We start from the raw sequence: 213944 nt of genomic DNA, 5'->3' as shown, positions 1-213944 counted from the left end.
TTCTCGTTTTCTTAAAACGACTGACCTGCCACGGAATGAGTTTGCAGACATCATACGAAGATACGATAATCTGCTCGTTTTCTTAAAAAGAATTGATGCCGAGTACTTTGATGCACTTAGAAATTCTTATTAAATGGGAACATCATTTTGACAAACATTAAACTGGATTTAAGCTCTGATTTGCATACTTTAAGCTGGAAGATATGTTGAAAGCTGCGTCATACGACCCACGTCATTTGAAAATGGGTCTTAAGCCAAATGTTCACTATAGAGACCACATAACCTTTTGCTGTTTTATAGCAAACAGTATAGCAAACAGTATACGGTGGTTGCATATGGCAAAAGACCGAGTTTTGCATGAGGCAGAGCATTCATGCTTTGAGCATGTTTTAGAAGGAAACACACAATTTCCGCAAAGTTATCATGAAGAAATGTGACTTTTGTTATAGATATTGTTTGTTTGTATGGACAAATAGATATGGTAATAATATAAGAAATATTGTTGTTTTATTGTGTCTATATATACTACAACACATTATCCCCGCTAAAAGTACGATTAAAATATAAGAAATATTGTTGTTTTATTGTGGTTTTATTAACTACAACACATTATCCCTGCTAAGAATAAGATAATAACATAAAAAATATTGTTCTTTTATTATGTTTATATTATACTTCAACACAGTATCCCCGCTAAAAATAGGATAATAATATAATATATATTGTTCTTTTATTGTGTTTATATTATACTACAACACATTATCCCCAACAACAAAAAATATATATAATATATATTGTCCTTTTATTGTGTTTATATTATATTACAACACATTATCCCCGCTAAGAATATAATAATAATATAATATATATATTGTTCTTTTATTGTGTCTGTATATACTACAATGCATTATCCCCGCTAAAAATATGATAATAATATAAGAAATATTGTTCTTTTATTGTGTTTTTATACACTACAACCCACTATCCCCGCTAAAAATAAGATAATAATATGAGAAATATTGTTCGTTTATGGTGTTTATGTTATACTTCAACACATTATCCACGCTAAAAGATAATAATAATATAATATATATATTGTTCTTTTATTGTGTTTATATTATACAACAACACATTATCCCCACTAAAAATATAATAATAATATAATGTATATTGTTCTTTTTATTGTGTCTATATATACTACAACACATTATCCCCGCTAAAATATGATAATTATATAAGAAATATTGTTCTTTTATTGTGTTTTTATATACTACAATCCACTATCCCCGCTAAAAATAAGATAATAATATGAGAAATAGTGTTCGTTTATGGTGTTTATGTTATACTTCAACACATTATCCCCGCTAAAAGATAATAATAATATAATATATATTGTTCTTTTATTGTGTTTATATTATACAACAACACATTATCCCCGCTAAAAATATAATAATAATATAATATATATTGTTCTTTTATTGTGTCTATATATACTACAACACATTATCCCCGCTAAAATATGATAATTATATAAGAAATATTGTTCTTTTATTGTGTTTTTATATAATACAACCCATTATCCCCGCTAAAAATAAGATAATAATATAAGAAATATTGTTTTTGTATTGTGTTTATATTATACTTCAACACATTATCCCCGCTAAAAGATCATAATAATATAATATATATTGTTGTTTTTTGTGTTTATATTATACTACAACACATTATCCCCGCTAAAAATATGATTATAAGAAATATTGTTCTTTTATTGTGTTTATATATACTGCAACACATTATCTCCTGCTTTTTAGCGCAAAGGTCAAGGTTACACTTGGTCAAACATGGGCATTGTGCAGCTTGTTAAACAAGGCAGTCCAAGAAACAGCTTTATGGTTTGGCAAGAATTTTGTGTACCTTTAAGTTGTAACCTTGATTTAAAAACAGCACGATTGACACATTACTTCTAGACAACTTATGAGCGACATTAACTTTTCATGATTATTCTTAAGTGGTTTTGGGAGATTTTTAATTATGCACAAACTGTGTAGGCCAATTATTTACCTTCAATTATGACCTTGACCTTGAGCTGGTGTGACTAACTCATGCATTTTGCTCATAGTATCAATGACCTTAAGTTAAGGTAATTGAGACATTGTGCAGAATTGAGTGTCAAGTTAACACTGTAGCCAAGTTTCATGAATATGCTTCCAATTGTATGTGAGACCAGAATCAGACACGAAAGAGGCCATTGACCTTGAAGTATGACCTTAACCTCGCTTGACTGACTTATCCCTCGTGCGCAACATGTCATGACCTTAACATTTGATGTGAGTTTCTTGAAATCCATGACAAGATGTTCCAGAAAAATTGCAAACTAAAAAAGTGTTACTGACAAAACAGGGTGTACGGTCTTGTCTCCCCCTGGTCTTTTCTCCCCCATGGACATTTCTCCCCCTAGTCTTCTCTCCTCCTAATACCTTAGTCTTTTCTCCTCCCAGTATATTTCATACTAGAGGATTAATCTGCTACTTTTCACACCTCTATTGATATACACGATTAGTTACTGATTGAATTATCACTTTCATTGGAACTGGTTTTTCAACAATTGAAGCTTCCTACCTATTACGTTTTAATTTGATACCTGAGATTAATATCAAGATATGCCTTGAACACAATTTCAGCCTGAATATTAAACAGAGGATAAAAACCTCAGGAGCTACGCTGCGACTCCAAGGAAGCTGTCATAAGTAGATAGGTTCACTAGATTTCACATTAGAACTGACACAGCACCCGACAGCCATGATGTTTTTTCAAAACAAACTACATGTACAATCATTCTAAATTATTTAATGGGTAAGCATGTTATAAAGCTGAACGAAAATAGAGGTTTAAACTTTTAAACTTGAAGTATGACTTTGACATTTAACCAGCGTGACTGACTTATACCTTCTGCGCATCATCTCAATGACCTAGACATGTAAGCCAAGTTTTACGATTTTTTTCTCTTTTACCTTGAAGAACAACCTTGATCTTCAGCCAGCATGACTGTCACATGCCTTCTGACGATTGTTTAAATGCACTTTTTATTTTACATATTTATTTTACATGCATTACACAAAATGGAGCTAGTTTAGTTGATTATCACATTATTTCAACTGATTTATTTCAATTTGTTACGAAGTTTAATATTTTATCCTTTGATGAATCTGACCATTTCCCTTTATGCACTACTATGATTTTTCATAGAAAAAATAGCAACAGGAATGTTGATTTACCTTCTTCCCGTAGCATTCAAAGTAACATCACTGATGATAATATTAAACTTGATAAATTTAAATGGAATGATACGCTTAGGGATAGATTTATTGAGACTTTTGTTAATATGTATAACTTATGCAAAGACAACATTTTTCATCAAATTACTGTAGATATGAACCAGGCTCTTCAAACAATAGTATCACTTTATAAAACTGCTGCAGAAAACATGAAAGTCCATAATAGAACCAAACAACGTAACGTTTATGAACGGCAAGATACACCATGGTGGGATAATGAATGTGATAATTTGAAATATTGTAAATATAAAGCTTTGAGAAAATTCCGGGTCACAAGCTCAAGGGGGGATTTGCAAATTTACATAAACGAAAAAAGAAATTTTAAAGAAATGTGTAAAAACAAGAAGGATATTTTCCAACACAATATGAGAAATAGGCTATGCCAAGCACGTAGTAATCCAAATTTATTTTGGCAAACAATTAAAAGTGCAAATTATAAAAAAGCTTCACATTGTAGTTATCAGCAACAAATCAAACAAAGTGATTGGTTAAATTATTTTAATCACTTATTATATCGAGAAAATATGCTCTTGATTGGAACTTCTGAAGAAGCTGCATTACCTGAATATGATTTAGTTCTAAATAGTCCTATCACACAAGAAGAAATAATGAGAAGTATTAATAAATTAAAAATGGGAAGGGCGCAGGGGTTTGATGGTATAGGGGCAGAGTTTTATAAAAACACGGCTAATGTTATATGTCCAGTATTTTGCTCTCTTTTCAATCATATTCTTAATACAGGTGTTTTTCCTGACATGTGGAGCGAAAGCATTATTGTTCCCTTACACAAATGCGGTTCTAAACTGGAACCGACAAATTATAGAGGTATTTCTTTAATAAATGTAATGTATAAAATATTTGGAAATATTGTTAATTCACGATTGTGTACTTGGGCCGAAGAATTTGGCAAACTAGATGAGTCGCAATCAGGTTTTCGGAAAGGTTATTCTACAATTGATAACATATTCGTATTACAAAGCATGGTACAAAAATATATAACTAAGCCAGGAGGAAGGTTTTATGTATTATACGTTGATTTTCAAAGGGCTTATGATGGTATATTGCACCATAAACTATTTGACATAATGCAGAAAATAGGTTTAAAAGGAAAACTTTATAATGTCCTTGTCTCTATGTACTCTAATTTACGGAGTCGCGTGCGAGTCAAAAATAACAATGTTACCACTGATTTTAGGTGTAACATTGGCACAAGACAAGGGGACGTAACTAGCACGATCATTTTTAATTTATTCATAAATGAGTTATCCCTTTACCTGCGTGACCAGGGTCATCAAGGAATTTTTATTACGGATGACATACCAAATATACAATGTATATTATTTGCCGATGATGTTGCGAGTTGCTCTGAAACGGCTATTGAACTACAGCGTCAATTAAATAGTATTTCTGATTTTTGTCGAATGCGTGGCATGACTGTTAATGAAAAGAAAACCGAAATAATTGTTTTTAGAAATGGTGGCCCATTGCGGTCATATGAAAATTGGTGCTATAATGGAAAGCATGTAAATGTCACGTCAGTGTACAAGTACATGGGTCTACTGTTTACTCCTAAATTAAGTTGGTCCAAGGCTAAAGCTAAGTTGGCAATGCAAGCAAAAAAATCTATTAATGCCATAAAAAGTTACCAAGGCTATTTTGGAAAATTTGACATTCAAGAGTATTTTAAACTTTTTGATTCAATGGTTAAGCCGATCCTTTTATACGGGGCTGAAATTTGGGGTCATACCCTTTCTGAAAATATAGAACAAGTCCAGGCTCAATTTTGCAAAGATTTTATTGGTTTGAATAGGTCAACAAACAATTGCATGGCCCTAGGGGAGGTTGGTAGATTAGAATTATGTGTAGAATATCATTTCAAGTGTGTTAAATACTGGTGTAAACTTATTCATATGCCATTGCATAGATATCCAAAAAATTGTTATAATATGTTAAAACGCCAGGATGAAATCGGAAGGACAAATTGGGCTACTTCTGTAAAAAATCTGTTATTTAATTATGGATTTGGTTATGTCTGGGTGTATCAAGATGTTGGCAATGTTGATGTATTTTTACAACTGTTTAAAGATCGCCTTATTTGTTGTAACACGCAAAAATGGTCAGGGAGTTTATTCGACTCGTCTAGATGTGAAACATATAGAATGTATAAATCATTGCTTGAACCAGAAAAATATCTTTCGCTTAAAATACCATTCTTTTATAGAAAAGCATTTGCAAAGTTCAGATGTTCCAACCACAAGTTTCTTATTGAAACTGGACGACATCTTGGTATAGAGCATGGTCTTCGATATTGTATACATTGTCTAAATGCAGAAAACACACGTGTCATTGAAAACGAATTTCATGTATTTTTTTATTGTTCTAAATTTCACGAAGAACGTAACATTCACCTTTTTTCTTGGTATACAGGAAACAGAGAAGAAATAGATTTTATTAATCTGATGAAAACAAATAATGATCTGACATTGAAGAAAATTGTATTATTTATATATATGTTAATGCGAAAAGTTTAAACATAAAACTATTCACAACTCATGCATGTTAAATATGACATGTCTGTATATTGTATTTTGGGCCGGTGGCCTTTATTTACAAAATAAATTGTCTTGTCTTGTCTTTTATTTTGCAGCAAGTTTCCTGAAAAACTGGCACAGGATATAGGATATGAAGCTGACATAGAAGTATTGCGGACAGACTTACGGATTGACGGATGGATTAAGGGCATTCTTATAATCTCTCACCCAGTTTCATTCTCTGGTGCGTTTGTGTTAAATTCATGAGAATGTCAAAACACGAAATTAACAAAAATAATGTCCCACGAATAGTAATGAATATACAGAATGTCATTTCAGACAACTGGGACTGACTATAGTTAAACCCCGCTGTAATGATTATTATTTTAAATTAAGCCCAGCTGGCAAATACCTCTATTTGTAAGCTTACACACAGTGCATATACACAACATGACACACATGTACACTAATAAATAAGTGATTACAAATACATTACATTGCAATAAGTTTACTAAGCTGTCTTGAAAAGAAGCTTAATAAGGCTGTCATAATTATTAAGAGTATGCATGTACATGAGTAGGTGCGTGGGTTCGTTATTCTTTCCAACTTTGCCTGGAATTGAATTTAATCATTCTTCATGCAATTTTTAGCTCACCTGAGCACAACGTGCTCATGTTGAGCTTTTCTGATTGCCTTTGTCCGTCCTCCGTCGTGCGGCGTCAACATTTACCTTTTTAACACTCTAGATGCCACATTTATTGTCCAATCTTCATGAAGTTTGGTCAGAAGATTGGTCTCAATGATGTCTTGGATGAGTCCGAAAATGATTATGTTTGCTTTTAAAACATGGCTGCCAAGGGGCGGGGCAATTTTTCCTTATATGGCTATATTTGGCTATAGTAAAACCTTGTTCACACTCTAGAGGCCACATTAATTGTCAGATCTTCATGAAACTTGGTCAGAAGATTCCTCCAAATAATATCTTGGTCAAGTTCGAAAATGATGCCAGTTGGTTGAAAAACATAGCCGCCAGGAGGCGGGACATTTTTCCTAATATGGCTATAGTAAAACCTTGTTAACACTCTAGAGGCCATATCTATTGTTCGATTATCATGAAGCTTGGTAAGAAGATTGGTCTCAATGATATCTTAGAAGATTTCGAAAATGGTTCCAGGTGGTTGAAAAACATGGGCATCAGGGGGCTGGGCATTTTTTTCTTATATGGCTATAGTAAAACCTTGTTAACACTCTAGTTAATTGGACATTTAATTGCTAGGTGAGTCTGAAAATAGTTCATGTTTGTTTGAAAACAAGGCTCTCAGGGGTGGTGGTTTTTTTGTATGTCTAAAATTGTGTGGTAAAATTTAGCTTTAGGTGATTATCATTACATACTAGTAATACTCAATTTTTTTTGTCATTTTTCACAAGAATCTGATAAGCCATAATGTTAAAGAAAGATAACCTGTACATACTTTCTAATAGTTAACTCCCTTGTTTAACCTTCTGACTCAGGTTCCCTAATCTATTTTAAGTTCAACTCTGGAATTTGTTAGACCCCTTGGTTTCAAAACACTTAAAGGATAAATACTTCAAAATGCATATTTTTCTAGTAAAATGACATTTTTGGCTAAGTTGTAATTTCTTGTGTAAATATATATTTATTGTTTTGTCACATTTGTTGTCAGGTTGTAGCAAATAAATCTATAATGGGAACTATTACTGATAAGCCATCTTTGAGCAAACCCCTACATAGTTCCCCAGAGCTAAGATATTGATCATTGATTATTGGTGTGTTTTTGATAGCTGAATGCATGTGTAGCTTGCATATTTTAGTAGAAGTATGTTGGTTATGTTTAATTTAAATAATAGTGTTTATTTGAGTGTTTTTATTATGTTTTAAGTCTATGAATAGAGATTATATTTTTAATCAATCAAAAAGTCTGTAAATGGACGGTTCTGAGGGAAAATATACTGTTCTGACAGTGCTCTCAGAACTGTTTAAAATAAGCTGTTTTGGCTGATACAGTCACTTCTTGATGCTTTCTTAAAAAGGTAACAACTCTTGAAAAGGTGGGAATTTTGAAATAATTAACTCTTACAAATTATTGTAACACCAGCATCAAGACATTTTGGCATTATTTTCCAAATTATTCTCGTTATTTAACTAATTTTTATTTGGCATTTTCCAAATTATAAAGAATCTTTTGATTGAAATAACTTTTGTAAATTCTTCTAATTTTTACATTTGGGTCACTGGAGTTTTCCACTCTCCATAAAGTGTGTGCTTTAGATAAAGTTAGACTTATTTTTTATAAACTTAATTTTTGAAGCAACTTCTAGACTAACAGTAACTTATATTTATATCAGTTGTTTATGACAGATTGTAAACTTCTTTTTACATTCATTAAGATATAATTGTATGCTGAATTAGTTCATTTTAACGTTGCATAGATTCTTAAGACTTGGCTTGTACCTGTTCTTAATTCTCTGTTATTGTTCTTCATTTTCCAAATTCTTAGAATAAAAGTTAGTTATTTTCATTAAAGCTGCTTTGGTTTTCACTTATAGATTAATTGTTTGAGTGTATTTAGGCGTATCTGACTGGATGCCTTTAGTTAATTGAATTACAACCAGTCAGTGGTGTCATTCGGACCGGAAATAAGAGTTCTTTATTTAGACTCGATAAATATTTCCGTATAACTTAAGTGCTCACAAAGTTACATAACTCGTAACCGCCCCGTGACCGGTTCACTTGCGTAAGCGTAACAGTTGTTTATAGTGAAACATTGTGAATAGTTTAAGTCACATTTTTAGTTCAATCTGAATGACACTTGCTGATCTTCACACATGGGGACAATCTTTATGAGCATAATATTTTTTGCTCATGGTGAACTTTTGTGATCCCCTTTGTCTGTCTTCCGTTGTGCGTCATTAATATTTGCAATGTTAACACTGAAGAGGCCACATTAATTGTTGGATTCTCATGAAACGTTGTCAGAAGATTTGTCCCAATAATATCTTGGACAAGTTCAAAAATGGTTCCAGTCTGTTGAAAAAACATTGCCGCCAGGGGGGCATTTGTTGTTCATTCTTCATGAAACTTGGTTAGAACATTTGTTCTATTGATATCTTGGGCTGCAAAGAACAGGTCATTTCTTTTTATCTCAGGTGAGCGACTTTGGGCCTTTCAGGCCCTCATGTTTAATTACTGACCAAAACTGTTTCGGAGTTTTTAACGTGTAATATCTGCATCTCTACTTTAAGGTCAAGGTCATGATTGAGAGGTGAAAGGTCAAGTATGGGCATACAACAGCTTGTCCGGACTGTCTCTTCATCATCTATCATGCAAGTTGTAATTAAGTTACCATAAATATTCACCGTCTGGAGATGTCATGTATGACTCATGTAACTTGGTGAAAGCTCGAGGTCATACTTATGCGATTAAAAGTCAATGTTCAAACTGTAACTTCATCACCTATTATGCAATTTGCAAATACTTTAAGGTCAAGGCCATGATTGAGAGGTGAAAGGTCAAGTATGGGCATACAACAGCTTGTCCGGACTGTCTCTTCATCATCTATCATGCAAGTTGTAATTAAGTTACCATAAATATTCACCGTCTGGAGATGTCATGTATGACACATGTGACTTGGTGAAAGCTCGAGGTCATACTTATGCGATTAAAAGTCAATGTTCAAACTGTAACTTGATCACCTATTATGCAATTTGCAAATACGTAATCAAAAATGGTCACCGCATGGCCGTAGCTTGTCCCCTGAAACAACTGTCTCCATAGCTGAATGGTGAAGGTCAAACTTCAACTTTGGGCATTGTCCGGTCTGTAACTATATAACTGATAAGTTTAAGATAATTTCCTTATATTTTTACTTAAAACTTTAGTTTTTATGCTTTTTGCGGAAGGTCAATATTACACTTGGTTAAACATGAATATTGTGCAGCTTGTTAAAAAGGCCGTCCATGAAACAGCTGTTTCCCTCGCAAAGATGTTCTTTACATTGGAGTGTTACCCTTGATTATAAACCATCATGATTGACACATGACTTTTGGTATCTTCTGAATGACATTAACTGTACGTCCTTAAATGGGTACGGTTGATGTTTATCTGTGCAAAAACGGTGTAGGCTAAACTATTGACCTTCAGATTTGACCTTGACATTGAGCCTGTGTGACTCATACCTTTTGCACAGCGTCTCAATGAACATAACACTGTAGACATGTTTTATGAAAATTTTTCAGACAGTTTAGGATACCTGGTTCTGACACGTAAATAGAGAGGCTATTGAACTTGAAGTATGACTTTGAACTTACCTGACTTGACTGGATAATCTTTAATGCACTTGGTTTCATGGCCTTAATTTTGTATGTGAGTTTCTTGAAATACATGACAAGATGTAAGAGAAAAATTGTTGACAGAAAAAGTCTTACAGACACAAAAGTATTACGAATAGATTAAAAAAATTAACATAATTGCCTTTCCGGCTTCAAAATCTGGAGTGACTGCTAGATGAGTCTTTGGCACTATGATGTCACATTGTATTGAATACCCTATCCCCCTCTGGGATGTAATTGATTCTTTATGACTCTGTATCATCTACACATTTAGTACAAAACAATCATAAGTAAAGTGAGAGACAAGTAATGGTAAACAATCATACAAACGGTAAACAAATAACAATGCATTTTTAAGGTGTTTTAATGTGAAAGCTACCCACTATTGACATTATTATTATTAATAAATAAGTTTTATATATATTTCAGCGTCGCCACTAAAATAGCAATGAGTAAATAAACTTATTGCTACTTATTTAATGCATGACAGTCTAAACACAGCATCCATGTATTGCACCTATTTTTTAATGAAATAACATTGTCCTTTAAACGGATTATTAAAATGCATGTTTTATACAGAATTGATAAACCAATTGCGTTCTGAGAACAAAGGTAAACATTATTGTTTGACACTTGATACTTATCAATTAAGAAACATGTTACATAATACAAAAAAAATCATTTATATACAAATATGTGTTTCCACATTTCCAAATAATCCTTTATACAAAACACTGTTACACAATCAGATATTTCTTTTTTCATCACGTAATATTTCACATATATGTACTAAATTGTTGCATTGTAGCAAAACACTTATTGACTTACCGCTATTGTAATTTATATCACTTAATATTACACATATCAGATGTGAAAATGATGAGCTATTTTACTTTGTACACAAGGATCTTGTTACTGGTCCTCATTCCGACAATAATTAAGGCTGTGTTGCTGTTGTAGGAGATTGACCATGGGTCCTGAAGCCCATCCCTTTCTGTAGCCAGAGTGGCCAGCTTCTTATTGCCCTTACTGTCAATCTGCAGGATAGTTTTGAAAGCCTCTCCACATACCAGCACCGTGCCTTCAGGTGTCACATGTACACCATATGGCCATTCTTATTCTGGGTCCATGAAGGTTGCAAGGAGTGATCCATCCGTTGCCAGGGTGATGAGCTTGTTCTGGAAGGGGTTGGTGATATACAACCTGTCACCTGTTGGGCTCACTGCACATCCATAGACTGCAAAACAGAATACATGATTACAATCTTATTGCATCATTATAAAAAAGCACAAAAGCATACTGTATACATGTTTGCGTAAAAGATTATGATTGTAGTTGTTTTGTAACTTAACCTAAGGGACACTAATTAAATAAAAAACAATAACACAACTTTTCTGTCTTGTTCTTTTTTATCAATTACAAAATCATGCTTTTAAAATTACGATCTTCATAAAGTTTGCAATAATTTAAAGACAAGTCATCGTATATTATGTATTGAAACAATTTTAATTAAATAGCACATTACATTAGTATATTTATTTGATAAAAACAAGATATAAAGAGCTAGTCAGAAATTGTGCTTTTCACAGCAATGCACCTTCTTGTCCTAAACCTGTCATGAAGTGACAGTCAATATACATTACAGTCATTATACATTTATAACACTTTGTAAAAGTAAATTGTAATACTGAACTGTTTTGAGTTTCTTGCTGTTTTAATATTAACGTCTACACATGTTTTTTGACTCGTTATAATGCATTTCTTGTATATAAAAATAAATCTAACATAAATCTTACCTGTGTGATGATCTGCTTTATTCTCGTTCACTTTGCTGACAAGTTTACCCTTCAGTGTGTACTTGTACAGTGCAGTACCAGAGGCTACAAACAGATCTCCCTGATGGTAGGAAACACCTGTACAGTCATGTTGTAACTGAAGCTTTCTGTCTGTTACTAGTTTGCTAATGTTGACTTCAATAAACTGGACATCTGAACCAACAGTAACACATACCTCAGTGGGTGTGATCTGACACATGCCCTCTGACATACATGATACTCTACAGTGACTCACCACTTTGTACTGCTGGTTTAGCAGCTTGATATTATTATTATTGTTGTCTGCAACCAGGACCTGACCGTTAGGGAAAACATACATGTCTCTGATACGGCATTGTAATTTGTCATCTTTCATGTGTACATCATACTCAGACCTCCCGTCAATCCTTATTATTTGGTCTGGATTTTCCCGAACTATCAATGTCTTCCCAAGACTTGACAATTTGGAAAGGTACTGCACAATGTCAGTGTTAGGCTGGAAATTTATTAAAGATTTTACTTGAACAAAGTTCTTCTTCTCATATCTTTCAAACTGTAGTATTTTGTCGTGGCATTTAATTTTGGCTATAAGTGATAGTTCCTGCTTGCCTTTATCACGTATGTCCTGTATGGCATCTCCAAGTTGCTTTAATTCATCTCGAAGAGTGGCACATTTGTCAACATCACTTTTTAGAGAGGCTTGCAGTTTGGTCAGCGTATCTTTCATTTCGTTCAGTGTCTTCTTTTCAAGCATGTTTAGCGCTGCAATTATTTTGTTTCGAGTTTACTGTATCTTGTGTATCTGCTCATTGAACGAACATTGCAAAGACTGAATGATAGCCTCCTTGTTGTCTTGAAGCTCTTTCAGTTCTGCGAGAGTAGCTTGGAAAGTAACTGAAACTTGTTGTACGTCTGTGGAGGTATTTTTTACTAAGTCTGATAAAAGCATTACCTTTTTGCATTGCCTGTAAGAAAACATTTTGATTTTTGTAATTCCATTTTTTTTCTCGTAAACATGATATATTTTGCATAAAACAGATTATATTTTATACAAACAATTAATAAATCAAACGTACATATTTTTCACAGATTTAACAATGCAAATATGATAAATAACATGCTGAAACAGTTCATTAATTACATAGATATATTTAAATATTATTTATTAATCCTTTTTTTTTACCACACAGAAAATTATAAGGCTCAAACCATACATAATAGTTTAACATGTCTTGAAACACCATAGCTGTTTTGATCTCTTTGTTTGAGAATTATTAAAAAAAAATATTAACGCTTTAATTGTATAGTTTCAGTGAAATTAATGCAGGACCATTTTTATTTCATGGTTTCCCTCTAGCTAGACTAGAACTTATATTTACATATTCATAACATAAAACAATCTTAAGTTTGGATGCAAATTTTGTCTAACTTTTGACTCCTTCCAACAATCTGCCTTGCAATATTTTGACGCAAATGTTACCAAGAAGGTTAGTCCAACATATATTGATTATCGTACAAATGGTATGCATAGTATTTCAATTAAGTTTGTGCAAAACAACTTTTGCAGAGCATTATCAAAAATACAGAAACAAAATAAATTTTGACTAAATATAAATTGAATTAAAAAAAATTAATTAACCTCTCAAAATGCCAAGCATTGTAATTTGACTCCTGGTTTTCAACATGTAATTAAATGCCTGATAAGACTAAAATATTAACAAGCTTAAAAGGGAGTTTATAACTTTTTTATTAGTGGCTTCTAGAAATAAATATGAACAAAATACCTGTGATTAAGGAAAGCGCAACTATTGCAGCACAGCTGGCGATGGTCTTGGCAAAGCATTGCCAAGTTTTCTTCTTTGTGAACATCACATTAAAGAAGAAAATCTTCCACCTTCTTGGTAACTGGCCATTTCTTCATATCTCCCTTTCCATGAGGGGAATGGCTTGGAAACAACTGGTCATGCAAGTGAATACATTTACGACAGTAGAACTTCACGCAGGATTCGCAATAGTAATCTGCCGATTCTTCCAGTTTGTTGTCTTCACAGGCGGAACACAAGAAGTCTTGGACCATGTCAGATCCGTTTTCAATGATTGACTGTGAAAAGGCCGCCATTTTGTTGAGCTCTGAAGCTTTTTATCTATATATGTTCAATTTGCCTAATATAATAATGTATCTACTACGCTAATAAATTATTACACAATACAAAACACAATATTCTAGCGATTGCCCAATTATATCAACACGTAATGTCCACCTTAACAAAGTCAAATAAACAATTAAAGTCACTATCACGCTCACCAATACATACGGCTACTGTATTATGCTATATAAAAGCATTCGACAACAAGTAGTACCATACGATGATTAATTACAATAGGAAGACCCTAAAAACAAGTAACATTGATGTAAAAACGTTATATTACAAGCATTCGGCAAGTTTTAAGCATCTAAATATCTAAATATCGTTCCACGATGTAATCTACTTTCGCTTTCGAGTCAGGATCGGATTCATTCGGGTTGCGTTCATTTGCATAATTTATACAAGCCATTTTCGCATTCGCTAAGTTCCAGTTACCCAGAATTCATTTTGATTTCACAGAATGATTATTCATGAGAGCTACGTCATGCTTCCGACGCTTACCGTATCCAATCTCGTGTTCGCCCGTAAATGTTCGGATATTTCACGGGAGATATAAATGGAATTATTTGTGGCCACAAAAAAATAAAAACGAGCATTTTGTATCTCGTTAAATCAATTCTATCAGACAACATCTAACGTTGAAATTTTGCATTTTGCTAAAAGGAACATTGATTTGTTTATGGGTTAGCTTTTTTTAACGAAATATTCGATATTTTTGAGCGAGATTGTTACTTTAACTTGAAATTTGTTTTGCAAGGTTATATCTGCCGTTAACATAAGTAACTACGTAACCAGTCATGTGACATGTAGCTTAATAGTAAACCATATTGGCCCACAGCCGAAATTTAACAACTGGTTAATGTGTGTATACAACAACAAAATATTTAAACGCAATGGATGTGTTAATGTAATAAAGTAACTAGGGTAACTTGAAATCATGGGTATATATATCAAAGCGCTGAAGGTACTGAAGTTGTTCGCTATTGCATAATCTTAGACGCAACTCAGATGTCAAAATTATGTTATAGCTTTTTATATCGCAAGTTTGAAATGAACACAACCCATTCAAATTTGTATAGAGTGTGTCTTAAAGCACAGGTCGAGATGTGGGTGCACTAGTTATCCTCATATTTATGTTATAGAGATAACTAAGACAAAATAACAACAACATGTATCTCTTTTTTCGCAATTGGTTCCTGCACTGGCAACCATCTTTAGAATTTTGGTTGCCTTGCTAAAGAATAACAAGCCTAGAATCATGTACATGTTGTGTTATGTGTATCTAATACTTCATTTATTTTCTTTAATTTGTTGAGCAACAATTTTGCCGGCATTACAGACTTTGAATGCATCATGTCTTGTTGTGAGCCGGAACTGAATTATTTCCTAGTCCAAATTGATCCATAGTCGCCAATTTGTAGTCTATGTTTAATTGGATTGAGTTGTTTCAAGCTTTGAAAAGCTAGTTGTCCTGCTTTTTAGCTCAACTGTAACAAACTTTTGAAATTGATTTTCCTGGGCTTAAATCTACTGGCCCCAGGCTAATAGGCAACCACTAAACCTGTAAGTTATTCATGATCTAAGATTTGACAGTGTATTGAACTCATTCAATTTGCAAGTCTGAAGACACTAAAGTGTCCTTTTCACGTCTTGGTAAATTGACAAAATTAAACGATTTAATAATTTGGAGAGTTCTGTTGTTGTCGTTATATTCGTTCATACTACGAGGATTGCTTATATAAAGTAAAGAATACATCTCTAATTGTATGAACACGGATGGCCGAGTGGTCTAAACGATAGACTTTTATTCCAGGGGTCAGTGGTTTCTGTTTCTTGAATTTTATTCTTGTTTTTTTAAATGGAGCTTTAAAGATCCAATGTTTACATTTATCAATATTAAGCATTTAATGACAAACTGTGAAAAGGTCCCTGTAAGATGTTTACTAAAAATGCCACAAGGTAATAATTTAGAACTCATTGGTTATTTATTTGATTTGAAAGTGATTTTGTGTATTTGTCTTGTCGGCGAGGTTACTTTGAAGATATTATCACTTTTATCTTCTTTTTTTTCAAATCATAATATAAAAGATAAATTAAGCTTTATTTTGAGAAAACAGAGCTTAATGCATATACATTAATTGTCATCCCAGTACCAGAGACTCTCTTTAAACGAAAAACACCATACCATCAGAAAGTGTCGTCCTTGATAAGCTTGTGCGCACTGCACAGGCTAATCAGTGTGCACAGGACACCACTTATTTGACATGCATTAAGCCCCGTTTTCCCTGAGCGAAGCCAATATGTACGGATTTCAATGACAAACTAGCTAATGTCGTCACACAAGCTGTTAACGACGACGATGATGATGATGCTCCTGCTGCTGCAGCTGCTGCTGATGATGCTTCTACTGCTGCTGCTGCTGCTGCTGCTGCTGCTGCTGCTGCTGCTGCTGATGATGATGATGATGATGATGATGATGATGATGATGATGATGATGATGATGATGATGATGATGATGATTATATTCAATATCACGACCGCAATTGAACATATTTGGAGAAGTGGACCGCTAAACATTAGAACTGACGTGTATACATGTACAATGAACAAGCATAATAGGCTTCAATTTAAACGAGTGTTCTGATTAAAAATAAGTAGCTTTTCTTCACATGGACTGGGTAAGATAAAGACCGCACGAACACATCGGCAATCGAAAAAGCGCGAATTCTGTACTCCGCAAATTCTTGTGCTGAGCATTACGTTTAAAAAAATAAGAAAATAAGAACACAGTCATTACGTTATGTTTACAAAATTTCGTACGTGTCATGAATTATCAAAAGGTTGAAGTCGTAACACCATTATACGTTTGCCTTACATATACGTATCGAAGGCAATGATACGTGAAGTTTTTAGTGGTAAACCTAAATCATGATTTTGGGTAAAATATGCCTTGAAAAATATGGCATTTATACCTGCGCTAACTGCCACACTTGAAATGATCGCATAACCTGAGAGCTTTAAAATGACGACGAAAATGATCACCTGGACACTATTATAGACTTAAATAATCAATTCACATAATCGCGCCTGTAACTTAAGAAGCCTCTCCAAGCAAATATTCAGCAGTCAATACAACCATGGCCTACTTAAATACAATGGCTGTTTATACAAGTTAACTATATATAATGTGATTCACAAAGCTACTGAAAAACACACCATGACGCATAGACGCTTAAGGGGCCTTTTCACAGATTTTGGCATGTATTAAGTTTGTCATTAAATGCTTTATATTGATAAATTTAAACATTGGAACTAAAAATCTCCAGTAAACAAACAAGAATTCAATTAAAAAAAGAAAAAAGTAACCCTCAACTGGCTCGAACCACTGACCCCTGGAGTCCTGGAGTAAAAAGTCTTCCGCTTAGACCACTCGGCCGTCCGCGCTCATGTTATGATGGGATGCATATTTTACTTTTTATAAGCAATCTTCGTAGCTTCACAAAATATACCGACAACAACAGAACTTTCCAAATTATTAAATCGTTTCGCGTTGCAACGATTTATAATTTTCAGGTTTTTAAATCGTCAAAAGATGCATATAATGGATATTTTAGAGCATGGTAAATGTTCCGTATTACTATTTCCTCACAAATATCGTAACTAAAACGAAAATTAGCGATTCTGAAACAACTTTTTTTTAAATTTTGTCAATTTACCAAAACGTGAAAATGCCCCTTTACACGTAACAGGATACAAGATCTTAACTACAATGTAAAGGCTGTTGTTCATGAATGTTCCTTATTCTTGATCATACAAATAGTTTTCCGAAAAGGCTTGATGTATAATACAATGCATATTGCAAAACATTTACAATGGCAGGAAAAATAATATGATCGGGAGAAATACTTATTAAATATCCTTGTATAATGTCACATGAGACCACCATGGCAAGCACGTGTTTGTCCTTAACTGTTAATACTCTCTTGGTTAGTCTTTGGAAATTCTACACATTCGATAATTATCTTCCTGCTGTCATGGACAATTAAGAAACTATATTCAGCCTGCTGGTATGCAAAATATATTAATATAGAGCATGCTTGGCTGGGTTATTGATTTTATCAGACCGCGATTCCCGGGCGTTGTATCAGATTGCAAAGATACAATACGTATTCAACTGTTTGTTTGAAGACTAAGTGCGCACTATCATGTTTTCAGCGCTAACATGCTCGTAGGCCATGCTTAAGTACGGTATACTTTTCCACAATGAAATTGAGGCCTTGACATAAATGTTTGCATTTTTAAGTGGGCTTTAACATGCGATTTAGTTGCAGTTTCATAACATGTAACCGCCGCGTGCTGTTTTTAATGGATCTTTTAAGATCCAATGTTTACATTTATCAATATTGAGCATTTAATAAAAACTGTTAAAATGAAAAAAACACCATAAAATCGGAAAGTGTCGTCCTTGATTAGCCTGTGCGCACTGCACAGGCTAATAAGTGAGCACAGGACACCACTTGTTTGACATGCATTAAGCCCCATTTTCCCTGAACGCAACCAATATGTACAGATCTCAATGACAGACTTGTCAATGTCGTCGCACAAGCTGTTAAACACTTCGATTACATACACACACTAACTGTCTGCAGTGTACCAGTGGTGAAGTATGAACAGGCTAATCAGTGTGCACAGGCAGATGCGGTGGTTATCGTTCTTAGCGTAGAGCAGACCAACTTGCAAAACTTGATCTTAATCTTAGTTCTTCGCAAGCGACAGACTAGTCAATGTCGTCGCACAAGCTGTTAAACACTTCGATTACAAACACACACTAACTGTCTGCAGTGTACCAGTGGTGAAGTATGAACAGGCTAATCAGTGTGCACACGCAGATGCGTTGGTTATCGTTCTTAGCGTAGAGAAGACCAACTTGCAAAACTTGATATTAACCTTAGTTCGTCGCAAGCGAACAACTAAAAATCAGCCTCAAGAGAATGTTAGGTTAGTGTTGAAACAAAAAGGCACGAGCCTTGGCGAGTGCTTTTCGTTTTCGTGCCGAACATGATAAACCTGCATGATTTTTCGTGCCGAGCATGGTAAAAGTGACCGAAATGAAAAATCTCTATGTTGACACACTTCAAGTTCACTTGTGTCCGACCAAACACAATTTTGGAAATGGGTCAACTTCTGAGGGCTGGTATCGAAATACTGCTGGATCAATGGTACTGATAATAATTTGTCCTGATAAATTATTTTATTAGCTTCCGAAAACAACCGGTGTGTAGTTGATTCGTTAAAAATTGCTCGAGTTACATGGTTTACAGTAAAGCTGGTGTAGTTTTACGGCAAATGAAGTTGCAGTCCTTGTTTTTAGTATAGCATATATATATTAATACTATATAATACTAATACTATGGGCTTCCCTCCTGTGGTTTTAAGCAGAAAGTGTTCACTAGATTTCACATTAGAACTGACACAGCACCTGATAGCAATGATGTTTTTTAAACAAACTACATGTACAATCATTCTAAATTATTCAATGGGTAAACAAGTTATAAAGCTAAACGAAAATAGAGGTTCAAACTTTTAAACTTGAAGTATGACTTTGACATTTTATCAGCGTGGCAGACTTACCTTCTGCGCATCACCTCAATGACCTAGACATGTAAGCTAAGTTTTATGATTTTTCTTTCTTTTTGACCTTGAAGTTAAACATTGATCTTGAGCCAGCATGACTGTCACATGCCTTCTGAAGATTACTTGAATGCACTTTTTATTTTGCAGCAAGTTTCCTGAAAATCTGGCACAGAATATAGAATATGGAGCTGACACCGAAGTATTGCGGACAGACTTACGGATTGACGGATGGATTAAAGGGGCCGTCCAACAGATAAAGCGTCGTATCGACGCGATACGATATTTTGGGAAACTACGAGGATTACTTATATAGCTATAAAATACATTCGCTCAAAACATGAGCGTGGATGGTCAAGTGGTCTAGGCGGGAGGCTATTTACTCCAGTACTCCAGGGGTCAGTGGTTCGAGCCCTGTTGATGTTTACTTTTTTTCCTTTTTTAAAATTGTATTCTTGTTTTTTTACAGGAGATTATTAGTTTAAATGTTTTTATTTATCAATATAAAGCATTTAAAGCATATAATGACAAGCTTCAATACATGCCAAAATCTGTTGGACGGCCCCTTAAAGGGCATTCTTATAATCTCTCACCCGGCTTATTCTCTGTTGAGTTTGTGTTAGATTCATGGGAATGTCAAGACTCGAAATCAACGAAAATAAATGTCCAACGAATAGTACATATTTTACAGCATGTCATTCAGACACCTGGGACTGATTATTTTAAATTAAACCCCGCTGTCAAATACCGCTATTTGTAAGCTTACAGTCGGTACATATACAGAACAGGACACACATGTACACTGATCAATAATTGATTACGAGTACATTAAGTTGCAATAAGTTTACTTAGCCTTCTTGCAAAAAAAGCTTAATAAGGCTTTCATAATTATGAAGAGTATACATGTACATGAGTAGGTGCGTGGTTGCGTTATTCTTTCAAACTTTGCCTGGAATAGAATTTAATCATTCATCATGCACATTTTTTATTACTGACCAAAACTGTTTCGGAGATAGTGTGTAACGTGCACTATATGCCTCTCTACTTTAAGGTCAAGGTCATGGTCATGATTGAGAGGCGAAAGGTCAAGTATGGGCATACAACAGCTTGTCCGGACTGTCTCTTCATCATATTTCATGCAATTTAAGCAATTTGTAATTAAGTTACCATAAATGTTCACAGTCTGGAGATGTATGACACATGGAACTTTTTGAAAGCTGGAGGTCACACGTATGCGATTAAAAGTCAATGTTGAAACTGTAACTTCATCACTTATCATACAATTTTCAAATAATATTAATCAAAAATGGTCATCACTTGGCCGTAGCTTGTCACCTGAAAAAACTGTTTCCATAGCTAAAGGGTTAGGTCAAACTTCAACTTTGGGCATTGTCCGGTCTGCAACTTAGGAATAATTAATACTTTAATAATTGATAAATTTAAAATAATTTCCCGACAAAACGTTTTCTTAAAAAACTGATAGTTCGACTATGTACATTTATATTGACTCATGCCCCCTGCATTTTGCGGAAGTTCAAGTTTACACTTGGTTAAACATGGGTATTGTGCAGCTTGTTAAACAATTCAGTCCAAGAAACAGCTGTTTCCTTCGCCAAGATTTCCTTTAACTTGAATTGTTATCTTTGATTTTAAAAGATGATTGACACATGACTTTTGGAATCTTCTGAATGACATAAACTGTTCATAAAACTCCTTCAATGGGTACGGTAGATGTTAAGTTTTGCAAAACCAGTGTATAATTAACTATTGACCTTCATATGTGACCTTGACATTGAACCAGTGTGACTCACCCATACCTTCTGCACAGCATCTCAATGAACATAACACTGTAGCCATGTTTTATGAACATTCTTCAGTTTAGGATACCTGGATCTAGCACGTAAATAGAGAGATTATTGAACTTTAAGTATGACTTTTAAATTACTTTAATGAATGACTTATCTCTCATGCACTTGGTTTCATGACCTTAATTTTTTATGTGAGTTTTATGAAATACATTACAAGATGTAAGAGAAAACCGTTGACAGAAAAAGTGTCACAGACACAAAAGTGTTACGAACAGATTAAACAAATGAATATAATTGCCTTTCCGGCTTCTCAATCTGGAGTAACTGCTCGCTGAGTCATCTTTGGCACTATGATGTCACATTGTATTGAATACCCTATGCCCCTCTGGGATGGTATTGATTCTTTATGACTTTGTATCGTCTACACATTTAGTACAAAATAAAGATAAGCAAAGTAAGAGACAAGTGATGGTTAACAATCATACAAACGGTAAAGACAAAACTATGCATTTTAAAGGTATATTAATGTGGAAACTATCCTTTATTGACATTATTATTATGAATCAATAAGTTGTAGATATATTTAATTATATGTCGCCACTAAAATAGCAATAAATTAATAAACCAATTTTAACACATTTAATACATGACAGTCTAAAACTAGAATGATTGCCATGTACCTGTTTTTTTTATTTAAAAAGATTGTCTTTTAAAATTATTTTCGAAATTGATTTTGTCGTACAAATAAGAAACACCTATTGTGTTATGAGAGCAAAAGTAACCATTAAGGACATATCACTTTCTGAAACAGTCAGATTATTCCTTATATTAACATTCTATATTAGGTTTGGAACAATATGCACAATTAAAATAGCATATACTTCAGTGATACATGAACAAGTTCTAATGAAGTCTTTCAAAAAGAGTAAAAAATCACGTTTTTCATCCTATAAACCACTTTTTTTAGCGTTCAAAGTCCTTTTTTTCTTATTTTCTTCATAAATCCACTGATACCAGCTGGAACATACACCACTGTAGAACATAGTGTTAGAGTATTATAAAATATAACACACAAGAAACACTGAAAAAAGCATCCTTTTTTGTAAGAAAAAAATGTTAACAACTTCAGTCTAAAAATAGTAGGAAAAAGTATGGTTGACCAGCAAGGACAAATATAAATTAGAGTGAGACTTTTTAAAATGTGTAAAACATAACTTTAACAAACACATTTATATATCATTATGCATAGTACATTAATATATGCTATAAAATTGAAGGGATTTTATTAAAATGTTTTCAATATTTCTGTACCTTTCATATTTTTTATTATAAATTATAATTTTTGGCCCACCATACTTGTTCAAGTGTACTATTTTTTGACTCTAGTTGTTTAAATTTTTTTACAAAAAATGATGCTTTTTTCAGTGTTTCTAGTTTTTCATTAGAACTGGTTCATGTATCACTGAATAATATGTTATTTTAGTTGTGCATATTGTTCCACCAAACTATATGTAGAATGCTTATATAAGGAATTATTATTTTACATTACCCCACCCACTTCTGACCATTTCAGAAAGTGATATGTCCTTAAGGTTCATGGGGGGGGGATAAAATTCATTAAAACTTCGCTTTGGTTTATCTTCATTCAATGTGGTACAATATGGTCAAACTATATATCATTTTAAAGCTTAAGACGGATAGAATAACATAAACACATTTTTGACATTCAATATTTGTGTGCTTAATCATATTTTGGTTTAAAACCAATACATTTTACACTAATTTACAAAATCTCAATTTAAAGTTAGGGAGGATATGCACTACCTTAAGTTGAATAAATACAAAGCTATATACATATACAAGGTCAAGTTAGCAACATTTCACAGAAAATTATTGTCATAAAACAACAAATGAGTTTTTATTCAACTGCCTTTTTTGGATAAATTTCCTAAACAAAGTTCTAAAAATAACTAAAACGTAACTACTTTTTAAAAATCCAGGTATGGTGGATAATAAGAGTCACAATTCTATTTCAAAGGCTTAACAATTTTGTTATTTACCTCTCAACCAAATTGTAAATTTCAAACCATCTCAAATTGCAATAGATTGCAGACGACATATAAAATTGTAAAGGAATATAAAGAAATTGGCAAAAAGATTGATTTTATATTTCGATTCCTTCTACCCATTTTGAAAGCGTGGCCATCGCTGTGCTCCGTAGAAAAACGTGCAAAACAAATCGGTCGAAACCACGTGCAGTGGTGAGAAAACCGGGTATGTGTATACACATACCTGAGAAAACACATACTAATTTTGACAGTTGGGTGGCAACTAGTAAAACAACTATTAACATTAATCACCAAGAGATCGCACTAAATAACAGAAATGACCACGTAGAGATATCATCACTTACCCTATTTCAAATATATTCCAGCTGCAAATTGTCCCCCACACGTCTTTTTTAGTTTATTTGTATTGTTTTTTTCTGGAGCCGAAGTGCATCTCACAGAATATCCATCCAACTTCCGTTGTTTTCACTTTCGTTATTAAAAACTCCGTTTAAAATAATTATTTCTACGTTTAGATTGTTAAAGCGATGTATTATTATATATTATCAATAGAATAGTTTACCGTGATGAATTGAACGGAGTTACGTATCGATCTTTCTGTCAGTCTGTAAGCGTACTATTTTATGCGGCGCAATAATATAAGTACAGTGATTCGACAACGATTGTAAACATTGGTAAAATGCTTCTTACATAATTATTCTTTTGAGTGTTTATGAGGTCTGATCGTGCAGTTTGCAAACATCAACGGAAAGATTACAATCCAAGGCATTTGTCATCGTCAACCGTTTGGAATGTCAATTAGGCGATGAGTAAGTTTTTAGCATGTTTCTTTCTGTTTTATTAATTTAAAAATGGCTGCCCCCCCCCCCCCCATGGTGATAAAATGACATGTGTTCGAGTTTTGATATTTCTAGATATGTAAACTTTGTTTACTATTTAAGCGTAACTTGCCCTCGTTAATGTCGATATTAATCACTAGTTATATAATTTTCCACCGAAATACGTGGAATAAACATGATTCAGATTTTTGAAAATAATGTATATTTTATTGTTAAAGTCGCTTTGTATTTTGATTGATTTTGTGGATGTTATGATACGTTGATGTACAAAATTGGTAGCAGTTTGAAGGAAAAACATCCTTTAAAGCATATATGTATACATTTTCAATGTGGCACTCTTCCTTTAGTCAAATTTGAGTTCAATGCTAGGGGTCACACATTTTTCAAAATGAAGCCTCTACATGAACCTTAATGTTTTACACTGGAGACTTATCAATTAAGAAACAGGGTACATTTGAACCACAAAATGATTATATTTTTTTAAGAAAAATATTTGTATCCACATTTCTAAAACATGTGTGCATTGTTATGCAACACTGGTAACACCTTTTGTTATTTACATCACTTATTTCTACTCATATACTATATTTAAAAAAAAACATTGTTGCAGGGTGACAAAACACTAAAACTAACAGTTATTGTAATTTTGTATCACTAATAATTACACATATCAGATACAAGAATGATAACCTATTTCACTTTGTATACAAGGATCTTGTTTTTCATCTGCCCCACAATCATGGAGTCAGTGTTACTGTTGTAGCAGACTGACCATGGGCAATCAATCCCATCTGTCTCTGTAGCCAGAGTGGCCAGCTTCCTACTGCCCTTACTGTCCACCTGCAGGATTGTATTGGACTTAGAACCACATACCAGCACCAGGCCTGCAGGTGTTACATGTACACCAGATGGTGATATCAGATGAGGATCCATGAAGGTGGAAAGGACTGACCCATCCATGGCCAGGGTCAGAAGCTTGTCCTTGGAGCGGTTAGTGAGGTACAACTTGTCACATGTCAGGCTCACTGCACAACTCCATACTGCAAAAAAACAGAATACATAATAACACTATCTTGACAAAGGTATGAGTGAAAATCACAAAAACATACTGTATACATGTATGCGTACAACATTATGACTGTAGTTGAGTTTTTGTTACTTTTTGTAAAGAACGATACTCTTCAACCAATTATGAAACTTTCCGGTCTAGTTCTTTGTCACCTTTAAGCATATTACACGTGTATGTTTATTTAAGAATATATATATATATATATATATATATATATATATATATATATATATATATATATATATATATATATATATATATATTATTCCGCAAAATGCAGTAACGTTACTGTATGACATTGATGTCACTTCATATATTTATTTGTCTACATTGACACTACTGATGAAGTTAATGGGCGAAACATGTTTACAACGAACTATAAAGAGCAGGTTAAACACAATGCTTTTCACATCAATGCACTTTCTTGTGATTGATATGTCATGTAGTGACAGTAAAATATGCTTTACAGTCAATATACATTAATGTTTTATGAGTTATACTGAGTATTTTTTATTTTCTTGCTGTTGTTACAATAATTTTTACAAATGCTTTACAACTCTTTAAAACATAAGAAATTGCGTATTCATTAAGATTAAACCGTCATGATTCTTACCTGTCTCTTGATCTGATTCATCCTTGTGCAGTTTGATGACTAGTTTACCACCTAGTGAATACTGGTACAGTGCAGTACCAGAGGTGACTAACAAGTCTCCGTAAAGGTTGGCAATTCCTCTACATTTATGTTGTAATGGAAGCTTCCAGTCTTCTACCAGCTGACTGTTGTTGACTTTAATAAACTGGATCTCTTTACCACAAGTAACAGCAACCTCAGTGGGTGTGATCTGACAAATGCCCCATGGCCCATTAGATACACAACGGTGACGCACTATCTGGTACTGCTGGTTCAGCAGATTGATTGTGTTATTTTGCGAGTCTACAACCAGGACCTGTCCACTAGGGAGGACACATATATCTTCGATAGCGCATGTCAACTTTCTATGTGGACTACCTTGCTTGCGTACATAATACTCAGACTTACCCTCTATCATTATTACTTGGTCTTGATTTCGCAGCACTGTCAAAAAATGATTACTGGGTTCAATCCTCCCAAGACCTGACGACTTGGACAGGCACTGCATAATTTCACTATTAGGATGGAAAGTTATCGAAGATTTAACTTGAGCACAGTTCCTTCTATACTTTTTAAACTGCTGTATTTTGTCTTGGCATTTAAGTGTAGCTATAAGAGATAGTTCTTGCATGCTTGTATAACTTATGTCCTGTAGGGCATCCCCAAGTTGCTTTAATTCATGTCGAAGAGTGGCACATTGGTCAACATCACTTTTTAGATAGGCTTGGATTGTGGCCAGCGTATCTTTCATTTCATTAAGTGTCTTCTTTTCAAGCATGTTTAGGACTGCAATTATTTTTTCCCGAGTAACCTGTATCGTGTGTAACTGTTCATCGAATGAAATTTGCACACGCCGAATGCCAGCCTCCTGGTTGTCTTGAAGCTCCTTCAGTTCTGCCAGAGTAGTTTTCATAGTAACTAATAATTGCTTGAGGTCTGTGGAAGTAATTTTTACCAACTCAGATAAAAACATCAACGTTTTGCATTGCCTGTAAGAAAACATTTTTTTGATAAAAACAAATAATTATAATTATATAATTAGATATAAAGTATTCAAAATAATTCAGGCTTTTAACGTATAATTTCACAAAAATTAACATAGGACCATCTTACTGGTATAGTTTACCTTTAACTGGACTAAAACATATATTTAAATGTTCGTCATCTAAAACCAAGTTTTTAGTTCTTAATCAGCTCTTTCTAATAAAGCAGAATCTTGTGTTTTAGGCAGAAATGTTCTCACTCTAAACTCTTGCAAATTATCAGCCTTGCATGCGTTGGATGCAATCTTTACCACGAAGCTTACTCCAGCATATATTTTTATAATACAATCTGTGTGCATAAAATGTCACTTAAGTTTATGCAATATAACATTTGCAAAGCAATAAAACAAATGCAGTAACAAAATATATATTGAATACATATTTTGATCCCTGAAAACTTTCATTGACCCCTGAACATGTCAAGCACATTCATTTTACTCCTGGTTTTCAAAATGTATTGAAATCCTTGATCAGATTAAAATGTTTACCTGCTTATAAGGAAGTTAATAACTAAATTATTTTTTAATTGATTGCGCAACAAATTGTGGCTTCTTAAAATATAACATTTGTAATATTCATAGTATGACCTTGATTTTGTCATTTCAAACTAGTTTAAAGCCATCAACTTTTTGTCTTAAATGTTTTTGCAACAAACATTATCAAAATACCTGTGATTTAGGAAAGCACAACGATTGCAGCACAGTTGCCTGTGGTCCTTGCAAAACATGGCCAAGTTTTCTTCTTTGTGAACATCACATTTAAGAAAAAAATCTTCAACCTTCTTGGAAACTGGCCATTGCTGCATATCTGTCCTGCCATGAGAGGCATGGTTGGTAAACAACTGGCCGTGCAAGTGAATACATTTTTGACAGTAAAACTTAACACATGATTCACAATAGTAATCAGCTGATACTTCCAGTTTCTTGTCGTCGCAGGCCGAGCACAAGAAGTCTTGGACCATGTCAGATCCTCTTTCAATGGTGGACTGTGAAAAGGTCGCCATTTGTTGAGCACTGAAGCTTTTGATCTATATATCTTCAATTTTCATCATTTAATAATGCATCTACGCTAATAAATTATTAAACAATACAAAACACAATAATCTAGCGACTGTCCAATTATATCAACACCTTAACAGAGTCAAATAAAAAATCAACTTTAAGTTTGTTTTGCAAAGTTATATCACCCGTAAACAAAAGTAACTATGTTACCAGTCTTTGACAGGCCAACAGCCGAACTTTAACAAATGTTTTAGGTGTGTAATCTAAGAGAAAGTAGTTCAACTTAATGAATGTGCTAATTCAATAAAACAACTAGTGTAACTTGATAACATGGGTATATACAAAAGAATCATTAATCTGTGAAATACTTCAATTCGTTAAAAAGCCGATATTGGAGTGAAAGCTTGTATTTAAATGTCGATTGAAAAATCAACAAGACATATCTTTTACAAAAATAATAAATTGGTGATAAACAAACAAACAATAAAATATGATTATTTACTTTATATGTATAACACCCATACTAATGGATGCATGCACCTGCCATACAAATAATATATATGATAATGAAAACTTCATTAAGGGCCAGGTTCTATAACAATACAAGCTTCCTAACTATGAAGTTTAATCGTTATGGCATTGAGATGATGCGCAGAAGGAATGAGTTAGTCATGCAAGCTCAAGGTCAAACTCTTTATCTGCATCCACTATATATATATATATATATATATATATATATATATATATATATATATATATATATATATATATATATATATATATATATATATATAAAGACTTTTTTATATATATACATACGTGGCCTTTGCCAAACCATTGCGGGACAATGCAAATTTGGGATTGGGATTTTTTTCGTGCAAAAAAATTCACTGCACTTTGCCAAACCATTGCGGGACAATGCAAATTTGGGATTGGGATTTTTTTCGTGCAAAAAAATTCACTGCATTGTATGTATTTCTTTTGACCTTGCAGTCAATGAAAACCTATAAAAGGGTAAGCACTTATTTCCAATGAGGTCCTTTAGGTTTTGCTGAAGAGACAGCAAACAGAAGAGACAGTATTGTGGTACAAGGAATCCGGTGTGCGATACTCTAGCTCTTTGCAAAAAGATCCCTTGGTTGTTTTTTTACGTGCTCATTGTATAGCACCGATACACGTGAGAATAACCTGGGTTTCATACCAGTAAATCTATAGTTGGGTGGGAAACACTTGAAGCTTTTCTGAAATTGCCAGTGCCCCAGCCAGAAATTGAACCGGGGACCTCTGGAATGGTAGACCAGTAAGTTACCACTCGACCACCGCACCACCCATTATTAAAAATAAGTCTTTATAACTATTACAATTATAAGAACTAAATTATATAAATAATGGATATATACTTTGTTAGATGTTATTAAAATAAAATTGAGATAAATAATCATAAGACACTTCTTTAAAAAAAAATAAATATATTTCTTTTTTTGGGGGGGGGGGATTTTTTCTACCATTTTATTTTGTAAATTTGTCAGTTTAAAAGACTTGCAAATATCAGGAAAGTACCAGGTATATAAATTATTGTTTTAGTGTCCATGGCAACACTTCTTTGGGTATGCTTTCCGTGGCAACACCTCTGTGGGTGTGTATTCAGTGGCAACACTTCTGTGGGTATGTTTTTTGTGGCAACACCTCCTGAGGGTGTGTTTTCCGTGGCAACACTTCTGTGGGTATGTTTTCCGTCGCAACACCTCTGTGGGTATGTTTTTCATGGCAACACCTCTGTGGGTATGTTTTTCTGTGGCAACACCTCTGTGGGTATGTCTTCCGTGGCAACACTTCTGTGGGTATGTTTTCAGTGGAAACACTTCTGTTGGCATGTTTTCAGTGACAACACTTCACTGGGTATTTTTGCAGGTTAATGGCTCAATGATGATCTAACTGAAGTCCAGACGTCTGAGCTGAAAGCTTACATCAAGCTCATCGGTAGTACACTGGTCAACACTGAGCTTTATTTGTCATGGCCATTTCCCCAGGTCTATGAAAAGGTAAGTTACAGTAAAATCAGTTATATCCGTAGGCCTGAAATTTTGTGGTTTAAAAAATACTTTCATGGGCATACAAAATTGTGGAACTCTGATTTTGGAAAAAAATGGGAGTTTACGTTGGTCATATCGATGATTATTTTAATTTTTGAAGAAATCACAAATTAATGTCCCACGAATGTCGAATATAAATGATTATACAGTATCTGTCAATCACTAATTTAGCTTTTCAAAGAATATAATATGTCAATTAATGTGAATTGTAAATGTACTAATATTTGCTAAATTCTTATGACCTAAATTTATGGTGTTCTAAATGTACCGGTAAATTACCTATTGTGTGCTAAATCTACATGAGATTTCACAGAGTTCGTTAATAAATGGGACCATTCAAAAGTAACAATGACTAAGACTGGCTTTCAGGTAACGAAGGCCCGCTATGGCGCGATGCATGTCTGGCCCCTGAACAGCACATTCTACCATAACAAATTTTTATCAGTGAGCATAAACAACTGGCTGCATCGGAGTGGAAAAATAAGACTTTCGGTGAGGTACACATCACGAAGAAGCTACTTGCTTTCAATTTTCTTCATCATGAGCATTCGATCCATAAAAGTATTGTTTGGTACACCCCCCCCCCCCTAAGCGCCGCACATTTGTGTGGAGGTTCCTGTTAAAGGTGTGTGAGGAAGTTGAGACATGCTGCCAGGCGTTGAACGACAGACTGGGTACAAAGAACTTCTTCTTTGGACCAAGATATTTAATTTGGACAGCCATTTTTACTTTGTTATCAACATAGATTACTAGCAAGTAGAAAACTTCATATTTATTCATTATTTTGTTTTGTAACAAAGTACAAACACAGCTTGACACTAGTTCAGACATTTGACTTAAATCAAATACAACAGTTGTTGCCCATTTACTTAGAAAGATGTTTCAAACTGTGCCAACACTGAACATTGAAAATATAGGATTTTAAACAGCAACAAGGGACAAAATTGTCACAAAACCAGGTTTTCATTGTGAAAAAAAAAATCTGATAAAGGGAGAAAACTCAAACTGAACTTTTGAAATGAACAAACAAAATAAACCCCCTTTGTAAGTTTGTTTTAAAAAAAAATCTATTTTTAGTCGTGGCGACCTTGACATTGGAGATATTGACGTGATTCTTTCGTGCGACACACCGTCCCATGATGGTGAACAAATGTGCCAAATGATTTTAAAATCTCACAATGAATGACATAGTTATGGCCAGGACAAGCTCATTTATGGCCATTTTTGACCTTTGAACTCAAAGTGTGACCTTGACCTTGGAGATATCGACGTAATTATTTCGCGTGACACACCGTCCAATGATGGTGAACAAATGTGCCAAATGATTTTAAAATCTGACAATGAACGACATAGTTATGGCCCGGACAAGCTTGTTCCGCCCGCCAGCCAGCCCGCCAGCCAGCCAGCCAGCCAGCCAGCCCGCCCGCATTCGCCAATCTAATAACCAGTTTTTTCCTTCGGAAAACCTGGTTAAAAATGGATTGTGTTTTTTCCGGTCAGTTTTAAAATCATTTAAAACAAACAGAGCTTGACGCCCTGGTATTTGGACACATTTCCACTTTACTTACGACAGACCTTCCTCTGATTGAGTTTGCAGACATCAAAAGAAGATAGGATAACCTTCTCATTTTCTTAAAAAGAATTGATGCCGAGTACTTCAATGTACTTACAATTCTTATTAGTTGCAGACATTATTTTAACAAAAATTTAACTGCATATTAACACTGATCTGCACAGTTTTAGCTGGGAGATATGTTGAAAGCTGGGTGCCAGTCATAAGACCCGCATCATGCTAAAATGGGTCTACTGCCAGCCGGAGCAGTCTGGTCAGAGTCAGAGGCTACCCTGTCCACTAATGAGACCTTGCGTGACTTAGTAACAAACTGTGAAGCATAAGGCATAAGACCCATTGTCACATGATGCGGGTCATACATGCTTTGGGCATGTTTTAGATGAACACAAAACATTTCAGCATAGTTATCTTGAAGTTGTGTGACATATTTGTTATTGATATTGCTGGTTTCTTTGTTCAAAGTAAATACACAGATAATAAAAGAAAATATTGTTGTTTTGATGTGTTCATACAACAGCTCAATATCTCAATTAAAAGAGAATTCCAGTCACCTAAAAAACTGTGACTACAGAACATTAGACTGTAGTTTCTTCACACCGGTTTCATGATGTTCTTTGTGTTTTGAAATCACTCGCAATCTTTATTCATTGTAATTACGATCTGTTTTCAGTAGTCCAAGATCATATAAGCTAAATCACAACAAGACAGTAATCTAACAATTGTATTTCTATTCTGTAATAACGTTAGTATCAGCATTTATAAAAATAACTACCTATGGACCAGACCAGATGACATGTACAATAGTGGAGTTTGTAAAAACAAGATTGGATAATTAATTAGAAATACATTTCTTATAAGATTATCATAATTAAAAGCTCTGATTCTATCCTACAACAAAGACAGATACTAGAGTTTCATTAAGTTTATTTCCTAGACAAGGCCAACCTTTTGTTATAGCTTAAGTTCATTTCCCAGATTTGAAAGTTAAAGTTAATTTCCAAAACTTGTTGTACACAAAAGTTCATTTCCCAGAATCTTATGTACGCTAAAAATCATTTCCCAGACTTGTAAGCTTATAATCATTTCACAGACATGTAAGCTTAAGTTCATTTCACAGACATGTAAGCTTAAGTTCATTTCCCAGACTTTTAAGCTTCAGTTTGATTCTCCAATAACGCTCAACGTCTTTCTTAAAGCTCAAGTTCTATTCCCAGCCAAGGTCAAGGTCAGGTCTCCCTCTTTGGCAGCGCCAGACCAACGAGATTGGCTGTAGACTCGGTACTGCGTTCACCACCGCCCTTGAACATGGCGTGAAGTTCCTGTAAATAATATTGCAAATATATGTATTACTAACAAATCATTCTAACATATGGTGAATAGGCTTAGTTCAAAAGCCTGAATGGCCCAGGGCTATCTAGTTAGGTTTTTTTCCTCTCACTGGTATTCATTTATTTTCTTGATATTTTAATCATTTCAGACCACTTAAAGTCTAATTTAGGAGCATATTATTGCTTAAAAAAACGAGAATGTGATCATTTAGCAATTGACATATTTGCCTCTATTAATTTCATATTAATTATGGGTAAAAAACCATCTACAAAGTCCCTTTAAAGAGCAAGTGACACACTAAGATATCTAAGATATTAGAATCAAACTATTACTGACAAGTGAATACGGTGTTAATGAAGTAAGCATATTTAATTTTCCTCTTAATAGCTGCCAATATGATATTGTTTAGCGCACAAGTTTAAACTTTATCAAATGCATTTCACAACTGAAGTACTAAATACTTTCTGTTTTGCTTGTCTTTATGTTTCACAAATTAAAACACTATGGCAGAAAAATATTTGAGCTGTGCTCTGTGAAAATGGGTTTTAATGCATCTGCGTAAAGTGTCATCCAAGATTAGCCTGTGCAGTCTGCACAGGCTAATCAGGGAAGACACTTTCCGCTTTTATGATATATTTTGTTAAAAGAAAGTCTCTTCTCTAAGCAAACATCCACTTAAGGCGGAAAGTGTCTTCCCTGATTAGCCAGTGGGGACTGCACAGGCTAATCTGGGACGACACTTTACTCACATGCACTACACCCCTTTTTCACTTAGCACTGTCCATTTGTATTTGATTTTTGAATGGAACTTATATACATATTCACTGTAATGAACTATATTAAATTCATGAATAAAGGTCAGTGTCACTAAAATCATGTCTTTAAATGCTACACACATACGTTATGTTTCTGCACACTCTGTAAGAGACAGACGTAGGTGCGAGCGTAATGAGCCATCTCTATATGACTGCGACAAAGCTGCTCTGAAGTTTTCATATTCTCCCGAAATTTTCCCTTTAAATATCTGTATGCAGGAGAAGTTTTGTGCTGTCCCTGAAAAAAACAACCTTTAAAGTTACTCCAATATAACCAGTATAAGTTAGCCAATAATTTTCATATATTTATTACCATTACATCATTTCAATTTCTCTATATACATTATTATTATTATCAATATTGTTTGTCTTTATTTACAACATCTGAACAATTCAGTTTTGGTGTTAATACTGCTCGATTGGTCATTGTCGGCTCGGGTACTACTTGTCTTACATGTACCCCAGGTACTCTTAAGTATACTAACATGTACCCCGGGAACGGAAAATATACTTAATCGTACCGGTCGATATTGGACTGTACCCCAGTTATATTCCCGCCAATAATCCGATGTTGTTAAATGCGCTGCTGATTATCTTAAAAAAACTTCTCTTTAAAAAAAACTGCATCAACATGCTTTTTGAGCATGAGTTTCAGTAATAGAGGCCATTTTGCAGAAAATTTACATAAATGTGAATATAATTAATTTTAAGAAAATAGCAGACAATCACCGATTTAATATATATTTCCCAGGTACGTTTAAGTATATTTAACGTACCCAGTGTACATGTAAGTATACTTAAGAGTACCCGGGGTACATGTAAGTAGTGCTCGATTGGTCATTGTCGGCTCGGGTACTTCTTACATGTACCCCGGGTACTCTTAAGTATACTTACATGTACCCCGGGTACCATAAATATACTAAAACGTACCCGGAAAATTTTACGCTAAATCGGTCGTTGTCGGCAATTTTTTTTAATTAAATTATATTCACATTTATGTCAATTTTCTGTAAAATGGCCTCTATATTATCGAAACTCATACTCAAAAAGCATGTTGATGCAGTTTTTATTTAAAGAGAAGTTTGTTTAAGATAATCGGTAGCGCGTTTTACGACATCGGATTTTTTGCGGGAATACAACTCGGGTACAGTCTAATATCGACCAGGTACGATTAAGTATATTTTCCGTACCCGGGGTACATGTAAGTATACTTAAGAGTACCCGAGGTACATGTAAGTAGTATCCAAGCCGACAATGACCAATCGAGCGTAATTAGTACCTGAGCCGACAATAACCAATCGAGCGTTAATACTTGGTAACTGCACAATGTGCTATGAAGACCAATATATTATTATGATCTCTAAGACATATAAAATAAGCTAAATCATAGTTTAAGCTAAATCATTGTTTAGGCTTATTGAAACACTTCGGGATAGAAACGGTTTTTTATGTCTTATTGAAACACAACCAGACCGTCCTGACTCAAACCGCTCGACGTTGAAATTAGTGCAGAAACACAGAAACGCACATTTGGATCGTAATCGGATCAAAAACAACGAATTACCCAACCAGTTTGACTAAAGATTCAAAATATCACCTCGGGGTGTACCAAACGCAACTCCCGTAACAAAGTCCGATACAAGGACAATATTTCTCTGGGCGCAGCCATATTGCCTAGGTTATGACCGAGTTGTCCCAAAAATCGAAATCACAGAAGTGTTTGGAAACAACAACAACAAAAAACATGGCGGAGAGCATAGCAGTAACTGACAATTTACCACAAACATTCAATGAAATCTGGCAACTTTACCAGACTCTAGAGAAAAATGAGGAACCGACTGGTTCAGACAAAATTCAAGTAAAGTTATATTCTGTCATATACGCCTGACATGGCAGAATTGGCATTTTTAAAGATCTTTTTCTAAAATATCTTAAAAGTTTATTATCGATATGATTGGTTTTTGTTGAGTCATGGGATCTTTTAGTTGCACTAATACAACTCCCAGCTATTTACCCTCCGGGTCGCTGGGAGTTGCAACTGATTACACGTTTATTCATGTAAAGATGCCGCTCAGAATCTAGGCAAGGCTTTAATTAGTTGCAATAATTCAACTACCAGCTTTATAACCCAATGGGTTGCTGATATTTTCAATGCGCTCTCTCTTGGCCATGGGTGCACAATGTTATCAACAATGCAAGGGTTAAGGAACACTGAAACTGCAAGAACTTATAAAAGTTTACCTATCTAAACCACAAACTCATCCAAATGGTACCATTAAAGCAAGAAATAATTGATTTTATTGACTTAGGTTCTGTTTTGTACGCTGTATCCGCCATTTGGAAAATTGACCCACTATTGGTTAGGTCGCAGTACACCAATATTTTCCACGTCGGGTTATGTGCTCCAGCCTATAAAGTCGATAACGATGTGGTATTCGATACAGAATACACTGTTTCAAATTTAAACATAAACATGTCAGCGAGAAAAGTGTGTTGATACATCATGGTGTTTTTATAGGGTGCATGCAAAGGATGACATCCGTAGGTTGCCATTCAGGTAAATTTAACATGGTTATGAAGTTTATTCATTATTTTCCTCAATTTGTCTCGAACGACGTCTGTTTAGTGAAGCGCACGGACTCGCTGCGCTGAACTGCACCCATGTTTATGAAGGGGTGCATATGGACTGCCAGAGCCGCCATAGCAAAAATTATCAAAGGCTCTGGGAGTCCGTTTATATGGACTAGGCTTTAATCAGAAATATTAGACGCATAAACTATTTTCTGGCACATATAAACACAAATAGATCGTAAATATATCCACAATGCGCAAATTAAAACAACTTACATGATATGGTATGCTCGCATAATATTGATATTAATCCAAAGTTTCAAACTTGTCAGCAGTTCATTTAAATGTGTATGTTTTTACAATGGAAAAAGCCCAGTATTCCGAATTCGAAAATACGCTATAGACTCTGGCCGAAATCCTCAGCGAGTTAGATTTCTTGTCTAATCAACAAATTGTAATATACCAAACATCTCCAGAACATCAGTAAGAGAGATCCAATCGTCAATTCAAAACTTCTGCTTTCGGTTTGATAACGTTTTTTTTTTGAGTATTTTTCCACAAATCACACACAAATTGATGTCAGTTATAACAGATATTGTGTTTGTTATGCTGTATTAGGTTGATTGAATGCCATTTTCATAGATATACGTGAGACATTATTTTTTATTATTAAAAAATCGGTTAACAAGAAGAACTCTGAGCTGTACATGTGTACTTATAAAAGCTCAGAGCATTCAAGAAGAACTGGGGATCTTTTTTAATATTGATTATTGAGATCACGTGAAATAACGATGCAGTTGTTACAGAAAAACGTTTTTGCCAGGTCACCATCGAGTTGCTGATCAAACATATTGTAATTCATCAGAACTCAATACGTTCTAATAAAATATTTCCTCTTTTATGTATTGTTCATATAGTGTTCCTATAATTGTTTATTTATGAGTATTTTCCATGCTACAAAATGTACATCGTCTGTTGAATTATTTCACAAGAAATTGACCTCTCCTACAATGTCAGTTTTAAGGCTATTTTATTTTATAGTATGCAAATCTTGAAATTGGAATAACCAATCAGAATCAACGGCTCAACTAGGACCAACTTTCACTTTAGTGTGTTTGTTTTTATTTTTTAATGTTTTTACCCAATCCTCCCCTAATGAGCTTAAATTTTTCATTTCACACTTTTTTGGCACTTTTTTGCATAAATAGCGTATTAAAAAGCTTTTTGTAATTAACTGCGCCGTGCCCCTATTCCTTCCTTGGAAAAACTCTAGACAAAGCATGTGTTGCCTGAAAAGCGGCATCCTTGCCAGTCGGATATATTTGCTTTTATTAATTTTGTGCTACTTAAATGTTATTAATGTAAAAAAAATTACTAAAATTTTCAGTATATTGTAACAGTTTTCATGTAATAAAATTATAAATGCATATTTATTCACAAAACAATTTTCATATTGAAATACAAAGTAGGAATGCCTTCATCTATTCATTTTCACTCTTTTCAGCCATATCTGTGGATATGTGTAAGGACAGTCTTTAGTTGTACCAATAGTCATGTACCTGGGGTTTTTCCAGCCATTGTGGTAAAAGGAGTCTGGTCAAATTGGGATTTTTTTATTGATAAAAGTGACAAATTTGGGAAATTTGTATCGACAAAAAGGAACAAATTGGGATTTTTTATCAACAAATATTGACACAACAGGTCTTTGCCTGGCCATTTTGGATAAAAATCATATAAATTTTGGTTATATATTGTGTAGATTGTTAAAAAATAATAATTGAGATATGGAGTCTAATTATCATAAGTCATAAGACTCAACTTTCTTAAAAAAAAAAAAAAAAAAAATATTTTGGAAATTGTGATTTTTAAAAATAATTTTGGTTTGGGATCGGGTCCGTTTGCTTTGGGATCGGGTCCGCTTTACGACCTATTTTACATAGCAGAAAAAAACCTGTGTACAGTCTTTAGTTGTACCCATATCTTTGCAGGGTTGCGTGTACAGGGCATGTGAACTGTGTAAGAAGGCAATCTCAATGGTGAACCAGCTCCACGTGTTCAGTGATAATGAGGACATTGAGGAGGTGGCCACAACAAATATCAGGTTTGTCCAACAATACACTTCTGTTAACCCTTTACCACTTAGATACCGGTACGTATTTTGATGCATGTGTAAGTCCTTTAGAAGTGTAATTTAATTAAAGACCTTTCCTACTATATTCAAGTTTTAAAGGCTTCATTTCAAACCCTTAGATACTGATGAGCAGCAAACAGCATAAAACCTGAACAGCATGCGAGTTACTCACAGGCTGTTCTGGTTTTATGTTGGTTGCAAAAGCCATTTTCACTAAGCTTCTTATGTTGGAATGGGTTTAGTGCAGATTTATTTATCCTTCTTAAAGGGATCTTTTCACGTTTTGGTAAATTGACAAAATTGAAAAAAGTTGTTTCAGATTCACAAATTTTCGTTTTGGTTATGATATTTGTGAGGAAACAGTAATACTGAACATTTACCATGGTCTAATATAGCCATTATATGCATCTTTTGACGATTTAAAAACCTGAAAATTATAAAGCGTTGCAACGCGAAACGATTGAATAATTTGGAGATTTCTGTTGTTGTCGTTTAATTTTGTGAAACTACGAGGATTGCTTATATAAGGTATAAAATACGTCACTTATTTATGCTTGGCAGGATGGCCGAGCGGTCTAATTGGTTTTTACTCCAGGACTCCGGGGGTCACTGGTTCGAGCCCGGCTGCCGGCTAATTTTTTTCCTTTTTATGTTTTTGCCCTGTCTGTTGGTTGGTTGGTCTGTTGGTTGGTTGGTTGGTCTGTTGGTTTGCGTAAATTTTAACATTTTGCAATAACTTTTGCTATATTGAAGATAGCAACTTCATATTTGGCATGCATGTGTATCTCATGAAGCTGCACATTTTGAGTGGTGAAAGGTCAAGGTCAAAGTCATCCTTTAAGGTCAGAGGTCAAATATATGTGGCCAAAATCGCTCATTTTATGAATTCTTTTGCAATATTGAAGATAGCAATTTCATATTTGGCATGCATGTGTATCTCATGGAGCTGCACATTTTGAGTGGTGAAAGGTCAAGGTCATCCTTCAAGGTCAGAGGTCAAATATATGTTGCCCAAATCGCTTATTTTATGAATACTTTTGCAATATTGAAGATAGCAACTTGATATTTGGCATGCATGTGTGTCTCATGGAGCTGCACATTTTGAGTGGTGAAAGGTCAAGGTCATCCTTCAAGGTCAGAGGTCAAATATATGTGGCCCAAATCGCTTATTTTATTAATACTTTTGCAATATTGAAGATAGCAACTTGATATTTGGCATGCATGTGTATCTCATGGAGCTGCACATTTTGAGTGGTGAAAGGTCAAGGTCATCCTTCGAGTTCAAATATATGGGTCAAAATTGCTCATGTAATGTCACTTCTGCAATATTGAAGCTAGCAATTTTATATTTGAAATACGTGTGTATCTCAAGGAGCTGCACATTTTGAGTGGTGAAGGGTCAAGGTCAAGGCCATCCTTCAAGGTCAAACTGCATATAGGGGGACATTGTGTTTCACAAACACATCTTGTTTTAATTTTATTCTTGATTTTTTACTGGAGCTTTTTAGATCCAATGTTTACATTTATCAATATAAAGCATTTAATGACAAACTTCAAAACATGCCAAAATCTGTGAAAAGGCCCATTTTAGTGTTAAATCTCTAGATCAATAAAACGCTGAGCATTATAAATTTGAAATAACAGTTATCCATTCAGATCAATATTTTTTGTCAGGTAATTGTAGAGATTTCATAATAGACAAATGCTGTCGATCTGAAGTTTGCATTTCCAACTTTCTTTTTCAGGAAACTTTTCCCTCCATTTTGGCATTAAAATATCTGTGCATGTTATACATGATTTTGCCAAATACATGAATATGTTCCACAGAAGTTGGAACTAAGATGTGCCCTCCCCTTGGAAATGTGCTTTTAATTCACGAAGTTTCACTTTAAATAATCTTGACCAAGGATTGCTAACCTGTCTGGAACCCTGTTGCCCAACATAAGTAAAAATAATGTTTTTTTCCTTGAACATGTTGAAAAATGGCCTGATGGTCAAGATGTAATACATGTGCATGTGGTATCATAGTTGATTCTGAAATATAATCCAACAATCCCAGATTTGTGCAAGGTCTCAAAAGAGTAGGAATGGGAAACAAATCTTGTGATCATATTCAAATGATTGTTTTTTGTGATTTGACTAATACAATGAAAAACGTGAATTTGTTGGATCTAAAATTCTTCCATTTTTCGAATCAGTTTAAATCAGATTACTGGTAAAATCAAACTGACTGATAGTGTATGTGGGCATAATATCTCAGCCAATTTTAAAAAGCAGCCAGATCGCCGAGGTTCTAATAAATAGTCCCTTAAATTGTAAAAAAATTTGGCAAAATTAATTTTTTCTGCCCTGTAACTCCACTAGTTTTCATTGTATCTTTATGAAACTAAGTAAAGTTATTTGTGGGTATAAAATCTCAGCAAAATTTGATAACCAGCCATGAGCAATTCTGAGTTATGGCCCTTGTGAAATCAACAATATGCCAAATTAAGATTGTCCGCTCTCTTACTCAGTTAGTTTTAATCTTATAATCATCAAACTTGATATATGTAACCAAGACCTTCAATCGGGCATTTTTTCTTATAAATTGGCTCCCTTGTAAAAAGTATCCTCAATGCCATTATAAGTGGTATGAATCATATATATGAATTTATGAATTTAAAAAGAGAAACCGGTAATTTTAATGAACAATTGTACCGTGTTCTGTATATTTGAAATCCTTTTATTTAAACTTGATTGCGTAGAAAAGCCTGATGCTTATTGAAAGCTATCAAGTCCCTTTTCTGGGTAGAACCAGTACTTGTAAAATGAAAAGAACACTTGGGACCAACAATTGCGCTCTTGAGCTCTCGGTCGATAGATGGCCACCATACATTCTTCTACATCACGACCTCTACTGTTCTGTTTTCAGATACATGCTACTTCCCGGGATGTTGGGATACTTTCTCATGAAGAACACAGTTAGGAGCAGACTGGCAGTGGTCAAGGAAAGTCAGGTATGGCAGACTTTACCAATATTGATGGAACAAAATTAACCCTTTGCATGCTGGGAAATTTGTCGTCTGCTAAAATGTTGTCTGCTGAATTTCTAAAATAAGCATTTTCTTAAAAAAAAAATTCAAAGAATACTATCAGAATAGCAAACAGTTTGGATCCTGATGAAACGCCATGTTTTCTGTGGCATCTCATCTGGATCCAAACTGTTTGCAAAGGCCTTCAAAATTCGGTTCCAGCACTGAAAGAGTTAAAGAAGCCTTGTTGTGTGGAAAATAAGCGTAATGCATGTGCGTGAAGTGTCACAGGCTAATCAGGGACGACACTTTCTACTTTTATGGAATTTTTGTTATAACAAATATCTAGTTTAGGTAGAAAGTGTTGTCCCAGATTAGGTTGTGCAGAACAATTCTTAAATTTCATAACCAGTGAACTAGTCACTCTGCTATTATTGAGTTTTTTTAGTGTATTGTTTTTTTATCAAATCTGGGGCCAAAATTCGGCCAACGTCAAAATTGAGCATTTTTCCTAAATGGCTGTTGCTGATTTCCAATTTTAGGTTAAAAAAAACACAACATTTTTTCATTTATATATCACAACATTTTCTTCCCCTCCCTTATCATCTCAATGAATTTGAATTTAAATATATTACTGAAAACACTTTTATTTTCAATCTTGTATTATTCTTAGCAAAAACAAAACAATTTAACTATTTAAGAAAACAAGCTTAACGTTTTTTTCCCTATCCAAAAGGCCCATTCCAACAAAGGGGAAAATAGCTCTGGGTGTATTATGAGTTCAAAAACAAACGCAGACATAATAATAAAGTATGAAACGTTAGGAAAAGTAACAAGAATGATGTGAGACCTTCAATATTTGTAATACAAACTTTTCATATTGAAACATATCTTGTTACAATTTTACTATTTTGTGATAGTCAGTTAAAAATACATGTAGTAAATATTAAATGTATAGACAGATGTTGTATCAAAAAGAAGATGACTTGTTCGGGTTATAATAATAATAATGCTCAATTCTTATGTTGATTTTTCACTGCATTTTTCTGTTATCTTAAAGATAGAAAATAATGATTTTGTGCTGATTAGAAGTCATAAGGGTTTGAGTTAGGTTTTTATCTACCGCCATAGGCGGAGGGATATTGTTTTGGCGTTGTCCGTCCTTCCGTGTGTCTTTCCGTCCTTCCGTCCATCCATCCGGCACTTTTGTGTCTGGAGCCATATCTTGGAAGTGCTTTGGCGGATTTCATTGAAACTTGGTATATGTATATATATGGATAAGAAGATGATGCACGCCAAATGGCATTGTACACCATCAGATAATAACGGAGTTATGGCCCTTTGTTTCTTGAAAAAATGCTTTTTTTATGTGTCCGGAGCCATATCTTGGAAGTGCTTTGACGGATTTTATTGAAACTTGGTATGAGTATATATATGGATAATAGGATGATGCACGCCAAATGGCATTGTACACAATCGGATAATAACGGAATAATGGCCCTTTGAATCTTGAAAAAATGCTTTTTTTGTGTGTCCGAAGCCATATATTGGAAGTGCTTTGTCGGATTTCATTGAAACTTGGTATGAGTATACATATGGATAAGAGGATGATGCACATTGGCCTTGTCCATCAGTCCAGAATACTTTTGTGTCCAGAAGTATAATGGCGGGGGATATCAATTCAACAAATTTGCTTGTTAATTCTTAAGATATCACGTTTTTCTTAATATTGCTTCACTTGATTAAAAAAATCCAAAAATATGGATAAACATGCCATAATTTATCAAAATTATGAGTATTTGGGTAGTATTTGTGTGTATTTGGGTGTATTTGGGTAAATCGTGCCACCCATTTTTTAAGTACTAGATACCTGATGCAAAACAATTTGAACCTTGTTTCGGGAAAACTGGGCTAAATGCATTTTCATATAATGTCATCGTATATTAGCATGTGCAGTCTAGGTTGACACTTTCCACCTAAACTGGATTTTTGCTAAAAATATATTTCCTTTAAACAAAAAATACCATAAAAGTGGAAAATTTCTGCCCTGATAAGCCTGGGGTGACACTTGGCGCACATGCATTAAGCCCCATTTTGCCATGATGTGGCTCATTTCTTCTTTCATCAGGCGTTACAAGCATAAATAATTTGTTTTTGTTTGGCAGGAGTTTTATGCAGATTTTATGAAGATGTGTCACAACTACGGCGTGACAAAGTATGAAATCCACATTCCCTCATCTGCTGAAACGGAGAAGAAAACAACAGAGAACAAGACTTCAAAACCCACTGGGTATAGTCTGTTGTCTATTGTGAACTGTTAAGGCCAATCTTGAAAAATTGTTTGTTTGCCATTGCCTATCTAGTGTTGCTGGTAAGGAGAATGTAGGCAGGTATGTGTGTTTAAAAAATGATTGCATGTTTGAGTTTGCATATTTTTAAAGTATTTTCTGTGACAATCACTGCAACAAACATGTTGTATAGCTGGCTTTATATGATGACATTTACTATGGATTTTTTGTACAAGTCAAAGCTCTTGTGAACTGACAGTATTAGATTTAACTTGTTTACATTGTCTGTTTACTGCTCCATTCATTTTTTTGATGAATAATGTCCCTTCTAGGACTTATCATCCCTCTTCAAGATTAAAGATATGATATTTCTGCTCCTTATCACCCCTCTTCAAGATTGACGATATCTTATTTCTGCTCCTAATCCTCCTCTTCAAAATTGAAGATATCATATTTCTGCTCCTTATCACCTCTCTTCAAGATTGAAGATATCATATTCCTGCTCCTTATCACCCCTCTTCAAGATTGAAGATATCATATTTCTGCTCCTTATCACCCCTCTTCAAGATTGAAGATACCATATTTCTGCTCCATATCACGCCTTTTCAAGATAGAAGATATCACATTTTTGCTCCTTATCATCCCTCTTCAAGATTGAAGATATCATATTTTTACTCCTTATCATCCCTCTTCAAGATTGAATAAAAAATATTTCTGCTTCTTACCATCCCCCTTCAAGATTGAAGGTATCATATTTATGCTCCTTTTTATCATTAACTTGCCGCCAAACATTATCTGGGGAGCCTGGGAGGATGGACAATTCATTGATATTCTTTTCAGCTCTCCATGGGCATGTTGTGATTGCATTTTGTCTGTTGTTCATCGTCTGTCGTCAATATTTGCCTTGTTAACTCTACAGGTCACATTTATCATCAGATATTCATGAAGCTTAGTCAGATTTGTTCTGATGATATCTCGTCTGCGTTTGAAAATGGTCTGCATTTAAATGTGAGGTCAAAAACTAGGCCACTAGGTCAAATAAAGAAAAAGCTTTTTAACATTCTAGAAGTCAAATTTTTTGTTATGCCTCCCAAGTAGAAGTGGAACATAAACTTGATTTATGTTTTTTATTGTGTATGAAATACACGCTTTGTTACAACTGAATATTTCTGTTTCTCTAAAGACCACCAGATGTCAGAGGTATGGCCAACGTACGGGCAGGTAAGATACAACGCTACAAAGAACAAAAAGAGTTGGAGAGGAAACTGAATGAACTTCAAGTCACTGCATTACAAGAACACACAGACGATGAAGTTAAAGTAGGTTATTTGTATGCGCCTCATTCTGGGAAAATTGGGCTTAATGCATGAGTGTAAAGTGTTGTCCCAGATTAGCCTATGCAGTCCACACAGGCGAATTTGGAATAACTTTTTTCACTTTAATTTGATAAGAATTCCATACAAGTTGAAGTATTGTCCATGAATAGCATATGAAGACTGTGCAGGCTATTCTAGGAGGAAACTTTATGCACATGCATTAAGCCCTATTTTCCCAGAGCAAGGGACACATGGAGAAAAAAAGCAGGTTTGTTGGGACATAATTTGGTAATATAACAAGTTGGCACCATAGACTGAAGGCAAATCACATATTTAATCAAGATGAAATGTATTGCTTGCTAACAAGGGTCGTTAGTCTGAATAAAATGTTGTCATTTTGTGTTGCTTTCTGTTTCTACATTTCTTTTGCTTTTAAGTTAAAATTTTAGGTTTGTCATCACTACTCAGTGAAGATATGCAAGACGCTTTTATGCACAATGAGTTATTTGACTTTGAACATAGCTTACAAAGCAGTAACTGCATATTGATCACGTTTGAAACAAGGCTCTGGTTTGATTGATAATTAAATACCATTGATGTATGAACTGTCTGTAAAACTACGCCCAATATGCATAAAATGCCTAAGACGTTTATGCATTAACATGCATTTGAATATGATAAAGTGCAGATATAAGAGAAAATTTAATACATGTTGATGCCTTTTCTCAGGGAATACTTATTTTTGTGATCATTTGTGTTTTTCTTTTCAGCGAGAATACTACATGACCTTGCTGAAACATTGGGTGAATTTCTGCATTGAAGAGCTGGATAGTATAAAAGGTAAGCGGCGCTTTGGGAAAACGGGGCTTAATGCCTGGGATGCAAGTGATGTCCCAGATTTGCCTGCGCAGTCCTCACTGGCTAATCAGGGACAACACTTTCCAAGTAAACTGGATTAAAATACATCAAAAGACTTAGGCTTATTGAGTAAATAAGCTTCAATCTGGGAAAACTGGGCTTAATTCATGATCGTAAAAAAATTAATGTTTTGTCCCAGATCACCTTTTTTTTAAATTGTGTTTTATAAGTTATTCAATGCACAGAACTCCCAGTCAGTCACGAACAGTTGAAATATTTTGTGGCTTTGATTTGCGTTGTAGATGAGATAACGATATTAGAAATGATGGAACACAGAAAGGGTGAACCTTCCAAACACAATCCAAAGAACGAACATCATGAACACAAGGTCAGTGGCAGTATTGTATTAACATTGAAAGATTTTCACACAACTATTTATTATAAACATAGTGTGCGACCTGATAATCATAACTGAATTTAGTTAATAATGAATTCAGATGTCAGCACCTGTTGCCATTCATTATCACAAATATCCCAGTGTGACCCAAATTCGACGATGTAACGGTTACATGAAGCAATATTTAGCAAATAATTAAAGAAATAATGAAATGTTTAATAACACAAAATAATAATTTTAAACTCTGATGTATTACTTTGAAATGATTCCAAGCCAATAATCATCCATTAAATCGATACAAATAGAACATCGTCGAATTTAGGTGTCGTCGAATTTGGGTTACGGTAGGATAATGTTTTTAGTCGCTTTGAAAAGCTCATTAGAGCTGTCATTTTATACAGTGTGTGTTCAGGTGGTGGTTCAAGTTTTGAGATTACTTAAAACGTACTTACACAATGTGTACGAAACTTGATATTCCGGTAGAAGGCCATATGGGCAATGTGCTTGTAATTACAGTTGTGTTTTTTGCCAACCTTTGCTATGGTTACAGAAATAAGTAAAATCTGAAATCTTGATCCTGCGACAACTCAAAAAGCACTTGAGCTAGATTTATGAAATGTGGTTAATGGATAAAGGTCGTATGAGGAATGTGGATGCTATTAAAAACATTGTCAGACCAAAATGATTTTTTGTCCCCTAGTGGTTGAACTGAAGGGGACTTATGGTTTGCGCTCTGTCTGTCAGTCAGTCAGTCTGGTACACTTTTCCTTAAAAGTTCTTCATATTTTTTTATGAAACTTAAAATATGAATAGATTACAATATGGAGATTATGCAAGTCATTTCATTATGTTCCTATGTCAAGAATTCTGGTTGCTATGGAAACAAATAGACTAGAAACACTGCTGAAAATAGTGGATCTGGCAATAACTTAAAAAGTTTTTCATATTTTTTCATGAAATTTCAAACATGGATAGATGGCAATATGGAGATTATGTACGTCATTTAATTTTGTTCCTACGTCAAGAATTCTGGTTACTATGGCAACAAATAGACCAGAAATATTGCTGAAAATGTTGGAGTTTCACCGGTAAGGGACTTACATTGCATGGCAATAGTCTTGTTTATTATATTATACATAAATAAAGGAAAAACTTAAATCCAAATTCTTTATTACTACGATAACATCAGCTATAAAACTTATGGAGGTCCTCTTCTTACTCGAACAACATTAACCCTGGTAGGGGACTGCTCTTTTGTCTTTGATAAATTCTTGTTGAACACATATTTGCTTGAAAACTTCTTATACAATGACTCAATGTTTAGTGAATTGAATTTTTTAAGTCAGTTTAAACATTCATATTTGTTGGCATACAATTTCGTGGTTAAAATAAAGACTATTTGAGTACAGAAAAAAGGCTATTTAGGGGACATAAAAAAAGCCATTTAGGGGACAGAAAAAAGGCTATTTAGGGGATAGAAAAAAGGCTATTTAGGGGACAAAAAATAGCTATTTAGGGGAAAGAAAAAGGCTATATAGGGGACAGAAAACAGGCTATTTAGGGGACAGAAAAAGGCTACTTATGGGACAGAAAAAGGCTAGTTAGGGGACAGAAACATTTGTGGAGACCTTAAATTTAATTTTAAAGACCTTTCTTACCAGATTCATGTTTAAAAGGCTTCATTTCTAAACCTTAGATACTGATGAGCAGCAAACAGCATAAAACCTGAACAGACTGCAAGTTACTCGCAGGCTGTTCTGATTTTATGCTGTTTGCACATAGTCATTTTCACTTTGCTTCTTATGGGGGAAAGGGTAAATTAAACAACATTGTTAATCATAACTCTTTATTTCAGCCACTTCGGCCTTTCATTATCACCAAGGATGCTATACAGAAACAGGTGTACGGGCTGGGATATCCCAGCATTCCTACAATGACCATTGAAGAGTTTTTCGACAAGAAAGTTGAAGAGGGCACTCTGTCGAAACACGTGTAAGCAATAGCGTAATAAAGCAGGGAGGTGTGTACACGAATTAGGTTTGCTTGAACCTGGTCTGGGCTTGATGTATGTATGTAAAGTTTTATCCCATATTAGTCTGCGCAATCAGCACAGGCTACAGATAATCTGGGACAACACTGTTCGCTTTTATGGTGTTTGTTCCCTTTCAATGATGTCTCTTCTTAGAAATAATCAAGTTAAGGCTGAGAGTGTCTTCCACTCATAGCCTGTGAAGACTGCTAATCAGGGAGGACACTTTAGGAACATCTAGTTTATTTATTTACATAAAATCTTGCTTGAACTTTCTAAACCAGCATTTTTACCAGTTTCATATCGCCCCCTTTGTGTAAAAAGGTACCATGTGAAATTAGAAGGCAAATGGTACCTTTTTGCACCAATGCGGCGATATGAAATTTAAGTTTTCTGTATGTTTTTATATAGTTTTGTACATTTTATAACATATGCTATATTTAATTGATTGTGTGGGATCTGCATGAACATCTGTTGCAACATAAATGTTAATAACACAGACACATTTCTTGAGAGTTATTGATTTATTGTCCTTTGATTATCAGAAAAGGGCCTCTTCAGCTGTTTGCTATCAGTAAGTCCCAGTACTGAGTAGTTGTGAGCTGATCTTCATGAAACTTGAGGAAGATGTTAAAGTATCATATCAAAGATTGATGAATTAAATAATTCTCTAGGAATTAAAAGAGTTATGACCATTGATTAAATGACATGGTGGCCCTTTTTAACTCTTCTTTCTGTGTAGGTCAAAGTGTTTAAGTCCTTTAATATCAGAGGGGGGCATGCCTACCATATTTTTCCTAACAGCTTAAATTATTTCTCTAGAGGTTGCGTGGGATAACTGTTTTAAAACAGCTGTTGTTTCTTCAGAAGAGGTATTAATGTTTAATAAACAGCTATTGTTTCTTCAAAGGGGGCATAACTTTTTTACTGAGAGCTTTTGTTTCTCTAGAATGGGCATGACTATCTGACAAAAACTTTTGTATCGCATGAAGGGGGACATTTCCTTTTTAAAGAACAGCTATTGTTTCTCACGATTAGGCATGACTGTTTTATGTGTAACTAGACCATCTTCTGTACAGCTAATATTCTATGTTCTTGTGTGTCTGCTAATCTGGGATTGCACTTTACGCACATCCCACATGCATTTAGCCCCGTTTTCCCATGCTAATCCGGTATGGCACTTTACGCACATCCCACATGCATTTAGCCCCGTTTTCCCATGCTAATCCGGTATGGCACTTTACGCACATCCCACATGCATTTAGCCCCGTTTTCCCATGCTAATCCGGTATGGCACTTTACGCACATCCCACATGCATTTAGCCCCGTTTTCCCATGCTAATCCGGTATGACACTTTACGCACATCCCACGTGCATTTAGCCCCGTTTTCCCAGAGCCCGCCTGATCTGCTGTTGTTTGTCTAAATATGGAGGTCATGAGGAACTGGGCTATTTTATTTTTTGGCTGTTTTTCTATGCAAACTGTAAAATCAATTGTATTCATCAACATGTAGATGTGTGGATTTCTTATTTCAGAAATAATAGAGGAATTTGCATGGGTCATTATTTATTTTTTTATGGTTACTTTGTTGATGGGTCAACCCAGGAAATCAACAAACATTAATGTCCGACAATTAATCATTACTTTTTACAGTAGGTGTAAAAACAACAACACAGGCACATTTATGGGCATAATCCTACCAAAATATAGTACTGCAGGGTAAAACTTTTTATCACATTCTATACCCTGTTTCCCATGTAATACAACGATTACATATTTATTTTTTTACCCATGTGTAATACAACATTTTTAAGCGTTTTCATTGGTTTAGTTTATGTTTATTGACCGATCACATTTTGTTATTTTGCTGAAATGACGTTGCAACGCCAAATGACGTCACGAAATATAAACAACATTCGGGATTTATCATTATGTTTGCGTAAATATTTATTTAATTTGCTCATTTAAAAGCATGTGATAAAAAAGATCTGACACTCGTTGTCATATCATACCGTATTTTATTAAACTCATCCAGGAAATTTGTTAGTAAGCTCGCCAAAGGCTCGCTTAGTAACAAAATGCCTGAACTTGTTTAATAAAATATGGTATAATATGACAATTCATACCAGATCCTATATGTATACCATAATTAAGTTTTCGAACACTTAGTTTTAGGACATCCCTTTGTTTGGCCAAAATAATTATTTTTTGTGACTCTTAATTTTCGGACATGCGCATTTTCGTCTATCATTAATGACTTAAAAATTTCGGACAATATATTTTACAGCACTATTTTACCAGATTTCGCCTTTGTATTTGCTTATCTTGTGACACTTTGATCATGCAGTTTTACAAACCGATTAAGGTCATTTAACCTGGGAGACGCATGACTGAGGGCAGTGGAACATAACATTTGCTTACGGTAATTGGGTAAATAACCATGTATACCTGTAGGAAACAATTGCTTTACCCAACAATATTTTTTATGATATCTATTCCGACATGAAAAAAAAATTCAAGTGTCAGAAAACTTGAATAATTACGGTACTCAATGTTAATTGTGTAAAGGGGAAGGTCACAGAATGCAAGAATAATGAAGCACCATTTTTTTTAAGCACAGCTCATATACAGTTGTCTCTAGTGGGTAGGGGGTGACTGTTTTACAGACCCTTTTTTCAATGCATATGCTGTTGTTCTCTAGTGAGAAAGGGGGGAGGGGAATGACTGTTATTTTTTCTCTGAAATGTTTTTTATGCATATATTGTTGTTTGTATAGAGCGGGAAGTCACAGCATGCAGGACTGGGCGGCAGACCCGGAGGCTGATCAGAAGGCGCGGGAGAAAGAGGAGGCAGAGAAGGAGGAGAGGCAGGAGAGGGATGACGAGGGGGAACTGCAGAAGGCCCGGGACTGGGACGAGTATAGAGACGGTGAGAATACCTAGTTTTTATGCCCCTGAAGGAGGGCATATAGTGATCAGATCGTCTGTTTGTCTGTCTGTCTTTCAGTCACACTTTGCGTTTATGTTTCACATTAAGGTTTCGAAAAATGCTCATAATTTCTATGTCGCTTTAGATAGCAACTTGATATTTGGCATGCATGTGTATCTCTTGGACCTGCACATTTTGAGTGGTGAAAGGTCAAGGTCATCCTTCAAGGACAAAGGTCAAATATATGGCTTTAAAGCGGCGCAGAAGGGTGCATGGTGTTTCTGACAAACACATCTCTTGTTCTTCTTTTCAATCACTCAGATGGATTTGGCGGCTCTAGAGCTTCCCATGCCTGGTTGTCTTCTGGGCTCGATCTGGTGCCTGTGTAGCGGGCAGGAGTGCTCTGTTTGTATTCTGCCAGTCTGGCTCAGACTGGGGCAATTGTCCGACTGGCCGTCATGAACTTGAATTAAGTGCTTGGTTGTTTTTCTTGGCCAGTCAAATTAACCCTATCCCTGGAAGGGCTCCCACTGTCTCAATTTTTCAGTAGCAAAAGTTACTGTAGAACAAAGAAATTCTTCACATTTTATCTGTTTTTACAGGATTTATGAAGACAAAGTTATGGCCAAATGGAAATTTCTTTAGCCAAAGTTTCTAATTTGTAGCCATTTGCTTCTTTGTCAAATGGCAGAGCAGGCCCTGCCTTCTGTAGCCTGGCTCCTCGAAGCAGAACAGTGGGACCTCCAGTAACTTGGGTTGGATCCCTTCGAGGCGTGGGTTCCGCGGGACAGGGTGACCTTAAGTAGCTAGGGTTGGACCCCTTCCAGGAATGGGGTCCAGAACTTTACCAGTTCTGGTTGATCATGAAATATTATGTCTTGAAAAGCATCATTGAGGGCAGTTGTTAGTGCATACATATTATAGTATGAAAGTGTAAGTAACAAATACAAATGGAGATTTATAAAAGAAATGCAACACCAAAATGAACTATAATATTCAACACCCAAAGTAATAAAAAAAAATCATAAATTTATGTTTTCCTAACTAGAGATCCAGATTGTCACAAAACTTCACAGCTACCTTTGAAGCAGGGATTTGATTGTTTTTAACCCTTTGCATGCTGGGAAATTTGTCGTCTGCTAAAATGTCGTCTGCTGAATTTCTAAAATTAGCATTTTCTTCGATTTTTTTCAAAGAATACTATCAGAATAGTAAACAGTTTGGATCCTGATGAGACGCCACGTTCTGTGGCGTCTCATCAGGATCCAAACTGTTTGCAAAGGCCTTCAAACTTCGGTTCTCGCACTGAAAGAGTTAAACTCTCCATTGGTTTTACCATACATTTCTGCGCGCTTATTGAGACGGCTCATTCTATACATAGATGGTGACGTCACTACCTTATTGTCCCCTCTATACTAAGACGCATCACATTCCCCTGGTTTGGGGATTTATGCTTCCGCCAAAGCAGTTCTGCGTATGAATGAAAATATAAATAATGAAAGAAAAAACGTTCTTTAATTGTGTGTTTAAAACGGAATGTTGTTAGAAGAAATGTTATTTAATTATGTTTTAAATGTGATTTTGAATCTCTATTTACTATTAAGACTAATAGCGATTATTAGAAGCACGATTACCTGACCTACTTTCGCCTTCACTTTTCATTTGTAAAGGAAGTGCTACCCACAATTCCTTTCGCGTTAGTACACAGGTCAGTCAGACCGCTCTGTACACAATGAGAGACGGATTGGACTTTAATACATGCAAAGCAATATAATGGTTCTTAGGGAGGAAAGGAAGAAACCTTTCACTTTTGAGTTCACTGAATGTGATTAATTTTGTATTGCAGATAATTGTTGTGGGTGTCATTACAGTAAAAGTTTAGTAATTAATTTCTGTATTGTAGATTGCACATGTGGGTGTTTTTAAGGTAAAAGTTATGCAATTAGTTTTTTTTATTGCAGATCACAGGCGTGGGTGGGGTAACAGGAAAAACAGACACTAGCACAATTAGTAACCAGAAGAGATTTTACCAGGGATACGGGGAGATGGGATTGCTGTCAACTTGTTAGCATGAGTGACAAAACAGACACAATAAGGTCAAGAGGAAAGCATTTTAAATCATGCCAGCAAAAGTACTCTAGGTATTTGAACTAGTGTGAACCATAATTGTGCCCCATAGTGGTAATTTTGAACCCTATTGTTAAATGTGCACCATAGCGGCAATTGTTAACAATAGCGGTAATTGTGAACCATAAAGGTTATTGTGAAACATAGCGGTAAAGTACAGAAATATAAGATGATTTAAAAATTTGAATTGTGGCTGCATAAAATCATAATCAATAATCAAATAATAACTTTGAAATGTTAGACAGATGTAATAATACCGAAATAAAACAACATATTCGAAATGTAAATCTGTGCCAATAAATTATTTGTACAATAATCACATTGAAAGTTTGTATGTGAAGTATAAGTGCAAACCTGATTTTGAATCTCTGCATTCTTAAGTGAGAACTAAGGCAAAAGGTGTGTTGTGAAGATGTATTACTGTAACCAATGAATTGAATGAAATTGATTTTTCATTCTTTTACAAAGTTATAAATAAAAAATTCTGGAAGCCACAGTAAAAGAAGTGTTGATGTTAATAGATTTTGGTGAACAATTATCTTGGAATACAGGTAACTACCTGAAAGAACTTGTAATTTAGCTGAATTTTCTTTTCTGGTTTTTAGAAAATCCATGCATATCAAACTAATGTTAAGCTGTGTCTGTCGTTCATCATTCATTGTGGTTCATTGACACCTTTGCCTTTTTATGCCCCCGGTAGGGTGGCATATACCAGTTGAACTGACGTTTAGTCCGTCTGTTGGTCTGTGCGTCCGTCGGAAAACATTGGTCATAACTTATGCAATATTGAAGATAGCAACTTGATATTTGGCATTCATGTGTATCTCATGAAGCTGCACATTTTGAGTGGTGAAAGGTCAAGGTCATTCTTCAAGGTCAAAAGTAAAAAAAATACAATCCAAGGGAAGTATTAAGATTGATATATTGAAATTTTATTTCAAAGCGGCGCAATAGGGGGCATTGTGTTTCTGACAAACACATCTCTTGTTCAGACCACTTCAGAGGCAACATTTTTCAATGTTCATGAAACTTAGAAGATTGTCCCATTGATTTCTCGACCCAGTTAAAAACTGGGTCTCATGAGGTATGGCTCAGAACATTTGTTTTAAAAGCTTTTGCATTGATTTAAGAAAAAATATACCGGTATTAATTGTATCAGACCAACAAGCCTTAGATATACTTTCAAGATAAATTTAATTACTGTCTCTAACGAAATTCAGTGCTGTTGCATGGATTGTGTTTAATGGTATTCCTAAATTACTATTAATTATGTAATGTTATATACTATAAACCTAGCGAAAGCTGCCCAGAACGGTTCCTTCACATATCATGTGAACGACCTTGGCCCTTTGGCTCTCTTGATCATAGCAAGAACAATAACATATGCACGAAATGCTTCACCAATTGATCAGAAAAAAAAATAAGCATACCAACAAGGGGGCTGAAAGCTTAAAGTGTGAAGGGTTCTGTGAATACAACCATTGGATTAACTATCTTAACTTGGCTGTCCTGTTAGCGCAGTGGTTGGTTCACGCACTTCTCATCCCAGCGACCCGGTTTCAATGCCTAGGCCAGGTAGCATTTTAGATTGTTTGGTGGTTACCATGTGGACAGGTGCCATTTCTTCCAGGTAATTTGGTCCCCCCCCCCCCCACCACACACACACACACACACACGCAATCCTAAACCTCACCCAAAATGACAATCTTTCAAGAACTTCTTAATAGCTGGAAATTGCAGCTATTACATGTATTCAAAAATCGGCCCAACATTTGTGAGTCTAGTAACAAACGCTGGTCCTTGTATAATGCAGCCTCAGAAGCGGAACGAACTCAGAAACTCCGAAGTTCGAACAACTATCTGTTCCATTCAGTTCCATTATTCATGTTGTATCATGTGTATATGACATGATTTTTAAATTGACTTCATTACCTATGTTCTAGGCATTTATAGGTGTTACTATAATACGATTGTTGATTTGTGTCACTAGTTTTATATGTGGAATAAAAAAAGAAGTATGATGTATCACACGTTGTAGCATCATTTGAATAATTCAGTATTTTGAAAATACTTCACATATTATTATTACTACTTCTATCATTATTATTCCTGGCCAAATATCAATTACTCAAGTTTACTAAAAAGCACCCACATGATATTCATGAGACGCCAAGTACTGGTTCTACCAAGAGAAATGTATATGAAATACGTCAATTTTTCAAAGAACGGGTCGACCTAGGATCGGATCATTTCGTTAGCTGGCTATGCATCCGCTGAGATCAATGTGCACATGCGAAATAAAAAAAATATCTCGGAGATTGCACACCGTGCCGACTTTGCTTCACGTCGGTTTACATTCATGTTAAACACCTCGTGTTTTAGTTTAAACCTATATATTTTAGCTCGATTGCATCGAAAGCCTAAGGCTTATATGAACGATCTCGAGTCCGTTTCCTGGTTTTTCGAAACAATGCATTTGTCTTTAAGCCGAACAAAACTTACATCAAATGTAAAATATCGTATATGCAATACTTCAACTTGTTTATTAAAAAACACACCAGGCAGGCTATAACATCTTATCACAAGTTAAATTAAAATCACAGGCAGTCTAAAATATCCACTCGTAAAACGTTAGCGTTTTTCTCGTATGGATGGATCACGTCCAGACGAGATTTCGCTGGATGCGCTCTCGTTCCCGCCTTTCTTCATCGTCCCTTCTGCCGCCTTGTTCTTGCGGTGCCACGGACCTGGTATTCTTCGACATTGCTTTCTTAAACAAGCATGCCATGGTCGCAAGTGCCGTCACCCCTGAAATGCATTAACACTGTTTTATTTGAATTTTGAATGAGACACCTAACTTTGCGTGAACATCATTTTTGTGATTTTCTACAACAACCTTGATTTTCATGGTCTGACTGTATTTAAGTTGAATTCTGTCAGTTTAGTACGATAAACACTTTTCCTCGACTTTTTCATGATTGTTATAGTACTTTTAATTCGTTTTCATGTGAACATGGACACGGTCTCATTTTTTAAGTATTTTCAAGCTACACCAATTTAACATCCAGTTTTGTAAAAAAAATTATTTAAATTATGCAATTGTATATGCAAGTGTTTATTTTACTTGTATATTTGGTCAAAATTAATTAACAATATCATGAAAACTGCTCATAATGTATTGTTTAAAAAAAAACTGCAATTTGTTCCAATATTGATATCTTATGCCATTTTCACATATGGTCTTTTTCTATTCCCCCCCCCCCCCCCCCCCCCCGATAATTGAATGGAGATACTCAAGAAGAAATGTTTGGTTTACAAAACGCTTAACTGTTATAATTGAATTTGTGAGCACACAAGTAATTACCAATGTCTCTCCGTGCACTGTCTTTCAGACAGATTCCGAACCTTTTTCCGCTATTTTTGAAGAAAAAAACCCATATACATTCATCGCAGAGGTTACAAACAAAGCTGACCGATTTATATATAATATTTGAGCCATGGAAATCGGGGTTTAATTAATGTATGTAAAGTGTCGTCCCTGATTCTATTTCGTCATATCACTTCCAGTCTTAAATGAGATTGTGCGGCGCATGCGCAGATCAGTGTGCCGACGTCGTTTTGCAAGAGTATCAGGCGTGAATAAACTAAGAAGAATTATCATCGATTTCGCGGATTTACGTGTTGTTTTAGAAAAAAATTTACTCTTAAATACTCCTGTCGGGAGTTTTTCTTCTTTAGGAAAATTACATCGAGACCAATCCATCGGATTCGGTCAGTAACCGCAGTTTTTCGACATTGCTTTAGTTCGCCACGTGAGAAATATTAAAGCAAGATGGCGGACGAAGGCCGTGAAATAAACTCCTTTTAAGGAGAAAGTTAAATTTTCTGAGAAGTAAAAAGGGCCATTGAAACCAGTGCCGGGGACGCTTGACACTTCTTAAGGTGAGGAGTCGGCTAACGTTGAAATGTTGGCGATTTTGACAAACATGCAAAGCTCATTAATAAAACAAAGTGAAAAAATGACCGACTTGGGAGCGCGGCTTGAAAAAGTGGAATTGCAATCGCAAAACTACGACTCTTATGAGGATGGCAACGGTTATTACGGCAAAGAAGGTGAGTGTTTCGAGCCGGATTATGCAGAGGAAGTCCAGCCTGTCGGGCATGGTTCTGAAACTCAGAAAGACACTCGAAAGCGAACGGCTGACGAATCAAACCACAGCAGGTTTGAGTCGATGGCAAAAAGTTTCGGTTGACGGAGACAGTTGATGAGGATATCGCTCAGACATTAGCTGACAATATCAATGATCTCTCCCATAATGAGATTGACGAGGTTCGGTACGAGGAACTGATAAAAGATGAGAAAATTGCAAGGCCAGAATTGTGAAGGACTTTCAGTAGTTAAGCCTAATAGGCTTATTTGGGATGCCATCTCACACAACGCCAGGTTGACAGACAAAAAACTAAAAAGCATCGAAACATCAGTGATTAAGACAGCTACCATTTAAGCTAAAACAGTGAATGGAATGGCGTCTCTAGAACAGGGGTCTTAAAAGATGAACCCCCTTGTTGACCAATGCAACAATACCTTAGCCCTCTTGGGACACACCAACCAACAGAGAAAACTAACAACGAGAGACCTCCTCAGGCCAGAACTGCGTAGCGACTATGCTCATCTGTGCAACCACTCTTTGCCATTCTCTTTGATCCGAGCTGTTCGGTGACGATGTAGAAAAACGAGCAAAATAGATCAAAGATTGTAACAAAATCTGTTATCGTGTTCAGAGAGGGGGTTTTGGAGGTGGTTTCATGAGAACATGTTTCCGTACGCGGTCACGGGCAAGTCCTCGTGGTAACATGAGGGGACGTGGTTCCTATGCATCACATGGACCTAATCAGACGTTCTTGAGCCCGCCAAAAAAACGTGATGACGAATTTTGAAGTCGGAAAGCTAAATATTTTGTAGATAAATGGCGCAAGCTCACTAGCAATTCCTTTATATATGTTTGGAAACTTTCTTGTGGTCATGCGCAATTTTAAAATACAAACAATGAATATTGCAGTCAAATACAATTTAACACTCGTGATTCATAGATCATTGACACTAAAATTCAGATACTGGTGGATCTTGAGGGTAATTGTAAAGGCTGAGTATGAGCCAGGACAATTCGTTTCACGAATTTTTATCAGACTAAAGAAGAACGGTGAGCATAGAATGATTTTAAATTTGAAAAACAAAATGAGTTTATCCCTTATCACCGTTTCAAAAGGGATGCTTTCGAGAAAGCCTTGAATTTAATCACAAAAGACACATACATGGGATCTATTGATTTTTGCCATGCATGCTACTTTTTTGGTATTGCTCCAGAACAGCAGAAATACTTTAGATTTGTTTGGAAAGGTCATTTTTTTTCAATTCACAGACTGTCCCAACGGGGCTAGCATGCTTGCCAAGATTATTTACAAAGTTACTCAAGCCGGTATTCGCAGTCAATAGTGGATTTATTGATGATAGTATTTTTGTGGGGATACATACCAGCTCTGCTGTGCAAACATTTCTAATACAGAATACCTCGTGTCGAGAGTTGGGTTTGTCATAAATCTAAAATAATCTGTTACAATTCCAACCAAAAGGCTTCTTTTCTTGGGCAATATCATAGACTCTAAGCAAATGAATGTGATTTTGCCCCAAAATAAAATTGATCAAATAGTTTCGGAATGTACGCAGTTGTATGATGCAAAGCAAGCAAAAAATAGGAAGCTAGCACATGTAATAGGCTTGTTGGTGTCGGCATTTTTTATCCTCCAGATAGGAGGCTGTGTGTATACACTGTTATGAAAGAGTATCTGAGCCGAACTAAGAAAATCAGACCATCCACAAACAAGAAACTAGGGCTTAAATGCTGCCCCCCCCCCCACACACACACGCACATATTCGGTAAGGGTTTTAGAACGGCAAGTTGTACACTAAGTCGTTAGGTTTATAGAATCACGACTTGCTTATGGATTATAATGACCAAATTTCTTTAAAGACTGATCTGCGCATACACCGCACAATCTCATTTAAGCCCTCCATTGAGTCTATGACTCATAGAATAACATTCAGACATCGACTTAATCAAGGTTAGTCTCGTTTAATTATTAAATTAGCCTCTCCTGCGAATAAAGGACAACACTTCGGCCTAAATTGGATTTTTGTTATAAAAAGACTTCCATTAAACAAAAAAATACAATACAAGCGGAAAGTGTTGTCCCTCATACATGTAAGCTGTTGTGTACTAAGTTGCCTTATTTGAAGTTTTGCAACACATTGTTTGATTCGCTATATTTGGCTTTTAAAGAATGATTTCCAAATTAGTAATAAGCACCGTGTATGAGGCATAGAATCTGTTTAATTATCAGCAATGCTTCATGTTTTCTACACAAGACCCGTAATTGATCCTTACTTAATGGTCAAAAAGAAATATAAAGAAGTGAAACTCCAGCTGCTGGAGCAGTATTGAATAAATAACAATACCGCTACCAGCCTCTAATCTAAAATAAAAACCGTTACTGAGTCGCGTTTTGGAAAAAAAATGCTTTATGCATGTAAGGCGAATTAGGGTTATCCGCTTGTATGGTATTTTTTGTTTAAAGGAAGTCTCTTATCAAGGAAAATTTAGTTTCGTCCATGATTAGCGTGTGCCAACTGAATAGGCTTATCTGGGATTACAATTTACGCTTATTAGTTAAATCCAGTTTTCCCAGAACGAGGCTCTACAGATTTAAGCTACTGCCAAAAAGACACGTCAGCTTCACAGCAAGTTGCAAGTCTGGAAAATATGTTTTCCCTCAGCTCAACACGCACCTATTGCTGCTCCGACACCCATTCCCGCGCCGATTGACACTGCCGTGAGACCGTTGTTGGAATCCAAAGATTTTGATTCGTTGTTGGTGGCTGCTGCGGTCTGCGTAGTACCCGAGGTAGGAGTTCCTGACGGGGCTTGAGGAGCACCAGATTGTGTCGAGCCTGACGCTAACTGCGTTCCTGTCGCCGACTGTGTTCCTGACGCAGATTGCGTTCCTGACGTACCCACTGGGCCAGCCAACGTGTTTATAGCAGTTGATGCTCCTGACGAATATTGTGTACCTCCCGCATTTGGCGTTCCTGCAGGGGCTTGTGCTGCGCCAGTCTGTGACGCGCTGGAGACTGATTGTGTGCCACTCGATGATTTAGTGGTGCCTGTGGCGGATAGTGTACCTCCTGCTGTGGAAGCTGTTGATGCCCCGGGGCCTCCGCTTGCTGTCGTTTTTGTGGATGCTGTTGATTGCGATGACAACGTTGACAGGGCAGCTGTCGAGACATTAGAAGATGTCGAGGATGATAAAGGAGTTGTAGTTGTAGACATTGGTGTGGTTGTTGATTGGGTCGTTGTTGTCTGCAATAAAAAGTACCACAAATGTAATTATATATTATATGTACACATGTTTGATCCTTTTAAAAATGCGTCGTTTGTCGGAGTACGTAAAGCAAAAAATATATATTATATGTACACATTTTCGATCCATTTAACATGAGGTTCTATTCAGAAAATGGAAACCATTGAAACAGTTTAAATATATCGCCGAATAACAAAACTGACCCAGCGTGTTTAAGCAGTATGAGTTCATATGGGTACAAATATGTGAGTCTCGTGAGAAAATTTGGCTAAATGCATGTTCGTAAAGTGTCGTCCCAGATTAGCAAGTGCAGTCCACTCAGGCTAATCAGGGACGGAAGTTTCCGCAAAAAATGGATTTTCGTTGTGCATAGACTTTCTGTACAGGTTAAAATTCTTAAAAGCGGGAAGTGTACAGTCGAGTCGTCAACGTGCAACGAATTTGTCATACATTGTTTTTTTGATTCTGTTTGTACTTACACGTTCTGTTACTGTAAATCTGCGGATGTCAAACTGTCCTGACTGGAGCGATGTTGAACCCGGCACAAAAGGCTTGGCATTGATTGTCACCGTGCTGCAAACATTCTTTTTCGATTGCTTTAGTTTGAAGGGAGGTTTTGTGGTTTCGAAGGGAGGTTTTGTGGTTTCGAGGACCAGAATAATTGAAAATCTTATTTTGTTACATGCGCAAATTTCTGATTTTTATTTTCGAATTCAGCTCTAGGTTTACGTGGGACATCTCTGGTAATTACAGGTACTTGTGTATTTAAACAGATATACACCATCAAAATCTCACTTTGTGTAAAATATAACACACAATATCAAGTTATAATTACACACAATTTATGGTACAATTATAGCTGCAAGTTTATTTGTGTTAAATTTTAGACGTATGAAGATCATGTTAAGATACATTTACTTACGTTGTTACACCGCCTTTCGGTCCGCCAAGTATGGTGAAAGTTCCGGTCTCGTTCATTCCAGCCTTTATATTATACGAGTGAATGTTCGGATCCAGAGCGAAATGCTGGTCATCCTCAATTCTCACGTCGATATCCTGATCAACGGCACCAGCGTTCTGTACCGTGAATGGAATATCTAACGTCTCGTTGGCCCACAATGTCACACCTGACGATTATATGGAATGTCGAGCGAAATGATGCTCATAATAATTAAGATCCGTATTAAAATGTGTTGATTTTGATATTTATCTATTTAAAGTGTCCAGATGATTCTACTGTTTAGCTTATGCAGCAAAGCTTGTGTTTGAGACCATAAGCCTTTGAAAGGTTGGGTGTCCATGTATTGCGATTTGTTGAAATAAATTACTCACTAGAGTAATCGAGTGTGTATATCCGTGTTATGCATAAACAAAGGTCAACGGAATAAATAAACACAAATTGTATTAGTTTACATATGTTCTATGCCAGTTGTAATATGCAGTACTAGTTAGTATATTAATATATGTGTTGTCTCCAAAATCATAAGGCTTGTAATAATTATTGTTTACGCAAAACATGAAACATTATTCGTATTGAATGCCTTGTTGAAATATTTTACCTGTGAGCGGTGGTATGAACAACCGTAAGGTCACAGGTGTAATGAGGTTTGGGTCTAGTCTTCGAAATTGATGGTTTGATAAGTCTTTTCCTTGTATTGCAACCATAAACGGCTGAAATTATATAAATGTATCAACTTTTTTTGTGTATACATATTAAATGTCATGCAATTTAAGAAAAGCGCGGTTTCATAAAAGCAAACAAGAATATACGCGTATACATTTAAACGGAAAACATGTTGATCCGCTATTATAAAGAATTAAATTATTTTATTTTACGTTTTAAACATTTTTATCCTTTAATTTATAGTTCTATGAGCAAGATTGAGGTGTTAACACGCAAGTTCCTATGTACGTTTGATGAGTATTAAGTTTATACTTGTTTTTGTTCGCGTAAGGGATACCATATAATTCTTTACTCATCTAGCAACTTGATTTTCTATGGCTTTGATAATTACCTCATGGGGAATGGTAATATTAGTGAAGTAAATGGATCCTCTTCCTCCGCCAACTTTTTGCAAATATCCACGGCCATTATTAGTTCCATTCTCTCTAATTTCTAGCATAACTGATAACACCTTGAACACTTTTGCGTATTCAGGTACCTCAACAATTATTTTGTACGTTGTCCCTGAAAAAAGTTTCTCGATCTAGATCGTACTTTAAATTTCCTGTACATATGCTCATTATAATTACTATGTTCCAATATGTCAACACAGTATCATATTACTTATAATTAATTGGACATGGACAAATGCGTTTTTCCATTTGGTTTTAAGTCATTAATAAATATCTTTTTAGCTAATCATACATAACTTATCTAAAAGACAAACTATTTAAAAACCTTTACATTCATGGCCATTAGTTCTTTTAAAATATTGCATTATCATGCGCGAAAAAATCATCTCACCGGAGATGGGTCTTCCCTTGATTTCATATTCCCCGACACCTCCCGGTCCAGGCTCTACAAACTTGTGTGTGAAATCCACCGGACTAATAGCCTGAATGGTGACATCCCATGTGTAGCTATCCATTTTCACAATGTGCCAAATACCGTAATCGGATGCCTATGTACAAACGAATCGTATGAAGTAAATGATTGCCCAACCATACACAATTTCGGCTTGTTTACATTATTTAATTCAGGTAATGAATACTGGTATGATCTTTTACCTGTGTGATGTTGATTTCTAGAAGAGTTACTACCGATCCATTGGGCGCAGAGCCTATAGTTGTGGGCCTAACAGGGGATGGTTTATCTGAAAAACAATTTTTTTTTATATTTTCGTTTATCTCAAAACTAGTTGGCAAAAAAATTCCGATTTTTCTACACTTAAACATGATCACATTACGACAACGCATACAATAGTGTTTTTGAGAATATGTTCGCATGATGTATACAATCTGTACAATCTTTGAAGAAAGCACATGTTTTTCCTGCATTACTTGATGGCATCTGTGCTATGACAAAAGGCTTTGCCTTCTCCGCTTGTACACGAACGATCATCTGCGACATGGTATCATCAACAAATATCGTGAAATTAGACGAGGCAGAGGCGTTGTATGAAAGTCGCATTATATTCACTCGATTAGATTGCAAGCTGTGGTTGAAGTTTACGGATTGCCGTCGGTTTCGTCCGCCTGCGTGGAGTAAAAGAGTTTATTATGCATAACAACAGTGGCATCAATGTGTTACGATGGGTCTATCTAGGAGAAATGGGCATGACACAATATCGTTCGATGATGAAAGTTCGCTGTCGCTTTCTGGCATATATCTTACAGTTGAGCAAGCGAATATATTTTTGCACGATTTATTGCAATAACATTTTCATAAGATTAATGTACTGTGTTTCTGATGTATCCGCAATATATGTTCGAAGAAATTAAGCCCGGTTAAAATGTCATTAACGTTACTTAAGATGTAAGCTTTTGACCGCATTCAGATGTATATAGCGAAACTGTAGCATAGGTTGCTACAATTTGTGGGATGTATTTATGTATGATTAATAAGCATTTAAAAGAGAACAGTGCACACAAGCAGTCAATCAGTTTAGATGATGTAAACCTATGGTGTTTTTTTCCGCTTTCCGCCGATAATATCGTAAAATTATTTATTATCAACTGCCGCAGATTACTTACGTGAAATAAGCTCCTGCGTTAGCCCCGGGGTCGAAAAACAGCAGATCCCTACCCCTAAAACAAGGAGGGTAAATTTGAGTCGAGAATCCATCCTTCAAAGGGGATTGCACTAATATTCCGTTAAGGGTTGATCTCTCAGTAGAATTGTAACAACAAACAACTGCTTTACAATATACTAAATTGGTTTTATAGTTTATTTAATACTAAGTTATTCTTAAAGAAGAAATTGTCGATATCCACACTATTACATTGTGCCTTTTGTCTTAAATTAAAAATCCGTGTATCTGTTGTTCGGTTACTATTTGAAATGAAAGCCTTGTGGAGATTGCGTTTCGGGTAAAAGTCACGTGATCGTCGTTCATAGGCCAACTTGTGTTCGCGTACATCATGCCAATCTTTAAGCGACTGAAGGTACCGAGTGGTTGTGTGCGACAGCGGTACCACCAGAGGCTTTTACAAGAGTTATAAATTGTCTTAACATGGTTTGGATTATACGATTTCATATTCGGGTAATGGCGTTAAATGATACACGCATTATACAAGCGATAAGCGGCTTGAGTAGGACACTTAAGGCGTTTGACAACTTTCGCATTAAAATGGATGGTTGTACGAACAAGGGACACCTAAACAGTAGACAACACGACCGCGTGTTTGCAACCCAAAAATTGATTACATTCGCTTACAATTGAAGATGTCATATTAAATATCAGTTATGAAGCATTAGTTTGTGCACACATCACCCGAGTTCGAAAAAAATAAACCCAACAAATGTGCCAAATATTGTCAAAGCGAAGGATAGAGGAGTCGGCGTCTCAGAATTTTTCAACTACAGAGGCAACATTTTTCCAATGTTCATGTAACTAAGTTAGAATATTTTCACATTTATTTCTCGTCCCAGTAAATACTGGATCACATGGGGTAGAAAACCAAGTTATTTCATCAAGTTCAAGAAAAAGCTTGTGAACACTAGCAGTCTTTTTTGTCCACTCGTTGTGATCTGGCTCAGAACATTAGTTGTAAAATCTGCTGCACTGATTTAAGTAAAAAATATATTGATTGCATCAGACCTACAATCTTAAAGTAACGATCACGCTAAAATAATATCGAATATTTCGTAAAATGAAGTTAACCAATACAAAAATCAATGTTCCTTTTAGGAAAATTTCTGATAACAGTGATTTAACGAGATACAAAATGCTCGATTTTATTTTTTTGTGTCACAAATAATTCCACGTCTATTTCCCCTGAAATATCCGAACATTTACGAGCGAACGCGAGATTGGATTCGGTCAGCGTCGGATAGCTTCGAAAGCAGATTTCTGTTATAGCTTGTATAAATTATGCAAATGAACGCAACCCGAATGAATCCGATCCTGACTCGACATCATCCACAAAACGAAAGTAGATGACATCGTGGAATGCTTCTTAGATGCGTAAAAGTTGCAGAATGTTTGTATTTTAACGTTTTTACACCAATGTCATTTGTTTTTAGGATCTTCCTATTGTAAATAACCATCGTATGGTAATGTTTGTTGTTGAAATCTTTTATATAGCACATTACAGTACGTATGTAGTATTGGTGAGCGTGATAGTGACTTTAAGTAATACTTTCAAAACAAATGTAATGACCGCCTCAACAGAACTTAGGTGTTGTTGCATGGATTGTAATAACCGGTATTTGTAATCCTAAATTACTATATTATATTATATAATGTTATATTAACCTAATTAAAGCTCACATAAACGTTCCTTCACATCACTGGTGAACAACCTTGGCTTGGGTCTCTTGTTCATAGCAAGAACAATTACAGAAGCACGAAATAATTAACCAACTGATCAGCAAATTATGAGCATACGAAAAGGGCACTGAAAGCTTCAGGTGAGAAAGGTTCTGTGAATACGACCGTTGGATTTACTATGTTAACTTGGCTGTTCTGTTAGTGTAATGGTTGGTTAACACACTTCTCATCTGGCGACCCGGGTTCAATGCCTAGGCCAGGAAGCATTTGAGATTGTTTTGTGGTTACCATAGTGGACTGGTGCGATTTCTTCCAGATAATTTGGTGCCTCCCACTCACAATCCTAGACCCTACCGGAATTAAAAATGTCAAGAACTACTGAATAGCTAGAAATTGCAGCAGTAATTAAAAAAAATCGTCCAAAACATTTGGGGGTCAAGTGACACACTATGGTCCTCGTATAATGCATCCTCAGACGCAGAACGACCTCAGAAACTTCGAAGTACGAATAACTATCTGTTCCATTCAGTTCCTTGATTCATGTTTTATTATGTGTATATGACATGACCATTTCATTTACTTCATTACCTGTGTTGTAGGTATTGGTGTTACTTAAGTGCGATTGTTGATTTGTGTCTCTAGTTTTATATGTAGAATCAATAATCAAAGTACTGGCAGTTCTGGTGTGACGATACTTTTGAAGAGGATTGATATAAAAGCATCTATTTAAGTTTATCTACATCACCACAATTGTGTATGTAGGTACGAACATTTGGGGTATGAAAAAAATAGGTACGAAATTTTTGGGTACAAAAATTATGCCCAAAAAAAATTGGGTACGAACAAAGATTTGGTTACGAAATAAAGTTGGGTAGGAAAAAAAATTGGGTACGAAAAAAAATGGATACGAGAAAAATATGGGTACGAAAACAAATTGGGTACGAAAAATGTAGGGTACGAAAACAAAAAGGGGTACGGGGAGGTAGTACCCGTGGGGAACTTGATCCATTCAGCGAAACTGGGAGGCGGGTTACATTCTCGATCAAATATAACAAAAATATCTTTAAAAAGATATTCGACGTGTAGTTTCTGTACCACTTATCTTAAAAACGTTCTGTTACAGTAAAACGTTTGTGGGTTATAACATTACGTTTCAGCATATAAATTCAAAACTTGACATGCTCTTTAATTACACCATGCTCTTTAATTACACATGTATATCATACGTAACTTTCGTTGTTTCCTTTGCTAAGTTAATGATGCTATGTGTACGGACCTGAGTCCACATGCCATTGTGCATGAACATATAATTTTTCTCTATTGATTATTGTTTTTTCTCTAATTCAATAAGCTAAGGCATGTTTGTTCGTTAAGTACGGCAATACTGTCATGATGATTCCCGAAAGTAGGTATGAGCACATAGTCGTAAGAGCACTTGAATACGTGAGTTCGCCCATGAGGTCAACTAAATCTCCGCGATATGACCTAATAAATGTTTAAAACAGTAAAAAATATCCAACAAACGAATGAATTATCAAACATAGTATGTGCACTGATGTGGCTCTGTAATTTCTGTTTGAAAAGTTTATTAAATATGCAAAATGAGATTTCGCGTATAAGAGCGAGTTTCACAGATGTCAATCGGCTAGTATGCTGTTTATATACCATAGTCGCTACAGCGTTTACAAATGGCAGGTTCGAAATAATTCGTTTTCTTTACACTCATGATCGCGTTGAAAGTTAATTATACGCGTTTTAATTCGCAATTTATTTACTGAATCACGACAGATGTCAAATACAATACAGAAAATGCATAGTTGTTTCATTGATATATAAACATATAATAGATTGAATATAACTGATTTAAAATTAACGTTTTCAAACTATTATTAAATCTGTTCCCAGAATATGCTGTCCTATTTATAGCTGAGCTTCCTATACCTTTATCAATGATAATCAGCGAGGTATGCCGATTAGAAAAATCGAGCTATCTCAATCGGACTGGCTCGGTCGTTTACATAGGTCGCCATTGTGAAGAAGTGTTCATGGTATGATACCTTAGACGAGCTGCTTCGCAGCATCGTCAAAAAGTATGATGCATCACATGTTGTAGCATCATTTGACTTTGCTACACGTCGGTTTACATTCATGATTAACAAACACCTTGTTTTCGTTACAATTCCTGTGTCTTGAACCCAAACAAAACTCAAATCAAATGTATAATATCGCCTATGCAAAACTTCATCTTTTATTAAAAGATAAGCAGGCTATAACATCTTATCACAAGTTAAATTAAAATCACAGACAGTTTAAATTAAAATCACTCGTAAAACGTAAGCGTTTTTCTTGTTTCGCGGATTGATCACGTCCAGGCGAGATTACGCTGGATACGCTCTCGTTCCCGCCTTTCTTCATCGTCCCTTCTGCCGCCTTGTTCTTGGGGGGCAACGGACTTGGTATTCTTCGACATCGCCTTCTTAAACAAGCATGCCATGGCCACAAGTGCCGTCACCCCTGAAATGCATTTATATTGTTTTATTTGAATTTGGAAAGAGACACCAAACATGGCGTGAAATTCGTTTTGGTGATTTTTTTTAAACATAACTGTTATTTATTTTTTAATCGTGTTCATGTATACATGGACACGGTTTCATTTTTGACAATTTTCAAGCACATCCAATTTAACATCCAGTTTTGTAGAAAAATCTATTTAAATTATGCAATTGTATATGCAAGTGTTTATTTTACTTGTATATTTGGTCGAAATTAATTAACAAAATCGGGAAAACTGCTCATAATGTTGGAAAAAAACAACAGCAATTTATTCCAAGATTAATGTCTTATTCCAACTTTACATATGGTATATTTCTAATATTCCCCCGCTGATTGAATGGGGATACTTAAGAAGAAATGTTTGGTTTCCAAAACGCTTATCTGTTATTATGTAATTTATGTGCACACAAGTAATTACCAATGTCTCTCCGTGCACTGTTTTCAGACAGATTCCGAACCTTTTTCCCGCTAATTTTGAAGAACCCACCCCAACATTCATTCATCACAGAGGTTACAAACAAAGCTGACCGATATATATATATAATATTTGAGCCATGGAAAACGGGCTTTAATGAATGTGTGTAAAGTGTCGTCCCTGATTCTATTTTATCATATCCCTTCCAGTCTTAAATGAGATTGTGCGGCGCATGCGCAGATCAGTGTGCTCACGTCGTTTTGCAGGAGTATAAGGCGTGAATAAACTAAGAAGGATTATCATCGATTTCGAGGATTTACGTGTTATTTGACAAAAATTTTACTCTAAAATATTCCTGTCGGGAGTTTTTCTCCTTTATTATATCGAGACCAATCTATCGGATTCGGTCAGTAAACGCAGTTTTTCGACAGTGGTTTAGTTCGCCACGTGAAAAATATTAAAGCAAGATGGCGGACGGCAAGATTACCGTGAAACAAACTCCGGGTAAGGAGAAAGTTAATGTTTCTGAGAAGAAAAATGGGCCATTGAAACCAGTTCCGGAGACGCTCGACACTTCTCAAGGTCAGGTGTCGGCTTATCAGGAGTCGGCTAACGTTGAAATGTTGGCGATTTAAAAAAACATGCAAGACGGAATAATAAAACAAAGTAAAAAAATGACCGACTAGGGAGCGCGGCTCGAAAAAGTCGAATCGCAATCGCAAAACTACGACTCTTATGAGGATGGCTACGGTTATTAGGGCGAAGAAGGTGAGTGTTTCGAGCCGGATTATTCAGAGGAAGTCCAGCCTGTCGGGCTTGGTTCTGGAACTCAGACAAACACTCGAAAGCGACCGGATGACGAATCAAACCACAGCAGGTTTGAGTCGATGGCAAAAAAGTTTCGGTCGACGGAGACAGTTGATGAGGATATCGATCAGACATTAGCTGACACTATCAATGATCTCTTCCATAATGGGATCGACAAGGGTCGGTACGAGGAACTGATAACAATTAAGAAACTTGCAAGGACATGAAATTGTGAAGGACTTTCAGTAGTTAAGACTTATAGGCTTATTTTGGATGCCATCTCACACAACGCCAGGTTGACAGACAAAAAACTACATAGGATCAAAACATCAGTGATTAAGGCAGCTATTTTAATTTTAGCTAACACAGTGAATGAAATGGCGTCTCTAGAACAGGGGTCCTCAAAGATGAACCCCCTTGTTGACCAATGCAACAATGCCTTAGCCCTCTTGGGGCACACCAACCGACAGATAAATCTTACAAGGAGAGACCTCCTCAGGCCAGAACTGCGTAGCGACTATGTTCATCTGTGCAACCACTCTTTGCCATTCATGTCCGAGCCGTTCGGTGAGGATGTTTGAAAACAAGCAAAAGAGATCGAAGATTGTAACACAATCTTTAATCATGTCCAGAGAGGGGGTTATGGAGGTGGTTTTAGGAGACCAGGTTTCCATACGCGGTCACGGGCAAGTGCACGGGGTTACATGAGGGGACGTGATTCCTATGTATCACATGGATCTTATCAGACGTTCTCAAGCCCGCCCAAAACTTGATGAGACGGGGGCAGTCTCGCCCTCCACGTCAGTAACAGATACAATTTAACACTCGTGATTCATAGAACATTGACACTGAAATTCAAAAACTGATGGATCTTGGGGTAATTGTAAAGGCTGAGTATGAGCCAGGACAAGTCGTTTCACCAATTTTTATCAGACCAAAACATAACGGCGAGCATAGAATGATTTTAAATTTGAAAAAAAGAAATGAGTTTATCCCTTATCACCATTTCAAAATAGAAACTTTCGAGAAAGCCTTGAATTTAATCACAAAAGACACATACATGGGATCTATTGACTTTCGCCATGCATACTTCTCTATTGGTATTGCTCCAGAACAGCAGAAATACTTTAGATTTGTTTGGAAATGTCAACGTTTCCAATTCACAGCCTGCCCCAACGGGCTAGCATTCTTGCCGAGATTATTTACAAAGCTACTCAAGCCGGTATATGCTAAACTTCGCAGTCAAGGATATGTCAATAGTGGATTTATTGATGATAGTATTCTTTGTGGGGATACATACCAGCTGTGATGTGAAAACATTTCTAATACAGAAGACCTCATGTCGAGAGTTGGGTTTGTCACAAATCTTAAAAAATCTGTTAGAATTCCAACCAAGAGACTGGTGTTCTTGGGCAATATAATAGACTCTAAGCAAATGAAAGTGTTTTTGCCCCAAAATAAAATTGATCAAATAGTTTCGGAATGTACGCAGTTGTATTAAGCAAAGCAAGCAAAAGTTAGGAAGCTAGCACATGTAATAGGCTTGTTAGTGTCGGCATGTTTAGCAGTGCAATTTGGCTAGCTACGCTATAGAGAGCTAGAGGAGGGCAAAACTGTTGCGCTGAAGTTTGTCTGGGGCAATTTTGACGCAAAGATGGGGATAAATTGGAAGATGAAAAGAGAACTCAATTGGTGGATACAGAATGTCCATGAACAATATAGGGTCATAAGTCACGGTAACCCAGACCTTTTTATACAGACTGATGCTTCTCTGTCAAGTTGGGGTTTTGTCATTGGTAGTAGAACAGTAGGCGGTAGGTGGACTAAAGACGAAAGTTCTGAGCATATTAATGTCCAAGAACTCAAACCAGTATTGTTCACCGTTAAATCATTGAAAGAGAAAATCATAGAGAAACATGTTAAGGTTTTAACAGATTCCTCGACAGCAGTGTGCTACCAAACAAATATTTTTGGCATACGCTATGACAAATGTGATATGGTAACAAAGCAGATCTGGTTTTGGTGCATATAGAACAATGTCTGGTTATCTTCCTCTCACATTGCTGGGAAATAAAATATTTGGCCCTTTAGGAAATTAAATGATACAATTGAATGGTCCTTGTGTACTTATGTGTTTGAAAAAAATCTCACAAACAATTGCAAACCCGGACTTTGATTTGTTTGCAACGAGGCTAAATGCTTAGTTGCCAGTGTTCTGTTCTTGGAAGCCTAAACCAAATTCTTATTTGGTAGATGCATATACAACTGATTGGAGTGTATTTAATGCTCTAATGTGTTTCCCCCTTTCAGCATGCTGGGACGATGCATTAAGAAGATTTCCTTAGACAGCGCGAGGTGTTTGATAATAGGACCTTTGTGGCCAACACAAACATGACTTTCAAAACTAATGGGAATGATCATACAGGAGCCATTTATTCTGCCGAGAACAAAGAAAGTTCTACATCTATCTCATTCAGATCAAATACATCCGCTGGCAAAAGACCTAATTATCATTGCATTTCTAGTGTGCGGGAATGGTTCAGATGTCAATGTTTTTCTAGAAGGTCAACCAAAATACTCATGTCTTCGTGGCGATCCAGAACCCCAAAACAATATCAGACGTATATATCAAGATGGTTCCTTTATAGTGACAGGTGCAAAATTGATTCAGTTTCGGTTTCTGTCAAGGAAGTAGTGGATTTCTTGACTGAAGAATTTGAGCGCGGAGTAGGATATAGTGCCCTAAATACAGCCAGAGGAGCCTTGTCATCGTTTTTAAGACTTGAAAACTTTCCAGCAGGTTCTCACCCAGTCGTTATTAAGTTTATGAAAGGAGTATTTCATTTGCGGCCCTGTAAATCTATGTTCACCAAGACTTGGGATATTCGTAAAGTATCAACAAATCTGAAATCACTTTCTCCAGTGAAACACCTGTCAATAAAGGAATTGATTCTGAAATTCGTCATGTTGATTGCATTGACGAATGCCGCTCGGTCCCAGACGGTTCATTTGTTGAGTGTACATAAGTTACTCAAAAACAAATCACAGTTCGTTGTACAGTTTGATTCATTGTTGAAGCAAAGCCGACCGGGCTTTGATTATTCAGTTCTAACTTTGAAGTGTAACTCTCCAGATAGAAGGCTGTGTGTATATACTGTTATGAAAGAGTATCTAAGTCGAACTAAGAAAGTCAGACCATCCACAAACAATTAACTATTAATCTAGTATTAATATTAGGCCACATGGGCCTGTTTCTAGAGACACAGTATCACGTTTGATACGGGCAGTAATGATAAAGTCGGTGATAGATGTTACAGTTTATAGTGCTCACAGTGTCAGGAGTGCATCAACATCAAAAGCTCGAGACAACAATGTGCCAAATACTGTTATAATGAAGCGTGCTGGTTGGACAGTAGATTCTACATTCAAGAAGTACTATTCGTTAAACATTGAAGAAGATTTAATGTTTCAAAACGCAGTTTTACAGTAACACCGTTAGGGTAAGTACTAAATTGCATGGTTAATTTTGTCATTATCAGCTTTGAAATCTCATTTAAGACTGGAAGTGATATGACGAAATAGAATTTAAAAATTAAACTAAAACTTTAAACTAAAAAATACAAAAATACAATACAAGCGGAAAGTGTCGTCCCGCATAAGCCTTTGCATAATATTTAGGTTGCGTTCTTTGAAGTTTTGTAATACATTGTTTGATTCGCTATATTCGGCTATTAAAGAATGGTTGGCACATTTAATGAATAAGCACCGTGTATGCGGCATAGAATCTGGTTAATAATCAGCAATGCTTATTGTTTTCCCCACAAGATCCGTAATTGATCCTTACTTAATGGTCAGTAAGAAAACATATTGCAATCTAAACTTTAGACCGTTACTGAGTCGCGTTCTGGAGAAAAAAAATGCTTCATGCATGTAAATAAAGTGTCATAAGAGATAAGACTGTGCTGTCCACACATGCTTATTAGGGTTTTCCGCTTGTATGGTATGTTTCGTTAAAAGAAAGTCTCTTCTAAAGGAACATTGAGTTTCGTCCATGATTAGCGTGTGCCGACTGAACAGGCTTATCTGGGATGACAATTTACGCACATTAGTTAAATCCAGTTTTCCCAGAACGAGGCTCTACAGATTTAAGTCACTGCCAAATAGTTATCTCAACTTCAAATCAAGTTGCAAGTCTGAAAAATATGTTTTCCCCTAGCTCAACACGCACCTATTACTGCTCCGACGCCCATACCAGCGCCGATGGACACAGCCGTGAGACCGTTGTTGGAATTCGAAGATTTTGATTCGTTGTTGGTGGCAGCTGCGGTTTGCGTTGCGCCCGAGGTAGACGTTCCTGAAGGGGGTTGTGTAGCACCAGATTGTGGAGAGCCTGACGCCAACTGCGTTCCTGACGGGGCTTGTATTGCACCAGATTGTGGCGAGCCTGACGCCAAATGCGTTCCTGACGGGGCTTGTGCAGCACCAGATTGTGGCGAACCTTACGCCAACTGCGTTCCTGACGGGGCTTGTGTAGCACTAGATTGTTGCGAGCCTGACGCCAACTGCGTTCCCGACGTGGCTTGTGTAGCACCAGATTGTGGCAAGCCTGACGCCAACTGCGTTCCTGACGGGGCTTGTGTAGCACCAGATTGTGGCGAGCCTGACGCCAACTGCGTTCCTGACGTGGCTTGTGTAGCACCAGATTGTGGCGACCCTGAAGCCAACTGAGTTCTTGATCGGGCTTGTGTAGCACCAGATTGTGGCGAACCTGACGCCAACTGCGTTCCTGACGTGGCTAGTGTAGCACCAGATTGTGGCGGGCCTGACGCCGACTGCGTTCCTGACGCCGACTGCGTTCCTGACGCCGACTGCGTTCCTGACGTACCAACTGAGCCTGCCAACGCGTTTATACCTGTTGATGCTCCGGACGAAGATTGTGTTCCGCCCGCGTTTGGCGTTCCCGCTAGGGTTTGTGTTACACCAGTCTGTGGCGCGCCGGAAGGTGATTGTGTACCACTTGAGGAATTAGAGGTGCCTGTGGCGAAAAGTGTACCTCCCGCTGTGGAAGCTGTTGATGCCCCGGGGCTTCTGCTTGCTGTCGCTTTTGTTGATCCTGTTGATTGCGATGACAACGTTGACAGGGTAGATGTAGGCACACTTGAAGATACCGAGGATGACGAAAGAGTTGTAGTTGTAGACATTGGTGTGGTTGTTGATTGGGTCGTAGTTGTTGTCTGCAATAAAATGTAACACAAATGTAATTTGATATAATCTGTACATATTTCTAGGAATGCGTCGTATGTCAGTAAACGTAAACCTTACTATATATTATATGTGAATTATTTCGATCCATTAAAATTGAGTCTCGATACAGAAAATGGAAACCATTGAACAAGGTTTCATGTATCGCATAACAAAACTGACCCGGCGTATTTAAGCTGTATGAGTTCTAATGTGAACTTGAACAACCATGAACGTCAATGATTGTGCTTCCGTTATGTTACCCTCCTACGGTTTAGTGTCAATTAAATTGTTATTTTGCTAATTAGTCTTAAAGATTTTTTAGGGTACAGTCAATGTGCAACGAATATGTCATAAATTGTTTTTCGATTCTGTTTGTACTTACACGTTCTGTTACTGTAAATCTGCGGATATCAAACTGACCAGACTGGAGCGATGTTGAACCCATCACAAAAGGCTTGGCATTGATTGTCACCGTGCTGCAAACAGTTGTAAAACTATGATTATGATTGGTGCATATATGGAATAAGCAAGTGTAAAACTAAAAATGATCATATGCATCTCTTGACGATTTAAAAACCTGAAAATTATAACACGAAACGATAGAATAATTTGGAGAGTTCTGTTGTTATCGTTATACTTTGTGACACTACGATGATTGCTTCAATAAAGCATACAATACTCCAATCACTACAGATGCCGATAACTAAGCATAATAACATAAATAATTTATAATAAATAATACATAATAATGTCTGATAAATTGATTTAATTTCATAACTATTTTTTAAACTAAATCAATGACTTTATTTAAGCCACACACCTTGAAATGCACTATATGGCATAGTTAATTGAAGTATAAATAAGAAACATATTTAATCTATGCCAATTTGAATATATCTGGTGGTTACAAGGTAAAAATCCATCTCTTTTGCGCTTTAAAACTTAAAAATAATCGCGTTTGTCGAAATGGACGTCTATAAATCCTACTTTCGGTTTTAAATGCGGTACCGTTTGAAAAATAATAAATAACTTGCTAACTAGGCTATAAATTTAATTGTATCTATCTCAATTAGAATATATCTGGTGGTTACAAGGTAGATATCCGTCTTTTTTGCGCTTAACTTAAAAATAATCGCGTTAGTCGAAATGTATGTATAAGTATAGAAATCCTACTTTCGGTTTTAAAATTAAAAAAAATAATTAATTACTTGCTAACTAGGCTATAGATTTAATGACAATTTTGCAAACTTTTAAATTGCATCTATATGTATTGATTAACATGTACTTCATTTCAAGGTGTGTGACTTTAACGATAGAAGTGTTGTTTATTCATGCATTTCGTTCATTAAGTAAATCCGATTGTCACGTGTCATTGACGTCACGTCCGAACATGATAACAGTGGATTCATAAACCGAAAGTACGGTATATCTATCGTTCTAATTCAAAGAAAAATACACCAACATCTTGTTAAAATTATATTGAATTTGTTATAAAAGTTGCAATGCAATGTATATTTTTCCTGAATAAACTATCACTTATCCTTTAATCGCCTTGTTATAACAACACTCGCCAGCTTATCGTTGTTTTTAACACCTTATCAGCAATAAAGATCTATTGACTTTGTCACCCGCTCATGGTTTGTCGTTATGAATGCATCCGATAATTGCTACTAATACACTTTCTTATTGTAACGTGCACCTGTTTTGTTTGTGTTCTTAATTTTCGCGACTCGAAACGAATGACGCGTGACCGTTGTTTTCTTTTCAAACATGCCTTTCGGAGTGAAATATACTGGCCGTTATTGACGATTTACCGTTATTCTCAAGTGTATTATAGAGTTTTCGTCGGAGGTGGGGGATTCAGACTGACCGTTGTCTGCAAAAATTGACCGTTATTCTCAAGTGACCGTTAGGTCAGTTTTGACTTTATAAGAGTACGGATAGCCGAGTGGTTTATGCGCCAGACTTTTACTCGAAGGGTCAGATGTTCGAGCCCAGTTGAGGAATTCTTTTTTTCTTTCCTTAATTTTATTTTTGTGTTTTACTGAAGCAATTGAGTCCCATTGCTTACATTTCACATTTAAAAGCATTTATGCCAAACTTCAATACATGCCAAAATCTGTGAAAATGTCCCTTTAAGCGTGACAATTACTCAAAAGTAAACACAATATCTTTCTAAATCAAAATCTTCACGCCGAACTTAACTGCCACCTAGATCTTTTTTCAAGATTATTCGTCCAACAATCTGAGCTACATGTATGCGATTTTAAAGTAGGTGTCCGCGTATTGCGCTGGTTAAGGTAAACGTTTAAACTCCCAATACCACTATTCCTACTACAAATGCCGGTATTTAATTGAAACGTCACATGCGTGAGGTCACTGACCAAGTTTAGTGCGTCTGACTTGCAATTCTGGAGATTTGTGTACTTTTTGTACTTTGAACGTTGGTTTAAGTAAACATGCAACATTTTCATATCAGTGTTTAAAATTCACTCTGTATATGAACGGGCTTTAACTACAAAAAAAACAAAAACAAACACGTCTTAATGCCGAGCTAAGCCTTTATTTGTCAGTCCGCATTCCGCTGAAACAAGACTGTCATGTATGTGCCCCGACCCGGGATCTAACCAGGGACCTCTGGATTTTAACGCAAGCGCCTTATCCACTGAGCTACGGAGGCACAGACTAGCGGACGCCCGTGTTTATGCAATTCTTAAAAACATATATTGTCAATGTTGGAAATATTTTGTGTTTGAAAATTGAAAACGTAATTCAAATACCGGTATTTAATTGAAACGTTACATGCGTGAGGTCACTGACCATGTTCAGTGTGTCTGACTTGCATTTCTGGAGAGTTGTGTACTTTTTGTACCTTGATCGTTGGTTAAAGTAAACATGCAACATTTCCATATCCGTGTTTAAAATTCACTTTGTATATGAACGGGCTTTAACTAGCGGACGCCCGTGTTTAATCAATCCTTCAAAACATCTATTGGAAATATTGGAAATATTTTGTGTTTAAAAATTGAAAACGTAATTACACAATATTATTCGGAAATTGATTGAGTTGGAACATGTGTGCATCCAGCGATCAACACATACGGTAGGATTTACTAAAATACTGAAATTAAAATGGGACTTCCAACCTAATGACTGGGACGTCCAACATTAAAGCTTGGAAGTCAGGACAACTTTTAAAAGCACGTGGAAGCGCTGTGCTTCTACTGCATGTATTCATTTGAAATTGTACGCATGTATTGAATGTCACTTACCATATCTCGGACCGGCAATTCATTGGATTTTTTTAACTTTTGATTAACGTTTGCGTGCATTTTCTCCATGACTCAATATTTACTATAGATATTCAAATAAAATATTTGTTCATTGTGTTAAACCAAGAAATATAGCTGTGACAAGCTTTTTAGCAGAATTATTCTTATGAAAGCTAGACGTAGGTTTGCGTGCAAGTTGAAATTCAGTTTGAAGATTGTATATAACAGTAGATATCTCTTATAGTGATATTTAATTGTAAACTTCACCGATGTCATCGGGCTCATCATGCAAGGTCGCTGACCAAGTTTCACAGCTTTGTGCTGCAAAAAAGCAGAAGTAAGACCCTTGCTTACCTAGAAAAGCCTTATTATCGTTTGCGTGTACCAACTCCATATCTCTATGTCTACTACAAGTATTGAAATGAAAATATACATATGTGTTTAGGGTCTTTATAAACAGTCACTAACCGATACCTATTACTTTGAACAGCCCTTTAGAGCAGGATTATGCCCCCATTTGTTTTTTCAAAAGTCAGTTTGGGTGCAATTTGAAATTCATTTTATAGTGTGCTCTCAACAAGTTCATATCTCTATACAAATATTCAATTGAAACGTCAAACATGCCTTCGGGATTATCACGAGGGGTCTCCGGCAAAGGCCCCGAACAGTAAGCTGCAATTAAGCAGAATTATGCCCCTATTTGTACTTTTTGTACGAAGGACATTCAAGTAAGCTTTCAAAAACTTAGACCTAGAATTTGGTTGAATTTGATGCCATTTGGGTAAGGCCAATGTCGCTGTTGCTATGAATATAAAAAAACACGTTTGCGCGCAAACCAGTCAGGATGCAGACCTTGTTCGAAGATTTTTGGTGTAGGAACGGTACGAGCTTAGCACGCTAGGTATTGCAGCAATATTTGGACCCAGTGGGGTCAACGTCACTGTTACCACTGTTTCCATACCTATAGTTTTGATGAAGGTATTTTGTTGTTTGTTGGAAGCTTACATGCAGCCGTATGGTAGGATTGCATTTCGGGCCAGTTTGGTTATGGTCATTGTTTCTTAAAATAGAAAATAAAACGGTTTCCATCCAATAACTTGAGTCTGGAGGGTAATATTTTGCTGCATTTTGTGTATTGGTAGCTTGTATGCAGATCTCGCTTCAGACTTAATAACATTTAGCTTTATTAGTTTGTAAATACCTGAAAATCTAGTTTCCGATCATGGTCACATTTCTTGCTTAAATAACATATTTCAAGCTATGTTTTTCCTATACTATATAATTACTTCAAATATTCAACTTTGTGTTATACAGATTCTGCACTTCAAATACGTCTTTGTCGTCATTACATCAAATGGCCGACAGAACAAGTACATTATTCTGCAACAGCGGACGAACGTCTAGAGCGTCTTGGGACAGCTCTTGTTATTTGTGTAACCTGTAAGTTTGAAAACAGCATGCACATGTTCAGATGTTTTTTCACAGATTTGATGGCACACCGATAGCTTCGGATTTGTTGTGTCTTATGTTAGACGTAAAATAATAATATCGATATACTTACGTCGTTACACCTCCTTTCGGTCCGCCCTTTATGGTGAATGTTCCGGTCTCGTTCATTCCAGCCTTTATATTATACGAGTGAATCTTAGGATCCAACGCGAAATGCTGGTCATCCTCAATTCTCACGTCGATATCCTGGTCAACGGCACCAGCATTCTGTACCGTGAATGGAATATCTAACGTCTCGTTGGCCCACAATGTCACTCCTGACGATAATATGGAATGTCGAGCGAAATGATGCTCACAATAATTATGGGGCGTATTAAAATGTGATGATTTTAATATTTATCTATTTAAAGTGTCCATATGGTTCTGCTGTTTAGCTTATACAGCAAAGCTTGTGTTTGAAACCATTTGCCATTGAAAGGGTTGGTGTCCATGTATTGCGATTTGTTTAATTAAATTACTCACTAGATTTATCGCGTGTGTATATCCGTGCTATGCATAAACAAGGGTCAACTGAATAAATAAACACAAATTGTATTATTTTTTACATATGTTCTATGCCAGTTGTAAAATGCAGTACTGTTTAGTATATTAATATGTTTGTTGTCTCCAAACTCATTAGGCTTGTAATAATTATTGTTTACGCAATACAAGTACATTTATTCGTATTAAAAGCCTTGTTAACATGTTTTTACCTGTGAGCGGTGGTATGAACAACCGTAAGGTCACAGGTGTAATGAGGTTTGGGTCTAGTCTTCGAAATTGATGGTTTGATAAGTCTTTTCCTTGTATTGCAACCATAAACGGCTGAAATAATATAAATGTATCAACTTTGTTTTGCGTATACATATTAAATGTCATGCAATTTAAGAAAAGAGCGGCTCAATGAAAGCAAACAAGAATATACGCGTATACATTTAAACGGAAAACATGTTGATACGCTATTATAATTAATTAAATTATTGCATTTTACTTTTAAAACATTTAATCCTTAATTTATATTTTTATGAGCAAGATGTGTTAACACGCAAGTTCCTATGTATGTTTGATGAGTATTAAGTTCATATTTCTTTTTGACCTTGTAAGAGATACCATACAATTCTTAACACATATAGTAACTTGATGTTCTTTGGATATAATAAATACCTCATTGGGAATGGCAATATTGGCGTAGAAAACGGAATTTCCTCTTCCTCCGCCAACATTTTGCAAAATTCCACCACCTTTAATAGCTCCGTTCTCTCTAATTACTAGCATAACTGATAACACCTTGGCGACTTTTGCGTATTCAGGTACCTCAACAATTATTTTGTTCGTTGCCGCTAAAAAAAAATTCTCGATCTTGATCGTACTAAAATTTCCTATACATATGTTTATTATAATTACAATGTTCCTATATGACAACACAGTATCACAAAACTTATAATTAATTGGACATGGACAAATGCTTTCTTCCATTTAGTTTTAAGTCATTAATAAACATCTTTTTAGCTTAGCATACATAACTTATTGAAAAGACAAACTGTTTAAAAACCTTTAAATTCATTGGCATAAGTTCTTTTTAAATATTGCATTATCATGCGCAAATATAACATCTTACCGGAGATGGGTCTTCCCTTTATTTCATATTCCCCGACACCTCCCGGTCCAGGCTCTACAAACTTGTGTGTGAAATCCACCGGACTTATAGCCTGAATGGTGACGTCCCAGATGTTGTTGTCCATTTTCACAATGCGCCAAATGCCGTAATCGGATGCCTATGTACAAACAAATCTTATGAAGTAAATGATTTCCCAACCATACACAATTTTGGCTTGATTCCATTATTACATTCAGGTAATCAATACTGGTATGATCTTGTACCTGTGTGATGTTGATTTCAAGAAGAGTAACAACCGATCCTGCGGACGCAGAGCCTATAGTTGTGGGCCTTACAGGGGATGGCATATCTGAAGAACAATTTTATTATTATATTTCCGTTTATATCAAAACTAGTTGGCAAAAAATATTCCGATTTTTTGTCTACACTTAAACATGATCACATTACGACAACGCCTACAATAGTGTTTTCGAGAATATGTTCGCATGATGTATAACATATGTACAAGACAGTTAGTGTTATATCTTTATTACATAATGTCACGAAGAAAGCACATGTATTTCCTGCATTACTTGATGGCATCTGTGCTATTACAAAAGGCGTAGCCTTCTCCGCTTGCACACGAACGATCATCTGCGTCATGGTATCATCAACAAACATCATGAAAGACGACGAGGCTGTGGCGTTGTATGAAAGTCGCATTATATTCACTCGATTAGTTTGTAAGCTTTGCTGAAATAATAATAAAAATGCAAATTTTAGACAACAAGTTATGTTAATATGCGTTGTTTTATTAGATCTACAACAAAACTTTAAGTTTCAATAAGTATTCTCATTATTTTGAGTTCCATACATGAAGACGATATTATCCATCAACAGCAACATCCCAATCCTAACACTGTCATTCTGCAACGTTTGTCAGCGTCTCAGAAGAACTTCTTCGGGCACGGTAGCTATAAACCTCATTGATATAACCATGAATGTTAAAAAACCGTTTTCATTTTTCATTATGTCATAATATTGACACCGGTTATAAAGCAAATAGTATTCAGGAACTGAACCTTGTGCATAAAGAAATTCAAGTGGCGTTAAAAAAGAATAAAAACGGTTCCGTTCTAGAAGCGATTCCAATAGTTTCTCATTAAATTTTCTCTCGAGGTCTAATTTAGGTCGGGCAGAACTTGCAATAACAGTACCGAATTCAAATTAAGGAAACAATCAATGCGCAGAATTTATAAGAACACGAGTGCCAATTTTGTAGGGCTATAAGAGACGACTGTTCTTACAGTGATGTTGTTGACCGCGCTACCGATGTTGGTCTTGTTCGTGGTAATCACGGAGCCTCCCGAAACGTTGGCCAGCGGTTGGTTGAAGTTGACGGATGATTGCCGCCGGTTTCGTCCGCCTGCGTGGAGTAAAAGAGTTTATTATGCATAACAACAGTGGCACCAATGCGTAACAATGGGTCTATCTTGGAGAAATGGGCATAACACAATATCGTTCGATGCTGAAAGCTCACTGTCGCTTTCTGGCATATATATCTTACAGCTGAGCAAGCGAGTATATTTTTGCATGGTTTATTGCAATCACATTTTCATAAGATTCATGTACTGGATTTCTGATGAATCCGCAATATATGTGCGAAGAAATTAAGCCAGGATAAAATATCATAAACGTTACTTAAGATGTAAGTTTTTCAACGCATTCATATGTATGTAGAAAAACTGTTGCATAGGTATACATGCTTCAATTTGTGGGATTATTTTATGTAGGATTATTAAACATTTAAAAGATCAATGTGCACAGAAGCAGTCCGTCAGTTTGGATGATTTAAACCTAGGATTTTTTACCGTTTACGCCGATAATATGGTAACATTATTTATAATCAAGATGCACTTTTGAACATACTAACTTTTTGTTAATTTCATAACTTGAGTCTACTTAAAGATTTTTTAATTTCCTGAATAAAGGCTTGTTATTATTTTTAATATTCTGATTAGAAGATTTTTTAATTTCCTGAAAAGGAATATGGTATGAGGTATGACTGCCGGCTATGTTCTTGCCTGATGTAACCGGAAGTCGTATGACGTCAACCTTGATGGTGCTTTCCCGGAGGAAGGCCAGTGCCATGTCAGTGTCTACCGTCATTTCCGCTTCCTGTTCGTCTACGACCAGCAGCAGGTGTGAGTTCCGTTCGCTGATGTATGCAACTGTGGGATAAAATAAAACTGGGTCATTAACCGATTGGGCTGTTTTTGACTTGCCGAAATAAAACTTCATTTTAAACATTTACAAGCATGATGCTGCTCGGTATTAAAGCGCAGTGTTAAGGGCATTTAAATCTTCTCGTCTGTGCAATTGTAAGTTTGTGTTAGCCTAACCATACCGTGTAAAGTTCGACTAGTACGCAAGTCACCATTTTCAAGAAAAGGACCACAACAAGATTCTGATCTCATTTAAAATGAAATAACTGAATATACTTCAATTTAACGGTGTATATAAAATTAAACCACCATTTAAAAGGTCCTGAGCGATGCTGACATTCTTGGAGTGATGTACGGATTGGTGTAGAAGGTGGTGCAGGGTCTCTGAATCTCGCACAATGCTTATTGGATTCCCTGAAAAACAAGGCACATGTATTTATGATTTTTGCTCTAGGAAAACAGGGCTGAATGTACGTGGTCAAGTCGTGTCGTAGATTAGCCTTGAAGTCTGCAAAGGCAAATCGGGGACGACACTTTTTACTTTTATGGAATTTTAATATGTACGGAAATATCTTCTAAACGCAAATCCAGATTAGTTGGAAAGTATCGTCCCTGATTAGCATGTGAGTACTGCATTTATCAGCATTTAGTTTAGATATTTCACAGCAGCTTTCATTGAATGGTCTTTTTGACGCTCGTAACATGAAATGAGTCACACTAATCGATTGTGTTCTCAACGTAAAACATCTAGAATCCGAATCACATTACCTTGACCAAAGGTGCATGCTGAAACCTACCCGCGAATTTAACGATCACGTGACCGTACGTTTCTATGTGGTCTAGCAGCAGATCAGTCAACGAGTCGGGTATCTCGCGCACGTGCAGTACGTATATAGAGCCGGACATTCGGTAGTCGTCTAAGCGGTCACCCACGCCTGAAATTCACAAACTTGGAAGTTGGATATTATCAAAATATCCTGCTCATATTGCATGTTTATGGAGCCAGAAATTCGCATCTTATCGAAGTGCTCCCCCGTGGTTGAAATAGACCTTATGGTAATGTCGTTGAAATACCAGCAGTGGAAACTAAGTAATAATGGGAATATCGATGAAGTTCATGCAGCGGGGCCTAAGTTGTAATGAAAATATCGCTGAAATACCCGAACCAAGACCTACGTAATAATTTGAAAATCGATGAACCACAGCGGGACCTACGTAATAATGGGAATAACGATAAACTACACGCATCAAAAACTAATAAATGGAATATCGATTAAATACGCGCATCGGAAATGAATAACTGGAATTTTTATCAAATGCATGCATCGGAAAATACGTCTTGAAATATCGATTAAATACACGCGTCGGAAACGAATAATGGGATATCAGTGGATTACACGCACCGGAAAATAATTGTGGGAATAACACTTTTTTGCTCAATTTGGTTGTGGTTGGAATGTATTACGAACATTTGGAAATTAATAATTATTAGAGTGTCGTGATAAATATTAATATAAAGGATACGGATTCGGTATGAATCCCCAAGTGGCTTTCTTGTGATTTAAATACGCAAGGTAGTTACGTTAAATGCAAAAGAGAGTATAGACTATTTCGCTGACCCATCGATTAATTAGGATGGAAAAATGCTTTACAGCGAAGTTATGTGGTTTATAGCTTAGTTTGAAAAATCAAGAATATTACATTTGTATACAGACATAAACAGCAAGACGCACGAGTCAACTTTAAAGGAAAATTTTGTTGTTTAAGCCAAGTCGGAAAATCGCATTCTCATATGGATGATCGTCAGAGAGATAGCTTCCAGATGTTGCATGGAGATCGAGGGTTTCATCGAGTTTGTTTTCATTTACGCAACCTATGAACGCCTTCTATTTATGCAAATATATTTTAATTGTGTTCAAAATTAGCTTAAATGTTTGTAATGTTGCACTTACGCTAATGTATGACATGTTAGACTTTGTAGAGACAGAAATGCATGTTTTACTTGTATGTCCTCTTTATAATCAAATACGAAATGTTATTTACCAGAAAACTCAGTTTTTAGACTCTGGTTTTCAAGATATGAGTGATAATGCCAAATTTGTATTCATGTTTACTCACCCAGACATTGTTAGGGTCCTCTCAAAAACCTGCTGTGATATATTGAAACTGAGAAATAACACGCTGTATAGTAATCATTTTAGTGAGTAAATATTTTAATAATGCTAAGATTTTTACTGTATGTGTATAAATTTTAGATGTATAGAAAACATGCCCACTGTTTGATTTCTAAAGTTTAAATAGATGGTATAAATTGATTTGACATACTTGTTTAAATAACAAGTTTTAGTGTTGCTATTATATTTTTATTAGCCATACTATAAATTATTGTTGCTTTTTTATCAAACCAATATATATTAAGATTTCAAGATAATCTGCTAGATTGTTGAACACTGGCTTTGTTTCTTAGCATAATTTTACTTTCAGCTATTATGATAGTGTGTTTTGTATGTTTTAATATGTTTTATAGTCTCTTATAATTCTTATAGAATGGCTGTATACATGTATTTGTAAATATGTGTATATGGATGAGACTGGAATAAATAAAATATATATTAAATGCATATGTGCGCAAATCGAATCTCAGCAATGCAGTTGATTTCTTTAAAATAAGAAAAAAAAGGAACTTACGTGTGCTATATATGTACTTGATGGATTTATTGATGATAAACTACTGCATTAACTGCCAAAGATCCGAAGAGAATGCCATGGTGTCGAAAAGGCAAAACATCTACCTGATAGCAGGCTTACTAGGCGAACTCATTGGCCATTCATTGAGTCATTCGTACAAATTGATGACACATCAGTTATATAATTTACATTAGAAACATTCGTTGCGGAACTTCTTATACTTAGTTTTAATGGTTTGCATTATCATATATTTAACAGAACACTCCGAATCTTCTGCATTTAGCACGTGTAAATGCATTTTTGTTGGCAGGAATCACATTTTATTACAGTTCATGCACCATGATTGACCTAGGACCAATTAACTCAGATCTAACAGGTGTATTCTCGACTTTCGGTCTAGTTTATTTAGACAGTGATCGCTCGAGGTGTTATTTTATTTATTTTCTTCAAAGAAGAAGCACAATTCATTATTCCTGGCCCCATATCTATAATGTTATAGCTGGATTAGTTTATTCCTCTAATATGTTGTCTAACAGAAATCAAAGTTGACAATTACGTGATGCACATTTCTCGGTGAGTCCCGTTATGTTTACTAATAAAGCAATTTAATTAGTGTTTGCACACTTCAGAAAAGACATATTTAGTTCGAAATTAATACGTTCGTTTTTGTAAAATACTTTTGACATATTTAAGAAGCCAACATCGTACGTTCGATAATGATAATATCATTTATATTATAGTAAAAACGTTAACTTGTATATACTAAGAAATATTTCGCATAATGAACATTAATTAATGAATACAATTTTCTTTAATACGACCCTTTAATATTACACCGATTCGAATATGGTAGTGTCAGTTTTGTGATTTATAAGAAGTTCATTACGAAAGTTTACTACCGAGACTTAAATCAATCGTGATATACCGACTATCTCCGAAGTCCTCCGTAAGATAGATTGACTTTCTCCGAAATCCTTCGTAGATTGATTCATGCAATGAATCGTCTGCTGATCAAGAGTAAGTCTTATAAGAAGTTTTACCCATGTCAATCCCTGTCTACAGAAAAAAGTCCATGTTTCGACGACGCCATCAATTGTCATAAAGAAAATACTTTTTTTTGCTCAAAACACGTGTCGTTTATAACAAATATGTTTACCTATATGCAGGTTCGAAATAGCTGGTGCGATTATATTCTATAGTTTTTTGAAAGCTTGAGTTATCAGAGATCTACCTTAGAAACGTTTAAAAACGAATTTGTATACCGGACATTGTCCTATCCAGAGCTCCAGATAAGACGCGTATCTGCGTATTTACGCATTGAAAAAATAATTTAAAAACGCTTTATAAATCGTTCAAGTACGTAACATTGCACAATACAAATCTTTGTACGTATTTTCGATCTATAAAAGCGCGTAATCGGTTTAACCAATTATCCAGTTCAGTGTTTAGTGTAAGTTAACCTTTGAATACAAAAAAAAAGCAATCAAAAGAACCTTGTAATCAAAATGGCGGCCCATCGTGTTCTTATTTGGGAAAAGGTACGTTTCAATCGAACATAGGCTCCTGCAGGAAGTAACTGTATATCACAATATGTCAATAGAGATAAATCTTATGATGCTTATACAATTGTCAAAATAATGTTAAGCGATCTCATTGTTGAAGAAGTTTATATAACTTACATAGATCGCAGGCAGCGTGACCTTATTTTCAATTGTACAAGCACTGCCATAACTTAGTTTAATTGCAAAATGACGTTCGTGTACTATATGAATACTATATGCAAGAAAGATCCAAGACAGAGATACAACACATGTAAGTTGAATATTTTAAAGAAAGTCAGTTCATATCATCATTTAAAATTTATTATGTTTGCATTTATAAACACCGGTAACAAATAATAATATTTCTATATTGAACACGCCATGTGCTGTGTCAGTTTTCTTTGGAAATTAAAAATACCCCTAAATATTCTTAATACCCTTTATGGCCGAAACAAAGGAGTTAAACACACTTTAACAATAATATCAGGGGGTAAAATACCATTTAGACTAAATCCTTATCTGGAGCTCTGGTCCTATCTACCACCTACGTGATTGTCCAGGAAAAAGTTTCACTATGGGATATCCAAATCATTTATCGTGAATTGAGACGATATTAAAGGCATCATAATCAAATATTCCAATACAAATTGATAATCAAAAAGCTGACAGCGCTGAAGACTGAGTACAATACAATAAAATAACATCGATGAATAAAATCGAGTGCTAATTTTTTTAAACTAAAATGACACATTCCTTTGAAATTGAGTTAAGTTTCTGCAATAGTGTTTCGCTACCTACAATAGTTTGTTAGTTCTTCCAAGCATACTAGTATGTAATATATAAAATTATAAGCGTAATTAGTGTCGTGTAATTCAATATAATAATCGGCCATCTCCCTCAATGTAGAACAGCTTGGTTGAAGTATATTAAAGCCCAAGCTTAAAAGCTCTGAATAAAGGCAGAAACTGATGCTGATTTATCTATCAAAAATCGCATTTTAATCGTTCGATTATGACAATTATGCGAGTATTAATTTCATAGTATCTACACACGCGATAGTACATAGTAACAGTACACTAGCGTGAACAAATAATATAATTTTGATCCTATTAAAAACTTTTGTATATGGGCAGATGCATCATCCTGCCGCTACAAACCCCCATATGCCTTAATGTATTTACAAAAATATATATTGTTCACAGAAATAAAATTCGTTTTCTTTCATATGCATTTCTCCTATTTGAACATGCGCAGAATTTTTGTTAGGTATACAAGTGCTAACATATATCATTTTTAACGTGTTTGAACATATGTGCGGAATATTGGTGAATCGCGTTTCATGATGTGTCCGGAAAAATGGTTGTTCTTTAAATTTGTACGATACGCCTTCTTTTTATTGATAGCTTACATGTACACATATTAAAGGGGACGTGAGAGGCATTCAAATGCACCTTCTAGTAACGCGTTTTATCAACCTAATATTAGTAAGTAACTTATTTCTATTTAGCTACTGAAGACATTAAAACCATAATGCTCACGATATATTTATTTGATTAATAATACATGAATATACATATTGAAAAAAAATACGTTTATGAGCATAGCTCTATAATTTGACATAGTCCTTTTTTAGTCTCTTAATATTATTTATATTTAAAAACTTAAAACTATGTTTACTGGTTACCATTTAAAAGTAGATACAAGTTTTATACATTTCTTTCCTTAAATCATACTGTTTTGGTAAAATGACTGCCGAAGATTACTCACGTGAAATAAGCTCCTGCGTTTGCCCCGGGGTCGAACAACAGTAGATACCTACCCCCAAAACAAGGAGGGTAAATTTGAGTCGAGAATCCATCCTTTAAAGAGGATTGCACCAATATTCCGTTAAGGTTTGATCTCTCAGAAGAATGGTAACAACGAACAACAGCTTTACATTATACTTAATTTGTCTGATAATTTATTTAAACTTAAGTTATTCTTAAAGAAGAAATCGTCGATAGCCACACTGTTTAATTGTGCATTTTGTCGTAAATTAAAAATCCGTGTTGCTGTTGTTCGGTTACTATTTGAAATGGAAGCCTTGAGGACATTGCGTTTCGGGAAAAAGTCACGCGATCGTCGTTCATTGGCCGACTTGTGTTCGCGTACATCATGCCTATCTTAAAGCGACTGAAAGTGCGAAGTGTTTGTGTGCAACCACCAGAGGCTTTTACAAGCGTTATAAATTGTCTAAACATGGTTTGGATTAGACGATTTCATATTCGGGAAATGGCGTTCCATGATACACGCAATATACAAGATATACGCGGCTTGAGTAGCACACTTAAGGCGTTCGACAACTTTCGCATTAAGATAGATGGTTGTACGAACAAGGGACACCTAAACAGTAAACAACACGACCGCGTGTTTGCAACCCAAACATTTATTACATTCGATTACAATTGAAGATGTCATATTAAATATCAGTTATGAAGCATTAGTTTGTGCGAACATCACCCGAGTTCGAAATAAAATCACCCCCAACAAATTTGCCAAATTTTGTCAAAGCAAAAGATAGAGGAGTCGGTGTCTCGGAATTTTCACACTCCTGAGGCCACATTTCTCAAATTTTCATGAAACTTAGTTAGAACATTGTCCCATTTATTTCTCGGCCCTGTAAAAACTGGGTCACATGGGGTAGACAACCAAGTCACTTCATCAAGTTCAAGAAAAAGCTTGTAAACACTAGCAGTCTTTTTGTCCAATCGTTGTGAACTGGCTCAGAACATTTGTTGTAAAAGCTGTTGCACTGATTTAACAAAAAAAAATATTTATTGCATCAGACCTACACTCCTCAGTAATACTTTCAAGACAAATGTAATGACCACCTCAACAAAACATGAGTGTTGTTGCATGGATTGTGATAACCGGTATTTGTAATATTAAATTTCTATCACATATCGTAACTATAAATAGTAACAAAAATGACGTCGCGAGCGGACCGTTATTCGTATCTAGCGGGCCAATATAAATTATATCAGCCCGCTGAGCCGGGCCGATTTTTCATATCAGAAAGGAACGGGATCGCGCGGCTTATAAATGCTGAACAAAATGGCGTCCACATTCAGTCTTAGCCAACGGTGATCAATAAAATTAAGCCACAACTCAACGAAAGAATCGCACATAATTATAATGACACATAGCACACAATTTAGATAATACAAATAAAACGATTTGTTGTCTTAAAAACCAGAGAGTCTATGTAGTTTCGTCATTGAAATTACGTCACATGAGGTAGGCCTACGTCATAAATTGCGTAATCAGTTGAATGAAATTAAAGTACGGAAAGCTGGTTCTGTATAAATTTTAGTGAAGGACCGAAATAGTGTGATATGTGATATGAACGATAACACACGGCAGAGCTGGGCCGGACGTCTAAAATCTGCCCTAGCCGCATAATTGCCCTCGGGCCATTATGTCGGCAGCGGGCCGATTATAGACGTACGGCCCAGATCCGCAGTGTGTTATTGTCTAAATAGTGCATAATGTGATATTAACCTAATTAAAGCTGCACAGAAACGTTCCTTCATATCACTGGTGAACAACCTTGGCCCTTTTGGGTCTCTTGTTCATAGCAAGAACAATAACAGAAGCACGAAATGCTTCACCGATTTTTTCCAGGTAATTCGGTGTCCCCCCCCCCCCCCCCACCCCCCAGAACACACACACACACACTCCTAGACCCCACCAAAATTGACAATCTTTCAAGAACTAATGAATAGCTCGAATTTGCAGCTATTATTCAAAAATCGTCCAAACATTTGGGAGTGTAGTTACAGTATCTGGTCCTCGTATAATGCAGCCTCAGACGCAGAAGGACCTCATAAACATCGAAGTACGAATAACTATCTGCTCCATTCAGTTCCTTGATTCATGTTGTATTATGTGTATATGACATAATTATTTAATTTACTTCACTACCCGTGTTGTAAGAATTGACATAACTAAAATGAGATTGTTGATTTGTGTCTCTAGTTATACTCCCCGAAAATTTTCGATGGAGCATTTAGATGCCAGTTTGTCCTTCCTTACTTCCTACCTTCCGTCACACTTTTGTTACAGTTTCTCATAGCGCCTTCAATATTTTACCGATCTCTTACATAGTTGGCATGTACCGGTAGGTACCTTGCATGGACCTCTACCTTTTGATAAGGTTTGAGGTCAATGTGGTCATGGTCAAGGTCACCGAGGCTAATAACAGATTTTCTCAATGTCAAACTTTGGTTACAGTTTCTCATAGCGCCTTCAATATTTGACCGATCTCTTACATATTTGGCATGTAGGTACCTTGCATGAACCTCTACCTTTTGATGAGGTTTGAGGTCAAAGGGGGCTAAGGTCAAGGTCACCGAGGCTAATAAAAGATTTTCTCAAGGTCAAACTTTGGTTACAGTTTCTCATAGCGCCTTCAATATTTGACCGATCTCTTACATATTTGGCATGTAGGTACCTTGCATGAACCTCTACCTTTTGATGAGGTTTGAGGTCAATGGGGGCTAGGGTCAAGGTCACCGAGGCTAATAAAAGATTTTCTCAAGGTCAAACTTTGGTTACAGTTTCTCATATCGCCTTCAATATTTGACCGATTTCTTATATATTTGGGTTGAAGGTACCTTGCATGGTCCTCTACCTTTTGATGAGGTTTGAGGTCAATGATAGGAAATTTATTCTGGAGAATTTCAACAAGGTAGTCCTAAATGGTCAGAAGTTTTCTACATTTCGAAACCTGATTCCAAGTCCAACGAGTAAGACAGGCAGTGTTTTAGACATGGTATTTTACAACAGACAGGATCAAGTCATGACTCATTTTCAGCCAGTGTACTTTAGTGACCCTAGTGTTATTTGGGTTGGAGTTCCATTTTAAGAGAGAGTGATTGTATACTATTATTGTCATTAATTATTATTTATACCTGTTTACTTTATTATGAACATAAGGGGAGCATCCACCGTTTTCAACGATACTTCTTGTTTTATATGTAGAATCAATAAAAATTATGATGTATGACATGTTTTAGCATCATTTGAATAAATCGGTATTTTTGAAAAAACATAACATATTATTATTATTACTACAAAAAGTTATCCTTATAATTCCTGGTTCCATGAAAAATTACTCAAATTTCCTGGAAAACACCCACGTGATATTCATGAGACACCAAGTACTGGTTCTACCAAGGGCATGTACGAGTTATCTACTCTATGTGCTTATGAAATGTTTATGAAATACGTATTTTTTTACAGAACGCTTCGACGTAGGATCGGATCATTTCGTTTCACGGCAGTTAATCACGGGATCCACCTCATTTTGAGATTCATTGACAAATGAGCAATGCAACTTCCGAGGTGGCGTTCAAGCCCGGATGTTTTGAAATTTCATGGATAATTTTACAGGGTGAAAAGAAGTGGCGCCCTTTCCCCTGATAGGTCACAGGGGCAGATCAGCGCATAAGGCAGTCGTGAAAACTCAGCGATGACCTGTGAATAAACTCTGACGTACACACATAAGAGGTGGCGATCGTGATTAACGGCCGTGAGTTTACTGACAATGCATCACCTGAGATCAATGTACACATGCAAGATTATATCAGAGATTGCACACCGTGACGACTTTGCTACACGTCGGTTTACATTCATGATTACCAAACACCTCTTGTTTTCGTGACAAACCGTTTGTCTTGAACCCAAACAAAACTCAAATCAAACGTATAATATCGCCTATGCAAAACTTCATCTTTTATTAAAAAATAAGCAGGCTATAACATCTTATCACAAGTTAAATTAAAATCACAGACAGTTTAAATTAAAATCACTCGTAAAACGTTAGCGTTTTTCTCGTGTCATGGATGGATCACGTCCAGGCGAGATTACGCTGGATACGCTCTCGTTCCCGCCTTTCTTCATCGTCCCTTCTGCCGCCTTGTTCTTGCGGTGCCACGGACTTGGTATTCTTCGACATCGCCTTCTTAAACAAGCACGCCATGGCCGCAAGTGCCGTCACCCCTGGAATGCATTTACACTGTACTCTTTGATTTTGGAATGATACACCAAACTTGGCGTAAACATCATTTTGGTGATTTCCTAAAACGTAACTTTTAATTTCATGTCCTGAATGTATTTTAGCAATTTTCTGTCATTAAGTTATGTACAATAACACTTTTCCTCGACTTTTTCATAATGTTATTTTATTTTTAAATCGTATACATGGACACGGTCTCATTTTTTGAGGATTTTTAAGCAATACCAATTTAATACCCAGTTTTGTAGAAAAACATATTTAAATAATGCAATTGTATATGCAAGTGTTTATTTTAGTTGTATAATTTGTCAAAATTAATTAACACAATCGGGAAAACTGCTCATAATGCATTGTTGGAAAAAACCAACAGCAGTTTATTCCAAGATTGATGTCTTATTCCAACTTCACATATAGTCTATTACTATTTTTTCCCGATAATTGAATGGAGATACTTACGAAGAAATGTTTGGTTTATAAAACGCTAAACTGTTATCATTGAATTTGTGTGCACACAAGTAATTACCATTGTCTCTCCGTGCACTGTCTTTTAGGCAAATTGCGAACTTAGCTATTTTTGAAGAAAAAAACACCCACATACATTGATCATAGAGGTTACAAACAAAGCTGACCATGTTTTCCCATAGCACAGCACATACCTATTATTGCTCCGACGCCCATACCAGCGCCGATTGACACAGCCGTGAGACCGTTGTTGGAATCCGATGATTTTGATTCGTTGTTGGTGGCTGCGGCGGTCTGCGTTGCGCCCGAGGTAGGCGTTCCTGACGGGGCTTGTGTAGCACCAGATTGTGGCGAGCCTGACGCCAACTGCGTTCCTGACGTTGCTTGTGTAGCGCCTGATTGTTGCGTTGCTGGCGCCAACTGCGTTCCGGAAGTAGCAACTGGGCCTGCCAACGTGTTTATACCAGTTGATGCTCCGGACGAAGATTGCGTACTGCCCGCGTTGGGCGTTCCAGCTGGGGCTTGTGTTGCGCCAGTCTGTGATGCGCTGGAGGGTGATTGTGTACCACTTGATGATTTAGAGGTGCCAGTGGCGGATAGTGTACCTCCCGCTGTGGAAGCTGTTGATGCCCCGGGGCTTCTGCTCGCTGTCGCTATTGTGGATACTGTTGATTGCAAGGACAACGTTGACAGGGTAGATGTAGACACACTTGAAGATGACGAGGATGACGAAGGGGTTGTAGTTGTAGACATCGGTGTGGTTGTTGATTGGGTCGTAGTTGTTGTCTGCAATAAAATGCAACACAAATGCAATTATATATTATATATATTATATAAATATTTTAATCTTTTCAGAAAACGTAAACCAAATTATATATTATAATATGTACATAATTTCGATCCATTAAAATTGCGCCTTGATTCAGAAAATTTAAACCATTGACAAATGTTGAATACATCGCAGAATAACAAAACAGACACGGCTTGTTTTAAGCTGTATGAGTCCATATCGGTACAAGTAGTTGCGCCTCGTTGTGAAAAAATTGGGCTAAATACATGTGCGTATAGTGTCGTCCCAGACTAGCACAGTCAGTCCACGCAGGCTTATCAGGGACAAAATTTTCGCAAAAACTGGATTTTCGATTTGAATCGACATCCTTCACACGTTAACATACATAAAAGCAGGAAGTGTCGTTCCTGATAAGCCTTTGGGAACAGCACAGGCTTATCTGTAACGACACTACGCACATGTATTTAGCCCAGTTTTTAAAGACAGAGGGTCATTTGATACCGTAAAGCAGGCTTGAAGGTCCGGTGGCACCCATCCTTGGGTGATGTTGATGTCACATTCGTCGGTGTTTCCCGCTAAATCTTCCACCCGAATAGTGGCGTTCTGCAGACAGCAGTCAGATCTGCCGATTAAACAAATTTGGACCTGTGTAGTGCATGGTTTTTTCGTCCAAATGCGTTATGGCATTGTAAATGCGTGAACAACAAAAGAATGATCAACCATAATTATGCTGTTCTGTGTTACACGGCTACCATCGTCATACTTCGACCGCAAAAACAGCCAATGTATTTATGTTAGGTAAGAATCCAATATATAAATTTCCTGTACTGTATTGATATATTTAATGAATGTGATGTCTGAGATCGTTATTTGTAATTTTCAGTGTTTGATTTGGAAACTGTTCGTAAAGTTGCAAACCTTGCCTTTAATAGGCATGCTGACGTATAATTACATTACTAACGAAACAAAATCCTTAGATTAGTTTTACTATTGGTTTAATGTTTCGATTCTTATGGGGTCATTTCACGCATGTGAGGACTTCTGTGATGTCAGTAGTTTAGGTGAGTGATTTCAAATTTAAGTTTTTACCCAAGTTTTGCCTTGATAACTCCCATGCTGATGTTGTGTCCCTGCTGGAAACTGTCCACGGTGAACTTGAACGTAGACGAAGCCGGGTCCAAGTAGACCTTCTTCAGACCGAACCCTTCGTCACCAACATTCATCTCCGCGGACCACGTGAAGTTGACGCATGCGCATGGATCGGGGCCTATGTTGCATGGTCCCGTGGTGAGAGTGATATTACACGTGGGGTTGATGTGGTCCTCCTGTGCGTGAATAAATGTACACGTGAGTTTTATTTATTACATTTAACGAATGTCACAGGTGTTTAAACTACAAATATGATTCCAATAAACTAGTTTCAAAATGAAATAAAGAATGTTTCTCGAATGCATTTAGGCATTTATTACTTTACTGGAAATGTTTTAAGGTTTACACACTCAAACAAAATTCTCTGAACATAAGTAAAATACTGTAAAATTATATTTCATGGTTTTACCGATCCACAAATCTAACACAAACACTTAGGAAATTGACCGACGCAAATTCCTTCTTTTTACCCCAGAAAAATCAACGATCCACGAATGTAAGTGTCCCCAAACATCACGAAATTAAATGCCGACGAATATGTTTGATTTTACAGCATTATATATTACACGTAAAACTTGAACAACCATTTCCAATCATTGTTTCTTCTTAAAGTTTTCACCCTAAAAGGACTTTTCCGTAACCCTCCAAGGGTCTTAAGTCGAATAGTTAAATTTCTTTTGCTATACAAGTCTCCCTTTTTACATTTTCAGCGTACCGTCGCGACGTCATATGCAACCCGAAAACAAACTGCCAAATATGGGCCATATTTGGCAGTTTGTTTTCGATTCTGTTTGTACTTACATGCTCTGTGACTGTAAATCTGCGGATGTCGAACTGCCCTGACTGGAACGTCATTGAACCCATCACAAAAGGCTTGGCATTGATAGTCACGGTGCTGCAAATATTAACAAGCTGGATTCATTTAGTTTGAAGGGAGGTGTTGTGGTGTAGGTAGCAGACCTTGCTCCAAACTTAATCAAATAAAACTAAATTAGTTATTAAATAGTTGAAAATCTAGTTTTGTCACATGCTCAAATTTCTGGTTTTAATTACATATTATCAGATTGAAGTTTACATATACTGTAAAACGTGTACATATTATCCGCTTGGAATGCGTCTTTACGGTCATTATATCAAGAGATTGACAGAAAACGTACATTCTATTATAAAAATGGAGGAATAGTCGAGTGCGCTATCTTAGGATATCTCTGGTCATTTGAGTTACCGGTACTTTTGTATTTAAACAAATATACACCTTGCAAATTTTCACTTTGTGCCAAAACAATTGCACACAATTAATAAGAAGTTTTCATTACACACAGTAAATGGTACACTTATAGCTTCACATTTATTTGTGTATTTTTGACGTACAATTATCATGTCGAGATACTTACGTTGTTACACCGCCTTTCGGCCCGCCCTTTATGGTAAAAGTTCCAGACTCGTTCATTCCAGCCTTTATATTATACGAATGAATGTTAGGATCTAGAGCGAAGTGTTGGTCGTCTTCAATTCTCACGTCGATGCCCTGTTCATCGGCACCAGCGTTCTGCACCGTGAATGGGATGTCTAACGTCTCGTTTGCCCACAGTATTACCCCTGATCATAATTTATTTAGAAATTGTTCTCGCAAAATGTCTTGTTCATGATAATAAATTAATAATAATTAGTCCAGACAGTTAAGGTTTTGAAAATAAGATAGCTTTCAAAAAACACTTAAATACGACATTGATTGATAAGTGTGTATGTATTGAAATAACTGATATGAAGTGAATCACCAAATTAAAAAATTGTTTACAACCACGATATCCTTAAGTAAGGATCAGTAGTTAAATTAAGAACGTTTGTAGTTTGCTTTGTCTATATTTTTGGTAGTTTGTTAGTTACATGGATAAAACGGTCAGTGTTTTTATTTGGTAATTTTCCCCAAATTCATTTTGCTGATCATTCATATTGTACTCTCAAATATTTTATAAATGACAAAAAAAGTATTTACGAAGTTATTACCTGTGAGCGGAGGTATGAACAACCGTAAGGTCACAGGAGTGATGAGATTTGGGTCCAGTCTTTTAAATGTATGTTTTGTTGGGGATGAATTATCTGATCCTTGAATTGCAACCATAAACGGCTGTAAGAATAAACATTTGTCTACTAAGTTATATGGATATATATTCAATGTCATGTAATCTGACAAAAGCAAAGTGTAGTAAAAGAAAAAAAAGAATGCACAATACACATGCGAACGGACAACATTTTGAACCGTTTTTATATTGACTATTCTAGTTATTTAATTTTACCTTTTAAATAATTAAAATTCAAATTGTATGGTCACTTTTAAATGTCCCCGGATCGATAGATCGGGGGTGTTTTTTTGGCCTGTCTGTCTGTCTGTCTGTCATTCATTGTGTGTGTCCCAAAACTTTAACCTTGGTTAAAGTTTTGCGATAACTTTTCCAATATTGAAGATAGCAACTTGATATTTGGAATGCATATGTATCTCATGGAGCTGCATATTTTGAGTGGTGAAAGGTCAAGGTCAAGGTCATCCTTCAAGGTCAAAGGCCTTAAAAACTAATTCAAAGGAAGTAATAAGCTTTAAAAGGGAGATAATTTTTAAACCTGCCAAATGATATATTGAAATTTTATTTCAAAGCGGCGCAATAGGGGGCATTGTGCTTCTGACAAACACACCTCTTGTCATTATAACACGCACGTTCTAAAATTATTCAAAATGTATTTAGTTTATATTTCTTTTTCAACGTATGCAAAATAACATAAAATTCTTTATACATAGTGTTCTTAGGCATGCTAAGTACCTCAACTGGAATTGTTATATTTGCGGTGAAAATGGATTGTCCTCTTCTTCCACCAACATTTTGTAACACTCCGAAACCTTTAGGACTTTGGCTGTCTCTGATCATTAGTAAAACCGACTGCACCTTAGAAAGCTTTGCGTATTCTGGTACCTCAACAACCATTTTGTAAAGTACACCTGAAAAAAGATTGTCTTAGATCGTACCTCTAGTGCCCTATACATGTTGTTTATTATAGTTACAATCTTCTAACATGACAACACAATAGCGCATTACTTGTACTGTTATTGTATTGAAAAACATGCTTCGTCCATTTGCTTTCAATTTATGAATATGTATCTGTTAAAAATAACATGCGGTAAGTACAATTTTAATGTTATTGGCATATAGTTGTGTATTTGTAAATATTGCATTCTCATTCGCAAAGGGAACGTCTTACCGGAGATGGGTCTTCCCTTTATTTCATATTCACCGAAACCGCCAGGTCCAGGCTCTACAAATTTGTGTGTGAAATCCACTGGGCTAATGGCCTGTATTGTGACGTCCCATAAATTGCTGTCCATTTTCATAATTTTCCAAATTCCGTAATCTGCCTGTGAACAAACAAAGTACAGTGTGTTAATGATTTTCGCATCCATACCAATTGTCTAAGTATAAAGGGGCCATAATTCTGTCACACACCGGAAAAACTTTGCTTAACGTAACCAAATTAAGTACCCTTTTTCTGTAAGATTTTCTTATTTGAGAAACACTTAAAAGGCTAATGTTTAAAAATAGTGTGATTATTTTTGCTTAAAAGATGTTCTATTTTTTCATAATGACATTTATGTGCATAGTTGAAATACCTTTGGCATTTTTACTTTTTTCCATATGAATTCTCGTTTTCCCATGGGATTTTCCTTTTACCCATGGGATTTTTCTCCATGCTTTCTGCATGGGAAAAAATCCAATTGGATTTTGTATTAACGATTTGATTAAGCTTTGTTATCGATTTAATCATTGTAAACGATTTGTGCTGATTTTCTACATTAACAATTATACAGTCCTTAAATATTTACATGCCCGAAGAAAACTCTCTTAATTTTTTTTTCCAAAATTCTCATGTTTTTTCCCATTATGAAAAAATCCCATTATGAGAAAATCCTATGGGGAAATAAAAAAAATCCTATAGAAAAAATAGAAAATACGTTGAACAAAAAAAATTATTAAAGAAATGGAAATATATAAACCACCAATAACTAATTGGTCACAAAGAAGCATTTTATTGCATACTTTATCTAAATATGCATATCTGAAAGAAACAAGACCTATGTTTGTGAAACACCATGTCCCCCACTGCTCTTTGAAGTCGCACAGTTATCGTTTAGTTGTCATTATTTAATTCAACTACACAATAATGGTATCATCTTGTACCTGTGTGATGTTGATTTCTAGTAGAGCTACAACCGATCCAGCAGACACAGAGCCGATACTTGTAGGCCTTGCAGAAGATGGCGTACCTTAAACACATTTTTAGCGTTGTATCAAATCTTGTGTGTGATAAAACAATATTCCGACTTTTACTACACATGCTGATTGTCAGATTACGACAGCTTTTACAAGAGCAAGACCTATGTTGGATAATATGAAGAAAGCACTTGTATTTTCTGTTCTACCTGATGGTGTCATTGCGATTACAACAGGCTGTGCCCTCTCCGCTTGCACGCGTACGATCAACTGCGTTATGGTATCATCAACAAACACCATAAAAGATGTCCCTGGTGCACCGCTGTAGGAGAGGCGCATTAAATTCACTCGATTACTTTGTAAGCTTTGCTGAAATAATAAAAACAAACAAATTGTAGACAAACGTTTCGTTGGCATGTGTTGATAAAATCATGTGTTATATAATAATAAAAGATGTCCCTGGTGCACCGCTGTAGGAAAGGCGCATTAAATTCACTCGATTAGTTTGTAAGCTTTGCTGAAATAATAAAAACAAACAAATTGTAGACAAACGTTTCGTTGGCATGTGTTGATAAAATCATGTGTTATATAATAATAACTTATATTTAAACTAGTGCATTTTAATAATTCAATGATTATTTGGCCCAATAGTTTTAAGTTGCAAACATGAAGAAGATATAAACCTACAACACTGCCATTATAATACTCTCATCCATGTAACGATGGTCTAAGATTCAGGATAACGAGTTGTGACAACGCAGCTATTAACCTCATTGATATAATCATATGGGGATATAAAACCATTTTCATTTTCTTGATGTCAAAATTTTGACGCCAGTTATATAGCTAGCCAATATTGATCTGGTAGTGACCTTAATGGCTAAATAAATAAAATAACGTACCATTTTAAATACAAAATACATGTTCGTAGTAGAAACGATTTCAATCGATGTAATCGAATCTCGCTAACTACCGGTATATCATAATGGTTTTATGTTATTCGTGCAAAAAGTGAAAAATACGAATGAAAAAAGGAAACAACCCATTCGTAACATTAATGATAATAGATTTCACGAGTGCAAATTCAATATTGTAGGGCTATATCAAACAGCTGCACTTACAGTGATGATGTTTACTGCGCTTCCGATGTTGTTCTTGTCTGTGGTAATCACGGAGCCCCCCGAAACGTTTGCGAGCAGTTGATAGAAGTTGACGGACGATTGCCGGCGTTGTCGTCCGCCTACGTGGAGTGAACGGTATTATTATGCATAGCAACAGTGGCATCATGGATCACGGGGATCTTTAAGAAAAACACTCGACAAACTATAACTGTATACAAGGGATACAACTGTCAAATTTCCTGCCCAACACTATGGTATGAACAAAAGCAAACAATTCGCTTCCAAATGCACTAATTACACCAAATAAACGGTATACAAACAGCCAATTGATTTATCTTTCAGAAAATAAACACTTGGCAATTTACCTACGATATTTCATTACATGAAAACAAAACATTTCATTCAAAAAGTTCTAAAATCCTTTCATGAACACAGGTGTGCACATCTGAAAACTGATAATTTTTGTTGTAATTTTCATATCCCTTTTGAAATTAACAACTTTTGAAGGTACATAAACATTGACTAGTTTCTTTTCATACTTTAATAGAACATTATTACAATAAAATGTGAGGTTTTTTTGCTAGAAATTCGTATACAACTGCTTTAATGTCTCAATAACAATAGTTTACTTTCATTTTGGATAATTCACAACATGTTTTACAGACATGCGATTTGATTGGTTAATTCTCAACTGCAGTAAACATCCAGCCAATCACGTTACATTACTTAACAAATTGTATACTAGTATACACGCTTGAAGCTGGTAGAAAGTGTAAACAATGTAATATTTACGGTGTTTCAACACATATGCAGTTACATGCCATCATAAAAATTGTCTACTTTGATTTATGAATAGTCTTTGGATTATAAAACAAGGTAAACTTTGCTCAACTTCTCAGTATTATTTAATTTTGGAACAACATGTGTCAAAGTGGTTGTGCACGTCTGTGTCAAAGTTAGAAATTTTTAAAATTTTTCATGAAACTACCGTTTCAAACAAAACTATTATCAAATTTACTGCTATAAATATAGTTATATTCTGAATGATAAATGTCTTGGCTGTTCTTATACAGTTTATTTTCGTGCAATTATTGCTTTTAGATGCGAATATTTTGCTTTTGTTCAGCCCATGTTGTTGTGCAGGTAATTTGACAGTTGTATCCCTTGTATATATTTGTAGTATGTAGAGTATAATTCTTAAAGGTTCCGTTGTCATGGATCATCGTTAATTACAATGGGTAATTCTCACCATGCACTAGTATTTAGATTTTATTACTTTTAACAACGCTTTCTGATGTGTATAGACGCTTAATGCAGCTTTCCCGCAAATCTCGTTCTGCTGAGCAAGTTTAGATGAATATCCATTTTTATTGAAATCAAATGTTGATAGGTTTTACGACTTGAATTCCCATGACTCGTGCATATATGTAAAGAAATTTAGCCTGGATAAATAACATAAACGTGAGTTAAGATGAAAGTTTTTTGTCGCATCCCGTTTTATGTAGAGAAATGTTTGCGTAGAATTGCATGCTACAATTCATTATATCACTTCAGCGTGTACGATAAACATATGTAAATGTTCACTATCCTCTAGTGCAGTCTACCAGTGTGAATAATTTAAACCAATCATTAACTTTTTGACCGCTTTAAAAAAATATCGTTCAATTGTTTCTAATGTACATGCCCTTTAAAGTGCAATTACAAAAGGTTATTGTTATGTCATTCCTGATTGCTTCTTAAACTGTATTTCATAAAGGCTTCAAAATGTCAAAACTAAAGACCTTTTTATATGCAATAAAGTATGTGGAATGCATGCGTGTCGGGCATGGGCTTTCTTGCCTGATGTAACCGGAAGTCGTATGACGTCAACCCTGATGGTGCTTCCTCGGAGGAAGGCCAGTGCCATGTCAGTGTCTACTGTCATTTCCGCTTCATGTTCGTCTACGACCAGCAGCAGGTGCGAGTTCCGTTCGCTGATGTATGCCACTGTGGGTAAAGGTAAAAGTTGGTCATTAACCAATGGGGCTTTGTTAGACTTGCCGAAATAAGACTTCATTTTGGAGATATTTTAAGCATGCTGTTTGGTAAGCGAAGTGGTTGGAGCACCGACTTCTTCTCGTCTGGGTAACACTAGTTCGTATACGTGCAACTGTTATTTTGTATAAGCGTTACTCGTGTACTGTCTAACAAAATATCGATCTTATTTTAAATTAAATAACTGAATACATTATATGTGCTTGTACACATTATTTTGTTTGTGGCACATCAACATACATGAATATGTGTTAAATGTATCATTTCTGTGTTGTTGTTTTTTTCAACAAGATAATTATAGTCCCTTTATAACCACACAACACACCGTTATCTAATTGATATGCATGAGCAGGGCATCGTAGGTGAGTATATCTATTATAAAATTTTATCCGTCACAGAACAATTCTTTTATAGTTGATGTAACTTTCAAAACGTTTCATGAAGCCCAATCAGTCAGTCATTTTACACATGTTCTAGTGAAACCTACTTTGCCTTGAAAGTATAAAGTAACGGTCAATCAGCGGATTCGAACCATTGACATTTTTTCCGCAGGTGTTGCACAACTTTGAAGAAAAAGTAACTACGCCAGGAACGACCCCCCCCCCCCCACACACACAGCATTAGACCACACCGACATTGAATAACTTTCACCAAAAACTAAATACCGGTAGACTGAAATCGCAATCCAATTTCGTCCCAATGTTCGTAAGTCTTGTATGGTAATTAGGCAGGAGTGCGCAGTATGGACCGCCTTCGCTGTCGTATAATATCAAAACTTGTGATATTACGTCAATCTGACTGTGCATGAATGCATGTAACCATCATATATATGCATAATCACAATATATAAATGCATTATTTCAATATATAGAGATAAAGCATTAATATATAAAGATATAATTTTCTTATATATAGATAAAATGTAAAAATATACAGATACGAATGTATTATTCACAGATAATCTTCCATTGTATAAAGGCATTACTTCTTTATATGAAGGCAAAATATCTTTATATGAACATAAATCATTATGTAATAATGATTACGAATATTTTCTCATTATATATAGGCATAACTTGTTTATATAAAGGCCAACTATCTTTATATAAACATAAATCGTAATTATATAAACACATATCGTCTTAATATGCAGATAAAATTTGAAAAATACGCTAAAATCTTAAAATAATTTATGTAAATATGTAATCTCAACACGTAAAGATAAATTTATAGTACATTAAAATTTTAATGTTTTGTATGATCCTAAAGAGTTGTTTTTTAAGATAATTACGTTATTACATAAATCCATACTAAGTTAAGATGCTGATGTACATCGAAATAAATTATATTAATACAAAATTTCGTAAGCAATATATATAATCTTAATGAATTAAAGATAACATTAAATATACGAAGCTTTTATTACACACGGGAGAAAATTTGTTTTGCATCATTCACAACAATGGATATGGATTTGATACTTGAGCGACTTTGAGAGGAAGAAGGAGTGATACGGCGCTTCAGACAGGAGAAGATAACAACGGACATCATATCACTTACGTCACTGTACGACTTTAATTGCTTGGGTGTATTTAATGATAAAACAACTATCATGAAATTGCGTGTTTAATGTATTTGTTACCAGAGCAATCCGTGGTAACATAATACTTATATATGTTCATATAAAGATCTTTTGCCTTTATATACAGTAGTAATGTCTATATATAATGAAAGATTATATATCTATACATCAGAAAGTTATATCTTTGTATATTAATGATTTATCTGCATACATTCAAAATATGTATTTATATATTATGAGTATGCATATATATAATGGTTACAGGCATTCATATAAAGATATTTTGCCTTGATATAAAGAAGTAATGCCTTTATTTAATGGAAGATTTTATATCTATATATAAGACAATTATATCTTTATATTTTAATGCTTTATCTGTATATATTCAAAAAATATATTTATATATTGTTATTATATATATAATGGTTACAGGCATTCATATAAAGATTTTTGCCTTCATATAAAGAAGTAATGCCTTTATATAATGGAAGATTATATGTATATAATACATTCGTATCTGTATATTTTTTACATTTTATCTATATATAAAAAAATATATCTTTATATATTACTGCTTTATCTCTATATATTCAAATTATGTATATATATATATATTGTGATTATGCATATATACAAAATGGTTACAGGCATTCATGCACAGTCAGATTGACGTAATATCACAAGTTTTAGTATTATAAGACAAAGAAGGCGTTCCATAGCGCAGTCTCAGGCGCCTATGAACATCATAATCTTCGAAATACACACAAATATCATACGACCAAATTCTGGCCATGACGTGTCGCATATAACAGTAAATCTGCGTATTCGAACCTACCGTTCAGAAGGTCCTGAGAGATGCTGACATTCTTGGAATGATGAACCGACTCGCGCAGAAGGTGGTGCAAGGCGTCGGCATCTCGTACAATGCTTATTGGGTTCCCTGAAATACATAGCAGGTTTATTTACGAGCCTCGCTCTGGGAAAAGTGGGCAAAATGTACGTGCGTCAAGTCTTGTCATAGATTAGCTTTGCAGTCTGCAAAGGCTATTCAGAGACGACACTTTTCACATTTACGGATTTTTTCTTTTTAAGGAAATCTCTTCTAAACGAAAATCCAGATGAAAGTTTCGTCCCTGATTAGCCTGTGCGGACTGAATTCATCAGCATTTAGCTTATATATTTAACAGCAGTCTTCACTGAATGGTCTTTTTGACACTCGTTACATGAAGTGAGCACATAAGTTGGTTGTGTTTTCAACGTAAAACATGTTGAATCCCAATCACATTACTTTTACTGAAGCACAATGTTGCATGCTGAAACCTACCCGCGAATTTTACGATCACGTGACCGTACGTTTCTATGTGGTCTAGCAGCAGATCAGTCAACGAGTCGGGTATCTCTCGCACGTGCAGTACGTATATGGAGCCGGAAATCCGGTAGTCGTCTAAGCGGTCACCCACGCCTGAAATGCACAAAGTAGACACTTGGATATTACCAAAAATACCCTGCTTAATTTGCATGGTAATGGAGCCAGAAATTCGCATCTTAACGAAGTGCACCCCTGTGGTTTAAATACAGCTGTTAGTTTTTATGGTAATGTCGTTGAAATACCGGCAGAGGAACCAAAGTAATAATAGGAATATCGATGAAATACGCGCATCGGAAACAACTAATTGGAATTTCTATGAAATACGCGCATCGGAAACTAATACTGGGAATATCAATGAAATACACGCATCGGAAACGAATTAGGATATTGGTGAAATACACGCATCGGAAAATAATAGTGGGAAATAACAATTTTGCTCAATTTGGTTATGTTTGGAAAGTACATATGTATAAAGAACATTAGGAAACTAACAATTATTTTAGTGTCTTTATAGCTATTAATACAGTTGACACGGATTCGGTTACTCTCTATGAATCATCATAGAGATGATAACATGTGATTTAAATACGCACAGTAGTAACATGAATGCAAAAGAGAATAGGCTATTTCGCTGACACATCGATTCAGCGGGAAGGAAACATTAATATTAATATTTAAAAAAAACAAGAGCTGTCAGAAGACAGCGCGCTCGACTATTCGAGTGCTTGACAGTATAACGTAAGCCATGATGGGGAAATTGTTCATATTCAATAAGTTATAAGACGATCTTTCAAAAATAAAAAAGGAAAAAAAAAATATAGGGGGTAGGGGGGTTGAGAGGGGGTATAATGTGGGATGTGGTCATTTATTAGGCGATCTTTCAAAATAAAAAAAGGAAAAAATAAATATTTTTTCTTTTTTTTTGGGGGGGGGGGGGGGATTCTGGATTGGGGCGTGGGGTATTGTTTGGGTGGAATCCATTGTGGTATTCAGGTAAGTGTTGTTTTGTCAAAGTATAAATAAAATCTGATCATAAATAAAGATGTTATGGCAATTTTAGCAAAATTTAATAAGTATAAAAGGGCCCATAATTCTGTCAAAATGCATGATACAGTTGTCTGCTCTTGTTTATAGGTTGGGATCATGTTGGTTAACAAGTATGCAAAATATGAAAGCAATATGTCAAGGGACATAGGAAATATTTGGGGTAGAACGCAAACTTTAACATAGATTTATCAATAATATGCATATTCTAAGTATACAAGGGGCAATAATTATGTCAAAATGCTTGATAGAGTTGTCTGCTCTTGTTTATAGGTTGGGGTCATGATGGTTAACAAGTATGCAAAATATGAAAGCAATATGTCAAGGAACATTGAAAATATTTGGGGTAGTACGCAAACTTTAACATTTGCACGCAAACGGGAACGGCAACGTCCACGCCGGGGTGAGTAGGATAGCTCCACTGTATATATTTCATATATAATAGTCGAGCTTAAAATGCTTTACAGCGAAGTTATGTGGTTCATATATTAGTTTAAAGAATCAAGAACATCACATTAGTTTAAAGACACGAACAGCAAGACGCACGAGTGAACTTTGAAGGAAAAGTTGGTTGTTTAAGATAAGCCTAGTTGGTAAATCGAATTAATTCTCAGATTAATATAATTGTCAGAGAGATAGTTTCAAGATGTTGCATGGAGATCGAGGGTGTCATTGAGTTTGTTTTCATTTACGTAACCAATTAAAGTTTTTATTGTGTTCAAAATGGGCTAAAATGTTTGTAAAGTTGCACTTCAGCTAAAGTATGAAATTAAAAATGCATATGTCCGCAATTAAAATCTCAACAATCCACTTGCTGTATTTAAAGAAGAAAAACAAACACGAAACTTACGTATCCTTTATTTGTAAACTGATGTGGATGGATTTATTCATGATAAACTGCTGCATTAACTGTCAAAGATCTGAAGAGAAGGTCAGGGTGTCGAAAAGGCAAAACATCAACCTGATAGCAGGCTTACAAGGCGAACTCATTCGCCATTCATTGAGTCATTCGTGCAAATTGATGACACTTCAGTTATATAATTTACATTAGAAACATTCGTTGCGGAATTACTTAAACTTACTTTAAATGGTATTTCGTGTCATATATTAAGCAGAACACTCCGAATCTTCTAGTTTTAGCACGTTTAAATGCATTTTTGTTGACAGAAGTAACAATTTGTTGCAGTTTATGCATCAATATTGAACTAGGACCAATTAACACAGAGCCAACAGGTGTATTCTCGACTTTCGGTCTAGTTTATTTAGACAGTGATCTCTCGAGGTGTTAATTTATTTATTTTCTTCAAAGAAGCACTTTTCATTATTCCTGGCCCCGTATCTATAATTTAATAGCTGGATTGCTTTATTCCCCTAATATGTTGGTTAACAGAAATCAAAGGTGATAATTATGTGATGCACATTTCCCGATGTGCCCGTTTTGTTTGCAAATGAAAGCAAATCAAAAAGTGTTTGCACACTTCAGAATAGACATGTTTGATCCGAAATAAATTCTTCCTTTTTTGAAATACTTTTGACATATTTAAGAAGCGAGAATCATTCGTTTAAAATTGACTCATTTATATTATAGTAAACAACGTTAACTCGGATATAGTACAGAGACCTTTCGCATAATGAACATTAATTTGCGAATACAAATTACCTAAAATACAAAATATCAACGACACTGATAATTGTATGGTAGCGTCAGTTTTATGATTCATAAGATGTTCATTAAAGGGATCTTTTCACGCTTTGGTAAATTGACAAAATTGAAAAAAGTTGTTTCAGATTCGTAAGTTTTCGTTTTAGTTATGATATTTGTGAGGAAACAGTAATACTGAACATTAACCATGCTCTAATATAGCCATTATATGCATCTTTTGACGATTTTAAAACCTAAAAATTATAAAGCGTTGCAACGCGAAACGATGGAATAATTTGGAGAGTTCTGTTTTTGTCGTTAAATTTTGTGAAACTACGAAGATTGCTTATATAATGTATAAAATACGTCAAGAATGTGTACTCGGCGGAATAGCTCAGTAGGCTAAAGCGTTTTTACTTCAGGACTCTGGCAGGACTCCAGGGGTCACTGGTTCGAAACCTGCTCCGGGCAATGTTCTTTTCCTTTTTTAATTTTTTTCTTGATTTTTTACTGGAGCTTTTATGATCCAATGTTTACATTTATCAATATAAAGCATTTAATGAATAAGTTTAAAAAATGCCAAAATCTGTGAAAAGGCCCCTTTAAGAAAGATTACTGCAGTGATTTAATCAATCGTGATACATCGACTATCTCCGGAGTCCTCCGTAAGATAGATTGACTTTCTCCGTAACCTTCCGTAGATTGATATTGCGCGATACATCGTCTGCTGATCCAGAGTAAGTCTTAAGTTTTACCCCTAAAAACAGTAAACAGTCCCTGTCTACCGCAATTAACGCATGTTTCGACAACGCCATCATTAATTCTGAAAGAAAAGACATTTATTTCGCTGAAAACTCGTTTCGTTTTATATTAGAAATATGTTTACCTATACGCATGTTGGAAAGAGCTTGGTGCGAATATATTTTATAGTTTCCTGAACGCTTGAGGAATCAGATATCTACATTTGAAACGTTTAAACAAGACTTTTCATACTTCAAATTGTCCTATCTACCACCTACGTAGTTGTCCAGGAAAACGTTTGGCATTATGGGATATCCAAATCATGTATCGTGAATTAAGACGATATTTAAGGCATCATAATCAAATATTCCAAGAAAAATTGATAATCAAAACGCTGACAGCGTTGGAAGACGTAGTACGATACAATAAAATAATATCGATGATTACAATCGAGTGCTCAAATTTTCAACCAAAATGGCATTCTTTTTAAAATTAGTTAAGATTGTGCAATGGTATTTCGCTAATGATATTTGTTTTTTTTAGATCTTCCAGGCATATGAAATTTTAAAAAAAGCGTTATAAATGAGGAATTGAATATATTAATTGGCATTTTTTTTTCAAAGTATAACATATTGTCTGAATTAAAATAAGCCCCAGTTCGAAAGCTCTGAAAAAAGGCAGAAACTGATTCTGATGAACCATTTAAAATCGCATCAAAATCGTTCGAATAATGAAAATTATGCGAGTATAAATAGCATAGTTTTTACGCACGCAAACGAAAATCGAAACAGTAAAAAGCGTGAATATTTGTTTTAATAATGATCCTATTTAAAAACGTTTGTTCAAGGGCGGGTGCATCATCCTGACGCTACATACTTGTACCCGCCAGTATTCATTCGCAGAAATTTGCTAAACGAACATACATATTATGCATATGCCTTAATGTATTTGTTTCAAAAGATTAATTGTTGACTGAAAAAACAGTCGTTTTCTTTCGTGTGAATTTATCCAATTTGTGCATGCGCAGAAATGTTTCGGTATGCATGTGTTTAAAGCTTTCATTTTTAACGTGTTTAAGCATGTTTTAACGTATTTCCGGAATATTGGTGAATCGCTTTTCATCTTGTGCCCGGAGAAGATGGTTCGAATGTTCTTCAAATTTGTACGATACGCATTCTTTATATTGATAGCTTACTTGTAAACATATTAAATGGGACGTGAGATACAATTAAAGTAATTGCAATAAAGTAGCAATTATACGTAATTATCAAAAAAAAAGTATTCCAAGATTCGGTCGTCACTCAAAACACGTTTTGGAAGAGTTCTCGAAACCACTTCAGGTCGTCAAACAATCCATTCTGAACACGGGAGGACAAATAATTCGTGTAATTAACAAATATGTACGACATGATATTGTTTTTTTATTTTTAATAAAATCTCTCGATTTATTACCCCGTTAAGTACATAAATATAAAAATGTTTCAAACAAATAGTTGCTTATTGTCGTTTTTGTTAATCACTAGAAATAATTCGTGTAATTAACAAATATGTACGACATGATATAGTTTTTTTATTTTTAATAAAAACTCGATTTATTACCCCGTTAAGTACATAAATATAAAAATGTTTCAAACAAATAGTTGCTTATTGTCGTTTTTGTTAATCACTAGCTTCTACCTATTTATGAAGGCCAATGCATATGATAGCAACTTTGGTCAACTGTCTGACTGTTATAAATTTAGATTTTTATTCTCCACCAATGCAATTGTTCGAGATGTTGCCACAACCTGCTTCTTAATTTACAAAGTAGAAATGGAAAGCTGTATAGATAGTTTTAATATCGATGTACATATAAATTTCACTTTTTTGTTGTATATAACTTTTCTGTGCATGGTATATCTTAGATTGTCTTATATCATTTTATCTTAGTATAACTTTGCTGGCTTTATAGTTAACTTAACTATTTTATGTGCTTTAACAGGATGTTTTAGTGTAAGAAAGGGGCACCGCATTGTAAAGGCATTGCACATGCTAGTTTTAATTAATAAGTTATATTGTATGTATTTGAATGCTTACATTATAGTATCTTTTAGTTCACATATGAATGGCATGGTTAACCTTGTTTGTAAATAACAAATGTTGCATGTATGTGAAACCATGAGGAGACTCTAATAAAGATATTTATTAGTAACCTACTAAATACCTTGACTTAAAAAAGTCGAAGAGTCCGTGAGATTAATTCCTGACACCATCAGATCCCGGAAGAACGCGATGTGTAACCGGGTAGACCGCCGCGTGTTTTCCAGAACGCGGAAGTGTGATGATAGACAAGAATGAAAAAGTGAATGTTCCATGAAGAATGCAACGGGAACCAAAAATACCTGTGTAACATCGTAAGGTCGGTATATATCAATCACTTAGAAGTGCTAAGTTGATATTTTTTAGCATTTATATCAACAACCGACCCGATCCGCCAACAATTTGCTACACATTTGACTCATTTGGTATACGACGGTCCAGAATGTTGTGTGAATGAATGCGTAGATATCGACTTGTTTCTATCCTTGTTCGAAAACAAATTTCGAGTATTTTTATCATAATTTGTTATACTCTACTTCATCAATTAATATTTTAAATCATATATCAATTTTTATTAAATGCAACTGCGTTACGAATATGTACCGTAATTAATCGATAGTATTTTTGTTTTCTTATTTATTTTGTGAACTCGTTAACTAAGGGAACATTTAAAATTTACATGCAGTTCTGTTTCCTACTTATGTTATTTAATACCCGCAAGTGCGACCTACACAGGGTCCAAATAAAACTGGTCAGAATAACGCTATGGTCGTTTAAAATGCGTTCTGCAGACCATTGTTTATTAATAATTGACTTAAAGGGATCTTTTCACGCTTTGGTAAATTGACAAAATTGAAAAAAGTTGTTTCAGATTCGCAAATTTTCGTTTTAGTTATGATATTTGTGAGGAAACAGTAATACTGAACATTTACCATGGTCTTATATAGCCATTATATGCATCTTTTGACGATTTTAAAACCTAAAAATTATAAAGCGTTGCAACGCGAAACAATGGAATAATTTGGAGAGTTCTGTTTTTGTCGTTAAATTTTGTGAAACTACGAAGATTGCTTATATAACGTATAAAATACGTCAAGTATGTATACTCGGCGGAATAGCTCAGTAGGCTAGAGCGTTTTTACTTCAGGATTCTGGCAGGACTCCAGGGGTCACAAGTTCGAAACCTGGTCCGGGCAATGTTTTTTTCCTTTATTTAATTTTATTCTTGATTTTTTACTGGAGCTTTTACGATCCAATGTTTACATTTATCGATATAAAGCATTTAATTAATAAGTTGAAAAATGCCAAAATCTGTGAAAAGGCCCCTTTAAAGGCGTTTCAATTTCGGAGCTAATTCCTTGTCTGAGGTTGCATTGTGTGTAGATCCGAAGTGTGTCCAGCACTCCGACCAAATTAACATTCTAAACCGCACCTGTTCGAAATCCGCACCTGTCCGAAAACCGCACCTGTCCGAAAACCGCATATTTCTGGTATGGTCCCCACCGACCAAACTCACATGATGCCGGGAACAGGGAGTTCACCCAGGTCTATTTAATCATTATATATAATTAAACCACCCCCTCCCCTCCCGAATCCCGGGTATCATATCCAAATGTACTGGCAGCCATCGTGCACTAGGTGAAACGACCCTTCTTAAATTACTACAGCAATCTAATAAGTCATCTTTGATTACAACACCAAAACACATGATGATCTTATGGCGGTTTTCTGTTATGTCTAGTTTTATTTCGTCATTACATATTGGTGCGATGCCTGTGCCGGGTACCTGATGTACACAAATGTATATGTGTGCGTAGCGTAATAATAAACTTGAACTTTTCCGTATATAGATGGGTATACCCTTGAAATAGAGGTACTCTGCCTTTTTTATATTAACCCTTTTCATTGAAAATAACAGATAACGTTATGTTATGTGACTAATCTTATTTGATGAACACATGCATATAAGTCTTTAGTAAAGCTTCTATACCCAAATGTGTTACGTTTCTCAACCTTCTTAACGAATTTTGCGACAGTACGGTTATAATTCGTATAGGAAGAACTTTTCAACGATATTTGCATTTTAAAGTTGTTCAAATTCGAATTCTTCATAATTGGTCAACAATAATTTTATCTTAAACACTCTTTCATTTTGCTTTTTACCACAGAAGCGTTTTATCTGAAAACGCTTGTTTGTTGTAAACAACGCGCTTCAACGTTCCGTTATACGCGTTAAGGTATTTCAATTAACTAATAGTTTACGCTATACTTGAAATAGTTAATATTTGGGTTTATTAAAACTGTTCCTCAAACCAGGGAAAAACATTTGTCACGATGAACGAGCACGACGTTACAAATCGATATTTCCTGAATACATGCAAAACAAGAACATAAGGATAAAGAATCTTAAGAAACGCACCATAAATAACATAAATTAATTAACGAAATTTTTTGTTTACAAACATTCAATTTATAAATAATATTCCCATAATTAGTCGTTAAATTAATTTAATAAAAAACATTTATGCCGGGTTAGTCCGCAGCAATTATAGCTTATGGTATTTAATCAAATACTTGAATTTAAAAGAAAAATACACATACATAAATGGCATTTAAATGGTTCTTTTAGTTACTGAATTCAAATGCACCTTGTAGAATCGCGTTTTATCAACCTAACATAAGTATGTAACTTATTTATATGTAGCTATTCAAGACATTAAAACCATTATGCTCACGATATATTTATTCGATTAATAATTCACGAATATACATATTGAAAAAAAAGTTGACATAGTACGTTTAAGTCCATTTATATTTTATATATTTAAAAACTAAAAATTATTGTTAACTGGATAATATTTAAAAGTAGATAAAACCTTGTATACATTTCTTTCCTTAAATCATACTATTTGGGTAAAATGACCCCGAAGATTACTCACGTGAAATAATCTCCTGCGTTTGCCCCGGGGTCGAACAACAGTAGATCCATACCCCCAATACAAGGAGGGTAAATTTGAGTCCAGAATCCATCCTTCAAAGAGGATTGCACCAATATTCTGTTAAAGTTTGTTGTCTCAGTATAATGGTTACTACAGACAACTGCTTTAAAGTATAAAAAAAATGGTCTAATAATTGATTTAATAATAAGTTATTCTTAAAGAAGAAGTCGTCGATAGCCACACTTTTTAATTGTGCCTTTTTGTCTTAAATTAAAATTCCCGTGTTGCTGTGTTTCGGTTACTATTTGAAATGGAAGTCTTGGGGAAGTTTCGGGTAAAAGTCACGTGGTCGTCGTTCATTGGCCGACTTGTGTTCGCGTACATCATGCCTATCTTTAAGCGACTGAAAAAGCCGAGTGTTTGTGTACGACAGCGGTACCACCAGAGGCTTTTAAAAGAGTTATAAATTGTCTAAACATGGATCGGATTAGACGATTTCATATTTCATGTTCGGGTAATGGCGTTCAATGATACACGCAATATACAAGAGATAAGCGGCTTGAGAAGCACACTTGAGGCGTTCGACAACTTTCGCATTAAGATAGATGGCTGTACGAACAAGGGACACCTAGACAGCCAAAAACACGACCGCGTGACTGCAAGCCAAACATTCATTACATTCGATTACAATTGAAGATGTCATATTAAATATCAGTTATAAAGCATTAGTGTGTGGACACATTACCCGAGTTTGAAAAAAAATCACCCTAACAAATTTGCCAAATTTTGTCAAAGAAAAGGTCAGAGGAGTCGGCGTGTCGTCGTTATAAACGAATATCGATTGATTAAAAGCCTGGAGTAAGTTTGTATGAACTACACTCCTGTTCGAAGTGTTATTTAAGAAAAAGACAAGATTTGACAAAATGTCGCCAGCATTACATCGAATTAAAGGAATAATACCCATATTGTTTCTCGTGGCATATCGTTTTCGTTCCTTGAAGTAAGGTGCATTCCATTCGATCTGATATGATCTCCTGACTACCACACAAATTGGCCGGTACTAGTGGTATGAGTTCATTCAGTTTTTCGCCAAAACTAAATATTTTACCTAATTTATTTTTATGTGTCATTGTTGTGCGAATATTCCGAATTTTTGTTAAACATCAACTTACAACTTTGAACTACTCCTGTTTGACGCTCTGAAACCCACCCGCAATTTCGGGATACATCGACTATCTCCGGAATCCAAATGTAAGATCGATCCATGAACTAATTCGTCTGTTGATCCACAGCGCCCATCCGCATTTTTTACACTTGCACCAAATATATGTCCAAAAATAACTGTTTTGAATGGGGCATCACCTGGAGGCCAGAATGAGCTATCGACGATCTGTGCAAATGTTTAGATAGGCACTTCTGGCTTTCAAAATAGGTCTGAATTAAGTTTAAAGAGCAGACACAGGGGTCTTTGCGTACAAACCCCAGTGTTTCCATAACAAACCAAATATCATACAAGGATGTGCCCATTAGCGTAAGAACCTGTTTGTACAATCAACCTATCAATCATGACTTCACGAATTTACGGAAGTACTTGTCTATCACTATCAGCATATCAATAATTGTTTTATTCCTAAACAATAAACTATATATAACCAATAGTTCATTTAATCATTTAATCCATTCTTACCCACATAAATATATTCCATAGCAAACAGATAGAATCATAAATGTTCCCATTAATCATGTAACACCGGACTGCGTCCTTACTGTCGCCGGAGGGACGCAGTAAGCACGCAAGAGAACGCAGCGAGGACGGCGAAAATTGCTCAGGACGCGAGCCCACGGCGACCACTTCGAACATGTTCAAGGTGGTCGCCGAAGTCCGGCGTTTTACGGCGTTCTGTTAGGGACGTAAGAGAGACACAATAGTCGTAGTAGAGACGTGGTAGGGTCGCTGTAAGGTCGCCATGGACATCGTGTGGTCGCCGAACGCCAAACTTGATGATCTGATACGAGATGAAGCAATTGTGAAAATAAATCATTATGGCTCGTATATTATGTCATTATGGTAAACACGATGAATTACTTAAAATGCCAAGATTGTAACAGTTAAACCATGATTTCCAGATTAAGTGGGTAAACGTTTATTCATTAATCACGTTTAACATAATGGCCCCGTCACACCGGATTGGCGTCCTTACGTCGACCTAAGACTGTGTTTCTGGAAATTTCTGATTGTCGTAGTAAGGACGCCAATGACTTTTTCGGTAAAAATGATGTTTTTGCCTTGCCGTCACACCAGCGTCTTTTGCGTCCTCACGGCGTCCTTAATACGTCCCTCGCGACCTTACCGCGTTCTAATCAGCCGCCTTCTAAGAAAAATGGCTTAATACGTGTACGTTAAGTATCGTCCCTGATAAGTCTGTGTCGTCCACACAGCCAAATTACTTACTCAGTTAAAAGTAGTTTTTATTAACGGTATTAATGAAACAGTGAACCCATTTATATATGCTAGCGTCTATAAAAAAGGCCTTGGCAAACAGCGTAGACCCAGATGAGACGCCGCATGATGCGGCGTCTCATCAGGGTCTGCGCTGTTTGCTTAAAGGAATTTCTGTCAGAAATATTCTAAATATATAAATAAATATACTAGACATCCCTAATTTTGGAAATAAATTGATCCAGTTAGAAGGATGGGAGAGTCCACTAGGCATAAATGGGTTAAAAATGGACGTTATTTAACTGACGTTAGCTTCGCCTTTCACAAAAGCGCCTCCCGCGACGCCCTACTAAGAATACCATTCTCACACCCGACTTGAGACTCATATGTGTAGCAATGTGGTAAATTGTTAGCTTTATTGTGATTGATATTAACTAGCTATACATGTTTTCTATATTGTTATTGATATCAATTAATTCTTAATGTGTTCTATATTGTCATTGATATTAATTAACTCTAAATGTAGCGTTTCTTAGCCAGAATTCTCTAAAACATAAACTGAAATGAATGCATACCTCTTACCAATTACCATGTGTAAATAATCAGGGTGATTTTTTCTTGGATGTAAGTACATGTATATAAATTAAAAATTTCTTGAAATTCTGCGGTATTGGGAAATGTTTACTTTCAATTAAATCTTTAAAGAATATACCATTAACCCATTTATGCCTTGCGTCTAGAAATAAGCCTTGGCGAACAGCGTAGACCCAGATGAGACTCCGCATGAAGCGGCGTCTCATCAGGGTATGCGCTGTTTGCTTAAAGGAATTTCTGTAAGAAATATTCTATATATAGAAATAAGTATACTAAACATCCCTAATTTTGGAAATAAAATGATCCGAATTTATAGGATGGGAGAGTCCACTAGGCATAAGTGGGTTAAGCATCGAAACCGTCGTGCAGTTTCAGAAATATCGAAGAGCAATTGTCATTTCCCGATAATTAAAATTTCTTAATTTCACAACTCCCGGGACGAATTCGGCTTAAATATTACAATTAAACCGCAAGCTTGTTTTAAATTTTATGGAAATAAGAAAATACTGTTACTGCGCTCAGTGGAAATCTATGGTATCATTAAACAAATGTATCGCGGCATCTTCGATGAGTATGTAGGCGGATTTCGCCCATCATGTTCTGTAATGTTAATAAACTGTTTACTTAATTGGCAGTTGGCGTTTTGTATGTTTTCGTCGGTGGTAAACTTCAAGTTGCATGCAGGCTTTTATTTGCATTTTGTCTGTGCGAAGCAGTACCTTGTCATCTAACAAATTTGAATTCGTATCGCACTCGGCGAACATTCATGGTTACCGGTGGTTTAAATTACATGTTGTTGTTGCAATGCGTTATTTTCTTGATGACTCATAACTCAGTAATAAATAAGGACATGAAGAAAATAATTTTAAATATCATAATCGAAAAAGTCTAACACTGACCTTCATGATTATTATTTTATTACAAAACAATTTTATCGAACGTCGTTTAAAAGCGATCAGAATTTTTAAAAAGTGGTAACGTCTACATAAAACACGATAACGTATCTTATTGAACTATATAGTTGTCATTTGTATTTGATGGGGTGCAATTGTTTGACGTTATGTTCGTGTTATGATTTTTTAACAAAGGCCTTGTTTAAATGGAAAGATTCACTCGGTGAAAAGCAAATAATGCATATTTGACAAATTGAAATATCATTCAAATATGTTGTCGATCTGTTATTGGATACTCCTTATGACCAACTGAAAGTAAACGAAATGATATGCGTTCATATGGATGACAAACTCGACATTCTCGACGGTAGATAATCTTCCATGAAAGTCAATTAATAGGCGCCCGCGTTCCGCAAACCCTCGAAGCCCGAATACGAGGACACTCGACCAGCCAAATCTCCGACTGATGAAAGTGTATACGGGTTTAGGGAACGTGCACCTGCTTTACATACCAAATCCGTTAATATGTCGTCTGGCAAGAATCATGTTTTTCCATTAGCGTGAGGTATGGGCTCTTGAAAACTTACGCGTGGTAGTGTCAGGAACGGGACAATCGCTCTTGCGGGAGACATCGCTTTTTTGCCCGTATACATTTCAGTCTAAGCTCTTTCAAACTGCGGTTTGATATTAGAACAAATTGAGTATAAAGATATTGCGCTTTAAGTGCAGTTGCATGTTCTCCATTTAAACAGTATTTGGCTTCATTTTGTGGTATTTGCCCACATTAAGCGGTATTTGGCTTGTGAATCAGTACCGGAAAGCGAAATTGGGCTTCATTTGGCGGTTCGGGCTTCATTAAGCTTTATTTGGCTACATAAAACTGTATTAGGCTTTATTAAGCGTTAATGAGCATCATTAATTAAGCGGTATTTGGTTTCATGTATCGATATTTGTTTGCATTAAGCGTTATTTGGCTTCATTAAGCGATATTGATCTTCATTAGGCTGCATGTTGCTTCATTAAACGGTATTTGCCTGCAATAAGTGGTATTTTGCTTCATTAAGCAATATGTGGCTTCAGTAAGCGATATTTGGCTTCATTAAGCGGTAATTGGCTTCATTAATCGGTATTTTGCTTCAATTTCTGTCAAAAATATTATCCTTTTAATAGCAGTATTAAATATATGTACAGTAGTAAACAATAGTTATTGCGTACATGCATAGAACGTTATTCCTTAGCCCATTTATGCCTAGCGTCTAGAAAAATGGGCCTTGGCAAACAGCGTAGACCCTAATGAGACGCCGCATCATGCGGCGTCCAATCAGGGTCTTCGCTGTTTGCTGAAAGGAATTTCTGTAATAAATGTTATATAGATTAAATATACTAGACATCCCTAATTTTGGAAACAATTTAGTAGGATTTTAGTCCACTATGCATAAATGGGTTAATGCCATTAGTAGACTGTAAATTGCTCAAATATGTTCACGTTTCATTTACAAGCGTTTTGTTATTTCTTTAACACTTATGTTCTGAACAAAATGGCTCGACCCGAATGGAAAAAGCTAGTAATGAATTAAAAAGCACTTTATGATAGATCGGTCAAATTTTTAAACGCTTATTATAAGTAAGTTTGTTTTGTTCGTTCCATGACACTGGTTACTTTGACCAAATTTTACCTAATTTATATCGCTTTCTCGAGGATTCAGTTAAAAGGGTTTAATTGCTGTTTTGTGTTTTCCTCACATGTACATGTATTTGGCTTTCATCTAGAATGTAAAATAATATTTCCGAATGTTATTGGTACAGAGAAATGAGAACCATTACAGATTAGTTTTTCTAATGAGGATTTCCAATAATATGAGCCAAATCTATGTAATTTAACTAAATGCTTACCGTAAAAAAATATGGAATGTCACGGACAAACCAGAACCTTATTGGAGGAGAAAAAAGAAGAAATAACATTTAAATGTAACTTTAATTTACTTCCGTAAATATTAGTGGTTGATGATGTATATTTGTCATGAGGAACTTTTTTTAATGTAAGCTAAATTTAGTTTCTAAATTAGGTATCTTACATAATTGAAAATACATTAATTTATTTGTGTTCCATATTATTAATTAAGATTTATTCTAAAAGATATATTTATTGAAAAATCTAGACTAATAGCTTTCGTTACACTGGCTAATAATAAACAAAAATGTTAACCGTGATTTAATCTAGCTTAATATACATTAGCTTGAATTTTAAGGCATATAAACTGCTTTTTGAAATATATGGACATTCTTTTTCCGCGTTTAACATGGAATTGAGGAGAAAAAAGTACCATTTTCAGACAATGAAATTAAATAAACAAATAATACTTTTTAATTGTCTAGTTGGTCTAAAACTATTATGTTATTTCTGAAATTGTTTGTACAAAATAAAAGTTATTAATTTTAACACGTTATATACTGTATAATAAGTGAGAGAAAACACAAAAATAAGTCGCGGTATGTGAAAACGGGGTTTAATGCATGTGCGTAAACTGGCGTCCAGATTAGCATAGTCGGCCTATTAGCACAGGCTAATCAGGGACGACACTTTCCGCATAACCTAAATTTCGATTAGAAGACATTTCTTTGAACTTAAAAGTACAATTTAATCAAAAAGTGTCGTCCCAGATTAGCCGGTGGCTGCACATGCTAATATAGGACGACATTTTAACCCATTCATGCCTAGCGTCCTGAAAAAAGGACATTGCAAACAGCGTAGACCCAGATGAGACGCCGCATGATGCGGCGTCTCATCTGGGTCTGCGCTGTTTGCTTAAAGGAATTTCAGTAAGTAATATTCTAAATATAGAAACAAATGTACTAGACATCCCTAATTTTGGAAATAAATTGATCCAATTTAGAAAGATGGGAGAGTCCACTGGGCATAAATGGGTTAAGCACCTGAACAAAGTTCCTATTTTCCAGATCGAGACTCGATGTTATGATGTTTGTTTAAAGGGATCTTTTCACGCTTTGGTAAATTGACAAAATTGAAAAAAGTTGTTTCAGATTCGTAAGTTTTCGTTTTAGTTATGATATTTGTGAGGAAACAGTAATACTGAACATTAACCATGCTCTAATATAGCCATTATATGCATCTTTTGACGATTTTAAAACCTAAAAATTATAAAGCGTTGCAACGCGAAACGATTGAATAATTTGGAGAGTTCTGTTTTTGTCGTTAAATTTTGTGAAACTACGAAGATTGCTTATATAAGGTATAAAATACGTCAAGAATGTATACTCGGCGGAATAGCTCAGTAGGCTAAAGCGTTTTTACTTCAGGACTCCGGCAGGACTCCAGGGGTCACTGGTTCGCAACCTGCTCCGGGCAATGTTCTTTTCCTTTTTTTATTTTTTTTCTTGATTTTTTACTGGAGCTTTTACGATCCAATGTTTACATTTATCAATATAAAGCATTTAATGAATAAGTTAAAAAAATGCCAACATCTGTGAAAAGGCCCCTTTAAGAAACAAATGCGATACATGTTTTTGCAGTAATACATTTACACAAAATGTCTTCGACATACATATTGCAAGATCCGATCACAGGAAAACCGGTCTTAACTCATAGGCGCAAGTCCGCACAGGCTTGTCAGGGAGGATATTCTTCGCTTATAACGAATTTGCATTAAGAACAGAATTCAATTATCAACACTCGACATAAAATTGGACAGTGCCGTCCATGATAAACATAAGCAGACTGCACATATGGGACGAAGGGTACCGACTTACGCGCATGCCCAAAGCACGGGCTTCATAGGGCGCTGCTCCTTAACGTGCTAGTAAAATGAACATTATATTAAGATTTATTTGCAAAGGGTTTCAAAACCATCGTGTCAGCAATGAATTTGCTAATCGTTCAAGGCACAACTGTCGAAGTGCTAATATTAGGAAAATAAATGACAGGTAAGTGATGATCCGAAGAAGAGATTGCATGATCTGTACGTAACAACTGTATATTAGCTATTAATAAGGTTTACCGAGTTGATTTGTATGCGCATATGTAATCGGAGGCGAGATTGCGAGGTTAATATCGTGATCTCGTGTTTTAGACTTTTGCTCAGTCGAGATTACAAAAATACGATGCGGGATAGCGACATTCATATCGCCATATCGCATTCTTGAAATCTCGCGTTATGATTTCGCGACGTCGCGTCGCAAAATCTTGCCTTCGTATTGTAATAGTCACTTTGCAAGGTTGCGAGATTACTATGAGAATATGCGACAATACGCTGCGAAATCACGATGAAATGTTCGGAAAATACCGAAAAGGTCGGACAAGCAAGAACACGCTGGAAATATCGCGATCTCGTATCGATCGCGATATTTCCAGCGTGTTCTCGCTTCTCCGACCTTTGTCACAGCAGTGCCAAGAACATAAAATCCCGATACGAATACACAATAATACGAAGCGAGATTGCGATACTATTATCTTTCATCTTCTCACGTTTTCGCATCGTCATTTCGCTCACTTGTGTCGTATTCGCGCGTTCTCGCCCTTGCAATCAGGAGGTTGACACTACGAAACAACGTGTGGCCTTACGGAACGCCGTAACTTGTCGTTCTGTCTTCACCAACCCATTCTTAGTTTTAACCCATTTATGCCTTCTTAATTGGATCAATTTATTTCCAAAATAAGGGATGTTTAGTATATTTATTTATACATTTAGAACATTTCTTACAGAAATTCCTTCAAGCAAACAGCGCAGACCCTGATGAGACGCCGCATTATGCGGCGTCTTATCTGAGTCTACGCTGTTTGCCAAGGCCTTTTTTTCTAGACGCTAGGCATAAATGGGTTAAGAATAAAGAATAAAACATGATGATTTTATAATACATTTTTTTATTACTCATCGTTGATGTCGAGATACATTTGTTTATCAATTTCGATAAAGCCGATTTCAATTGTGCCCAGTGAATGTTTTATCTCATTTTCACACAACTTCAAAAAAAAGAAGAAAGAAAACAAAATTTAATGGTACTATTGTAATTGTTATGCCAATTCGTCCCTGGTTAAATAACGACATTCGAATAGGTGGATAATGGCCATTTATGGTTTTCGATATTTATGAAATTGCATCGACATCACTTAAAACACAGTTTCTCGATAAATGTTATTAGTCCGTCATTTCTGGGCCGGCTAGGTGAGTTGAAAGAGCTTTGGACCGAAAATCCGCGGTTCGGCCCACAGTTGCTTAGCGTGTGGCTATGAAATCTCCGTGAAGATTTCAGTCTTGGATCGGGGCAGATCGATGATGAGCAGGTCACGCGAGTTGTGCATCGTGTTGTTTTTTTTTTAATTCGACAAAGCATTTGTAAAAATATGGCATTATATTTACATTTCCAGAAAGGAAATTCATTTCTGCATTTAATAAGACCGACTTCATGGAAATCGCTGCGCAATTGATCTAGTAATTGCTGTTCAAAGCGATGCACCCTATTTTCGGGTCATTTTGAGTTGAAAACCTTGTTATATATATTAAATGATTTTTTTCCATAGAAGTTGAATTTTCATTATAATTTGATTAGTTTTCATTCAAAATGATGTTTTTACTTTAATATCATAGCCACACGCTAACCACCTGTGGTTCGGCCCAGGGACCTATACAAACAAATAGGTCCCTGTTCGGCCACATAACTTATGCCGTTCTACGGCCATTATCGTCGCCTCAGATTCGAGTAGAGCACTGATTAGCAAATTAATGATAGGTGTAGTTAACTGGCCGCCGTGTTCACTCAGGATCAGCAGACGATTGATTGCTTAAATCTTACGGAGGACTCCGGTGATTGTCGATGTATCACGATTGCGCCGTGTTATGATGGACATTCTGTTGAATCCAACCAAACACGATGTGTCACACAGGTGTTCTTTCAAGGGCTGTCAGATCAGTTTCAGGTGTGTTCAATTATATTCGTCGTGCCAAATGTTAAAGGATATAAATTGGACGTCAAATAGGTCGGTATTAAAAAAACAACAATGAACACATTATTTTTTAGGGTATCAAAATTTCGAAACAATTTTAATTCGATTACCACGTGCTTTGAGGTGAATTAATTTTGGCGTCTTTCTCTCGTTCTGTCGGTTTGTCCACATGCAATGTTATGAATTTGCGGAGCGGACTACTTCCACATGTTTCAAGAGATTAGAACGTTATTTTATATAAAATACCATACAAGCGGAAAGTGTCGTCCCTGATTAGCCTGTTCGAACTACACAGGCTAATCTGGGATGACACTACGCACATGCATTAAGCCCCGTTTTCTCAGAACGCGACTCATATTATCCTTATTGACCTAGACATTCTAGAGTTGTGTGCCCCTGGATCGTAATAGACAAAGAGGTATCGGCATAATACCGGTATTCGCCATTGTGGTTAAAGTCTGGTTTAATACCTCAAGATGGAAACTCACCAAAACATGTCCGAAGAGAGAGTTCTGGCTCTTTTAACGTTATTCTTATAACGTCATTCTAATGACCAATTAAAACGCTTATAGTATGTACATGTATTAATCTCTATACATTTCTTTATTCAATAGTACACACATATTAACTGGCCATAGTTTCTTTTTAACATAAGATCGATCGAAACCTGATTTCACGCACGATTCTACGTGAATAGTTGTGAATATCAGAATTACTAAATAAATAAATAACAATAAACAAGCGAGCATATTCAATTGCTATAACAAACACAATTTTCGTTTTAAGCTGAGTATCCCAACGTATCCCAAAAGTCACACGTATCTTTAAGATAATTCGTTGTTATCGAGTTTTGCGGGGTCTTCAGCAGCATTTCGCGATAGCTGTCGTCGTATTTCGGCCACGCGAGGGGCACCTTATGCAGACCCGTGTTCGGATCCCCCGTGTACGCGAAGTTCGTCCAGTAGGCTATCATGGAGGCGGAGAGCGTCTCCTCGTCCGGAGTGAAGTTGAATCCCGAGCGGTCCGCCGAGTGGAAGACGAACGCTATCTCCTCCCCGTGACACACGTGCCCCTCGCAGTAGGTGAAGTTTCCCCAGCCCGGGAACGAGAACGCGTGGTCGAACACGTACACGTGCACGGGCGTCATGTGCTGCACGAGGACGCGGCTCATGTTGCGGGTGGCGCACGTGAAGATGAAATCCGTGCCCAGACTGTGGAAAATAGGAAAGGGAGGACCGATTTTTTCTTCAATTTGATGATGAGAATGATAATAATGGTGAGGATGGGAATAATGATGATGGTGGTGATGATGATGATGATGATGATGATGATGATGATGATGATGATGATGATGATGATGATGATGATGATGATGATGACGACGACGACGAAAATGACGATGATGATGATTATTATGATGATGATGATCATGATAATGATTGTGATAATGCTGCTGCTGCTGCTGCTGCTGCTGCTGCTGCTGATGATGATGATGAAGATGATGATGAGGTTGTGAATGATAAATATGATGTTACGTAAGTTGATAAATTGGGGTTTACTCTACACTTAGGTGTTGGTATGTGTACATACTATTGAAATGATGAAAGTACATTAAAAAAAAATCTAAACCTGGTCAGTTCATCCCTGTTGTCCGGAACCGTCCCGGGGTACTGTGCCAGCATGTCGGACACGTGACGCGGGTACGTAGCGAACAGTACGGCCACGTATTCCTCGAACGACACGGGCTTTCCCCAAGCCTCGTACACGAATATTCTCGCCTCTTCCGACACGGTCCCAATCATCACCGGCATGATTTGTAGCTTGTTCTTATAGATGGCCGCAATCGGCTCCATGGGAACTATGTCGCCGTCAACGAACGGTCCTAACGGCTCGAAGAATTCGAGGATTTTCAACGACGTCGGCTTTGCGCGCGATTTGAGCTGCGCGTCGGCGATTTCGTCGGCGGTCTTCGAGCGCAGGCACGTCATATAGTCGTCCTGTGTGTCGGTGCAGTTGAGATAGGCGACGATGGTGCCGGCGAGGTACAGAGCCTCCGTGGGTGATTTGAAGGGGATGTCAAACGGCGCGCTCTCTATAATGACACTCCGGAAGAGAGATCGCGCGTCCGAGGACATCATATGAATGGGGATCGACTGACCGCCGGCGCTCTGTCCGAATAACGTGACCTGAACAAATAATTATCTAAGACGTAAAACAGTGTTTGTTCCACTATTAAACCGATCAACTGTATGTTTCTGTCTGATCTGTAACTTGTTGAGTGTATGGGGGTGTTTGAGTGGGGGTTGGGGAGCAATTCAGGTTAAATATGCGGCTGCATTATTGCTAAAAACTTTCGAGTTTTCGGTCATGTTTTCAATACTCGTTAATTTTTCGCTGAATTAACTTTTACACGTACTGCTGAATTAGGATTTGGATAGTGTTCTGTCTCACATCGAACATCTTCGTCAAAGTGGGAAATAACTCGTGTAGCAAGAAATAGTTAACGACAATAAATGTGTGCCGACCAACACACCCACCATATTAATTTTGTGGAAACCTTCGCCAGCCACTATCCCGCAAAACTAAAAGTTTTACCACGCCATTATTTTTTTATGAATTTTTCCCACCCCTTTCTCTTGAGGCATGCAAAACGCATTGGTACATACAATATAGCAGTTATTCCCCTTAATACGTTGGCTTACAGGAGTGGTTCCCCTTACCCGTGTCGGATCGCCTCCAAAGTACTTGATGTTCTGCTGTACCCATGTCAGTGCGAGCCGCTGATCGCGAATTCCGTAGTTACCCTCGGCATCTTCCGGCGCGGTACCGGTGTACAGGAAGCCCAGAACACCTGCAATGCGCATGCGCGTTTTATCAGAATATGGGAAGGAGATTTTGAATTGCATTTCCGATACATACAAAACAGTAACCAAACAAAGCTAATGCATTATTAGTGGGACTTAGAATATCATACAGAATATATTAACATATATATTTATTTTAAGATTTGGGACAAAGGCGAACAGTAAAGGCTTAAGCATAAACTTGCATTCTTAACACCGGATAATGATCAAAATAGATTTATGGGTATAACATTACGTAGCATTCTAAGCATATACAGTAGACTCTCTGTAAACCGGACGGTCTCGGGACCGGCCTAATCGTCCGGTTTTCAGAGAGTTCCGGTTTACCAAGAGTTTTCATATTGCCGAAATATACACGGTATTCATTGTGTACATAATCAGATAAAAATAAAACAAATCGTATACATTTACATGTACCATGTGAAAACTGTACGCAGGTACTGATGATGTTAATTGCATTCTTTAAAAATGTGTTTTTAATCGATTAAAGGCAAATACTGATGGATGGATATTTAACAGTCATATTTCTAACAGTTTATCTGACAAACAAACAAACAACCATTTCAGCGTTAAAAACATGGCTATAAGATCTTTTAAAATACCCGAGAAGATCTCAAGAAAGTGATCGTCGCAACGGCATGCATTAATTTCTTAATTTAGTTGTTTATCATAGGCGATAATAAATAATTAATAAAACGATCGAGTCAATCACTTTTTGGTGTTACCGCACGTCTATTATAGACATTCACAGTTTGTTTACATTACTTAATCGGAATCCCATAGCGCGGTAATGACTTGACACCTTTATGGTTTGTTTAATCCGATTATCGATAATTGCGCGAGCAAAATGTGACACCGCACTCGGTTTGCCGACTAGGTATTGTTATTTTCACGCCTCGGGCATCTTGAGAATTTAGACCGTCCGGTATACTCAATGTATTTTACGTTGAAAATGACAAAATTTACGGAGATACCCGTCCGGTTTCCGGTTTTCAGAGAGTTCGGTTTATTCAACATTTTTTAACAAAGAAATAGAAGGAGAAAATACGGGACTGGCCCGACCGTCCGGAATCGGGAGAGTTCCGGTATTCCGAGAGTCCGGTATTGGCAGAGTCTACTGTACTCCATATAGAAAGGTGGGCTTTAGCATAAAGTAGCATTCTAAACAATATATTATTGACATAGAATTATGAATTCTTAACATCGAAAATTCACAACTGCATCAATTCAATTGCATTGTAACAAGGAGAACACAGGCTGACAATAACAACAATGTATTAGCTAAAAGGAGTCGCGGTCTGGCAAAACTGGGCATAATGCATGTGCGTGAAGTGTTGTCCCAGATTAGCATGTGTAGACCGCCAAGGCTTCTCAGAGACCACACTTTCCGCATAGAATGGAATTTAGTTAAAAATAGACTTCTTTTAAAAGTAAAAAAAGATCAATACAAATGGAAAGTGTCGTCCTTGATTAGCTTGTTGGACTACACAGGCTGATTTGAAACGACACTTTACCCATGCGCATTAAGCCCAGTTTTCGCAGAACGAGGTTCATACAATATTATCAAGGAGCAGTATACCACTACTAGGTTGGCTCTGGGCGACAACAAATTCAAAATACTGTTTATGTATGGCAATATTGTTCCAGTTAATAAAACCATATTTATTAACTAAGAGCCAAATTCGCGTAAGACGTCGCAATTCTTAGACTCCAGAAACAACGTGAAAGCGGGTAATGGACAACGTGTTTCCTACCTAGCCTATAATCAAAGGTCACCAAGACCACGGAGCCTTTCCGGGCGAAGTCCGCTCCCTGGTAGATAGGGCTGCTGGCGCTCAGGTGAACGAAGTTGCCGCCGTGGATGTAGACCATCACCGGAAGTGACGTGGCGTTCTGCGGGCTCCAGATGTTCATAAACAGGCAACTCTCCGAGAACTACAAAGATTTGTTAACACGATTCTGTGCATTCGTGAGAGTGAGACAGAGTTTGGAGGGTCTCTGTGTTCTGTGTTATTCTATATGAAGTTATTTTTAAAGCCACTTAAATACTCAAAATCAAACAATATTTCGTAAAGCAAAGTTAACCTATAAGAAATCAGTGTTCAATATAGCAATAAGCAAAATTCAAATGCTATAGGCGGTATGATAACACAAAATTTACAAAATACAAAATGCTCGTTTTTATTTGAAGTGTCACATTATATTCCATGTGAATTTCCCGCAACGATATCCACACATTTACGAGCAAACGCGAGATTGGCTTCGGACAGCGTCGGAAGCACGGCTTAGTTCTCGTGATCCAATCTAGCGTTCGGTCGTGATTTTTCGGATATTGTTACTTACGAAACGTTCTTTGGTTTTCATTATTTATATGGCTATTAAACTGAGTTCCTGAGTGTCTGGTATAACGATCATATTGATTTTTTTGGAGATGATGGGAATAATTTATGGAATCAATAATAGTGATGGCGATTTCAATTTTTATAGTGGTGATAATAAAGCTGATGAAAATTATGCTAATTACGATGTCGATCATGATGATGATGATGACAAAACCCGGTTAGTTGTGACGATGATGTTTTAATTTCTGCTGTTGCTACTACTGTTGCTGATACAATATAGAAAATGATTTTGTAAAACAATTGCTTAGAACAATTTATATTAACAATGACCGCTTTTACAATGTCGCAGAAACTAACAAAGTGTTAACCTGTGTTTGAAAAACAATCAATTGCAGTTTAGCTTAATGCAACATTATGTGATAACGTTCAAGGTCCGCAATCTGTTTGGTGCAAAACAGAGAAACTAGAACACTATTTCCAAGGACAATTGTCTGGTAAGGGTTTCCCGTGAAGTATATAATCCAATATTTTCAAGGGGTGTGTACGTGTTAGGGGCACACCATGAAAGCTGAAAGCCTTCGTGTCTTCGTGTGTGTCCTCAAGACTCGCATACTTTAGTTAATAAAACTTTTTTTTCAATGCCTGTTTTCATGTAAGTGGCAGATCTTTTGGCAAAAAAACAACCATTTCCCAGGCATCTTCACCTATCCCCCTCCCCCCTGGGAAATACAACACTTGTTTCAAGGTCTGTGACAAGTGAAGTTTAGCACTATTTTCAAGGTATGCGATGTAAGGGGCAGACGATAGCAAGTGAACTACCATAATTATATCAAAGCTTACGCACCTGTTTGGGACACACCATGGCAGGATTGGTGCTAAGGCAGCCGTGTTGCGGACATCCGGGTTGGAGCGACGTAGCGTTCAGGATACTGGGGCGCCATGGGAGCGGCGGCTGAGGGCGCTGCCACCTGAACATCCAAAGACGTGTGATAAGATGCGTATGGGAAATTCCTTATAACAATTGATACATATGGGAAAGTAAACGTAAGAGTAAAAAACACAAATACAAGATATAAAAGCCACACCCGATGAATTACAAGGAGGGCATTTGCATCTGGTAAATTTCCAGTCCGATTAATTAAATGTGTGAATTTATACAAGGTTAGACTTTCGGTTGTGTGAAAAAGCAAGCAAACACCTTGAACATATTGTTTTGCTTGCTATGTGTGGAGAATTACAAGTTATACATGTTACATGTTTTTTTATGGGAAATTACATTTAAGACCGATTAGATAACGCAAGAACGCTGTTGCATATTGGAACATATATGGCTTTTACTAATGGACAATTACAAGCAAGTCTTCTTGCATGTCTGCAATTTAAAGTTACACGTGTAACATGCGCTATATCCACGTTGGGATTTCTTACAAGAATCGCGTGTTATTTAAATTTGAGGCTCGCTGTCGAAAAAAAATGGGCTAAAAGCATGTGCGTAAAGTGTCGTCCCAGATGAGCCTGTGCAGTCCACACAGGCTAATCAGGGACGACACTTTCCGCTTAAACTGGATTTTCGGTAAGAACAGACTTCCTGTAAACGAAAAATATAATTGAAGCAAAAAATGTCGTCCCTGATTAGCCTGTGAGAACTGCACATTTTAATCAGAAACGGCACATGCAATAAGCACTGTTTTCCCACAGCGAGTCTTATATGGAAAGTCACAAGTTAATCTTGCCACATTATAACAAGATAAAATTAAGGTTCTTTTCATATGTGGAATCACAATTTTGGTTTCTTACCTTATTAAACTATATGAAATTTGAAGTTAGTATGGTACATATGGAATAATAAAAATAAGGCTGGTTATTTGATACATATGCATCATTTGTGAGAGTCTGAGCTTGCAATAAACCGTTGGATCATTATAGATTTAATTCCTCCAACTCCAAATAGTTGTATAGTGACTATTAAATAAAGATAATTTGTTTAAATGAAATTGGTCACTTATTTTCTAGTTAAAAAATTGTCTTTATAAATGTTTTACTAACAAAACTTAATTCATAATTACAGCAAGACACAAAGTTTAATTATAAAAAAAACTGCAACACGCAAAATCTTACAATTAATAACGTACGTTAAACACTGTAATGCAAATTATACACTTATTTTCCGAATTGGCAATGAAAAGCGTCACAAACGCTATTTATTTTTTTGCCGATTTCGACTGATGTTTTTTAAACAAACATACATTTTATATATGTCTCTTACTAACGCTTGTGTGTGCTTTTTTGCTTGTTTAAACATGTTGCATAGAGTATGTTATGAAACTATGACATTTTTTGTATGTGAAATTTGTCATTTAATTGCGAACACGTCCCTGCAATTCATACGAACTCTGAACCTTTGTAAATTTGACAGCTAAAATCGAACATATCATATTTTCGATTACAAACTTTATTAACCTGAGTTTTCCAATTGGTGGCTTGGCGTACGGTATTCCCAGAAACGCGTTGACGCCATTTGTTAACGTCCCGCGCAATTTTCCGTATGAGGTTTCCACGATAACGTCATCTGACGTCACAACTGACACGAGCAAAGTCAAAATTAGCAATAAACGTGCCAGAGAAAAATAGCCATCCATTTTATAGTACACAATAACTTTATTTGATTATAAATAAACAGTGAATTTAAACGTGAATATAATCCGAAACGTTTGTTTATCTTCATTTGATATGATAAAGAGACTGGCCGACTTTCAATAATTTCATAATAATATCATATGACTCACGATTGGGGACAAAAATGAGTTCACACTAAAATAACCTTGAAAAGGTTAAAAGAAAACAGTATTAACAAATGAAAAAAAACTATTTCCGATTATGAATTAATGTAAATTTGAATAGAAATATGTTTGTAACAAGGTTATCATAATACACGTTTGTTAACGCACCACCACCTGAGCCGCCACCACCTTTATCGCCAACGCCACCACCACCACCACCACCAACAACAACAACAACAAACTAAATATATCATTAATATCCGTTTCATCCGAATCATCGTCTTAATCATTATTATCAGGGTGGAGGATCACGTGACTTTCTGGGGTTCACAATTAACGTTCAGGGATGTGAACACACCGGTGAGTGGTGCTTTTTCAAATAACTTTTTAAAACATTTTTTCTTAAGAATTTCAATTAGTGCATATAAGAAAGTTATTAATGCTGCTAATTTCAACGTGAAATACATCATAATTATTTTATTTAATAAGCCTTTGTTCTCGGCCAAAAATTCGATGTGTACAACATTCATGTACACTTTTATGTTGCACGCAACGTTAAATTTTGTCGCCGATTTCAGACGTATTCAATGATTTATTCTTAAATCTTAAGATATCGACACAAACTGCACGAAACCTGTGAACTATAGATTTTTGCAAATGTATTTCAATTACTTAAGATATTTGCAAAAACAAAGTGTTCACATTTTGTCAAGCCCGTGTGTAAACACCAAGTGAACACCGTTGATGCTGCACCCTAGTTGTTATTAGTTTTTTTTTTTGTTTCACACTTTTCCTCAATCGTGATACATCGACTACCTCCGGAAACCTCTGTAAGATAGCTAGATAGCTATAAATCGTCTGCTGATCCAGAGTGACTGTTCCTGAGTTAGCGGATTAACCCATTTATGCCTAGCGTCTAGAAAAAAATATGTGGCGTCTCATCTGGGTCTGCGCTGTTTGCTTAAACGAATTTCTGTATTCTAAATATACAAATAAATAAACTAGACATCACTTATTTTGGAAATAAAATAAAATTGATACAATTTAGAAGGATGGGAGAGCCCACTAGGCATAATCGGGTTAACAAGCTAACATACTTATACCAGTAATTGACAACTGCCGCACTTTATTCAGAGGTAGGAATATGTTATGCGTAGAAAGGATTTCGTGACCAATCACTACGCAAGTTATGTAGCCGGGCCGGGTATCGAACCAGCGGATTTGTAATATACACTTAAATGTACCTGGGCATACTCCGAGGGTAGTTTTAGTATATTTGTCTTACCCTGGGTACCTTATAATATACTTACGTGTTCCCGGGGTATTTTTAAGTGATAAATAAGCCGACAATGACCAGTCAAGCGCGAGTTTTATGTTTTAAACATAACATGTATTGTTTACACATGCATGTTTTGAATGAAATTGTGTATACATTTGGTTCATTTTATAAACATTCCGTTTATTAAAGGCCACATGGTTAACAAGAAGCTGTCATTGAGAGTGTTTACCAGTCAGTGATGAATTGTTGTCGAAAGGGTGCAGTACGTAAGAAATAACCCATTTATGCCTAGCGTCTAGAAAAAAGGCCTTGGCAAACAGCGTAGACCTAGACGAGACGCCGCATTATGCTCTATATTCTAAATATAGGAATAAATATACTAGACATCCCTAATTTTGAAAATAAATTGATCCAATTTAGAAGGATGGGAGAGTCCACTAGGCATAAATGGGTTAAACAAAGAGCAATAACTCCGGTTAAAAAATAGATCTCGAAATCTTACAATATTCACTGAAGCACTCTGAAATATTTAGTCTGAAAAAGCTTGATTAAAATCGCTAGCACAATTTAAGAGATGCGCACAGAAGAATTAAATGTAACTGTTTAACAAATGGCAATTGTTTCGTAAAATTGACGCAATTATAAAACCCTTAATCATATGCGCTGTCGCACTTAAAGAATTATTTTGCAAAAAAAAATGACGAAAATAGCAAGCAAATTGTTGGCGTTTCGCACAGAAGATTTAATATGTGATTTGAAACAAATATTGCAAAAACTCACCAAGACAATAACGATATCGATAAACCTTGACGATATGCATAGTAGCAATTTGCGCTCATTACTTTGTAACAGTCTCATGAAATCGCACGCAAATTGTAGGAGTTGCGTACAAAAGCTTGTATATGTCATATTAAACATCGAGTGAAAACTATCTACATTCGCGAAACCTTAAACATACGCATTGTAGTGCTTGTAAATAATCATTCTGTAAAATTACGACGATCATTGAATGTCGTGAACAAGGTAAACAGAAATTGTGCAGGATAAAAATATGTATTGTTTCATAATGTTAATATTTCATGAAATAAAGTAAATCATCATTAGTTTTATTATCTGCAACATTGTTACGTACGCATACATCTTGACCACTATTATATCACTTTATGTGTTAGATTTTTATAGAAACATGGATCTAGCAGTAACTGAATGTTTCCATGATCTATAAGATGATCATTAATTTTTGAATATTTTTTTCATAAATTTGTCTTCATTAAAACTGACATTAACATATTATCAAATTCGTTTGCATATGTCTTTGGTAGACAAACGTATTAAGTAATCCTAGTGATTTTAGGCTTTGTCGTGAACAAATATTTCTTTGTAACAACTGAACTTATCTAGTGGAATTTTCAGTCCTTTTTTGGGGGTATAAAACTGCGTGTAGATAATACGCGGTAAAAAACGGCATGTTTATCCTTCGGTTTACACACCCGCATGTGGACATGTAATATAAAGGAAATTTGAGAAAAATCGTCTCTTTATAGTTCCTGCACCGTTAATAATCAAAGCGCTGAAGGCACTTAAGTTGTTCGCCCTTTGAACGTTTTTATTATTATTTACAGCCACAGGACAGTAAGTTCGACTTATTAACATAGGCCAATCGACCGTCCACAAAAACTGCAAACACCCATGTAGTTTACCTTTAATTGTCTACAATGGTGAGATTTAAAAAAAAACATCAAAGAGGAAAATGCCATTGATTAACAATCTCTCATAATTTTATACAGTATTCACACAAACTCCATTTATGATTACAAAGATAAAAAAGTCAACGTATATCTAAGTTGGCGCTAAAGAAAAGTCAGTGACTATAACAAAGAATGAATTACAACATTATTATTATTATAATAACTGTATTGGTATCAACGACCATTGTATTAAATTCTCAATCAAACTGCATTAAAAAATATTTAATATTTTTGCCTGAATTAAATGCTTCATTTAATGTATTTCCATTTCATTGTTTATTCATTTTCATGTACTGACATTAACGTGAAGCTCCTTTACTCTCCCACCCATCACACACATTTTTATGAACGTACCATCTACTGCAATGTTTAAGTTGTAAATCAACATAATATATGTCTATAGTTTAAATGGGTCAATACTTTCTCATCGTGTGCATTTATTCCGATTTACATTTTTCATCATAAAATACTACATACTGAATTGCACGTCTATATTTAATTATAGCACCTGGTCAGTTGCAATACGCACGCTTTTCTTCGCGGAACTTGACAGACGATGATAACAATGTCGCACTCTTATAAAAACACGGGATTTTTTAGATGTGTACGAAGGGACTTGAATCAGCAAATAACAACACATGGCTATAGAAAATCGAAATATACATACACTGACATTAAATTGCTACCACGTAGATTCTTAAAAGGTTGTACGTAGATTCTTTAAAGGTTGTTGTTTTCAAAACTTACTCGCCATAAGGATTCAATTGCTCACCATTTGCTTTTAACTGTTCATAAGTAACTTCAGTTAAAAGGTGTGAGGATGATGCCCGACATTATCTTTAATGTACTGTGTTAATTACCTTTTTATATTACGTAAATGGTAAACTGTAATTATTTGTTAAACAATCTACTGTTAACGGTGACTTTAATGACCGTCAATCTAAAATAATAGTCGCCATATAACCCCGCCCTCATAAGCATTCTCGGAACCGATTGGGCGGCGACAATTACAGTTTGGCGACTAGAAAGTAACATGAAAACATCACTACAACGTACACCACCGACATCAGCACCACAATAATCACAACCGTCACCAAACAAACTCCACCACGACCACCACAACCATCACCACCATCATCACGACTACCATCCCCACCACCATTACCACCACCATCATCATCACCACCACCATCACAAGGACCATCCCCACCAATACCACAACCAACATAACCCATATCACCACCATCACCTCCAACACCATCACCACCACCATCTCCTCAACACCACCACCACGACTTCTATCACCTTCCCCACCACCATCACCATCACCCAAACATCACCAAGATCATCATCACCATCTACACAGCCACCATCACGATCACTATCACCACCATCGCTCCCATCAAAACTACCACATTTGTCACCACCACCATAACCACCATTTACGTCACCAATACCACCACCACCACCAAAACCGCCACCATCACCACCACCATCACTACAACAACCACCATAACAATCACCATCATCACAACAAAACAACCACCACCACCACTACCATCAAAACGACTTCAATCATCACCACCATCACCTAGACCATCACCACCACCATCACCGCCACCATCACTACCACGATGACCATCATCAACATCACTATAACTAACACCACCATCATCAGCATCACAATCATCACAACCGTCACCAAATCATCAACATCACAATCAAAACCACCGTAACGAATATATCGCCATCACGACCACTACCATTAACACCAATATCACCATCACCACCATCATCGCCACTACAATTACCAGCATCATCACCATCACCATCATATTCACCACCACCATAACAAGGACAATCTCCACCAATACCATCACCACCATCACCAATACCACCATCACCATCATCACAACCATCAACAAACTCACTATCACCACCACCATCACCACCACTATCACCATCACCATCATCACCACCACCATCAACACCATAATCACCACCATCACCACCTTTATCTTCATCAACAACCAACATCTTCACTTACAATCAGCAACAACATGACCAATTTTCTCCATCATCACCAACATTACCATTTCTACCACCACCACCACCACCACCATCACAAGCACCACCACCAACACCAACATTACCTTCATCACTACCACTATTACTTCTCACCACTTCCATCACCATCACCACCACCATCGCCCCCTTCAACACCATCACCACCATTACCATCATTATCATGACCACAATCCCTTTAACAATCTCCATCATCACCACCACCATCACCATCTTCCCCATAATCACCACCATCACCACCACCATGACATTCACCACCGCCATCACCTTCACCACTAACAGCACCACCTCCATCACAATCACTTCCAACACCACCACCGTCATCACAAACACCATCATAACCATCACCATTATGACACCACAACTATCGCCTTAACCATCACCACCATCATCACCAACATAACCACCACCATCATCAACACCACCACCATTACCACCACCGTAACCACTATCACAACTAACGTCACAACGTTCACCACCACCGTCACAACTATTACCTTAACCATCACCACCATCACCACCACAAATACCATCAACCATTTATGTTGTAAAACACTTTGTTGAATAAATATGTTTAAACCAACAGCATTGCCACCGCCATAACATTCACCACCATCATCACCATCGCCAACACCATCATCACAACCATCACCACCACCCCAATAACCACAATCACCAGCACTATCACCATTTCCACAACCACCATCACCATCATCATTATCTTGCAAATCATCATTATTTTCCTTGTTAATCTAATAAAATGTATTTTCTTATAAATAGTAATTATACATGGACAAATTAGGCATGTGTGTTTGTATTTTACGGGTTTTTTTACACATAAATATAAAAAATATTATTCAGTCGCTCCAATTTATTTAATATGCAACGATGTTCAGCCTCCACGGAACGTCTAAATTGAATAATCTTCATGGAATCCGTAAACGTTGCGCCATACTTCTTCAGCAGTGGAACCGGATCGTGTTAGTGTCCCATCTGACACGGACTGGAAACTTACCTAAAAATAAATTTAACGCTATTTAATTGAAAATTAACAATTAGCTCTTTTTTCTCCTTCCCAGATCTTATCCCGCCGAATACACACATTGAAAAGCAGATCAATGTATTTACACCGAATATAAATGCAAACAAAATTAGCATAAATCAAGTCGAATGGACAGTGTTATCTGGTATGCAGTAATGCTTACCAAAGGAAGTCAACAACAATCGCACATCACAATTATCTCTTTAAGCATACCTGTCTAACGTCATCTTTGACCTTTAAAAACATTATATCGCATATCTTTGTATTCACAGCAATGGCAGAGATGACGGTCCATACTTTAGTTTGGTATAGGTGACCTTCAGCGGTTGACCAGGGTGTATCGGAGCCCATGTAGAGTTCGTGCCCTTATCACAATGCACGGACAGCTGTTGAACAAAAATATGTTAGAGATACCACCACGACGTTTATTGGATACGGACAAAGAATACGTCGCAAATATTTTTGACCAAATATATTGATTAAATTGTGTTCCAAATTACCATTTGCTATATTTTTTCCAAATTAGTTGCAGATAAAAAACATAAAGACGTATTAGCAAATATAGGTAAATTATAATACACAATTTGTAACAAAAGGTCAGAGTTTACGTTAAACTACAGCACTGAAAAAAGAGGTAAGATGATGTAAGACCTTGCTTAATGCCTTTGGTAAACAGTATTGCTGTTGGAAAACAGAACGAAAACGCTATCGATTATACTTGATTTTCAGAGCTAAGGCGTTTTAACAATGTTTACGCTGACTCGGACTCGCTTTCGCACCATCGACCCACGTCAGTGTGTTTACGCTTGCGGGCAAAAAAGTGTGTCCCTCGCTGTAAACTGAGGAGCCTTGCCCGAGTTTGAGCTTCAACGATGTTAAAACGTCATAGCTCTATAAATCAAGTCGAATGGACAGTGTTGTCTGTCTGCATACCAACAGCAGTAATGCTTACCAAAGGGAGTCAACAACAATCGCACATCGCAATTATCACTTTAAGCATACCTGTCTAACGTCATCTTTGACATTTAACTAGAGCACCGCATAACGGGTGCCACGCTCGGCTGCGAAAGCTTGTCAGATTTTTTTTTAGAGGTCACAGTGACCTTGACCTTTGACCTAGTGACCCAAAATGGGTGTGGCGTGTAGAACACATCAAGGTGCATCTACATATGAAGTTTGAAAGTTGTAGGTGGAAGCACTTTGATTTTAGAGGCAATGTTAAGGTTTTTGTTAAAGTTTTATATTAGAGGTCACAGTGACCTTGATCTTTGACCTAGTGACCCAAAAATGGGTGTGGCATGTAGAACTCATCAAGGTGCAACTACATATAAAGTTTCAAAGTTGTAGGTGGAAGCACTTTGATTTCAGATGTTAAAGTTTGATATTAGAGGTCACAGTGACCTTGACCTTTGATCTCGAAACCCAAAAATGGGTGCGACGTATAGAACTTATCAAGGTGCATCTACATATGAAGTTTCAAAGTTGTAGGTGGAAGCACTTTGATTTTAGAGCCAATGTTAAGGTTTAGGCACGACGCCTACGGCGGACGGCGGACGTCGGACGGCGGACGAGCTGGCTATGACAATAGCTCGGGTTTTCTCCGAAAACAGCCTCGCTTAAAATGATATCACTTATCTTTTTATTCACAAAAATGGCAGAGATGACGGTCCATACTTCAGTCTGGTATAGGTGACCTTCAGCGGTTGGTCATGGTGTCTCTGAGCTCATGTAGGGTTCCTGCCCTTAGACCAATGCACGGACAGCTGTTGAACAAACATTATGTTACAGATACCACCACGACATATATTGGATACAGACAAAGAATACATCGCCAATATTTTGTATCCAAATATATTGATTAAATTGTAAAGTGTTCCAAATGACCATGTGCTATTTTTTCCAAATTAGTTGCAGATAAATAACATACACACGTATTAGCATATATAGGTAAATTAGAATACGCCCATATGCAACAAAATGTCAGAGTTTACGTTATACTGCAGCACTGAAAAAAGAGATATGATGATGTCATACCTTACTTTCTGCCTTTGGTAAACAGTACTGCTGTTGGAAAACAGAACGAACCCTTATCGATTAAACTTGATTTTCAGAGCTAAAGCGTTTTAACACTGTTTACGCTGACTCGGACTCGCTTTCGCACAATCGACCCACGTCAGTGTGTTTACGCTTGCGGGCAAAAAAGTGTGTCCCTCGCTATAAACTGAGGAGCCTTGCCCAAGTTTGAGCTCCAACAATGTTTAAACGACCTAGCTCTATAAATCAAGTCGAATGGACAGTGTTGTCTGTCTGCATTCCAACAGCAGTTACCAAAGGAAGTCAACAACAATCGCACATCACAATTATCTATTTAAGCAAAACTGTCCTACGTTATCTTTGACCTTTTAAAATGATACCACTTATCTTTTTATTAACAGCAACGGCAGAGATGTCGATCCACAATTCAGACGGGTATATGTGACCTTCAGCGGTTGGCCATGGTGTATCAGCTGTTGAACAAAAATATGTTAGAGATACCACCCACGACGTATATTGAATACAGACAAAGATTTTGTCCCCGATATTTTTTGTCCAAATCTATTGATTTAAGTTTTAAAAAGTTGCAACTGACAATGTGCTATATTTATTCCAAATTAGTTGCAGCGTGGAAACCTTCCATTTACGATAATTGACAGTGTTGAAAGTTCAAACCGATCCGTTAAAGTACACATACACATTTAGGCGCACGTGTTAATTGTTTAATACCTATATTTTCATGGAGAATATAAAACACATATAAATTTGTTTTTAGGTTATGCTCCTTTCCATTAATATCATCATGTTTTTTTAATATTTCGAGCGGTAAATCAGTCACCTATTTTGTTTCAACAAGTTTTACATCTCCATTATGAATTTTTTTCAATTAACTAAAACACGGTCAAAAAACGTATCTTTCTCACAAGCACTGTCTCAATTGCAAAGCACACACCGATACAGAATGCGTAACACAATTTCACATTTACCTTATCAGGTGAACTAAACATCCATCCGATTCAATATCCCGACAACCAATGGTCTAAACAATCAAGTTTCACACCTTACCATATCACCTGATCACATCTCAGAAAGGTGCAATACGTCATTAGAACGACTCAACAGATGAAGTTGTGGTACATGTTTAACCCTTTACCACTTAGGAACGTATTTTGACGTATGTGTAGTTCCATAGAAAGTTAAATTAAATTTAAGACCTTTTTACTAATTTCAAAATTAAAAGCTTCATCTCCAACCCTTAGATACTGATGAGCAGCAAACCGCATAAAACCTGAACAGACTGCGAGTTACTCGCATGATGTTCTGGTTTTATGCTGTTTGCACATGGGCATTTTTAATTTGCTTCTGAGTGGGAAAGGGAAAATCGAGTGAAGGTTTTATGCGGTAAAAACATCGTCCGATTTCGAATAAGATCGTGTTGGCATCTAGTGCCAGGAAAAGCACTGAGCAATGTTCAGTTATCATCAAGGTATCGGGCAAAGCCTGTGCAGACAAAGGACGGCCACCTGTACAGAAATCAGAATTTTAAAAACACTACCGAAATAGTATAATGTCATGTCGAGGGAAAATCGTTTAATTATCTAAGCACAAATGTTTGCGTACTCGGTCAGCACGTACCATTATTTGCCAGTTTGCTATATTTGCTTTTGTGAATTCAATTCTATATCTAAATGAATTGTGCTAAAATGTTCCATTTACAACTCGCAATTAGATTAAAAAAGACCCGCGTCATGCGAAAATGGGTCTTATGCCATATGCGCCCATCATAGCTTTAGCCCACACAGTCTGCGCAGCTCTCAGTCTGGTCAGGAGATACATAATGAGACCATAAAACACTAAGCGATTTTATAGCGGACAACATCGCCTCTGACCATACTACGCAAATGCACAGGCTGGGCTTCAGCTACGCTGGCCGAAACGCCGTAAGACCCATTTTCGCATGACGTGGCTATGAATGTGTGATTTGAATGTTTCGATGGAAAACTGCGTGTTAAATATTAACATACGATATATTTCGATGGCGTAGAAATTAACTCATAATAAGCCATATGAGGACACATATGATGTGAACTCCCGAAGTATAATTTGTATCTACTAACACTAATGTGTGGTTTGACTATATTAACACACATTTCATGCGGTGAATATGCGAATTACAAGTGAAAACACACGCACACACACAATAGATAAACTTTTGTTTTCAATTTATTTATTTAGAAACGAAAATTTCAAACTTTATTTCAAAATCAGCATTTACGCCGAATACATTTTTAAAAGATATTTCTTGTTATATTTAGTTGTTTTTTAATATTCGGTTTTAGCGATTATAAAGCATTTTTGTGGTTGTCTATAGTATACCTGTAGTAATTGGTTAACTCTTGTTCAACGTTTTAGAAATTGAGACCTGTGAATATAAACAAGCTTAACCTACACCCGTTAATACAAAAGATCGCCACTATCTGTTGAGAACAAAAGAACGTTTCCCAGAAATATCATATTTAACCCCGCTGTAGAAGCATGAACGAGGTTACGAAACAGATAATTCTTGTTATATTTAATTGTTTTTTATATATTCGGTTTTAGCGATTATGAAGCATTTTTGTTGTTGTCTATCGTATTCCTGAATTCTTGTCTGAATTCTGAACTCTTGTTCAACGTTTTATAGAGAATATAAACAAGCGTAACCTTACACTATTGCGTTGTTTTCTCTAATCTATTAATAGCCTCAGATTATGAATGAACTGTACTACGTCATTAAGGTTTATGTAGAGGCTTCATTTTGAAAAAATGTGGGACCCCTAGCATTGAACTCAAATTTGACTAAAGGAAGAGTGCCACATTGAAAATGTATGCACATGTGCTTTAAAGGATGTTTTTCCTTCAAACTGCTACCAATTTTGTACATCAACGTATAATAACATCCACAAAATCAATCATGATACAAAGCGATTTTAACACTAAAATATACATTATTTTCAAAAATCTGAATCATGTTTATTCCACGTATTTCGGAGGAAAATTATATAACTAGTGAATAATATCGACATTGACGAGAGCAAGTTACGCTTAAATAGTAAAAAAAGTTTACATATCTAGAAATATCAAAACTCGAACACATGTCATTTCATCACCATGGGGGCAGCCATTTTTAAATTAATAAAATAGAAAGAAACATGCTAAAAACTCACTCATCGCCTAATTGACATTCCAAACGGTTGACGATGACAAATGCATTGGATTGTAATCTTTCCGTTGATGTTTGCAAACTGCACGATCAGACCTCATAAACACTCAAAAGAATAAATATGTAATAAGCATTTCACCAATGTTTACAATCGTTGTCGAATCACACGACATATATTATTGCGCTTAAAATAGTACGCGTACAGACTGATAGAAAGATCGATACGTAACTCTGTTCAATTCATCACGGAATACTATTCTATCGATAATATATAATAATACATCGCTTTAACAATCTAAAAGTAGAAATTCTTTTAAACGGAGTTTTTAATAACGAAAGTGAAAACAACGGAAGTTGGATGGATATTCTGTGAGATGCACTTCGGCTCCAGAAAAACAATACAAATAAACTAAAAAAGACGTGTGGGGGACAATTTTCAGCTGGAAAATATTTGTAATAAGGTAAGTGATTATATCTCTACGTGGTCATTTCTATTATTTAGTGCGATCTCTTACTGATTAATGTTAATAGTTGTTTTAAAAGTTGCCACCCAACTGTCAAACTAAGTATGTGTTTACTCAGGTATGTGTATACACATACCCGGTTTTCTCACCACTGCACGTGGTTTCGACCGATTTGTTTTGCACGTTTTTCTACGGATCACAGCGATGGCCACGCTTTCAAAATGGGTATCGAATGGGAAGGAATCGAAATATAAAATCAATCGTTTTGCCAATTTCTTTATATTCCTGTATAATTTTATATGTCGTCTGCAATCTATTTCAATTTGAGATGGTAAAAATTTGCAATTTGGTTGAGAGGTAAATAACAAAATTGTTAAGCCTTTGAAATAAAATTGTGACTCTTATTATCCACCATACCTGGATTTTTAAAAAGTAGTTACGTTTAAGTTATTTTTAGAACTTTGTTTAGGATATTTATCCAAAAAGGCAGTTGAATAAAAACTCATTTGTTGTTTTATGACAATAATTTACTGTGAAATGTTGCTAACTTGACCTTGTATATGTATATAGCTTTGTATTTATTCAACTTAAGGTAGTGCATATCCTTCCTAACTTTAGATTGAGATTTTGTAAATTAGTGTAAAAATGTATTGGTTTTAAACCAAAATATGAATAAAGCACACAAATATTGACTGTCAAAAAATGTGTTTATGTTATTTTATCAGTCTTTAGCTTTAAAATGATATATAGTTTGACCATATTGTACCACATTCAATGAAGAAAAACCAAAGCGAAGTTTTAATGAATTTTATCCCCCCCCCCCTGAACCTTAAGACGCAGCGATTTTCCCGAATCTATTAATAACCTCAGATTATGAATGACCGTACTACGCCACTAAGACGCAGCAGATAGTGGACTATTTTAATTATTCATAAATAATTTCTTCCGCGGCACATATAATACAAACATTATTTATTGTTTCTTTTCTATAAGCTCCGTTCAAAAATAATCCATTTAACACGATATTCACATAATGTTTCCATCTGTGAATGAATGTAGTTGGAGAATTCAAACCTCTTGCATAAATTAGATCTATACAACTCTTTCTCGCGCGGATACTGCAGGTGTGGCGTGTAGTAGGCTTTTCGTAGATAAATCGAAATGGCTTGAAATTTTCAGTAACAACATTAGCTGTTCGCTACACGAACAACTAATAAAGCAAAATATGGGTCGAACGTGGGTATCCGACGATGGTACAAACCCGATAGCAATAGCGATAAGGAGGCAGTCAATTTCCTGAATTTAAGGTGTATGGCCTAAAACAAAACAGGAGCTGAAATGTAAGTATAAATGGTCAACATTCTAGTAATTTCACATGTTTTTAGTAATTCGAAACTAAGTGAGCTGACTGAATTTAAGTCAACAACAACAACATGCTGAGTGAGAAGTAAACACAGGTACTTCCTGCTTGAGACAGCCTGCATTTGACATATTTCAACAGTGGGTTTAAATAAGTTAACAATGCAAAAAAAGTAAACGGTAATGACCCATTTTGTTTGGGTTAGTTTGAAAGCATTTGCTTTGATAGTGCAAAGCATGTTGTCGACTGTGTGCGTATTCTTACCCGGAAAGTTGAATGTGATTGCCGGGTTTATCTAAAAATGGGGTTTTTATGGGCAATTTCCGAGACCCCCGAAAAGGTCTATTTTACCCCAGATATAAATTTAAAGAGCTTTTTCTGCATTGTTTTGTGCTTTATTTTCAAGCTGTTAATGGGCCGCAATGAATATGGTCTGAATATATTTTCAGGTTGTGACTGAAGGCCTTGTTTTGAGGGTGTTTTGCAGACCAGTGCTTGTCGTCCTGGGGATTTTCCAGAAAAACTGTAGACTGCCCCCGAAGACCGGATTGTCCCAATATAAACAAATGCACAATCGTGATACAGCAACTAAATCTGAATGCTTCGGACAGTGGGCTACACCACACGATCGCCCTTAAGGCGGAATTGTCCGAGGATTTCCGATTGACAGCGACTATCTTCGGAATCCTCTGTAATAAATCGTCTGCTATCCGGAGTGAATGATAACGAGGGAACTCAAACGAAGGTAAATGTAACTATAAGGCTGCTGTTTTGTCAAAGTCAATTCATTCAGTAAAATGGCAACCTTTCCACAATCCAACCTTTACAAGGGATCTGACATGTTCCAAGACTTCTTGTGCTCGACCTGTGAAGACAACAAATTGGATAAAACGGCTGATTTCTACTGCGAATCATGCATGAAGTTTTATTGCCGAAATTGTATAAACATGCACCACCTGTTGTTCACAAAACACTCCCCCTTTGGAAGGGGAGATATGAAGAAATGGCCAGTGGCCAAGAAGGTGGAAGATTTTGTTCTGAAATGTGATGTCCATAAAGAAGAGAACCTGAAAATGTTATGTGATGACCACAATGACCTATGCTGCACGAAATGTGCATTCCTTAAACACAGGTAAATCTTGCCTTTACTGTAATTTTGTTCATGTACCATAATTGTAAATAGAAGACTGCATCTAAAAGCTTCTTTTGTAAGAGGGTCATTAATTTTACATCTCAGGGCTCGACATTAAAGGTAGTCCGACTGTCCGGGACAACCAAATCGTTAGTCCGGACAAGTAAATAAAGAAATTTGCTAGTCCAACCGGACAAGTGGTCATTATAATTGTATAACTTAGAAAAAATGCCTTTAAAGCCATTATTTCTGTGGAGATATCACTCAACTTTTCCGAGTATATTTTGTATACGTTTAATCGTCGAAGCCCGAGATATTCCGATAGTTCCATGTGATACATGTACTACACTGTACTGTTCACAAGGGAAGCAACCCTTAACATTTTTTTCTTTGCCAAGATAACAAGAATATTCTCCCTTGTAAAGAATATGCATTGTAAGACACCGGTACACACCGATCTTACAGACAATTAACGTAGTGACGTCCTCCTTATGTATAGAATGATTTTTTTTTAAATGTCAGTTAAGTTCTGTACATATACATCACTTTTAACATTTCTGTTTGATGTTAGCAACACACAAGTTTTTGTCAGGTACATGGTATTATGGCTTTGTATAACGTTTAAAAATCAATAATCTTGAGTTTTCCTGTTATTCTAGTCAGTTTTTAGCTCATCTATTTTTTGAAAAAAAATTATGAGCTATTGTCATCACCTTGGCGTCGGCGTTGGCGTTGGCGTTGGCGTCGGCGTCCGGTTAAGTTTTGCGTTTAGGTCCACTTTTCTCAGAAAGTATCAATGCTATTGCATTCAAACTTGGTACACTTACTTACTATCATGAGGGGACTGGGCAGGCAAAGTTAGATAACTCTGGCGTGCATTTTGACAGAATTATGTGCCCTTTTTATACTTAAAAAATTGAAAATTTTGGTTAAGTTTTGCGTTTAGTTCCACTTTTCTCAGTAAGTATCAATGCTATTGCATTCAAACTTGGTACACTTACTTACTATCATGAGGGGACTGGGCAGGCAAAGTTAGATAACTCTGGCATGCATTTTGACAGAATTATGTGCCCTTTTTATACTTAGAAAATTGACAATTTTGGTTAAGTTTTGTGTTTAGGTCCATTTTATTCCTTAAGCATCAAAGCTATTGCTTTCATACTTGCAACACTTACTAACTATCATAAGGGGACTGTGCAGGCAAAGTAATGTAACTCTGACTGGCATTTTGACAGAATTATGTGCCCTTTTTATACTTAGAAAATTGAAAATTTGATTAAGTTTTGTGTTTAGGTCCACTTTATTCCTACAATATCAAAGCTATTGCTTTCATACTTGCAAGATTAATGAACTATCATAAGGGGACCGTGCAGGCAAAGTTATGTAACTCTGACTGGCATTTGGACGGAATTATGGGCCCTTTATACTTAGAAAATTGAAAATTTGGTTAAGATTTATGTTTTGGTCCACTTTACCCCTAAAGTATCATAGATATTGCTTTCATACTTGGAACACTCACAAACTATCATAAGGGTACAGTAAAAGGACAAGTTGCATAACTCTGGTTGTCATTGTTACGGAATTATGGCCCTTTTTTGACTTAGTAACTTTTAATATATGGTTAAATTTTGTGTTTCGCTCCACTTTACTTCTTAAGTATCAAGGCTATTGCTTTCAAACTTCAAATACTTACATGCTATCATGAGGTTACTGTACCTGGCAACTTGAATTTTACTTTGACCTTTGAATGACCTTGACTCTCAAGGTCAAATTATTAAATTTTGCTAAAATTGCCATAACTTCTTTATTTATGATTAGATTTGATTGATACTTTGATGAAACTACTCTTACCTGACATACCACAATAGACTCCACCCAAACCATCCCCCATGCCCTCCCCCCCCCTCCCCCTCCCCTATTTTTTTTTTTTTTTAAGATCATCTCACAAATGACCACCACACCCTCACACTATACCCCCACCCCCCCCCACCCCACCCCCCCAATTTTTTTTTTTTTTTTTTTTTTTTTTTTTTAAGATCATCTCACAAATTACCACCACACCCTCACACTATACCCCCCCCCCTCCCATTTTTTTTTAAACTGTTATGTTTGAAATACCGTCCAACCATCGCACCCAAACCCCCCCCCGCTTTTTCGCTTTTTTGGAAGATAATGTAATAAATGTCCACAACCCCACACTATACACCCCTCTTCACTCCACTCCTCCCTCCTTTGTGATTGAAAATGAGAGTCCCTTCACCTTTAAAAAGAAAATAGATGAGCGGTCTGCACCCACAAGGTGGTGCTCTTGTTTTGTATTGAAATTGCCTACAATTATGTTTACATGTTATTTGAACGATTCAAGTCTTTATGATTTGAGCATTTTGTATTATTTCATTATTTTGCAAAGTACTGAGCAGAATAAAGATATAATGGTCAGGACAAGTTGCTTTTTGGTCAGGACAAGTTAAATTATGGTCTACTTGTCCGACTGGACAAGTGGCTTCAAAAGTTAATGTCGAGCCCTGCATCTAATAAAATATCTGATGAAATGAATGATTAGTTTTCAGATTTAGATAAATGAGTATTTGTGTATATGTGAGAACATAGGCGCTCGATGTCAATGACAATGTTTTATTTATTTATTTATTTTTTAGTTACCCGTTGTTTATTATAATGCATACATATACTAAATTAATAAAAATCTTCCGACAAAACGTCTTCTTAAAAAAAGTTATATCTATGTACATAGTCGAACTATCTTTTTTTTTAAATTAATTAATTAAAAAAAAAAATTGTCATTGACATCGAGCGCCTATGTATGAGAATGGCTGTTTTTCACAATTTTGGGAATTCGTGACTCAATTTTTAACAATTTTAAGAAGTTTGTGACTCAAATTTTCACAATTTAAAGCAGTTCACAACTCAAATTTACACAATTTTGGAAAGTTTCGACTTCCTGACTAATTTTTTCACAATTTTGAACATTTCGCGATTCATTTCTTCACAAAATGGGGGAGGGAGGGCCAAGGCTGCTTCACAAAAACAGGAAAAAATAGCACTGTATGTACACTGTTAACTTAAGCTGGACTATTTGATTCTGATTGTTCTAAAGTATTTTCAGACTCCTGACAAAAGCTATCAAAAAAGGTATTTGAGTATTTTATACACTTTTAAAGAGTTTTCTGTTATTCTCTTTCAGACACTGTCGAAAGGTAAATTTTATATCTGAACTAGTAAAAAGTCGCAATACAGACCTTCAAAAACTGTCACTTTCTATCCTTACTATCCTGGAAGAAATGAAGGAACTTCAAGGCAATCAAGAGGCTAGCATTCGGTATGTGCAAAGTTCATATGATGAACAGTTACTCACAATACAAGAAACGCGGCAAAAAATAATTGCAGCCTTCAACAAGATTGAACAGAAGACACTGAAGGAAATGAAAGATACTCTAACGAAACTGCAAGCCGCTTCCAAAAGTGATGGTGACAAATGCATCAGACTGTGGGATGAATTGCAACAACTTCGAGACGCTATACAGGACATTGGAGATAAAAGCAATCAGGAACTATCCTTTATAGCTGCAAAGAAATGTGAGGACATAATACAGCAGTCTGAAACCTTCCTTGAGAAAAACTCTCTTCAGTTTAAAGTATCCATTACATTCCAACCTAACAGTGGAATTGTACACTACTTGTCCAATCTGTCAGGTCTTGGGAGGATTGAACACAGTGCCCAGAATCCAAACAAGGTGTTAACATTGCAGGGAAAGTCTGTACAAAATGTGAGAATATCAAGGGATTCCACCTCATGCCATATCACAGCCATCTGTGTCCTCCCGGATGGACAGGTCCTTGTTGCAGACATGGATAATAAGAAAATCAAGCTGGTTGATGAGCAGTACCAGGTGGTGAGTCACTGGAGTGTGACTGCCTATCCAAAAGACATTTGTCAGATCACACCCAGTGAGGTGGCTGTGACTGTGGATGATACTAACACAAATGAGGTCCAGTTTATCACAGTCAACAAAAGGCAGCTGGTGACAGGAAGAAAGCTTCAGTTACAACATACTTGTAATGGTATTGCCTGCCACCAGGAAGACCTGTATATTACTTCTGATACGGCACTTTACAAGTACAAACTGAGTGGGAAACTTGTCAGGAAGATGTATAAAGATACATCAGGCAATTATACAGGTAAAAATCTTAGGAATATGTATAATCAATTGCTTTAGATTGTACCATTAGTATATTATTTCAGCCAAAGTTAAGAATACAAGTTCATGTTTAGTTGATTTAGACATTGATTTGCTGTATAGCATGTCTATAAATAGACACTGAGTATTTTTCAATAACTGTAACTTGTAGTTGGTCTATATGTAGTTTTAGGTGCATTCTAAATGTTGAAATTTAAATGTAAATAGCATTGCCATCATGTGTATATGTATTGATAATCTATTAATTTATTACTGCATGTAGTTTCATGTACACCAGCTGACACTCTGCGTATTGCAGTGTAATTATTTCCTTCTATGATAATGTGGCAGACTTCAATGCTTCAAACACATACACATACATGTACAAACATGCCAAACATTGAGAGAACACAAAACACTGGAATTAAACTTCCTGCAATACATAAATATTTATTTTTATTGGATTTTATACAGATCTTAATAATTTGTTGTAGATGCTATTTAAAAACATATTAATACAGTTTTAATGAGAAAAGTTATTAACCACAATACATTTAATTCAATTAATTTAATTGATGTTACTATGTTTTGCAGTGAGCAGATGTGCTGTGAATCCCACCGGGGAAAAGTTGTACATCATTAACTTCTCCCATGGCAAGCTCCTCACCCTGGCCAGCAATGGTTCAGTCTTGGCCACATTCAGTGACCCTGCACTAGAAGGTCCACGTTGCGTACATGTGACACCTGCAGGCCAGGTGCTGGTCTGTGGAGGGGGGTCCAGCACTATCCTACAAGTTGACATAAGGGGCAGAAGGAAGCTGGCTAGTCTTGCTTCACGGAAGGATGGAGTGGTGTCCCCATGGTCAGTCTGCTACAACAGACACACTGCCTCCATGATTGTGGGACTTTATGAGAACAGCAACATACTGGTGTTCAAAGTACAATAGTTTAACTTTGTACGTATCATGATGTTTGATTCAGATTATTTACATGTATGTAAATTGCAATGAGATTGTGTTGTTGTGCATAAGAATATTGTGTTATGATACTACATCAATGTAAGTGTTAATGCAGATGCAATGATTTTGTTAAGCAAATTTTGTAATAAGTGAACATAAGAAATACCAAAGATATTTTTATATTGTAACGTGGTAATGCAGATGCATTGAATTTGCAAACAAATTTTGTAATTAGTGAACATAAAAAATACAAAAAAATTTTATATTGCAATTTGTTAATGCAGATGCATTGAATTTGTAAACAAATTTTCTATTGAGTGAACATAAGAAATACCAAAGATTTTTTATGCTCCCCTTCGAAGAAGAGGGGGTATATTGCTTTGCACATGTCGGTCTGTCGGTCGGTCCGTCCACCAGGTGGTTTCCGGATGATAACTCAAGAATGCTTAGGCCTAGGATCATGAAACTTCATAGGTACATTGATCATGACTTGCAGATGACCCCTATTGATTTTAAGGTCACTAGGTCAAAGGTCAAGGTCACTGACCTGAAATAGTAAAATGGTTTCCGGATGATAATTCAAGAACGCTTATGCCTAGGATCATGAAACTTGATAGGTAGATTGATCATGACTTGCAGATGACCCCTATTGATTTTCAGGTCACTAGGTCAAAGGTCAAGGTCACAGTGACCCGAAATAGTAAAATGGTTTCCGGATGATAACTCAAAAACGCTTATGCCTAGGATCATGAAACTTGATAGGTAGATTGACCATGACTTGCAGATGACCCCTATTGATTTTCAGGTCACTAGGTCAAAGGTCAAGGTCACTGTGACACGAAATAGTAAAATGGTTACCGGATGATAACTCCAGAACGCTTATGCCTAGGATCACGAAACTTGAAAGGTAGATTGATCATGACTCGCTGATGACCCCTATTGATTTTCAGGTCAAAGGTCAAGGTGACCCGAAATAGTAAAATGGTTTCCGGATGATAACTCAAGAACGCTTATGCCTAGGATCATGAAACTTGATAGGTACATTGATCATGACTGGCAGATGACCCCTATTGATTTTCAGGTCACTAGGTCAAAGGTCAAGGTCACAGTGACCCGAAATAGTAAAATGGTTTCCGGATGATAACTAAAGAACGCTTATGCCTAGGATCATGAAACTTGATAGGTACATTGATCATGACTCGCAGATGACCCCTATTGATTTTGAGGTCACTCGGTCAAAGGTCAGGGTCACGGTGACACGAAATAGTAAAATGGTTTCCGGATGATAACTCAAGAACGCTTATGCCTAGGATCATGAAACTTGATAGGTACATTGATCATGACTGGCAGATGACCCCTATTGATTTTGAGGTCACTAGGTCAAAGGTCAAGGTCACAGTGACCCAAAATAGTAAAATGGTTTCCCGATGATAACTCAAGAAAGCTTATGGCTAGGATCATGAAACTTCATAGGTACATTGATCATGACTCGCAGATGACCCCTATTGATTTTCAGGTCACTAGGTCAAAGGTCAAGGTCACAGTGACAAAAAACATATTTACAAATTGGCTGTCACTGCAACTGAGAGCCCATATAGGGGGCATGCATGTTTTACAAACAGCCCTTGTTTTATATTGTTACATGTATAACATTTGTGTTTGTATTTCGCTTTTACTAAACAAGTTGACAATCATGAACTGCTTGTGAAAATACAAAAACAATTTGAGTTCAGAATACCCTGTAGAATGTCTGTTATTAACATAATTTTACATCACACTGGGTGTATATATAGATTGTGGTTTCTTTAAACATACATAAGAAGTTAATTGAAGATAACTTGAAATTTGTATAGTTTTGTTTCCTGCACTGAAGAAACATTTTTGTATTAATCGTTATCTAAAGCTGTGTACAGTGAACCACAAAATCATACCCGTTCAAAGAACGCTCGCATGTTGTATGTACACATGATTACAATACTATTTTAAATATAATGCATTCATATAAAAGTCATGCGGGTTTAATAAAATAAAATGATTTTTTTCATCAGTATTTGTTATATTTATATACTGGTTTTGATAAATAAAACAACAAGCAATTTCGATGAAATGATATTCACAGATAATTTCGAAATTGTGTGACAGTCGGGACTGGCAAACACTAACAGAATGACAGACACTGCCTATTCTATATCATTCTGCCTGTGACAAGGGATTAAAAGTTTGGAGAAACAAATCACTAAAACTGGCCCAGCACCCATTCATAGATGAGGATGTGGCGCAGCAATGAATTGCAAGAGCAAAACATAATAAACATAAGTCAGCTCTTGTTTAGCTCACCTGATTACTCAGGTGAGCTTATGTGATCAGTCTTCGTCCGTCCGTTGTCCACATTTGGTTTGTAAACACTCTAGAGGCCACATTTCTTGTCCGTTCTTCATGAAACTTGAAGATTTGTCCCAATGATACCTCGATCAAGTTCGAAACTGGATCATGCTGGGTCAAAAACTAGGTCACTAGGTCAAAAAAAAGAAAAAACTTGTAAACACTGTAGAAGTCACATTTCATGCCCAGTCTTCATGTTACTTTGTCAAAATGTCAAAAGTGGTTCCGGTCCATTAAAAAAACATGGCCGCCCGTGGGCGTGGCAGTTTTCCTTATTTGGCTATAGAGAAACCTTGTAAACACTCTAGAAGTCATAATTTTTGCCCAAACATCATGAAACTTGGTCAAAACATTGGTTTTATTGATATCTCAGACGAGTTTGAAAATAGTCCAGATCGGTGAAAAAACATGGCCACCAGGGGGCGGCCAGTTTTCTCAATATGTATATAGTGAAAACATGTAAACACTCTAGAAGTCACAATGTTTGCCCAATCATCATGAAACTTGGTCAAAACATTGGTTTTATTGATATCTCAGAAGAGTTCGAAAATGGTCCAGATCGGTGAAAAAACATGGCCACCAGTGGTGGTGGGGGGTTTCGCTATTTGTATATAGTGAAAACATACGTACACTCTAGAAGTCACACTTTTGGTCCAATCTTCATGAAATTTGGTCAGAACCTTTTTTTCCTAGATACGTGAGTTAAGTTCTAAAATGGGTCTGGTCCGTTAAAAAACATGGCTTCCAGGGGGACGGGGCAGTTTTCCTTATATTTATATAGTAAACAAGGCTTGTGAACAGTCAAGAAGTCACATTTTTTGCCAAATCATCATGAAACTTGGTCAAAACATTGGTTTTATTGATATCTCGGACAAGATGAAAAATGGTCCAGATCGGTGAAAAAACATGGCCACCAGTGGGCTGGGCAGTTTTCTCTATATGTATAGAGTGAAAACATGTGAACAGTCTTTAAGTCACATTTTTCGCCCAACTTTCATGAAATTTGGTCAGAACATTTGTTTCTTAGATATGAGTGTTGAGTTCGAAAATGGTTCCGGTCCGTTGAAAATCAGGGCCGCCAGGGGGGGGGGCGCATTTTTCTTATATTTATATAGTAAAAAAAGCTTGTGAACACTAGAAGTCACATTTTTTGCCCAATCATTATGAAACTTGCTGAAAACATTGGTTTTATTTATATCTCAGAAGAGTTCGAAAATGATCCCGATCGGTAAAAAAACATGGCCGCCAGGGGGGGGGGGCAGTTTTCCTTATATGACTATAGAGAAACCTTGCGAACACTCTAGAAGTCACATTTTTTTCTTAATCATCGTGAAATTTTGTCAATACATTGGTTTTATTGATATCTCCGACAAGTTGGAAAATGGCTCAGATCTGTGAAAAAACACACTTTTTAGCTCGCCTGATTGCTCAGGTTTTAGGATTGGTCTTTGTCCCCCATCGGTCCACATTTGGTTTTTAAACACTCTAGCATCCACATTTCTCAAGCATTCTTTATCAAAGTTGCTGAGAAGCTATATGGCCACAAGCCAGTCGAATTTGATAAAGCAAAATCGCATAATAAATGCCATAATTATTGCCCTTAGATTGTCAACATTTTCATTATATTGTACGAAATCCTTGTAAACACTCTTAAGGTCACAATTTTGTTTCAGATTTTATGAATCTTGGTCATCATATTTATTTTTATGCCCCCCTTCGAAGAAAAGGGAGTATATTGTTTTGCACATGATGATCCGTCGGTCGGTCAGTCCGTCCACAAAATAGTTTCCGGATGATAACTCAAGAACACTTAGGCCTAGGATTATGAAACTTAATAGGTACATTGATCATGACTGGCAGATGACCCCTATTGATTTTGAGGTCACTATGTCAAAGGTCAAGGTCACAGTGACCTGAAGCAGTAAAATGGTTTCTTACATATTCACACAATGGCTGCCACTACAACAGACAGCCCATTTGGGGGGGAATGCGTGTTTTACAAGCAGCCCTTGTTGTAAGCAAAGCTTGATGTTTGGTCATGATTGGTCAAAATATAGGTCACCAGGTCAAATCTTACAAAAACCTTGTAAACACCCCATACGTCAGAGTTTTGGTTCAATAATGATGAAACTTGTCCAGGATGTTTATCTGGACAATATCTAGGTCATGTTTGACGTTTGGTAAAGATTGAATGAATCAACTCCTCTCATGTGAGTGAACTAGGGCCATCTTGGCCCTCTTGTTTTATATCTGATTGATAGTCATTTGTTTTACTAACAAAAAAACAACATCATCGCTGTATATCTTTTAAAAAGATTTTTCTAGGTTTTGTTTGTACATGACATGTAGCTTGTTTAATACTGAAAATTGTTGATTACTAGTATATTATTGGTACTTCTACTTTTTTTCCAGTATAAATACAGTATACATGCTATCTGACTTATCTATAGGTTTTGTTTAGTTGGATGTAGTTAAAATGTACTAATACAACCTTTTTGTTAATTAAGGGGTGTGATTTTAAAAATAATACAAACATTCATTCTTAAATCTAGGACAATTATCGCCATTTTACAAAACTGTGGACAAGTATCTTTATGAACACCGCTAATTGGTAATCTTAACAAGAGTTCCGCGGTCGGATACATATGCCCCCCCCCCCCCCCTCGCAAATATGCCCCCTTGACCTTTGACCTAGTGACCCAAATTTCTGTAGGGGTCATCTACTGTCCAAGGCCTATGCACATAAAGTAATGTCATGCCCTAGATTGTTTATGAAAACATGTGTTTATGTTCATGTACATTGTTCATTTTTACCGTTTATGTTTTGCATCTAAATGACTATGTCACTGTTATTTAATGCTTTTATTGGATGCTGTGTGGAAGTTAGAGCTGATAACAGCCGATGCCTACATTTTGCGCTTCTTTATTATTTGTAATATCCTTTTTAAAAGTCTCATTGTTTAAGCGTCTGTTAATGTGGCAGCCATTTTTGCATAAACAGGAAGTTGATTTCCTGATGCTGACATAAGTGCCTTCTGGGTAGTTTACACTGACTACAGTATTTTGACAGTTTCGTCATACAATATCTTTTGTTAAATACTCATATTCCTTCTTAAAAATTGTTTAAAAAGGTAATAGTCATCTTTATAAATGATTTATTGATTTAATTGATATTTATTTGACTACTGCTTCATTGTAATATCGTCAGAAATATCATTTTAATATGAGTGACATTTACCGTGTCAAGAACGCTCAAATTTTATTGAGCGCTCTTGCGCGCTTTACTGCTCGTTGTTTGTGCGCTTTTTGTGCACAATTCATATGTGCGCTTTTACGTTATTATTGCACAACGTTATGTGTGCGCTTTTGGAGAGTATAAAAGGCACTGAAAATTCTCATTCGAGGACTCTGAACTTTGTTTTCCTAGGTGTGGGACCTATTTTATTTTTCATATATAAGCATTTAAAATACAGTTTTCAATAAGACTTAGCTATTAAAATTAAGACTGAATTTTATAAATACTTAAAAATTGCATTTGTCATCTTTTTAGAACATTATAAAATAGAAAGTGCAAATACTTAACATGACACATGTACGTGTATATTGCTGTATTATAATGTAAATGTCTGAAAATTAATCTGTCTGTTAAGAAATATATATATTGGAAGTTGTTATTTATTTATTCGTTATGAATGAATAAAATTTAGAAAGGTTATAAATCTTGAGTTTGTATATTTTTTTGACAATTTTAAAACAACTGAATAGGCAAAATGTTATTCTTAGTTTACTGTTTATCAGAGTCCATTTTAGTTCCATGTTAAACTTGAATAAAAGCTTCAAGTTTGGAAAAGTTAAAGAAACTGAAGTAAAATCACAGCTACCGCTCGGCTCGTGACATAATTTATGGTGGCAGCGGTGGGATCTTTGATTTCTACATAGATTCAGCGATTGAATCCAGTCTTCGAAAGCAAAATGTCAGACTCCGAATCAGAACAAGAGAATGAAGTATTCTTCAGAACAGCAGCTAACCAGCATTCTGAAGAACCATATCAAGAAAATAAAACAGCACTATCATCATCTAAGTCCAGTACCCCTAGATTAAACAAAAGTGTTTCCAACGTAGAAATGTCAAATGGCAATACAACCGACTGGATGAAAGATGCAGTCACAAATATGGTGTCAATGCAAAATCAGATGTCAAATGCTTTACAGAATGTTACAACACTTCTAGCAAATTTATGTGATAAAAACAACAAACAAGTACAAATTTCCCCCCAGGAACAGGAAGCAAACAATAACCATTTCCGTAATGACAGAGATCAGGGTGAACAAATGTGGGACATTGGCTACCAGCACCCAAGGGAGAACAGGTCTTATGACAGGCAAACAAGAAGTGTAAACCCTCATAAATGCAGTTCAAGCATGAAAATCCCTTCTTTTACTGGCAAAGATGAGTGGAAAGTATGGATTAACAGGTTTGAAATTATTGCTGAAAGACTTCATTGGAATGAAGAAGAAAAACTTGACAATTTATTACCAAAATTGCAAGGCAGTGCTGGTGAATTTGTGTTCATTCAACTGAATCATGAAGTTTTAACCAACTATAGAGAACTTGTTAGTGAAATTAACAACAGATTTAGGGTCATAGAAACTCCAAGAACTTTTGCTGTAAAATTTAGCAAACGAGATCAGAAAGTAGGTGAAACAGCTGAGGAGTATGCTGCAGAACTTAAACGTCTGTATGACAAAGCCCATACAAGGAGAGACTACAGAACACGGCAAGAAGATTTAGTGAGAAGATTCCTGGACGGTCTACGAGATGAAGAAGTGCGGTCAGAAATTGAGTTTATTAAGGAACCCGAGGACATTGATGAAGCAGTGTACCATGTTGTAAATTACATACAAACCAGAACTAGGCATCAATTTCACGATGACAGAAAGAGAAAATTTGTGCGTAGAACTTCGGGATCAGAAAATGAAATAGATTATGAAGTGATTGAAACAGATAATGACGACACTAGCCAACATGCCAATAGAGTCCCAAACAAGAGCCAGCAAAAGCAATTTAATTCAGAAAATACCAAAACATGTGGCATGAAGACTGATATTTCAAGAGAGGCTGCAAAAAGCAAAGAAACTGATGTATTGCAACAAGTTCTGGAAAAACTAAACCAGTTAACCCAAGCCCAACAACAACAACAAACAACTGAACATGGTTTTAAGCAAAAGCTCAAGACAATTAAATGTTATTCTTGTAACCAAGAAAATCATTTTGCTAGGGATTGTCCATTGAAAAATGCCAGGTATCAGAATGAGCAAGTTGCACGAAAAGACTTCTATCAAAATCAGCCTTTAAACTTGAAAGGACCAAGCCGATTGGCCGAGGGGAGGTCCTGGCAAGCATAAATGGCCATGATGACTCAGCAAGTGTAGCCGAAGAAATTGTGCGGCGCAAAAGAGCATTTAGTAGTGGTGTCTATATCAAAGGTAATATTGAAAATGTGCCAGTTATTTTAACAACTGATAATGGAGCAACAAGAACAATCATTTCAGACAGAGTTTACAATAAATTGGACCCTAAAATTAGACCTCAGCTTAACAAATCAGCTTGTTTGACAGGTGCAAGTGGAATTCCTTTAAAAGAATGTGGAAAAGCATTTTTTAACATTGAATTAGGGCCAGTCTCAATGTACAAAGAATTGATTGTTGCTGAAATTGAGGATGATGTTTTGTTAGGAATAGACATTCTGCAAAATGATGATGGAGGTCCCGCAGATATACTTTTGTCAAAAGGAGTAATAGTTTTGAAAGGCAAAAATATACCATGTATTCAAATTGGAATGAAAAACAATGTTCGAAAAGTAACAGCAGCTGACCATTTCATCATTCCACCTCTCAGCGAAGCGGTCATTGATGTGTTTATTGAGCGTAAAGAATCAGATGATGTGTCTAAAAAAACAGATTTTATTGTAGAACCTACACAACACTTTTGTGAAACATATCCATTGAAGATGGCCTCAGTATTAGTTGATATAAATAGAAACCCGACAGGCAAAATACGTCTTTTAAATCCATTCCCATATAGTGTAGATATTAATCAAGACTCAGTATTAGGCCAAGCCGAACAAATCGACAGTATAATAAGTACACTTAAAGGTCAAGAACACACACCGGAAGAGGGCAATAATTTCTCTGTACGCCAAGTTACTATCAGTAACAAATCAGATCAAATCATCATTAAGGTAAAAGAAGAGATATCCTTGGAAAATAAAGAAATTCCAGAACACTTAAAAAAATTGTACCAAACGCCTGTTAAAAACTGCAGTGAACAAGAAAATCAAGTTATAGCAAATCTGCTAGCTAGGTTTCAAAACAGTTTTTCTAAAAATGACCTTGACATTGGTTTGACAAATGTAATAGAGCCCCCTATCAATACAGGTGATACACAAACAGTGAAACAAGCTCAAAGAAGAGTGTCAATGGTTTATGCCGAAGCAGGAAAAAGGGGAATAGAAGAATTACTGGACAAGGGAGTAATAAGAAAGATCAGGACCAGTCCAAGAAACCCACAGTGTAATGGCCGGACAGACCGTTTTAACAAGAATCGAGGATGCCTCGCAGGGGCTTATAGAGCCACACCTAGTGAGTCGACCACATTGACCCCAAACCTTCTTACCATTGGCAGAGAAGTCCGTTTACCATCAGAGTTGGTGTTTGGTAGCACAACAACATGCGACAACAACACTATTACAACGTACGGAGATTATGTCGACTGGCTGCGGTCAAGATTTCAAAAGGCACATCAGGTAGCAATTGATCACCTTGGGACTGCTGCCAAGCGCAACAAAGCAATTTATGATGCAAGAGTGTCAATAAACATTTACAACACTGGTGATGTTGTTTGGTATCTCAATGAAGCGAGAAAGCCTGGAATAGCACCGAAGTTAGAACGAACATACGATGGTCCTTTTCTGGTGAGCAAGAAAATTTCAGAAGTGAATTTCAAGTTACGACTAGACAAGCAAGGAAATGAAAAAATTGTTCATCATAATAAACTCAAGCCATACGAAGGAGATCAAGTGCCAAAATGGATTCTGAAAGAACAACGGAAGTTAAAATTTTAAACCATGATGTTTCATATTGTGTTTTAATATATTTTGTGTGCAGTTATAACATTTGTTTTAGTCATGTACATGAGTGTAAACCAAGATTGTTTGAACTTCATTGCATTAGATGATGCAGAGAAAAAGATTATATTGTTTATTTATTTGTGTCTTAAAAATGTGGATTTTAAAACTGTAAAAGTATTTGCACCTCAAAAATCACAATGGATACATAGTTATGGAAAAAAATCAGCTCTTGTGATTGTTGTTATAAGTAATGTCAACAAAAGAAAACAGTATTTGTGATGGAATAGTGCTAATGTGATTCTGTTATAGAAGAGATGTATAGTTAACTTGTGGCATGATTTAGTTGTGAAGTTAAAATGTCAGAGAGTTGTTTAAAGTCTTAAGAACGGGTATTCACGGTATTGAATAGGGAAAGATTGACCTTAAGTATGGTCGGGAATGAATCACCATGTGTGACAGGCAATGAGCCGGGAACCGATTGATAAAATGCAATGATTAAGAATATGAACGGGTTTTGAGTCTGACAAAATAATCGTTATCAAGTTAACAGTGTAACAGAAAGCACAGCAGTGAATTTGAGCGTTGTTGATATTTTGCATTTGAATTTTCGTCAGTGAAATGATTAAGTGTAATTGAGTGTTAAAGCATCAGAATTTGAACGAAATCAATTATTTATTTATTTTTTTTAATTTTAATTTCGCCGAAAAGAAAAATACAATGTTAAAGCATACATAATCCAAAGACACAAGTGGAGAACAGTTATTTGTAAGTGATGTGATGTGACTAAAAATATGTTTCAGAAGAAAAGTGACAACATGCTTGTTATTCATTTTCAGTCAACAAACCAATCATCTTGCCATCATGTCTCAATTCTCATCCAGTAGTCAACGTCGTCGCGCCTATCAGTGCCTGAAATGCTGCCATCGGATGGACAAAGTGTACATTGAGGCGAAATACCGCGTGTACAGCCATTTCCTGAAGGAGCACATGAGTCTGGATCAAGCTCCATACTACTGTCGTCTGTGCCTCTTCAGATGTTTCAAACGCGCAGAACTGGAAAAGCATGTTCACAGTTTCCGTCGTCATGCACTTGTGCTCCAGGAGAAAAACATCCCTGACAGTCCAGAGTTCCTTGTCAGTAATCAATCTCCATATCTCATTACTGACCGGGATGTTGCTGTCCTTTCTGCTGAAGAAAGCAAACGCCATTGGCTCTCTATCTCCAAAAAGCCTGACATTCTGTCTCAAGCCATACAGTCTGTGCTTCCAGACCTGAGTCCTGTCAGCAACTGGCCACTGTCTCCTTTCCTACAGCAATCTTCTCCAACACAACCGTCCAGACTTACTCCTCTTCAGACATTTCAACCTCAACCCATCACCTACGTCAACCTCTCGGAATGCATAGGCCCCCTGCAACAGCTGATCAATGTCATCGGAACATCAACAAACACCCCAACGCTAGCACCAAATCAACTAACCCTGACCAGCCTCCCACCATCTCACACCGCACAAACAGAAGCACCTCAAGCCATAATAGACCAAGAAGATCTTTTGACCACTCTGCCAACCATCGAAGAATGTCGTGCTCTTGCCCCTGAAACAACATCTGACTCCAGCTCTTCATCTGGCTCTTCATCATCTTCATCATCAGTCTCATCCAACTCGTCTGTTAAAAGACACAATGAACTAATGGCTGTGTTGGCAGACATCAATAACAACTTGAAAAATATACACACAGAAATCAACAAGCAGTATCGCTTCAATTGTGACTTCACAAAGAGCATGGCAGACCTCACTGACATCCTGAGGAGTCAAAACCAACCAACACAACCAGCAGCTGAGTGTCCCCCACCCACATATCATCATCCGGATTACAGCCACAGCAACACCCATCACCGTCTTGACCATTCTGCAACTGAAACATCTACCGTCCGATACAACCAGCACCGTGACCGTTCTCCTTTGCGCCCCAGAAATCACGACTCGAGGGACAGACATGACAAGGAAAACCACCGCGACAGAAGATTCGTGCATCGTCGTATGTATTAGTTGTCTGAAACATTGAAACATTGTCATTTCACTTACAATAAACCTTGAATAACATCTTTTAAAGCTTTGCATATTCAGGATTGTATCATTTAGTGCTTTAAATTATCTAGTCATTTTGTTTAGAAGGTTTAATAATTATTTAAGTATAAATGTTTGCAAGTGAATACATGTTGACTAATTAACTTTGGTATTCAAGTTGAAATATGGTATTCAAGATTTTCTTGAGAGTAATTTTTTTGTTGTATGTAAAAATATTGCTGAACAGTCAGTTAAATTATTTACATTGTGTTTACTTGTACAAATTGGAAGTCTTGTCATCACATTATTTATATTGACTTTCTCTAATCTCAAATAATTTATTATTGTACATAGGATTGAAATTTGTTGTGATTGTTTTTACAGCATTTTGTTGTATGGTAGTTCTTGTGCTTTAAGCAGTGAAACATAACACTGTACAAAGTGTTGTACCTTAAAAAATGCTCAAAATCACACTGTACAAAGTGTTTATTTTTTTTTATATATTACAGATTTACTGATATTGTAACTGTTAGAGAGTTAAAGTACAAATTTTTAATTACTTAATTATTTAAAGGAGGACCTTTAAAATTGAAGGAGGGGTAATGTCATGCCCTAGATTGTTTATGAAAACATGTGTTTATGTTCATGTACATTGTTCATTTTTACCGTTTATGTTTTGCATCTAAATGACTATGTCACTGTTATTTAATGCTTTTATTGGATGCTGTGTGGAAGTTAGAGCTGATAACAGCCGATGCCTACCTTTTGCGCTTCTTTATTATTTGTAATATCCTTTTTAAAAGTCTCATTGTTTAAGCGTCTGTTAATGTGGCAGCCATTTTTGCATAAACAGGAAGTTGATTTCCTGATGCTGACATAAGTGCCTTCTGGGTAGTTTACACTGACTACAGTATTTTGACAGTTTCGTCATACAATATCTTTTGTTAAATACTCATATTCCTTCTTAAAAATTGTTTAAAAAGGTAATAGTCATCTTTATAAATGATTTATTGATTTAATTGATATTTATTTGACTACTGCTTCATTGTAATATCGTCAGAAATATCATTTTAATATGAGTGACATTTACCGTGTCAAGAACGCTCAAATTTTATTGTGCGCTCTTGCGCGCTTTACTGCTCGTTGTTTGTGCGCTTTTTGTGCACAATTCATATGTGCGCTTTTACGTTATTATTGCACAACGTTATGTGTGCGCTTTTGGAGAGTATAAAAGGCACTGAAAATTCTCATTCGAGGACTCTGAACTTTGTTTTCCTAGGTGTGAGACCTATTTTATTTTTCTTATATAAGCATTTAAAATACAGTTTTCAATAAGACTTAGCTATTAAAATTAAGACTGAATTTTATAAATACTTAAAAATTGCATTTGTCATCTTTTTAGAACATTATAAAATAGAAAGTGCAAATACTTAACATGACACATGTACGTGTATATTGCTGTATTATAATGTAAATGTCTGAAAATTAATCTGTCTGTTAAGAAATATATATATTGGAAGTTGTTATTTATTTATTCGTTATGAATGAATAAAATTTAGAAAGGTTATAAATCTTGAGTTTGTATATTTTTTTGACAATTTTAAAACAACTGAATAGGCAAAATGTTATTCTTAGTTTACTGTTTATCAGAGTCCATTTTAGTTCCATGTTAAACTTGAATAAAAGCTTCAAGTTTGGAAAAGTTAAAGAAACTGAAGTAAAATCACAGCTACCGCTCGGCTCGTGACAGTATCAAGCCAATTGATCAATTCGTTGATGAGTTATTGATCGGAAACAATTAGACATTTATTGCGACAGTGACCTTTGACCTAGTGACCCCAATTCAATAGGGGTCATCTACTGTCCATGGCAAATGCACATGTAACGTATCAAGCCAATCAGTCAATCCGTAGACGAGTTATTGATCAGAAACAATTTTCACACTTATTGAGACAGTGACCTTGACCTTTGACCTAGTGACCCCAATTTCAATAGGGGTCATCTACTGTCCAAGGCCAATGCACATGTGAAGTATCAAGCAAATCAGTCAATTCTTTGAAGAGTTATTGATCGGAAACGATTTTCACACTTGTGAAAAAGACCTTTGACCTAGTAACCCTAATTTCAATAGGGGTCATCTACTGTCCAAGGCCAATCCACATGTGAAGTTTCAAGCCAATCGGTCAATTTATTGACAAGTTATTGATCGGAAACAAATTTGTCTACCAACAGACTGACGGAACTCCAGCAAAACAATATACCCCCTCTTCTTCGAAGATGCTTCAAATAGAATAAATTTTACATATTGTTTCTTATATAAAATTTAGTACAACTTCAAACCCTTCTTCGAACATACTTTCAAGTACAAAGGTACCTTGTATTATAATTAACTTTATCTTAAATTGGCGCTTTAAAAAAAAATAAAATTTGAGCCAAGCTCTGGGAAAACGGCTCTGAATGCATGTACAGTCTACACAGGTTAACCGGGGACAACACTTTCCACTTTTGTGGTACTTTTCTTTTAAAGGAAGTCTCTTCTTAGCGAAAATCCAGTTTAGGCGAAAATTGTTGTCCCTAATAAGCTTTTTACAGACTGCACAAGCTAATCTTGGATGACACATGCATTAAATCACATGCATTATAGGTCGCAGTGGTGTCAGTGGTGGATATGGTGTCAGCCTAGCGATTTGGAGGTCAGGGGTTAAATCCCCAGTGTGGGAGCGTTCTTTAGATTTATCCCATAGACACCAAGTACTGGTTCTAGTCCCAGGAAACAGACTCGAGAGTGTTTCAAACAAGCCTTAGGCTTTCTATGCCATCAAGCTTAAATGAATGGGTTTTAAGGTAAATCCCATTTTCCTAGAGGCTTATTTCTAACAAACTATACAATTTTCAGTGAAATAAATGCCATCTACTTTCGCCATAACAAATTCCCCATTTAAATAGATGCATTAAGTTATTTGGAGGAGCTATGGGCTTTTATTGAAAATAGCTGGGATGACATTGGTTCTGTCTAATTTTCATTCGTAATAATAATGTCATGCTTATTCATTCACAACATTTGCAGAAAAAATCGGTTGCTGGTAGCCAATTAACCAATAGAAAAACAATTCTTCGACAATTGTTAGTGCTACTAACATCAGAATTTTCATCAAAAGCACTACATGTCACAAGCATATATCAATTACATTAGAGCCACTCTCTGGGATAATGTGGCTTATGCATGTTTGTAAAGCCATCATTGATCAGCCTGTGCCATCAGCTTTTATGGTATTTTTCGTTCAAGGAAGTCTCTTCTTAAAGAAACAGTCAAAGCAATTTAGGTGGAAAGTGTTGTCCCTAATGAGCCCTGTTGACTACATGGGCTAATTGTGGACGACACTTTACTTAAATCCATTAAACACTGTTTTACCCCCAAACGAGCCTTATGTATTTTGCGCCGCTCTTTTAATGAACTTCTATAAACAAATGAATCTTTTGATTGCCATTCAACAGGTTCTGTATGAACATACATGTTGTTTTTTGTAAAGTACATAAATCCAAGGATATATGTTAAATGGCCAAATACAAACTCCGAGTTCATTTTCAATTTGTAGAATTAACCCCAAGGCCCTTTTAATTTTCTTTAATAAATGTTTATTAGAAATTAGAACAAGAGCACCGCCTTGCGGGTGCAGACCGCTCATCTATTTTCTTTTTAAAGGTGAAGGGACTCTCATTTTCAATCACAAAGGAGGGAGGGGTGGAGTGAAGAGCGGTGCATTGTGTGGGGGTGTGGACATTTATTACATTTTCTTCCAAAAAAGCCAAAAAAGGAAAAAAAAAATCGGGGGGGGGGGGGGGGGGTGGGGGGGGGGGGGTGATTCTTGGGTGTGATGGTTGGACGGTATTTCAAACATAAAATAATAAAAATAAATATTTGTGTTTTTTAACCGTTTCATAAAAAAATTGGGGGGGGGGGGTGAGGTGGGGGGGTATAGTGTGAGGGTTGTGGTGGTAATTTGTGAGATGAATATTTGTGTTTTTTAACCGTTTCATAAAAAAAAATTGGGGGGGGGGGGTGAGGTGGGGGGGTATAGTGTGAGGGTGTGGTGGTAATTTGTGAGATGATCTTAAAAAAAAAAAAAAAAAAATAGGGTGGGGGGATTCGGGTGGGGGGAGGGGGGGGTGGGGGGGGGATTCTTGGGTGCGATGGTTTGGACGGTATTTCAAACATAAAATAATCAAAATAAATAGTTTTGTTTTTTAACCGTTTAAAAAAAAAAATTGGGGAGGGGGTGGGGTGGGGGAGGGGTATAGTGTGAGGGTGTGGTGGTCATTTGTGAGATGATCTTAAAAAAAAAAAAAAAAAAAAAAAAAAAAAAGGGGGGGGGGGGGGGGTGGGGGGGGGGCACGGGCGATGGTTTGGGTGGAGTCTATTGTGGTATGTCAGGTAAGAGTAGTTTTGTCAAAGTATCAATCAAATCTAATCATATATAAAGAAGTAATGGCAATTTTAGAGAAATTTAATAATTTGACCTTGAGAGTCAAGGTCATTCAAAGGTCAAGGTAAAATTCAACTTGCCAGGTACAGTAACCTCATGATAGCATGAAAGTATTTGAAGTTTGAAAGCAATAGCCTTGATACTTAAGAAGTAAAGTGGATCGAAACACAAAATTTAACCATATATTCAAAGTTACTAAGTCAAAAAAGGCCCATAATTCCATAAAAATGACATCCAGAGTTATGCAACTTGTCCTTTTACTGTACCCTTATGATAGTTTGCGTGTGTTCCAAGTATGAAAGCAATATCTATGATACTTTAGGGGTAAAGTGGACCAAAACACAAAACTTAACCAAACTTTCAATTTTCTAAGTATAAAGGGCCCATAATTCCGTCCAAATGCCAGTCAGAGTTACATAACTTTGCCTGCACAGTCCCCTTACGGTAGTTAGTAAGTGTTGCAAGTATGAAAGCAATAGCTTTGATACTTAAGGAATAAAATGGACCTCAACACAAAACTTAACCAAAATTTTCAATTTTCTAAGTATAAAAAGGGCACATAATTCTGTCAAAATGCACGCCAGAGTTATCTAACTTTGCCTGCCCAGTCCCCTCATGATAGTAAGTAAGTGTACCAAGTTTGAATGCAATAGCATTGATATTTTCTGAAAAAAGTGGACCTAAACGCAAAACTTAACCAAAATTTTCAATTTTCTAAGTATAAAAAGGGCACATTATTCAGTCAAAATGCACGCCAGAGTTATCTAACTTTGCCTGCCCAGTCCCCTCATGATAGTTAGTAAGTGTACCAAGTTTGAATGCAATAGCATTGATACTTTCTGAGAAAAGTGGACCTAAACGCAAAACTTAACCGGACGCCGACGCCGACGCAGACGCCGACGCCAAGGTGATGACAATAGCTCATAATTTTTTTTCAAAAAATAGATGAGCTAAAAATATCAAGAAAACACACACTTGGTTTATAGTAAATGTATTTCAAATAAATAGTAGATACATTTTAAATACAATAATAAGACAAAGTAAAAAATATATATAACATTCCGTTAACAATAAGGGTAAAAGTTTCAAAACCAAAAGCACCCATATGAAACAAACGCAAACATTTGCATTCAAGGCATACAAATATTATACTTAAAAATTGTTCATTATTATTATTACTAAATCAAACATTACAATCCATATTCTTAAAATCAACAAAGAACAAAATATCCTGAGAAAAAGCTACTAAATAAACAATGCAACTATACGATCCTTAACAATGTATATAGCACAATCTCTCTCTTTTTTTTAAATGTTAGTGTCTCATCATGTTCAATTTGAAGTAACTTTTGCATAATCACTATCCTTTGGCTTAAAGCATCTAATGTCTGTTGTTCAATGCCTACATTAGAACTCCATTTTGTATTGGCTGAATGAACAACAATAAATCAAATATTATTTTATGAATACCAGTTCTAAGATATGTTTATCAAACATGCCCTCAGATCTGTAAGAGAATCTCTATGAGTATAACAGCAGGATTTCTAAGCAATGTAGCCTCCCTATGCTCTTGTGGTATGTAGCCTATTGCCATGTTTACCCAAGTAGTTTGTAACCTTGCCCAATTTAACATTTACATGTTAGTTAAAGTGTAAAAATGACAAAATTGTCATAGCTGTTTGTAGCAATGCCATTCTAGTGCGAGGTACATGTAACCTGAACCACAAGAATCCACAAGTGGTTATGTTTGTTTCCAAACTAAATATGTTCAGGGTGGTTCCGTAGACAGTCGATGAATTCCCTCGGGTCCATCTCCCTCTCACATATACGGTAGATGGCCGTAAACATGGGAAACCTGAAATATAGTCACATCTACAATAGACTGCCGTAAACAGGGGAAACCCAGTCCTGTTTACCCTACCAATTGCTCCTCAGTAGTATGGAGGACATCTCTCAGTAGTTTTGGGCTGTTGTCAGTAGTTTTAACCTTTTCAATCATTTTGAGCATTAAAACCCCATGACTTGGTCACATATCAGTTTAACGGTACATAAAGCATTAGATGAATTTACTTGCTAATAATTTCATCAGTTAAGTGATTTTTTTGGCTTTTATTTGTTACAGCCTGTGCCATTTGGATTGGGAAAATTAAAGCGTGATTAACCATGAAATTGGAAAAAATAGCGTGATAAACCATGAAATTGGAAAAAATAGCGCGATAAGCCATGAAATTGGGAAACATTAAGCATATAAATATGATTATAAGTAACAGAATTAAAATTGTTTTTAAGTGCATGTTTGACAGCATTTTTATATTATAAAGTGCTGCTTTAATGTCTTCTTACAATGAAGACAATATTAAGTTTATATCCATCCACATGCATATTAAACTTGCAATATTCTATAGATTCTTAAATACACCATTCGATCATAAGCTTTTTAAGAGTAGCTATTAATTTAATTCAATACTTTTTTAAATTGAATAACATAAGGGGAAAACATAAACAAATATTGACAAACACCACACCCTTTGGTGTTCTTGTTGTGTTAATGATGCATTAAATTGAGTTAAAATAATATATTTTATTTGTTTACCTTTCGATATCTTGCACTTGACAACCTCAGTTCAATGCTATTTCATTAAACTGTACTGCACAACAAACATAATAAAGCAGAATATGCATATGAATCTGTGTATACACAGATCCACTAACATATAAATCAAATTGTGTTTGTCTCTTTCCATTTTCGAACGATACTCATCTTGTTATTATAATAAATGCTTTAACTTTGTGAGTAGACTAAACTCCAATTTTTCAACACTCATTTCCGTGACGCACATTCACTGTGCAGATTTATGATAAATATGTGTAGCTGGATAGCGACGTAAAATCGTATATATTCGGCTAAATTTGCGAACCAATACGTAAGTCAGTTGTCGTTCGGTGACGACTCGACAAGCTCGATAAGCACTTGTTCCCCGCGAGGCTTGAATTTTAACGTTTCTTTAATTACTACGCACGCGCCAAAATGATTATGATTGATAAATTACCTGCAAAGACCAAAAATATGCGAAAGTACGATTAAAAACTGAAATTTGACCATTTTGATCGATGGATCTGTAGTTTTTCAGTACAAATCCGTAGTGCGTAGTTTAGCCAAATATTCCGTAGTAACTACGGCGAATCCGTAGAAGTAAACAGGTCTGGAAACCGGAAAAAGAGTCACATCTACAATAGACTGCCATAAACAAGGGAAACCTGAAATAGTCACATCTACAATAGACTGCCGTAAACAGGGGAAACCTGAAATAGAGTCACATCTACAATAGACTGCCGTAAACAGGGGAAACCTGAAATAGAGTCACATCTACAATAGACTGCAGTAAACAGGGGAAACCTGAAATAGAGTCACATCTACAATAGATGGCCGTAAACAGGGGAAACCTGAAATATAGTCACATGTACAATAGACTGCTGTAAACAGGGGAAACCTGAAATAAAGTCACATCTACAATAGACTGCCGTAAACAGGGGAAACCTGAAATATAGTCACATCTACAATAGACTGCCGTAAACAGGGGAAACTGAAATATAGTCACATCTACAATAGAGTGCCGTAAACAGGGGAAACCTGAAATAGAGTCACATCTACAACTGCCGTAAACAGGGGGAAACCTGAAATAGAGTCACATCTACAATAGACTGCCATAAACAGGGGAAACCTGAAATATAGTCACATCTACAATAGACTGCCGTAAACAGGGGAAACCAAAAACAAAGTTTGATAGGGGGCGTATAAAAGTCTGTTTGGTTTGTCGCTTTGTCCATGGGTTTGTCGGTTGGTTGGGCTGTCTCCGCATAAAATATTTTAAGTATGTGGTGTTCCTGAGTGATGAGCTCATAAGTTTAGCCACTTTTTATGCATAAAGTGCTATAAGTTTGTGGAGCTAATTCTACATTTCTCAAGGGATTGAGCTGAAACTCAAATGATATTTCACCAACATGCAGTGCAGATGTGTGAAGAAATAATGTTTATGAGCAGAGATCCTAATGTGCCTGAGTTATGCACCCTGGAACCAAGCCAAGGGCCTGGCAGCTATGCAGGTCTCAAAGGGGGTGAAGCTGCATTTTCAGTCACTCCTGTGACAAAGCTATTGTTTTTTTAATATGGAGAAAATACTAAGCCTTTCATTTTGGAAGAAACATATAGACAACACTTAGAAAGGGACAGACATTTGACACTGTGAACTAAAATTTTAGAAAAGTTGCATCTATTTAAATGAATACTCTTCGTTGGAGAGGCATATATACATTCCCTTATAAAGAAGGAAAATAGTTGCATCAATTTAAAGAAATTCCCTTTGGCTAAGGGGGCCTATATAAGGCCCCAGCTAAGGAAGGAAAAAAAGCTTTTTGTGCCTTTTTTATGCCCCCCTTCGAAGAAGAGGGGGTATATTGTTTTTGGCCTGTCTGTCTGTCATTGTATGTGTGTGTCTGTCTGTCCCAAAACTTTAACCTTGGTCATAACCAGAGCTACAGATAAGCTTTTTGGGGTAATTGGGTAATACCCATCAAAATAAGAATGAATTGGGTAATTGAAAACGTGATTGGGTATCCAAAAGTATCATACCCGCTCATTTATAAAAAAATAATTGGGTATTTGTACCAAAACAAACAAGTGAATTGGGTAATTGCAATAAAACATGAATTTAGCTTCTCAAAACCGTACCTACATAAAGTCACTGTTATGTATTCAATTGCAGTATAGGTTGTTCCATCTTTCTGCTACCAGATTCAACAATGGAATTTCTCAACCCACTCATCGATTGCGTTTCTACTTGTTTTTGTTCCAATATGGGCCAGTACTTTCGTTTTGAAAACACAACACACCCCCATCCAGGGGGCTGGAACGGTGTTGGATAGTATAATAGTGTATTTTGACCGAAAATGCACAAAATTAAAATTAAATATAATAATATTAAAATGGGTTTCAACTCATTTTTTTTTTATTTTCTGACAGCCATCAATCAGAGTCCGGTTGCATTGCCAAAAAAATAATACAAATAAACCACTTTGGCATTTAGACGTAGCTAAGACATAGTTCTATCAATAAACAATAACAACTTACAGCACAAGGCACTTAAAATCTTATTTTGGAGAGCTTAAACATATCTGATTGATGGCTGTCAGGAAATAATTTTTTTAGTTGAAACCCTTGTTGCAATAATTAAATTAAAAACTTTTGTTTCGGCATTTTCGGTCTAAACACACTTTATTACCGTAAAAATGCAGTCATAAGTCGAGATTTTTGGTCTCCAAAAATTGATTTAAATTATAGTCTCGACTTATGAGATCGTCAATGAAAAAAAAATCGAGGTAGATCGATCCCCGTGTTGTCCCGGTAATGGTTGTTAAAGTTGTTGTTGTCACGAAAACTCGTTGATTTACAGCGCAAAAAGTCTTATTTTAACTTAGGCGAATTAATTAAATCATATTTGTCAACTTAACTTCTGCTTATTTTGATAATTTAAACCAAAGTTTAATGTTAGCAAGTGTGTTTTTTACTGGAATTGTAAACAAAGAGTTAGAAAAATTTGCACTCTGTGTGAATTGACAGTTTGACGTCATCAAAGGAAAGCCGCTTCCTGTCTAAAGCCATAAAGCGACAAATTTCTCGCCGACAAAATTGGCTTCCTTTGTCTAGCAATCAATATGCTGAACCAATCGTATGTTTGTTCATTTATGGCAATCGTCCAATTAAATAATAGCACGTGCATAGCTCAGCCTTTCGAATCTTTTGCAGAGAATGGAGGTGGAGTTTAACGGTTAATTTCAAGCAAGTGTTTTACGCATGTTGAGTTCCGATTTGCCGTAATTACTCGGCCATGTCGGCCTTAGCATTAAAACGACAAATTTATACATTTATCTATGATTTTCCGAGAAATACCGATAAGTTCCGATTTACAAACTTCATGTAAAGTTCCTCACAATGGCCGACGCTTGTGTTTACAAAATTCCTGAACACATATATCGTAAATAATGGCGCAGTGTGTTGTTGGATTATTACTGAATATCAAATTGCAAGGTAAAACTATTTTTAACTACTATAATATCGGGTTTGTTTAATATAACAAACATGTTAATCAATATAGTTGCGTCACAAAGTCGGAAATAAATTTGATGGGGTCGCAATTTTATTGACGCTGATTTTCCAATTGTTTGTATTTTTTACCCGACTTATAAAGTGAACATACACAAAATGTCACATTTTCGAACCATTTTTATACCCCCGACTTATGAATGGGTAGACCTATGACTGCATTTTTACGGTATACTATCCCAACACCGGTCCAGCCCTCTGTGCACCCCATCAACAAGTTCATCTAAAATACTACCGCAGATGTCCATGGAACAAAACATGGAGTTAATAATGTCATTAACTATGCCCTTTGCAATTGTTTTAGATTTATTTACCACGACAAAGGAATCTATATGTTTTTTTTGTATTTTTTGCGGAACTTTTCGTCTGCCTCGAGATGCCAATTTGTTTGACTCGCATGTGTTATCATCTAAACGATTGGTAAATACGTTACCAGATAAAACAAGCGCTTGTCGATAAAGACTCGAGTCAAAACGGCCAAAACAAAAAGGGATTTTTCATTACGCATAGAAGGCGGCTCAAATTGGGTATCGGCAATTTGTTTTGCGTACCGGTACGCACAGATTTTGAAAAAATTGCGTATCCACCTATTTTTGATTGCGTATTTACGCAAATACGCAGCTTTGCGTATTTACGCAAATACGCAGCTTATCTGTAGCTCTGGTCATAACTTTTGCAATATTGAAGATAGCAACTTGATATTTGGCATGCATGTGTATCCTATGGAGCTGCACATTCTGAGTGGTGAAAGGTAAAGGTCACAGTCATTCTCCAAGTTCAAAGGTAAAATATATGGGGGGCATAGTATTTCACAAACACATCACTTGTTTCATAAAATATGAACTGGGTCTAAGACTTACCTTTCCAACAAGTTCTTTTGAGAAAGTGTGTGGTAGACCTCTTTAGCCACTAATGGACCCTGGAAGCTCTGTCCCCTGAGTATGTCCTTCTCCAACTCTCGTATAGTCTGAAATAGGGATCTCGTTAAGTCTAAAATAGCGATCTCGTTTAGTCTGAAATAAGGATCTGGTATAGTCCAAAATAGGGATCTTGTATAGTCTGAAATAGGGATCTCATATACTAGTAGTCTGAAATAAGGATCTTTTATGGTCTGATATTAAGCAGCTCATATAGTCTAACATACGGATCTCATATAGTCTTAAAAATTTATCTCATATAGTCTGAAATAGGGAACTGGTAAATTCTGAAATAAGGATCTGGGATAGTCTGAAATAGGGATATTGTATAATCTGAAATAGGGATCTTTCATAGTTTGAAAAAGGGATCTTGTATTGTCTTAAATAGCGATCTTGTATTGTCTGAAAAAGGGATCTTGTATACATGTAGTCTGAAAAGGGGATCTCTTATAGTCTGAAATAGGGATCTTGTATAAACTCAAATAGGGATATTGCATAGTCTGAAATAGAGATCTCTTTAAGTCTGAAATAGGTGTCCTATTTAGTCTCAAATAGGGATGTGGTAGTCTGAAATAGGGACAATGTTTAGTCTAAAATAGGGACCTTTTTTAGTCTGAAAAAGAGATCTCTTATAGTCTGAAATAGGAATCTTATACATTCTGAAATAGGGATATTGTTCAATCTGAAATAATGATATAGAAATTCTAAGTTGCATGGGAGCATGACTTCTGCAATTTTTAACACATGCATCATTTGTTGGAAAGTTTGTGTCTATGATCAGACAGACAGACATACAACAGAAATACAACAGACAGACATACAGACGGACATCAATAGTGATTCAAGCAATAATGTTTTTTTGGTCAAATATTTTACAAGATTTCAGCCTCTTTGCTTTTAAATTCCTAATTGATGGTTTAAAAAAAATCCCGCTCAATGACTTGAGCCCAATCATATGTAATGTTGAAAGCACTTTGACTCTCAACTTGAAAGCATTTTTATGAAAAAACACACACTTGATTGCCTAAATTTTGTCCACACAAGTTGATTTTCCTCAAAGACAAAACACAACCAGTATATTCCCCTCTACTTTGTTGCATGTGTAACAAGATGCGTTTGTGAAACACAATGTCCCCCTATATGACGTTTGACATTGAAGGATGACCTTGACCCTTCACCACTCAAAATGTGCAGCTCCATGAGATACACATGCATTTCAAATATAAAATTGTTAGCTTCAATATTGCAGAAGTGACATTACATGAGCAATTTTGACCCATAAATTTGACCTTGAAGGATGACCTTGACCTTTCACCACTCAAAATGTGCAGCTCCATGAGATACACATGCATGCCAAATATCAAGTTGCTATCTTCAATATTGCAAAAGTATTCATAAAATAAGCGATTTGGGCCACATATATTTGACCTCTGACCTTGAAGGATAACCTTGACCTTTCACCACTCAAAATGTGCAGCTATATGAGATACACATGCATGCCCAATATCAAGTTGCTATCTTCAATATTGCAAAAGTAGTCATAAAATAAGCGATTTGGGCCACATATATTTGACCTCTGACCTTGACCTTTCACCACTCAAAATGTGCAGCTCCATAAGATACACATGCATGCCAAATATCAAGTTGCTTTCTTCAATATTGCAAAAGTATTCACAAAATGAGCGATTTTGGCCACATATATTTGACCTCTGACCTTGAAGAATGACCTTGACCTTGACCTTTCACCACTCAAAATGTGCAGCTCTATGAGATACACATGCATGCCAAATATCAAGTTGCTATATTCAATATAGCAAAAGTTATTGCAAAATGTTAAAGTTGGCACAAACAGACCAACAGACCAACCAACCAACCAACAGACAGGGCAAAAACAATATGTCCCCCACAACTATAGTGGGGAACATAATAATAACACTTGGCCTCACCTTATCAGACTTGACGACCGTTTCTCCCAGCAGTCTGTTCCTGCCTCCATGGCATGTGGCCACCAGGTCAGCTATACCACAGCTCTCAAAGAACGTGTCCTCTTTGCAACCTGTAGAGTATTCATGCATGTGTAGAGTATTAATGCATATGTAGAGTATTAATGCATGTGTAGAGTATTAATGCATATGTAGTGTATTAATGCATGTGTAGAGTATTAATGCATGTGCATCAAGTGTCATCCCAGATTAGCCTGTGCAGTCCACACAGGCTATTCAGGGAAGACACTTTGCACTTAAATGCAAATTTTCATTTAAAGGAAATCTCTCCTTTGCAAAAATCCAGTTTAAGCAGAAAGAGTCATCACTGATTTGCTTGTGCGGACTGCACAGGCTTATCTGGGACTGCACTTTATTCACAGACATTAAGCCCCATTCTCCCAGAGGGAAAATGTATTGAAAATGAATCCAGTCCCCTCCCCCCCTATCAAGGTCTGAAGACATGTTTAAGTGATGTCTAAATTTGTGTGATTAAAAATTGTCAACACCACACATCTTTTCTCAACAATTGTTTCAAATTTAACTTAAAAAAAAATGTGCAATGCCCATCTAAGTTGCACGTTAGCTAAAAACATATACAATTTCTGGTCACACGACAATAAACAAGAGCACCGCCTTGCGGGTGCAGACCGCTCATCTATTTTCTTTTTAAAGGTGAAGGGACTCTCATTTTCAATCACAAAGGAGGGAGGGGTGGAGTGAAGAGGGGTGCATTGTGTGGGGGTGTGGACATTTATTACATTATCTTCCAAAAATGCGAAAAAAAGGGGAAAAAAATCAGGGGGTGGGTGGGGGGGGGGGGGGATTCTTGGGTGCGATGGTTGGACGGTATTTCAAAAATAAAATAATAAAAGTAAATATTTGTGTTTTTTAACCGTTTCAACAAAAAAAAAATGGGGGGGGGGTGAGGTGAGGGGGTATAGTGTGAGGGTGTGGTGGTAATTTGTGAGAAGATCTTAAAAAAAAAAAATTAGGGGGGGGGGGTGGGGGGGATTCGGGTGGGGGGTATTCTTGGGTGCGATGGTTGGACTGTATTTCAAACATAAAATAATCAAAATAAATAGTTTTGTTTTTTAACCGTTTAAACAAAAAAAAAAAATGGGGAGGGGGTGGGATGGGGGGGGGGGTATAGTGTGAGGGTGTGGTGGTCATTAGTGAGATGATCTTAAAAAAAAAAAATAGGGGGGGGGATTCAGGGGGGGGGGGGGGGGGCGGAAGCACGGGCGATGGTTTGGGTGGAGTCTATTGTGGTATGTCAGGTAAGATTTAATAATTTGACCTTGAGAGTCAAGGTCATTCAAAGGTCAAGGTAAAATTCAACTTGCCAGGTACAGTAACCTCATGATAGCATGAAAGTATTTGAAGCTTGAAAGCAATAGCCTTGATACTTAAGAAGTAAAGTGGATCAAAACACAAAATTTAACCATTATATTCAAAGTTACTAAGTCAAAAAAGGGCCATAATTCCGTAAAAATGACATCCAGAGTTATGCAACTTGTCCTTTTACTGTACCCTTATGATAGTTTGCGAGTGTTCCAAGTATGAAAGCAATATCTATGATACTTTAGGGGTAAAGTGGACCAAAACACAAAACTTAACCGAACTTTCAATTTTCTAAGTATAAAGGGCCCATAATTCCGTCCAAATGCCAGTCAGAGTTACATAACTTTGCCTGCACAGTCCCCTTACGATAGTTAATAAGTGTTGCAAGTATGAAAGCAATAGCTTTGATACTGTAGGAATAAAGTGGACCTAAACACAAAACATAACCAAATTTTCAATTTTCTAAGTATAAAAAGGGCACATAATTCTGTCAAAATGCCAGTCAGAGTTACATTACTTTGCCTGCACAGTCCCCTTATGATAGTTAGTAAGTGTTGCAAGTATGAAAGCAATAGCTTTGATACTTAAGGAATAAAATGGACCTAAACACAAAACTTGACCAAAATTTTCAATTTTTTCTAAGTATAAAAAGGGCACATAATTCTGTCAAAATGCACGCCAGAGTTATCTAACTTTGCCTGCCCAGTCCCCTCATGATAGTAAGTAAGTGTATGAAGTTTGAATGCAATAGCATTGATACTGTCTGAAAAAAGTGGACCTAAACGCAAAACTTAACCGGATGCCGACGCCGACGCAGACGCCGACGCCAAGGTGATGACAATAGCTCATAATTTTTTTTCAAAAAATAGATGAGCTAAAAAAAATACAATTTTAAGGGCATTTTTATTTTTTTATTTTTAGAAACAATGACCCCAATCTTTACCAGCCAAAGTGGTCCCAAATGGAATCACTTGCTACATTTACATGCCCCGCCCCTTGGCAGCCATGTTTTTCAGCCATGTCTTTCATTGTTTTTCAAATGAAAATTGGACAAACTTTTTTCGGTATAAAATTCAGCACAATAACATTCAAATAATTATACGGAAAAAGTTTGTTCTATTTTCAATTGCAGTGATCTTGACTCCCATACTTGGTCTGCATATAAGCAACCCCCATAAACAAGAGCTGTCAGAGGACAGCGCGCTCGACTATTCGAGTGCTTGACAGTATAACATAAGCCATCATGGGGAAATTCATATTTACTTTCAAAAATAAACAAGAGCACCGCCTTGCGGGTGCAGACCGCTCATCTATTTTCTTTTTAAAGGTGAAGGGACTCTCATTTTCAATCACAAAGGAGGGAGGGGTGGAGTGAAGAGCGGTGCATTGTGTGGGGGTGTGGACATTTATTACATTTTCTTCCAAAAATGCGAAAAAAAGGAAAAAAAAAATCGGGGGGTGGGGGGGGGGGGTGGGGGGGGGATTCTTGGGTGCGATGGTTGGACGGTATTTCAAACATAAAATAATAAAAATTAATATTTGTGTTTTTTAACCGTTTCATAAAAAAAAATGGGGGGGGTGAGGTGGGGGGGTAAAGTGTGAGGGTGTGGTGGTAATTTGTGAGATGATCTTAAAAAAAAAAAAAAAATAAAATAGGGGGGGGGGGGGGGGATTCGGGTGGGGGGAGGGGGGGTGGAGGGGGGGAATTATTGGGTGCGATGGTTTGACGGTATTTCAAACATAAAATAATCAAAATAAATAGTTTTGTTTTTTAACCGTTTAAAAAAAAAATTGGGGAGGGGGTGGGGTGGGGGTGGGTATAGTGTGAGGGTGTGGTGGTCATTTGTGAGATGATCTTAAAAAAAAAAAAAAAAAAAAAAAAAAAAAAAATAGGGGGGGGGGTTGGGGGGGGGGGGGTGGGGGCACGGGCGATGGTTTGGGTGGAGTCTATTGTGGTATGTCAGGTAAGAGTAGTTTTGTCAAAGTATCAATCAAATCTAATCATAAATAAAGAAGTTATGGCAATTTTAGAGAAATTTAATAATTTGACCTTGAGAGTCAAGGTCATTCAAAGGTCAAGGTAAAATTCAACTTGCCAGGTACAGTAACCTCATGATAGCATGAAAGTATTTGAAGTTTGAAAGCAATAGCCTTGATACTTAAGAAGTAAAGTGGATCGAAACACAAAATTTAACCATATATTCAAAGTTACTAAGTCAAAAAAGGGCCATAATTCCGTAAAAATAACATCCAGAGTTATGCAACTTGTCCTTTTACTGTACCCTTATGATAGTTTGCGAGTGTTCCAAGTATGATAGCAATATCTATGATACTTTAGGGGTAAAGTGGACCAAAACACAAAACTTAACCAAACTTTCAATTTTCTAAGTATAAAGGGCCCATAATTCCGTCCAAATGCCAGTCAGAGTTACATAACTTTGCCTGCACAGTCCCCTTACGGTAGTTAGTAAGTGTTGCAAGTATGAAAGCAATAGCTTTGATACTTAAGGAATAAAATGGACCTTAACACAAAACTTAACCAAAATTTTCAATTTTCTAAGTATAAAAAGGGCACATAATTCTGTCAAAATGCATGCCAGAGTTATCTAACTTTGCGTGCCCAGTCCCCTCATGATAGTAAGTAAGTGTACCAAGTTTGAATGCAATAGCATTGATACTTTCTGAAAAAAGTGGACCTAAACGCAAAACTTTACCAAAATTTTCAATTTTCTAAGTATTAAAAGGGCACATAATTCAGTCAAAATGCACGCCAGAGTTATCTAACTTTGCCTGCCCAGTCCCCTCATGATAGTAAGTAAGTGTACCAAGTTTGAATGCAATAGCATTGATACTTTCTGAGAAAAGTGGACCTAAACGCAAAACTTAACCGGACGCCGACGCCGACGCCGACGCCAAGGTGATGACAATAGCTCATAATTTTTTTTCAAAAAATAGATGAGCTAAAAAAGGAAAAAAAAAAAAAAATTGGGGTGGGGGGGGGGTTGAGAGGGGGTATAATGTGGGTTGAGGTCATTTATTAGACAACCTTTCAAAAATAAAAAAAGGTAAAAACAAAAAAAAATTGTTCGGGGTGAGAGGGGGGTATAATGTGGGGTGGGGTAATTAATGAGATAATGTTAAAAACAAAAATTTGGGCGGGGGGAGGTCAGGAGGGTGGGAGTGGGGTGAGAGGGGAGGTATAATGTGGGGTGTGGTAATTTATTAGATGATGTTTAAAAAAAAATTGGGGGGGGGGAGGTTTTGGGGGGGGAATGGATTCTGGGTAGGGGCGTGGGGAATTGTTTAGGTGGAATCCATTGTGGTATTCAGGTAAGTGTTGTTTTGTCAAAGTAATAATAAAATGTGATCATAAATAAAGAATTTATGGCAATTTAAGCAAAATGTTCAATTATCTTAGTGTAAAAGGGGTCATAATTATGTCAAAATGCTTGATACAGTGGTCTGCTCTTTTTTATAGGTTGGGGTCATGTTGGTAAACAAGCACGCAAAATATAAAAGCAATATGTCAAAGGATATAGGAAATATTTGGGGTAGTACGCAAAGTTTAACATAGATTTATCAATAATATTCATATTCTAAGTATAAAAGGGGCAATAATTCTGTCAAAATGCTTGATACAGTTGTATGCTCTTGTTTATAGGTTGGGGTCATGATGGTTAACAAGTATGCAAAATATGAAAGCAATATGTCAAGGGACATTGAAAATATTTAGGGTAGTAAGCAAACTTTAACATTTGCTGCATATTCTAAGTGGAAAAGGGGCCATAATTATGAAAAAATGCTTGATAGAGTTGTCTGCTCTTGTTTATAGGTTGGGGTCATGTTGGTAAACAAGGATGCAAAATATGAAAGCAATATGTCAAGGGACAATGAAAATAATTGGGGTAGTACAAAAACTTTAACATTTGCACACAGACGCAGACGCCTGGGCGAGTAGGATAGCTCCACTATATATATTTCATATATAATAGTCGAGCTAAAAATGCTTGATACAGTTGTCTGCTCTTTTTTATAGGTTGGGGTCATGATGGTAAACAAGTATGCAAAATATGAAAGCAAAATGTTAAGGGACATTGAAAATATTCGGGGTAGTACGCAAACTTTAACATTTGCTGCATATTCTTAGTGGAAAAGGGGCCATAATTATGTAAATTTGTAAACAAGTATGCAAAATATGAAAGCAATATGTCAAGGGACAATGAAAATAATTGGGGTAGTACGAAAACTTTAACATTTGCACGCTAACGCTAACGGAACGGAAACGCCGACGCCGGGGTGAGTAGGATAGCTCCACTATATATATTTCATATATAATAGTCGAGCTAAAAATGTTAATACGATACCTCCATTCAAACTCATATTATTAACCAGCAACCAATTTTCTATTATAATGGTCAGTGACCTTAACCTATACCTCACAAGCCCCATTAAACAATGCAAAGCTAAGAATCAAAGGAAGCTTATTTTATCCTATGTTTAATTAAGATTGGTAAATGCAAACTTAAATACCTGTTTGCTGTTGTTATTTTTTCTCTCAAAACTATGAACTTGATCTGACCTATGGTAACCCCAAATCAATCACAAGCTATGTCTTTATCTGTTTTGTTTTTAGCAACAACGACCTTGACCTAACATGTTCCAAATACAACCCCTAGCAACGTCTCCATACAAGCTAGCTATATCCAAAGTTTCTTCAATGATGGTCAATGCGAAAAAGTTATTGACTGGATTCAACCAGTTTGACACCACCTGCTTGCCTGCTATACCTAAATCTAATAATCAGGATGTGAACAATACCAAATATCTGTGTAATAAACATCTTTTCTCTCAGGGAAAGTAATGCCATTTTTAAATGCATTAAATATAGTTGAGACTTATGTTTCGAATTGAAAACTTTTAAAATAAATGGAAAAGTACTTGAACATAAAACCAGGAAGTCACAATTGACCTGAGAATAGCTGTCAATAAATGACATTGCAAACCAATCATGGGTTTGTATTTAGAATGGTAAACAAACACACATGGCTGAATAATCTTCGTTATTAACTGTTAACACTTGGGCAAAACAAATCAAAAAGCGTGACAACAATTTTTGTCCAGAGCTTACTCTGCAATTGTGTCTTGTTCTGAGAAAACTGGGCATAATGCATGTGCGTAAAGTGTCGTCCCAGATTAGCCTGTGCAGTCCGCACAGGCTAATCAGGGACGACACTTTCCGCTTAAACTTGATTTTCGGCAAGGAGGGACTTCCTTGAAACTAAAAATACCATAAAAGCGGAAAGTGTCATCCCTGATTAGCCTGTGCGGACTGCACAGGCTAATCTGGGACGACACTTTATGCACATGCATTAAGCCCAATTTTCTCAGAACAAGACACAATTGATTTGCCAAATTAGCCAATACCTAGTAGGCTACAAATTGACCAAGTTGGCTGAATTGAATTCTATTTTGCTACAAGTGTTCCTTTATAAACACCCATTAAATAAATAATTAAAATCTTGCCAACACAAGTTTAATGTGGCTCATGACAATTTGAAGTATGAGGAAGCCCTGTTATCTACAGACTAATCGTGTACCTTTGATGAATAACTCGCCAAAGGCAACCATCTCCATGAGTCCCAGTCTCAACACAGCTGCCTTGGTGTTGTGCCCCAGTCCCATACCATCCACTATGCCCGCTCCAATGGCCACCACGTTCTGAGGTTTAAACAGACATAAGTCTCGTTATGGAAAAATAGGGCTTAATGCATATACGTAGTGTCGTCTGCAGGCTGCACAGGCTAATCAGAGACAACTATTTCCGACTTATTTGTTTCGTTCAAAGGAAAGTCACTTCAACTGAAAATCCCGTTTGGCAGAAAATGTTGTCCCTGATTAGCTTGTGCAGAGTGCATAGGCTAGTCTGGGCCTACAATTTAGGCACATGTTTAATGTCCAGTTTTCTGGGAAAACTCACATAACAAGAATGCCTGAAAGGCCTAACATCCCTCACCTGAGATTCAAAGGAACTGATCTGTTCTGTGCAGCCCAAGATGTCATTAGAACAAATGTTCTAGCCAACTTTCATGACTAGTGAACGCCCTGGCAGCCACGTTTTTTAAACAGACCAGAACCATTTTCATACACATCCAAGATATCATTTAAACAAATATTCTACCAAAGTTTCATGAAGATTCATGAAGCCATATAAGGACAATTTCCCGGCCCCCTGGTGGCCATGTTTTGTCAAGCAACTGGAACCATTTTTGAACTTGTCAGAGATATCATTGGGAAAAACCTTCTGACCAAGTTAAATGATGATCGGACAATAAATGTGGCTTCTAGAGTGTAAACAAGGTTTTACTTTAGCTATATAAGGAAAAATGCCACCACCCCTTGGCAGCCATGTTTTTCCACCAACCGGAACCATTTTCGAACTCATCCAAATTATCATTAGGAGACAAATTGTCTGGCCAAATTTCATGATGATCTGACAACAAATGTGGCCTCTAGAGTGTTAATAAGGTTTAACTAAAGCAATATATATCCATATTAGGAAAAATGCCCCGCACCCTGGTGTTTATAAAGCAACTGAAACCATTTTTGAACGTATCCAAGATATCATTGGGACAAATCTTCTGACCAAGTTTCATGAAGATCGGAAAATAAATGTGGCCTCTAGAGTGTTAACAAGGTTTTACTACAGCCATATAAGGAAAAATGCCCCGCCCCCTGGCAGCCATGTTTTACAAGCAAACCTAACCATTTTCGAACTCAACCAAGCTATCATTGAGACCAATCTAAGGCCAAATTTCATGAAGATTGGACAATAAATGTGGCCTCTAGAGTGTTAACAAGGTTTTACTATAGCCATATAAGGAAAAATGCCCCGCCCCTTGGCAGCCATGTTTTTCGACAAACGTAACCATTTTCGAACTCAACCAAGCTATAATTGAGACCAATCTTCTGACCAAATTTCATGAAGATTGAACAATAACTGTGGCCTCTAGATTGTTAACAAGGTTTTACTATAACCATATAAGGAAAAATGCCCTGCCCCCTGGCGGTCAAGTTTTTCAACCAACCAGCATCATTTTTGAACTCGTCCAAGATATTATTTGGATGAATCTTCTGACCATGTTTCATGATGATCGGACAATAAATGTGGCCTCTATAGTGTTAACAAGATTTTACTTTTTACTCTAGCCATATAAGGAACAAGAGATGTGTTCTTCAGAAACGCAATGCCCCCTACTGCGCCGCTTTGAAATAAAATTTCTATTTATCATTTGGCAGGTATAGAAATCATCTCCCTTTAAAGCTTATTACTTCCCTTGGATTTTGTCCAACGCAACCGGGGGGGGGGGGGGGTCTGTAGACAGTCAAAAATGACCAAATCAGACATCGCTGACAACCAAGGCCTGTGGGTTTATCAAAGAGATCATAGCCAGAGTTCATCATGTATCTATGGACATAAGTCCACAGGTATGTAATGAACCCTACCATTCACAAATTAGTACAGGAAAGAAATTATAATTATATAATTTAAAAAAACCTTTGACAAATCAATCATTTGAGTTATAAATAATCAAAATAAAAAATCTGTACATTAACTGTGAAAAGAACTTAAATTCTTGGTAAGGGTATATATAATCTGAGAATTATAATAATATAAATTACTTCCCTTGAAAATAATTGTCTCTAAAAAATCTCTATTTTTAGTAGCAAATTATTAAAAGCCACTACCGTGACTGTAGATTCACCACTCAAAATGTGCAGCTCCATGAGATACACATGCATGCCAAATATCAAGTTGCTATGTTCAATATTGAATAATTATCTCCCTTTAAAGCTTATAACTTCCCTTGGATTTTTATTTTTGACCTTAGACCTTGAAGGATGACCTTGACCTTTAACCACGATGTGTTTGTCAGAAACACCATGCCGCCTACTGCGCCGCTTTGATTTATTTAACAAAAATATATAATTTGGCAGGTCAGATAATTATGTCCATATAAAGCTTATTATTTCCCTTGGATTTGTTTTTTCGACCCCGTGACCTAGTTTTTGACCCAGCATGACCCATATTCGAACTTGACCTAGATATTGTCTAGATACAACTTCTTGCCACGTTTCATAACAATCGGATGAAAACTATTTGAATTAGAGAGCGGGCACAAAAAGTGTGACAGACTGACAGACAGACTGACGGACAGTGGAAAAACTATATACCCCTTTTTCTTCGAAAGGGGGCATAAAAATGCCCCGCTCCCTGGGGGCCATGTTTTAAAAGCAACCAAAACAATTTTCGAACTCATCCAAGATATCATTGGGAAAAATCTTCTGACATAGTGTCATGAAGATTGGAAAATAAATGTGGCCACTAGAGTGTTAACAAGGTTTTACTACAGCCATATAAGGAAAAATGCCCTGCACCCTGGCGGCCATGTTTTTCAACCAACCGGCATCATTTTTATACTTGTCGAAGATATTATTGGGATGAATCTTCTGACCAAGTTTCATGAAGATCAGACAATACATGTGGCCTCTAAGAGTGTTAACAAGATTTTACTATAGCCATATAAGGAAAAATGCCCCGCCCTTTGGCAGCCATGTTTTTCAAGCAAACGTAACCATTTTCGAACTCATCCAAGATATCATTGAGACCAGTCTTCTGACCAAATTTCATGAAGATTGGACAATAAATGTGGCCTCTAGAGTGTTAACAAGGCAAATGTTGACGCCGCACAACGGACGACGCACAAAAGGCGATCACAAAAGCTCACCATAAGCATGTTGTGCTCAGGTGAGCTAAAAATAGACCTGTTCAAAATATTGAACAAATGTAAAGAGGTCTGTCAATAACCACCATGTTCTAAGGATAGACCACACATTAAAAGAGAGATGTCAATGGCGACCATTTTCTATGGATTTTTTTTACAAAAGACCGCACTGTCCTCTTCAAATCCTAGCTGGAGTACTGCTATACCTACTTTTAAGGCCCCACACATTTCTATGGTTTCCACGTCCATAACGACAGAGGTTCGGAAGAAGGGTTTCTCAAACAACATCTTCAACAATTCACCTTGTTCTGGTTTCTTGACCCCTGAAATATAAGTACAGGTAGCCATCAAGATTTTATAAAGAGATGGATTTTCATACAAAAATTAAATTAAATACACAAAAAAAAAAAATACAACAAACAACAACAATGGCAGGTCTTTTATTATTCTAATGGCTGTAGCTGAATATAGGCTACATCCAATCAGAAAATTCCTTTCATTCAACAAGAGCTATCCCTATGCAGGGCTCTTGACTATTCTTCCACTTTGAAAGTGAAATGAAAATTTTCTGTTTTTCTTCCACTTTGATAGTGAAATATACATTTTCTGTTTTTCTTCCACTTTGATAGTGAAATGTACTTTTCCTGTTTTTGTTCTGCTTTGATAATAATGTACATTTTCTGCCAATCACCTTACATTGTGACCACAAAGACAAACTTGAAGCTTAATTTATGTAGTTGTTATTTAGTTTAAGGAAACTAAAAGATGCAAATTGATTAATGAAAACAAGAAATGTGATCAAGAAATAAGATTAAAAAAAATTCACAATTAAATCAGCTGAATTAAAAATAACTTTGCAAGCAAGTTCTGCATACAAGTTACCGCTACACAGAAAATTACAGCACAATACCTCCCTCTGACAAATGTTATGAAGCTATCACTATTTTTTTATATTTGACCTGCATTTAACTCAGGTCCCAAATGTAATCCAAATACTGGCCCCGTGTTCACAAAACGATTTTGCAATGGAAAATCGATTTTAACTGACATCGATTTTGCTTTTTGGCTATCAACTACAATGGAAATCCATTTTCAATGACATGCAAAAAATCTATTTTCGATTGCAAAAAATGTTTTGTGAACACGGGTCCAGGTGTGCATGTAGGGTACCTACAAAGGCACAACATTTATAAATAATTAGTGTTAAAAGTTTTTTTTAACAGTGATCTTTACCCCACTGACTCAAAAAACAACCAAAACCTGTCTGCATGTAAGCTTCCTACAAACAATATTAGCACAAACTCTCTATCCAATTTCATGTTACTGTTCTGCTATTTTTAGCAACAGTGACCTTGACCTTAACAAAACTGGCATCGATGTAACCCCATGCTACATGTAGGTCTACATGTCAGCTAGAGACAGGAGTTGTTGCACGCAAATGTTTATCTGAATTTTCTAAGTGGAAAAATAGAGCATTTTACTGCTAAATTGCAGATCTAAGTTATTGGACTTGGTCTCTGACATTCCAATGATGATTCCAAAACATGTTAGAAGTTTTAAATATTAATACATGCAGTTTTTACAGAGATATGTACATGTTGCGGGTAAAAATGATGTGGCTACCTGACACAATTACAAGTAACACGTGTGAAGTTTCAAAGAAAAACCTGTAGTAGAAACAATGATATGAAGATGTTCTAAGTTTGCCTTATCCAAATTTCAAAGCACAACAAGATGTGATTGTGAAACACTCTGTCCCCCCTCTATTTGAGCTTTGACCTTGAAGGATGACCTTAACCTTTCACCACTCAAAATGTGCACATGCATGCCAAATATCAAGTTACACTGTAACTCCAATATAACGCGGATGACGGGGTCCAAGCCACGCAACAGCGTTATAAACGGACAGCGTTATAAATTTTGAGCTTATTTATTTAAGGGGGCTATAAAAACAGGTATAGTATAGCCTATAATATAGGTCCTGTGTATTGTCATGCTGTGTTGTCATCCGCAAATACATTCATATAAACTGAATCGAATGATAACAGTATACATACCGCTTTTCTAATGTGCACATTTATCCGATAATCCAATATAATTACAACATCACTTACGAAAAAATATTGTTAAACATTTATGACAAGAAATATGTTTACAAATTTCGTAAACAAATTCATATGCCTACGCCATTTTTCAGAAAAATAAGTACAGTGCATTATGGGGCACAGCTTTCATTGGATGAGCGAATTTAAATTTAAATTGAATGCAATACGATACATGTACAAAGAAATATTTTATTGCGTCATACGCAGCATGTCAAAAACGTGCTTTCCGTGGACTTTCTGATAACGGGCAAAAATTAAAATGCATCTCTGTTTACTATTACACTGCGTTAGCATGTAAATAATTCGTCAGGATTTTTTTTTTTTCGTATTCGTACTGAAACATTTAACACACACAAAGTTATTTTTATTTATCAAGCATGTGTAGCATATAATAAACGATAACACACTTACACAGCCATAGTTTATACAATGAAATATAATACACGATAAATACAAAACATAAACAGGTAATCATTTTAAATAACTTTAATTTGATAATTATTCCGCTTGCACTTGCCTTATTGAAATTAGCGCACCGAAGCGCTCTGATAGGGAATACATGTAATAAACACAGGCTGGCGAGTTTTCACACCTTGACATTACACAACAGATTAACACCAATCAGCTGTCGATTGTCCTTTAACCTCTAATCGATTAAAATCAGTTAAACGGACGGATAAAACAATCAAGCTGTGATCGACGGCTTCTTTGAATTTTCTGATAATACATGAAGTTGCATAACATGGATTTGAATCAGAAATGGAAGGTTGGAGAAAAAACGGGATCCAAGGACCCCCCGCTATCTTCAATATTGCAAAATTTATGGCAAATGTTTAAGTTTGATGCAAACAAACAAACAAACAAACAAACAGACAGGGCAAAAACAATATGTCCCCCAGTATAGACTGTGGGATATAAAAAAGGGGCATGATTCTGTTTAATGGAAAGTCAGAGTTATGGGAATTTGTCTGTGAACTCATACAATGATCCCCCACAGATGTGTGACGTCTAAATTGAACACTTGTGGTAGAAACATTGATATGGAGCTGTTGAACAACCCTTTACCACTTAGATCCGTATTTTCACGCATTTGTTGTCCCATAGAAAGTTATATTTAACTTAAGACCATTCTTACTAGATTCAAGTTTTTAAGACTGTATCTCAAAACCTAAGATACTGATGAGCAGCAAACAGCATAAAACCTGAACAGACTGCGAGTTACTCGCAGGCTGTACTGGTTTTATGCCGTTTGCACATACCATTTCCACCTTGGCTCTGAGTGGAAAATCCTTTTTTATGTTCATCTTAAAGAGGGCCCGGACCTGTTACCTAATGTGGATTCACAGAACTGCTCTTCCGCCACCTCCTGCGCCAGATTGGCGCCACTGAGCACACAGCAGTCGATCTTCAGCCAGTCCTCAATCAGCTTAGAGATCATCAAAATGTTCCCCTCCGCGTCTTTGTCAAACCCCTGTGAAAAACAAGGGGTCCCCGTATTCACCATCCAATTCTTTGACTAAAGTTTTTACATAAAGAATATACTTTATACGGTAATGTACTAAAATTACTTTAAAGTGAAGTCTAGAACTGCAGTTAACTCTTATAACTATATAATTTTTCGTTAAGAACAATCTGTTATTGATACAAAACCTATTTATAGGCTGTATATGCAAACTCTGAGCTATTTTACAAAACAAACAAATTAATTGAGTTGATTAACCCCAGCCAAAAAATATGTGTTTATTGATGGGTTCAGAAGTTACAGAAAAGGTTATTTGAAAGGTTGCTCCATTTCTCACTTAGTAGTACCTTTGATGATTTTGCAGCAGACAATAAAATAATAATGAAAATGTTGAAATTGTGTACCTTATCTGAGATATAGCCCTGAAAAGTTACATAATACGATCAGAACAAAAGACAATAACTCTTCTTTAAGAAAATGTAGGGTTATGGTTCTTGTGCATGGAATTTCCCCTTATTGATGTCTATACACCAGTGAAATTTCATCTTGAACGTTGTACAGTATCTGAGATAAAGCCCTTCAAAGTTTGTGACAAATGGACTGACAGACAGAAGGACGGACTAAAAATTCATAAAACTATATCCCTCCGCCTTTGGCAGTGGATAAAAAACAGGGCCAGTACATGTAAAGCTTCTTAGGCATCTAGGGGAAATCTGAACTTAATAAAGACTACAGGTAAAATACATTTTTATAAATGAAAAATTCAATATGTTCTACTTATGTAAGGCTACAATATTAATCATATTACATGTAGCAATATGTACATGTTTAAGACAGTTAATGTTCAAAGGTCTAAAAACATTGAAGATTTACCGGGTACTTAAAATTTACCATGAGTAACTTTCAGAATATGGGTCAAAACAGGCCTTCCCACAAGATTTTGTTAAGGTACAAGGACTAAGAATATCAGTTGTCAATGGGTTCATTGTATATGTATATATTGTAAGTGTCACATACATGTATTAATTTCAACATGACTTCAGAGCTAAGACAAGCAAGTGTTTTTGTTAATTAAAGCACAAGTGTAACACTGCATTGGAAATTCAGACAACAGTGGAAGCCATTTAAGGCCCCTAGGGAGAGACCTGTAAAAGATAACATGGTCATGTCCCAGGGGTCCGGGTTTGCCGGTCAGAGCGGGAGAGGCCTTTACTAGAGAAGATAGACACTTTAGCACACAAACCCGTTACTTTTATGAGTGATTGATATAATACTAATACATACATGTATATGCTAATTTCATCTTGGAAAACTGGGCTTAATGGATTTTTGTTTTAAAACTTTGTTTAAACGAAGAATTCTCTAGAAGCTGAAAGCGTTGTCCCTGATTAACATGTGCCCACTAAACAGGCTTATCTGGGATAACATTTTTCCCACATGGATTAAGCCCAGTTCTCCCAGTATAGGGCTCAAATAGTTATGATAGTGGGTATTGATTTAATTGTTTCTTTACAGTTACCCATAATAGTTTTGGGGGTTAGTGATTTAAAACAGAAACATGCTTCATAGTTTCAATAATGTATAGACAGCGATATTTTTTTGTCCAATTGGGAAAAGTACCGGTACCAGCCCAATTGTGACAAATGTGCACGAAAACCCCTGAAATTGGGAAAATTTGCGTTGTGATGTTTTCATATTGGGAAATAGGTGTATTTGATTTTTTGCTCCCAAATACTTAAAAATTGATAACTAAAGGTTTTCAAGTTGTCAATATTATATTTATTAGGTTCAAGCCATAAAGGTGCATATATAAACTAACTAAATGTTACATTTTATAAAAAAACATTTATTTTTTTGGGGGGAAGATTTGAATTGGGATTTTGTTTAAAGGCTCTATAAAGGTGAAGATACCTAATTATTTACACATTTTTAAATATTTTTTTCATATTTTATTTATAAAGGTTCTCAAAAAACAATATATATATGCTATTGGACATAATAATAAAAAAAATGAGCAATACGACTTGTTTTGAGCTCAAAATAAAGTGTCCTCCAAGTCAATTGTGTTTACAAACAATTAGTTTATTTACATTGCTGTTTACTCGCGAAAGAGAAAGCGAAAGTGACTCAGGTCTCCAAAAATATAACGATGACTATTTATGTTTTCCGGTATCACTCACAAAGTAGGTCTTTTCTAAATGGTTAAAACGTTTGTAGTGATCTAATAAGTTACTTTCTGCTGGTAAAAAGTTGTTAAAATAGAATTAAAATTGAATTTTCTTTCGGCTATTTTTGGCATATGTCAACGCTCTGAGGCTACACACCATGTTAGTTGCAAAAATGTAAACATTTCTTCCAATTATGAAACGGGTTTATCTTCCATAATTCTTGACAACGTTGTACCTAAGCTGTGTTATAAGCAGTTTTTAGGCAAGAGTAACTGAAATCCGGTAAAAAATAGACCAGTTGATATGCATAATAATTGGATTTGTGACCTTTATAGAGCCTTTAAAGAAAATGGGAAATTTGTATTTTTGTTCTTATTAGAAATGTACTGTTTTCCAGTACTTTACAAAGAAGGAAAAATATTGCTGATAGAGATTTTTTACAACGTTATTATACACGTTATTATACAAACATTGATAAAATGAGCTTGTGAGCTTCTATTTCAAATGAGCCGTGTTCTGTGACAAAGAGTGCAGTCTGCACAGGCTTATCACGGATTACACTTTCTTTCTAAACTAGATTTTTGCAAAGAAGAAACTTTCTTTAAATGAATTTTTTTTTTTTAAGTGAAGAAAAAAATCGTCTCTGATTAGCCATTTAAGCACATGCATTAAACCCCCTTTTCACAGAGCACGGCACAAATATATTTTCCTTATTGTTACAGAGGTCATTCGATTCTTTGAACTTGCCTCATCAGACTCGAGGTCTTGTATCCTTTGAAATGTTATGGGAACACTGCCATTTTAATACGATTTTTTTTATGAGTTTCAGTGTTTTAAGCAAGGGTTGATTAAACACCCCTCAACTTCATAGGGGGATACTATTCAGCTATATATGTACTGCTGTCACTTTGATATACCACAGTACAAAGTTCCTCATTGCAAATAGAGAGTATTCTATAAGTGGTTTTTCCCCCAATTACAGCTCCGTGTCAGGCAGAAGAAATTGCACTGAGCGAAAAATGATACACAGGAGTAGATCAGGCCATTGCACTTGGATTTTGTATTTAACTGCTTTTGTTCCATTGTGTGCATGTGGAACACACAAATCATTAGCTAGCCAAAATAATAAACAGAAAATAACCCTAAACTGCTTGCTAGGATTTGACTGGATTAACAGCTTAGTGATAGATTCGTGTATGACAAATTTGACCAACTGTTTCGCCTGTCAGTTCACGTCCTCATTCACAGATTGCAGGTAATCATGAGCTCTAGGGATGATTAACCAGACATTTCCAGTTTTGAAACTGCCCATTAAACTGGTTTGAACCCCCTATGGTTTGCATTAACCGTTCCAGCACAGTGACCACAGTTTCAACTATTTTTATGTTTAAAGTTGTGTTGGATGAATTGTCCTGTATAACATGCAGGCTATGAGTCACTTGTCTCCAATAAGATTCTCTCATTATAATGCAGCTAGCCAAAATTTCTAGAAAGAAGTTTAAATCTGTTTTAACATTAACAGGCTTAAGTTGATTATTTCATTAGAAATGCTTCACTGTTCTCAAGTTTTGATATTGTTACTTCTGCAAACTTAATTGAATTTGACAAAAGAGAGGCTAGGCCAATTTTATTAAGACACAATTAAGAATATAAGAAATATTCTCGCAATCAGGGCCAGGAGTATTATAAATTATGTGTCAAAGCAAAAAAACAGTATTAAGGTTTAGAACCTAGCTGAATGGTACATAATTGGCTATTAACAAAATTAGCAAATTGAGGACCTCTATACAACATCACACACCAAATAATTAACACTCACCCTTGCAGTTTTTTTTTAAAGTTTTTATTTAAGTTGTAATTTGTATAAAAATTGGGGCTCTGGTGACCTTAATATGAAGCTGACTGAAACGATCAACTTTGAAAGAGCGTAACCCAAGGATCGTTCCTCATGAATTTCATTTAAACTTGTCGAGCAGTTCAGGAAAGGCTTTCAAGTGTTGTTTTTCATCATTTTGGCAATGGGGCCGGGTCCACATGGATTGGGAAAAATCACGGTGTTTTGACCGAAATTGGGAAAGCAGTGTTTTTGTTTTTTTTGCTAAAAAATGCTTTTTAAATGAGAATAAGTGTTTTAAATATTACATTTAATGACGTGCAACTTGTAGAGCTGGAAGGGAGATAAACTAAATGTTGAGATCATAACAAATTATATAATAAAATGTTTTTTGGAAACATTTATTGGGAATTTTTAGGTACCATTTGGGAAAAATATATACTTTTTTTTCAATTGGGAATTAGGCCAATTGTTTTAGAAAAAAACAACAACACTGGTGTTGTTTGACAAAAAGGGGTCTAAACAACTCTCCCTAAAAATATCATCGTCTAATTAAAGGATTTATGACTGAGACAATTCTCTGCAACATTATGGCCCTTTGTCTGTTTTTCCAACATAGAATATATCATGGCCTGTAGTTTGTGTTTCCTATTCCTCTTTAATCACTGGGATGATTTTGCGAAAACTTTCACAGACTAATTATATCAATGAGTAGATGATAACAAATAAGGAAATTTTACTGTGGCAATTTTTGGAAGAATTATTGCCCTTTGATTTTTTCACCATGGAATATGTCAATTTTTTTAATTTTTTCAATTCCTTCCGAACTACTGTTTTTTACAGTTTACCTTGATTAAAGACACAGCCAGTGCCGTGTCCTTGACGTGTTCCTGCATGGCCTTGCAGGTGCCTCTTACAAACTGATGGGGCAACACAAAGATGAGAATGTCCGCAGTCTTACTGGCCTCAGCCAGGTCTGGCATTGCTACCTGAAATAGAATGACCAGGTCTGGCATTGCTACCTGAAATAGTATGACCAGGTCTGGCATTGCGACCTGATATAGTATGACCAGGTCTGGCATTGCTACCTAAAACAAGGGCTGTTTGTAAAACATGCATGCCCCCCATATGGGCTGTTAGTTGTGGTGGCAGCCATTGTGTTAATACGTTTTTTGGCACTGTGACCTTGACCTTTGACCTAGTGACCTGAAAATCTTAAGGGGTCATCTGCGAGTCATGATCAATGTACCTATGAAGTTTCATGATCCTAGGCATAAGCGTTCTTGAGTTATCATCCGGAAACCATTTTACTATTTCGGGTCACCGTGACCTTGACCTTTGACCTAGTGACCTGAAAATAAATAGGGGTCATCTGCAAGTCATGATCAATGTATCTATGAAGTTTCATGATCCTAAGCATAAGCGTTCTTAAGTTATCGTCCGGAAACCATTTAACTTTTTCGGGTCACCGTGACCTTGACCTTTGACCTAGTGACCTGAAAATCAATAGGGGTTATCTGCAAGTCATGATCAATGTACCTATGAAGTTTCATGATCCTAGGCATAAGCGTTCTTGAGTTATCATCCGGAAACCATTTTACTATTTCGGGTCACCGTGACCTTGACCTTTGACCTAGTGACCTCAAAATCAATAGGGGTCATCTGCGAGTCATGATCAATGTACCTATGAAGTTTTATGATCCTAGGCCAAAGCGATTCTTGAATTATCATCCAGAAACCATCTGGTGGACGGACAGACATACGGACTGACATGAGCAAAACAATAAACCCCCTCTTCTTCGAAGGGGGGCATTATTGTATGACCAAGTCTGGCGTTGCTACCTGAAATAGTATGACCAGGTCTGGAATTGCTACCTGAAATAGTATGACCAGTTCTGGCATGGCTACCTGACATTGTATGACGAGGTCTGGCATTTTACCTCAAATAGTGTGACCAGGTCTGGCATGTCTACCTGAAAATGTATGACCAGGTCTGGCATTGCTACCTGAAATAGTATGACCAGGTCTAGCATTTCTTCCCGAAATAGTATTACCAGGTCTGGCACAGCTACCTGAAATAGTATGACCAGGTCTGGCATTGCTACTTGTAATAGACTAGTATGACCAGGTCTGGCATTGCTACCTGAAATAGTAGGACCAGGTCTGGCATGGCTACCTGAAATAGTATGACCAGGTATGGCATGGCTACCTGAAATAGTATGACCAGGTAAACTTGGCATTGCTACCTGAAATAGTATGACCAGGTCTGGCATTACTGGTCAGAAAATACATATTTTAACATTAGTTTTTTTTCACTCGTCCTGTAGGACGAGAGCTTTAGGGAAATTCACTCGTCCGCTCGTATTGACGAGTGAAATCTTGAAAGGACGAGTGAATTTTTGTCCCCTGTACCTGAACAAGGGCTGTTTGTAAAACATGCATGCGCCCCTATATGGGCTATAAGTTGTAGTAGCAACCATTGTGTGAATAAGTTTTTTGTCACTGTGAATGGTGGTGGTGGTTGGTGGTGGTGGTGGTGGGTGGTGGGTGGTGGTGGTGGTGGGGGTGGTGGTGGTAGCAGAAGAAATAGTAGTAGTAGTAGTAGTAGTAGTAGTAGTAGTAGTAGTAGTAGTAGTAGTAGTAGTAGTAGTAGTAGAAGTAGTAGTAGTAGTAGTAGTACAGGTTTTTTTTTGGCCCGATTTTATAGCCAAAATTCTGCTATGTTCCCAATCCCAAAAAGTATACTTTTTTTCTCAAAGCAATAAATTTAAACTTATTGCATTTGTTTCCCCTGTAGTGTATTACCTCCCCTGCCCTGCTTATATTTTTATTAATCAACAAAATTAAACATTAACACAATATTTAATATACAAAATATACAAAAAATCTCATATTCTGATAATATTTTTACTGATCCACTGTATTTTACTAAAAGGATGATGTTTCATTGGACTGATAATTATAGATTTAGGATTACAGACCAGTTGCTTCAGTAATATTGTTCAGAGTGTGCCCTGTTGGCCGCGTATGCATTCTTGAATTATCATTCAAAAACCATTTTACTATTTCGAGTCACTGTGACCTTGACCTTTGACCTAGTGACCTCAAAATCAATAGGGGTTATCTGCGAGTCATGATCAATGTACCTATGAAGTTTCATGATCCTAGGCACAAACTTTCTTGAGTTATCGTATGACAACCACCTGGTGGACGGACGGACGGACCGACCGACCGACATGAGCAAAGCAATATACCCCCTCTTCTTCGAAGGGGGGCATAAATAGTATGACCAGGTCTGGCATTGCTACCTGAAATAGTATGACCAGGTAAACTTGGCATTGCTACCTGAAATAACATGACCAGGTAAACTTGACATTGCTACCTGAAATAGTATGACCAGGTCTGGCATCGCTACCTGAAATATTATGACCAGGTTTGGCATGGCTACCTGAAATAGTATGACCAGGTAAACTTGGCATTGCTACCTGAAATAGTAGGACCAGGTCTGGCATAGCTACCTGAAATAGTATGACCAGGTCTGGAATCGCTATCTGAAATAGTATGACCAGGTTTGGCATGGCTACCTGAAATAGTATGACCAGGTAAACTTGGCATTGCTACCTGAAATAGTAGGACCAGGTCTGGCATTGCTACCTGAAATAGTATGAGCCTTTCTCTTAGAATACTAGGCTAATGCCTTAGCATACAAGTATCAAATGTTACTTAAATATATAAGCCTTGTTTTTGGAAATCAGGCTTGATGCATATTGCGGAAACTGAAAGTGTCTTCCCCAGATTAGCTTGTGCAGTCCTTACAGGCTAATCTGGGAGGACACTTTCGGCCTAGACAGTATTTTAATTGAGAAGATACTTCATTTAAAAAATTGATTTTCACGTTTAAGCAGGAAATGCTGTTCCTGATTCCCCTGTGCAAACTGCACAGACTTATCTTGGACCATATTTATGCACCTGAATTAAGCCCCCTTTTCCCAGATGCCATAAATATAGCTATCCCCTGACGCTTGTCTTGAACCTAGGGCTCTTTTAATGGTAAGAAATTTGATTTTTTGATTTTTCCATGCAAGATTAAATGATCTCATTAACAAAAAATGCATTTCTAATCTGATTTTGACTTAAATCTATGGGTACACCTGTGATAAAATCGTTTTTTATGCACAATCAGGTGTGTTGAAATAAAAGAGTTAATATTAATTTTCAAATGGACATTTAACTTCAAAGCAAATTCAGCAGAGTTGATATGGATCTACATATTTTCGGTCCTAAACCTATTCCAAAAACTGCAAAAAAAATTATTGTGATATACTGTTGCATATACTGTTGCATACCACATTTTTTGGTAGATGGAAGCCTGCAATGTACATACCACATTGACTGGTAGTTTTTAGCCTGTATTGAGCAAACCACACTTACTGGTAGTTTTAAGCCTGTATTGTACATACCACATTTTCTGGTAGTTTGAAACCTGGAAGATATTTGACGTTCTCGTGCATCTCATTGACCACTTCTGTCAGTTTTCTTCCCTCGTACTTTTCTTCATACATATACATGTTCACTCTGCTGTGGAAAGTGTCTGGATTATCCAGGATATTGGTCCCAACAATCCGAGCAATTGCAGAGCCCCTGAAAATAATTTAAAGTGATCCAGGGGTTTAGTAAGGATTTTACATCCATCTGCCCAAACAGCAAGTTGCTGTAGTGAAATTAGGTAACTTCCAACAGGCTTGCTGTTGGGCTAGCTCTTCAGCGACACATTTTTTTCACATTAATGGCGAAGAGGGAAAAAAGCGAAAATGGTTCTGATCTTGTATAATAGTTTCATGCGGTTGCAATACATTCAGTAGCGGGCATGTCCGGGCCTTGAAACATTAAGACTAAGAGGAACAGGAGTGTAGTGAAATAACTTCATAAGGTCACTTCCAGCCGACTTGCTGTGGGGCTTGCTCTTAAGTGACATGGTTAGAGTGTCTGACTACAAGATCTTCCTGATTGCTCGGAGGTTTTATAAGTACATGAGCGACCCAGAGGTCAATAGCTGGGAGTTGGATTATTGCAACGGTGTCCAGTCATTACACCCCCTGGACGTTACACCCCTGGTCATTACACCCTCTAAGCCTGGACATTACACCCACCAAGATATTGATTAGATTAGAAAGGTGTAATCAACTTATGAACCACTAATTGGATTTGTTATGTAAGATGACACTGATGAGATTAATGGTTGCTCAAATTATTTAATTGAGCAGCCATCATTTAAAACATTAATTTTTATTTCACCAGAATGACTGTAACAATATGCATCTAAATAATAAATACTTTTTTTCAAGAATATACAGACAGAAAAAACTTGAAGAAATAAAAATAAAGATAAATAAAATAAATATTTAGAATAAAAAAAACACAATCTTAATTCATATACATTTATTTTTATTTCACCATAATGTAATAATATACATCTAAATCATAAATAATAACGACAGAAAAAACTTTGAAAACAAAGTAAAATAATGATAAATACAATAATTATTTAGAATAAACAAAACACAATCTTAATTCATATACATTTATTTTTATTTCACCATAATGTTATAATATGCATCTAAATCATAAATACTTTTTACAGACAGAAATAACTTTGAAAATAAAATACAAATTATGATTGATTAAAAAAAAACTAAAATAATATTGCCAAGAAATCCCATTATTAATTTTTAAGCAAGTATTAATAAAGTAGAAATATCCTATATCTGTTGGTTTCAGTGAGTTTGTTAGATATTGAAATAGAAGTAACATATTGTCACTGTATGATATATAAAATTTTACTGCAGACTTCAAAGTTCATTAATTACAATATCATTAAACTTTAAAGTCAGAATTGATAATGAGGGATCATTGAAGAAATACTGTTTTATATTGAAACACAATTAACAGGAATCTGTCACTTTCTGTAGCATTCAAAGCATGTTTTCACAGTTTATGGGAGGGCCCTAATTGGCACTAGTCTGTGTATCTTTTATGGCCCCTAATAAACAGTTAGAGGGTCTTTGTCTGGCCCTAATGTGGCCCAAATAGGTCCAATGTTTATCTAAGTGGCCCAGTGTTACTGTTAGTTTTACAAACTGTGTTTCATAAATGATGACACAAAACTGTGTCAATGATTTAAAACACTAAATTGGGGCATGAGTCTTAATGCAACATAACATCAACTTATTATTTGAATGATAACAAAAATATATATAACATGTATAATCCCTCATGTCTCTACCCATTTCCCTTTTCCTGCATAAATACCATTCTGTTACATAACATATCATATTTTTGGAAAATAATATTTTTGTTAATAAAATGTAAATCATAAGACCATAAAATTGAATTTCATTTATGTAAAAATAAGAAAGTATTATTAGGATTCCAAACTTTCCACATGATGTAGTTGGTTAATATGTAACAAATAGTTTCTAATTATTAATAATTAATGGATATGTTTTTATAGAGACTAATAATTATATAAGTTATATAAACAGATAAAACACAGATACCAAGTTGTACCCAGTATTGTCTATAAGACCATTAAATTGAATTTCATTTATGTAAAAATAAGAAAGTATTATTAGGATTCCAAACTTTCCACATGATGTAGTTGGTTAATATGTAACAAATAGTTTCTTAATTATTAATAGGTCCAATGTTTATCTAAGTGGCCCAGTGTTACTGTTAGTTTTACAAACTGTGTTTCATAAATGATGACACCAAAAAATTGAACACACATTAAAGCAGAAACATCATTAATCAAGTGAAATGTGCCCCATGGTAGGTGTGATCACACCTTAGTAACCTAATCAATTATGTTTACATCTTGGTGGGTGTAATGTCCAGGCTTAGAGGGTGTAATGACTAGGGGTGTAACGTCCAGGGGGTGTAACGACTGGAAATCATTGCAACTAGTCTGACTGCCAGCCTGTCAACCCAACTTCAACAAGTCAATTAAGTGTTCTATTCCCAGTAACATGGTGAATTAATGTGCAGAAGCTTAACCAATAAAATTAATTAATATAAAATGCAGTTAATCAGACAAGTATAGATAATTGTCTTAAACTTTAAGTAAATCTTAAGATTTTTTTGTATTATAAAAAGATGTCTTTCACTTACCAATTTCCTGATCCAACGATACACACAGTCTTCTTTGACATTTCTAAAGTGGAAAATAAATATTAAGCTAAGTTGCAAAGCTGACTCAGTTTAGTTAGGTTGTAACTGCAATAACTAGCTACTCAAAGCTAGTTTTGCACAGGTTTCAAGTCGTTAAAAGGTCTAGACTCCACAAGTTACAGAGCTATTCGTAAATTACGAATAATGCCACAATTTAACAAGTTCATCACTTCATGTGTTATTTCAGTGCTTTTCAACACACACGTGAACGTTATAGCAAACTCATTTCGACTTTTAACCAAAAAGTCAAGGTCACAGGCATTATTTCTGCACGACGGTTCAATATCCCACCAGAGTTGTCGTGAATGTACAATCGGGACACCTCGGACAATTCCGCCATATCGGCGATCGTCTCTCGGGTGTATTTGGTGGAAGGATATGTCTAACGCCTCTAGGCGGAAGATATTACACTGAAAATATAGTTCGGGTTACAAACCATTAAATTTGCACTAAATTAACTGATAATATAGATATAGAAGGACCAATATCTCTGAGGAGTAATATAATAGAATATTTGTTTCTGTTATTGTTAAACATTAGTTGTCATTACACACAAAATATTCAAATGTTAATTAAATGTTTAGAAAGCTTATTAGTTGTTTCTTGAAGTGTAAACAACACCATTATTCAAACTTAAAGAACCAGTATTTCCTAAATTGCATTAATTATCGGTACAACATTGCGGATGTTCTGAAGGGCGACAAACTTTGAGATTTAATCCATATGTTTAGGTTCTATACCATAAACAATCGTACAACACTGTACAGTGGTACAGGGAAAACTCTTCGGTGTAATATAAGAAATAGTAAAATCCACTTAGATCCCCCCCCAAAAAAAACAACATTATAGTGACAAGTAAGGCAGTCACAAACTGTATACAGACAAAAGCCATATGGCTCTCAGTGGGGTTTACTATTACCAGTATTGAGACACCTAAAGGGTTTCGCAGGATGGAATATGTGGAGAGCTTGATTGAATTTGAAAAACAATTCTTTCTGTGCATTTGATGATGGCAACCATACAGTATGGCAGATATTTTTTATATTTTAGCCTAAGCAACTTAATTCCAAATGCTGTTATTCTGGCCAGGCCAATACTCTTTAGCTGGGCAACCAAAACACTAAATATGGTCAACTGTGCAGGCAACAATTGTAACTAGAAGTGGCGCGGCAGAGGCCGACGCGTATCCCCATGCCGCATGTTTGACCCAGTAAGCATTTAATGAACCTCGTGGTGAATAAAATGGATCAGCCCTGTTTTAGCCTTAAGTGTAAATTGGTTATTCCAATACTGTGGAGACACCAATAACACCTATAAAAAAATTAAGAATACAGTTTTTTATGCCCCCGGTAGGGAGGCATATAGTTTTTGAACTGTCCGTCAGCCTGTCTGTCTGTCCTTCCGTCTGAAAACTTTAACATTGCCCTAACTTTTGCAATATTGAAAATAGCAACTTGATATTTGGCATGCATGTGCATCTCAAGTAGCTGCACATTTTGAGTGGTGAAACGTCAAGGTCATCCTGAAAGGTCAAATATATGGCTTTAAAGCGGCGCAATAGGGGGTATTGTGTTTCTGACAAACACATCTCTTGTTTTTAATTGAAAAACCAAAGACATTGTTGGAATTTGACTAATTTAAGGCATCCTGTATACATTTTAAAACTCAATTTTCCACAATATGAAACAACTTTTTTAAAAGGCACCAATAAAAGCTCCTCCATCCCCTATGCACGCTAAACCAAGAATCATTTTTTTATAAGATTATTCTTCAAAATGGGCACAAGTCCGGGGCAATACTGTCAAAATGCCCTATAACAACTCTTGTGACATGCAGCTGTAGTCTATTTTCTCTGTATTTTTTTTACAGCGAAACACATAATGGCATCATCATAGATGTATAGCTCAGAATTCATTTTATACTATATAAATATGTTATGTGGTCTTATTTATACAAAATAACCTGGATATTTATGAAAAAACACCTTCTCCCTGTAAAGAGAGATGGCATTTGTTCGCCATAAACATTGATATATTAAGTGAATTGTAAGCAACAAACATGAAAATTCAGTCCCCCAGTCATCAAGTTTTTAAAGAGTTCAACTTTGCTTAAGTAATAATGCATCAATGTTGATTCTAACAAAAAAAGGGTAGTCATTTATGCCTAAACTGTTCTGCTTTCCAGAAGCAAGGACGTCAAACACAAACTTTAAACCATTTATAGTCTTAATTATTAAACAAGAGGGCCATGATGGCCCTGTATCGCTTCACTGCTGAAAAAAAGACTGAAACAAATATTCTCGGCATGTGCAAATACTTAAATATAGGCATTATTTAAGCACATGTACACTTTTGTGACCCCCTGGGCTGGGTCACATTTAACCCCAGGGGCATAATTTGAGCAAACTTTGTAGAGGACTACTATATCTCACTACATACAAAATGTGGTAGCCCTAGGTCCTAGAGCTAAGGACGAGAATATTTTCAAAGTTTTCACAAAATAAGCAAGATATAAGCGTATATAATGTTCAATTTTGTGACCCGGTCAAATTTGACCCAAAGGGCATTATTTGAACAAACTTGGTAGAGGACTAAAAGATGCTACTGCATACCAAATTTCGTAGCCATAGTCCGAATGGTTTTCGACAAGAAGATTTTTAAAGATATCACAAAGTAGGTGCTTTATAAGCATTAATTCAATTTTGTGACCCCTCGGGGCAGGGTCCAAGTTGACCCCAGAGGCATTATTTGAACAAATTTGGTAGAGGTTTATTTTAGATGTCACTACATACCAAATTTGGTAGCCCTAAGCCCAATGGTTATGGACAAGAATTTTTTTTAAGTTTTCACAAAATAGGCCTTATATAAGCATATGTTCAATTTTGTGACCCCCGGGGCAGAGTCAAATTTGACCGCAGGGGCATAATTTGAACAAATTTGGTAGAGGACTATTAGATGTCCCTACAATTTGATAGCCCTAGGCTCAATTGTTATGGACAATAAGATTTTGAAAGTTTTCACAAAATAGGCCTTATATAAGCAAATTTTCAATTTTGTGACCCCTGGGGCAGGGTCAAATTTGATCACAGGGGCATAATTTGAACAAATTTGAAAGAGGTTCACCCCAGGAACATTCCTGAAAAATTTCATCAGAATTGGACCAGTAGTTTAGGAGAAGAAGTTTTAAGGAAAAGTTAACGCGCGGACGGACGCACGCGCGACGAACACAGGACCATGACATAAGCCCCGCTTGTCTTTGACCAGTGGAGCCTAAAAGATATTCGGCGTTTATCCTGATTTTGTAATATAGTACGAAAAATAACAATTTTATTTGATTCTGTAGTAGAAACAAAGAAGACCCCTTTTCTTTTCAAAGTAAAAGTTTTTTAATAATTTTTATTTTATTTTTTTTTTACATTTTTTTTTATTCAATATAGAACATACAATGTATACATGTATATGATCATACAACAAAGTGATTGTACAAAGCAATAAAGTTCAGACATGTTATACAAGATATGCTAATATATATATTTTTTTGGTTTCCTTAAGATTTAGAAAAAAACAAAAACAAAAATCTGGGTTAATATGTTTTTTCTTTGGTTGTTTGTGATAGGTGTTGTTTTTTTTTAAAGAGAAAAGAAAAGAACAACAGAAGAACAGTTATGAAAAATGATGAGTTGTATAAAGTGGGAAGAAAGCATAATGGACTTGTGTGTTTTGTTGTATGTTCACAATGATCTTATAAGATTGAAAAAAAATAAACACAAATATTTTAGAAAGATAAACTAACATTAGAGTAAAATGTATATAAGTGGACAAACATTTTGAGAATTTTATCAGATTCCATTTTTGTTCAAAGATTTGTAATGTGTCATTACTGAGGGCTATTTTTTTCTCAATCTGGATTTTTAGTTTAAGACTATGGACAAAAACAATTAAAATTTGGTACTTGTTTTTTGTACTTCATGTTAAAGATAAAAGATGTTTAAAGGAAAAGTTAACACGCAGATGGACGCACGCACACACAGCGAACACAGAACCATGACATAAGCCCTGCTGGTCTTTGGCCAGTGGAGCTAAAAAGATATTCGGCGTATATCCTGATTTGTAATATAGTACAAAAAAATAACGTTTTTATTTGATTCTGTAGTAGAAACAAAGAAGAACCCTTTTCTTTTCAAAGTAAAAGTTTTATAATTATGATAAATTGCCAGGACATAATTATGGGCCTTTGTTTTTGACATCTGATATCTTGTGAACCAAAGAATGGTGCTCTAATACGAATGATACATAACATGAAGTAAAACAAAACAAAATTACTGCGTAAGTGTGTGTGAGATAGAGAAAATTATCAAAAAACAATGAAAATTTTATTTGCATATTAAATACAACACACTTTGACAAAAAAAGTATTGTTTGTATAATCAATATGAACATAATCTAAGTTGCTGCTAATATGGGATCCCCACCAGGATTTGAACCTGGATTTCCTCTCCATATAGAAAGGTGTGTTTGCTTACACTATAAGGATGTTCCAATTAACAGCAATAATATTGGTTACAATTATTTCTGTCAACTATATTATTTGTTTAATTAAGTCTTGACACAAAATGTGTAAATAAACGTTTTAAGCTTTTTAAAAACAATTTATTCTCCATCAATTTTTTAAGGCAACTGTCACATTGATAATGACATGTATCATAAGGGCACGCCTTTAAAGCTACTCTGGATCAGGAACTCATGTTTTTCCACAAGCACTGAACCTGAAATTAGAAAAAGATTATTTAAAACCACTTTTTTTGTTATAGAAACAATTAAATGCCTTTTTTATTTCAATAGATTATTGATCCCCATAAAAATCTGGACACATAACCCAACAACTTGTTGAAAATGTGTTTGCTTATTTACATCTGTGAGTACATGTGTTGGTACATGTGACAGTGAGGCGGTAAGAAACTGCAACAACTAAATCAAAACAAATATTCAAATAACTACAATGGTATGTTTCTTATGCTAGCAATTAAGTAGCAAATAATGAGAATAACAAAATATGACATTTTGGGCTGCACTAACTATTAAGATCCATATAATGTTCAATGAACTTTATTTACAAACAGGGCCGAGTTGCAACATTTTACAAGATAAAACGTTTGATTACTTGTACGGTAAGAAATAACACTTTTTAATTGATGTAACATGCATCAAAATAATCTCAAATAGTTTAAACAAAAAACACAGAAATATTAATTGACTAGATAGTATATTGACATGAACAGACAGTAAAATAGAGTTTTGGAATGGTCATGTTCATCAGATCATGTACAAAATTTGGACAATCATAGCTCTACACAGTTTCCAACTAGTATTTTAAATGTAAAAGAAACAGATAAAGAAAAAAAGATGTACACCGAACATATGCTTGGAAAGTTCTGGGATTCATTCATCAAAATTTCTTCAAGAAAGTATAATGTACTGAAAAGTTTAGCTTAATAAAAAAAACACTTCACAATATATATATAATATTACAGATATTCACATATAAACATTGTTACTGAACTCAACAGAAAACACTTTAAAAGTTTCAATGACTTAACATATCGTTGTTCAAAAAAAATGGGCCCTTGCTGCACTGGTATCAACACAATTATATAACGCGATAATTTGCTCATAAAATGTCCATAATCAAGAATAAGGTAAACATTGTGGGCAGTCAATCGTTTGGCATATGGGTGTTTGAACTAAATTGCATCCGATAAACAAAATGGCAGCAAAAGCTATTGATGTAATGTACATTTAAAAACCCGCAGAACTAGATATAATAAGCGCTTGGTGAAATTTACAATTAATTATGCTCACCATCTTGAAATAAAAAGTTCTTCAGCAAGCGTTGATTCTTTCTTGGGTCTGATGCGCAATACACAACTGATTGATTATTATGCCACTTGAAGTGATTAATAGTAATAACACATTAAATTAACATATCAGTGAACTAAATCTTGCAATAGACTAACACTAGTGTAAATAATTACATTTTTTGACTTGATACATTGACATGTTTAACTATGCTGTTTACAAATTTAGATACCAGTAAGAGTGGGTCTTACTAAACACTGCAAAGACACACACAGTCTAGCAAAGGCTACAAAGACAAGTAAAGTCAGATCAAAACACAAATAAGTTAACCAGTGTATCCTTTATTTAATAAATTTAAGACTATTAGGGGAATATAATTCCAGGCAAGGTATAACGAAGGCAATCCAAGAGTTACAGTGGGTTTATTGGACCTTGCAGCATGTGTTTGACTTTGTGTACCTTTGCTACACTTTGTGTGTGTGTTTTTGTAGTGTTTAGTGTGAGCGTTACGGCATGTAAACAATAGCTTCTTTTAATTTTAGAGACATGTGATTAATGCTATAATGCTTCTTAAACTAAGGAAAAACGTTTCGGTGTAATGTTTAGATAATGTTTTTAATCATGTTTTTAATTTATTGTAATTAACATGTACATGTTCTTTAAAATATATTCATATTTCTGTTTAAATGATATGCATCCATTGTTTACAGTGATTTTTGTATTATTAGCTAATGTACAATTCGGATGTAATCATTTGGGACCTACTGGCGGGAATTTTTATAAGAATTTGACTGGTCATGATTAAAGGTAAACTAAGGTCAAAAGTGACGTTAAACAGCTATGCTGAAAAAAGAAAGGAAGTCTTCCTTAACTGGGCTCAATCCACTGACCCTTGGAGTAAAAGTCAAGCGCTTAAACCAATGGGCCATCAGTGCTTCCATAGTCAGTGGTTTATTTTATACTTTATACATGTATAAGCATTCCTTGAAATATCACACAATCAAACTTAACAATAAAAAAAGAACTCTCCCAAATTATTTGTGTCATTAAATGCAATATTGATAAATGTTAACATTCGATCTAAAAAGCTCCAATAAAACACAAGAATAAAATTTAATAAAATAAAAAAGTAACCCTCATTTTGGCTAGAACCATTGACCCATGGAGTAAAAGTCTACCGCTTAAACCACTTGGCCTTCCATGCGTATACAATGAGTGATGTATTTTAAACTTTATGTAAGCAATCCTTGTAGTGTCACAAATTATAACGAAAACAGTCAATTTAAAGGTGCCAGTTGAAAATCAAGGATAGCTGAAATTATTCGCGTTCAGAATAAATCTGAGCCAAGAGTCTGCCAAAATAGAAATTATCAAAAGACTATTGCTGCAATTTATATTGACTACATGAAGTCATCATTGATAATTAAAGGTGCCTTTTCACAGATTTTGGCATTTTTTAACTTATTCATTAAATGCTTTATATCGATAAATGTAAACATTGGATCGTAAAAGCTCCAGTAAAAAATCAAGAATAAAATTAAAAAAAGGAAAAGAACATTGCCCGGACCAGGTTTCGAACCAGTGACCCCTGGAGTCCTGCCAGAGTCCTGAAGTAAAAACGCTTTAGCTTACTGAGCTATTCCGCCGAGTATACTTACGGGACGTATTTTATACCTTATATAAGCAATCTTCGTAGTTTCACACAATTTAACGACAAAAACAGAACTCTCCAAATTATTCAATCGTTTCGCGTTGCAACGCTTTATAATTTTTAGGTTTTAAAATCGTCAAAAGATGCATATAATGGCTATATTAGACCATGGTAAATGTTCAGTATTACTGTTTCCTCACAAATATCATAACTAAAACGAAAATTTGCGAATCTGAAACAACTTTGTTCAATTTTGTCAATTTACCAAAGCGTGAAAAGATCCCTTTAATACTATAGGAGTAGTCAATGTCAATACTGGAAACTTTCCATTTAAACAAGTGTAATTATGTTGTGGGAATTCACAGATTTACACTTAATATTATTAAAGGAATGTAATCTTGAAACAGACGAGCTACAAACAACACATTTTAATGTTTCTTCTTTACGCCAGGTTTGAAACCGTCGGGCCGCCATCTTGTTTTCAAAAGTAGTTCCAAATCCAATATGACGGCCGCCTACGTACATCAGAGAGACGGTGTGGTGTAGCCCACTGTCCGATGCGTTCAGATTGGTGAATGTAATGTAACAGTCGTGGGAGATTTAACCGTGATACATCGACTATGTCCGGAATTCTCCGCAAAAAAGATGAAATAAATCGTCTGCTGATCCAGAATGTCATTTGTGAGATCAAGAAACGACAACTCTGTATAGAAAACAAACTGTGGTCAAAACGGTCGTCAGTCAAACAGCAGTTGTAGTCAACACGTTCAGTTCGTCAATGGCAATATCCGCGCAAAAATCGTACATATTACATAGGTCATCAAATCTCTGCTGTCACTTAAAGCAACGCAATGATAATCACTGCAACTATATAATACTAATTAATATGATATAGATCAACGACATATCAATCTATATCTTAAATTGTTATAGTTAATGTTTTATCTGTTTAAACTGCAAATATGAAAACTGAGATATTTGCTTGTTAACTGATCTCCGATTAAAATGATATAAATGTAGAAATGACCTGAAATCAACAAGAAAATAAAAGTCTGGAGATACTTTTGATTAGAGCGGTTATAATTACTTTGACCACATCTAGTTTGCTGGGTCAGTCCCATTCTTTGACTTTTGTTTTGAGGAAATAAGATGTGAGTATATTGTAAGATTGTTCCAGGCCCTGATTTTTCAGGGAATTAGTCCTTTGACTAATTTTGTTACATTTTCTACTTAACGTCTCATTTACACTCAAGTTCACAGTAATCTTGCATACGGTGTGTGTATATATTGAAGTTAATGAGGCAGACTTGTGTAAGGACCCCGAATGTGTCCCCAACCGTCTACCTTAGGTATGAGACTCACTAAAGTTGGGAGAAACTTATAATTATATAGCTGCACAAATTTAATGTGGCCTAATGTTTTTTGGGGGAAGGGGGTGGATGAAACCACACATGTCCGGAATAGTGACTACCAACCACTTATTGCCAGAATTTGATAAAGGAGTATACATTTCAATTTGATTAATATTTAACTACTCAGTGGTTACATACTGACCAGAGCACCACACCCATAACTTTCTGAGGCATTGTGAAATAAACCTTAAAGGTAAAAACTACATTTTGTATTTATTTAAAAGCTTGAGAGACATAGCATCATATAGTTTTTACATTCAGATTATTGTCGTTCAAATAAGTACTGTCAAATATTTTCAAATCACTTGAATTGCTTCAAAGAAATTATAACAGCCATTTAAAATAATTCACATTAAAAATACTTTGATGCAAATAGCAAGTAATACTGTATACATAGATCTCTACAAAACCATCCATAGCCAATAAGAACATGCCAGGTGTGTCTGTAGTTTAGAGAACGTTGACAAATGAAAGAGGGACAAAAAGGTTGGAATACATTAAAAAAAAGGTGTGGAATCATAATTGAAGGGGAGCCTTATATTTCAAAGGGGGCTGATTGATACAAATGAAAGGCCCCCCCCCCCTCTGCAATTCTGCTTTAGGCGAACCCCTACATCAAGGGCAATATACCACATGCAACATTTCCAGTTAGTATGCATTTTTACCGATTTATGTCCCTTTTTACAAAAAACTGCATGCCAAAATTTAGTATCTATACATATAATTTTATTTGTTACTTTAATTCTTTTGAAACTTGAATGGGTCTGGAGAAAATAAATCTGCCCTAAGTGTGAGTTTAGGAGCTTCACAAAACTGGTTTTAATAATTGCTTTTGCTTTGCATCATGACCGTTCCAAAGCTGTGACCCCTTTTATTCATTTTTATTCTTTTGTGATCGCTTTTTGTCTGTCGTCCTTTGTGCGTTGTGCGGCGTCAACATTTGCCTTTTTAACTCTCTAGAGGCCACATTTATTGTCCAATCTTCATGAAATTTGGTCAGAAGATTGGTTTCAATGATATCTTCGATGAGTTTGAAAATGGTTATGTTTGCTTGAAAAACATGGCTGCCAAGGGGCGGGGCATTTTTCCTTATATGGCTATTTATGGCTATTATAGTAAAATCTTGTTAACACTCTAGAGGCCACATTCATTGTCTGATCTTCATAAAACTTGGTCAGAAGATTCATCCCAATAATATCTTGGATGAGTTTGAAAATGATGCCGGTTGGTTGAAAAACATGGCCACCACAGGGGCGGGGCTAATTTCCTTATATGGCTATAGTAAAACCTTGTTAACACTCTAGAGGTCACATTTATTTTCCGATCATTATGAAACTTGGTCAGAAGATTTGTCCCAATGATATCTTGGATGAGTTCGAAAATTGTTTTGGTTGCTTTAAAAACATGGCCACCAGGGGCGGGGCATTTTTCCTTATATGGCTATATATGGCCATAGTAAAACCTTGTTAACACTCTAGAGGCAACATTTATTGTCCAATCTTCATGAAATTTGGTCAGAAGATTGGTCTCAATGATATCTTGGATGAGTTCGAAAATAATTATGTTTGCTTGAAAAAATTGGCTTCCAAGGGGCGGGGCATTTTTCCTTATATGGCTATAGTAAAATCTTGTTAACACTCTAGAGGCCACATTTACTGTCCGATCTTCATGAAACTTGGTCAGAAGCTTCATCCTGATAATATTTTGGAAGAGTTCAAAAATGATGCGGGTTGGTTGAAAAACATGGCTGCCAGGGGCGGGGCATTTTTCCTTATATGGCTATAGTAAAACCTTGTTAACACTCTAGAGGCCATTTATTTTCCGATCTTCGTGAAACTTGGTCAGAAGGTTTGTCCCAATAATATCTTGTTATCTCAGGTGAGTGACTTTGGGCCTTTCAGGCCCTCTTGTTATGTTTTCGTT

The 213944-nt window shown here is 36.0% G+C and overlaps 8 protein-coding genes, 1 long non-coding RNA gene and 1 pseudogene across 19 annotated transcripts; 3 read left to right on the top strand and 7 right to left on the bottom strand.

The window, feature by feature from the left end:
- Positions 1-10601: 10601 nt before the first annotated feature.
- Positions 10602-12803, bottom strand: LOC127860229 (uncharacterized). The gene is made up of 2 exons (XM_052398160.1): positions 12013-12803; positions 10602-11453 (listed from the first exon to the last, which is right to left on the bottom strand). The coding sequence occupies exons 1-2, from the start codon at positions 12782-12784 to the stop codon at positions 11332-11334; spliced, it is 894 nt and encodes a 297-aa protein (XP_052254120.1). The 5' UTR covers positions 12785-12803; the 3' UTR covers positions 10602-11331.
- Positions 12804-30184: 17381 nt separating this feature from the next.
- LOC127859732 (metaxin-2-like) lies at positions 30185-32314 on the top strand (annotated as a pseudogene).
- A 333-nt stretch (positions 32315-32647) lies between these two features.
- LOC127860234 (protein FMC1 homolog) lies at positions 32648-35800 on the bottom strand. Its single transcript, XM_052398167.1, has 3 exons — positions 35676-35800; positions 34164-34316; positions 32648-33253 (listed from the first exon to the last, which is right to left on the bottom strand). The coding sequence occupies exons 1-3, from the start codon at positions 35745-35747 to the stop codon at positions 33161-33163; spliced, it is 318 nt and encodes a 105-aa protein (XP_052254127.1). The 5' UTR covers positions 35748-35800; the 3' UTR covers positions 32648-33160.
- LOC127860227 (immunoglobulin-binding protein 1-like) lies at positions 35771-55758 on the top strand. Its single transcript, XM_052398158.1, has 10 exons — positions 35771-35936; positions 38638-38750; positions 41692-41776; positions 43957-44081; positions 45263-45398; positions 46166-46235; positions 46556-46641; positions 48506-48642; positions 51457-51608; positions 53570-55758. The coding sequence occupies exons 1-10, from the start codon at positions 35823-35825 to the stop codon at positions 53608-53610; spliced, it is 1059 nt and encodes a 352-aa protein (XP_052254118.1). The 5' UTR covers positions 35771-35822; the 3' UTR covers positions 53611-55758.
- A 501-nt stretch (positions 55759-56259) lies between these two features.
- LOC127860221 (uncharacterized) lies at positions 56260-65223 on the bottom strand. The gene is made up of 10 exons (XM_052398147.1): positions 64848-65223; positions 64155-64349; positions 63882-63967; positions 63619-63775; positions 63167-63339; positions 62711-62822; positions 62074-62278; positions 61631-61724; positions 60580-61150; positions 56260-56543 (listed from the first exon to the last, which is right to left on the bottom strand). The coding sequence occupies exons 1-10, from the start codon at positions 64936-64938 to the stop codon at positions 56392-56394; spliced, it is 1836 nt and encodes a 611-aa protein (XP_052254107.1). The 5' UTR covers positions 64939-65223; the 3' UTR covers positions 56260-56391.
- A 3595-nt stretch (positions 65224-68818) lies between these two features.
- On the bottom strand, positions 68819-116184 carry LOC127860220 (uncharacterized). Of its 7 annotated transcripts, none has more exons than XM_052398141.1 (16): positions 115686-116106; positions 107196-107333; positions 106707-106811; positions 104095-104241; positions 102256-102374; positions 101344-101503; positions 101102-101187; positions 100128-100281; positions 99692-99867; positions 98883-99003; positions 98270-98474; positions 97677-97770; positions 96816-97051; positions 96228-96348; positions 95131-95722; positions 68819-69100 (listed from the first exon to the last, which is right to left on the bottom strand). In XM_052398141.1, exons 1-16 carry the CDS (start codon positions 115774-115776, stop codon positions 68949-68951), a joined length of 2697 nt encoding a protein of 898 aa, XP_052254101.1. In that variant the 5' UTR covers positions 115777-116106; the 3' UTR covers positions 68819-68948. The 7 variants fall into 7 exon arrangements, with proteins under 7 accessions (XP_052254101.1, XP_052254106.1, XP_052254105.1 ...); XM_052398143.1 differs by lacking the exons at positions 68819-69100; positions 95131-95722 and adding exons at positions 74695-74805; positions 74860-75595 and having other exon boundaries at positions 115686-116115; XM_052398144.1 differs by lacking the exons at positions 68819-69100; positions 95131-95722 and adding exons at positions 74737-74751; positions 74860-75595 and having other exon boundaries at positions 115686-116115.
- A 9971-nt stretch (positions 116185-126155) lies between these two features.
- Positions 126156-133513, bottom strand: LOC127860225 (cAMP-regulated D2 protein-like). The gene is made up of 6 exons (XM_052398155.1): positions 133238-133513; positions 131622-131745; positions 130190-130370; positions 128292-128422; positions 127201-127757; positions 126156-126782 (listed from the first exon to the last, which is right to left on the bottom strand). Exons 1-6 carry the CDS (start codon positions 133414-133416, stop codon positions 126353-126355), a joined length of 1602 nt encoding a protein of 533 aa, XP_052254115.1. The 5' UTR covers positions 133417-133513; the 3' UTR covers positions 126156-126352.
- A 6009-nt stretch (positions 133514-139522) lies between these two features.
- LOC127860237 (uncharacterized) lies at positions 139523-142771 on the bottom strand. The gene is made up of 3 exons (XR_008039648.1): positions 142732-142771; positions 139925-142218; positions 139523-139684 (listed from the first exon to the last, which is right to left on the bottom strand). It is a non-coding gene; the product is annotated as an uncharacterized LOC127860237 (long non-coding RNA).
- A 3893-nt stretch (positions 142772-146664) lies between these two features.
- Positions 146665-155102, top strand: LOC127860222 (uncharacterized). Of its 5 annotated transcripts, none has more exons than XM_052398152.1 (6): positions 146838-146950; positions 147221-147903; positions 151106-152100; positions 152694-153745; positions 154022-154154; positions 154451-155102. In XM_052398152.1, exons 2-4 carry the CDS (start codon positions 147569-147571, stop codon positions 153044-153046), a joined length of 1683 nt encoding a protein of 560 aa, XP_052254112.1. In that variant the 5' UTR covers positions 146838-146950; positions 147221-147568; the 3' UTR covers positions 153047-153745; positions 154022-154154; positions 154451-155102. The 5 variants fall into 5 exon arrangements, with proteins under 5 accessions (XP_052254109.1, XP_052254112.1, XP_052254111.1 ...); XM_052398151.1 differs by having other exon boundaries at positions 152694-153890; XM_052398149.1 differs by lacking the exon at positions 146838-146950 and adding an exon at positions 146665-146751 and having other exon boundaries at positions 152694-154154.
- A 14994-nt stretch (positions 155103-170096) lies between these two features.
- On the bottom strand, positions 170097-203419 carry LOC127860228 (glycerol-3-phosphate dehydrogenase [NAD(+)], cytoplasmic-like). The gene is made up of 9 exons (XM_052398159.1): positions 203044-203419; positions 200337-200517; positions 196725-196865; positions 191742-191883; positions 188518-188630; positions 185122-185242; positions 178145-178254; positions 176142-176248; positions 170097-170976 (listed from the first exon to the last, which is right to left on the bottom strand). The coding sequence occupies exons 1-9, from the start codon at positions 203082-203084 to the stop codon at positions 170880-170882; spliced, it is 1053 nt and encodes a 350-aa protein (XP_052254119.1). The 5' UTR covers positions 203085-203419; the 3' UTR covers positions 170097-170879.
- Between the last annotated feature and the right edge of the window lie 10525 nt (positions 203420-213944).

The sequence above is a fragment of the Dreissena polymorpha genome, chromosome 15 (assembly GCF_020536995.1).
Source record: "Dreissena polymorpha isolate Duluth1 chromosome 15, UMN_Dpol_1.0, whole genome shotgun sequence".
In the NCBI taxonomy this organism is placed as follows: Eukaryota; Metazoa; Mollusca; class Bivalvia; order Myida; family Dreissenidae; genus Dreissena; species Dreissena polymorpha.
This window is presented reverse-complemented; position numbering and strand designations above follow the sequence as displayed.

What these genes read in the sequence shown, in the direction of transcription:
- LOC127860229 (XM_052398160.1), bottom strand. Translation starts at nt 12,784, where the DNA reads ATGCTTGAAAAGAAGACACTGAACGAAATGAAAGATACGCTGACCAAA. An exon ending in TAAAGCAGATCATCACACAG is followed by an intron (nt 11,454 to 12,012) that starts GTAAGATTTATG and finishes TCTGTTTTGCAG; the next exon opens with TCTATGGATGTGCAGTGAGC.
- LOC127860234 (XM_052398167.1), bottom strand. Translation starts at nt 35,747, where the DNA reads ATGGCTGCGCCCAGAGAAATATTGTCCTTGTATCGGACTTTGTTACGG. An exon ending in TGCGTTTGGTACACCCCGAG is followed by an intron (nt 34,317 to 35,675) that starts GTGATATTTTGA and finishes TGTTTTTTTCAG; the next exon opens with GGACAGCACAAAACTTCTCC. An exon ending in AGAGTGTGCAGAAACATAAC is followed by an intron (nt 33,254 to 34,163) that starts GTATGTGTGTAG and finishes TATTATTTACAG; the next exon opens with GAACTTCACGCCATGTTCAA.
- LOC127860227 (XM_052398158.1), top strand. Translation starts at nt 35,823, where the DNA reads ATGGCGGAGAGCATAGCAGTAACTGACAATTTACCACAAACATTCAAT. An exon ending in GTGGCCACAACAAATATCAG is followed by an intron (nt 38,751 to 41,691) that starts GTTTGTCCAACA and finishes TTCTGTTTTCAG; the next exon opens with ATACATGCTACTTCCCGGGA. An exon ending in AAGACTTCAAAACCCACTGG is followed by an intron (nt 44,082 to 45,262) that starts GTATAGTCTGTT and finishes GTTTCTCTAAAG; the next exon opens with ACCACCAGATGTCAGAGGTA.
- LOC127860221 (XM_052398147.1), bottom strand. Translation starts at nt 64,938, where the DNA reads ATGGATTCTCGACTCAAATTTACCCTCCTTGTTTTAGGGGTAGGGATC. An exon ending in CATAGCACAGATGCCATCAA is followed by an intron (nt 63,968 to 64,154) that starts GTAATGCAGGAA and finishes ATTGTTTTTCAG; the next exon opens with ATAAACCATCCCCTGTTAGG. An exon ending in CCGAAAGGCGGTGTAACAAC is followed by an intron (nt 61,725 to 62,073) that starts GTAAGTAAATGT and finishes GAATGTTTGCAG; the next exon opens with CACGGTGACAATCAATGCCA.
- LOC127860220 (XM_052398141.1), bottom strand. Translation starts at nt 115,776, where the DNA reads ATGGATTCTGGACTCAAATTTACCCTCCTTGTATTGGGGGTATGGATC. An exon ending in AATCGCAATGACACCATCAG is followed by an intron (nt 101,188 to 101,343) that starts GTAGAACAGAAA and finishes AATGTGTTTAAG; the next exon opens with GTACGCCATCTTCTGCAAGG. An exon ending in GATTTACAGTCACAGAGCAT is followed by an intron (nt 97,052 to 97,676) that starts GTAAGTACAAAC and finishes ATTCACGCACAG; the next exon opens with GAGGACCACATCAACCCCAC.
- LOC127860225 (XM_052398155.1), bottom strand. Translation starts at nt 133,416, where the DNA reads ATGGATGGCTATTTTTCTCTGGCACGTTTATTGCTAATTTTGACTTTG. An exon ending in GACCTTTGATTATAGGCTAG is followed by an intron (nt 128,423 to 130,189) that starts GTAGGAAACACG and finishes TGCGCATTGCAG; the next exon opens with GTGTTCTGGGCTTCCTGTAC. An exon ending in AACAGGGATGAACTGACCAG is followed by an intron (nt 126,783 to 127,200) that starts GTTTAGATTTTT and finishes TATTTTCCACAG; the next exon opens with TCTGGGCACGGATTTCATCT.
- LOC127860222 (XM_052398149.1), top strand. Translation starts at nt 147,569, where the DNA reads ATGGCAACCTTTCCACAATCCAACCTTTACAAGGGATCTGACATGTTC. An exon ending in TGTGCATTCCTTAAACACAG is followed by an intron (nt 147,904 to 151,105) that starts GTAAATCTTGCC and finishes ATTCTCTTTCAG; the next exon opens with ACACTGTCGAAAGGTAAATT. An exon ending in TACATCAGGCAATTATACAG is followed by an intron (nt 152,101 to 152,693) that starts GTAAAAATCTTA and finishes TATGTTTTGCAG; the next exon opens with TGAGCAGATGTGCTGTGAAT.
- LOC127860228 (XM_052398159.1), bottom strand. Translation starts at nt 203,084, where the DNA reads ATGTCAAAGAAGACTGTGTGTATCGTTGGATCAGGAAATTG. An exon ending in ATCGTTGGATCAGGAAATTG is followed by an intron (nt 200,518 to 203,043) that starts GTAAGTGAAAGA and finishes AATTATTTTCAG; the next exon opens with GGGCTCTGCAATTGCTCGGA. An exon ending in TGGCTGTGTCTTTAATCAAG is followed by an intron (nt 191,884 to 196,724) that starts GTAAACTGTAAA and finishes TGTTTTTCACAG; the next exon opens with GGGTTTGACAAAGACGCGGA.